General features: G+C 37.8%; 1 protein-coding gene and 2 long non-coding RNA genes across 8 annotated transcripts; all 3 read right to left on the bottom strand.

Annotated features, from left to right (window-relative positions):
* Window positions 1-26,495: 26,495 nt before the first annotated feature.
* Window positions 26,496-31,853, bottom strand: LOC133236455 (uncharacterized). Its single transcript, XR_009732896.1, has 3 exons — window positions 31,699-31,853; window positions 28,419-28,472; window positions 26,496-27,018 (listed from the first exon to the last, which is right to left on the bottom strand). It is a non-coding gene; the product is annotated as an uncharacterized LOC133236455 (long non-coding RNA).
* Window positions 31,854-121,896: 90,043 nt separating this feature from the next.
* LOC133236440 (butyrophilin subfamily 2 member A1-like) lies at window positions 121,897-252,093 on the bottom strand. 6 transcript variants are annotated; one of them, XM_061398462.1, is made up of 29 exons: window positions 251,944-252,093; window positions 248,664-248,717; window positions 242,152-242,196; window positions 237,647-237,664; window positions 235,161-235,181; window positions 227,994-228,014; window positions 225,745-225,759; window positions 223,505-223,522; window positions 220,997-221,065; window positions 220,396-220,416; window positions 216,568-216,585; window positions 215,822-215,887; window positions 202,858-202,878; window positions 199,716-199,781; window positions 196,794-196,814; window positions 194,498-194,515; window positions 189,086-189,106; window positions 157,433-157,453; window positions 155,093-155,113; window positions 153,769-153,789; window positions 150,705-150,725; window positions 135,509-135,529; window positions 135,293-135,313; window positions 134,325-134,345; window positions 131,145-131,165; window positions 124,506-124,526; window positions 123,479-123,505; window positions 123,102-123,128; window positions 121,897-122,929 (listed from the first exon to the last, which is right to left on the bottom strand). In XM_061398462.1, the coding sequence occupies exons 3-29, from the start codon at window positions 242,180-242,182 to the stop codon at window positions 122,406-122,408; spliced, it is 1,212 nt and encodes a 403-aa protein (XP_061254446.1). In that variant the 5' UTR covers window positions 242,183-242,196; window positions 248,664-248,717; window positions 251,944-252,093; the 3' UTR covers window positions 121,897-122,405. The 6 variants fall into 6 exon arrangements, with proteins under 6 accessions (XP_061254446.1, XP_061254445.1, XP_061254448.1 ...); XM_061398461.1 differs by having other exon boundaries at window positions 251,957-252,093; XM_061398464.1 differs by lacking the exon at window positions 153,769-153,789 and having other exon boundaries at window positions 251,957-252,093.
* On the bottom strand, window positions 171,546-173,387 carry LOC133235883 (uncharacterized). Its single transcript, XR_009732692.1, has 3 exons — window positions 173,338-173,387; window positions 173,163-173,183; window positions 171,546-171,568 (listed from the first exon to the last, which is right to left on the bottom strand). It is a non-coding gene; the product is annotated as an uncharacterized LOC133235883 (long non-coding RNA).
* Window positions 252,094-288,358: the final 36,265 nt, after the last annotated feature.

Here is a 288,358-nt window from a genome sequence, read left to right as displayed (position 1 = left end):
GTTAATATTTTAAGGATTATATCATGCTGCAGGAAAAAAAAATATTTGGCAACTTACTAGGGCAATAGTTTCTTAGGCTCTCACATTGAGAACCAAGAGAAGAATGCAAACAACTGGATATTTCCTAGGATGTATATTTCTTCTCAAAACACTAAACAGAATTCAGGTTACTAAGACCATTAAAGTGTCATTCAAAATGTAAAGCAAAAAAACAAATAGAAAGAAAGAGAGTACTATTGTTTGTAGAAAAAATTGCAAGAATAACATTGGAAATATTATTATACCTGGAAATGTATTCAGGCACAGTGGAAGAATGAGTGTTGTTTATGGATCAAGAAATGAAAGCAGAATTTATACAGGCATTGAAGGGACAATGAATAGGCAAACTTCATCAGCCTGTTAGCAATCTTCTCTGATCTCTGCGGGCTTCAGGAAATCTCATTGACCTACATGTGGGCCCGAGCTATGGGAACTGAGATGAGTCCTGGCAGATAAACAGGATGGAGTCCAGTTCCTTTCAACTTGATATCCTTTATCTTGTTAAATTTTAAGTAAGCCTATAGCAAGTTGCTAAAAGTAGATAAAAAATAAATAGAAATGAAATGATATAGAATGGAAAAGGAACTGAAATAGAATTTAGAAGGGGAAATTAATGAAGTGAACTCTCTATGGGGAAATCTCTAAGTAACGATTGGAGAGGTAAAGGTAGACATTCAGAAACAGGACAATACAAAGAAAGCATGTGGATTATGAGAGTGGGAATGTCAAGCCTCAAGAAATCATTCATGTAAATGAAGTTTGTGAGAAACAAGTTTTAGGATATTTACCATTTTTCCTCTGGGGTCCTTTAGAAAGATAAAATGGGAAATTTAAGGGCAATATCATGGAAATGGTACACCAAGAAACAAAACTTATTGTAAAACTCATATTTAAATTTTAAGTATCCAAATGCAGATACACACACACACACACACACACACACACACACACACACACGGGCTTAGAGCTCACTTGGTTAAGATTCTCCAAAGGGAAATAAGTATAAAACATAAAAGTATTGTATTAATTGTGAAAAATTTAAAGTAATAATTCTAAAGCTTTCAGTTAAAGAAATGTTCTTTACCTATATTGAATGCACTACTCATGTTATTAATTGGCTTATTAGCTCTAATAAACACCTGTGCTTTTACTACATAGATGCAGTCAACTTCATTACTGCTATACCTAAGAGAGATTGCAACAGGACAAATCACAGAATGTGGGAAATTGAGTAACAAATAAATATATCACATAACCACTGAAAAGACAAAAAGATGAGACAGATTATAGAAGAATATTAGTATCCTGACTTTGAGGAAGATAATGATTGAGCATTGAAGACAAATGTTCAATGACAGAGAAAACTATGACTCAATCCCCAGGTGTAGTACATTAGAAAGTAATGTACCCAATACATTAACAAGATCTTCCCTTTTTTTGCCTAACAGTTACTGACAGTTAAAAGACAAATACAAAATTCACCCCAAAAGAAGTAACATGTTCAGGAATGGAGGAGGACTAATTTTTCAAACACTGCCGTCATTTTCTGTGGGTCCTAAACAATACTCATTTCTGAAAATTGGAATCATGAGATTCAAAGCCCATTTCACCACTTAGAGGGAGATACTGTCTTTCTTGGTGGTTCAGATGGTAAAGAATCTGCCTGCAATGGAAGTGACCTATGTTCCATCCCTGGTCGGTAAGATCCCCTGGAGAAGGGAACGGTTATCCACTTCAGTATTCTTGCCTGGAGAATTCCATGGACAGAGGAGTTTGCTGGGCTACAGTCCATGGGGTCACAAAGAGCAGGACATGATAAGCGACTAACACTTGCAGTTTTCACTTTGTTCATGTTGCACTTCCATATATGCCCGGGTTCCAAAAAGAATAAGATTGAAAATGACACCATGGAAAGAGATAGCATAGCTTGCCCTCAGTGATAAAAGTCATTTCAATAATTGGTCTTGCCTTACTCCATTGTCCTTTTTAAGAACATGGAGACAACAAAGAAAACTCATTTGTAAGAGAGGTACTTGAAAAGACATGAGGCGGGACCGGGTCCCTCTGTCCACAAATTTACCTGTAAGAGTAGTCATTTAACTCCTGTCAAATACATTTATTTGATATTACTGAGTTGAATTTTCTTTGAAATAAAAATTGTCACTGAAAACTGTCTTTAAAGGATACCAAAATTATTAAAATTTTATCCACTTTTAGAAAAAAAAATTCTCAGTGACTTCCCAGGACAATGGTTTCATTATCTTTTACATCAAAAATTGAGACTTGAAAGAGAATACAAACAAGTGAACATTTCCTGAGATACAAATATAATATTGGAAATCTTAAATTCAGGAGAGTTTGGATAAGATACTCAAGCTCAGTGGAAGAATGTGCCTCAAGTTTATGGATGAAGGAAGAATGTCAGAATACACACAGGCTTTGAAGGGACACAGCAACTGCACTCTATAGGCAGTTTCTCTCAACTCTGCAGGTTTGGGAAAGTCTCATTTGCTTAAATGTGGATCGGTGAAATTGGAATGTGATAGAGGTGCTATCTAGGGAGGTGTCCTGGGAGACACACAAAGTGAACTCCTAACCTAATGCTCTTCATCTCATCAACTTTTCAGTGAACCTTATAACAAACCACCAAACAAATAGAAAAAATAAAGACAACGTTAATAGGAAACGAATGGTACAGAATAACAATAAAGAAATTGAAATATATTCTAGGTTGAGAAAATAAATGGAGAGAACTTTCTATGGGGAAGTCTATAAATAAAATCTGTAAAGGTACACATCTAGGATAAGGGCAAGACAAGGAAAAGCATTAAGTCTGGAAAGATAAGGGTGCAAGCAATTCAGTCATGTAATAGGGATTTGTGAATGATGAGTTTTTAAAATACTTACTCTTTGTTTTCTGAGGTTCTTCAAAAAAAAAAAAAAAGAAAAGTTTAAGGTCAATATCATGAAAATGGAAAACCAAGAAACAAAATTTATGTAGATACACAGACAGACATCACACACATAAGGGATGATATCTCACATTGTCAATAAAGGAAAAGGAGTCAAAAAAAAATCTTAAGAAAAAACTAATAAAAGAATAGTTTTGAAGTTTATATTTGAATAATATTCTTGGGCACCCCTAGTGCCTAGTGTCTTCATGGTAAAGAATCTGCCTGCCAATGCAGGAGACATGGGTTCGATCCCTGGCCCAGGAAGATCCAGATACCACAGAGCAACTAAGCCTACGTGTAATAACTATTGAGCCTGTGCTCTGGAATTCAGGAACCACAACTACTGAGCCCATGTGCCACAACTACTAAGGCTTGCACACTCTAGAGCTTGTATTTTGCCCGCAACAGAGAGAAGTCACTGCAATCAAAAACCCATACTGGATCAATCAAAAACCCACACTGGAGAGTGGCCTCTGCTCTCTACAACTAGAGAAAAGCCTGCATAACAATGAAGATCCAGCACAGCCAAAATCTAACTAAATAAAATTATACACATATATATATATATGTATATATATATTCTTTAGCTTTTTTGCTATTTTGTCATAACAAGTGATTTGGTATTAGGAATATTAGATTTATTAATTATTTATTAAGTATATTATTTATTATTATTAATTATTTATCCATTAGGGTTATTAGTACTAGTACATTCTTTGGGTTGTTACATAGTAGATGATGTCTACTTCATTATTATAATACCTGAGATGCCTTTGAAAACACAAATATTGACTTAACGTCTTTGACCAGTGTTGCAAAGGAAATGCAGGAGTTGTTTTATGGATAATTCTATTCACATTTTTATCAACTGATGAATACATAAACTTTCATAATAGGAATTTCTACTTTAAATAATATCTAAGTGAAGTACATCTTAATGGAATCAAATGAAAGAAGGGATTTAAGTACTAAATGACAGTTAAACTGTTGTAAAGCAAATGACTGAGCATATATTAGAAAAAATTCATACTTCAGAATCTTGAAAATGCAGAGTTTTGAAATGTATAACTGCTAAAATCTACTTAACCCAAAGGAAATGTCTGCCTAGATTGTATCAAGAAAAGAAATTACAGAGGTAGTAATGAGGGAAATTGAATAACAAAGGCAGAAGGCAGGCTTCCTTTGGAAAGACAATCACAAGACAAACCATATGCACATGCATAATGTAAGTCACATGCATGATGGTGTTGAGGAGGATGATAATTCAGTGCTGAAGACAAAGTTATGAGAAACAATGAGAGTTCGCTTAGGTTCGCAGTGAAATATGCTGTGAGACATGCCTTTTTCCATCTTCAATTTATTAATGGAATATAATAAAGGAAACAACTATACATTTAAAATAAGAAGAAAATAGCAGAAAGAGAAGGAGGAGGTCAAATATTTTTTTAATGCTTCCTTGGTTTTCTCTTAGATTTGAACTGAAAGACATGTATGGTTTTGGATACCATATGGTTCATGTCCATCTCACTAATGAGAAGTCATGCAATTTAGAGTTCATACACTCATTTCCCAAATGGATATACAGTGGGAAACAGCCCAATAAGAAGAGACAGATTAGGAGTTCCTCCACGTTAAGCAACATCAGTCTTTGTTATTGTTAGTCCTTCTAATTACATAAATATATATATATATATATATATATATATATATATTAATACCATTAACAGACATACTGGAGATATATTTTAAAAGTGATGAGGAAACTAACAATAAAGGAACCCTTCTCTACACATGGGTTAATGGAGAATTAGGCACTTTTAGCCACCTACAAAATATAAAGAGGTATCTTGTTAAATTCAATTTCACTGAAACAAAAATGTAAATGAAAAATATCAAGAGAATACAGGTGGTAAAAGCTTAGTATACAAATTCATGTTTTCTGAAAAACTCTTTTAAAAGTTTCCAAGGAAAAATCACTATTATTTTCACTAACACAACATTTCATTACTTTAATTTCCTTCTGGGAAATTCTTAAATAAGTTAAGAAAAAATGCAGTTTTCAAAAACTAGCAATTTTGAAAGAAAACAAAATATTAGGTAAAACATTGATTAACCTCAGAACAAATGGTTAATAAGATCCAGGTTTATTGGAGAGTTAGCTTAGAGCTCACACTTGACCAATGAATGACATCAGAATTTATAGTCTTTGGAGGAGAAGAAGGTGGAGAAGTTTTACTTAGCAAATTCAGAGTTTTCTTTTCACTTAAATTTTGGGTCAGTATCAATTGTATGGATATTGTCCCTTGAACTTGACAGGTCATAGAAATTCTACATCAGTGGTTATTTGCATGAGAACATACACAGGATGGAAGTGATGTTTTGATCAGCCTAACATACCTCAATTTTACAAAAATCAAAATCAAATCAACAAGTTCCTGTAAACATATGAATATTTTTAAAGCTAATGTTTACAGAAATATAAGGTCTCCAATGAAACCAAGGAATGGGAAGAGATGGAATTACATAAAACAAATAGAAAAAATTACAATGGTTGTAGTCTATATAAAATGTTGGTAAATGAAGGGAGAAATATGAGTCAATGAATGAAATATAAAGAGAAAGGCAAACAACATTACAATTATTTATAGGTTTATGAGGTAGACAGTGTCAGAAATATTTACCAAATATTTTTCGAAGATCCCCTGAAAAATAAAATGAGATCTATGTGATTATTTTTTTGAGAGAATTCACTTTATTTAAAATATTGTTTGTAAAAATCAAAGTTATTCTTAGTCTAATTCATACAAATACAGAACAGTAAGACACATATGGAGCATAAATATAAAAGGGGCACACACACACATTTAACACATTCAGAATGACCAAACCCTCACTTTGCTCAAGGATATGTTCTAGAAATTGAGAGGGGCATAAAGAAAGTCATTTTACTATATCGAGAAAGAATTTTAGGAATTTATTTCTAGAAGTAATCTTTTTAAATAGTTCATAGTCTCCTTTGACATGAATTATGCGTTCATTATTCAGTTTGTGCTTCTGTTAGGTCCATACCAATTCTGCCCTTTATGGTGCCCATCTTAATGTGGAAAATTCTTAAAGAGATGGGCATACCAGACCACCTGACCTGCCTCCTGAGAAATCTGTATGCAGGTCAAGAAGCAACAGTAAGAACTGGACATGAAACAGACTGGTTCCAAATCAGAAAAGGAGTATTTCCAGGCTGCATATTGTCACCCTGCTTATTTAACTTATATTCAGAGTACATCATGAGAAACGCTGGGCTGGAGGAAGCACAAGCTGGAATCAAGATTGCTGGGAGAAATATCAATAACATCAGATATGCAGATGACACCACCCTTATGGAGAAAGTGAAGAACTAAAGAACTTCTTGATGAAAGTGAAAGAGGAGAGTGAAAAAGTTGGCTTAAAATTCAACATTGGAAGACTAAGACCATGGCATCCAGTCCCATCTCTTCATGACAAATAGATGGGGAAGCAATGGAAACAGTGAGAGACTTTATTTTCTTGGGATCCAAAATCACTGCAGATGATGACTGCAGTCATGAAACTAAAAGACGCTTGTTCCTTGGAAGAAAAGCCTTGACCAACAGAGACAGCATATCAAAAAGCAGAGACATTAGACAGCAAGGAGATCCAACCAGTCAAACCTAAAGGAAATCAGTCCTGAATATTCATTGGAATGACTAATTGAAGCTGAAATCCAATCCTTTGGCCACCTGATACGAAGAACTGACTCACTGGAGGAGACCTTGATGCTGGGAAAGATTGCAGGCGGGAGGAGAAGGGGATGACAGAGGATGAGATGGTTGGATGGCATCAGGACTCAATGGATGTGAATTTGAGTAAGCTCTGCGGTTTGGTGATGGACAGGGATGCCTGGTGTGCTGCAGTCCACAGGGTTGCAGAGTCAGACAACACTGAGTGACTGAACTGAACTAAACTGATTCCATTTGTAAGATAAAATAAGAGTTTATTATCATTTTTTAAAATAGTTTATTTAAAAAAGTAGTTTATTACTATTTAAAAAAAATAGTTTCCCTGTCTTTCACCAGGGAAGCTAAAAGGATAGAATTGTCTATTTCAAAGTTTGTATCTTTAAACTCTATCTGTAATAGTAGTCATGTGCTCATTAAATAGATGAATTTTTGAAATGAATTCCATTGAAATCTAAAATGCAGTTGTAATACATCATTACCCAAAACACATTAAACAGTAAAAATTATATTTCTGATTGAAAATGATTCAAAGAAATGGAAAGATATTCCATGTTCTTGGATTATAAGTAATAATACTGCTAAGATGTCCATACTACTACTGCTGCTGCTGCTGCTGCCAAGTCGCTTCAGTTGTGTCCAACTCTGTGCGACCCCATAGACGGCAGCCCACCAGGCTCCGCCGTCCCTGGGATTCTCTAGGCAAGAACACTGGAGTGGGTTGCCATTTCCTTCTTTGAAAATGTCCATACTACACAAAGCAATAAAAATTTAATGTGATCCCTAAAAATTACTTCTGACATTTTTCACAGAACTATAGCAAGTAATACTGAAATTTCTATGAAACAACAGAAGATCCAGAATTGCCAAAGCAATCCTGAGGAAAGAGAACCAAACTGGAGTCATAACGCTTCCAAACTTCAGACAATACTACTATTTTCCAGAAGAATCATGTAAAATTATTTGTATACCTGAAAATGCTTGGACAATATGGTAAAGAGAACTGGATAAATGAGCTTCAAATTCTTTTTTTTTTCTCTCTCTTTTTTAATTTTTTTAAAATATAAATTTATTTATTTTAATTGGAGGTTAATTATTTTACAATATTGTATTGGTTTTGCCATACATCAACACGAATCTGCCGCAGGTATATACATGTTACCCATCCTGAATCCCCCATCCCTCCTGCCTCCCTGTACCATCCTGCTGGGTTGTCCCAGTGTACCAGCCCCAAGAATCCAGTATCAAATTCAATTTAACTAATGATTGATGTTTACTCATGTATGAGTGGACAATACATGGAAAAACATTACTCACATGATAGACATCTTCTCTCATCTCTAAATGTTTGATAAGTATCATTGCCATAGAAATGTTCCTTGAACTTGATATATGTGATGGACATCCTATCTCTGGATGTGTTTCAGAAGGGAAAAGAAAACGTACCTATCAGACTAACGCCCTTTGTCTCACCAACTACTCAGTGAAATGACTGCAAGTGTCTGGAAAAGCCAATATCCAGAGGTAAAGAATGGTTTGGAATTTAAAAAGCAGGAATGGAAAATAAAGGAAGCTTGGGAAACTCAAATGACACTAACTCTAGGTCACTTAAGAAAGAAGCGCCATTCCAGTGCACCAGCCCCGAGCATCCTGTATCCTGCATCGAACCTGGACTGACGATTCGTTTCACATATGATATTATACATGTTTCAATGCCATTCTCCCAAATCATCCCATCCTCGCCCTCTCCCACAGAGTCCAAAAGACTGTTCTATACATCTGTGTCTCTTTTGCTGTCTCACATACAAGGTTATCATTACCATCTTTCTAAATTCCATATAATGCGTTAGTATACTGTATTGGTGCTTTCTTTTTGGCTTACTTCACTCTGTATAAGAGGGATGGTATGGGGAGAGAGGTGGGAGGTGGATTCAGGTGGGCGAACACGTGTACACCCAGGGCAGATTCATGTTGATGTATGGCAAAACCAACACAATATTGTAAAGTAATTAACCTCCAATTAAAATAAATAAATTTATATTTAAAAAAAGAAATCCTAAAAGAAGAAGAAGAAAAAAGAAGTGCATAATCATTTAATTGGGAGGGAAATGTAGACATTCAGGAAAGAGCAGGCCAATAGTAGATATAGATTAAAAGGCAGAAAATGTTAATACAATGAGGAACCATCATTTTAATGGAGTTGGGAGCAACAGATTTTTTGAAAATTTACCTACTGTCCTTGCAGGTCTTTCTGAAAGAGAAAATAAAGAGATCAAAGTAAATACAATATAAAAATGGGAACGTAATTTAAATGCAATGAAAAACATATGTTTCAAAGTGAACCCACATGGATGTGCACACAAATACACACATGTACATACCACTGCATGAACACACACACACTCCCACAATAAACACATGTCCAGTGGCTGAGAGCTCAAGTTTTTCCAAAGAGTATTTTTCTCAAAATGAAAATGGACATAAAATGAATGAGTATTCTGATTTGATAGAACATTTAAGAAACTTCAGTTCTCGTGGCATCCTTTAAAAAGTTCCTCATCCTATTTGATATAGCTAGGCTTTTATCATTCAGTTTGTATGATCTGATAAGTACTTTACCTTTTAGTTAATATGTACATTCATTTTGGTTACTACATCTAAGTGATATAAAGTAGCCACAAACACTGAATTGGAGGATCTACCACTACTTCTAGTGGTACTACAGAATATATCGCCTGGGCTCCACCATTAAAAATAATTTCATCAACTTGGAATACATAACACTGTGTATGTGAAGTTCTCTTTTCCTAAATAAAATTTCTCTTAAGTTCCCTGAGAAGAAAAATAAAATAATGATTGTGAAGTGGGTCTGAATCAAGTGACTTAGGTATATCTTGGACAAAACTTTCACTTCAGACACTTTGAAAACCATAATGGCTACAGAGAACTAGGATTAGTTAAATTTACTTGACTGCATTCATTATAATAACAGGACAAATCAAATAACAATATTGGGAGAATAATTGAATAGCAAATGAAGATGAAACTCTTAGTTGCAAAGATAAGATTCAGAAAAAATATCATGTAAAATATTCACAACTTGGAGTCAAGAAAAATGATCTTTAGAAGTTGAAGTGAAAGGCACAGGTAACAGATGAAACCATGTTTACATACAGGGAAACACACTTATAGGACTTACCTTGCTCCCCTTCACATTTATCAATAAAAAAAGAGAAAGAAACAATTTATTCAAAGTTAGTCATGATGTCAGAAAGAAGGAGGACAAAACTTTCAAATACTTCCAAAGTTGTTTCTGAGAGTTGTATTCTGAGAATACAGACTGCAGTGTTCAAAGACCATCTCATCAATCAAAGATTGATGCACTTCTCATCATGCACTTCTGTACATGATGCACCTCCTGATGACAAAGGGATAAAGAGATAACTATAGACTGCAAGGCAGTATGATAGCCCTCCCTCCAGGTTAAAGGATATGGCATATGCCAATCATTGTTTTGTATTGGGCTTTCCAACTTTTTCAGAGTAAAAGGAAAACACACATTCGTAACCAAAAAGAGATACTTGCAAAGAGAAAGAATAGATCAAAGCCACCATTGCCCAATAATCTGTGCATTACATACAGCTTCATTGAAATAGTAAATCAATATATAGTTGAATTTCCTTTGAAATAGAAATTGTTTAAAAATACAAATACATGGAACCTGTTAAAGTTCTAATTGTATTATATTTGTATTGTAAGACAATATCTTAGGCAAAATCCCACAGTAATGATTCCTGTCTTTCACAGGAAAAATTGAGAAATCAGAAAAGTAAAAATGTTAGTCACTCAGTCGTGTCTGACTCTTTGTGAACCATGGACTGTAGCCTGCCAGACTCCTCTGTCCATGGGATTCTCCAGGCAAGAATACTGGAGTGGGCTGCCAGTTCCCCCTCCAGAGGATCTTCCAGACCAAGGGATTGGACCCGGATCTCCTGCATTGCAGGCAGATTCTTAATGGTCTGAGAGGTACATAGCAATGGAACATACCTTGAGAATTAAATCCTTTCTACAAATAAAAAATAGGAACTGAAGTTTAATAAAAATAGTCTCATTGTAAAGGTAAAAGAGAAAAAACAGCACTGTAACATACATGAAAATTTCTGTGAGAATCTTAAAAGAATATTCATATACTTTGTAAGTGTTCTTTATATATTCTAGATGTTATTGTTGTTGTTTAGTGACTGAGTCATGTTGGGCTACTTTTCGACCCCATGGACTGTAGTCCACCAGCCTCCACTGTCTGGAATTTCCTATACAAGAATGCTGGAGTGGGTTGCCATTTCCTTCTCCATGGGATCTTCTACTCCCAGGGACTGAACCTGAATGTCCTGCATTAACTGGTGTATTTTCAACACTGAGCCATCTGGAGGGTTCAAATATTCATATATTTTGGAATGCTCCGGTAATATGCTCTATACCAGTGGAATAATGAGGCTCAAATTCATCTTTGACCAATGCACAATATCAGAATTGACACATGCCTTTTTAGATAGACAAACTGAAATCAGCAAATGAGAGTCTTCTCTCATTTCTTAGATTATAAAAGCATCAGTGGTATAAAAACTGGCTCACGCACCTGGCCTCTGTGACAGGAGTCCTAATATTGGATGTGTTCCAGGAAAAGGTACAAAATGGAAACGATGTCCCTATCAGACTAGTGCCCTTTATCTCATCACCTTCTGAGTGAAATCATAGCAAATGCTTGGAAAACAGGAAAAGCTAATGTCATAGGGAAATAGCACTTTGGAATGAAAAGAAAGGAATTTGGAAAAAACAGAAAGAGGGAAGTTTTAAGAAGAGAAATTTAATCTGGGAAAAGTCTGTAAGATGTTAATTGAGAAAGTAAAGGTAGACCCCCAGGATAAGCATGAACATGTGACTGACACCAGATTAAAAAATAGGGAATGTTAAGGCAGCAGGAGACAGGCATTCTACTGAGGTGGGGAGATTTACAGGATTTCAGAAGATTTACCGTCTGATGTTGTTCTGAAATGAAAATGGAGAGATCAATGTAAATATCATGGAGAAGAATGTGAGAAAATTCAAATTTAATGCCAAATTTATATAATAATAAACCAATGAGGACAATGATGCACAGACACACACACACACAAATGCTGTGATATAGGGCCAGTTTTACCCTGAGGATATACTCCCTGAAATAAAAGTGTTATTAAATTAGTGAATTTAATGGTCTGTGAGAAAATTTTAGGGAATAGTAGTTCTCATGGTTGCCTTTTAAAATATCCCTTATACTTTTAGACATTACTTAGGGTTTTATTATTTAATTTGTATGATTTCATAAGTACACTGGTTTTCAATTTACATGCACTGTTTGATTCTATTTATTATACAATACGTTTTCCACAATGAATATTAGACAAGAGGATCCTGAAGCACTGCTTCCAGAGATACTACAGAGAAATTTACCTGAGCACCTCAATTCACATTTTAACCAACTGATACATAAATAATCTGTGTTTTGTAAGTTTCTATTTTTAATAAATGCCTAACTAATGTTCTTATTAATAAAATTCCATGGAAAGAAGGAAATGAAGTGTTACATGGCAGTGAAATGTAAATGTAATGGTTTAAATCAAATCACCTGACATATCTTGGACAAAACTTTCCCATCTGCATTATGGGAAGTGCCAATACTTTAGATGTATTTGTTTAATAAATTGCCTGGCTCGAAAGGAATATCTGCATCAGTTCAGTTCAGTTCAGTCGCTCAGTGGTGTCCGACTATTCGCGACCCCATGAATCGCAGCATGCCAGGCCTCCTTGTCCATCTCCAACTCCTGGAGTTCACCCAGACTCACGTCCATCGAGTCAGTGATACCATCCAACCATCTCATCCTCTGTCGTCCCCTTCTCCTCCTGCCTCCAATCCCTCCCAGCATCAGAGTTTTTTTCCAGTGAGTCAACTCTTCGCATGAGGTGGCCAAAGTACTGGAGTTTCAGCTTTAGCATCATTCCTTCCAAAGAAATCCCAGGGCTGATCTCCTTCAGAATGAACTGGTTCGATCTCCTTGCAGTCCAAGGGACTTTCAAGAGTCTTCTCCAACACCACAGCTCAAAAGCATCAATTCTTCGGCGCTCAGCCTTCTTCACAGTCCAACTCTCACAACCATACATGACCACAGGAAAAACCATAGCCTTGACTAGACGAAACTTTGTTGGCAAAGTAATGTCTCTGCTTTTGAATATGCTGTCTAGGTTGGTCATAACTTTCCTTCCAAGGAGTAAGTGTCTTTTAATTTCATGGCTGCAGTCACCATCTGCAGTGATTTTGGAGCCCAGAAAAATAAAGTCTGACACTGTTTCCACTGTTTCCCCATCTCTTTGCCATGAAGTAATGGGACCAGATGCCATGATCTTCATTTACTGAATGTTGAGCTTTAAGCCAACTTTTTCACTCTCCACTTTCACTTTCATCAAGAGGCTTTTTAGTTCCTCTTCACTTTCTGCCATAAAGGTGGTGTCATCTGCATATCTGAGGTTATTGATATTTCTCCCGGCAATCTTGATTCCAGCTTATGCTTCTTCCAGTCCAGCATTTCTCATGATGTACTCTGCATAGAAGTTAAATAAGCAGGGTGACAATATACAGCCTTGACATACTCCTTTTCCTATTTGGAACCATTCTGTTGTTCCATGTCCAGTTCTAACTGTTGCTTTCTGACCTGCATACAGATTTCTCAAGAGGCAGATCAGGTGGTCTGGTATTCCCATCTCTTGAAGAATTTTCTGAGGAGAAGCCAAGATGGCGGAGGAGTAGGACAGGGAGAACACTTTCTCCCCCACAAATTCATCAAAAGAACATTTAAACACCGAGCAAATTCCACAAAACAACTTCTGAATGCCGGCAGAGGACATCAGGCACCCAGAAAAGCAACCCAAGTCTTCAAAAGGAGGTAGGAAAAAATATAAAAGACAAAAAAAGAGACAAAAGAGGGAGGGACGGAGTTCCATCCCGGGAAGGGAGTCTTAAAAAGAGAGAAGTTTCCAAACACCAGGAAACCTTCTCACTGCCAAATCTCTGCCGAGCTTTGGAAGCACAGAGGGCAACATAACAGGGAGAAAAAATAAATAAACAATTAAAACTCTAAGATTGAGAGACCTATGGTAACTCCCCCAGCGGAGAAGCAGCGCAGATGCCTGCACATGCCATTAGCAAGTGGGGGCTGTGCAGGGAGGTGCGGCGTGGGCTGCATCGCTTAGTGTAAGGACCTGGCCTGAATACCCTGAGCGCTATCTGAGCAAAATAATTTGGGCTAGCAAACCAGACTGTGGGATATCTACCACGCGAAAAGCCAGCCCTAACCTAAGACACTGCCAGGCCCACGCACAGAACAAAGTACTGAACAGAGATAGCTGGCTGCAGACCTTCCCCCTCCTGTAACAGGCAGCCAGAGCTGGAAGGGGGCAATCACAGCCCCAGAGAGACATTATCTATAAAACTGTAAGCAGGCTTCTTTGCTAACTAAAACTTCTTGGGGGTCTGGACGGTCAACATCTGCCTGAGAAGGTGCGCGGTTGTACACCTAGATAACCGAGCGGCGGGGAGGCGATAAGTCACAGCAATCGCGCTCGCTAAACACCTCATCACCTGTGCTACTCGGACCTGGGAAGGGCACAAAACGCAGGCCCAACCAAGTCTGCACCTCTGAGGACTACCCGAGTGCCTGAACCTGAGCGGCTTGGACCTGGGAGGTACAGGCAGCCCACGGCCGGCCACGGATGGTTCCAGGAGGAACAACCTAGAGCCTGAGCAGTGTGGGCAGGGAGGCTACACGCACCGTGAGCGGGGGCAGACCCAGTGTGGCTGAGGCATTGCGAGCACACGCCAGTGTTATTTGTTTGCAGCATCCCTCCCTCCCTCCCCACAGTGTGACTGAACAAGTGAGCCTAAAAAAAAAAAAAAAAGAAAAGTGTCCTCCACCGCCCCCTTTGTGTCAGGGCAGAAACCAGACACTGAAGAGACCAGCAAACAGAAGAAGATATAACAGAGGGAACTGCCTTGGAAGCTACAGGCAATAGATTAAAACCCTATGGTTACTACCGACTACATACAAAGGGGCCTATAGATCTTGAGAAATATAAGTCAGACGAAGGAACTAGCCAAAAATGAACTGAACCCACAATACTCACAACAAAACCAGAGAAAGTCCTCGATATATTTTTACTATTTTTACGATCATTCTTTCTTTCTTTTTTTTTAACTTAAAAAAAATTAAATCTCTATTATTCCTTTAATTTTCACTTTTATAACCTATTACTTTGCAAAAAAAAAAAAAAGACCCTATTTTTTTTCTTCAGCAAACTTCATATATATTTTTTTATAATTTTCTGACCTTGTGTGTTTTTCTTTTCTTCTTCTTCTTCTTTTCTTTAACATTGTATTTTTGAAATTCCAAACTCTACTCTAGATTTTTAATTTTAGCTTTTTGATATTTGTTATCAATCTTGTACCTATAGTTTTTTTTACTAATTTCTGTGACTTTTTTTTTCTCTGTTTCTTTCTCTTCTTCTTTTATATAATGTTGTATATCTGAAATTCCAAACTCTACTCTAGAATTTTAATTTATGCTTTTTGGTATTTGATATCAATTTTGTACCTGTATTTTCTTTATAATTTTTGCAACATTGTCTGTTTTTGTTTTGTTTTGTCTTGTTTTTCCTCTCTTTCTTTTTCTTCTTCTTTTTTTTTTTAACATTGTATTTTTGAAATTCCAAACTCTACTCTAGATTTTTAACTTTTGCTTTTTGGTATTTGTTATCAATTTTGTACCTTTAAGAACCCAATCTTCAGTACCCATTTTTCACTAGGGAGCGAGGTTACTGGCTTGACTGCTCTCTCTCCCTTTGGACTCTCCTTTTTCTCCACCAGGTCGCCTGTGTGTCCTCCCTAACCCCTCTCTACTGTACCCAACTCTGTGAATGTCTGTGTGTTCCAGACGGTAGAGAACACTTAGGGAACTGATTACTGGCTGGATCTGTCTCCCTCCTTTTCATTTCCCCCTTTTATCCTCCTGGCCACCTCTGTCTCCTTCCTCCCTCTTCTCTTCTCTGTATAACTCCATGAACATCTCTGAGCGGTCCAATTGTGGAGTGCACATAAGGAAGTGATTTCTGGCTAGCCCACTGTCTCCTCTATTGATTCCACCTCATCTCATTCGGGTCACCTCTAACTACTTCCTCCCTCTTCTCTTCTCCCTATAACGCTGTGAACCTCTCTGGGTGACCCTCATGGTAGAGAAACTTTTCATCTTTAACGTAGATTTTATCAGTGGTGCTGTATAGAAGGAAAACTTTTGAAACTACTGTAAACATAAGATCAATAACTGGAAGTAGGGGGCTTAAGTCCAAACCCTGACTCCAGGGAACTCCTGACTCCAAGGAACATTAATTGACAGGAGCTCATCAAACGCCTCCATACCGACACTGTAACCAAGCACCACACAAGGGCCAACAAGTTCCAGGGCAAAACATACCAAGCAAATTCTCCAACAACAAAGGAACACAGCCCTGAGCTTCAAGATACAGGCTGCCAAAGTCACCCCAAAACCATAGACATCTCATAACTCATTACTGGACACTTCATTGCACTCCAGAGAGAAGAAATACAGGTCCACGCACCAGAACACGGACACAAGCTTCCCTAACCAGGATACCTTGACAAGCCACCTGTACAAACCCACACACAGCGAGGAAACTTCACAATAAAAAGAACTCCACAAACTGCCAGAATACAGAAAGGACACCCCAAAACCAGCAATTTAAACAAGATGAAGAGACAGAGGAATACCCAGCAGATAAAGGAACAGGATAAATGCCCACCAAACCAAACAAAAGAGGAAGAGATAGGGAATCTACCTGATAAATAATTCCAAATAATGATAGTGAAATTGATCCAAAATCTTGAAATCAAAATGGAATCACAGATAAATAGCCTGGAGACAAGGATTGAGAAGATGCAAGAAAGGTTTAACAAGGACCTAGAAGAAATAAAAAAGAGTCAATATATAATGAATAATGCAATAAATGAAATAAAGAACACTCTGGAGGCAACAGATAGTAGAATAACAGAGGCAGAAGATAGGATTAGTGAATTAGAAGATAGGATTAGTGAATTAGAAGATAGAATGGTAGAAATAAATGAATCAGAGAGGATAAAAGAAAAATGAATTAAAAGAAATGAGGACAAACTAAGAGACCTCCAGGACAATATTAAATGCTACAACATTCAACACATAGGGGTCCCAGAAGAAGAAGACAAAAAGAAAGACCATGAGAAAATACTTGAGGAGATAATAGTTCAAAACTTCCCTAAGATAGGGAAGGAAATAATCACCCAAGTCCAAGAAACCCAGAGAGTCCCAAACAGGATAAACCCAAGGCGAAACACCCCAAGACACATATTAATCAAATTAACAAAGATCAAACACAAAGAACAAATATTAAAAGCAGCAAGGGAAAAACAACAAATAACACACAAGGGAATTCCCATAAGGATAACAGCTGATCTTTCAATAGAAACTCTTCAAGCCAGGAGGGAATGGCAAGACATACTTAAAATGATGAAAGAAAATAACCTACAGCCTAGATTATTGTACCCAGCAAGGATCTCAATCAAGTATGAAGGTGAAATCAAAAGCTTTTCAGACAAGCAAAAGCTGAGAGAATTCTGCACCACCAAACCAGCTCTCCAACAAATACTAAAGGATATTCTCTAGACAGGAAACACAAAAACGGTATATAAATTCAAACCCAAAACAATGAAGTAAATGGCAATGGGACCATACTTATCAGTAATTACCTTAAACGTAAATGGGTTGAATGCCCCAACCAAAAGACAAAGACTGGCTGAATGGATACAAAAACAAGACCCCTACATATGTTGTCTACAAGAGATCCACCTCAAAACAGGGGACACATACAGACTGAAAGTGAAGGGCTGGAAAAAGATTATCCATGCAAATAGAGACCAAAAGAAAGCAGGAGTAGCAATACTCATATCAGATAAAATAGACTTTAAAACAAAGGCTGTGAAAAGAGACAAAGATGGTCACTACATAATGATCAAAGGATCAATCCAAGAAGAAGATATAACAATTATAAGTATATATGCACCCAACACAGGAGCACCACAGTATGTAAGACAAATTTTAACAAGTATGAAAGGAGAAATTAACAATAACACAATAATATTGGGAGACTTTAATACCCATTCACACCTATGGATAGATCAACTAAACAGAAAATTAACAAGGAAACACAAACTTTAAATTATACAATAGACCAGTTAGACCTAATTGATATCTATAAGACATTTCATTCCAAAACAATGAATTTCACCTTTTTTTCAGGCGCACATGAAACCTTCTCCAGGATAGATCACATCCTGAGCCATCAATCTAGCCTTGGTAAATTCAAAAAAATAGAAATCATTCTAAGCATCTTTTCTGACCACAATGCAGTAAGATTAGATCTCAATTACAGGAGAAAAACGATTAAAAATTCCAACATATGCAGGCTGAACAACACGCGGCTGAATAACCAACAAATCACAGAAGAAATCAAAACAGAAATTAAAATTTGCATAGAAACTAATGAAAATGAAAATACAACACAAAACCTGTGGGACACTGTAAAAGCAGTCCTAAGGGGAAAGTTCATAGCAATACAGGCATACCTCAAGAAACAAGAAACAAGTCAAATAAATAACCTAACTCTACACCTAAAGCAACTAGAAAAGGAAGAAATGAAGAACCCCAGGGTTAGCAGAAGGAAAGAAATCTTAAAAATTAGGGAAGAAATAAATGCAAAAGAAACAAAAGAGACCATAGCAAAAATCAACAAAGCCAAAAGCTGGTTCTTTGAAGAGATAAATAAAACTGACAAACCGTTAGCCAGACTCATCAAGAAACAAAGGGATAAAAATCAAATCAATAAAATTAGAAATGAAAATGGAGAGATCACAACAGACAACACACAAATACAAAGGATCATAAGAGACTACTATCAACAATTATATGCCAATAAAATGGACAACGTGGAAGAAATGGACAAATTCTTAGAAAAGTACAACTTTCCAAAACTGGACCAGGAAGAAATAGAAAATCTTAACAGACCCATCACAAGCATGGAAATTGAAACTGTAATCAAAAATCTTCCAGCAAACAAAAGCCCCGGTCCAGACAGCTTCACAGCTGAATTCTACCAAAAATTTAGAGAAGAGCTAACACCTATCCTGCTCAAACTCTTCCAGAAAATTGCAGAGGAAGGTAAACTTCCAAATTCATTCTATGAGGCCACCATCACCCTAATACCAAAACCTGACAAAGATGCCACAAAAAAAGAAAACTACAGGCCAATATCACTGATGAACATAGATGCAAAAATCCTTAACAAAATTCTAGCAATCAGAATCCAACAACACATTAAAAAGATTATACACCATGACCAAGTGGGCTTTATCCCAGGGATGCAAGGATTCTTCAATATCCGCAAATCAATCAATGTAATACACCACATTAACAAATTGAAAAATAAAAACCATATAATTGTCTCAATAGATGCAGAGAAAGCCTTTGACAAAATTCAACATCCATTTATGATAAAAACCAGCCAGAAAGCAGGAATAGAAGGAACATGCCTCAACATAATAAAAGCTATATATGACAAACCCACAGCAAACATTATCCTCAATGGTGAAAAATTGAAAGCATTTCCTCTAAAGTCAGGAACAAGACAAGGGTGGCCACTTTCACCAACACTATTCAACATAGTTTTGGAAGTTTTGGCCACAGCAATCAGAGCAGAAAAGGAAATAAAAGGAATCCAAATTGGAAAAGAAGAAGTAAAACTCTCACTATTTGCAGATGACATGATCCTCTACATAGAAAACCCTAAAGACTCTACCAGAAAATTACTAGAACTAATCAATGACTATAGTAAAGTTGCAGGATATAAAATCAACACACAGAAATCCCTTGCATTCCTATACACTAATAATGAGAAAACAGAAAGAGAAACTAAGGAAACAATTCCATTCACCATTGCAACGGAAAGAATAAAATACTTAGGAATATATCTACCTAAAGAAACTAAAGACCTATAGATAGAAAACTATAAAACACTGGTGAAAGAAATCAAAGAGTGCACTAATAGATGGAGAAATATACCATGTTCATGGATTGGAAGAATCAATATAGTGAAAAAGAGTACACTACCCAAAGCAATTTATAGATTCAATGCAATCCCTATCAAGCTACCAATGGTATTCTTCACAGAGCTAGAACAAATAATTTCACAATTTGTATGGAAACACAAAAAACCTCAAATAGCCTAAGCTATCTTGAGAGAGAAGAATGGAACTGGAGGAATCAACCTACCTGACTTCAGGCTCTACTACAAAGCCACAGTCATCAAGACAGTATGGTACTGGCACAAAGACAGAAATATAGATCAATGGAACAAAATAGAAAGCCCAGAGATAAATCCATGCACCTATGGACACCTTATCTTTGACAAAGGAGGCAAGAATATACAATGGATTAAACACAATCTCTTTAACAAGTGGTGCTGGGAAATCTGGTCAACCACTTGTAAAAGAATGAAACTAGAACACTTTCTAACATCATACACAAAAATAAATTCAAAGTGGATTAAAGATCTAAACATAAGACCAGAAACTATAAAACTCCTAGAGGAGAACATAGGCAAAACACTCTCTGACATACATCACAGCAGGATCCTCTATGACCCACCTCCCAGAATATTGGAAATAAAAGCAAAATTTAAAAAATGGGACCTAATTAAACTTAAAAGCTTCTGCACATCAAAGGAAACTATTAGCAAGGTGAAAAGGCAGCCTTCAGAATGGGAGAAAATAATAGCAAATGAGGCAACTGACAAGCAACTGATCTCAAAAATATACAAGCAACTCCTACAGCTCAACTCCAGAAAAATAAATGACCCAATCAAAAAATGGGCCAAAGAACTAAACAGACATTTCTCCAAAGAAGACATACAGATGGCTAACAAACACATGAAAAGATGCTCAACATCACTCATTATCAGAGAAATGCAAATCAAAACCACTATGAGGTACCATTTCACACCAGTCAGAATGGCTGCAATCCAAAAGTCTACAAGCAATAAATGCTGGAGAGGGTGTGGAGAAAAGGGAACCCTCTTACACTGTTGGTGGGAATGCAAACTAGTACAGCCCCTATGGAGAACAGTGTGGAGATTCCTTAAAAAACTGGAAATAGAACTGCCTTATGATCCAGTGCCAGGGTCCAGCCCCGGTGGATCCAGGGAATTCAAAGCGGGGACGGGGTGAGCGAGGATCAGGAAACAACTGCTTAATTAAACGTTAATTAATGATATAAAGAGTAATAGAATAAGGATAGCTTAGTAGGAAAATTCGGTGAAGAAAAGAGGCTGAAATAAGGATAGCTCAGTGAGGAAATTCAGTGGATAAAAGAGGCTGAATAATTCAGCCAGAAGGTGAGAGAAAGAACGACATGGGGAGACCAAGTTTCAGTCAACAAGGCCCGCACTTTTTTTTCCAAAGTAGTTTTTATACCTTAAGTTATGCATAGAGGATAATGGGGGAAGGGGTAGAGTCATGTAGTAAGCCAGGCTTTCTTCCTGCAAACTTATCATATGCAAAAGTTTAGGTGATTTGCATCATCTTCTGGCCTGGAGGCCTGTTAACATTTTAAGACCCTTTCTTCAGAAAACTTATTTTTCTCTAAAGGAGATAAGTCAAGCGCCACCCTCCAAAAGCATTAGATAAAGTTGCATTCCTACAGAGCAAAGGTGTGGTGGGCTATAACAAGAAAAAAATTAACTCAAGGGTCCCAGGTTATAAACATTAAAGCTACTATTTACACCAATTATATTAATCAATACACTGCCAGGGACACAGCAGGTAAGGGATATGGAGACTTAGCAGCAAACATTGGTCCAACAAGTGAAAAACCCTTCACCAATACAATTTCTAATCAATCTTTTAACTGCTCAAAGGAATCTATATTTAGACAGTTTAGAACATCTCATGCCTCTGACAGTTGGGAGGCTCTGAGCAATCACATGTGGCCGGAAAAACCTATTCAGGCAGGCTAGAGGATTTCCAAAGGAGTTTGTAGGTTGAAACACTGTCACACCCAGGAATTATTAACTGGAGCTGTAAGCTAACTCTTTTTCAGAGAGAGGTAGTGGGGGACAGCCCCCTGTAGAGTCTGAGGTGTAGGTGAAAGCACAAAGTGGAAAGTAGGCAGACTCTGGTTTTGGGGGTAGATGCTCGAGAATTTCCAGGGGTTCTCCTGAGGCTCGATCCCGCCTTTGCGTATGCCGAGCCTCCTTCCTCATGACCTTTGCCACAGGCGGAGCTCGCTCCCCGCAATCCGGCAATCCCACTATTGGGCATACACACTGAGGAAACCAGAAGAGAAAGAGACACATGTACACCAAGGTTCATCGCAGCAATGTTTATAGTAGCCAGGACATGGAAGCAACCTAGATGTCCATCAGCAGATGAATGGATAAGAAAGCTATGGTACATATACACAATGGAGTATTACTCAGCCATTAAAAAGAATACATTTGAATCAGTTCTAACGAGGTGGATGAAACTGGAGCCTATTACAGAGTGAAGTAATCCAGAAAGAAAAACACCAATATAGTATACTAATGCATATATATGGAATTTAGAAAGATGGTAACAATAATCCTGTGTATGAGACAGCAAAAGAGACACTGATGTGTAGAAGGCTTATGGACTTTGTGGGTGAGGGAGAGGGTGGGAAGATTTGGGAGAGTGGCATTGAAACATGTATAATATCATGTATGAAACGAGTTGCCAGTCCAGGTTCCATGCACAATACTGGATGCTTGGGGCTGGTGCACTGGGACGACCCAGAGGGATGGTATGGGGAGGGAGGAGGGAGGAGGGTTCAGGATGGGGAACACACGTATACCTGTGGTGGATTCATTTTTATATTTGGCAAAACTAACACAATTTGTAAAGTTTAAAAATAAAATAAAATTAAAAAAAAAAAGAAAAAAAAATTTTCCACAGTTTACTGTGATCCACACAGTCAAAGATTTGGCATAGTCAATAGAGCAGAAACAGATGTTTTTCTGGAACTCTCTTGCTTTTTTGATGATCCAGCAGATGTTGGCAATTTAACCTCTGGTTCCTTTGCCTTTTCTAAAACCAGCTTGAACATCAGGAAGTTCACGGTTGACATATTGCTGAATCCTGGCTTGGAGAATTTTGAGCATTACTTTACTAGCGTGTGAGATGAGTGCTATTTTGCAGTAGTTTGAGCATTCTTTGGCATTGCCTTTCTTTGGGATTGGAATGAAAACTGACCTTTTCCAGTTCTGTGGCCACTGCTGAGTTTTCCAAAGTTGCTGGCATATTGACTGCAGCACTTTCACAGCATCATCTTTCAGGATTTGAAACAGCTCAACTGGAATTCCATCAGCTCCACTAGCTTTGTTAATAGTGATGCTTTCTAAGGCCCACTGACTTCACATTCCAGGATGTCTGGCTCTAGGTCAGTGATCACACCATAGTGATTACCTGAGTCATGAAGATCTTTTTGTACATTTCTTCTGTGTATTCTTGCCATCTTTTCTTAATATCTTCTGCTTCTTTTAGGTCCATACCATTTCTGTCCTTTATTGAGCCCATCTTTGCAAGAAATATTCCCTTGGTATCTCTAATTTTCTTGAAGAGGTCTCTAGTCTTTCCCATTGTGTTGTTTTCCTCTATTTCTTTGCATTGATCGCTGAAGAAGGCTTTCTTATCTCTTCTTGCTATTCTTTGGAACTCTGCATTCAGATGCTTATATCTTTCCTTTTCTCCTTTGCTTTTCACTTCTCTTCTTTTCATAGCTATTTGTAAGGCCTCCCCAGACAGCCATTTTACTTTTTTGCATTTCTTTTCCATGGGGATGGTCTTGATCCCTGTCTCCTGTACAATGTCACAAACCTCATTCCAGAGTTCATCAGGCACTCTATCTATCAGATCTAGGCCCTTAAATCTATTTCTCACTTCCACTGTATAATCATAAGGGATTTGATTTAGGTCATACCTGAATGGTCTAGTGGTTTTCCCTACTTTCTTCAATTTAAGTCTGAATTTGGCAATAAGGAGTTCATGATCTGAGCCACAGTCAGCTCCTGGTCTTGTTTTTGCTTATTGTATAGAGCTTCTCCATCTTTGGCTGCAAAGAATATAATCAATCTGATTTCAGTGTTGACCATCTGGTGAGGTCCATGTATAGAGTCTTCTCTTGTGTTGTTGGAAGAGGGTGTTTGCTATGACCAGTGCATTTTCTTGGCAAAACTCTATTAGTCTTTGCCCTGCTTCATTCCATATTCCAAGGCCAAATTTGCCTGTTACTCCAGGTGTTTCTTGACTTCCTACTTTTGCATTCCAGTCCCCTATAATGAAAAGGACATCTGCATAGGTTGCAACAAAAAGACATATTAAGTAAGAAAGAGAGTGGGGTATTTGAATAGCAAATGATGATGGCTACCGTCCGGGCAAAGATAAGTTTGAAGAAAATAAACATGTGGAAGTCCAATGAAAATGATGATTTAAGGGGTTTAGAGAAAATACAAAAAGCAGATAATACTTTGATATGTACACAGGGAAATACATTAATGTGATTTGCCACTTTCTTCTTCATATTTATGTCAGGCCCAATGTCAGGAAGAAAGGAAGACAGAACTTTCAAAGACTGTTATAGTTCTCGCTGCGATCCTAACTGGCACACATTTCTGAGAATTGGTGCTACAAGATTGAAAGCCATCTCACCAATCAGAAAAAACTGTGTGTGTGTTTTACTTCCTTATACCACTTATTGAAAAAGGAACAAGGTTGCCAGTATACCATACAAGGAAGTAGACTGAAATGCTGTTCTCTTTCTCTGGGATACAAGATATAGCAATCATCCCTCTTGTATTTTGCCTCCTACATCTTAATAATAAAATGAAAATACACACTTATTCATAAGAGAGATACCTTGAAATAGATGAAAAGAACAGTATAAAGCTGCCCATCTTTCCACTACTCTATCTGTGGCAATAGTCACATAAAGATTATATACATGAAAATCAGTATATTCTTGAGTTGAATTCTCTTTGAATAACTATCATTAAAAGAGGTTGTTCAACCTTCTAAGAAGTGTATAAGAAATATGTTTTTAAAAAACTTACAATAACAGTTGCCCATGCATTACATGTGAAAAATTGAGAATTAACAGATACACAGTGTTTGAACACTCCCTGTGCTATAGAACTCCTCTTTACATATTTAATAGAAATTGCAGTTTGTATTAATGATAAATGTGACACTGAAAACACCCAAATCACAAAACAGTGTTTTGGTTAAAAAAATTCTGAGAATACTAATGGGAAATATTTTTACACCTGGGATTCTTTGGACAATAAATTCTGCCACAGAGAATAAGCCTTAATTTCTCATTGTCTAATGGATTGTAACATAAATTTCATAGGCTTTGGAAGACAAAGGATGGACAAATTTCACTCAGTATGTGAGATCACTTCTCATGTCTTTTAGTTTGGGCAAGTTTCATTGGCATTGAAACGAGCCCTTAAACTTGAGATATGTGCCAGAGTTCCCATTTTGCAATGTGTTCTGCAAAAATATGCAGAATGGAAACAGTGTGCCTTTCAACTGAATGCTCTTCATCTCAACAACTTCTTAATGAAACTATAACAGGTCACAGAAAGACAGAAAATACTGATGATTACAGGAAAAAATTATATGGAGCAGAAAAAATGAGAACTGAAAAAGATTATTAGAGAATCTAAGGAAAGAGAACATAATCTGAAGATCTTCAGCTTAAAAATTAGGAAGGGAAAGGTAGAGACATAGGAAAAGAACAAGACAAGGAGAGGTGTATAGATTAAGAACATGGGAATCTCAAGGGCTCAAGAAATCAATCATGTGAGAGCAGTCGGTGTGTAACAAGTTTTCAGAGATTTTACCCTTTTTTTCCTGAGGATCTTCTGAAAAATAAAAAAGGGGGATCAATAAAAACATAATGTAAATACAAATCAAATGCACAATTAATTCAAAATTTATGTTTAAAATTAATCCTATCACAAGTCAGATAAACACATTCTTACACACACATACAAGCATGCATACATTGCTTGTAGGTACACATAAACTCATGCATACAGATGCGCCATATCTAAGGTCTCAATTTTGTCCATAGCATGCATGCGTGCTAAGTCGCTTCAGTCGTGTTCAATACTATGCAACCCACTAGTATCCATTTATGTACCCACAAGTATAGATTTATAGGAATTATCTTTAACTTCTTCACATTCATGAATAAAATAATTGAGAAAGAAGCAAATCAATATGAGGACACAATATCAAGAAGGAAGGAGGATAAAGAATTATACACTTTTATAGTTTTGTCTGGCGCTCTAATTGATACACATTTTGTAACCAGGAAGTTCAAAGACCATCTTACCAAAGAGAGTAAACACTGTTTTACTAGAATACACCGTTTGCTGTCAAAACAACTAAACTTGAAAATGATTCCATATTAGGAGAAAGAGTAGCACTTCCTCTGGGATAAAGATGTATATATAACAAGCATTGATTTTTCGTTGAGGCTTCTACATTTTTCAGAATAAAATAAAAACCTACACTTACACAAGAAAGATGCTCATAAAGAGATAGAAAAACAGCAGAGTAAAGGCACTGCTCTGCCCAAAACTATTTTAGCAGTAGTCAGATAAAGCCCAGCATATGTATTAATTTGATATATTCCTTAGTTGAATCCTCTTGAAATTAAAAAATAAGTTGAAGAAATGGCATTAGAAACAGGATGCTATAGTCCTAATAATTATATTATTGTACGGGAAAAAAATGGCAACATTCTAGAATAATTGCTTCACATATCATGTAAGTGAAAAGTAGATCACAGGCCACACAGTGCACTTGGCTCCTGCTTCTTTTGACACACAGCTGATAAGAGGAGAGATCCATTAGAATCAATGTCCCAGACAAAGTATATTATCTATCTCCATTGCTACTTTATTTGATTATATTATGAGTTCTTGCCAATGAAATAGCAAAATTTATAGGATTGTTTCTTGCCTGGAACCGGTTTCCACTGTGACTTTCTCATGACCTCTTTCTGCATGAAAAGGAAAAATATTAAAATCATTTACTTCATAATTTTTGTTAAATTCATTCAATTTCCCAGTTTTCTTACTCTGATGAAATACACATAACAAAATTTATTATCTTAACCATTTTCCAGTGTAGAATTTGGTTGTGTTAAGTATATTCATATTGTGCAACCATCATGAACAACCATCTTGCAACGCTGAAACTCTGTACCCATTAAAAAATAGTACCTATGGTTCCCTCTTTTCAATCTCTGGGAACAATCATTCTACCTTCATTTTCTTTCCTTTTTAAAAAAAATTCTCCCTTTTCTTCATGCTCCAGTTCCTGGTAGAGCAACCATCTACTCCATTTCTGTGTTTGGATTTTTTTTTTTTTTTTGAGTTCACATATAAATCAGATCATGCAATATTTATCTTTATATGTCTGGCCTATTACACTTAGCAAAATGTCTCCCATGCTCATTCATCTTGTCAAAAAAGGTAATATTTTATTCTTTCTTAAGGCTGAATAATATATCATTGCATCCTATACATATTCTCCTTATATACTTGTCTATTGATGTACAATTATGTTTTCAATGTCTTTGTTGTTGTATAATGCAGCAATGAACACAAGAGTGAAGATATTGCTTTGAGATCCTGTTTCCTGCTAGTGGTTTTATGATTTCAGATCTTATGTTTAAGTAATTCACAAGGGAAATAATTCCAGAAGAAAAGTCGGAGCATCAGAAAATAAACATCAGAAGTGGTAAATATCTATGTGTATATGTGTAGTTAAATCTTAGTCACTCAGTCGTGTCCAACTCTATGACCCCATGGACTATAGCTTGCCAGGCTCCTCTGCTTACATGGACTTCTCTAGGCAAGACTACTGAAGTGGGTAGCCATTCCCTTCTCCAGGGGATCTTCCTGATCCAGGAATTGAACCAGGGTCTCATGCATTGTGTGCAGATTCTTCATTGTCTGAGCCATCAGAATAAATATCTAGGTATATAAAATAGGTAACTTTCCTCTTATTTTCTTCTAAAGACATAAATATCTGTTTTATAAAAAATCAAATATTGATGTGTATTTTCATAAATTACGGAAGGTAGGGGAGTTAAAAGGACCTATGTTGTTGCTGTTTCTATATTTTGAATAAATATAAAATGCAAGAACGATGTAAAGTGTTAGAACTGAAAAAGTCAAAGATAAAACAATATCCTATCCTGAAATTATTTGAATAATCCAAAGAAAACTGAAAAGGGCAGACAAAGTACAAAAATCAGAGGAGGTAAGTAAAAATATATTATACAAAATGGTAGACGTGCATCCAACCATATCAAGAATTACACCAATGCACTGCAGAACATACTCTAGAAGCAAATTGAATGCAGAATATAACTAGAAGAAAGGCAATACTTACACTACTTTGAGTGCTTTTTTAGCAACTTGTCAACTTCCGCAAAACAACAAAAATCTACAAAATAAAAGAAACAAATAATTGGGAAAAAATTTTAAAAGTCAAAATTTGGGTCTTTGCAGAGAGCAACACAACTGATAAAATATTCATCTATCAGATCAAGAATAATACAGATCAAGAGATATTACAAATCACCAACATTAGGAACAAAGGTAGAGCTGTCACCATAAATTCTGTATATATTAAAAGGATAATGAGAGAAGATTTTATCAACTTATAGGGTAAATTGGACAACCTTTATTAAATTTTTAAAAATTCCTTGAAAATACAACCTACTAGAGGTGATGCAAGAGAAACATAGAATATCATTATCCCTAAGTCTATTAAAGAAATAGAATTTATCAAAACCTTTCCTCAAAAAAAAGTCCAGAACAGTGATTTCACTGGTGAATTCTTCTGACTATTTAAAAAAGAAATAACAAGTCTTTTACAAACTCTTGCAAAAAATAGTAAATGAGGAAACATTTATCAATTTGTTTCATGAGATCAATATATATCAGAAAACAAAACCAGGCAAAGATATTACCGAAAAAGTAAGTTTCACACCAACAGCACTAATAAGCAAAAATAAAAGAAATCCTTTACAAAGAAACTGCAACTCCAAATCTAAAATATATGAGAAGACTGGGGTCAGCAGAATTTGTCCCCACTGCAAGACTGTTCAATACTCTTAAAGCAATCAGTGCAACTCTTCATATTAATAAAATAAAGGGAAAAAAACAGATAATAATTTCAAGGACTTTTTAAAAAGTGTTTGACAGAATATGCCATCTGTTCGTGGTTTTAAAAAAATTCAAATTCCATTGTAATAGTAATGGGGGGGGGGAATCTCCTCAACTTGATCAATGACATTCATGAAAAAATCCTAAAGCTTATATTGTACTTAATGTTGAAATATTGAATGTTTTCCTTCAAGATTGAAACACAGGAAAAGGAACCCATTCTCACCACTTTTCATCAATAATTTACTTGAGGTACTAGCCATTGCAGTAAGAAGGAAAAGAACATTTTAAAATTAGAAAGTTAAAAACTAACACTATCTCTATTTGCAGATAATGTGTAGAATATACATGTAAATTTTCTAAGGAATCTACAACATCTGCAACTAATAAGAGTATTTAGCAAGGTTACAGAATATTGTTTTTAACTTTATGGATTAGCAATAGACATGACAAATTAAATATAGAAAATGCATTTGTATTAACAAAAGTGTGAAATACTTGCTACTATACATAACAAAAGACATGCAGGATATCTTCAGTGAAAACTGAAGATTATTGTTAGGAAAAATTAAAGAAAGCATGAAAGGAGAAAAATTCCTTTTTTTTCTTTTTTTACAATTTATAAGACTCATAATTGTTAATTGTCTGCTGCTGCTGCTGTCGCATCAGTCGTGTCCAATTCTGTGCGACCCCATAGACGGCAACCCACCAGGCTCCTCCTTCCCTGAGATTCTCCAGGCAAGAACACTGGAGTGGGTTGCCATTTCCTTCTCCAATGCATGAAAGGGAAAAGTGAAAGTGAAGTCGCTCAGTCATGTCCAACTCCACAACCCCATGAACTGCAGCCAACCAGGCTCCTCTGTCCATGGAATTTCCCAGGCAAGAGTACTGGAGTGGGTCACCAGTGCCTTCTCCAGTTAATTGTCTTTCTCCCTAAAATCATCGATAGCACCAACCTCATCCCCATGAACAATTTTGCTGCCTTTTCCTTTGTGGAAATTCACAAACTGATACTGAAGGGCATAGATCAGTCAAAACAATATTAAAATGAAGAAAAAAGTGAGAGTTTATATATATAGTTTTAATTCAATAAAGGTACATTAACTCAGAAGTATGTCAGCATTAGGAGAGATATATAGACTAATGAACCTGAGAAATACAGAAATCCACCCTTATTTGTATGCTTTAATAGCAATAAAAGTGCCAAACTCATTAAATGGGAGAAAGAATAATTTTTCAATGAATGGCATTGGAAAAACTGAGTATCCACTTGGAAAAAAATAAGCAGCAACTCTAACTTCATAATATTAAAAAAATCAAATATTAATAGAGTTGCATATAAAACAAGTTATAGATGTTCTAGATAAGCACACACGGGAAATTTTCAAGACTTTAGGCAAATATTTCTTGGAACATATAAAACATGCATCAAAAATAATTTATACGTTGGATCTTAAAATTTTTAAATTTTGTTCTTCAAAAGATATACTCAAGAAAAGAAAGGAAAATATTTACAAAATAGCTCGCAATTTTTTGTGATACAGCAATGCCAGTTCTACAGGTAAACTATTCTCTTATGGGATGACAGAGCATAGTACTCTCAAATTGGCAGCAAAACTCTAATTGGTTCAATTCTTCTGTTTCCTTAAAAACTAAAGCTTTGATTTGAGCATCTGTATGAAGGAAAGTGGAGAGCATTATGTTTTTAAATCTTACAGGTCTCTTTGCACATGCATTCTATTATCATGGTTTTCATATCCTGTTTTGTTGTTGCTGTTGTTTAGTGGCTAAGTCATGTCAGACTCTCACAACCCCATAGACTGTAGCCTGCCGTGTTGTCTGTCCTTGAGATTTCCCAGGCAAGAATTCTGGAGTGGGTTGCCATTTCCCTCTCCAGGGGATCTGCCTGACCCAGAGATCAAATCCATGCCTCTTGCAAGTCTCCTGCATTGCAGGTGGATCCTTTACTGCTGAGCCACCAGGGAAGCACATCCTGTTTTAGACATTAATATTAAATAAGTAAAAGAGTACAAAGAAGTCTTATGAGGGATTTCAGTTTATAAAGGATTGATTTTAAGTAGAGAAGTACAAGGCAGAAACAGGACTCAGAATGTTCTCACCTACAGAAAAAAATGTCCCTTGGACAGATGATGGTGGAAGGAGAATTCAGAAATGAAGGAAGCACACAGAGACCATGGAAGGGATCCATGACCAATAGGGAAAGAGCCAGACTAGTTGTGAGAGCCAGAGAGAGCAGGGTGAAAGCACAGTATCCAATACTGGAGAGCGTTTGGCTCTTCTAGAGGAGTTCTTAAGGTTTTCTAACTAGGAAAAGAAAAAAATAAAGATGAACAAATCATGAGAATCAGAGCCACTAAATCTAGACCCTTTTATCTAAATTTACCATGTCTCTATGGAGCTTTCTCAGGCCCTTCATGCACACACACACACACACACACTACATTTCTAAATTCTCAGGAAACAAAATACTGTTAACTCACCTGGCTTAGTTAACAGCAAAGCAGTGTCAGTTTCCTCTCTTCTCTTGAGCCCCCTCTGAAATACTGAAGCTTCAGTCAGACCATCCAGCTGTCTTCCTCCCTGTTCTGTAACCAACAGGGATATGAAGGTGGCACAAGAGCAGGAAGCACCAGAGAAAGAAACTCTGGACTGTACTTTACTCTTCTTCTTCATATGATGGTAATAAATACAGTCTCACATGAACCTAAAGCTGATATACATGCTTATGTGAAGACACACACACATTTAACAACCCTGTGAAGAACGGCTGTCCTTCTTCCTGCTTTTATTATATTATTTTCAAGAGAATAGCATAGAGGTAGATATTTAAGTAAAATATTATCATACCAACCTTCTAGAATTCTGTTATTCCCTTTTTCAGAGTAAGGAAGTGTGTATGTATGTGTGTATGTATATATATATATATATATATATATATATATATATATATATTACAATCTAAACTTATTAATCTTACAGTTTGTGGAAAATCTACCTGGGACATTGAGGGTGGCTGATTCTTAATTTTACAGTCCCATAATTGTTTATAACCTGTCTGTGCAAAAAGTTCTGATAGATATTTACAATTGTCAAGTGTTTGCTTTCTCCAGGATACCCCCATGCCTTAAACAATATTAATCCATAAAACTAAATTAGAGATTCTAATATTTGCTACAGGCAAGAACTCAGAAACAACCCAGCTTTCATTTGTTGGTCATTTGCACTAACTTTAATTTTTTAGGATATAAATTAAATTCTAGGGGTTATTACCTGAGTATATTAGATACATCTTGATTCCTCCAATTATGATCCCTGCTTGAGAACACCATTGACCCTCATGGCTGTCAGTCCCCATGCTAACATCAGCATCATGCATTTCTTTGGCCTTGGAATTATTCATTCCATGTCTGAGAATGATCCCTGCTCTCAGGTGGACAATTTGGATGACTGAACACAAGAAGTCCCCACACCTACCCCCTCCTCCTGTCAGACAGAGTAGTGAAAATATGTATCCTGAACATGTTGTAGATGAGAAATGCAGAACTCTGCTATTTGGAGGATGTACTTTGAAAATAACAGAAAAGATTAAAAACAAATTTTAATGGTCTTATATGCACCAAGGACATCAGACAAGCAAGCTCCTTTGGATCCTTCTTTCTTTCTTGCTTTGTAGAATTTCAAGAACTTGAAGAAAATTGTGGCCATAGTTTTGTGAATGTATAGGTATCATGATATCAAGGTGATGGTTTTCATAGCTCTCTTAATCTACGAGCTTATTACTTGATATTCATTGCCTTACTACTGGTGAAATTGTTGTTCCCTATCAGTATAAAAATATCAAATAGGAAAAGATTAAGCCCCAAATAACACCCAAGTCCTACCATAAAAATCCTATTGAAAGTATCAGGAACTTCTGCCAAGTAAGTGTACTTAACTGTCTTTGTTTTTTTTTTAATGTATTTATTTCAACTGGAGGCTAATTACTTAACAATATTGTAGTGGCTTTGCCATACATTGACATGGATTCACCACGGGTGTACATGTGTTCCCCATCCTAAACCCCCCTCCCACCTCCCTCCCTATCCCCTCCCTCTGGGTCATCCCAGTGCACCAGCCCAAAGCACCCTGTCTCATGCATGGAACCTGGACTGGTGATTTGTTTCACATATGATAATTAACTTTCTAAGCTACTCAGTGACAGACCTTTGGCCTTTTGCTGACTGGAGGAGTGGGGGATGGTTTCTCTACAGTTAACTCACTATGGAGGCCAGAAAAAAAGTTAATACTGATAAATGCATTCTGGGGAAACTTCAGAAATCCTTCATTTTAAATACTAATCTTATTGGTAAAATGACTGGCTCAGCTTCCCTAGATTCAGACTAGCTTATGTCTCGCTCAGGTATGTCAATCCTCTGTGCAACTTCCCTTCCATTTCAGTTTTTGGCACTTCTAAGTGTTTTATACACACACACACACACACACACACACACACACACATATATATATATATTTACTTTTGGATTGTGTTGTAATTTTGTGTGTCTGTGATTTTGTGCTATGTTACCTTAAGTGTGAACTCCATGGCCCAACCTGTTGGTGTCAGAATGGGAATTGAACCTGGCACACTTCTTACAGGGGCAGATGAGGAAATGCCATGATGTATATTCCTCCAAGTGCATAGTTTTCTTCAAAATGTATTTTCAACAATAGAATTAAGTCAGATATCAAATAAAAGGGTAATCAATTACTTGTCCCACCTAATGCTCAGATTCCTTGCTATCCAGCTTTTTACATTTTTATCAGTTTATACCTGCTCGTGTAGTATGGAAAAGGGTGAAAAGTGAGTTAAGTGCTTTTAGAACAAATGAAAAGTTGAATTAATGGATTTCATATGCCTTTATATTATTTTTATGACTCTATTACAATCTACATTTTGAAGTAATTCATATGGCATGATTCATGCATCTTCTTTTTCAAAAGCTTGCTGATTTTCCCATCTCCATTTCTCTCCATGAATTCTCTACTGAGTGTAATCAGGAGCCTGTCTGCCTGTCAATCTCTTTCTCTTCGCTCATTTCTTGGTATGTTGTTGATCTTTGAACATAGGATTTTAGAAAATATGAGAAGGGCATACACATGTTTTTATTGCCCAGATAAGAATGATTGCAGAAATAAATCAGCCAAAACTAATACTTAGCAAAGATAACTTTCTGGGCTATAAATTTGTTCACCTTTGAATTTCATCCATAAGGTTGGGGAGGGGTGGTATTGCTCTTACTGTTGGGAGACGAACTTAATATAAAAACTTTTTTTGTGTTTTGGTGTTGAAAACTTAGAGAATCTTCTAGGTTTCATAAAAAGGAACTGGAGTATTGGTACTTTTCAGAGGCAAAGGTCATGATAAAATTGGTGCATGAGAGCAATTAGAGGAAAGATTTGAAAAGGACCTAAAAAGAAAATGTACAGATCAGAGGGACTTTCAGAAAGGATAGAGAGAAAAATGCAAGGACCCCACAGAATGTTGGAAGATCATTTCTGCACAGAGATAAATAACATCATCTATGGAGGTCAGTATTAACTGGTTGGTAGTAACAGGAGCATGAATCTGGGCTAAGTCTGAGGTTGTGATTATGATATACAAACTTAATGAGACATGATAATGTTTGAGCTCCTCTCTTAAAAAAAAGACCAAATGGTGACAAATCTAGACCATAATTAACTGAGAAACAAAAATGCAACTGAGACGATTTCTATGATTTACTTGCACAAATACTCCCATGGTTTCTTGCACTTTCTCATCATCTCAAGCACTCAGAGATGTCCCTCTTCTCCAGAGTCTATGGTTCACTTTGTTTTCATAATGTTTTCCCCAGTTTAGTATGATCTTGGCCTCCAGAGGTATTAACTTTCCACTGGATCGATTACTTATGCAGATTATATTAGTCACTTTTTAAAAACAGCCTGAGAATATTTTAACCACCAATTTGGTAGGTAATTTTTCTCTCTTAAAGATCTTTTCCACCATGTGTACCCTTATTCAGTCTTCATAGTGGTCACTAAGCTTATGACACTCAAATCTTGTTTGATTCCCATGAAATAATACTCATTTTTTTGTATCTATGTGTCTCTGTAGGCCTTTCTCTTCATCCTAGCTCTTAACCTTTTCCTTATACCCCAATTATATTCCTCTTGAGCTCCCAACAGATATTTAATGACTTCTAGAACATCTCATTTTGGTCATTTTATTTGTTCTTTGAATTCAGCATATGCAAACATGAATTCATCATTTGCTCCTCAAATTTTGTCCTGTGCCATGTAATTTCATTCTCAAAGAATGTCAAAATATCTACTCATATTTAGGAAGTTCAATGTTTTCTGATCATTGTTCTTCAGAGAAAATATATTTTTGAAAGATACACTATTTTCTCTCTATTTCTACTTATTAGAATTTCCATAGAAATTTTACATTCTTGCCATAATTGCAGAGGATTATTGCTGGGAGTACAGGTATATTTGCTTGATATCTTAATTCTGTCTATCCAACCTCATATTTAAGCAGAATATAAGTGCAAATGATCAGATTTCTACAGGTTTAAGTTCTGCTATCTTTGAAAACATGGTTCAAAACCTGGCAAACATCTATTTGTTGAGAGCTTTTCCTCCTAGCAAAACTTTTTCTTCCAAGCACTTCAAAATTGTGGGAAATTTTATACTATTCTCCTCTTTTCCCCTGCTACCCCTGCCAACCTCCTGCGCTGCTCCAGCACTTAATAAATGTCCCATTGGAAAAAATATCCTTCAGAGTGGGAGCCTCTAATTTCTACTTCATTGCTGCAGATTCACCTGTCTGTCAAAGACTACACCATTGTCCCTCTGCTCAAACTAAGCCCTTTCCTGAATTAGCAAATGACCCCCGGGAAATAAACTGCCCATTGAATCAGCTTATTTGTTCAAGTCAGTATTTCTTCCTTAGCTTTTGGTTATTGAGACCAAACTCACTCTGCTTGCAACACAAAAGGCCAATAAGAGTATAGATGGGATGTTGAGGCAAATGCCATGCTTCGTTTCTGAGTCTGTCCGACTCTTTGCAACCCCATGGACTGTAGCTCATCAGGCTCCTCTGCCCATGGGGTTTCCCAAGAAAAAATACTGGAATTGATTGTTCTTTCCTTCTCTAGGGAATCTTCCCAACTCAGGGATCTAACCTGAGTCTCCTGTGTCTCCCACATTGGATTCTTTCCCACTGAGCAGATTCTTTACCACTGAGCTACCTGGGAAGCCTCCCAGGTGGTGGCAAGGAATAGGACTTTATTAGGAAAGCCAGCAGATCAAGAAGATGGCTTAGTCAGACTAATGTCTCAAAATAACCATCTTCTTGGGGTCTGGATACCAGATTCTTTTATAGAACAGAGTTGAGGGGAGATGAGGAAATGAAGTTAGTTTGGCAGATATCTCCTAGAATGGCAAGACTCAGGGAGAGGATGTTGTTCATTTCTTCCTTCCTGTAGCCACTCACATGTGGACAGGGTCCTAAACAAAGGCATTTTGGTTTAACATTCAAGCAGAGGGATAGGGTTCCCCAAGGCAGGCCATTATGTATAAACAATATCGTTTTAGTGAACAAAAACAATGGCAAGTCCCGGGGTCCAGCCCCGATTGGATCCAGGGATTCCCTCAGGATGACAGTGTTGGTGATTAGAATAGAGATAGCTTAATTAAGTATTAATTAGAGATGTAAAAAGTAGTTAAGTAGGGACAGCTCAGTGAGAAAATTCAGTGGAGAAAAGAGGCTGAATAACTTGGTTTACATGGAAAACCAATAAAACTCCAAGACACGGAATTTGTGTCACCTATGTAGGCCCCAGGCATCCTCCCGTTCTCCCAAAGGAGAGGAGACACTAAGGCCTCCCCAGTCAGATCTTAGAAGCCCAGGCAAATTAGTAGGCTTGACGAGCCTCCATGCTCCAGATGGGAATTCAGCCAGAAGGTGAGAGAAAGAACGACATGGGGAGACCAAGCTTCGGTGATCAAGGCCCGTAGCTTTATTTTCAACAGGGGCTTTTATACCCTAAGTTGCACAGAGAGGATAATAGGGGGTATGAAATCATGCAAAGTCAGCAGTCTTTGATTCTTATCGAAACCAGGGTTTCTTTTCTGCAAACTTATCTTATACAAATGGTTTAAGTGATTTACATCATCTTCTGGCCGGAAGGCCTGTTTTATGACTCTGACAAAGGTTTGTCAACCGTAAGACTTATTTTCTCTAGGAGTAATTATTTTAAAGTTTGGTGCCATCCTCCGAAGGTGTTAGATAAAGTTGCATTCCTATAGGGCAAAGGTGCAGTGGGTTTACAACAAAGGAAAGAATTTATTACCTTAAGGGTCTAAAGTTGTTAACACCAAGGCCACTACTTATTTTTTCTACATACCAACTATATTAATTAATACACTTCCAAGGATACAACACAGGGGATGTGGAAACGTGGCAGCAAGCATTGTCTCAACAATGAAATCTTCTACTAGTTCTAGTCTAACAATTTCTAACTCTCCGAGAGGCTCTATACTATTTGAATATCTTAAGCTCCCCGTGCCTCTCGAGGCTGGAAGACTGTAAACAATCGTATGCATAGCTGTAGGAGGCCGGGTAAACCTGTCAGGCAAGTTAGACAGCCATCTGAGGGGTTTGTGAACTAAAACACTCTTGTCACGCCCAGGAACTTTATTAACTGAAGCTGTAAGTTAACTCTTTTTCAGAGGGAGAGATGGTGGTGGGGGATAGCCCCCTGTAAAGTCAGAGGTGTAGGTGAAATCACAAAGCAGTAAAGTAGGCAGACTCTGGTTTTGGGGTAGATGCTCAGGCAGGCCCATTGGGGCACCCCTCGAGTTCTGGCTCACCTTGCCCACCAGAACTCTCCCATATAACCTTGTATGGGTGGGGACTCCCGTGCTGGCTCCCGGCATCAAGGTTAAAGTCAAAGAAGCAGATCAAACATGGAGACAAAATTGGCTCTTCTCAGTCATTTTGACTTGTCTAAATCTATGATTTAACTTACTCATTTCATTTATTCTCATTTATTTTTATTGAGTATTACCCACCACATTCTACTCAGAAACACAAGTCACCAGTTAACTATGTTTTTAAGTGGAATAAATTTTAATGTGAATTTCTGTGCTCAACTTGATTTGATTTCACATGAAGTAGAAGACAAACTCTACCTCTCATGATCATTCTTTCTATGTAAAATTTGAAATAAAAAGAATTAGAGAAATTTGTTTTTAAAGTTTAAAATTTTAATATATATAAAAGCAATATAAGTGCTAAATAAAGATAATAGATTTCTTTGTTAAAAAACAAACATGAAAAAACCTTCCCTGCTATAACTACTTTAAAATGAACAGAGTCAGGATTTTTGAATGTTAAGTATTTATAACAGAGAATTGAGATGTTAAATCCTCCAAGTACTCACTCATCTCTTTTAAGACTGCTTTTTTGGCTTCCTGGGTATTTGTATTCCCTTCTACTCTCTTGGAGATAGCTTTGCTCTCCTTTGCCTAACTTTCCTTCCAGCAATCCCTGTGTAGACCATTTTCAAATTCTAATGCTTTTTCCACCTCCCTGTACACTGATTCATATAAATTCCAGAGAGATTAAACCAATATTCAGATAGCTGATCAGTTTTGCCATATAAAATTTTGAAATATTAGCACTGAAAAATATAATATATCAAAGAATATTGGAAGAAAATATGAGAGGAAAACTAATATAAAAATATCTATCTATCTCTATCTATGTCTGTGTGTATATATATAGATAGATACACATAGACAGAAAAAGATAATAGTGATTAGATGCCAGTGGAGAAGAGTAAGAACAGATTGAAAGCCCTAAACTGCCTGATTATTGTTTGTATTAGGAGGTCTTGAAAAGTCTACATCTCAATGGCTCCCTGTAAACAACCAGCAGGGATATGGTAAAAGATGCATCCTCAGTTGAGAACAATATTCCCACTACCACCATGCCCTCCTGGGCTCATCATGCCTCACAACATCTGGGGCATGGAACCCATACATGTTCAAGCTAGAAAATCAAGTTGATAGCTTCCCTCTTTAGAAAGTGAGGTACTCTTTTGGTCTTCTCCAGGTAACTGAAAGTTCCTAGGCTCCACATCCAAAAAGTAAAGCCACTGCAAATAACTTGAATTTAGCTATTTCAAAAAATTTCTATTACGATTATTGTGGCTTAAAATTATTTGAAAGAAACCAATATATCCTTCACCAGGAGAATGGGTAAACAAACTGTCAAACATACTTATGAAGGAATGTGAAAGTCATAGTCACTCAGTCGTGTCTGACTCTTTGTGACCCATGGACTATATTCTGCCAGCCTCCTCTGTCCAGGGAATTCTCCAGTCAAGAATACTGGAGTGGGCAGTCATTTCTTCCTTCAGGGATCTTCCCAACCCAGGGATCAAACTCGGGTCTCTTGCAATGTAGGCAGATTCTTTACCATCTGAGCTATGAGGGACGTTACTTATCAATTAGAAAAAATGCACTATCAAGCCACAGAAAAGCATGGGGGTAACTCAAATGCATTTCTCTCAGTGAAAGAAGCCAGTCTGAAAAAAACTGCAACACTATATGATTTCTACCACATGACATGCAGAAAAAGGCAGAACTATAGAGATGGTAAAAGGATCAGTGGTGCTAGGGGTTTAGAAGAAGGGGAGTAGAAATGGACAGGTAGAGGGTGGAGCCCAATTGATGTTGGTTCATCAATTATAATGGATGTAACACGCTGATGCGAGCTGTTACTAGGTGGAACAGTGTTCAGGGAATGAGGGTTATAGGTAAGTTTTGTGTACTTTATGCACAATTTTTCTGTAAACTTAAGGTTGCTCTTAGAATAAAGTCTATTATAATGTTTGCAAAATGGACTGAAGACACTCAGAAAATAAACAAAATGTAGATAAGCACAGGAAAAAAATGTTCAACATAATAGCCATTAGATGGATTCAAATAATAACACACTGAGATACCATCCCATACTTATGATAATGGACATAATTAAATATTAACAATGAATGAAATGTGAAACAAGAAATCAAAACTAACAATATCAGGTGCTGGTAAGGATGTGGGACAATTGGAACTCTCAATTATTTCTAGTAGGAATGCAGAATGGTACATCCACTCTAAAATAGTTTGGCAGTTTCTTATAAAATTGTAACTGCTCTAATCATATGATCCAGTCATTTCACTTTTAGATATTTACCATAGAAAAGTGAAAACTGATATTCACAGACAAATGTTTACATAAATGTTTATAGCATCTTAATTGTGATGGCAGTCTGAAACATGGGTTTGAAAAGAATTTTCAGATACAGAGTACTGCACAAAGGAAGAAGTTTATTAAGAACAAAGAGCAGAGATAATGTGGGCACTGTGCATACAGCAGGTTACACTCTCAGTGGAAAGTTGACACTTTTTGTGGGTTTGCAGCCAATTTTTATAGCTTCAAAACAAAGAAAATCTATGCTGCAAAGTTGGCATTAGGGTAATATAGGGTGGGTATTTTTACCTAGTATGGGGTCAGGAAACCTGCTGGTAATGTTCAGGGGGGCTCTTGACAACGGTTATAATGGGGCTCAGTCAGCTTCCGAGATGACTTTGGTGCTGGGCTCTGCTTCTGTGACCTTGGGGCAGGACTCCACATTAATTTATAATCACCTCAGTTGGAAACAACATAAATGTTCTTTAGAGATTAAACAGCCAAATTGCTGTACATTAATTCATTGGAATACTAATCAGCAAATAATAGGAATCAAGTATTAATACCTCTAATATCATGGTTGAATATCAAAGCCTTATTCTAAGGGAAAGGAGCCAATCTCAAAACGTAAATTATAATATGATTCTGTCTATATGAACTTCTGGTAAAATACAGAAGCACTAATAGATCAGTTATTTCCAGGTTAGGTATTAATGAAAGGTTTGACTACACAAGTCTAGCATAAAATAGCTTTTTGGAATAATGGAACTATCTTTTATTCTGATTGTAGTAGTGGCTACATGAGTCTGTATAAGTGCTAAAACCCACAAGACTGTACTAAAAAGTCATTTATACCGTGTGTACATTAAGAACATGTCTTCCCAAGCTATATATAGTAGTAAGAAAAGGCAGGAAAGAGCCAATATCTCAGAGGGAATGGGAGGGTAAAAAGTGTAAGGATGGAATATAGATGTTCACACAGGGAAAACCAAAGAATAAACTTGAAAACTTCTGTTTCCATCTGAATGTCACTAAGTTAGACAACTGAGAACAACCCAATTGTTTTTTATTTGAAGGTTTTATTTTTCTGCATATCACTTTATAAATGTAGTACAAAACCCAAAGGTATAAAACCAATTGTTATTCTCTTCTTTATTTCTACCCCTGACATTTTAAATTTGTAATCTTAAAGACATTACAGTACTGTATGGACAATCACATGCACTAGATCCTTGGGTATGTTTATAATGATAATATGATTAAATTACATGAAGTTTTTTCTTCATTACACATATCACAAGCAACATACACTTTTTTACCCTGCACCATGCTTTGGGGGAGCTGTTTATGAAGAAAATAAAAGGATAAGGAAAACCATACAAATGGATAAGAAAAAATAATTTGCTTCTGGTCTAGAAGAATTCACATCATGATCAGATGTTTCAAGCCACACTGACCTGCAGCTTATATGATGCTCTTAGTACAGGGGATTCTGGGCTGCTCCAGGCACTGGACAGATGGTCAAACGCTCTGACTCACTGGACCAAAGCCTTAAAAAAGGCTTTAAGGGCCCACCAAAGGCGCCTTGAGACAAGGTGTGAATGTGAGATTTATCTCTCATATTATAAAATGAAATACGTCCCTCCTCATATTCTAGGAAAATACAGACTCTGGCCGGGTGCTCCTTTACCGTGAGTTTTGTTTCTGGAGAGGTGAGTGCCCAGTACTCCTGCTTATAGAACCTGAGGGCCCAGAAACCATCTTCAGGTTTGATGCAAATCCTGCCCTTCCCCATTACATGAGGCCTACAAATCCCTAGGTCCCAGGTGCAATGGCTCCCGACCTCTACTTCCTACCACCTCCCTGAGGTGATGTCCTGATGATCCAGCACACAGGGAAGAGAATAAAATCTCTGGGTCATCAGGCATCTCTTGAGACTTCTCTCCCTAGGTTACACATCTGTTCCCTTTTGACAAGATGAGGGAAGGATGGGCAGAGGCTAGATCCAGAGTGATATCCATTGTAAAGATGATAACCCTTTTAATCTCTGAAAAAGAGGGATCGGAAAGTAGAGATAGCATTTATATTAGCCTGAGATATTTTAGAGTTTGTGGGACTCTCATATATTTCCACAAGGACTCTTTCAGCTGCTCTCTTCCAACAAATCCTGAGACTGATCCTGAGAGCATAAGGAGTAGTCTCTCTTCTGCCATCAGAGAATGACTCACCAGCCTGGAAAAATTTCTTTCCTCCAGTCTGAAAAGTGGAGAAGGTGATGGCACCCCACTCCAGTACTCTTGCCTGGAAAATCCCACGGACGGAGGAGCCTGGTAGGCTGCAGTCCATGGGGTCGTGAAGAGTCGGACACGACTGAGTGACTTCACTTTTCACTTTCATGCATTGGAGAAGGAAATGGCAACCCACTCCAGTGTTCTTGCCTGGAGAATCCCAGCGACGGGGAAGCCTGGTGGGCTGCCTTCTACGGAGTGACACAGAGTCGGACACAACTGAAGCAACTTAGCAGCAGCAGCAGCAGTCCGAAAAGAAAATAAATGGTCATTATCAGACCTAGTGCCTGAATTTACTCATACAAGAGGTAAATTCTTCTTTCTAATGCTTCTTTTTCTAAGGATGCAAAAGTATTCTATAACTTTTGCTTAAACTAAAGTTTTCACTGCTTATCTTATTAAATATTCTCATATGAATTAATTATTCAGTGTATACTTTATGTAGTGCAGACTGTAGGCATTCCCAAAACACAGTTACCCTTTCCATAAACAAACAGCTAAATTACATGCTTGTCCTTCATCACCTTCACTGAATTTAGGTGAGACTATGTAACTGAGTTCTGGCCAATAAAATGTGCTCAGGGACCATATCATTTCTAGATTTGACAATAAAATAGTTCATGTGATTTTTTTTCCATTTTCATTTTTACTGTAACACTTTCCCACCCAGTCCCAGAACTGTAAGGCCCTAACAATGGAGGGAACTGGGGGAAAAAACTAGTCCTCAGAGTTACTGTTTTGAAAAGAGTTGCATTAGAGAACCACTGACCCAGATAAAGTAATTTATATGAGTGTGGTTAAACTGTGGAGATATAGGAATTGCTCTTTTAAAAAAAAATCAAAGTTAATTACACTGCTCGATGCAGAAAGTGCTATTGTAAAGTGAAAGCAAAATACTGTAACCAACACTTTAAAAGTGTGTGGTCTTGCTTTAATGCTTAGGTAACAGGAGTGACAAAAAAAGATGCAACTGACTGCATATAGAGACAGTCTGTATGTACTAAGTCACTTCAGTCATGTGTGACTCTTTGCAACCCTATGGACTATGCATCACTATGTAAGACAGAATCACATCCAAGAGAATCAAATGTTATGACAAAAATAAGAAATCTGAGAAATAAGCCTTGAACAGGGAAAATCCTTTTTCGTCTTTGAATCTGATCTTTACTTTGGAAGTCTACACTGAAAAACATTCGTTCTTATTTATATGCAGTTTTAAAGGAGGGAGGGGAAACATAGGAGTGGGGGTATGGGAGGTACAAACTATTGAGCATAAGATAGCTTACAAGGATGTATTGTACAACACAGGAAATACAGTCAATGTTTTGTAATTACTGAAAATGGAGTGCAACCTTTAAAAATTATGTGAAAAAGCTTATTCATTCTAAATGTAAATTCTACATGTTTAAACTTTTTTCAGAAAATGCATTTGAAAGTCATAATATAGTCTAATATGTTATTCAGATTATTTCAATTTTCTTTTAAATGAGTATTCTAAGAATTTAAGTCTGGGATTTGACCATCTTTACATAATGATACTGTAAAATGACAGTTTTACAGTTTTATTATATGTAATGATACTTTTTACACAAAAAGAAGTACAAAATGGTCTCACTTCTTTTTGTTTATATTATTGTTTTTCTTCTTGCTAGATATCCACCAATTCCCTACCTATTTTCTCAGCAAAATGCCTGAGAAATGCCTGAAAGAACTGATTTTATCTACATAGTTACTATTAGTACCATTTGAGCAGAAAGCTTGATCCAGCTCTCCTTCTTTTTTTTTTTTAAAACGATCATGTCATTTATGGGTACTTTAGTTCTTTCACTCAATCTCTTCCTCAAAAAGTGACCAGATCACCTTCCATTGTCTTATCTACCATGTACAATTATACTTCCTCTCCTAGAATTATACCACAAATTCACTGGCAATGGTCAACACCAATGACATTGCTAAATCAGCTATTTTTTAACCAATATTCAGTTTTCTACAACATGGATATTATTTGCCATTCCATTCATTTTTTAATATATATTGGTGTGTCTTTTTAAAACATTATTTCCTACATCTACTCCTGTCCATAGGATGCTCTTTCTCTGTCACTTCTTTTGTCCTCATATTTTCCACTACAGAATATTACTTTGAAAGTAAGCAAATTATTATGTATATGAAATATATGTATAAAATCATAATACGTAAGGCAATGATAAAAAATGTGTTAAATCTGAAAAGTGACATATAATCATCATTGAGGAAGTCAATATAACAAACTACATTCTCTTTCCTGTTATATATGAATATTTTAGATTCTAAATAGATTAATCAATAATAGCAAAAATCTGTTTGTGTGAATATGGTCTTATACACAAAAGTGAAGAGGAACTAAAAAGCCTCTTGATGAAAGTGAAAGAGGAGAGTGAAAAAGTTGGCTTAAAACTCAACATTCAGAAAACTAAGATCATGGCATCTGGTCCCATCACTTCAGGGGAAATAGATGGGGAAACAGTGGAAACAGTGTCAAACTTTATTTTGGGGAGCTCCAAAATCACTGCAGATTGTCTTGAAATTAAAAGATGCTTACTCCTTGGAAAGAAAGTTATGACCAACCTAGATAGCATATTCAAAAGCAGAGACATTACTTTGCCAACAAATATCCATCTAGTCAAGGCTATGGTTTTTCCAGTGGTCATGGATGTGAATGTTGGACTGTGAAGAAAGCTGAGTGCTGAAGAATTGATGCTTTTGAACTGTGGTGTTGGAGAAGACTCTTGAGAGTCCCTTGGACTGTAAGGAGATCCAACCAGTCCATTCTGAAGGAGATCAATCCTGGGTGTTCATTGGAAGGAATGATGCTAAAGCTGAAACTCCAGTACTTTGGCCACCTCATGTGAAGAGTTGACTCATTGGAAAATACTCTGATGCTGGGAGGGATTGGGGGCAGGAGGAGAAGGGGATGACAGAGGATGAGATGGTTGGATGTCATCACTGACTTGATGGACATGAGTTTGGGTAAACTCCAGGAATTGGTGATGGACAGAGAGGCCTGACATGCTACAATTCATGGGGTCGCAAAGAGTCAGACACGACTGAGCGACTGAACTGACTGACTGACTGATACACAAGGAAACACCAGAGAAACTTACCTGTACACATCAACCATTCTACTGAAAATATAACTGTAACAAAAGAAGGTGTTTGTTACATATTACAAAACAGTTCAGTGTTCAAAGTTAACATCAAAGTAGTCTAATGCCATATTCTTGCATAAAATGGCTTTACAGCATTATGTAAGTCTTATGTTACAATAATTTGAATATTACCCCACTGATGGCCTGAAATAATTTTTTCCAATCTCTATCTGTGAGTTGTCCTTGATTATTTTTCCAAACAGAGAAGCTTACTAACATAGCCATAGTTGTACTATAAATCAATTTTTTAAGGACTTACTATCAATCAGAATATTAGCCACCATAAGTTGGATCTGTACTCCATTGCTAAATATTTCCAATTACTGCACATTAAATTGTATTCACCAGGAATATTAAAAGCATCTTGGAATTCCACAGCAATGTGTTCATTGAAAGAAGCTTTTATTTCATCATTACACAGAATGGCCAGTATGAGAGTAAAGTAAGTGTTAATTGTTCAGTCATGTCCGATTCTTTGCAACTCCAGGGACTGTAGCCTGTCCGCCAGGTCTATCTTTCCATGAAATTCTCCAGGCAAGAATACTGGAGTGAGTAGCCATTCCCTTTCAGAGTAGCTTTCCAACCCAGTGTTTAAACTCATGTCTCCTGCATTGCAAGCAGATTCCTTACCACCTGAGCCACCAAGGAAGACCAATATGTGAGTACTGCTTTTCAGTCCTATGAGATAATTTTTCATGACTTTAGAATGCAAATATCACATACTAATTGGTAATTTTTATTATATTAATTATATTTTTGAAATAAGTAATATACTAATGACATGTAGAAAAGAATGTATGGAAGTCAGACTGACCAAACTTGAGGAAGTAAAAGATTCAAGTCTTAAGCCTTGTATCCTGAGCTCTGCTCTATCTTTGTGACCCAAATGCTTTTGTTAAAAGCACTAGCTAGACATACAGGCTCTCTCTCTCTCTCTAACACACACATGCCACAAAAGCACAAACAATATCAGCAATATAAAAAAAATAGAACTCACCTTTATGATTTTCATTTATTGTAGGTAATTTTCTACAGTGATCTATTGAATAAGTCACCATCTAAGGAAAGAAATTATTTCACATTTGTCACTTGTGGCTCAAAGAATACCTAAACTTGGTTCTGAGCTGTTTTGGCAGGATTTTGAAATGTTTTTGTGGCCCTTCTTCAAACACAGAGTGGGGAGAGATTATATGACCCAAGCCATTATCCCTGGGTCAGAGAGAAGTTTTAGTTATATGAATCAGGTTTCTGGCTTTTGAGTTCTGTAGGTGAAGTAGGGAATTAACCAGAAGCAGGAAAGAGACCCTGTACTCTGAACCTTAAATGATCATAAAACAGTATTTTAGTAACCGTTATTCATTTTCTTATTTGTATAAATGCACAAATAACTGCATATATACAGAAAATCAAATGATAACTACAGATTAGATTTCTTTTTAAATTTAAAATTTTTTTCTCTTCATGCAAATCTACCACAGAGTGTCTAGTGCTGATGGAGGAAGAAATGTTATGTTCACTTGATCATTTATATAAATCAGTAAAACTAAGCCAGAGTTACTGCTTAACAATCCTGCCCAAGTCCTATCTCACACTAATCAGATAGAAATTTCCTAGGGGTGGAAGGAAGGAAAAGAAGATAGAATTATGAATCAGTAATTTGAAAGATATTCTCAAGTGATTATACTGTGCCCTAGTGCTGCCATGCTCAGTCATGTCTGACTCTTTGTGATTCTATGGACTGTAGCCTGCCAGGCTCTTCTGTCCATGGGATTTTCCAGGCAAGAATACTAGAGTGGGTTGCCATTTATTCCTCTGCAGATTGTCTCAACCGAGGGATTAAATCCTGGTCTCCTTCACTGAAATCAGATTCTTTACCACTGAGCCATCAGGAAGCCGATTATACTGTACAACCCAAGATTAAGAAATGCAGTCCTAGGCTGACTTCTCCATGATTTCTCCACCTTATCTGTTAGCCCCTGTTAAGCCCTCAAATCAAGGTGAGGTGGAAAGGAGTATATTATTCAAGGATCCTCTTATCAAACCAGCCACTTCTTATAAAAAGAAATATTTGAACTTTGTCTTCTCAGTGGCAAAGAATGTTAAAACTATTGGCAAGTTCAGTTCAGTTCAGTTCAGCCGCTCAGTCGTGTCCAACTCTGTGCAACTGCATGGACTGCAGCACACCAGGCCTCTTTGTCCATCACCAACACCTGGAGTTTACCCAAACTCATGTCCATTGAGACGGTGATGCCATCCAACCATCTCATACTCTGTTGTCCCCTTCTCCTCCTGTCTTCAATCTTGCCCAGCATCAAGGTATTTTCAAATGAGTCAGCTCTTCTCATCAGGTGGCCAAATTATTGAAATTTCAGCTTCAACATCAGTCCTTCCAATGAATATTCAGGATCGATCTCCTTTAGGATGGACTGGTTGTAACTCCTTGCAGTCCAAGGGACCCTCAAGAGTCTTCTCCAACACCACATCAGAGGAAGATTTGTGTATACTATCATATCCAAGGTCTGGGGTAGTCCAACTCTCACATCCAGACATGACTACTAGAAAAACCATAGCCTTGACTAAATGGACCTTTGTTAACAAAGTAATGTCTATAGTTTTTTATATGCTGTCTAGGTTGGTCAAAACTTTCCTTCTAAGGAGTGTCTTTTAATTTCATGACTGAAGTCAACATCTGCAGTGATGTTGGAGTCCAAAAAAATAAAGTCTTCCACTGTTTCCACTGTTTTCCCATCTACTTGCAATGAACTGATGGGACCAGATGCCATGATCTTAATTTTCTGAATGTTGAGCTTTAAGCCAACTTTTTCACTCTCCTCTTTCACTTTCATCAAGAGGCTCTTTAGTTCCTCTTCACTTCCTGCCATAAGGGTAGTGACATCTGCATATCTGAGGTTATTAATATTTCTCCCGGCAATCTTGATTCCAGCTTGTACTGCATCCAGCCCAGCATTTCTCATGATGTACTCTGCATAGAAGTTAAATAAGCACAGTGACACTATACAAAGTTGAAGTACTCCTTTTCCTATTTGGAACCAGTCTGTTTTTCCATGTCCAGTTCTAACTGTTGCTTCCTGACCTGCATACAGGTTCCTCAAGAGGCAGGTCAGGTGGTCTGGTATCCCATTTCTTGAAGAATTTTCCACAGTTTATTGTGGAAAATTCCACACAGTCAAAGGCTTTGGCATAGTCAATGATGCCAGTGCCAGCTGGCAAAGTTGATCAGGTCCCGAGAATGTGCACGGTGCGGCTGAGAAAGAAAACTATAGCAAAAGAATTCTACAACAAAGATGGGGTCGAGAGGTTCAGACACGTCTCCACAAAGGGAAGCGGTCTGACACTGACTTTATTCAGCATCTTATATTTATACAGGAGAGCGTGAGAAAGACAAGACAGTTAACATTTTCTTGGTTGACCCATACATCTTACAAACAGTCACAAGAAATCTTGAGAGCATGGGAATGGCACCCTGTTATTATTTCTTACACCAGATAACATTTCCCTGTGCGTGAGAAGTTTGCACAGAACTCCAGGTGTCTGCAGTAAATAATCACCTAATCTCTGGGGTGGCGGGACAGAGAGCTATGTTTGCAAGCAAACCCTCAAGGACTGAGGCAGCTCCCAGAGCTATGTCCTTCAGACAAAGGACCCTGTTCTCACGGGCAGCTCCCCGCACAATGAAGCAGAAGTAGATGTTTTTCCAGAACTCTCTTGCTTTTTCCATGATCCAGCAGATGTTGGCAATTTGATCTCTGGTTCCTCTGCTTTTCCAAAACCACTTGAACATCTGGAAGTTCATGATTCACATATTGTTGAAGCCTGGCTTGGAGAATTTTAAACATTACTGTACTAGCATGTGAGATGAGTGCAATTGTGCAGTACTTTGAGCATTCTTTGGCATTGCCTTTCTTTGGGATTGGAATTAAAACTGACCTTTTCCCGTCCTTTGGCCACTGCTGAGTTTTCTAAATTTGCTGGCATATTGAGTATACCACTTTCACAGCATCATCTTTGACGATTTGAAATAGCTCAATTGGAATTCCATCACCTTGACTAGCTTTGTTCGTAGTGATGCTTTCTAAATCCCACTTGACTTCACATTCCAGGATGTCTGGCTCTAGGTGAGTGATCACACCATCGTGATTATCTGGGTCATAAAGATCTTTTTTGTACAGTTCTTCTGTGTATTCTTTCCACCTTTTCTTAATATCTTCTGCTTCTGTTAGATCTATACTATTTCTGTCCTTTATTGAGCCCATCTTTGCATGAAGTATTCCCTTGGTATCTCTAATTTTCTTGAAGAGATCTCTAGTCTTTCCCATGCTATTGTTTTTCCTCTTATAGTAAGAGGGGTGGCCCAGAAACCATTCTATGGGGTCATTGAGATCCTCCCCTTCCTTCTTACATTACCCTACAAACACAAACAAGTGTTCCCAACCTGCACCTCCCAGAAGTATCTCCTTGAGCTGATGCTCAGCTGACTTAGCACAGTGGGGAGTGGAGTGGAATCTCTGTATGGAGCTGGGAAGATCCTGACACTTCTTCTGCCAGGCAACTTGTTTCCCCTCTTCAAACAGGAGGAAGGCAGGATGAGCTGTGGCTGCATCCAAGGTTCACATTTGCTGCAAAGAAAAGTGGATCATCATGTTTCTGGGAAGGGTCTCAATAGGCCTGGGCCAGAGGGTTATTCTGTGAGGACTCATCTGACCCTGTGTAGATCAGCTCACTTCCCCACAACATTTCTCCAGACTGTCCCACAAAGAGCAAGGACCCTTGTGGATCATTATGTACTCATTAGCTATGAATTCTTTCCTCCAATTTTCAAGGAGCAAGTGAACATGAGAATGTACCATCTGAAAAATACAGCCTGTCTGTACAAAATATTATAAGCTGCCTAGGATTAATTGAAAAATAATAGCAACCAAAGAAAATGCTTTTAATACCTTGAACTTCTGTTTATAATCTACTAAATTACATTTGACTTGAGACCTGACCTATTCCTAGCTCTCTCAGAGGGGTTGACATTCCTGTAGGCTAAATATCTAGAAGCTATTTACTGTGTTAGAGAGGAAATAGAGAACATGGCATTTCTGACCAAATGATTTATTTTTCAAGTCAGTTTCCTCAGCATTTAGCTGATGAAAACCACTCTACATATGCTTAGAATACAATGTAAGATACAATTAAAAGACAAAAACAAACAAACAAAAAACTGTTAAAATTTAATGTTTCAAACACATTATTTTCTGTTAATGAGCCATCTATGGAATTCATGTTATGTATACTTTGGAGTTCCTTTAATTTTCAGTATATTATTTTGCACATTGTAGGTGTTCTTTTAAAATATCTTTGATAGTAGGATGTTCTTCATCAGAGCCCATATCACTCACCAGGATATAATGGTGCATTCCTCCAAGCAGAAAAAGAACAAATAGGAAATCCTTTACCTTTTCCCCTGCCTGTTTTCTCTTGTCTTTTCCATTTCTGCCTGTCTTTATCCCATTTCTTCTTTTGAATCCCTTGAACTTCCTTTACCCTATATTGCCTTTTTATATTCCATTTTATTTCAGATGTGATAATAAAAATGATCAGGTGTGAGATAGGTAGATATAGGAGCACTAAAAGGTGATAGGGACAGAGTTGGAGATCACACGAAACAAAGACAAGAAGGCAGGAAGGAGAAAAGGAGGAACATACTGAATAATCCTCATTTACACTTCAAAGAGAATTCATCAAAATTACAGAAATTTGAAGAAAGAAAAACAAAGGCTTCTTTGCCAGCTGTAGACCTTTTAATTTTTATTCCCATATCGTATCCTATTGCTATAAAGATAGGACCCAAGAGATTTGTAAGGATGAAACTTCCTGAGATATAAACATTTACTCACCATGTTTGAACTGAGCCTTTCTCCTGCTTGAGAGAAAACACACAAACACGTATATATATAACAATATTTCTAACATTATAAGGAAGATTCAATTAATGCCATACATCTGCTGACAGTTGTGTCTGCATATTGTCGAGTAATGCATATTTTTAAAATAATCAGAGAAATCTCTGAAGTCTATTTTAAATGAAAAATTCACTTCAAGTTGAAGAGCACTGTCTGATACACAGGGTCATGAGAATTTAAACAATTCCCACAATGGTGTACTAAAAAATATTGTAGGAATACTTCATAAAATGGCCTTAGACTGTAGAGATACATTATCAGTGAAGTTTACTTGAGCAAAATTGTAGTATAAAATATCCTGAAGAAAGAGTAATTTCTTGATTTACTGTTTGAGTGAATTAAAATAAAAATTAATAATAGCTAAGGTTGGGAAGAGGAAAAAAATAGGCACAATCAGGAAAAATATTTATAGACATTGGATCATCTGAGAGTGTGGTCAAGAAAATTGGACCAAGTCTCAGTTTTACACATGGTATGGGTAATCAATATATAAAGGACAACAAGAAATTTAGGCAAAGTGTGTAAATCAAAAAGAAAAACATCTTTCTCACCAGGTTTGGAGTTTGAACCATTCCTTTAATAACTGAGATAAAATCTTGAACAAAACCATGGGCATTCTATCTCAGAGGACAAGTTGAAGAAAGCTTTCTATTGAATAGAGAAAGCACTATCCTTCTTAGTCCAGCCCTCTTTATTTAACCAACCTCATAGTGAAATTATGATAAACATTTGGAAAATAGTAACTTAAGGCTGTACTAGAGGGAAAAAATGGAAACTAATATATTTCTAGGAAATACCTCTGCAAAAGATAAAGATTAGAAAAAAAAAAAACTACCAGTTTCATACTGAAGGATGTCTGATAAGTTAAAAAAAAAAAAAGTAAATGTCATAGAAAATCAACAGAAAATAAAAGTAAGATGAAAATTTCCAGGTATGGAATTTCCAATTCAAAATTTAGACTAAATATGCATTTGGTATATAAAGAAAATTGAGCACCGAAGAATTGATGCTTTTGAACTTTGGTGTTGGAGAAGACTCTTGAAAGTCCCTTGGACTGAAAGGAGATCAGACCAGTCCATCCTAAAGGAAATCAGTTCTGAATATTCATTGGAAGGACTGATTCTGAAGCTGAAACTCCAATACTTTGGCCCTGATGCAAAGAACTGACTCATTTAAATAGACCCTGATGCTAGGAAAGATTGAAGGAGGGAGGAGAAGGGGACAACAGAGGATGAGATGGTTGGATGGCATCACTGACTCAATGGACATGAGTTTGAGTAAGCTCCAGGAGTTGGTGATGGACAGGGAAGGCTAGCGTGCTGCAGTCCATGAGGTGGCAAAGAGTCGGACATGACTGAGTGACTGAACTGAACTGCACTGAACTGCATTTAGTAAAATAGGAAGATATTTTATAACAAATACTATATGTATGACAGATTAAACAAGATGTTTTTAAGTAGAAATATTATTTGTATAATTAGTGATAGACATATATACAGGTTCTGATGATTTCTAATTATTTGCACTTAACAAATTTGCAATAAAATTGGTTATGTTACACATTTGTAGGGCTTTCAAAATTAGATTTGAAAGTCTGTGCACTCTGATTTTATCACCTATTGCAAAAAATTGAAGAATTGAGTGATAAGGCTCTAACCAAATTCGCTCCACTTCTTACACAATAACTTACATAATAGTAGCAAATTTCTCAGCAAACAAACCTCTTATAAATAAATAGATAAATATATTTATAAATATATTTTTATTTATATTATATTTATATATATATACACACATATATTTATATTATATTATAAAATAATAAATATATTTATTTATATTTATAAATACATATAAATTTATTTATAAATAAATAAACAGAAAATACAAGGAATAAAATTTATATTGGTGACTGACTCATGTATTTGGGGAAACATAATTTATAAAAATGAGTTAATGGATCCAAACAAATACTAGGATTACATAAGCAAAGTGTCAGAAAGTTGTGCTTTATATACTTCTTTTATCTTTTTTCTATAATATGACTCTAGGCTTTATTGAAGCCCCTTAAAATTTCATGCAAATTTCAAGAGATTAGTTCATTTCTAGAATTTAAATTTTATTAAAAGACAGCATTTAAGAGCCCTTAGAATTCATAGAATTCAAGTTTTTTGTACAAGGTACACTTTTACTGTCCTACATTATTGGAGGAAACCTCTCTGGTGGTGTTACGTCAACTATGTTGTCTTTTCTGATTTCTCCTGGGTTTACTAAACTAAAACATAAATCTGTATGCCAAGTTATAACCTTCCTAAATTTAGATGCCTTTTAGGATATAATTCCTCACTTTTAAATGAAAGGAGAATAATGTAATCTCATATACCTTCCAGTAAGGAAGAGCTCATTGCTCTAAATTAAATAACAGGAAAGTAATAGAAAGAGGTGTTATGTGACAGTGAAGAGAGATCTATGTTAAATGAGATTATGTTGGTGACAACTGACAGGTCAGAACTTTACTCAAACTTGGCACATATCTTCATAAAAAATTCTATTCATGGGAATTATTAAGCATTAAAGCAGAGACATTGCTTACAAAGGTCTACATAATCAAAGCTATAATCTTTCTTCTTTGGTTGTACCATCGTTTTTTACACTGAAATGCAGATATAGACACATGTAGGACACAGGTGGGCTACCCACCTGTAGGTGGTGGCTCAGTGGTAAAGAATCACCTGCCCATGCAGAAGACTTAGGTTTGATCCCTGCATTGGGAAGATCCCCTGGAAAAGGAAATGGCAACCCACTCGAGTGTTGTTGCCTGGAAATCCCATGGACAGAAAAGCCTGGCAGCTACAGTCCATAGAGCTGCAAAAGAGTCAGACACGTTTTAGCGACTAAACAACAACAGGCGATAGGTACTTAAAAAGTGAGGGGGAAGCATATAGTGAAACACCCACCTGTGCAAAAATATATCTGTAAGCAGAAATCGTATGAAATTTCCTATATATATTAAAGGGGCTTCCCTGGTGGCTCAGATGGTAAAGAATCTGCCCACAATGTGGGAGACCTGGTTTGATTCCTGGGTTGGGAAGATGCCCTGGAGAAGGGAACAGCTACCCACTCTAGTATTCTGGCCTGGAGAATTCAAAGAACAGACGAAGATGGCAGGCCACAGTCCATGGGATAGCAAACAGTCAAACACGACTGAGTGACTTTCACTTCACATATACATTAAAGAGATAAATTCCTAAATTCCATTCTCAAAGAAGACTATAACTGAAAATTTTCATGAGAAATTGGTACAACCATTTTGGAAAGCAGTGTTATGATAGCTTCAAAATGTAGAAATAAACTTACTATTATGATTCAGACTTTCCTCTTCAAGAAAAAAGAAGCAAAATGGAATTTCTACACAAACATTGTAAATGAACGGTCACAGCAGTTTTGTGTGTACAGGCCAAAAACGTGAAACAATTTAAATATTCATTGGCAGGAGAAGAATAAAAAATTGCATGCAACTGCAATGGGATAATACACAACAGTAGAGAATAAAAAACAGATGTGGATACATGCAACAAATGCAGCAATATGGATAACTGAAAAATGAGTATTCTGAGTGAAGTAAGCCATATATAAAATTATACAAAAATTATACATTTGCATAAAATTCTTGAAAGTAGGAGATAAACTGCATTCAGAAAAACACCTGCAATTATGTAGGAATTGATGTGGAAGAAAAAAGGGCTGAAGGTGTCATTACAAAAGTCATGAGAAAGCTTACTGGTATCAGTTGAGTTCAGTCGCTCAGTCCTGTCCGACTCTTTGTGACCTCATGGACTGCACACAGCAGGCTTCCCTGTACATCATGAACACCCAGAGCTTTCTCAAACTCATGTCCATCAAGTCAGTGATGCCATCCAACCATCTCATCTTCTGTTGTCCCCTTCTCCTTCCACCTTCAATCTTTCCCAGCATCAGGGTCTCTTCCAGTGAGTCAGTTCTTTGCATCAGGTGGCCAAACTATTGAAACTTCAGCCTCAGCATCATTATTCATTCTTTGGGATTGGAATGAAAATTGACTTTTTCCAGTCCTGTGGCCACTGCTGAGTTTTCCAAATTTGCTGACATATTGAATGCAGCATCATTTTTTAGGATTTGAAATAGTTCAAATGGAATTCCATCACCTCCACTAGCTTGGCTCGTAGTGATGCTTCCTAAGGCCCACTTGACTTCACATTTCAGGATGTCTGGCTCTAGGTAAATGATCACACCATCATGATTATATGGATCATTAAGATCTTTTTTGTATAGTTCTGAGTATTCTTGCCACCTCTTCTTATCTTCTGCTTCCTTACCATTTCTGTCCATACCATTTTTGTCCTTTAATGTTGAAAGGGTGGAACAAGATTTAGTGACTAAACAACAACAAAGGAATAGAAAAGAGGTGTTATATGTCACTGAAGAGGGATCTATATCAGAGGAGCCTAACTTGGGGAAATCGGCTTCCCTTGTGGCTCAGCTGGAAAGAATCGGCCTGCAATGTGGGAAACCTGGATTCAGTCCCTGGGTTGGGAAGATTCCCTGGAGAAGGGAATGGCTACCCACTCCAGTATTCTGACCTGGAACATTCCATGGACTGTATACTCAATGGGGTTACAAAGAGTAGGACACAACTGAGCCACTTTCAATTTTCACTTGGAGAAAACTGATAGATCAACAATTTAGAATATACAAACTTGTCATGTATCTTACTAATAAAATTCTGCTCATGGAAAGTCTCTGTATCCTTGGTGCTCATGACTAGAAGTACAAAAGAGATAATAATGCCATAAATTGAATAGCAAATGAAGATGGGTAACTTGGGTTGGAAGAATAAGATACTGACATAAAATCATGTAAAAACATGTTTCTGTTTGCCTTTAAGAGAGATGGTCTCTAAGAGCTGAAGGCAAGAAAGAGCATAAGAAATAGATGAGAGAATGACAATGTACTCAGTGAAATACCTTATTGGTACATATTTTCCTGTTCATTCTCCTCTGAAAAGTAGAAGGAAGAAATTAGCAATTCATTTGAAATAAAAGCATAATGTTAAGAAAGAAAGAAAACCAGAATTGGGACTCCTTTCATATTGTACTGTGTGGTGCACACTGATCTTTATTTGTGGAAACTGGAGCCATAAATTTCCAAAGGACATCTCACCAGTCAGAGGCTAGGTTGTCTTACATCCCTCCACCCCTTTCTGCTCAAGGAATTAAATTAGGAAATAAAATCATAAGAGGAGATAGGGCTGGAATTCTTAAGGGATCCATAATATCAGTCATTCTTCTCTTGTTGGGCCATCCTTTTTTACACTGAAATACACATGTGGGCTTTCCAGGTGGCCCAGTGGTAAAGAATCCAACTGCCAAGGCAGGAAATGCATGACTTAGTGACTAAAGAACAATAGGAAACAGGTACTTAAATAGTACTGAGAAAGCATACAGTGAAGACACTCATCTGTGTAAAAATGTAGCTGTAGCAGAGGCATATGAGACTTACTATACACATTAAAGATATATGTTCCTAAATTCCATTCCCCAAACGAATATAACTGAAATTGTCCTGAGAAAGTGATACAACCATTTTGGAAAACGGTGTTAGGGTACCTTGAAAATATAGTAATAAGCTTCCTGTTATGTTCCAGGTTTATTCTCCAAGGAAAAAGAAGTAAAATAGAATTTACACATAAATGTTTATAAATGAATGTTCACAACAACTTTGTTGGTACAGGCCTAAAATATGAAACAATTTAAATATTCATTGGCAGGTGAAAGATAAAGAAACTGCTGCATATACATTCAAGGGTATAATACACAATGATAAAGAATAAAAAATAGGTTGTAGAAACACGAAATAATGGGCTTCCCTAGTGTCTCAGTGGTAAAGAATCTACCTGCAATTCAGGAGCTGCAGAGGATGTGAGTGAGCTTCCTGGGGCAGGAAGAGACCCTGGAGGAGGGTATGGCAACCCACTCCAGTATTCTTGCCTGGAGAATCCCTTGGACAGAGGAAGGTGGGGGGGCCACAGTCCCGAGGGTCACAAAGAGTCCAACACAACTGAAGGGGACTTAGCACATACATGAAACAATATGGAATAACCACAAAATGAGTATTCTGAGTGAAGTAAGCCAGATATGGGGCTTCCAGGGTAGCTCAGCTGGTAAAGAATCCACCTGCAGTGCAGGAGACTCCATTTGGATTCCTGGGTTGGGAAGTTCCCCTGGAGAAGGGATAGGCTACCCACTCCAGTATTGTTGGTTTTCCCTTGTGGCTCAGAGGGTAAAGAATCCACTCCTAATGTGGAAGACCTGGGTTCAATCTCTGGGTTGGGAAGATCCCCTGGAGGAGGGCATGGCAACCCACTCCAATATTCTTTCCTGGAGAATCCCCATGGACAGAGGAGCTGGGCAGGCTATAGTCCATGGGATAGCAAAGATTCAGACATGATTGAACAACTAAGCACAGCACAGCACAAGGCAGATATAAAATAATACATAGAGTCTGAATCTGTTCGCATATTCAAGAGATTATCTGTATTTATAAAGATATTCTTGCTTACTTAGGAACAAGATGGGGGCAGAAAAAGGCATGAAAGTAAAAAGTGAAAGTGAAATTGCTCACTCTTGTCCGACTCTTTGCAACCCCATGGACTGTAGCCCACCAGGCTCCTCCATCCATGGAATTTTCCAGGTAAGTACTGGAGTAGGTTGCCATTTCCTTCTCCAGGAGATCTTTCTTACCCAGGGATCAAACCCGGGTCTCCCTCATTGCAGGCAGACACTTTTACCATCTGAGCCACCAGTGAAGCCCAAAGGGCATTAAGGAGTCATACAAATCCCAGGTGGCTCAGTAGTAAAGAATTTGCTTGCAATTAAGAAGCTGTAGGAGACGAGGGTTCCATCCATGAGTTGGGAAGATTCCCCTGGAAAAGGAAATGGCAACCCACTCAGTATTCTTGAGGGGATAATCCCATGGACAGAGGAGCTTGGTGGGCTACACTCCATGGAGTCTCAAAGAGTCAAACACCACTGAGCAACTGAGCTCACAGGCATGTCACTTATGCAAGTCCTACTTTCCATTTTTCTGGTAATGAATTTTAACACAAGTATAAAGATATTTTTCAACAAATCTTAGTCTCAGTCTTAGAGATAGATAACCATTATTTTTTCTTATTCTTTTTCCTCTTTTGTTTTTCCTCTCTTCCTCCTCCTCCTCATCCTCTCCTTATTATTACTCTTTCCTTTTCCTTCTTCTTCCCTCATTTTTCATCCTTCTCTGTGGAGATCACCATTACCTAAGAGACTTCTTTCTCTTCTTTCTTATTTTCTCTGCCTTTCTCTTCTCTCTTTTCTCTGAATTTATGCATTACTTTCCTTTCCCAGACTCTTACTTGGTTTTATTAGAGAATTTCTCAATAAAAGAGATATTCAGTTTGATATATATATTTAAAGATCATTAGTCATTTCTTTTTAATCTTGAAAAATCACTTAAAAGTTACCATTTATTCCTAACTATAATATTGCTTTAGAAAAAAAGAGAAATTAAATATTTATAGTAAGCTCTCTGAGAATCTCTCAGAAATAATTTTCAAACTATTTAAAGAAATGGAAAATATTTCTTTTCAAACGTTGTGTGAGAATTTTTGTGATTCCTAAGTCAAGGCAGACAAGTTGAATTTTGTGATAATCCCAGTATTCTGTTTTGAGGCACTATCTGAATTTCATTTAATAAGGAGTGAGATGAAGAGAATCTTGTGGTATCCCTCAGGTGATCCCAATAAGATCATCCAAGATTTACCTAAGATTTCTGTGGGATAAAAGGAGCTGGAATTTGTATAACTGAATACTGTGAGGAGGAAGGTTTTTAAAGAAATATATCCAAATATCTGCTTAGATTTCTTCCTTGATTCTGAGGCTGAGTTTAAGCAATGTGTGTATGTATGGAACTAATGAAGTGAAGCTACTGCAGCTGCTGCTAAGTCACTTCAGTCATGTCCGACTCTGTGCGACCCCATAGACGGCAGCCCAACAGGCTCCCCCGTCCCTGGGATTCTCCAGGCAAGAACACTGGAGCTGGTTGCCATTTCCTTCTTCAATGCATAAAAGTGAAAAGTGAAAGTGAAAGTCGCTCAGTCGTGTCCGACTTTTAGCGACCCCATGGATTGCGGCCCACCAGGGTCCTCCATCCATGGGATTTTCCAGGCAAGAGTACTGGAGTGGGGTGCCATTGCCTTCTCCAAATGAAGTGAAGCAAATAATGGCAAAGGATCTATAATATATACAGGACTTAAATAGGACTGGAGGCACTCAAATTTATAGCAGGTGGAGTGAATAGTTTTCATTGAATGTATGTGTTCACTGAGAAAACGCCAAAATATGGGTAAATCTAGTGGCCAGACAAAATGAATCATTATTAAGGAATACTCTAATCTTGCTTTGACAAAGTGTAAAACTAATCTTAAAAGAATCAGGCTAATTCCTGAGTAATTACTCTACCAGACGAATTCAATACTCAACAAAACAAAACACAGGCTCCAGCAGTGAATGAACTTCTGTTCAAAATATGCAGCCTCCTGCAAAAAATTACATAGATGGAAGAGAAAAATATAATCCATAACTAGGAGAGAAACATACAAAAGAAAAAGATCTAGAATGGCAGAGATCAGGGAATTAAGACAAGGTTTAAAGACTGTATTTTTTGTCTGTATTATAAATATATTCATTTAATATGATCTTTAATTTAAAAGATCATGAGAAAAAGAATGCAAAGTACAAAATGAGACAAGTAAAACTCTTAAGAATAAAAAAATACAGTATTTGAAACTTAATTTGCTTAATATTTGTATATACTAGATGCTGCAGAAGCAAAAATACTAAAAGTTGAGACAATAATTGTAACCAAACTAAAGTACAGAGGAAAAAGGAAAATGGAATGAACTGAACTTATACACATGTGTTTTAGATTGTAGGAACATTGTGATGAATAGGGAGAGTGAAGAAGAAATAGTTGTCTAAATTTCACCCAATTTTATAAAACTGGTCACCAGTAACAACTGGTCCCAAACGGGGTAAGCAAAAAGACATCTTCACTAAGGCATATTCTTTAAAGTCTGGAAAACAGTAAGAGAAAAAGACATTTTATTTTATATATATATATATATATATACACATATATATATATACATATATACATATACACATATATATGGAGAAGGCAGTGGCACCCCACTCCAGTACTCTTGCCTGGGGAATCCCATGGATGGAGTGGCCTGGTGGGCTGCAGTCCATGGGGTCGCTGGGAGTCAGACACGACTGAGCAACTTCACTTTCACTTTTCACTTTAATGCACTGGAGAAGGAAATGGCAACCCACTCCAGTGTTCTTGCCTGGAGAATCCTGGGGACGGGGGAACCTGGTGGGCTGCTGTCTCTGGGGTCACACAGAGTCGGACACAACTGAAGCAACTTAGCATACATATATATATACATACATATATATATACATATATATATATATATATATATATATATATATATATATATATATATATATATATATAAAAGGTCTTGTAGGTCTTCATAGAACAGTTCAACTCCAGCTTCTTCAGTGTTACTGGTTGGGGCATAACCTTGGATTACTGTGATATTGAATGGTTTGCCTTGGAAAAGAACAGAGATCATTCTGTCGTTTTTGAGATTGCATCCAAGTATGGCATTTCTGACTCTTTTGTTGACCAAAATGGCTACTCCATTTCTTCTAAGGGATTCCTGCCCACAGTAGTAGATATAATGGTCATCTGAGTTAAATTAACCCATTCCAGTCCATTTTAGTTCGCTGATCCCTAGAATGTCAACGTTCACTCTTGCCATCTCCTGTTTGACTATTTCCAATTTGCCTTGATTCATGGACCTAACGTTCTAGGTTCCTATGAAATATTGCTCTTTACAGCATCAGACCTTGCTTCTATCACCAGTCATATCCAGAACTGGATATTGTTTTTGCGTTGGCTCCATCCCTTCATTTTTTCTGGAGTTATTTCTCCACTGATCTCCAGTAGCATATTGAACACCTACTGACCTGGGGAATTCCTCTTTCAGTATCCTATCATTTTGCCTGTTCATGGGGTTCTCAAGGCAAGAATACTGAAGTGGTTTGCCATTCCCTTCTCCAGTGGACCACATTCTGTCAGACCTCTCAACCATGACTTGCCCATCTTGGGTGGCGCTACACGGCACGGCTTAATTTCATTGAGTTAGACAAGGCTGTGATCTGTGTGATTAGATTGACTAGTTTTATGTGATTATGGTTTGTGTGTCTGCCCTCTGATGCTTCTCGCAACACCTACCGTCTTACTTGGGTTTCTCTTACCTTGGACATGGAGTATCTCTTCACGGCTGCTCCAGAAAAGCGCAGCCACTGTTCCTTACCTTGGATGAGGGATATCTCCTCACAGCTGCCCCTCCTGACCTTGAACGTGTAGTAGCTCCTCTCAGCCCTCCTGTGCCCACGCAACCACCGCTCCTCGGACGTGGGATTGCTCCTCTCAGATCGCCACCCCTGACCTCGGGCGTGGGGTAGCTACTCCCGGCCGCCGCCCCTGACCTCGGATATGAGCTAAATCAAATCCCTTATGATTATACAGAGGAAGTGAGAAAAAGATTTAAGGGCCTAGATCTGATATATAGAGTGCCTGATGAACTATGGACTGAGGTTAGTGACCTTGTACAGGAGACAGGGATCAAGACCATCCCCATGAAAAAGAAATGCAAAAAAGCAAAATGGCTGTCTGAGGAGGCCTTACAAATAGCTGTGAGAGGAAGAGAAGTGAAAAGCAAAGGAAAGGAAAGACACAAGCATCTGAATGCAGGGTTCCAAAGAATGGCAAGGAGAGATAAGAAACCCTTCTTCAGCAATCAATGCAAAGAAAGAGAGGAAAACAACAGAATGAGAAAGATTAGAGACCTCTTCAAGAAAATTAGAGATACCAAGGGGACATTTCATGCAAAGATGGGCTTGATAAAGGACAGAAATGGTATGGACCTAACAGAAGCAGAAGATATTAAGAAGAGGTGGCAAGAATACACAGAAGAACTGTACAAAAAAGATCTTCATGACCAAGATAATCACGATGGTGTGATCACTCACCTAGAGCCAGACATCCTGGAATGTGAAGTCAAGTGAGCCTTAGAAAGCATCACTATGAACAAAACTAGTGGAGGTGATGGAATTCCAGTTGAGCTCTTTCAAATCCTGAAAGATGATGCTGTGAAAGTTCAGCACTCAATATGTCAGCAAATTCAGACAACTAGCAGTGGCCACAGGACTGGAAAAGGTGAGTTTTCATTCCAATCCCAAAGAAAGGCAATGTCAAAGAATACTCAAACTACCGCACAATTGCACTCAACTCACAGGCTAGTAAAGTAATGCTCAAAATTCTCCAAGCCAGGCTTCAGCAATATGTGAACTGTAAATGTCCTGATGTTCAAGCTGGTTTTAGAAAAGGCAGAGAAACCAGAGATCAAATTGCCAACATCCACTGGATCATGGAAAAAGCAAGAGAGTTCCAGAAAAACATCTATTTCTGCTCTATTGACTATGCCAAAGTGTTTGACTGTGTGAATCACAACAAAATGTGGAAAATTCTGAGAGATGGGAATACCAGACCACCCTATCAGCCTCTTGAGAAACCTGTATGCAGGTCAGGAAGCAACAGTTAGAACTGGACATGGAACAACAGACTGGTTCCAAATAGGAAAAGGAGTACATCAAGGCTGTATATTGTCACCCTGCTTATTTAACTTCTATGCAGAGTTCATCATGAGAAACGCTGGGCTGGAAGAAGCACAAGCTGGAATCAAGATTGCTGGGAGAAATACCAATAACCTCAGATATGCAGATGACACCACCCTGATGACAGAAAGTGAAGAGGAACTAAAAATCCTCTTGATGAAAGTGAAATAGGAGAGTGAAAACGTTGGCTTAAAGCTCAACGTTCAGAAAATAAGATCATGGCATCTGGTCCCATCACTTAATGGGAAATAGATGGGGAAACAGTGTCAGACTTTATTTTTGGGGGCTCCCAAATCACTGCAGATGGTGATTGCAGCCATGAAATTAAAAGACGCTTACTCCTTGGAAGGAAAGTTATGACGAACCTAGATAGAATATTTAAAAGCAGAGACATTACTCTGCCAACAAAGGTCTGTCTAGTCAAGGTTATGTTTTTTCCAGTAGTCATGTATGGATGTGAGAGTTGGACTGTGAAGACAGCTGCGCACCGACCAATTGATGCTTTTGAACTGTGGTGTTGGAGAAGACTCTTGAGAGTCCCTTGGAGTGCAGAGATCCAACCAATCCATTCTAAAGGAGATCAGTCCTGGGTATTCATTGGAAGGACTGATGCTGAAGCTGAAACTCCAGTACTTTGGCCACCTCATGTGAAGAGTTGACTCACTGGAGAAGACCCTGATACTGGGAGGAATTGAGGGTAGGAGGAGAAGGGATAACAGAGGATGAGATGGTTGGACGGCATCACCGACTCAATGGATATGAGTTTCGGTGAACTCCAGGAGTTAGTGATGGACAAGGAGGCCTGGCATGCTGCAATTCATGGGGTCACAAAGAGTCGGACACAATTGAGAGTCTGAACTGAAGTGAACTGATGTATATATAAAACGAATTTCTTACAGTTCTTCATCATTAAGTATGCAAACCAGGAGGCTATCGAATCACAATTTGAAAGTCTGAAAAGGGAAAAATGAAGAAAGGAAAAGAAAACTAGAATTCTAAATTCAGTGATATATCCTTCAAAATTAAAGAAGTATAAATTAATTTTTAAAACAAACAAATGTAGAGGTTTACCTCACCAGAATAGTGCAACTACAAGATAGAAGAAGCCAATGTATATTTAGGAAAAATGACATAAAATGAAAATAAATGATTGGGAGTGTATAGAAGGTAGGGAGACAGAAACGACAGAACTTAAAACAGAAGTCCAACATTAAAAAATTTATATGTGAGAAACAGGCATCCAGGAGAGCAAGCCAATAAATAGCGTGTAGATTTTTTAAAAGGCAGTGAATTACAAAGACACCCAAAAACCAGTTGTTTTCAAGAGCTCTGGGGGTAAAGGATTTCTGAGCAATTACCAGTGTTTTTCTTTCTTTCTTTTTTTTTTTTTTTTGTCATTCTGTTTTATTTTTATTTTAATTGGAGGCTAATTACAATATTGTGGTGGTTTTTGCCATACATTCACATGAATCAGCCATGGGTGTACATGTGTTCCCTATCCTGACCCTCCCTCCAACCTCCCTCCCCATCCCATCCCTCAGGGTCATCCCAGTGTACCAGCCCTGAGCACCCTGCCTCATGCATCAAACTTGGACTGGCGACCTATTTCACATATGACATGTTTCAATGCTATTCTCTGAAATCATCCCACTCTCGCCTTCTCCCACAGAGTCCAACAATCTGTTCTTTACACCTGTGTCTCTTTTTGCTGTCTCACATATAGGGTCATAGTTAACCATCTTTCTAAATTCCATATATGTGCATTAATGTACTAATTGGTGTTTTTCTTTCTGCCTTACTTCGCTCTCTATAATAGGCTCCAGTTTCATCCACCTCATTAGAACTGATTCAAATGCATTCTTTTTAATACCTGAGTAATATTCCATTGTGTGTGTGTACCACGGCCTTCTTTTTTTTTTTTTTTTTTACTTCTTTTTTAAAATTTCATTTTATTTTTAAACTTTACAATATTCTCTTGGTTTTGCCAAATATCAAAATGAATCCGCCACAGGTATACATATGATCCCCATCCTGATCCCTCCTCCCTCCCCATACCATCCCTCTGGGTCATCCCAGTGCACCAGCCCCAAGCATCCAGTATCGTGCATCGAACCTGGACTGGCGACTCGTTTCATACATGATATTATACATGTTTCAATGCCATTCTCCCAAATCTTCCCACCCTCTCCCTCTCCCACAGAGTCCATAAGACTGTTCTATACATCAGTGTTTCTTTTGCTGTCTTGTATACAGGGTTATTGTTACCATCTTTCTAAATTCCATATATATGCGTTAGTATACTGTATTGATATTTTTCTTTCTGGCTTACTTCATTCTGTATAATAGGCTCCAGTTTCATCCACCTCATTAGAACTGATTCAAATGTATTCTTTTTAATGGCTGAGTAATACTCCATTGTGTATATGTGCCACAGCTTTCTTATCCATTCATCTGCTGATGGACATCTAGGTTGCTTCCATGTCCTGGCTGTTATAAACAGTGTTCCGATGAACATTGGGGTACACGTGTCTCTTTCCCTTCCGGTTTCCTCAGTGTGTATGCCCAGCAGTGGGATTGCTGGATCATAAGGCAGTTCTATTTCCAGTTTTAAGGAATCTCCACACTGTTCTCCATAGTGGCTGTACTAGTTTGCATTCCCCCACCAACAGTGTAAGAGGGTTCCCTTTTCTCCATACCCTCTCCAGCATTTATTGCTTGTAGACTTTTGGATTGCAGCCATTCTGACTAGTGTGAAATGGTACCTCATAGTGGTTTTGATTTGCATTTCTCTGATAATGAGTGATGTTGAGCATCTTTTCATGTGTTTGTTAGCCATCTGTATGTCTTCTTTGGAGAAATGTCTATTTAGTTCTTTGGCCCATCTTTTGATTGGGTCATTTATTTTTCTGGAATTGAGCTGTAGGTGTTGCTTGTATATTTTTGAGATTAGTTGTTTGTCAGTTGCTTCATTTGCTATTATTTTCTCCCATTCTGAAGGCTGTCTTTTCACCTTGCTAATAGTTTCCTTTGTTGTGCAGAAGCTTTTAAGTTTAATTAGGTCCCATTTGTTTATTTCTGCTTTTATTTCCAATATTCTGGGAGGTGGGTCATAGAGGATCCTGCTGTGGTGTATGTCAGAGAGTGTTTTGCCTATGTTCTCCTCTAGGAGTTTTATAGTTTCTGGTCTTACATTTAGATCTGTAATCCATTTTGAGTTTATTTTTGTGTATGGTGTTAGAAAGTGTTCTAGTTTCATTTTTTTATAAGTGGTTGACCAGTTTTCCCAGCACTACTTGTTAAAGAGATTGTCTTTAATCCACTGTATGTTCTTGCCTCCTTTTTCAAAGATAAGGTGTCCATATGTGCGTGGATTTATCTCTGGGCTTTCTATTTTGTTCCATTGATCTATATTTCTGTCTTTGTGCCAGTACCATACTGTCTTGATGACTGGCTTTGTAGTAGAGCCTGAAGTCAGGTAGATTGATTCCTCCAGATCCATTCTTCTTTCTCAAGATAGCTTTGGCTATTCGAGGTTTTTTGTATTTCCATACAAATTGTGAAATTATTTGTTCTAGCTCTGTGAAGAATACCGTTGGTAGCTTGATAGGAATTGCATTGAATCTATAAATTGCTTTGGGTAGTATACTCATTTTCACTATATTGATTCTTCCAATCCATGAACATGGTATATTTCTCCATCTATTAGTGTCCTCCTTGATTTCTTTCACCATACCACAGCTTTCTTATCCATTTGTCTGCCGATGGACATCTCAGTTCAGTTCAGTCGCTCAGTCGTGTCCCACTCTTTGTGACCCCATGAACCGCAGCACGCCAGGCCTCCCTGTACATCACCAACTGCCGGGGTTCACCCAAACCCATGTCCATTGAGTTGGTAATGCCATCCAACCATCTCATTCTTTGACCAGTGTTTTTCTGACATTCTTCTGAAAAATATAAATCCAAACATCAATGTAAATTTCATGAGATAGACACAAGACATAAAATTTGAACCTATTGAAATATTTGTTTTTAAAATTTACACTATCAGGTAACAAAAGACTACTCACCTTCATACACACAAAGGAACACAAAGGGAATCAGAACTCACCTATTATTATATTTATTTTCTTTTATTTGATATTTGACTGCTGTTAAATACACAGTCATTTCTCATATTGTGGTTACTACATTGTATAAAGTCACCTCAAACACTGTATTCAGTTCAGTTCAGTTCAGTCGCTCAGTCCTGTCCAACTCTTTGCGACCCTGTGAATTGCAGCACGCCAGGCCTCCCTGCCCATCACCAACTCCCGGAGTTCACTCAAACTCATGTCCATTGAGTCGGTGATGCCATCCAGCCATCTCATCCTCTGTCATCCCCTTCTCCTCCTGTCCCCAATCCCTCCCAGCATCAGGGTCTTTTCCAATGAGTCAACTCTTCCCATGAGGTGGCCAAAGTACTGGAGTTTCAGCTTTAGCATCATTCCTTCCAAAGAACACCCAGGACTGATCTCCTTCAGGATGGACTGGTTGGATCTCCTTGCAGTCCTAGGGACTCTCAAGAGTCTTCTCCAACACCACAGTTCAAAAGCATCAATTCTTCGGCACACAGCTCTCTTCACAGTCCAACTCTCACATCCATACATGACTACTAGAAAAACCATAGCCTTGACTAGACGGACCTTTGTTGGCAAAGTAATGTCTCTGCTTTTGAATATGCTATCTAGGTTGGTGGGCGTTAGAAAGCATCACTACGAACAAAGCTAGTGGAGGTGATGGAATTCCAGTTGAGCTATTCCAAATCCTGAAAGATGATGCTGTGAAAGTGCTGCATTCAATATGCCAGCAAATTTGGAAAACTCAGCAATGGCCACAGAACTGGAAAAGGTCAGTTTCCATTCCAATCCCAAAGAAAGGCAATGCCAAAGAATGCTCAAAGTACCGCACAATTGCACTCATCTCACACGCTAGTAAGGTAAGGCTCAAAATTCTCCAAGTCAGGCTTCAGCAATATGTGAACCGTGAACTTCCTGATGTTCAAGGTGGTTTTAGAAAAGGCAGAGGAACCAGAGATCAAATTGCCAACATCCTCTGGATCATGGAAAAAGCAAGAGAGTCCAGAAAAACATCTATTTCTGCTTTATTGACTATGCCAAAGCCTTTGACTGCGTGGATCACAATAAACTGTGGAAAATTCTGAAAGAGATGGGAATACCAGACGACCTGATCTGCCTCCTGAGAAATTTGTATGCAGGTCAGGAAGCAACCGTTAGAACTGGACATGGAACAACAGACTGGTTCCAAATGGGAAAAGGAGTACGTCAAGGCTGTATATTGTCACCCTGGTTGTTTAACTTCTATGCAGAGTACATCATGAGAAACTCTGGGCTGGAAGAAGCACAAGCTGGAATCAAGATTGCCAGGAGAAATATCAATAACCTCAGATATGCAGATGACACCACCTTTATGGCAGAAAGTGAAGAGGAACTAAAAAGCTTCTTGATGAAAGTGAAAGAGGAGAGTGAAAAAGTTGGCTTAAAGCTCAACATTCAGAAAACGAAGGTCATGGCATCCAGTCCCATCACTTCATGGGAAATAGATGGGGAAACAGTGGAAACAGTGGCAGACTTTTTTTTCTGGGCTCCAAAATCACTACAGATGGTGACTGCAGCCATGAAATTAAAAGACGCTTAATCCTTGGAAGGAAAGTTATGTCCAACCTAGATAGCATATTCAAAAGCAGAGACATTACTTTGCCAACAAAGGTCCGTCTAGTCAAGGCTCTGGTTTTTCCTGTGGTCATGTATGGATGTGAGAGTTGGACTGTGAAGAAGGCTGAGTGCCGAAGAATTGATGCTTTTGAACTGTCGTGTTGAAGAAGACTCTTGAGAGTCCCTTGGACTGCAAAGCCATCCACCTAGTCCATCCTGAAGATGAGCCCTGGGATTTCTTTGGAAGGAATGATGCTAAAGCTGAAACTCCAGTACTTTGGCCACCTCATGGGAAGAGTTGACTCATTGGAAAAGACTCTGATGCTGGGAGGGATTGGGGGCAAGAGAAGAAGGGGACGACAGAGGATGAGATGGCTGGATGGCATCACTGACTCGATGGACGGGAGTCTGAGTGAACTCCGGGAGTTGGTGATGGACAGGGAGGCCTGGCGTGCTGGATTCATGGGTTCACAAAGAGTCGGACACGACTGAGCGACTGATCTGATCTGATCTAATCTGATCTAGGTTGGTCATAACTTTCCTTCCAAGCAGTAAGCGTCTTTTAATTTCATGGCTACAATCACCATCTGCGGTGATTTTGGAGTGCAAAAAAATAAAGTCTGACACTGTTTCCCCATCTACTTCCCATGAAGTGATGGGACCACATGCCATGATCTTAATTTTCTGAATGTTGAGCTTTAAGCCAACTTTTTCACTCTCCTCTTTTACTTTCATCAAGAGGATTTTTAGCTCCTCTTCACCTTCTGTCATCAGGGTGGTGTCACCTGCATATATGAGGTTATTGATATTTCTCCCAGCAATCTTGATTCCAGCTTGTGCTTCTTCCAGTCCAGAGTTTCTCATGATGTACTCTGCATAAAAGTTAAATAAGCAGGGTGACAATACACAGCCTTGACGTACTCCTTTTCCTATTTGGAACCAGTCTTTTGTTCCATGTGCAGTTCTAACTGTTGCTTCCTGACCTGCATACAGGTTTCTCAAGAGCAGGTCAGGTGGTCTGGTATTCCAACATCTCAGAATTTTCCACATTTTGTTGTGATCCACATAGTCAAAGGCTTTGGCATAGTCAATAAAGCAGAAATAGAAGTTTTCCTGGAACTCTCGTGCATTTTTGATGATCCAGCAGATGTTGGCAATTTGACCTCTGGTTCCTCTGCCTTTTCTAAATCCAGCTTGGGCATCTTGAAGTTCACAATTCACATACTGTTGAAGCGTGGTTTTGAGAATTTTGAGCATTACTTTACTAGCATGTGAGATGAGTACATTTGTGTGGTTGAGCATTCATCGGCATTGCCTTTCTTTGGGATTGGAATGAAAATTGACATTTTCCAGTCCTGTGGCCACTGCTGAGTTTTCCAAATTTGCTGGCATTATGAGTGCAGAACTTTCACAGCATCATCTTTTAGGATTTGAAAGAGCTCAACCGGAATTCCATCACCTCCACTAGCTTTGTTCATAGTGATGCTTCCTAAGGCCCATTTCACTTCACATTTCAGGATGTCTGGCTCTAGGTGAGTGATCATGCCATCGTGATTATCTGGGTCATGAAGATCTTTTTTGTACAGTTCTTCTGTGTATTCTTGCCACCTCTTCTTAATCTCTTCTGCGTTTTCTAGGTCCATACCATTCCTGTCCTTTATTGAGCCCATATTTGCATGAAGTGTTCCCTTGGTATCTCTGATTTTCTTGACAAGATCTCTAGTCTTTCCCATTCTATTGTTTTCCTCTATTTTTTTACACTGTTCACTGAGGAAGGCTTTCTTATCTCTCTTTTCTATTCTTTGGAACTCTGCATTCAAATGGGTATATGTTTTTCTCCTTTGCTTTTCACTTCTCTTCTTTTCACAGCTATTTGTAAGGCCTCCTCAGACAGCCATTTTGTCTTTTTGCATTTCTTTTTCTTGGGGATTGTCTTGCTCCCTGTCTCCTGCACAATGACATGGACCGCAGTCCATAGTTCATCAGGCAATCTATCTATCAGATCTAGTTCCTTAAATCTATTTCTCACTTCCACTGCATAGTAGTTTAGGATTTGATTTAGGTCATACCTGAATGGTCTAGTGGTTTTCACTACTTTCTTCTATTTAAGTCTGAATTTGGCAATAAGGAGTTTATGACCTGAGCCACAGTCTGCTCCTGGTCTTGATTTTGCTGACTGTATGTAGCTTCTTCATCTTTGGCTGTTAAGAATATAGTCAATCTGATTTTGGTGTTGACTGTCTGATAATGTCCATGTGCAGAGTCTTCTCTTATGTTGTTGGAAGAGGATGTTTGCTATGACCAGTGTGTTCTCTTGGCAAAACTCTATTAGCCTTTGCCCTGCTTCATTCCGTACTCCAAGGCCAAATTTGCCTGTTACTCCAGGTGTTTCTTGACTTCCTACTTTTGCATTCCAATCCCCTATAATGAAAAGGACATCTTTGGGGGTGTTAGTTCTAGAAGCTCTTGTTGGTCTTCATAGAATCGTTCAACTTCAGCTTCTTCAGCATTACTGGTTTGGGCATAGACCTGGGTTACCATGATACTAAATGATTTGCCTTGGAAACGAACAGATATCATTCTGTCATTTTTGAGATTGCATCCAAGTACTGCATTTCTGACTCTTTTGTTGACTGTGATGCCTACTCCATTTCTTCTAAGGGATTCTTGCCCACAGTAGTAGATATAATGTTCATCTGAGTTAAATTCACCCATTCCAGTCCATTTTAGTTCACTGATTCCTAAAATGTCCTTGTTCACTCTTGCCATCTCCTGTTTGACCACTTCCAATTTGCCTTGAATCATGGACCTAACATTCCAGGTTCCTATGCAATATTGCCCTTTACAGCACTGGAGTTTGCTTCTATCACCAGTCGCATCCGCAACTGGGTGTTGTTTTTGTTTTGGCTACGTCTCTTCATTCTTCCTGGAATTATTTTTCCACTGATCACCCAAGTAGCATATCGGGCATCTACTGACCTGGGGAGTTCATCTTTCAGTGTCTTATCTTTTTGCATTTTCATAGTCTTCGTGGGATTCTCAAGGCAAGAATACTGAAGTGGTTTGCCATTCCGTTCTCCAAAGGACCATATTTTGTCAGAACTCTCAATTATGACCTGTCCGTTTTGGTCGGCCCTACATGGCATGGCTCATAGTTTCATTGAGTTAGACAAGGCTGTGGTCCATGTGATCAGATTGGTTAGTTTTCTGTGACTGTGGTTTTCAGTCTGTCTGCCCTCTGATGGAGAAGGATAAGAGGCTTATGGAAGCTTCCTAATGGGAGAGACTGACTCAGGAGAAGCTGGGTCTTGTTCTAAAGGGCCATACTCAGTAAATCTTTAACCAATTTTCTGGAGCACAGTTCCCTCCCTATTATTTCCCTGGGGACAAACTATGGTGGAAGTAAGTAAGATAATGGCAATCTCCTTCAAAGGTCCCTTGCATGTACTGCTACACTCAGGGCCCCACACCCTGCAGCAGGCCACCACTGACCTCTGCTGGAGACTCCTAGGCAAGTCTGAGTCAGTCTGTTGTAGGGTCAGTTCTCCTTTCTCCTGGGTCCTGGTGCATACAAGTTTCTGTTTGTGCGCTCCAAGAGTCTATTTCCCAGTTCTGTGTAAGTTCTTGCAGCTCTATGGTGGGGTTAATGGCGACCTCCTTCAAGAGAGCTTATGTCATACCCAAGTTTGCTGCTCCCAGCCATACCCACGTCTGTTGCACCCAGAGCCCCTGCCCCTGTGACAGTCCACTGCTGACCCATACCTCCACAGGAGATGCTCAGATACAATTTTGTCTCAAGTCTCTGTGGGGTCTCTGGGTCCTGGTGCACACAAAGTTTGTTTGAGGCCTCTGAGCATCTCTTTGGGGAATGGGGTTTGATTCTAAACACGAATTTGCCCCTCTGATCATCTTGCTGTGGTTTCTCCTTTGTCCTTGTATGTGGGGTATCTCCTTGCAGCCACTCCAACACCATGCAGCTGCCACTCCAGCACCTGTCTTGCTGGGGCTTCTCTGACCCTGGATGTTGGGTATGTCCTCACAGCCGCTTCAGCACAGCATGGCTGCTGTAATTATATTACATTAGCAAAGTAATGCTCAAAATTCTTTAAGCCAGGCTTCAACAGTACTTGAACCATAAACCTCTAGATGGTCAACCTGGATTTATAAAAGGCAGAGGAACCAGAAATCAAATTGCCAACATCTGTTGGATCATCAAAAAAGCAAGAGAGTTCCAGAAAAAACATCTGCTTTTGTTTTATTGACTATGCCAAAGCCTTTGACTATGTGGATCACAACAAACTGTGGAAAATTCTGAAAGAGATGGGAATACCAGACCACCTGACCTGCTTCCTGAGAAATCTATATGCAGGTCAGAAGCAACAGTTAGAACTGAACATGGAACACCAGACTGGTTCAGAATCAGGAAAGGAGTATGTCAAGACAGTATATTGTCACCCTGCTTATTTAACTTATATGCAGAGTACGTCATGCAAAATACCAGGCTGGATGAAGCACACGCTGGAATCAAGATAGCTGGGAGAAGTATCAATAACCTCAGATATGCAGATGACCCTTATGGCATAAAGCAAAGAATTAAAGAGGCTCTTGATGAAAGTGAAAGAGGAGAGTGAAAAAGTTGGCTTAAAACTCAACATTCAGAAAACTAAGATCATTGCATCTGGTCCCATCGCTTCATGGCAAATAGATGGGGAAACAAAGAAAACAATGAGAGTCTTTTCTTTTTGGGGCTCCAAAATCACTGCAAATGGTGACTGCAGGCATGAAATTAAAAGACCCTTACTCCTTGAAGAAAAGCTATGTCCAACCTAGATAGCATATTAAAAAGCAGAGACATTACTTTGCTAGCAGAGGTCTGTCTAGTCAAAGATATGGTTTTTCTAGTAGTCATGTATGGATGTGAGAGTTGGACTATAAAGAGAGCTTAGCAACAAAGAATTGATACTTTTGAACTGTGGTGTTGGAGAAGACTCTTGAGAGTCCCTTGGCCTGCCAGGAGATCCAACCAGTTCATCCTAAAAAAAAATCAGTCCGGAATATTCATTGGAAGGACTGATGCTGAAGCTGAAACTCCAATACTTTGGCCACCTGATGCAAAGAACCGACTAATTGGAAAAGACCTTGATCTTGGAAGGATTGAAGGCAGGAGGAGAAGGGGACGACAGAGGATTAGATGGTTGCATGGCATCACCAACTCGATGGACATGAGTTTGAGTAGGCTCTAGGAATTGGTGATCAACAGGCAAGGCTGGCGTGTTGCAGTCCACGGGGTTGGAAAGAGTTGGAAACAATTGAGTGACTGAACTGAACTGAACTTTGATGCAGTCTGAAACAAGGTGATCATTACTACATCACATGGGGAAAAGGGGGAAAAAAGTATTAACTGACAGCAAAGAACATTTAAATCAAATGACGTGAGTTTTACTTGGAGAGATCTTACATGGCATAAACCTTAAATATGGTGAAATTTCCAAGGCATCTTGACAAAATTTATGAGAAAAGCTATCTGTTCTGTTGATTGCAACAGAAGACCAATCAAAGAAATAATGATGGGGAAAACTGAATGACAAAGGAAATGAGTAATCTCAGTTGGAAAGATAAATTAACAAGATAAAAATCAAATAAAAATATGTGTCTGTGTTAGTTCAGGCAAACAATTCTTGCTGAAGGTGAGTGTACAGGAAACAGATGAAATAACGACAAGTTCCTAGTGAAATACATTATTGATACTTCCCTTTTTCTTGTTCACTTCCTCTAAAAAGTAGAAGGAAAAAACAATCCATTCCAAATGAAAGCATTTTGTCAGGAAGAGAGAAGGAGAAAATTTAAAACCCTTTTACAATTGACTTTGATAAATTGCTTTTATAATTTACTGTTTATAATTTACTTTATAATTTATGCAGGCTCCACACTGAGTTGGGGCTTCCCTCGAAAAGTGTCCCCTCTATGCAGGAAACTCAGGTTGATCCCTTTGTCCAGATGATGCCCTAGAGGAGGAAATGGCAACCCACTGCAGTATTTTTGCCTGGGAAATCCTATGGACAGAAGAGCCTCATAGGCTACAGTCCAAATAATTGCAGAGTTGGACAGGACTTAGAAATTAAACAACAGCAAAGGAATAGAAAAGTGATGTTACATGTCAGTGAAGAGGGATCTATATCAAATGAGACCAACTTGGAGAAAGTTGAATAGTCGGAAGTTTAGAATACCCAAATTTGACATATATCTTAGTAATACAATTCTGTTCATGAAAAGGCTCTCCCCTTGATGGCAATGAGTAGAAATATAAGACAGGTAATAATTCCATAAATTGAATATGGGTAATACGCAAAGAGTCGGACACGACTGAGTGACTGAACTGAACTGAACTGAATATGAAGTTAGAAGAAAAAGTTACTGACATAAAATCATGTAAAATCGTATCTCTGTGTCTTAGAGAGATGATCTTTAGGAGTTGAAGGGAAGGACATAATAAATAGATGAAAGAGAGGAACAAGATGGCAGAGGAGATGGTGAACGTGGAGTACATCTCTTCATGGACACATCAGGAATACACATTTAGACACAGAAGTGCTTGTAGAACACTAGCTGAGAGTGGACGGGAGTACTTGACCATCAGAAAAGAACCACACAAAACTGGGTAGGAAGAAGGAACTAAGGGGAAAAACAGGAGTGTTAGTAGGCTTGAAGGGTGGGGGAACTGAAACAGGGGTTTGATCGGGGCACATCGGGGCAGTTATCTGGGTCAGAGGAGGAATACTGAAGGCTGAGAATGAAGCAGCTGATCTGTGACAGCCTAAATGGAAGGAGAATCAGACAGTCCTAGAAGGCACGCTGGCTGGGAGCTGGAGTGTGGGGATTGTGGAGCAATCCCAGGATAAGGGCTACTGTTGACTGTGGAGAGATGCACTTAGGGAACATGAGGGAGAAACATGTGGTGAGAAATGCCTGTGGAGGAAAGCCAGGCAGCCATGAAAGCAAAGTGATACTGCTTGGTCATGTGTAGGGGGAGGAGCCGTCACCATAGCCTCTCTTAACCCACATGCCAGCACTGGGCAGCTGAACCCATCAAGTGCCAGACCTACAGAACAAAGAGCAGGACCCCACCCAGGGTGCCATTTTAAGTGCCTGACATACCAAACTACAGAGTAGGATTCCAGACCTGGTGCCCCTTTAAGTGCCTGACATGCTGATCTACAGAGTAGAACCCCAGCGGGGCAGAGACAGGGCTGGGAGTGGGGGTTGGTCTATGTGCCTGATGTGCCCAGCAACAGAGAAGAACCACAGGCAAGAGAGCCCTGTAAGTGCCTGAACAGGTGGAGCTATGGAGAAACCCTAGCCAAAGATCGATTGCCAACTCCCAGAGGCTCGAAAAAAGACTCAGATAGGGCCATAACTCTGAGGCAGTCCATGTCCCTGTACACTTGGCGCCATCAGGGTCCCTGTGACCCAAGTAGCTGCACCACGTTCCTGCTCAACCATCACTGGGACAAAGCTGCCACAGGCAAAAAAGTCTTGCATCTATACACGTGAAGCCACTTCAGTCATGTCGAATTCTGTGACCCTGTGGACTGTGACCTGCCAGTCTTCTCTGTCAGTGGGATTCTCCAGGCAAGAATACTGTAGTTTATTGGCCAATACTGGTTGCCATACCCTTCTAGAGAGCTACATTTCCTGCTGCCCTAGTCGCCAACTCCCCTGACTCCCTGATGCTGCCAGAACCCCTGAAACCCAAGCAGCTGCACCATCCCCACACCTGGCCCTTACTGGGGCAGCCCCCAGTCCTCCAAGGCAGCCTCAGGAGCAAACCCCAGTGGATGATCCACATGTAGAGGGGAAAATAAGACCACAATTGAAACCCAGGGGCACTGTGGCTAAGGAAGAAGATCCCAAACCTTCCCACCAGCTATACAAGCTGCAGATTAAATCCACATGATCAACTAGGCAGACTCTGTGTCTATGGAATATATAAATGGACATTGAGAGCTCCCACAAAAGAAAAAGCTCTAGTTCTGATAGCTGTGGACTTTGGAGGCAAAAACACACAGGAGTAGGACCAGATTAGAGTCTGAACTGTCCCCACAGCACATCCAGAGACCAGCGCAGTATTGGAGGTTATCCTAGGGAGGCAAGATGGTCTGTGACTCTGAGTGAGGGAAAGGACTCTGCAAAGAGAAACTCAAGAAAGACATTTATTATCCTTATATTTAGACTTGTTCTTTAGTTTCTTTTGGATTTTTTTTTCTTTTTTCCTCCCACTGCCCCCCCCCCACTGCCATTGTAGTTATTGATTTTATCAGTATTATGAAATCTAATTAAGCTTTTATTTTTTTAAATCATACTTTTAATTTCAGTTATAAACCTTTGCCTCTATTTTGGTCTTTTGCAGTTCTGTGTAATTTTCCTTTTTTTTTTCTTTCTTTCTTCTTTTTTAATTTTAATTTAAAAAATTTTAAACCTTAAAAAAATTTTTTATTATTTTTCTACACTTATTCCTTCATTTACTTTTCCTACTGTTCTTTTCTCTTTGATTTAATCTTTAATATATATAAAATCTTCTTTATCTATCTCTATTTAACTTTCCATTTTTCTTTTTTCTAAGATTTATTTCTTGTAATTGAAGGATAATTGCTTTACAATATTGTATTGATTTCTTGCATTCTTCAACATGAATCAGTCATAGGTATGCATATGTCCCCTCCCTCTTGAACTTCCCTCCTATCCCCCTCCCCATCCCACCCCTCTAGGTTGTCACGGAACACCGGTTTGAGCTCCCTGAGTCATACAGCAAATTCCCACTATCTATTTTACATATCGTAGTGTATATGTTTCCATGCTACTTTCTTTTTTTTTTTTTAACTTTACAATATTGTATTGGTTTTGCCATACATTGAAATGAATCTGCCACAGGTGTACATGTGTTCCCCATCCTGAAACCCCCTCCCACCTCCCTCTCCATCCCATCCCTCTGGGTCATCCGAGTGCACCAGCCCCAAGCATCCTGTATCATGCATTGAACCTGGACTGGTGATTCGTTTCACATATAATAATATACATGTTTCAATGCCACTCTCCCAAATCATTCTGCCCTCGCCCTCTCCCACAGAGTCCAAAAGATTGTTCTATACATCTGTGTCTCTTTTGCTTTCTCGCATACAGGGTTATTGTTACCATCTTTCTAAATTCCATATATATGCATTAGTGTACTGTATTGGTGTTTTTCTTTCTGGCTTACTTCATTCTGTATAATAGGCTCCAGTTTCATCCACCTCATTAGAACTGATTCAAATGTATTCTTTTTTAATGGCTGAGTAATATTGCATTGTATATATGTAGCACAGCTTTCTTATCCATTCGTCTACTGATGGACATCTAGGTTGTTTCCATGTCTTGGCTATTATAAACATTGCTGTGATGAACATTGGGGTACATGTGTCTCTTTCAATTCTGGTTTCCTCAGTGTGTATGCCCAGAAGTGGGGTTGCTGAGTCATAAGGCAATTCTATTTCCAGTTTTTTAAAGAATCTCCACACTGTTCTCAATAGTGGCTGTACTAGTTTGCATTCCCACCAACAGTGTAAGAGGGTTCCCTTTTCTCCACACCCTCTCCAGCATTTATTGCTTGTAGACTTTTGGATAGCAGCCATTCTGACTGGCGTGAAATGGTACCTCATTGTGGTTTTGATTTGCATTTCTCTGATAATGAGTGATGTTGAGCATCTTTTCATGTGTTTGTTAGCCATCTGTATGTTTTCTTTGGAGAAATGTCTGTTTAGTTCTTTGGCGCATCTTTTGATTGGGTCATTTATTTTTCTGGAATTGAGTTGCAGCAGTTGCTTGTATATTTTTGAGATTAGTTGTTTGTCGGTTGCTTCATTTGCTATTATTTTCTCCCATTCTGAAGGCTGTCTTTTCACCTTAGAGTTTAGAGTTTCCCTTGTTGTGCAAAAGATTTTAAGTTTAATTAGGTCCCATTTGTTTATTTTTGCTTTTATTTTCAATATTCTGGGAGGTGGGTCATAGAGGATCCTGCTGTGATGTATGTCAGGGAGTGTTTTGCCTATGTTCTCCTCTAAGAGTTTTATAGTTTCTGGTCTTACATTTAGATCTGTAATCCATTTTGAGTTTATTTTTGTGTATGGTGGTAGAAAGTGTTCTAGTTTCATTCTTTTACAAGTGGTTGACCAGTTTTCCCAGCACTACTTGTTAAAGAGATTGTCTTTAATCCACTGTATATTCTTGCCTCCTTTGTCAAAGATAAGGTGTCCATAGATGCGTGAATTTATCTCTGGGCTTTCTATTTTGTTCCATTGATCTATATTTCTGTCTTTGTGCCAGTACCATACTGTCTTGATAACTGTGGCTTTGTAGTAGAGCCTGAAGTCAGGTAGGTTGATTCCTCCAGTTCCATTCTTCTTCTTAAGATAGCCTTGGCTATTCGAGGTTTTTTGTATTTCCATACAAATTGTGAAATTATTTGTTCTGGTTTACTAAAAAATACCTTTGGTAGCTTGATAGGTATTGCACTGAATCTATAGATTGCTTTGGGTAGTATACTCATTTTCACTATATTGATTCTTCTGATCATGAACACGGTATATGTCTCCATCTAATTGTGTCCTCTTTGATTTCTTTCAACAGTGTTTTATAGTTTTCTATACATAGGTCTTTTGTTTCTTTAGGTAGATACATTCGTAAGTATTTTATTCTTTTCATTGCAATGGTGAACGGGATTGTTTCCTTCATTTCTCTTTCTGTTTTCTCATTGTTAGTGTATAGGAATGCAAGGGATTTCTGTGTGTTGATTTTATTTCCTGCAACTTTACTATATTCACTGATTAGCTCTAGTAATTTTCTGGTGGAGTCTTTAGCGTTTTCTATGTAGAGGATCATGTCATCTGCAAACAGTAAGAATTTTACTTCTTCTTTTCCAATCTGGATTCCTTTTATTTATTAATTTTTTTTTCTGCTCTGATTGCTTTGACTAAAACTTCCAAAACTATGTTGAATAGTAGTGGTGGTGGTGGGCACCCTTGTCTTGTTCCTGCCTTTAGGGGAAATGCTTTCAGTTTTTCACCATTGAGGATAATGTTTGCTGTGGGTTTGTCATATATAGCTTGTGTTATGTTGAGGTATGTTTCTTCTATTCCTGCTTTCCGGCGGGTTTTTATCATAAATGGATCTTGAATTTTGTCAAAGGATTTCTCTGCATCTATTGAGATAATCCTATGGTTTTTAACCTTCAATTTGTTAATGTCGTGTGTTACATTGATTGATTTGTAGATATTGAAGAATCCTTGCATCTCTGGGATAAAGCCCACTTAGTCATGATGTATGATCTTTTAAATATGTTGTTGGATTCTGTTTGCTAGAATTTATTTAAGGATTTTTGCATCTATGTTCATCAGTGATATTGGCCTATAGTTTTACTTTTTGTAGCATCTCTGTCAGGTATTGGTATCAGGGTAATATTGGCATCATAGAATGAGTTTGGAATTTTACCTTCCTCTGCAATTTTCTGGAAGAGTTTGAGTAGGATAGGTGTTAGCTCTTCCCGAAATTTTTGGTAGAATTCAGCTGTGAAGCCATCTGGATGTGGGCTTTTGTTTGCTGGAAGATTTCTGACTACAGTTTCAATTTCTGTGCTTGTGATGGGTCTCTTAAGATTTTCTATTTCTTCCTGGTTCAGTTTTTGAAAGTTGTACTTTTCTAAGAATTTGTCCATTTCTTCCACATTGTCCATTTTATTGCCATATAATTGCTGATAGTAGTCTCTTTTGATCCTTTGTATTTCTATGTTGTCTGTTATGATCTCTCCATTTTCATTTCTAATTTTGTTGATTTGATTTTTCTCCCTTTGTTTCTTGATGAGTCTGGCTAATGGTTTGTCAATATTATTTATCTTCTCAAAGAACTAGCTTTTGGCTTTGCTAATTTTTGCTATGGTCTCTTTTGTTTCTTTTTCATTTATTTCTGCCCTAAGTTTTAAGATTTCTTTCCTTCTACTAACCCTGGGCTTCTTCCTTTCTTACTTTTCTAGTTGTTTTAGGTGGAGAGTTAGGTTATTTATTTAATTTTTTTCTTGTTTCTTGAGGTATGCCTGTATTGCTATGAACCTTCCCCTTTGCACTGCTTTTACAGTGTCCCATAGGTTTTGGGTTGTTGTGTTATCATTTTCTTTCACTTCTATGCATATCTTTATTTCTTTTTTGATTTCTTCTGTGATTTGTTGGTTATTCAGCAGCATGTTGTTCAGCCTCTTTATTTTGAGATTTTTAATAGTTTTTCTCCTGTAATTGAGATCTAATCTTACTGCATAGTGGTTAGAAAAGAAGCTTGGAATGATTTCAATTTTTTAGAATTTACCAAGGCTAGATTTATGACCCAGGATGTGATCTACCCTGGAGAAGGTTCCATGTGCAGTTCGGAAAAAGGTGAAATTTATTGTTTTGTGGTGAAATGTCCTATAGGTATCAATTAGGTCTAACTGGTCTATTGTATCATTTAAAGTTTGTGTCTCCTTGTTAATTTTCTGTGTAGTTGATCTATCCATAGGTGTGACTAGGGTATTAAAGTCTCCCACTATTATTGTGGTATTGTTAATTTCCCCTTTCATACTTGTTAGCATTTGTCTTACATATTGTGGTGCTCTTATGTTGGGTGCATATATATTTATAAGTGTTATATCTTCTTCTTGGATTGATCCTTTGATCATTATGTAGTGACCTTCTTTATCTCTTTTCACAGCCTTTGTTTTAAAGTCTATTTTATCTGATATGAGTTTTGCTACTCCTGCTTTCTTTGGTCTCTATTTGCGTGCAATATCTTTTTCCAGCCCTTCACTTTCAGTCTGTATTTGTCCCTTGTTTTGAGGTGGGTCTCTTGTAGACAGCGTATATAGGGGTCTTGTTTTTGTCTCCATTCAGCCAGTCTTTGTCTTTTGGTTGGGGCATTCAACCCATTTACGTTTAAGGTAATTACTGATAAGTATGATCCCGTTGCCATTTACTTTATTGTTTTGGGTTCAAGTTTATGCACCCTTTTTGTGTTTCCTGTCTAGACAATATCCTTTAGCATTTGTTGGAGAGCTGGTTTGGTGGTGCTGAAGTCTCTCAGCTTTGCTTGTCTGTAAAGCTTTTGATTTCTCCTTCATATTTGAATGAGATCTTTGCTGGGTACAGTAATCTGGGCTGTAGGTTATTTTTTTCATCACTTTAATTATGTCTTGCCATTCCCTCCTGGCTTGAAGAGTTTCTATTGAAAGATCAGCTGTTATCCTTATGGGAATTCCCTTGTGTGATATCTGTTGTTTTTCCCTTGCTGCTTTTAATATTTGTTCTTTGTGTTTGATGTTTGTTAATTTGATTAATATGTGTCTTGGGGTGTTTTGCCTTGGATTTATCCTGTTTGGGACTCCCTGGGTTTCTTGGACTTGGGTGATTATTTCCTTTCCCATTTTAGGGAAGTTCTCAACTATTATCTCCTCAAGTATTTTCTCATGATCTTTCTTTTTGTCTTCTTCTTCTGGGACTCCTATGATTCAAATGTTGGAGCATTTAGCATTATCCCAGAGGTCCCTGAGTTTGTCCTTATTTCTTTTAATTCTTTTTTCTTTTCTGTTTCATTTATTTCTGCCATTCTATTTTTTACCTCACTTATCCTATCTTCTGCCTCTGTTATTCTACTGTTGGCTCACTCCAGAGTGCTTTTGATCTCCTTTGTTGCATTATTCATTATATATTGATTCTTTTTTATTTCTTCTAGGTCCTTGTTAAACCTTTCTTGCATCTTCTCAATCCTTGTCTCCAGGCTATTTATCTGTAACTCAATTTGGTTTCAAGATTTTGTATCATTTTCACTATCATTATTCGGAATTCTTTATCAGTAGATTCCCTATCTCCTCCTCTCTTGTTTGGTTTGGTGGGCATTTATTCTGTTCCTTTACCTGCTGGGTATTTCTCTGCCTTTTCTTCTTGTTTATATTGCTGTGTTTGTGGTGCCTTTTCTGTATTCTGGCAGTTTGTGGAGTTCTCTTTATTATGGAGGTTCCTCGCTGTGGGTGGGGTTGGATGGGTGGCTTGTCAAGGTTTCCTGGTTAGGGAAGCTTGTGTCAGTGTTCTGGTGGGTGGAGCTGGATTTCTTCTCTCTGGAGTGCAATGAAGTGTCCAGTAATGAGTTATGAGATGTCAGTGGGTTTGGAGTAACTTTGGACAGCATGTATATTGAAGCTCAGGGCTATGTTCCTGTGTTGCTGGAGATTTGTGTGGTATGTCTTGCTCTGGAAATTGTTGGCCCTTGGGTGGTGCTTAGTTTCAGTGTAGGTATGGAGGTGTTTGATGAGCTCCTATTGATTACTGTTCCCTGGAGTCAAGAGTTCTCTGGTGTTCTCAGGATTTGGACTTAAGCCTTCTGCCTCTGGTTTTCAGTCTTATTCTTACAGTAGCCTCAAGACTTCTCCATCTATACAGAACCAATTATTAAACATCTAGGTTAATGATGAAAAGTTTCTCCACAGTGAGGGACACCCAGAGAGGTACACAGAGTTACATGGAGAAAAGAAGAGAGAGGAGGGAGATAGAGGTGACCAGGAGGAGAAGAGAGGGAATCAAAAGGGAAGAGAGCAAGCTAGATAGTATCACTTCCCTGTGTGCTGTCCACAGTCTGGATCCCTCAGAGATGTTCATGGAGTTATAGAGAGAAGAGAAGAGGGAGGAAGGAGACAGAAGTGGCCAGGAGGTTTAAAGGGGGAATCAAAAGGAGAGAGACAGATCTAGCCAGTAGTAAGTTCCCTAAGTGTTCTCTACAGACTGGAACACACAAAGAGATTCACAGAGTTGGGTAGAGAAGAGAATGGGGAGGGAGGAGATAGAGGCGACCTGATGGAGAAAAAGGAGAGTCCAAAAGAGGAGAGAGCTATCAAGCCAGTAATCTTGCTCCCAAGTAAAAATGGGTACTGAAGATTGGGTTCTTAAAGGTACAAAAGTGATAACAAATACCAAAAAGCAAAGATTAAAAATCTAAAGTGGAGGTTAGATTCTCAAAAATACAATATTAAAGAAAAAAACAGCGGGGGAGGAGCTAAGATGACAGAGGAATAGGACGGGGAGACCACTTTCTCCCCCACAAATTCATCAAAAGAACATTTAAATGCCAAGTAAATTCCGCAAAACAACTTCTGACTGCCAGCAGAGGACATCAGGTACCCAGAAAAGCAGCCTATTGTCTTCGAAAGGAGGTAGGAAAAAATATAAAAGACAAAAAAAGAGACAAAAGAGGGAGGGATGGAGCTCCATCCTGCAAATGGTCTTAAAAAGACAGAAGTTTCCAAACACCAAGAAACACTCTCACTGCTGAGTCTTGCCGAGCCTTGGAAGCACACAGGGCAACATAACAGGGAGGAAAAATAAATAAACAATTAAAACTCACAGATTACAAGCCCAATGGTAACTTCCTCAGCAGAGAAGCAGCGCAGATGCCTGCACCCGCCACTGGCAAGCAGGGGCTGGGCAGGGAGGCATGGACTGCATCGCTTAGAGTAAGGATCTGGCCTGAATGCCCTGAGTGCTATCTGAGTGAACTAACTTGGGCTAGCCAACCAGACTGTGGATTAACTACCACTTGAAAAGCCAGCCCTAACCTCAGACACCGCCAGGCTTGCGCGCAGAACAAAGGACTGAAAAGAGATACCCGGTTGCAGACCATCCCCCTCTGGTGACAGGCAGCCAAAGCTGGAAGGGGGCAATCGCAGCCCCAGAGAGACATTATCTACAAAACTGTAAGCAAGCTTCTTTGCTAAGACTTCTTGGGGTTCTGGACGGTCAATATTTGCCTGAGAAGGTGCGCTGGTTGTACACCCAGAAAACCGAGCGGTGGGGAGGCGATAAGTTGCAGCAACCGCTCTCGCCAAACACTTCATCACCTGAGTTGCTCAGACCTGGGAAGAGCACAAAACGCAGGCCCAACCAAGTCTGTGCCTCTGAGGACTACCGGAGTGCCTGAACCTGAGCGGCTTAGACCTGGGAGGTGCATGCAGCCCAGGGCCAGCCTCGGATGGTTCCCAGTGGAGCAACCTAGAGCCTGAGCAGTGTGGGCAGGATGGGTACATGCTCCGTGAGTGGGGGCAGGCCCAGTGTGGCTGAGGCACTGCAAGCACACGCCAGTGTTATTTGTTTGCAGTGTCCCTCCCTCCCCACAGTGCGACTGAATAAGTGAGCCTAAAAAAAAAAAAAAAAAGTGTCCACCACCACCCCCTTTGTGTCAGGGTGGAAATCAGACACTGAAGAGACCAGCAAACAGAAGAAGCTAAAACAGAGGGAACCGCCTTGGAAACGACAGGTGCAATAGATTAAAACTCTGTCGTTAGTACCAACTACATAGGAAGAGGCCTATAGATCTTGAGAAATATAAGCCAGACCAAGGAACTAGCTGAAAATGAACTGATCCCAAAACATCCACAACACCAGAGAAAGTCCTAGATGTATTTTTACTATTTTTATGATCATTCTTTCTCTTAAAAAAAATTTTTTTTCTGTTTTCACCTTTAGTATTTTATTTTATTTTTTTAAGTTTTATTTTATTTTTAAACTTTACAATATTGTATTAGTTTTGCCAAATATCGAAATGAATCCACCACAGGTATACCTGTGTTCCCCATCCTGAACCCTCCTCCCTCCTCCCTCCCTATACTCTCCCTCTGGGTCGTTCCAGTGCACCAGCCCCAAGCATCCAGTATTGTGCATCGAACCTGGACTGGTGACTCGTTTCATACATGATATTATACATGTTTCAATGCCATTCTCCCAAATCTCCCCACCCTCTCCCTCTCCTAATTTTTTTTTAAAAATTTAAGTTCTCTATTACTCCTTTAATTTTCACTTTTATAACCTAATATTACTTTGCAAAAAAAAAAGACCTTATTTTTTTAAAAGCAAACTTCACATATATATTTTTTATAATTTTTGTAAGTTTTTTTTTTCTCTCTTTCTTTTTTTTTTCTTCTTTTTTTCTTTAACACTGTATTTTTGAAATTCCAAGCTCTACTCTAGATTTTTAATTTTTGCTTTTTGGTATTTGTTATCAATTAGGTACCTATATCTATCTATCTATCTATCTATCTATATATTAATAATTTTTGTGACTTTTTTCTTTTTCTCTTTCTTCTTCTTCTTCTTTTCTTTAACATTGCATTTTTGAAATTCCTAACTCTACTCTAGATTTTTAATTCTTGCTTTTTGGTATTTGTTATCAATTTTGTACCTTGAGGAACCCAATCTTCATTACCCATTTTTACTTGAGAGTGAGATTACTTGCTTGACTGCTGTCTCCCCATTTGGACTCTCCTTTTTCTCCACCAGGTAGCCCGTGTCTCCTCCCTAACCCCTCTCTGCTCTACCCAACTCTTTGAATTTCTGTATGTTCCAGACGGTAGAGAACACTTAGGGAACTGATTACTGGCTGGATCTGTCTCTCTCCTTTTCATTCCCCCTTTTATCCTCCTGGCTACCTCTGTCTCCTTCCTCCCTCTTCTCTTCTCTGCATAACTCCGTGAACATTTCTGAGTGGTCCAGTTGTGGAGTGCACATAAGGAAGTGATTACTGGCTAGCCTGCTCTCTCCTCTATTGATTCTACCTCACCTCATTCAGATCACCTCTAACGCCCTCCTCCCTCTTCTCTTCTCCATGTAACTATGTGAACCTCTCTGGGTGTCCCTCACTGTGGAGAAACTTTTCATCTTTAACCTAGATGTTTAATCAATGGTGGTGCATAGAAGGAGAAGTTTTGAGAGTACTGTAAAAATAAGACCAAAAACCGGAAGCAGGAGGCTTAAGTCCAAACCCTGACTCCAGGGAACTCCTGACTCCAGGCAACATTAATTGACAGGTGCTCATCAAACATCTCCATAGCTACACTGAAACCAAGCACCACAGTAGGGCCAACAAGTTCCAGAGTAAGACATACCACACAAATTCTCCAGCGACACAGGAACACAGCCCTGAGCTCCAATATACAGGGGGCCCAAAGTTACTCCAAACCCATTGACATCTCATAACTCATTACTGGACACTTCATTGCACTACAGAGAGAAGAAATCCAGCACCATCCCACCAGAACTCTTACACAAGCTTCCCTAACCAAGAAACCTTGAGAAGGCACCTGTACAAACCCACACACAGTGAGGAAACTCCACAATAAAGAGAACTCCACAAACTGCCAGAATACAGAAAGGCACCCCAAACTCAGCAATATAAACTAGATGAAGAGACAGAGGAATACCAAGCAAGTAAAGGGACAGGATAAATGCATACCAAACCAAACAAAAGAGGAAGAGATAGGGAATCTACCTGATAAAGAATTCTGAATAATGATAGTGAAATGATACAAAATCTTGAAATCAAAATAGAATCTCAGTTAAATAGCCTGGAGACAAGGATTGAGAAGATGCAAGAAAGGTTTAACAAGGACCTAGAAGAAATAAAAAAGAGTCAATATATGATTAATAATGCAATAAATGAGATCAAAAACACTCTGGAGACAACAAAGAGTAGAATAACAGAGGCAGAAGATAGGATTAGTGAATTAGAAGATAGAATGGTAGAAATAAGTGAATCCCAGAGGAAAAAAGAAAAAAGAATTAAAAGAAATGAGGACAATCTCAGAGAACTCCAGGACAATATTAAACACTACAATATTTGAATCATAGGAGTCCCAGAAGAAAAAGACAAAAAGAAAGATCATGAGAAAATACTTGAGGAGATAATAGTTGAGAACTTCCCTAAAATGGGAAAGGAAATAATCACCCAAGTCCAAGAAACCCAGGGAGTCCCAAACAGGATAAATCCAAGGCAAAACACCCCAAGACACATATTAATCAAATTAACAAACTTCAAACACAAAGAACAAATATTAAAAGCAGCAAGGGAAAAACAACAGATATCACACAAGGGAATTCCCATAAGGATAACAGCTGATCTTTCAATAGAAACTCTTCAAGCCAGGAGGGAATGGCAAGACATACTTAAAGTGATGAAAAAAATAACCTACAGCCCAGATTACTGTACCCAGCAAGGATCTCATTCAAATATGAAGGAGAAATCAAAAGCTTTACAGACAAGCAAAGCTGAGAGACTTCAGCACCACCAAACCAGCTCTCCAACAAATGCTAAAGGATATTGTCTAGACAGGAAACACAAAAAGGGTGCATAAACTTGAACCCAAAACAATAAAGTAAATGGCAACGGGATCATACTTATCAGTAATTACCTTAAACGTAAATGGGTTGAATGCCCCAACCAAAAGACAAAGACTGGCTGAATGGAGACAAAAACAAGACCCCTATATATGTTGTCTACAAGAGACCCAACTCAAAATAGGGGACACATACAGACTGAAAGTGAAGGGCTGGAAAAAGATATTTCATTCAAATAGAGACCAAAAAAAAGCACGAGTAGCAAAACTCATATCAGATAAAATAGACTTTAAAACAAAGGCTGTGAAAAGAGACAAAGAAGGTCACTACATAATGATCAAAGGATCAATCCATGAAGAAGATATAACACTTATAAATATATATGCACCCAACATAAGAGCACCACAATATGTAAGACAAATGCTAACAAGTATGAAAGGGGAAATTAACAATACCACAAGAATAGTGTGAGACTTTAATACCCCACTCACACCTATGGATAGATCAACTAAACAGAAAATTAACAAGGAAACACAAACTTTAAACAATACAATAGACCAGTTAGACCTAATTGATATCTATAGGACATTTCACCCCAAAACAATTAATTTCACCTTTTTCTCAAGCACACACGGAACCTTCTCCAGGATAGATCACATCTTGGGTCATAAATGTAGCCTTGGTAAACTCAAAAAAATTGAAATCATTCCAAGCATCTTTTCTGACCACAATACAGTAAGATTAGATCTCAATTACAGGAGAAAAACTATTAAAAATTCCAACATATGGAGGCTGAACAACATGCTGCTGAATAGCCAACAAATCACACAAGAAATAAAAAAAAAATCAACATTTTCATAGAAACAAATGAAAATGAAAACACAACAACCCAAAACCTATGGGACACTGTAAAAGCACTCCTAAAGGGGAAAGTTCATAGCAATACAGGCATACCTCAAGAAACAAGAAAAAAGTCAAATAAATAACCTAACTCTACACCTAAAGCAACTAGAAAGGAAGAAATGAAGAACCCCAGGGTTAGTAGAAGGAAAGAAATCTTAAAAATTAGGGCAGAAATAAATGCAAAAAAAACAAAAGAGACCATAGCAAAAATCAACAAAGCCAAAAGCTTGTTCTTTGAAAGGATAAATAAAATTGACAAACAATTAGCCAAACTCATCAAGAAACAAAGGGAGAAAAATCAAATCAATAAAATTAGAAATGAAAATGGAGAGATGGTAACAGTCAACACAGAAATACAAAGGATCATAAGAGACTACTATCAGCAATTATATGGCAATAAAATGGACAACATGGAAGAAATGGACAAATTCTTAGAAAAGTACAACTTTCCAAAACTGAACCAGGAAGAAATAGAAAATCTTAAGAGACCCATCACAAGCACAAAAATTGAAACTGTAGTCAGAAATTTTCCAGCAAACAAAAGCCCAGATCCAGATGGCTTCACAGCTGAATTCTACCAAAAATTTCGGGAAGAGCTAACACCTATCCTACTCAAACTCTTCCAGAAAATTGCAGAGGAAGGTAAACTTTCAAACTCATTCTATGAGGCCACCATCACCCTAATCCCAAAACCTGACAAAGATGCCACCAAAAAAGAAAACTACAGGCCAATATCACTGATGAACCTAGATGCAAATATCCTTAATAAAATTCTATCAATCAGAATCCAACAACACTTTAAAAAGATCATACACTATGACCAAGTGGGCTTTATCCCAGAGATGCAAGGATTCTTCAATATCCACAAATCAATCATTGTAATACACCACATTAACAAAATGAAAAATAAAAACCATAGGATTATCTCAATAGATGCAGAGAAATCCTTTGACAAAATTCAAGATCCATTTATGATAAAAACCAGCCAGAAAGCAGGAATAGAAAGAACATACCTCAACATAATAAAAGCTACATATGACAAACCCACAGCAAACGTTATCCTCAATGGTGAAAAATTTCCCCTAAAGGCAGGAACAAGACAAGGGTGCCCACTGTCACCATTACTATTCAAAATAGTTTTGGAAGTTTTGGCCACAGCAATCACAGCAGAAAAATAAATAAAAGGAATCCAGATTGTAAAAGAAGTAAAATTCTCACTGTTTGCAGATGACGTGATCCTCTACATAGAAAACCCTAAAAACTCCACCAGAAAATTACTAGAGCTAATCAATGAATATAGTAAAGTTGAGGAATATAAAATCAACACATAGAAATCTTTTGCATTCCTATACACTAATAATGAGAAAATAGAAAGAGAAATTAAGGAAACAATTCCATTCACCATTGCAACGAAAAGAATGAAATACTTAGGAATATATCTACCTAAAGAAACTAAAGACCTATATATAGAAAACTATAAAACACTGTTGAAAGAAAAAAAGAGGACACTAATAGATGGAGAAATATACAATGTTAATGCATTGGAAGAATCAATATAGTGAAAATAAGTATACTACCCAGAGCAATTTATAGATTCAATGCAATCCCTATCAAGCTACCAATGATATCCTTCACAGAGCTAGAACAAATAATTTCACAATTTGTATGGAAATACAAAAAACCTCGAATAGCCAAAGCAATCTTGAGAAAGAAGAATGGAACTGGAGGAATCAACCTGCCTGACTTCAGGTTCTACTACAAAGCCACAGTCATCAAGACCGTATGGTACTGGCACAAAGACAGAAATACAGATCAATGGAACAAAATAGAAAGCCCAGAGATAAATCCACGCACGTATGGACACCTTATCCTTGACAAAGGAGGCAAGAATATACAATGGAGAAAAGACAATCTTTTTAACAAGTGGTGCTGGGAAAACTGGTCAACCACTTGTAGAAGGATGAAACTAGAACACTTTCTAACACCATACACAAAAATAAACTCAAAATGGATTACAGATCTAAATGTAAGACCAGAAACTATAAAACTCTTAGAGGAGAACATAGGCAAAACACTCTCTGACATACATCACAGCAGGATCCTCTATGATCCACCTCCAAGAATATTGGAAATAAAAGTAAAAATAAACAAATGGGACCTAATTAAACTTAAAAGCTTCTGCACAACAAAGGAAACTATAAGCAAGGTGAAAAGGCAGCCTTCAGAATGGGAGAAAATAATAGCAAATGAAGCAACTGACAAACAACTAATCTCAAAAATATACAAGCTCAATTCCAGAAAAATAAACGACCTAATCAAAAAATGGGCCAAAGAACTAAATAGACATTTCTCCAAAGAAAACATACAGATGGCTAACAAACACATGAAAAGATGCTCAACATCACTCATTATCAGAGAAATGCAAATCAAAACCACTATGAGGTACCATTTCACGCCAGTCAGAATGGCTGTGATCCAAAAGTCTACAAGCAATAAATGCTGGAGAGGGTGTGGAGAAAAGGGAACCCTCTTACACTGTTGGTGGGAATGCAAACTAGTACAGCCACTATGGAGAACAGTGTGGAGATTCCTTTAAAAACTGGAAATAGAACTGCCTTATGATCCAGCAATCCCACTGCTGGGCATACACACTGAGGAAATCAGAATTGAAAGAGATACATGTACCTCAGTGTTCATCGCAGTAGGACATGGAAGCAACCTAGATGTCCATCAGCAGATGAATGGATAAGAAAGCTGTGGTACATATAAACAATGGAGTATTACTCAGCCATTAAAAAGAATATATTTGAATCAGTTCTAATGAGGTGGATGAAACTGGAGCCTATTATACAGAGTGAAGTAAGCCAGAAAGAAAAGCACCAATACAGTATACTAACTACTATATATGGAATTTAGAAAGATGGTAACAATAACCCTGTATATGAGACAGCAAAAGAGATACTCATGTATAGAACAGTCTTTTTGACTCTGTGGGAGAGGGAGAGGGTGGGATGATTTGGGAGAATGGCATTGAAACATGTATAATATCATATATGAAACAAGTCGCCAGTCCAGGTTCGATGCACAATACTGGATGCTTGGGGCTGGTGCACTGGGACGACCCAGAAGGATGGTATGGGGAGGGAGGAGGGTTTAGGATGGGGAACACGTGTATACCTATGGCAGATTTATGTTGATATATGGCAAAACCAATACAATATTGTAAAGTTGAAAAAAAAAGTCACAAAAATTATAATATATATATATGAAGTTTGCTTTAAAAATAGGGTCTTTTTTTGCAATGTAATAGGTTATAAAAATGAAAATTAAAGGAGTAATAGAGGACTTAAAATTAAAAAATAAAAATTTAAAAAATGATAATAGTAAAAATATATCTATGACTTTCTCTGGTGGTGTTGTGGCCAGTGTGGGGTCAGTTCATTTTCAGATAGTTCCTTGATCTGGCTTATAGTTTTCAAGATCTATAGGCCCCTTCCTATGTAGTCGGTGCTAATTGCTGGGTTTTAATCTATTGCACCTGTCACTTCCAAAGTGGTTCCCTCTGTTTATTTTAGCTTCTTCTGTTTGCTGGTCTCTTCCGTGTCTAATTTCCACCCTGACACAAGGGGGCAGTGGTGGTCACTTTTTTTAGGCTTACTTTTTCAGGCATGCTGTGGGGAGGGTGGAACACTTCAAACAAACATCACTGGTGTTTGTGGGGAGTGCTCACATTGTCGGCCACCCTGGGTTTGCCCCTGTTCATGGCGTGTGTGCTTCCCAGTCTACACTGTTCAGGCTCTAGGTTGCCCTGCCAGGAACTGTCTGAGGTGGGCCCTGGGTTGCATGCACTTCCCAGGTCTAAGCCACTCAGGTTCCGGTTCTCAGGGACTCCACAAAGGCGCAGACCTGATTGGGCCTGCGTTTTGTGCCCTTCCTAGGTCTGAACAGCTCAGGTGACCAGATGCTTGGTGAGCTCAGTCACCCCCAGTTGGGGGCTGTGTCTTATCTCCTCTCCCATCCCAGCTGCCAGGTTTTCTGGGTGTACAACCGGTGCACAACTGGCGCGCCTTCTCAGGTGTGCCCTCTGTCTCTTCTGGGGAGCTGATCTCTGGCTGCAACCCTCCCGGCAGATGTCGACCATTCAGAATCCCAAGAAGTCTTGGTTAGCAACCAAGCCTGCTTGCAGTTTGGTAGATGATGCCTCTCTGGGGCCACAGTTTCCCCTTTCCATCTCTGGCTGCCCTCACCTGCCTGTCTCTGGCAGGGGATGGGCCAGTCCGCAGCTGGCTAGCTTTGCTCAGTCCTTTGTTCTGTGAGTGGGCCTGGTGGTGTCTTAGGTTAGGGCTTTTTGAGGGAAAGCTATCCCACAGTCTGGGTTGCTATCTCAAGTTAGTTCCTTCAGATTTCCCTCAGGGCATTCATGCCCGGTCCTCACCCTAAGCAATGCAGCCCGTGCCTCCCTGCCCAGTCCACACTTGCTAGTGGCAGATGCGAGTATCTGTGCTGCTTCTCCCCTGGGAGTTGCCATTAGGCATGTAATCTGTGGGTTTTAATTATTTACTTATTTTTCCTCCCTGTTATGTTGCCCTCTGAGGTTCCAAGGCTTGCCACAGACTTGCCGGTGAGAGTTTTTCCTGGTGTTTGGAAACTTCTCTCTTTTTTAAGACTCCCTTCCAGGGACGGATCTCCGTCCCTAGACCTTTTGTCTCTTTTTTTATCTTTTATATTTTCTCCTACCTCCTTTTGAAGACAATGGGCTGCCTTTCTGGGTGCCTGATGTCAGCATTCAGAAGTCGTTTTGTGGAATTTGCTCAGCACTCAAATGTTCTTTTGATGAATTTGTGGGGGAGAAAGTGGTTTCCCTGTCCTATTCCTCTGCCATCTTCAATTCAGTTCAGTCGCTCAGTCATGTCCGACTCTTTGCAACCCCATGAATCGCAGCAAGCCAGGCCTCCCTGTCCATCACCAACTCCCGGAGTTCACTCAGACTCACATCCGTCGAATCAGTGATGTCATCCAGCCATCTCATCCTCTGTCATCCCCTTTTCCTCCTGCCCCCAATCCCTCCCAGCATCAGAGTCTTTTCCAATGAGTCAACTCTTCGCATGAGGGGGCCAAAGTACTGGAGTTTCAGCTTTAGCATCATTCCTTCCAAAGAAATCCCAGGACTGATCTCCTTCAGAATGGACTGGTTGGATCTCCTAGCAGTCCAAGGGACTCTCAAGAGTCTTTTCCAACACCACACTTCAAAAGCATCAATTCTTTGGCACTCAGCTTTCTTCACAGTCCAACTCTCACATCCATACATGACCACTGGAAAAACCATAGCCTTGACTAGACGGATCTTTGTTGGCAAAGTAATGTCTCTGCTTTTGAATATGCTATCTAGGTTGGTCATAACTTTCCTTCCAAAGAGTAAGCGTCTTTTAATTTCATGGCTGCAATCATCATCTGCAGTGATTTTGGAGCCCCCAAAAATAAAGTCTGACACTGTTTCCACTGTTTCCCCATCAATTTCCCATGAAGTGATGGGACTGGATGCCATGATCTTCGTTTTCTGAATGTTGAACTTTAAGCCAACTTTTTCACTCTCATCTTTCACTTTCATCAAGAGGCTCTTTAGTTCCTCTTCACTTTCTGCCATAAGGGTGGTGTCATCTGCATATCTGAGGTTATTGATATTTCTCCCGGCAGTCTTGATTCCAGCTTGTGCTTCTTCCAGCCCAAAGTTTCTCATGATGTACTCTGCATAGAAGTTAAATAAGCAGGGTTACAATATACAGCCTTGACGTACTCCTTTTCCTATTTGGAACCAGTCTGTTGTTCCATGTCCAGTTCTAACTGTTGCTTCCTGACCTGCATACAGGTTTATCAAGAGGCAGGTCAGGTGGTCTGGTACTCCCATCTCTTTCAGAATTTTCCACAATTTATTGTGATCCACACAGTCAAAGGCTTTGGCATAGTCAATAAAGCAGAAACAGATGTTTTTCTGGAACTCTCTTGATTTTCGATGATCCAGCAGATGTTGGCAATTTGGTCTCTGGTTCCTCTGCCTTTTCTTAAAACCAGCTTGAACATCTGGAAGTTCAAGGTTCATGTATTGCTGAAGCCTGGCTTGGAGAATTTTGAGCATTACTTTGCCAGCATGTGAGATGAGTGAAATTGTGCGGTAGTCTGAGCATTCTTTGGCATTGCCTTTCTTTGGGATTGGAATGAAAACTGACCTTTTCCAATGCTGTGGCCACTGCTGAGTTTTCCAAATTTACTGGCATATTGAATGCAGCACTTTCACAGCATCATCTTTCAGGATTTGAAAAAGCTCAATTGGAATTCCATCACCTCCACTAGCTTTGTTCGTAGTGATGCTTTCTAAGGCCCACTTGACTTCACATTCCAGGATGTCTGGCTCTAGGTCAGTGATCACACCAATGTGATTATCTGGGTCATGAAGATCTTTTTTGTACAGTTCTGTGTATTCTTGCCACCTCTTCTTAACATCATCTGCTTCTGTTAGGTCCATACAATTTCTGTCCTTTATTGAGCCTATCTTTGCATGAAGTGTTCCCTTAGTATCTCTAATTTTCTTGAAAATATCTCTTGTCTTTCCCATTCTGTTGTTTTCCTCTATTTCTTTCCATTGATCACCGAAGAAGGCTTTGTAATGACCTGGGCAGACCAAATCTTGGAATGATTTCATGGAGCAGTTTTTTTTACCACCTCCTCAGCCTTCTCAGTCTGGGTGGGAAAGCCTTCAATCCATCCTGTGAATGTATTTATCATATCTAATAGGTATTTACACCCTTGAGAAACTGGCATCTGGGTGAAGTCCATCTGCCAGTCCTCTCCTGGGTAGGGCCCACGTCGTTGGACAGGCTGGGCCAGCTGGGGTCTTCGAGCTCCTTGGGGGTTGTTTAATTGGCAAGTGGGACAAAAGGAGACCACCTGTCTTATAGTCGTTTGGAAGCCTGTTCCTCTGAAGGATCTTTCTAGTAATCTTTTGAGGGCCTTTTCTCTTAAATGAGTAGTGGCATGTAAGGAGTTAACCAACTTCCATTGGAAGTTTCCAGGGAGAAAAATGAGTCCCTCCTTTTGGAACCACCCCATATGATCTTCTTGAAAGCCCTCGCTCTTAGCTTTAAGAGTCTCACTTTCAGTATATGAAGGAGCTTCTGGCAAATTAGTCTGTGGAACTAAGGTGGCAATCCCTATTAGGACATGGTTCTGTAATTCTGCTCTCCTAGCTGCCTGATCAGCTGCTTGGTTCCCTCGTGCCACTTCTGTATTCCCTTTTTGGTGTCCTTTACAGCAGGAGACTGAAACCTCAGTGGGTAGATGGACTGCCTCCAAGAGTCGAAGAATCTGATCACTATATCTGATTGGGGACCCTCGGGTGGTCAAGTCGCCCCTTTCTTTCCAAATAGCTGCATGTGCATGTAGCACCAGAAAGGCATATTTGAGTCAGTGTAAATGGCTATTCTTTTTCCTTTTCCCAGCTCTAAAACTCGAGTCAGGGTTATGAGCTCAGCTAACTGGGCTGAAGTAACTGGTGGCAGAGGCTTAGCCTCTATGGTCTCAAAATTGGAGACTACTGCATACCCGGCTCTTCTTTTTCCATCCAGGACAAAGCTGCTTCCATCAGTGTACCAGATTTCCTCAGGATTGGTCAAAGGATCTTCTGACAATCCCTCTCGGGGTTTTGTCCAGTGGTCCAAGGTTTCTAGACAAGAGTGAAAGGGGAGAGAGCCCTCGCAGGTAGGTAGGAGGGTGGCTGGGTTAAGAACCTCACAAGGGGATATAGTGAGGCCTGGATTTTCCATCAGCATTACTTGATATCTGAGGATTCTTTGATCAGACATCCATAAATGGCCTCTCCCATTTAGGAGTTTGTTTTACTTGGTGGCTGGTAAAAATAGTTAGTTTGTCCCCAAAGGAAAGTTTTAAAGCATCTTCTATCATGATTGCAATAGCTGCAAGATTTCGAAGGCAATGGGGCCATCCTCGGGTAGCTGGATCGAGCCTCTTGGATAAGTAAGCTACAGGCTGGGGCTCAGATCCCAACCTTTGAGTTAACACTCCCAAGGCTATTCCCTCTCTTTCATGGACATAAAGTTGGAATACTTTTTCTAGGTCTGGCAACCTCAAGGCAGGTACCTGAGTTAAGGCCTGTTTTAGTGTAGCCTCTGCCTTCTTTTGAGGAGCTCCCCACATCAGTGGGATTGAATCATCTCGTCCCTTTAAGCTTTCATATAAGGACTGGGCAATTAGGCCATAGTTGGGTATCCAGATTCTACAATAACCAGTTAAACCCAGGAAAGCTCGCAATTATTTTCAAGTCGTGGGGGAGGGCAACTGGAGAATTCCTTGTACCCGATCACAGGACAGCCTCCTGGACCCGTGTGTAATCTGAACTCCCAGGTAAGTGACCTTTGTCTGGACCATCTGTGCCTTAGCACGGGAGGCTTTATATCCCCATTCTGCCAAGAAGTTTAGAAACTGAATTGCATGTTGTTGGGCACTTTTCTCATCTGGAGAGCAGAGTAGTAGGTCATCTACATATTGTCATATTTTCCCATTAGGTCCCAGGTCCAGATCTAGGAGGTCCGGGCTAAGGGCCTGTCCAAATAGATGGGGGCTATCTCTGAACCCCTGAGGTAATACTGTCCAAGTAATCTGTTGGTGTTTTTCTCCTGGGGCCTCCCGCTCAAAGGCAAAAAGGTATTGGGATTCTTTAGCCAGTGGTATGCAAAAAAATGCATCTTTGAGATCCAAGACTGTAAACCACTTGGCACTGGGTGGGATTTCTCCCAAGACTACATAGGGATTGGGTACTGTGGGATGGAGGGGGACTACAGCTTCATTTATGATCCGGAGATCTTGAACCATTCACCAGGTTCCGTCTTTTTTCTTTACTGAGAGGATTGGGGTGTTACATGGCGAACTGGTGGGGACCAATAGCCCACAAGCAAGGAATTTATTTATTAAAGGCTGTAGTCCCTCCCGAGCCTCTCTTTTGAGAGGATATTGTTTCCAGTTAGGAAACCGAGTGGGATCTCGGAGGACAATGATGACCAGTTCAGCTTGGTGGGCTCGTCCAGGAATCCCCTGGTCCCACACCTGGGGGTTAATTTTGTCTTCCCATAGTTTGTGGTCCCTCTCTATTGCAGGTGTAGTGGGTTCTTCAGTAGTAACCAGGAGCTGTAGAGCTCTAGGGGCTAAAAAACTTCCCATCACAAGGGTGGTCTCCAGTTTAGTGAGTATATCTCTTCCCAATAAGGGAGTAGGACACTCAAGGACCACCAGAAACTGGTGGGAAAATATTTGTCCATCCCAGCAACAAAGAAGTGCTCAGGTGAATCTTTTAGTAGTTGTTTTTCCTGTAGCACCCAAAATGGTACATGTTTGGGAGGAGAAGGCTCCAGAGTAGGAGATCAAGACAGAATAGTTATCCCCTGTGTCAACCAAGAAATTCTCGGACCTACCTGCCACATCCAGTTGTACCCTTGGCTTCAGCCCTGTGATGGTTATCTGTGACAGGTGGGCTGGCTTGAGCGGGCCACTTCAGTCCTCTTGAACCATCGTGAGGGTAGGCTTGGCGCTTGACCTTGAGGCTCTTGGGTCCCCAGGGCAGAGTGCTGCCCAATGTTCCAGTTGATGGCATTTGTGGCAAGCTGTTCTAGGAGACTTGTCATGGTTTGGACACTCTTTGGCCCAATGCCCCGCCTGTCTACAGATCAGGCATTTGTCTCATGCCTTGTCCTTCAGGGACTCGGGTTTGCCATAGGGCTTCTCTGGAGGGTGGCCAGCATCCGGGCATACCTTGTCTCTTTCTTTCTCTCCTTCTCCTGGGCCCTGGCCTCCTTCTCCTGTTCTCTGTTATAAAAGGTATTGGTGGCTGTCTGGACCATCTCATCTAAAGAGGCAGCAAGGTCCTGCTGTTGTAGCTTAATTCTGATATCTGATGCACATTGGGACAGGAATTTGTCCTTTAAAATCACCTGTTCCTCATAAGAGTCTGAGTCTAGATTGGTAAACTTTTGGAGTGCCTCCTTTAGCCTTTCCAGAAAGGCAATGGGGTTCTTATTGGGCTCCTGAGTTATTGCTGAGACTGGGCACAGTCCCAGAAGTAATAGGATTCTTTCTGTTTGCATAGGTAGACTTCCTTAGGGGTGAGTCTTTCTGAAGCTTATCCTACCCAGAACTGTTGTAACCTGAGAACCAGGCGTCCCCGGGTGAGGGTGCAGATCCCCAGGCAGGCTGAGATGTGACAGCCTCCTAGAGATCGAATCCCCAGGCAGGTCAAGGCGTGACAGCCTCCCGAGAATTGGGTCCCTAGGCAGGTCAAGGCGTGATGACCTCCTGGGACCCCTGGGACTGGAGGATCCCCAAGCAGGTTGAAGCATGACAATCTTCGAAGACCAGATCCCTAGGCAGGTCAAGGTGTGATGACCTCATGGAACCCCCAAACTGGAATTTGGACGTCCCCAAGCTCTCCAGTGTGGCCAGTGCTGGGTAGAATTAAGGGGTTTGTAAATAATTGCTAGTTTGCCCACTGTGGATGGGAATAGATATGATGTAAATTCATCCTACCTAGTACTGTTGCAACCTGAGAGCCAGGCGTCCCTGGGTCAGGGTGCAGATCCCCAAGCAGGCTGAGGCATGACAGCCTCCTAGAGATCGAATCCCTGGGCAGGTCGAGGCGTGACGGCCTCCCGAGAATTGGGTCCCTGGGCAAGTCAAGGCGTGACGACCTCCTGGGACCCCTGGGACTAGCGGATCCCCGAGCAGGTTGAGGCGTGACAACCTTTCAAGGACCAGATCCCTAGGCAGGTCAAGGTGTGATGACCTCCTGGGACCCCCCCAGACTGGAGTTGGGCGTCCCCAAGATCTCCAGTGTGATCAGTATTGAGTAGGATTAGGGGGTTGGCTATTATAGAGTATTTCCCTCCCAAGGCCAGCTATTTTCTGATTGTCTCTCCAGAAGATTATAGAGGCAACCTTGTGGGTCTGGATGGGGCTCAGAAAAGAGCATGAAACAGGAGGGAAGGGGGCAGAGCACAACCTTTGAAAGACTGACATAGAATTAATTTTTGCTGGGCTGCTTTCAGTCCTGCCTTCACACAGATTAGAAAATGATCTCTTTCCCAGATGTGCTCAGGGTCATTATAATTCCAATTAGGATTGGAGGAGGGGACTGCAGTTTCCCCTACTCGGTATCTATCACTGGACATGTGAAGCCCTGTTGCATACCTCCAGGCTTCCTTTAAGACCCTGGTATGTTCAGAATCAGATAAAGTTTGACTAAATATGACCATGATGTCTTTCCACGTCAAGTCAAAGGCCAAGGTAACATGTTGGAATGTATCTATATATTTGCCTGGATCATCTGTATAGCTTCCCAGGTCTTGTTTGATCTGTCTTAGTTCTAAGAGGGAGAAGGGCTTATGGACCTGGGTTGGTCTGAATTCTTCTCCAGTTTCAACTAAGGGATATACTCGAGCTGGCTTTTGTGGAGATGGTGCTCCTGGATATGGGGGCACGTTTAGGTACAAGGAAGGAGCACCAGGCAACTCAGGAGATGTGGGAGGTGAGCCTTCACGAGGGGGTTCCTTTTCTTGGTTGCCTGTGCCAAACACCATTTGCCTAGTCACTCTGAGGTCTGCCATCTTAGGACCACCCTAACTTTCCATTTTTATTCTTTCTTTCTTTTCTTTCTTTTTCTCATCATATTTATGAGTTTTGTTTTCATTTCTTTATTCCTCAGTTGGCACCTTAGTTTACTTTTGTTTTCCAATTTGTGCTTTAGTTACTTTTGTTCTTAACTGGTGGATATCATTTTTTGTTTCCTTTGTTCACCAGGTCAATCTATTGTATTTTATTTTTATTGAACTCTTTTGATTTTTCTTATGGGTGTATGTGTATATTCCATTATTTTAATTATCATTTGCTGGATTTTGTAACTGCCATTTGTCTGGGTTCATGTTTGGCTTCTCATTTCAGGGTATTTCTTTTAATCTCATTTAATGCCGTACAAACCACCTGTGCAATCTCCATTCCTGGCCAGAGATCAAGCCCTGAGCCTTTGTTTGTGGGAGCATTGACTCCAAAACCCTAGAACCAGAGAACTCCTAACCCTAGGGAGTATCAAATAGTGAGAACTCCCACAAAGGAAACCACTTGAATACAGCATCACCCAACTACCAGTAGCACCCTGTGCAGGACCCCTCATCCAAACAACAAAAAAGACAAAAATACAAATCCAATCATCAGCAGACAGAATTACCACCTCACTAAGTCCTCCCCATCAGGGGAAAAACAAAAAAAAAAAAAAACCTCAGCACAAATCTCACCCTATATGAAGCTCACACAAACCACTAAACCAAACATAGGAGGGCAGAAACCAAAAAGAAGAAATAATTCAACCTTGAAGGCTGGGAAAAAGAGACATCAAACACAGTAAGTTTAAAAAAAATTTATGAAAAGACAGAGAAATATTGCATAAATGAAGGAACAAACTGGAAATACATAAGTAAAAATAAATGAATAGGAAATAGGTAAAATACCTGAAAAAGAATTGAGAATAGTGATAATAAAGATGATAAAAAAACCTTGAAAATAGAATGGAGAAAATGTAAGAATCAATTAACAGACCTAGAATAATTAAAGACCTAGAATAATTAAAGAATAAGCATACAGAGATAAAAAAAAAACACACACACACACAATTACTGAAATTAACAATACTCTAGAAAAAAATCAGTATCAGAATATCTGAAGCAGAAGAACATATCATGTGAGCTGGGAGATAAAATGGTGGAAGTAACTGCTGAAGAGCCAAATAAAGTAAAAACAATGTAAAGAACTGAGGATAGTCTTAGCGACCTCTGGGACAATTTTAAACTGCACCAACATTCAAATTATAGGGGTCCCAGAAGAAGAAAAGAAAAAGAAAGTGTATTAGAAAAGTTTTGATGAGTTTATAGTTTAAAATTTCCCCAACATGGAAAAGGAAATAGTCAATCAAGTCCAAGAATTGCAAAAAGTCCCATACAGGATAAACCCAAGGAGAAAAATGTCAAGACACATAATAATCAAATTAACAAAAATTAAACACAAAGAAAGAATATTAAAAGCAGCAAGAGAAAAGCAACAAATGCCATACAAGGGGAATCTCACATGTTTAACAGCTTATCTTAAAGCAGAAACTCTGCAGGCCAGAAGGGAATGGCAGGATATATTTAAACTCAAACAGGGCTCTGTATCAACCTAGAAGGGTGGGTTAGGGAAGGAGATGGGAAGGAGTTTCAGGAGGGAGGGTGCATATGTATACCTATGACTGATTCATGTTGATGTTTGACAGAAAACAAAATTCTGTAATGCAATTATCCTTCAATTAAAACATTAATAAATTTTAAAAAATACAATAAAGTAAAAGAAATATAGGAGAGAATATCAACGCACACAGTGAAATATTGTATTGGTAACTGTCTTTTTCTTGGTGATCTTCTTCTGAGAAGTACAAGGGGAAAATAAGCAATTCATTCCATATAAAAGTATAAAGTTAAGAAGGAAGGAGAACCAAAATTGGGACTCGTTTCATAGTGTACTGCATGGTGCTACTTGATCTATGTTTGTGAAAACTGGAGCCATACATTTCCAAAGGGCATCTCACCAATTGGAGGCTGGGTTGTCTTACATCCCTCTACCCCTTTGTGCAAAAGGAATAAATTAGGAAATAAAACACTAAGAGGAGATAGGGCAGGAATTCTTTGGGGATGCAAAATATTAACCATTTTTCTTTGGTTGGACAACCCTTTTTTACAGTGAAATTCAAATATACACACATGTAGGAGACAGGTAGGCTTCCAAGGTGGCTCAGTAAAGAATGTGCCTGCCAATGTAGGGGACCCTGGTCTTATCCCTGGGTCAGCAAGATCTGCTGGAGGAGGAATTGGCAACCCACTCCAATAATCTTGCCTGGACAATCTCTTGGACAGAGAAGCTTAGTGGGCTACAGTCCACAGGGTCACAAGTGTTGGACACAACTGAGCAATTGAGCATGTAGGATTGTCATTTATGGATGTCCTATTTCCCTTTTTCTGGTAATACAACTTTTAACACGTTTAGAGTTTTTGACAAATCTTCATCTCAGTCTTACAGACAGAGTAGCATTGTTGTCTCTGATTCTTCTTCCTCTTTCTCTTCTCTTCGTCTTCCTCCTCCTCTTTTCTTCATTTCATATTCTCCTTCCCCCATTGTTCTTCCTTCTCTATGGAGGCCACCATTTCCTAATAGATGTCTATGTTTTCTTTCTCTGCTTTCTCATTTTCTCTGCCTTTCTCTTCCCTCTCTTCTGAATTTATGCATTACTTCTCTTTCACAGACTCTTACATGGCTTTATGGAGATATTCTCAATAAAAGAGTAATTTATTCTGACATACAAAATTTTTTTCTGCTGTTAGTCAATCCTTCCTTTTTAACTTTGAAAAATCCCTTGATAGTTACCATACATTGCTAAATATAATACAGCTTTAGGAGAAAAAAAAAAAAGAAATTAGCTATTTGCCATAAGTTCTCTGTGAATCTTCAGAAAGAATTTTCAAATTATTTAATGAAATGAATAATTGTTATCTTCAAACGTGTTAGAATTTTTGTGATTCCTAAGCAAAGGCAGACAAATAAGTTGAGTCCTAAGATGATCCTGGTATTCTACCTTAAGGCACCATCTGGACTTCATTTAAAAGAAGAGTGAGACCAAGAGAGTCTTGTGGTATTCCTCAGGTGATCCAATAAGTGATCGAATAAGATCAGTTTCTGTGGCTGAAGGAAGTTGGAACTTTTATAACTGAATATCATGAGGAAGTAGCTTTTTAAAGAATTAACTCCATGTATCTCCTTAGTTTCCTGCCTTGATTCTGTTTCTGAGTTTCTCCCAGTTATGCATGTGTAGCATGAAACTAAAGAAGTGAGGAAAACAATAGCAAAGGATCCATAACATTTATAAGACTTGTATAGGACTGGGAGGCATTCAAGTTTATAGCAGCTGGAGTGAAGAGCTTTCACTGAACATATGGGACACTGACAAAACACTGTAAAATTAGCAAATCTAGTGGTAAGATAAAACTGATCATATATTAATGGCTACTCTCATCCTACTTTGACAAAGTTTAAAACAAACCTTAAAAGATTCAAGCCAATTTTTGAGTAACTAAACTGTGCCAGAAAAAGTCAATACTCAACAATCCAAAACACAGACTCCAACAGTCAAGGATGTAATATTCAAAATATCCAACATCAGCAAAAAATTACTAGCTAGATGCAGGAGAAAAATATAATCCATAGCTAGGAGAGAAACATTCAAAAGAAAAAGACAGAATAGCAGAGAAGAGGGAATTAAATAATGGCTTAAAGACCAAGTTTTTGTCTGTATTATCAACATATTGATTAATTTTAAAAACATAAAACACTATGAGAAAAAGAATACATTGTTATTGTTATTATTTTAGAGATCATAGCATATAGTAGAGGTTTAAATGATACATTCTCACACCAGATTCCGAGGTTTATGTATTTACCTTGATCAGAGGAAGGAATGTGTATATTTACTACTTCTATAAGTTTTTGCAGTTTAGCTTTATTAATCCTACAATTTATGGAAACTCTATCCAGGATGCTGAAAATAGTTGATTTCTACATCTCCAGCTCCATAAATATTTCTAGCCCATCCATTCACAAAGCTGCTGCCTATATTTGCAGTCATCAGGAGTTTATTTTCTCCAGGATAGTCCCATGAATTACATACTGTCAACCCATAAAATGTTTACTCTAGGCAAGAACACAGGAATCATCTACCTTTCATGTGTTATTGAAACATCTACATTCAGTTTAATCAATTAGGACAAAAACTAAATCCTAGGGATCATCAGCTGAATTTACAAGATGTCTTCTGGTTTCTTGCATTTGATCCCTAATAGACAAGTGTAACTGACTCTCAAGGTTCTCAAGTCCCACACTGATGTCAACATGATGCATTTCTTTGGCCTTGGAGGTGTTTATACCTGTCATGAGAATGCTGTACATGGTTCTGTCTCTCACATGGCAATTTGGGTGATAAATTACCAAGCTTATCCTCTCCTGCTGTCAGACCAGAGAAAACATGCACATAGAAACGTTTCTCATCTAAAAAGTTTTGTAGATGAAAATGCTGAATGATCCTATTTGGAGGATATTCTTTTAGATTAATGGGCAAGATTAAGAACAGATTTCAATGATCTTGAATGCACAAGGGACATCAGAAAAGCAAATGCCTCAGTAATATTCTCCCTGGCTTTGGAGAATTTCAGGGACTTGAAGGATGTTATGGCCTGCAACTGTGCAGCACCTGTGGACACCCAGATGCTGTATTTCTCATTTCTCTTAGCCTACCTAGTAATTGCTAATAACTCTCTTTTTACTGGACAAATTGTTAACTCCATGGTTAATGTCAAACAAAAAAGTTAAATAGGAAAAATCTAAGGTAAAAAGTAACAGCCAAGTCCTACCATAAAAATTCCATTAAAAATATCAGGAATTTCTACCAAGCAAATCCACTATTGGGTTTCCCAGGTGGTGCTGGTGGTAAAAAAAAGAAAAAAAACAAAACTCACCTTCCCATGCTGATGGATGTGGGTTCAATCCCTGGGTAGGGAAGATCCCCTGGAGGAGGATATGGCAGCCCACTGCAGTATCCTTGCCCAGAGAATCCCATGGACAGAAGAACCTGGCAAACTGCAGTTCATAGGGTGGCACTAAGTTGGACATGACTGAAGTGACTTAGCATGCTTGGAAGCCCACTATTATTATAAGGTGCTTAGGTGAGAGACTTTGGCTACTGCTGATAGAGAAATGGGGGTCGGTTTTTCTACCACTTAACTTTATGTAGGGCTCCAAAGAGGAAAAAAAAAATGATAAAGGAATTTCTGGAGATTTTTTGCTTTAAATCCTGATTTCCTTTGGTAAAGACAACTGCTATGCTTCCCTGATTAAAGACTATGTTTTGTTCTTATGTAAATGTTCTGTGTGTATAATTTTACTTTTATTTTATTTTTTGGCATTCTGCTGAAATATACATATATTCATTCTCCAGTTACATAGTAGTTCCTGAAAATTTATTTCCAATAATAGAATTCTATCACAAATCAAGGGATGACAATTTCTCTCTCCTAATGCTCAGGAAACTATTTCCTTGCTTGCAAGCTTCTTAATGTTTTGTTAGTTTATACTGGCTTGCACAATTTAGAACAAATGAGCAATTGAATGAATGAAGTTCATATTTCCTTATATTGAGTGTCTTTATTATTCTATTTCCGCCTGCATTTTTAAAATAATTCATATAGAATAGTCTTCAAATAGTTTTTCCCACAAAGTTTGCTGATTTTCTCATCTCTGTTTGCTCTCCATGAACTCTCTACTGAGTGTAATACGATGCCTCTCTCTGTCTCTTTCTCCCATTTCAGTAACTGCTGATGTTTAAATGTCTTACTTGAGATAAGGAGAAATAAAAGCATGTAAAATTTTATTGCCTACATGAGAATGATTGCAATAACAACCCAGACACAACTGACGGCTTAGCAAAGATATTTGGGCCGTAAATTGGTTGACCTTTGTCCACAAAGGAGAGGAAGATACAGTTTTTATTGCTGGGAAAGTAATTTGATGAGAAAATTTTTATATGTTTCATTGTTAAAAAACAGAGAATCTTCCAGGTCCATAAAAGTACTGGGACATTTTAGAGGCAAAATCATGAAAGAAATGTTGGACAAGAGCACTCAGAGATGACTCTCTTCCCATAGCCTGCCATTCCTTCTGCTCTCATGATATTTCTCCCAGTTTTTGAGAGTCTTAGCCTCCAAAAGCATTCACTCTCCTCTGGATATAAGGTTATGTAGGTTCAGTTCAGTTCAGTTGCTCAGTCGTGTCCGACTCTTTGGACCCCATGCCTCACAGCACGCCAGGCCTCCCTGTCCATCACCAACTCCCAGAGTTCACTCAAACTCATGTCCATTGAGTCCATGATGCTATCCAACCGTCTCATCCTCTGTCATCCCCTTCTCCTCCTGCTGCCAATCCCTCTCAGCATCAGGGTCTTTTCGGCCACCTCATGCGAAGAGTTAGTCAACTCTTCGCATGAGGTGGCCAAAGTATTGGAGTTTCAGCTTTAGCATCAGTTCTTCCAAAGAATACCCAGGACTGATCTCCTTTAATATGAACTGGTTGGATCTCCTTGGAGTCCAAAGGACTCTCAAGAATCTTCTCCAACACCACAGTTCAAAAGCATCAATTGGTCGGTGCGCAGCTGTCCTCACAGTCCAACTCTCACATCCATACATGACCACTGGAAAAACCATAACCTTGACTAGATGCACCTTTGTTGGCAAAGTAATGTCTCTGCTTTTGAATATGCTATCTAGGTTGGTCATAACTTTCCTTCCAAGGAGTAAGCGTCTTTTAATTTCATGGCTGCAATCACCATCTGCAGTGATTTGGGAGCCCCCAAAAATAAAGTCTGACACTGTTTCCCCATCTATTTCCCATGAAGTGATGGGACCAGATGCCATGATCTTAGTTTTTCTGAATGTTGAGTGCCGGGGTCCAGTCTCAGCAGAGTCCAGGGATACCCTCAGGATGAACGGCGTCGGCGAGAGAGATGACATGGGGAGAACAAGCTTAGGTGAAGCGGGTCTGCAGCTTTATTTTCAAAAGGAGCTTTTATATCCTGAGTTACACATTTCCAGAAGTGAAAGATGCAGAGTCATGCAGAAAGTACTTAAAAAAAAATAATAAAGTTACATTCTTATGGATCAAAGGTGCAGTGGGTTACAACAAAGAAAGAACTTATTAACTCAAAGGTCTTATGTTGCTAATGCCAAGGCTATTACTTGTTTTTTTCTATATTCCAACTATATCAAGTAATGCACTGCCAGCACACAATGGGTAAGGGATATGGAAACTTGGCAGCAAGCATTGGCTCAACAATGAAACCCTCCACCAGTACTATCTAATAATTTTTCACCCCTTAAAGGGCTCTATGCCCATTAGGACTTTTAGAATGCTTAGGCTTCCCGTGCCTTTCATGGTTGGGAAGTTGTGAACAATCATGTGCGTTAGTTGCAAGAGTATGGATAAACCTGCCAAGCAAGCTAGAATGCCAACAGGAGTTTAAATTGAAATACTCCTTTCATGCCCAGGAGACTTATTAACTAGACCCCTAAGTTGATTTTCTTCAGAGAAAGGTGGTTGGGGATAGCCCCCTGTTAATGTCAAAAGAGTTGGTGAAAGGCATAATATAGTAAATAGTAGACAGACAGACAGACTTGGTTTCAGGGTATATGCTCAAGCAGGTCCAGGGGAGTCCCTCGAGTCCTGATCCTCCTTGCTTGTCAGGTCTCCTCCGCATGACCCTGTCATGGGTGGGATCTCCCATGGTGACCCCTGGAAGTTGAGCTTTAAGCCAACATTTTCACTCTCCTCTTTCACTTTCATCAAGAGGCTTTTTAGTTCCTCTTCACTTTCTGCCATAAGGGTGGTGTCATCTGCATATCTGAGGTTATTGATATTTCTCCTGGCAATCTTGATTCCAGCTTGTGCTTCTTCCAGCCCAGCGTTTCTCATGATATACTCTGCATAGAAGTTAAATAAGCAGGGTGACAATACACAGCCTTGACGTACTCCTTTTCCTATTTGGAACCAGTCTGTTGTTCCATGTCCAGTTCTAACTGTTGCTTCCTGACCTGCATATAGGTTTCTCAAAAGGCAAGTCAGGTGGTCTGGTATTCTCATCTCTTTCAGAATTTTCCACAGTTTATTGTGATCCACACAGTCAAAGGCTTTGACATAGTCAATAAAGCAGAAATAGATGTTTTTTCTGGAACTCTCTTGGTTTTTTTTTTTTTTTCATTTTTTTAATGTAGGTTAATTTAGCCAATTTATAACTGTAGCTTAAATGACTACTTTGGCTTCCCAGGTGACTCAGTGTTTAAGAATCTGCCTGCCAAGAAGGTGATGTGGGTTTAATCCCTGGGTCAGAAAGACCCCTTGGAGAAGGCAATGGCAACCTGCTCCCATATTCTTACCTGGGAAATCCATGGACAGAGGAGCCTGGTGGTTTACAACCCAGGTGGGTTGCACAAGTGTTGGACACAACTTAGCAACTAAACAGCGATTGACTGCTTTAACCATGATTTGGTGGTAATATTCTGCCTTGAAGATATTTTCCATCATGTGTTATGCAGTCTTTAATAGTGGGTGAAATATCATCTCCTCTATTCTTTTTCAGGTATAATCACATCAGATGATACTTGCTCCCCAATCACTTTCATCTCTCACTCTCTGCTCTCCTTTCTACATAAACATATGTTCTTATATTTCCCTTTTTAACAAAATAATATTCAGCAAAGCTGTTCAAAACACTGGAGAGGGGAATGGAAAACCACTTCAGTATTCTTGCCTCGAGAACCCCATGAACAGTATGAAAATTGGCAAAAAGATAGGACACTGAAAGATAAACTCCCCAGGTCAGTAGGTGCCCAATATGCTACTGGAGATCAGTGGAGAAATAACTCCAGAAAGAATGAAGAGACAGAGCCAAAACAAAAACAATACCCAGTTGTGGATGTGACTGGTGATAGATACAAGGTAAAATGCTGTAAAAAGCAATATTGCATAGGAACCTAGAATGTTAGGTTCATGAATCAAGGCAATGTGGAAGTGGTTAAACAGGAGATGGCAGGAGTGAACGTCAACATTTTAGGAATCAGCAAACTAAAATGGGCTGGAATGGGTGAATTTAATTCAGATGACCATTATATTTACTACTTTGGGCAAGACTCCCTTAGAAGAAATGGAGTGGCCATCATAGTCAACAAATGAATTTAAAGTACACTACTTGGATGCAATCTCAAAAATGGCAGAATGATCTCTGTTCATTTCCAAGGCAAACCATTCAATATCATGGTAATCGAGGTCTATGCCCTGACCAGTAATGCTGAAGAAGCTGAAGCTGAACAGTTTTATGAAGACCTACAAGGCCTTGTCTAACACAATGAAACTAAGCCATGCCCATGGGGCAACCCAAGATGGGCGGGTCATGGTGGAGAGATCTGACAGAATGTGGTCCACTGGAGAAGGGAATGGCAAACCACTTCAGTATTCTTGCCTTGAGAGTCCCATAAACAGTATGAAAAGGCAAAATGATAGGACACTGAAAGAGGAACTCCCCAGGTCAGTAGGTACCCAATATGCTACTGGAGATCAGTAGAGAAATAACTCCAGAAAGAATGAAGGGATTGAGCCAAAGCAAAAACAATACCCAGCTGTGGATGTGACTGGTGATAGAAGCAAGGTCCGATGCTGTAAAGAACAATATTACATAGCAACCTGGAATGTCAGGTCCATGAATCAAGGCAAATTGGAAGTGGTCAAACAAGAGATGGCAAGAGTGAACGTCGACATTCTAGGAATCAGTAAACTAAAATGGACTGGAATAGGCGAATTTAATTCAGATGAGCATTATATCTACTACTGCAGGCAGGAATCCCTCAGAAGAAATGGAGTAGCCATTATGGTCAACAAAAGAGTCCGAAATGCAGTACTTGGATGCAATCTCAAAAGTGACAGAATGATCTCTGTTCATTTCCAAGGCAAACCATTCAATATCACAGTAATCCAAGTCTATGCCCCAACCACTAATGCTGAATAAGCTGAAGTTGAATGGTTCTATGAAGACCTACAAGACCTTTTAGAACTAACACCCAAAAAAGATGTCCTTTTCATTATAGGGGACTGGAATGCAAAAGTAGAAAGTCAAGAAACACCTGGAGTAACAGGCAAATTTGGTCTTGAAATAAGGAATGAAGCAGGGCAAAGACTAACAGAGTTTTGCCAGGAAAATGCACTGGTCATAACAAACACCCTCTTCCAACAACACAAGAGAAGACTCTACACATGGACATCACCAGATGGTCAACACCGAAATCAGATTGATTATATTCTTTGCAGCCAAAGATGGAGAAGCTCTATACAGTCAGCAAAAAACAAGACCAGGAGCTGACTGTGGCTCAGATCATGAACTCCTTATTGCCAAATTCAGATTTAAATTGAAGAAAGTAGGGAAAACCATTAGACCATACAGGTATGACCTATTTCAAATCCCTCATGATTATACAGTGGAAGTGAGAAATAGATTTAAGGGCCTAGATCTGATAGATAGAGTGCCTGATGAACTATGGAATGCGGTTCGTGACACTGTACAGGAGACAGGGATCAAGACCATCCCCATGGGGAAAAAAAGCAAAAAAGCAAAATGGCTGTCTGAGGAGGCCTTCCAAATAGCTGTGAAAGAAGAGAAGCAAAAAGCAAAGGAGAAAAGGAAAGATATAAGCATTTGAATGCAGAGTTCCAAAGAATAGCAAAAAGAGATAAGAAAGCCTTCCTCAGAGATCAATGCAATGCAAAGAAGTAGAGGAAAACAACAGAATGGGAAAGACTACAGATCTCTTCAAGAAAATTAGAGATACCAAGGGAACATTTCATGCAAAGATGGTCTTGATAAAGGACAGAAATGGTATGGACCTAACAGAAGCAGAAGATATTAAGAAGAGATGGCAAAAATACACAGAAGAATGTTACAAAAAAAGGTCTTCATGACCCAGATAATCACGATGGTGTGATCACTCACCTAGAGCCAGACATCCTGGAATGTGAAGTCAAGTGGGCCTTAGAAAGCATCACTACGAACAAAGCTAGTGGAGGTGATGGAATTCCAGTTGAGCTTTTTCAAGTCCTGAAAGATGATGCTGTGAAAGTGCTACACTCAATACGCCAGCAAATTTGGAAAACTCAGCAGTGGACACAGCACTGGAAAAGGCGAGTTTTCATTCCAATCCCAAAGAAAGGCAATGCCAAAGAATGCTCAAACTACTGCACAATTGCACTCATCTCACATGCTAATAAAGTAATGCTCAAAATTCTCCAAGTCAGGCTTCAGCAAAATGTGAACCGTGAACTTCCTGATGTTCAAGCTGGTTTTAGAAAAGGCAGAGGAACCAGAGATCAAATTGCCAACATCCACTGAATCATGGAAAAAGCAAGAGAGTTCCAGAAAAACATCTATTTCTGCTTTATTGACTATGCCAAAGCCTTTGACTGTGTGGATCACAATAAATTGTGGAAAATTCTGAAAGAGATGAGAATACAAGACTACCTGATCTGCCTCTTGAGAAATTTGTATGCAGGTCAGGAAACAACCGTTAGAACTGGACATGGAACAACAGACTGGTGCCAAATAGGAAAAGGAGTAAGTTAAGGCTGTATATTGTCACCCTGCTTATTTAACTTCTATGCAGAGTACATCATGAGAAACGCTGGACTGGAAGAAGCACAAGCTGGAATCAAGATTGCCAGGAGAAATATCAATAACCTCAGATATGCAGATGACACCACCCTTATGGCAGAAAGTGAAGAGGAACTAAAGAGCCTCTTGATGAAAGTGAAAGTGGAGAGTGAAAAAGTTGGCTTAAAGTTCAACATTCAGAAAACTAAGAACATGGCATCTAGTCCCATCACTTCATGGGAAATAGATGGGGAAACAGTGGAAACAGTGTCAGACTTTATTTTGGGGGGCTCCAAAATCACTGCAGATGGTGACTGCAGCCATGAAATTAAAAGATGCTTACTCTTTGGAAGGAAAGTTATGACCAACCTAGATAGCATATTCAAAAGCAGAGACATTACTTTGCCAACAAAGGGTTTGTCTAGTCAAGGCTCTGGTTTTTCCTGTGGTCATGTATGGATGTGAAAGTTGGACTGTGAAGAAGGCTGAGACTGAAGAATTGATGCTTTTGACTTGTGGTGTTGGAGAAGACTCTCGAGAGTCCCTTGGACTGCAAGGAGATCCAACCAGTCCACTCTGAAGGAGATCAGTCCTGGGATTTCTTTGGAAGGAATGATGCTAAAGGTGAAACTCCAGTACTTTGGCCACCTCATGCAAAGAGTTGACTCATTGGAAAAGACTCTGACGGTGGGAGGGATTGGGGGCAGAAGGAGAAGGGGACGACAGAGGATGAGATGGCTGGATGGCATCACTGACTTGATGGATGTGAGTCTGAGTGAACTCTGGGAGTTGGTGATGGACAGGAAGGCCTGGCGTGCTGCGATTCATGGGGTCACAAAGAGTCGGACACAACTGAGCGACTGAACTGAACAAGGCCTTCTAGAACTAACACCCAAAAAAGATGTCTTTTTCATTTAGGGGACTGGAATGCAAAAGTAGAAAATCAAGAAACACCTGGAGTAACAGGCAAATTTGGCCTTGGAGTACAGAATGAAGCAAGGCAAAGGCTAATAGAGTTTTGCTAAGAGAATGCACTGGTCATAGCAAATACCCTCTTCCAACAACACAAGAGAAGACTACACACGGACATCACCAAATGATCAAGACCCAGATAATCATGATGGTGTGATCACTCACCTAGAGCCAGAGATCCTGGAATGTGAAGTCAAGTGGGCTTTAAGAAGCATTACTACAAACAAAGCCAGTGATGGTGATGGAATTCCAGTTGAGCTATTTGAAATCCTCAAAGATGATGCTGTGAAAGTGTTGCATTCAATATGCCAGCAAATATGGAAAACTCAGCAGTGGCCACAGCATTGGAAAAGGTCAGTTTTCATTCCAATCCCAAAGAAAGGCAATGCCAAAGAATGCTCAAACTAACACACAATTTCACTCATCTCACATGTTAGCAAAGTAATGCTCAAAATTCTCCAAGCTAGGCTTCAGCAATACGTGAACCATGAACTTCCATATGTTCAAGCTGGTTTTAGAAAAGGCAGAGGAACCAGAGATCAAATTGTCAACATCTGTTGGATCATCAAAAAAGCAGGAGATTTCCAGAAAAAAAAAAAAAACAAAAAAACATCCACTTCTGCTTTATTGACTATGCCAAAGCCTTTGATTGTGTGGGTCACCACAAACTGAGGAAGATTCTTCAAGAGATGGGAATACCAGACCACCTGACCTGCTCTTGAGAAATCTGTATGCAGGTCAGGAAATAATAGAAACTGACATGAAACAACAGACTGGTTCCAAATAGGAAAAGGAGTACATCAAGGCTGTATATTGTCACCCTGCTTATTTAACTTCTATGCAGAGTATATCATGAGAAACGCTGGGCTGGATGAAGCACAAACTGGAATGGAGATTGCCAGGGGAAATATCATTAACCTCAGATATGCAGATGACACTACCCTTATGGCAGAAAATGAAGAAGAACAAAAGAGGCTCTTGATGAAAGTGAAAGTGGAGAGTGAAAAGGTTGGCTTAAAGCTCAACATTCAGAAAACTAAGATCATGGCATCCAGTCCCATCACTTCATGGCAAATAGATGGGGAAACAGTGGGAACAGTGGCAGACTTTATTTTGTGGGGCTCCAAAATCATTGCAGATGGTGACTGCAGCCATGAAATTAAAAGGTGCTTGCTCCTTGGAGGAAAAGTTATGACCAATATAGATAGCCTATTAAAAAGCAGAGACATTACTTTGCCAGCAAAGGTCTATCTAGTCAAAACTATAGTTTTTTCCAGTAGTCAATAATGGATGTGAGATTTGGACTATAAAGAAAGCTGAGCGCTGATGAACTGATGCTTTCAAACTGTGGTGTGGAGAAGACTGTTGAGAGTCCCTTGGACAGCAAGGGGATCCAGCCAGTCCATCCTAAAGGAAATCCGTGCTGAATATTCATTAGAAAGACTGATGTTGAAGCTGAAACTCCAATACTTTGGCCACCTGAGGTGAAGAGCTGACTCATTTCAAAAGACCCTGATGCTGGGAAAGATTGAAGGAGGAAGGAAAAGGGGACCACAGAGGATGAGATGATTGGATGGCATCACAGACTCAATGGCCATGAGTTTGAGTAGACTCCAGAAGTTGGTGCTGGACAGGCAGGCCTGACGTGCTACATTTCATGAGGTTGCAAAGAGTAGGACACTACTGAGCGACTGAACTGAACTGTTTCAAAACAAGTAGAAACAAGATTTCTTCCTTCTAACCTGCATTCTCTTATAGGTTCTGCTATATCTTTCTGCCTTTCACGGTCAATGTTTCTTTGAAAGAGCAGTCCACATTCTCAACTTCTTCACTTACTTGACACCCATGTACTCTTTAAATCCCATCAGTCTGCTCAAAGTGCCTCAGGTAGATTGCATATGCTCTGCTTGGGTTTTATTTTTTCAGCTCAGCCTGAGCTAACGTCACCCTCCACAGCATTTGGATGTATATGATCACTAAGTCTATGACATTCTTGTCTTGTTTGAGTTCATGAAATGGCACTTTTTAGTTTCTAATGGGTATCTGTGGGCCAGTTATGTGGTCTGTCTCTTTAGCCCAGTCCTTAACCTCTTTCCACACCCCAATTCCTCTTACTGAGGATTTCAAGCTTTTGCTTTATTTTTCTCAACCTGTATGATTTCCATCATTAATTTTATCTAGACTCGTGAATTTAGCAGTCATCTATATAAATGTATTTTAGGCACTCTTCCTGAGCTTTTGACAGATATATTTACCTCCAGAATGTCTCCTCTTGATTATTTTGTTTTTCAAATTTAGCATATGCAAAGATGAACTCACCATTTGCTCCTCAAATATTTTCCTGTGGCTGTAATCTCAGTCTCAGAGAATGCCAAATCATCTGCTCATATGATATTTAGCACTGTCAATATTTCCTGATGACAGTTATTTAGAGAAAATATTTTTTGAAAGAAATACATTTTCTTTTTACTTTTTAGTGTATCTCTAGGCTTTTAGTGTTTTTGGTATAATATCAGAAGAATATTTCTGGGTGTATGAGTAGCTCATTTTCATATCTCAGTGCTGTCTACCCAACCTGATATTTATACAGTCATAAAAGCAGAAATGGTTATGTTCTTTCAGCTTTAAAATCCTACTGTCTTGGAAAACGTGGTTCAAAACCTGGCAATCGTGTATTTGTTGAAGTTTCTTTCCTTCAAAGAAGAGTTTTTCCTCAAAGTAACTCAAAATAGCAGGAAAATTTTATCTCTCTTCTCTCCTGCCACTGAAAGTCTCCAGCACTACCCTAGCACTTAGTAATGGAAAATATAACCCTCAGTTTGGTGGTGGTGTTAGTTGCTTAGTCATGTCCGACTCTTTGCAACCCTATGGACTGTAGCCCTCCAGGCTCCTCTGCCCATGAGATTCTCCAGATAAGAATACTCGAATGTGTAGCCATTTTCTTCTCCAGGGGATCTTTCAGACCCAGGGCTCAAACCCAGGTCTCCTGCATTGCAGGCAGATTCTTTACTACTGAGTTACCAGGGAAGGCCTAACCCTCAGTTTGGGGACCTTCAATTTCTAAGTTTTTTTTTTTTTTTCTAATTTTATTTTATTTCTAAACTTTACATAATTGTATTAGTTTTGCCAAATATCAAAATGAATCCGCCACAGGTGGTACTGGCACAAAGACAGAAATATTGATCAATGGAATAAAATAGAAAGCCCAGAGATAAATCCACGCACATATGGACACCTTATCTTTGACAAAGGAGGCAAGAATATACAATGGATTAAAGACAATCTCTTTAACAAGTGGTGCTGGGAAATCTGGTCAACCACTTGTGAAAGAATGAAACTGGACCACTTTCTAACACCATACACAAATATAAACTCAAAATGGATTAAAGATCTAAACATAAGACCAGAAACTATAAAACTCCTAGAGGAAAACATAGGCAAAACACTCTCCGACATACATCACAGCAGAATCCTCTATGACCCACTCCCAGAATATTGGAAATAAAAGCAAAAATAAACAAATGGGACCTAATTAACCTTAAAAGCTTCTGCACATCAAAGGAAACTATTAGCAAGGTGAAAAGACAGCCTTCAGAATGCGAGAAAATAATAGCAAATGAAGCAACCGACAAACAACTAATCTCAAAAATATACAAGCAACTCCTACAGCTCAACTCCAGAAAAATAAATGACCCAATCAAAAAATGGGTCAAAGAACTAAATAGACATTTCTCCAAAGAAGACATACAGATGGCTAACAAACACATGAAAAGATGCTCAACATCACTCATTATCAGAGAAATGCAAATCAAAACCACTATGAGGTACCATTTCACACCAGTCAGAATGGCTGCGATCCAAAAGTCTACAAATAATAAATGCTGGAGAGGGTGTGGAGAAAAGGGAACCCTCTTACACTGTTGGTGGGAATGCAAACTAGTACAGCCACTATGGAGAACAGTGTGGAGATTCCTTAAAAAACTGGAAATAGAACTGTCTTATGATCCAGCAACCCCACTGCTGGGCATACACAATTTCTAAGTTATTGCACCAGATTCATCTAACTGTCAAAGGCTCTGTGGTTTTCTTCTTTCCACTATCAGTTTTCCTCTGTTCAAGCCATGCCCCTTGCCTGAATTAGTAAGGAAACAAAATGGCCAGTCAATTGGAAGATATGGGGTGTGTGTGTGTGTGTGTGTGTGTGTGTATGTATATGTATGTATATATATATATATATATACACATACAGTGGAATATTACTTAGCCATAAAAAGAATAAAATAATGCCATTTTCAGCAACATGGGTAGAACTAGAGATTATCATACTAAGTGAAATAAGAAAAAGACAAATATTGTATGATATCACTTATATGTGGAAACTAAAATATGATAAAATTAACTTATTTATGAAACAGAAACAGACTCACAGATATAGAAAATAATCTTGTTTATCAAAGGGGAAATGGGTGGGGGAAGGATAAATTAGGAGTTTGGGATTAACAGATACAAACTATATAAAATAAACAACAAGATCCTACTGTAGTGCACAAGGAACTATATTTAATCTCCTGTAATAAAAAAATAATGGAGAAGAAAAAAAAGTCAATTAGTACCAGGCTTTGAAACTTGATAGAGTTAAGGTGTAGATCACAGGCAACCGATACTATAAAGAACCATATAGAGTAAATGTGTTAGGCTTGGCAGTCCGAAAAGCAAAATTAAAGTTATTATGTAGGCATGTATATGAAATCAAAGCTTTGTGCATTTATATAATAAGATAGGAAACCAATTTTGTTGATGAAATTCAAAATCTGTAATATAGTTCTTTTTTTTGGTAATACAGGCTAACTAATAATAATTGAATTCTCGCTTGTCTCTTTTTTCTAGGTTTGAAGATAACATTTTGTTTAATTGAGGTTCAACATTATTGTTTCCCATCTCCAGATTTATTCCAGATGTTCATTAGTGTTGATCAGTAATGAGATTTTATGTATTTCAGTGGAAATGACAAATAGATTTATGGGATTAGAACTGATAGAGTGCCTGAAGAACTATGGATGGAGGTTCATAACATTGCACAGGAGGCAGTGATCAAAACCATCCCCAAGAAAAAGAAATGCAAAAAGGTGAAGTGGTTGTCTGAGGAGGACTTACAAATAGCTGATAAAAGAAGAGAAGTGAAAGGAAAAGGAAGAAAGGATAGATATATCTATCTGAATGCAAAGTTCCAAAGAATAGCAAGGAATGATAAGAAAACCTTTTTTTTTTAATTTATATCTTTGCCATTTATTTTTTAAAATCTTATTCAAAATATTAAATAATACAATTTCAGATATGAAAAAAATTACTGCAAGAACAGTTCAGGTGTACCTCCACTGTGCCTCCCTTCCTTACTGAAACAGTAAACGGTCCACCCAAGAGAAACGATGGACTGCCCTGCCTCTTCCATCTCTACACAAACAATATGCCCACTAGCTCACCTGGGTTTTTTGAGTGGTGTTTAACACATATTAGGGGTTATGTTTTCTAAAAAGTTGTTGTGACACCTGTAAGTCAACCATGTTTCAAATCATATATTTACATACTGATCAATGGAGGAAAACAATAGAATGGGAAAGACTAGAGATCTCTTCAAGAAAATTAGCGATACCAAGGGAACATTTCATGCAAAGATAGGCACAATAAAGGACAGAAGCTCTATGGAGCTAACAGAAGCAGAAGGTATTAAGAGGTGGCACGCATACACAGAAGAACTATAAAAAAAAGATCTTAATGACCCAGATAACCAGGATGGTGTGATCACTCACCTAGAGCCAGGTGAGTCCAAAGTCAAGTGGGCCTTAGGAAGCATCACTACGAACAAAGCTAATGAAGGTGATGGAATTCCAGTTGAGCTATTCCAAATCCTAAAAAATGATGCTGTGAAAGTGTTGTACTCAATCTGCCAGCAAAATTGGAAAATTCAGCAGTGGCCACAGGACTGGAAAAGGTCAGTTTTCATTTCAATCCCAAAGAAGGGCAATGCCAAAGGATGTTCAAACTACTGCACAATTGCAGTCATCGCACATGCTAGCAAAGTAATGCTCAAAATCCTTCAAGCTAGGTTTCAATAGGATATGAACTGAGAACTTCCAGATGTTCAAGCTGGTTTTAGAAAAGGCAGAGGAACCAGAGATCAAATTGCCAACATCCATTGGGTTATTGAAAAAGTAAGAGAGTTTCAGAAAAACATCTATTTCTGCATTATTGACTATGCCAAAGCCTTTGACTGTGTGGATCACCACAAACTGGAAAATTCTGAAAAAGATGGGAATACCAGACCACCTGTCCTGCCTCCTGAGAAATCTGCATGCAGATTAAGAAGCAACAGTTAGAACCAGACATGCAAGAACTGACTAGTTCTAAATTGGGAAAGGAATATGTTAAGGCTGTATATTTTCACTCTGCTTATATAACTTCTATGAAGAGTATATCATACAAAATGCTGGGCTGGATGAAGTACAAGCTGGAATCGAGATGGCCAGGAGAAATATTAATAACCTCAGATATGCAGATGACACCACCACCCTTATGGCAAAAAGTGAAGAGGAACTAAAGAGCCTCTTGATGAAGGTGAAAGAGGGGAGTGAAAAAAACTGGCTTAAAACTCAACATTAAAGAAACAAAGATCATGGCATCTGATCCCACCACTGCCATAACCATGGCAGTTAGGTGGGGAAACTGTGAAAACAGTGATAGAATTTATTTTCTTGGGCTCCAAAATCAAAGCGGACAGTGACTGCAGCCATAAAATTAAAAGACCCTTGCTCTTTGGAAGAAAAGCTATGACCAACCTAAAGCAGAGATATTACTTTGCCGACAGAAATACATATTGTTAAAGATATAGTTTTTCCAGTAGTCATATATGGATATGAGAGCTGGACAATAAAAAAGGCTGAGCAGTGAAGAACTGATGCCTTCAAATTGTGATGCTGGAGAAGACTCTTGAGAGTCCCTTGGACAGCAAGGAGATCAAGCCAATCCGTCCTAAATGAAATCAAGCCTGAATATTCATTGGAAAGACTGATGCTGAAGCTGGAGCGCCAATACTTTGGCTACCTGATGTGAGGAGCCAACTCATTTGAAAAGACCCTGATGCTGGGAAGGATTGAGGGCAGGAGGAGAAGGGGACAACTGAGGATAAGATGTTTGGATGGCAATGGACGTGAGTTTGAGCAAACTCTGAGAGATGGTGAAGGACAGGGAAGCTTGGTGTGCTGCAGTCCATGGGATTTCAAAGAGTCAGACATGACTGAGTGACTGAACAACTATAGCAACATCAATTCATGAGCATTTATTTTAGTTTATTATAGTCATTGTTTGGATGTCTCGAAAACTAGTCGCTTTGTTTATATTTCAGTTTGAGGAATGTGAGTCTATATAGTTCATGTTGAGATTTTGCCTTTTCCTCTTGTGTATAGATTTGCCTATTGACCCTAGCTTGGTATTACTAATGCCACCCTCAAGTAGACAGCTAGTGCTAGACTCAATTTCAATATTGGATCTCCACTTGGTGAGGACTACATTCTGTCCTTCCTATACCAACTATCTACCTGTTTTGGTTTCTGTTTGCTAGGCATGGCCAACAGACTGTGTGTAGTTTTTTCTGCTTTGTCTTCATGAAGGGCCCTTTTTAAGGTGGATACCCATCTACCTGTCCCCGCTATTATGTTATTTGAGATCTTCCTAACTTGATGGGTTCCTTCTTCTTCCTGCTGCTGGAACTGAGCCCAATATCTGCCTCATCTTCACTACCCTCCTCAGTGTATCTAGTTTCTCTAGCCTTCCTGTCTAGCTTGTCCAACTACCACCCAAACTCTAGTTGCATCTGAATATTCAACTGTAGGTGTCATCTACTACCATTCTTTATCGGAAGGTGCTTCAATACTGAGTTAGTATTGAATTGAGTCACAACTGACAAAAATCCAGCATACAAATGGCTTAAAGATGTAAAACTTTATTTCTTATGGGAAATAAATGATAAGACATAGAGTAGTTTCATAAAGTTGTCAAAACCCCAAGGTGATTCCATCTTCTCATCCATCTATATCATATCACATGATAATATTACATGATCTGAAATGTTCTTAGAGATCTATCCATTATGCCACATTCCAGGCATCAGAAAAATTAAAGAAAATAAGAACATCACATAATTTTCCTTTAAGGACACATCCCAAAGATCATAGATAATAATACATCTTATAATGCACTGCTCATAATTTAGTCACATTTAGCAGGGAATGCTAGGAAATCTAATCTTTGTAATAGGCTGTCATAGGCATAATTATAAGAATTGATATGACGGGCAACCACCAGTCTGTGTCTCAGAGCTTCATCTTGAGAATAAACCAGTAAGGGAGGAAGAAAAAAAAATCAGTTTGTGTCTAGTGGGGAAAATTGTAATTGTCAGGGAAAGGTAGGCACACGAATTACAATATTAATGTGTTCTACTCCACTTGGACAATAGTCAAGGAGCCTGAGTCAGAAGCCTGAAGTCTAAAAAGTGGTCTTAGGACACCATAAAATGCTTGTTCAGAAAATGTGAAGATATGGGATCCATCTGCCATGTTATAGAAAGATACATCTCCAGCCTCATAATCCAGGAATACTCCCAACCTACAGGGTTTTTCTTTTAGAGTAAGATATGTTTCTGGGGATGTAAGGCCCCAGTACTCCCCCTCATAAAGCCTAATGGCCCAGAAACCATTCTGCGGTGACATCTTGACCCTCCCATTCCTTGTTACATTATCCCTACAAACTCCTAGGTCCCAGGAATGTGCATCCCCAACCTCCACCTCCCAGAAGTATCTCTTTGAGCTGACATGCAGCTGACCAAGCACACAGGTAAGGGAGGTAAATCTCTGTGAGCAGCTGGGAAGATCTTGACGTGGTTCTTGCCATGTTACTCTTCTCCCCTCTTCAGACAGGAGGAGGGCAGGATGGGCAGTGGCTGCATCCAGAGTCAGATTTACTGCAAAGACAAGAGAGCATCATGTTTCTGGAAATGGTATCAGTAGGCTTGGGCCAGAGTCTCCCTTCTGTGAGAGCTTCTCTGACCCTGGGGAGATCCAGTTCACCTCTGTGCATCTTCCCTGGGACTACCTACAAGGAACAAGGTCGGTCTTGGACCATGATAGACTCACCAGTCTGGAACTCTTCTTTTCTCCAATCTGCAAGGAACAAATGAACATGAGAATCTACCATCTGACAGATAGAGCTGCCTGTCTGTCCAGAGCACCATGGTAATAAACTCCTTAATTCAAGAATAACAGCAAACAACAAAGAAAAAGCCTCTTTTATATACTTGAATCTCTTTTTACAAGATGCTAAACTATATATGTCTTGAAGACCTGCCTTGTACCTATGCTCTCCTTATCAAAAATTCATATAGGATAAATATTTGTAATCTATTTAAGATGTTTGAAAGGAAATATAGGATATCATGGGTCTAAGAAAAATAATAATAATAATCTAAGAAAAACAGAACAGTAAAGATTTCTGAGAGATGGTCATTACTCACCAGACTTGAATTGAGCCTCCTCCTTCTCTGAAAGAAAAGACACAATCATGCATGTATATATAAACAGATTTTCTTAACATCATAAAGAAGATGCCAGTAATGCCATACATCTGTCAATATTTGTATCTGAAACTTGCTAAATAATTTCAAAAGCAATGAAAGAAATGTCTAAAGTTCATTTCATCTGGAAACTCCACTATAATATGAAGAATATAATCTGATATGAAATGACATGAAGATTTAATAATTCTTATAGTAAGATACTAAAATAGTATAGAATAATCTTAGAAATTAGCCATAGAATTTAGAGATATATTATCAATGAACTTTATCCAAGTGACTGAAATATGCTCAAGGCCCTGAAGGAAGAGAAATTTGTTGAATCAACTAATAAGTGGTTAAAATAAAAATGAATGAAGGGTAACGATTTTGGCTGGAAAGAAACAACGATGCTAAGTCATATAAAAAATAATTATATGCCTAAGATAACTGGAGACTATGGCCAAGCAAAGTGTATCAAGATTACACTTGACATTAGTATATGCAAAATGTTTAAAAGGTCAACAAAGGAGGAACTTATCTTATTAAGCAACTTTGGAGTCTGGACTCTGTTCTTAAATTGAAAGAGTATAATATATAAAAAATTGGGACTCCATCTCAGAGCACATGAGAAAAAATCAAAGTTAAGGGAAGCTTTCTGTTGAATGAAAATAATCACACTCTTCTTAGCCTAATCCCTTTCATCTCACCCATCTTTTTTTTTTTTTAAATCAACCTTAAAATGAAGTTACGGTAATCACTAGGAAGATAAAAGAAAAGGGAAATAAAAGGCAGAGGAAAAAATTAAGAGACTTAATATGGGAACTTTATTAGAAGTTCAGGATGCCAAAAAGAAAATGGATAAGGTAATTTGAAATTCACAAGAAGGCAAAGGAAAGATAGGATTATGTAAGAGGTGAATGTCAAGAAATAAGAGGAAAAAATATATCTAGGAAATACATCTTTTGAAAAAAGTAATAAAACTTACCAATTTCCTTCTGGAGTTGTTCTGAAAAATATAATGGAAAAACTCATGTAAATTTCAAGGAAAACCAGAAAATGAAAGTGAAAATAAAATTTTCACTGCACCATAAATAGATAAAATGAATGTAATTAGGGGGAAAAAAAAAAAGTCCTGAAAAATACCAAGGAAGCTAATATTTTTATCTTGGAAAAATGGTGACAATTTGTTCTTGCAGACAAAAAAAGTGTTGCCTGACATTTTGGTAAACAATGAATGTTGCCTATCATGAAGCCAACAGAACCAGATGGTGCACCCTGTGGGTATTCAGGATGGAGAAAAACAGGATACTGGCCCCAGTAGTTAGGATGCTTATCAAAGGAATAATTTCAATAAACCCTGACTCTTGTATCTTACTATATATAAAAAGGATTAACTTGAGATGCCTGTTTTGTTTTTTTTAATTATTATTAGAGATAATCTTGATGTGTTCCACTACTGTTTTGCTTTTGTTTTTTCAGTAAAAACTTCTAATTTGAATCCTTCCTTACCTCTCTGTAAGAGTTCCTCAGAAATCTCTGAGAGGCTGTATCCTAGGTTATAGTCCTGAGTAAGGTCCCCAAATAAAACATAACTTAAATCTTTTAGCTTGTGTATTTGTTTTTCAGTCAACAATTTTGATTTGGTGACCAAAAAGGGGCCAAAACCAGACTTTTATTCTTCACCTGATCTCCATGAGGATCTCTAGCTTTGGCACTAACAGAAGTTCCTTTGTGTCCATCTGCCTCTTCAGAGGGTCCAGATGATTCTGGGTAGACCTTGAATCTCCCATTATTTACTGATGAACCTGAGTTTTAGTCAGTGGTGATAAATCTATGGAGTAGAAACTTTCTTAGAAATTTAGTTTCAAGAAGAGATGCCTGAGAAAAAGACACTGAGAAACTTTGCTCAGTTGAAAGACACTTAAAGGGTTATCCTCAGCTGAGACACACTGGGAAGATTTTATTGTGTAAGTATAGAATTAATACTTACAAATACTTGTTTGTTGTGAATTAAAGGACATCTCACCCCAAAAATGGCCAAATTGAGGCTCACTTTGGCATACCAAAATTATGTTTTTGCAAGCTAGCTTAATAGAGCTGGCTTGATGAACATCTTTTCAGAAATCTGACTTTAAAGGAAAAAAAAAAAAACCTCTTCTATGGGGGACCTTGCATTTTTGTCCTCTGTCTTTGAGAGGCAGATGTTCTACTTGCTCTTCCCAAATTTCATTTTTCTGTGTTTTGAGAGCTTGGCCTCTGCTATGCAGAAGGTACATAATGGTATACATTTGGCAGCCAGTCAAATAGACTGGGATTCTGAGCTATCTTTTTGTCTGGCTATGCCAACTCTCGGTAAAGAATCTGCCTGCAAGGTAGGAGACCTGGCTCGATCCTTGAATCAGGAGGATATCCTGGAGAAGGGAATGGCTATCCACCCCAGTATTCTTGCCTGGAGAAATCCATGGACAGAGGAACCTGGCCAGCTACAGTCCATGGGGTTGCAAAGAGTCAGATATGACTGAGCAACTAACTGCATACCAACTTGCAGGGAATTTGTTATAAGTTGCTCCAACCCATAAGGCTTTTGTCATCTTAACTTTCAGTGCATCTGCCTTCACAGTGTACTGTGAAGGCCCTTTAATTTCTTAGACTATTTTTGGGAGTAAACATTTTAGATCTTGTAAAGACTACATCCTTTGCCCTCTCTTGTGGGGACACCTTTTGTGTCCTTTTGGTTTAAGTTGCTATTAAGATATTACTCATCAATAGTCAGACAATGGATCCTTTAAATTGGAGAAATTTTAAATTGGTAAATTTTTAGAAAGGTCTCATTATAAACAGCAATTTTGTTTATGAGAAAAACAAATTACAAAGTGGCTAATAATATATATATGAAATGGATAACCTGAAAACTCTCTTTAGTTTAACAAACAAAAAAATTGTGAAGCCTTATTTGTGGTCACAGCTTCCCAATCAAGTAGTCTTATAAATGTTAATAAAATATTATATCAATTGCTAATTAAATTGATTAATATGGGAATAAAAAGAAGCTGAAGGAAAGCCTAAAATTTCTTTCTCAATAGGTGGAAATTTCAAAAGGACTCATCCCCAAAAGAAAAATCTTTCCATGGTTATAAAGAAACAGAATTTTTAAAATGGACATTAACAGGATTAAAGCAAAATTTGTACCATACTACCTGAGGTTTGATAAGCCAAAGGAATTCCTTGTTGGTCTTCAACATTAAAAGGCCCCAAATAAGTCCACTTTATTTATCATGGAAGAATAATTACAGAGGTATCTGATAAGCTGTTAATTACTTGGGGCAACAGTCAGGACAATTAATCAAATTGAAAGATTGACAAAAAAGTCTTCATCCCTTGGTTCAGTGTCTCACTGAGGATACCAGTGAATTTATACAAAAATTGATAATATGGCTGGTGGCTATAAAGAAAAGCTTCTGGTACTCATTGAAGATCAAGGCTTGCTAATGGAATCTTAATGAAAATTAAAGTCAAAGATATGAAAATTGATATAATTGAGATCAAAGTTTATAAAATTGATGTATTTAAGTAAGTTTCTATATTTTAAGAATGTTACATCTCTTATGTCTGATTATATTGTGGGATAGACATTATACCTCACTCTTGAGTGCTTCCCCTGACTGGTATTATAAGACAAGGCATATAAATCTGTCCCTCAGGCAATATTAATTAAATATACTAAAGGAAACCAGTAGGGTTACCTGTGCTTATACAATGTGAAATAAAAACTGAGAGCTAACATTTAAGGCTAATAAAAACAGTAATAGGGATTATTTGCTGTAGGTTTGATTTGTGATTTCCCAGCATTTAATTTATCAAAGCTAAAGTTTTATCTGAAAAAACTATTTTAGACATACCCAAAACAGAATTATTCTTAGATTTCACCTGAAAATTCCATTCTAATTTACTTTTATTTTATACTTTATAAAAATATCATCACACCAAGGTAACTGGGAAAGACCCAGAAACAGGGTCTTTGTCTAATGCCTTATGCAAATTTTTGAGGGATGATACATTGAACCCTACAGTTATAAAAGATAGGCTTGATTTTCAGTTTAGTTGGAAATCTTATCAATGATATAAAATATCAAATTAAAGAAAATATTGTTAGACAAATAAATGTTTTAACACCATTTAGGTGGCAGATTGAGCTTCCCTATTGAGCTTCCCTAGTGGCTCGGCTGGAGAAGGCAATGGCAACCCGCTCCAGTACTCTTGCCTGGCAAATCCCATGGACGGAGAAGCCTAGTAGGCTGCAGTCCATGGGGTCGCTAGGAGTTGGGCACGACTGGGCGACTTCACTTTCACTTTTCACTTTCATGCATTGGAGAAGGAAATGGCAACCCACTCCAGCGTTCTTGCCTGGAGAATCCCAGGGAAGGGGAGCCTGGTGGGCTGCTGTCTCTGGGGTCGCACAGAGTCAGACCTGACTGAAGCGACTCAGCAGCAGCAGCAGTGGCTCAGTAGTAAAGAACCCACCAGCAAATGCAGGATACATGGGTTCGACTGACTCCTGGGTTGTAATGATCCTGGAGGAGGAAATGGTAACCCAGTCAGTATTATTGCCTGGAAAATCCCATGGACAGAGGAGCCTGGCTGGCTACTGTCTATGGGGTGGTAAAACAGTCGGACACTGACTTAGTGACTGAACAACAACAGATGGCAGAACAGTTATTTGGGGTTGGGTTTCATGAGTTTGAGTACACTCCAGGAGTAGGTGATGGACAGGGAAGCCTGGCGTGCTGCTGTTCATGGGGTCACAAAGAGTCAGACACGACTGAGTGACTGAACTGAAGTTAGTTGCTAATTCATGTTTGATCCTATGTGACCCCATGAACTATAGGCCACCCGGTTCCTCTGTCCATGGGATTTCCCAGGCAAGAATACTGGGGTGAGTTGTCATTTCCTTCTCCAGGGGATTTTCTGGACCCCGGGATCAAACCTTGGTCTCTTGCATTGCAGACAGAGTCTTTACTCACTGACTCACCAGGAAAGCTTGAAGCAATTGTCTTTTTCTTGCAAATCCATAAGAATCAGAAAGGTATCGTGCATTGAACCTGGACTGGCATCTCGTTTCATACATGATATTTTACACGATACTGGATGCTTGGGGCTAGAGCACTGGGACGACCCAGAGGATGGTATGGGGAGGGAGGAGGGAGGAGGGTTCAGGATGGAGAACACATGTATACCCGTGGCGGATTCATTTTGATATTTGGCAAAACTAATACAATTATGTAAAGTTTAAAAATAAAATAAAATTAAAAAAAGAAAAAAAAAAAGAATCAGAAAGGTAAATGGCCTTAGACTGAGCCTAATTAGCTCAAAAAGGTAGAACCTGAACCAAAGTTAGACAGAGGAAGGAGTGACAGGGGACTCAGGAGGTCTTTTAAGTTCAAATTGCTGGAAAGGCTTCCTCACCTAAAATCTACTTCACAACTTCCTTAGGGATTTATCAGGAACAAATACAAATCTTAAATGTCTTTTCCACAAAATATAAAGCCTTAATCACTCAAACAAATAAGTTTGATTTATTCCAACTCTTATTTATAAACTAGAAAGTCTATATTGGAATACTTGATTCATGACTAAGTTTTAAAGTGAAGCTATGAGATCTATGGTTCAGTTCAGTTCAGTCGCTCAGTTGTGTCCAACTCTTTGCAACCCCATGGACTGCCAAATGCCAGGCTTCCCTGTCCATCACCAACTCAGGGAGCCTACTCAAATTCATGTTCATCAAGTCCGTGATGCCATCTAACCATCTCATCCTCTGTCGTCCCCTTCTCCTCTCACCTTCAATCTTTCCCTTCATCAGGGTCTTTTCAAATGAGTCAGTTCCTGGCCAAAGTACTGGAGTTTCAGCTTCAGCATCAGTCCTCCCAATGAATATTCAGAACTGACTTCCTTCAGGAAATCAGATCTATGATTTCCTCTAGGAAATCAGACCTATGGTTATGTCAGTTTGTATGTCTGTGTGTATTATATATATGGTATGTGTCTACCTTCAGATAGTATTATCAAATTTAAATTATAAAAGAGCTGTTTAATTGACTTAAAAGTAGGTGCTTACAAATTAAATGTTTCTAAATATAAAGGAAACCGGCCCAGATAATTTTGGATTCATGTGATTAGTATTAATTTAATATCTGGTATTAAAGTTACTTTAGGCTTGTTGGTTTAATTGATGTGGACATGTCTTTGGAGTCATCAGTATTGAGTATGATATATTTTTGTAACTAGGTTTATTGAAAGCCGTTAAGTTCATGGTATTTCTGTTGCAAAGTTTTTCAGCAAGAAAAATTACCTTGGTGTGATGATATTTTCATAACATATAAAATAAAAGTAAATGAGATTAGAATTTTCAGGTGAAATCTAAGAATAATCTATTGTGGGTATGTTTAAAATAGTTTTTCCAGATAAAACTTTAGTTTTGATAAATTAAATTAAATGATGGGAAATCACTGAATACATAGATTATTCAAATACAACAAAATAATGGAACATTGCTAAACATTTTTATGCTTATCTACTTTGTCTTCTTATGAGAGGAAACCTAAAGATAATTGAGTTTATTAGACATGTGTTTTTTACCACACTGAGGAAAGAAATGGTGCTATGAGAAGATGTATGTTTATAGAGGTTATGGAATGTTAAGCTTGAGAATCAAGAAATTCCTGTATGATGAACCGTTCATAATTGCTTACTTGTTTTCACTAGAGATTAAGGTATTTAAGAGTTAAAATTATAATATATGCAATTAAATTTACTTGGATGTCAAATGAAACATTTCAGTATGTAAGAAAAGTAGAAGGTATATTTTCAGCAAAAGATGGTATGAGGAATGGAGATACATTTTGTTAAGGGGAAAAACATGATTTTGTCTTACAGCTGGTTATTTCTAAGTGGGGAAAGAAGGGGTTACCTAATATAGATACAGAAAATTGTGAAAAGCTTGTGAAAAAGGATTCCTGAGAAAATAATTTTGCACATGGTAAGGTGGAAGTGTAATTGGACTTTATTAGGCAAATAAATTATGTTCTTGATGTTGAATTAGGGCAGAACTGGAATTTTCTTTCTGTTAAGAGAACAAAGATTTTGGGAATGTTGAGCTACACCTGATAGCAGATTGTGAATTTCTTTGCCTTCTAAATGTTCTGTATTTGCCTTGAAATATTTTACTATCACTTGGGTTAAATGAATAAACATTGATGCACAGTGTCCTATGACCCTATTTGACCAAGTGTTTTAAAACTTTTTGATAACTCTGACAAACTTATCTGAGGAAAAGCCAGGAAAAGTTACTACAGCAAGAAGCAAAATAAACCTGGGAGAAGGTATGTCTAATACTTATACAATGAGAGAAGACTAGTAAATAGTCAAAGACATTGGAAGCATGACCTAAAGTCCAAACTGGACCAGGCTGTGAAAAGATAATGAAGAAAGAAATGCAGAACAAATCCATGAGCAAAAATTCAGGTTAAAATAGGAGACATTCTGAAGAAGTTTGAGCCAATAGGTGTTAATCCATAAAAAGGTTGTTGATCAAAAAGTTTTATAGGTATAAAAGAATATCAGAATTTACCAGCTGCGTTCAGAAGTTCCTCTGCAAAATAAAAAGAAAACAGCTATGTAAATATTATTGAAAATAAATATGAAGAAAATTCAAATGTATTAAAATTTGGTAGGCAAAATTTTCCTTAAACACAGGCCAGAATGAAGCCTATCTTAGCTCCATTACATGAAAGGAAGGACAATAAAGTATTACGCAACAGGGAAGGGGTTTCCAAGTCAAAAGAACCAAGCTGGACTTGAAGAAAGCTGATACATCAGAAACTTAAAAAAATACCAAAACTCCACAAGTATATTGTTAATAAAATTTACTGGACAGTAAGGATCTGTCTCCTTGTATTGCAAAGACACGACAAATCAAATGAGTAAGCTGGGGGAAACTGAAGAGAAAATGAGGATTGTACACATCAGTTAGATGTGACAGTGAGAAGAAATTATGGAAAAGTGAAGGGATATTGGGGTGGAGGAAGCTGATCATTGAGAGGCAATTATGCCGGTCTAAGAAGCAGATTAAACAGTGACTAGGAACAGAACAAAATACATTTTATTATCGATTGATAACTTACCTTTATCTCTGCTTCAGGAATAAGGAATTATTTCCTTAACATTCTTCTACCTTAGCCATGCAAATATGCATTGTTAACAACACATGCATATTTAACCTATTTAAAATTTTCCCAGTCACGATTTCTTTGATGTTCAATCTCTACTGTCATTGAGAAGTTAGATTATATTCATGGGAAAGTGAAAGTGAAGTGAAAGTCGCTCAGTTGTGCCTGACTCTTTGCAGTCCATGGAATTCTCCAGGCCAGAATACTGGAGTGGATATCCTTTCCCTTCTCCAGGGGATCTTCCCAATCCAGGGATAGAATCTAGGTCTCCAGCATGGCAAGCAGATTCTTTACCAGCTGAGCCACAAGGGAAACCCAAAAATACTGGAGTGGGTAGCCTATCCCTTCTCCAGTGGATCTTCCCTATCTTGGAATCAAATCCAGATCTCCTGCATTGCAGGCAAATTCTTTATCAATTGAGCTTTCAGGGAAGCCCATTCAAGGGAAACCTGTGTTCTATTAAAATGAACCTAGAGAAGGAAATGGCAACCCACTCCAGTGTTCTTGCCTAGAGAATCCCAGGGACAGGGGAGCCTGATGGGCTGCCATCTATGGCAATCATTGCTATTTCCTTGGAACTTCTACCTTTTTCAAAGTACACTGCAAACACCTTGCATACACAACAGAAGTTACTCAGAAAGTGATGAGATGCATGCAGGCAAAGCATCCACATAACTAGAACTGTGTCTGTAGCCATAGTCATATGAAGCCCGCCACACACAGTAAAGAGATATAGTCCCCAATTTCATCCAATCTGAAAACAGAAAAGTGATTGAGAAATACCATTACAATGGAGGATGGTAAACTTTTGGAAAAATCCTAGGATATTCCTTTCTCTTTCTGTTTACATTAAAATTTCAGAATGCAGATTATCAGAGGATGAGAGAGTCAATTCCTAGGCAGGTTAATAAGAAGTCTGGGGTTCGCTGAGGAGGGGAGTGGGGTCTGGGGTTCTCAAGGAGAAGGAAAGGACACACCTTTTTCTTTTTCTTTTTCTCTATATTCCTTAGTCTTAGTCACATAAAATGGTCTTTTATTTTTTTTCTTTAAACCCAGAATTGATGATTACACAACTCAGTTTAAACTCTGTACTAGGGATTATACAACAACAGTGTATCCTGCTTGAGGACAGTTTCTCCTTCCTCAAAACCTTCTGACTAATCTTGATATTTTAGAATGTAAATTACGGGAGTGAGTCTGGTAGGATCTTTTTATTGTTAAATTCTAATCATCCTGTTATCCTAAAATGTAACTTGTGGGAGTGGGTCTGATAAAATTTTCACAAACTTGAGATATCCCTTTGATTTATTGTAATAATTTAAAAGTATACAACTCCCTTGCTAACACTAGTGAGGGGGGCACTCTTCGTCCCCCTTCTGATGTCTATGTCAGAAGCTTTCTCTGCCCCTTTTCTTACTTTAATAAAACTCTACCACACAAAAGCTCTTGAGTGATCAAGTCTAGTCCCTGGTCCTGAAGCTAAACCTTTTTCTTCAGAGATCATGAATCTGACATTGTTCACGGTAAGCTATCAAGAACATCTTATCAGAGAACATTTCTGAAGACCAAAAGTGTTTCTAAACACACCAAAAATTGCATTTAAGAGTTTCTGCTGCTAAGTCACTTCAGTCGTGTCGGACTCTGTGCGACCCCATAGATGGCAATGCACCAGGCTCTGCCGTCCCTGGGATTCTCCAGGCAAGAACATGGAGTGGGTTGCCATTTCCTTCTCCAATGCATGAAAGTGAAAAGTGAAAATGAAGTCGCTCAGTCATGTCCGACCCTCAGCGACCCCATGGACTGCAGCCTTCCAGGCTCCTCCGTCCATGGGATTTTCCAGGCAAGAGTACTGGAGTGGGGTGCCATTGCCTTCACCATTTAAGAGTTGACTACTATGCAAATCAAAATATGAAAATAGAATAATTACGGTGGTTTGTAGGGGAAAAAAGAAAAAGCCAGGAAACATCATGTGAAGTATTTGTATACTTGTGAATGCTTGGTGCTATGATCAATGGCAGTGGAAGACTTGGGTTCAAGCTTACATTTGACCAAAGAATGACATCAGAATTGACTCATATTTCACAGGACAAAAATACTATATTGAAAATTACTGAACAAGTAATCTAACAAGGTTTGGGAAAACATCAGTTGCATAAACATTGGCCCTAGTAGTTGAAATTTGTGTCAGTGGTCCAAAGATTTGGTATCTCTAGAAATACATTAGGTGTAAGCCCGATAGTTACTAGTCAAATGCCCTCTATCTCACCACTTTTTAGCAAAACTATGGGAAGCCTCTGGAGACAAAAGAAACCAACATTTATAAGGGGAGAGTAGAGGGAATAAAAAAAAGAAAGAATGAAATGCAGGAAACAGAAAATGACAGAACTTAATAAGGAGGAGGGCATAATAACATTTGAAAAGAAAGTGTAGACACCCAGGAGAAGGTCAAGCCCATAGACAACATACAGATAAAAAGGTAGATAAATTAAAAAAAAAAAAAAAAGGTAGAGAAATTAAAGAGACACTAAAAAAGGAGGGTTTTCATAAGGCATTTGGGAGCAAAAAGGTGTCTGAAAATTTACCTAAATTGTCCTGCGATATTTCTGAAAAAGAAAATGGAAGTATCAATGTAAATATATTGTGAGGGAAACACAAAGAAAATCTAGTGTTCTAGAAAAAAATATATTTTAACACGAAACAAATCAGGATGCAGATAAACACAAAAACATAGTTTGCAAATGTACACACACAAACATACAGACATGGGCTGAAAGCTCACACTTATCCAGAGAATAGTCTATAGCAGTGAAAAGAGAACTAGAAGAAGAGAATTTACTGAATGAGAAATATCTTAGGAATGTTATATTTGATGACTACCTTTTAAAAGTGTTCTTAATACCTTTTGATATTACTGAGACTTTTAGTATTTAACTTGCTAGGTTTTGAAGGTACTGGCTACCTTAACTTCAAGAGAATTGTAGTATTAATGCCAGTAGTGAGAGGTCTAAATAAAATGACCAAAGTTTCTCTTGAAGAATACATTATGCATCAGAAACTTTAAAACTGCCAAACTTATTAGATATATTAGTAATAAAATTTATCTGAACAAATGGAACTGTGAGCATTGATTTCTTGGACAAGACAAATGAAAGAGGTAGAAATGGGGGAAACTGAGCAACACATGAAGATGGCAGACATCAGTTGGAAAACTAAGAGAGTAAGATGAAATCATGCAATAATATGAATGTGGAGGTTGAGGAAGATGATCATTGATAGTTGAAGGCAAAGGAGCAAGTTACAGATGAAACAACTAAGAAGAGGCAAAAGCAATTTTGACTTTTTTTTTCCTGTGCAATCTTATTGAGGGAAAAAAAGAAGTGAAAAACAATTCAAAAGAAGCCAGTCTTTATAGGGGAAGCATGGTGTGGAGTATAAAAGGAAAGAACGGGAAAAGATGGAATTTAGGTAACATAAAATGACAACATTTTTTTAAGGTGCAAGGAACAGCTGAAACAACAATTAAGCATATGTGAAAATATTTTTGACTTACCTTTTTCCTGGGCAATCTTATCTGAGAGAAAAAAAAGAAGAGAGAAGAAATTAAAAGACGCCAGTATCTTAGGGGAAGATTGGTATGGAGTACAAAGGAAAGAATGGGAAAAGATATAATTCAGATAATAAAAAATGACAGAACTGGTTTTTTTTTTTAAGATACAAGTTACAGATGAAACAACAACCAAGAAGAGGTGAAAAAATTTTGACTTGCCTTTTTCTTGTTTAATCTTATCTGAAACAAAAAGGAAGAGAAAAACAATTCAAAAGAAGCCAATTTTTATAGGAGAAGCATATGGTAAAGTAAAAGAAAGAAAGAGTGGGAAAAGATGAAAGGTAACAGAAAATGACAGAACTTTTTTTTAAGGTGCAAGCAGCAGATGAAACAACAGCTAAGAACATGCAAACAAGTGTTTTGACTTGTGTCTTTTCTGTTTAAACTTATGTGAAAAAAAAAAAGAGGGAAAAATATTTCATCAAAATGCAGCCCCAATGTCAAAAAAGGAGGGCAGAAATTTGAAACCTAAGTTTTTAAGTTATAGTCTGTAGTTTACTCTGTAGGTCAATTGACCAATATTTTAGACGGTGGAAAGGTGATGCTCCACAGGACAACCTACAGTCAGGGGCAATGCTGTATTACATCCCACCACCCCCACCTCCAACACCTGGAGCAAATGTAGCAAAGACAGATAATGACTCAACCAGAGGAAGTAGAATAGGACTATTAGGGCAAACTATCAATCATTCATCTTTTAGTAGACCTTCTTTTTTTGTCATAGTGGAGTGGAAAAAAACATACATACATGAGTCACATATTTAGCAAGTCATAAAGAAAATTCCTCTTGAGAAACCTGCATGCAGGTCAAGAATCAACAGTTAGAACTGGACATGGAAAAACAGATTGGTTCCAAATAGGAAAAGGAGTACGTCAAGGCTGTATATTGTCACCCTGCTTATTTAACTTCTATGCAGAGTACATCATGAGAAACGCTGGGCTGGAAGAAGCACAAGCTGGAATCAAGATTGCCGGGAAAAATGTCAATAACCTCAGATATGCAGACGACACCACCCTTATGGCAGAAAGTGAAGAGGAACTAGAAAGCCTCTTGATGAAAGTGAAAGTGGAGAGTGAAAAAGTTGGCTTAAAGTTCAACATTCAGAAAACTAAGATCATGGCATCCAGTCCCATCACTTCATGGGAAATAGATGGGGAAACAGTGAAACAGTGTCAGACTTTATTTTCTGGGGCTCCAAAATCACTGCAGATGGTGACTGCAGCCATGAAATTAAAAGACACTTACTCCTTGGAAGGACAGTTATAACCAACCTAGATAGCATATTCAAAAGCAGAGACATTACTTTGTCAACAAAGGTCCGTCTAGTCAAGACTATGGTTTTTCCAGTGGTCATGTATGGATGTGAGAGTTGGACTATAAAGAAAACTGAGTTCCGAAGAATTGATGCTTTTGAACTATGGTGTTGGAGAAGACTCTTGAGAGTCCCTTGGACAGCAAGGAGACCCAACCAGTCCATCCTAAAGGAGATCAGTCCTGGGTGTTCATTGGTGGGAGTGATTTTGAAGCTGAAGCTCTAGTACTTTGATCACCTGATGTGAAGAGCTGACTGGTTTGAAAAGACCCTGAGGCTGGGAAGGATTAAGGGCAGGAGGAGAAGGAGATGACAGAGGATGAGATGGTTGGATGGCATCACTGACTCAATGGACATGGGTTTGGGTGAACTCTGGGAGTTGGTGATGGACAGGGAGGCCTGGCGTGCTGCGGTTCATGGAGTCACAAAGAGTCAGACACGACTGAGTGACTGAACTGAACTGAAAGAAAATTCCTGGCGGGCCTCAGTCCATGGTGTTGCAAAGAGTTGGACCCGACTAAGCAACTGAGCACAAAAAAGCCTATGGGCTTCTCAAGTGGCCCTGAATGTAAAGTACTCACCTGCAAATGCAGGAGACATAAGCAACATGGGTTCAATCCCTGGGTTGAGATGATCCCCCGGATGAGGGCATGACAATCCACTCCAGTGTTCTTGCCTAGAGAAGCCCATGGATAGAGGAGTCTGGAGGGATATGGGTCATAGGATCACAAAGAATCAGAAACAACTGAAGTGACCAAGCATGTACGCACCCACACACGCAAAGAAGCCTTCAGTATAAGTACCAGTCAGTCTAAAATACTGCGATCCAAAAGTCTACAAGCAATAAATGCTGGAGAGGGTGTGGAGAAAAGGGAACCCTCTTACACTGTTGGTGGGAATGCAAACTAGTACGGCCACTATGGAGAACAGTGTGCAGATTCCTTAAAAAACTGGAAATAGAATTGCCTTATGACTCAGCAACCCCACTTCTGGGCATACACACTGAGGAAACCAGAAGGGAAAGAGACACGTGTACCCCAATGTTCATCACAGCAGTTTATAATAGCCAGGACATGGAAGCAACCTAGATGTCCATCAGCAGATGAATAGATAAGAAAGCAGTGGTACATATACACAATGGAGTATTACTCAGCCATTAAAAAGAATACATTTGAATCAGTTCTAACGAGGTGGATGAAACTGGAGCCTATTATAAAGAGTGAAGTAAGCCAGAAAGAAAAACACCAATACAGTATACTAATGCATATATATGGAATTTAGAAAGATGGTAACAATAACCCTGTATAGGAGACAGCAAAAGAGACAGTGATGTATAGAACAGTCTTATGGACTCTGTGGGAAAGGGAGAGGATGGGAAGATTTGGGAGAATGGCATTGAAATATGTATAATATCATGTACGAAATGAGTCGCCAGTCCAGGTTCGATGCACAATACTGGATGCTTGGGGCTGGTGCACTGGGATGACCCAGAGGGATGGTATGGGGAGGGAGGAGGGAGGAGGGTTCAGAATGGGGAACACATGTATACCTGTGTTGGATTCAATGCCTGTGGCGGATTCATTTTGATATTTGGCAAAACTAATACAATTATGTAAAGTTTAAAAATAAAATAAAAATACATGCCTGCTAAAAATAAAATAAAATTAAAAAAATAAAATACTATCTGTAACTGTAGACTTATTAAGGCTCTTCGGTATATGGAAGAGGTATGTTTCTAAGTTCATTAAACCTGTAAACACAATACGACTGAAAAACCATCATTAGAAAATCAAGAATGCTAAACTTTGGATGTTTATATCACTGTATTATGAAAAAATCCTTTAGGAGTATCATATGAGTATAGTTTCTCATGTCATTCACATAACATTTCAGTATTGGGAAATCTGTTGTATATTTCCTTAAATTAAAAGTTCTTCTACCAAAATCTAAAAATAAGGGCAGTTTACTAAATTAATAATTATGTCAGAATAAAAATACAAGAAAAAAATGGAATAATTACTATAGTGTGAAAGAAAATAAACCCAGTGAATACCATTAAATGTTTGTTATTTAGGGCACCTGGGTGATATGATCAAAGGCAGTGGAAGAGGGAGCCTGAATACCACACTGGAACCATGAAGGATATCTGAGTTTACATGGTCCTTAAAAGGACCACAGACCAAGAAGCTTCACTGAGAAAGAATGAAGTCTTAGTTCTCATCTCCTAAGTTTTGGGCAGATAGCAACTGTATAGTAATGGCCTTTGAACTTTGAATATATGGCACATGCACTAACAATGGACAGTTTTCAGAAAATATATGCAAAGTGTAATCATGTACCCATCAGTCTCTTCCCTTTTGTGTCACAACATTCACATGGAAACTGGCGAGACTCTACAGAATAAAAAAAGGCAGTGTTATAGGTCAGGAACCTGTGTTCTGAAAAAATAAAGGGATGGAAAAGAATGAGGACAGAGGGTAGAAAAGCAGTAATTGAGACACTTAATATGGATGATGTTTATGAAACAAAAAAAGAGAAAATAGCAGACATTGAGGGGTAGGGCATACCAAAAGATGGTGTATAGATAAAAGGAAAGGCAATGTGAAAAACTCTGAGGAAGCAGTCATGTAGAGTCTTATCGGAGTGTAAAAGTTGTCAGAGAAATTTACCAAATTTTTTCAAAAGCTGGTCAGAAAAATTAAGTGAAAAGATCCAAATAAGTTTTAGAGAACAGAAAAGAAAGAACATACAGATTTGATGAAAATTCACATGCAATGTTAAATGTACCAGGATGCAGGCCAACCCACAGAACACACACACACATGCAAGCACACACACATATACAAACTGCAGCTGAAAGCTACCCTTTTCAGGAGAATATTGGTTAGGATTACAAAAGAAAAAACTGAATGAATTTACTTAGGAAAAATGTTAGGAACAGTAGTAATATGGTAACTTTTAAAAAATGTTTCTGACATCGTGCTTTTATGCAATTTCTTTTTTTTTTTTTTTGCAAATAATTTCTTTAAAAAATGAAAAGGAGAAAAATGAATGAACTTTCTCTATTGGAAGAAAATCATTATTTCGGCCAATTATTATCTTATAAAATTACCTTGATTCAAATTGTTAAATTTCTATTTCGTAGAGGTTAGCCCTCATAAGTTCCTTGAGTGGTACTAAATATAGAGTCAATGCTTATTGTACAAATAGTCACACTCACTGAATTAAAGGAGTCTGAACCACTACTAATAAAAAAATATCATGTTAGTTTCCTGAGTGCTTCTTTCACAAAGTTTTCAGCAACTGAGTAAACTATAACTTCTTAAAATGTAGATTTCTATTTCAATTCATGGCTAAATAAAGTTCATCTTAATTAAATCACATGAAAGTAAGGAATTGATGCTCTAGACACAGCATATGGAAATTGAAATTAAATGACCTGGGCACATGTGGGAAAAGCTTTCAAAATAGTCTCTGAGAATACCAGTACTTTAGTAATGTATGGTTAATAAATTTACATGGCATGAAGGGACCGTTTATGCCAGTTGAAACATTAAAAAATTAAAGAAATAAAAATTAAAAAACAAAATATGAAATCATAATGGAAGAAATTGAATGAGAAATAAAGATGGTGAATTTCAGTTGGAAAGACAAAATACCAAGACAAAGCCACATAAAAGCATGCATAGAGACTTGACGACAAAGATACCAGAAAAGAATGAATCCATGACTAAGTAGGCAAGGAAGTTGTCTTTACGCTGGGAACTTGATGCTTTCCTCTTCACATAAAAAAGAAAACAGAGGGGGAGGAGCCAAGATGGCGGAGGAGTAGGACAGGGAGAACATTTTCTCCCCCACAAATTCATCAAAAGAGCATTTAAACGTCGAGTAAATTCCACAAAACAACTTCTGAATGCCGGCAGAGGACATCAGGCACCCAGAAAAGCAACCCAACTCTTCGAAAGGAGAGAGAAGAAATACAGCTCCACCCACCAGAACACCGACACAAGCTTCCCTAACCAGGAGACCTTGACAAGCCACCTGTACAAACCCACACACAGCGAGGAAAAGCCACAATAAAGAGAACTCCACAAACTGCCAGAATACAGAAAGGACACCCCAAACTCAGCAATTTAAACAAGATAAAGAGACAGAGGAATACCCAGCAGGTAAAGGAACAGGATAAATGCCCAACAAACCAAACAAAAGAGGAAGAGATAGGGAATCTACCTGATAAAGAATTCCGAATAATGATAGTGAAATTGATCCAAAATCTTGAAATCAAAATGGAATCACAGATAAATAGCCTGGAGACAAGGACTGAGAAGATGCAAGAAAGGTTTAACAAGGACCTAGAAGAAATAAAAAAGAGTCAATATATAATGAATAATGCAATAAATGAAATTAAAAACACTCTGGAGGCAACAAATAGTAGAATAACAGAGGCAGAAGATAGGATTAGTGAATTAGAAGATAGAATGGTAGAAATAAATGAATCAGAGAGGATAAAAGAAAAACGAATTAAAAGAAATGAGGACAATCTCAGAGACCTCCAGGACAATATTAAATGCTACAACATTCGAATCATAGGGGTTCCAGAAGAAGAAGACAAAAAGAAAGACCATGAGAAAATCCTTGAGGAGATAATAGTTGAAAACTTCCCTAAAATGGGGAAGGAAATAATCACCCAAGTCCAAGAAACCCAGAGAGTCCCAAACCAGATAAACCCAAGGCGAAACATCCCAAGACACATATTAATCAAATTAACAAAGACCAAACACAAAGAACAAATATTAAAAGCAGCAAGGGAAAAACAACAAATAACACACAAGGGAATTCCCATAAGAATAACAGCTGATCTTTCAATAGAAACTCTTCAAGCCAGGAGGGAATGGCAAGACATACTTAAAATGATGAAAGAAAATAACCTACAGCCCAGATTATTGTACCCAGCAAGGATTTCATTCAAGTATGAAGGAGAAATCAAAAGCTTTACAGACAAGCAAAGCTGAGAGAATTCAGCACCACCAAACCAGCTCTCCAACAAATACTAAAGGATATTCTCTAGACAGGAAACACAAAAACAGTGTATAAATTCGAACCCAAAACAATAAAGTAAATGACAACGGGATTATACTTATCAGTAATTACCTTAAATGTAAATGGGTTGAATGCCCCAACCAAAAGACAAAGACTGGCTGAATGGATACAAAAACAAGACCCCTACATATGTTGTCTAAAGGAGACCTACCTCAAAACAGGGGACACATACAGACTGAAAGTGAAGGGCTGTAAAAAGATTTTCCATGCAAATAGGGACCAAAAGAAAGCAGGAGTAGCAATACTCATATCAGATAAAATAGACTTTAAAACACAGGCTCTGAAAAGAGACAAAGACGGTCACTACGTAATGATCAAAGAATCAATCCAAGAAGAAGATATAACAATTATAAATATATATGCACCCAACACAGGAGCATTGCAGTATGTAAGACAAATGCTAACAAGTATGAAAGGAGAAATTAACAATAACACAATAATAGTGGGAGACTTTAATACCCCACTCACACCTATGGATAGATCAACTAAACAGAAAATTAACAAGGAAACACAAACTTTAAATGATACAATAGACCAGTTAGACCTAATTGATATCTATAGGACATTTCATCCCAAAACAATGAATTTCACCTTTTTCTCAAGCGCACATGGAACTTTCTCCAGGATATATCACATCCTGGGCCATAAAGCTAGCCTTGGTAAATTCAAAAAATAGAAATCATTCCAAGCATCTTTTCTGACCACAATGCAGTAAGATTAGATCTCAATTACAGGAGAAAAACTATTAAAAATTCCAACATATGGAGGCTGAACAACACGCTGCTGAATAACCAACAAATCACAGAAGAAATCAAAAAAGAAATCAAAATTTGCATAGATACGAATGAAAATGAAAACACAACAACCCAAAATCTGTGGGACACGGTAAAAGCAGTCCTAAGGGGAAAGTTCATAGCAATACAGGCACACCTCAAGAAACAAGAAAAAAGTCAAATAAATAACCTAACTCTACACCTAAAGCAACTAGAAAAGGAAGAAATGAAGAACCCCAGGGTTAGTAGAAGGAAAGAAATCTTCAAAATTAGAGCAGAAATAAATGCAAAAGAAACAAAAGAGACCATAGCAAAAATCAACAAAACCAAAAGCTGGTTCTTTGAAAGGATAAATAAAATTGACAACCGTTAGCCAGACTTATCAAGAAACAAAGGGAGAAAAATCAAATCAATAAAATTAGAAACGAAAATGGAGAGATCACAACAGACAACATAGAAATACAAAGGATCATAAGAGACTACTATCAACAATTATATGCCAATAAAATGGACAACAAGGAAGAAATGGACAAATTCTTAGAAAAGTACAACTTTCCAAAACTCGACCAGGAAGAAATAGAAAATCTTAACAGACCCATCACAAGCACAGAAATTGAAACTGTAATCAAAAATCTTCCAGCAAACAAAAGCCCAGGTCCAGATGGCTTCACAGCTGAATTCTACCAAAAATTTAGAGAAGAGCTGACACCTATCCTGCTCAAACTCTTCCAGAAAATTGCAGAGGAAGGTAAACTTCCAAACTCATTCTATGAGGCCACCATCACCCTAATACCAAAACCTGACAAAGATCCCACAAAAAAAGAAAACTACAGGCCAATATCACTGATGAACATAGATGCAAAAATCCTTAACAAAATTCTAGCAGTCAGAATCCAACAACACATTAAAAAGATCATACACCATGACCAAGTGGGCTTTATCCCAGGGATGCAAGGATTCTTCAATATCCGCAAATCAATCAATGTAATACACCACATTAACAAATTGAAAAATAAAAACCATATGATTATCTCAATAGATGCAGAGAAAGCCTTTGACAAAATTCAAGATCCATTTATGATAAAAACCAGCCAGAAAGCAGGAATAGAAGGAACATACCTCAACATTATAAAAGCTATATATGACAAACACACAGCAAACATTATCCTCAATGGTGAAAAATTGAAAGCATTTCCCCTAAAGTCAGGAACAAGACAAGGGTGCCCACTTTCACCATTACTATTCAACATAGTTTTGGAAGTTTTGGCCACAGCAATCAGAGCAGAAAAAGAAATAAAAGTAATCCAAATCGGAAAGAAGAAGTAAAACTCTCACTATTTGCAGATGACATGATTCTCTACATAGAAAACCCTAAAGACTCCACCAGAAAATTACTAGAGCTAATCAATGACTATAGTAAAGTTGCAGGATATAAAATCAACACACAGAAATCCCTTGCATTCCTATACACTAATAATGAGAAAACAGAAAGAGAAATTAAGGAAACAATTCCATTCACCATTGCCACGGAAAGAATAAAATACTTAGGAATATATCTACCTAAAGAAACTAAAGACCTATATATAGAAAACTATAAAACACTGGTGAAAGACGTCAAAGAGGACACTAATAGATGGAGAAATATACCATGTTCATGGATTGGAAGAATCAATATAGTGAAAATGAGTATACTACCCAAAGCAATTTATAGATTCAATGCAATCCCTATCAAGCTACCAACAGTATTTTTCACAGAGCTAGAACAAATAATTTCACAATTTGTATGGAAATACAAAAAACCTAGAATAGCCAAAGCGATCTTGAGAAAGAAGAATGGAACTGGAGGAATCAACCTACCTGACTTCAGGCTCTACTACAAAGCCACAGTTATCAAGACAGTATGGTACTGGCACAAAGACAGAAATATAGATCAATGGAACAAAATAGAAAGCCCAGAGATAAATCCACGCACATATGGACACCTTATCTTTGACAAAGGAGGCAAGAATATACAATGCATTAAAGACAATCTCTTTAACAAGTCGTACTGGGAAATCTGGTCAACCACTTGTAAAAGAATGAAACTAGAACACTTTCTAACACCATACACCAAAATAAACTCAAAATGGATTACAGATCTAAACGTAAGACCAGAAACTATAAAACTCCTAGAGGAGAACATAGGCAAAACACTCTCCGACATACATCACAGCAGGATCCTCTATGACCCACCTCCCAGAATATTGGAAATAAAAGCAAAAATAAACAAATGGGGCCTAACTAACCTTAAAAGCTTCTGCACATCAAAGGAAACTATTAGCAAGGTGAAAAGACAGCCTTCAGAATGGGAGAAAATAATAGCAAATGAAGCAACTGACAAACAACTAATCTCAAAAATATACAAGCAACTCCTACAGCTCAATTCCAGAATAATAAATGACCCAATCAAAAAGTGGGCCAAAGAACTAAATAGACATTTCTCCAGAGAAGACATACAGATGGCTAACAAACACATGAAAAGATGCTCAACATCAGTCATTATCAGAGAAATGCAAAGCAAAACCACTATGAGGTACCATTTCACACCAGTCAGAATGGCTGTGATCCAAAAGTCTACAAATAATAAATGCTGGAGAGGGTGTGGAGAAAAGGGAACCCTCTTACACTGTTGGTGGGAATGCAAACTAGTACAGCCACTATGGAGAACAGTGTGCAGAATCTTTAAAAAACTGGAAATAGAACTGCCCTATGATCCAGCAATCCCACTGCTGGGCATACACACTGAGGAAACCAGAAGGGAAAGAGACACGTGTACCCCAATGTTCATCGCAGCACTGTTTATAATAGCCAGGACATGGAAGCAACCTAGATGTCCATCAGCAGATGAATGGATAAGAAAGCTATGGTATATATATACAATGAAGTATTACTCAGCCATTAAAAAGAAAACATTTGAATCAGTTCTAATGAGGTGGATGAAACTGGAGCCTGTTATACAGAGTGAAGTAAGCCAGAAGGAAAAACACCAATACAGTATACTAACCCATATATATGGAATTTAGAAAGATGGTAACAATAACCCGGTGTACGAGACAGCAAAAGAGACAGTGATGTATAGAACAGTCTTATGGACTCTGGGGGAGAGGGAGAGGGTGGGAAGATTTGGGAGAATGGCATTGAAATATGTAAAATATCATGTATGAAACGAGATGCCAGCCCAGGATCGATGCACGATACTGGATGCTTGGGGCTAGAGCACTGGGACGACCCAGAGGGATGGTATGGGGAGGGAGGAGGGAGGAGAGTTCAGGATGGGGAACACATGTATATTCCTGTGGCGGATTCATTTTGATAATTGGCAAAACTAATACAATTATGTAAAGTTTAAAAATAAAATAAAATTAAAAAAAAAAAGAAAACAGAACTCAAAATACATTCAAAATAATGTTCCAATATGACGAAAAAATAAAGAAAAATTTGAAAACCTCTCATAATTTACTCTTTGGTTCAACATGACCTCATTTCCTATAAGATCTGAAGACCTTTCCAGACATCAAGGAAAAGATTGTTTTTACTTTCATTCACCCCTTGGTGTCAAAGGAATCAAGACAGGAAATGACCCTGGGGAAGGAGGTAGAAAGGTAGAAAGGACTACTTCGATAAACAATGTCCATCACTGGTCCTGTAATGGACTTTCTACATTTTTCAGAATAAACTGCAAACTCACAATTTTACACAACAGAACAAGTTAAAAAGAGATAAAGAAGCAAAAAGAAAAGGTGCTCATTTTTTCAAAAGATGTATAGCAATAGTTTAAAAAATGTACACCTGTGGCTGATTCAAGTTGATGTATGCCAAAAATCACAACAATATTGTAAAGTAATTAGTCTCCAAATAAAATAAACAAGTTAATTTAGGAAATAATATGACAATGACAAGGGAATGCAAAATAAAATTAAAAGTCTATTGCATTGGCAGACAGGCTCTTTATCACTAGCACCACCTGGGAAATCCATGCTTAATTATATCAATACCTAAAAAAGAAAGCTATTCAATATTATTTTTAAATGTTATATATTATCATAAGGAAATTAAAATATATCATATCCTGCTAAGTAAAGAGCAGGAAAAATGTTCATTATCAAATAGGTCTTTATATTTTTAAATAAATTGTTGGCTTTTAAAACTATCACTATGTGGCTAATAAAGCAATCTTCTTCTCTTCTAACAGCCCTTCAAATGGCAAAGCTTATTATCCTCGGGTCTGAAATTTCCTTTGGCCATTGACTAAAATGAATGAAATGAGTATCAGAAAATTTGGAAAAATCTCTATTCTTCTTAAAGGCAATATTTACTTCTGCTAAACATTAACAGGACTTAGAATCTGTGTCATGTATTGATTGTACATTGCCTTGCCTTGTTCTTTATTTTTGCCATAATTTTATGTATATTAAACTTAGCACCCATAGATAATGGAAACCTGCTATATAGCAGAGGGAACTCTAATCAATGCTCTGTGGTGTGACCTAAATAGAAAGGAAATCAAAAGTGAGGCTATGTATATACATATTACTGATTCACTATGCTGTTCAGTAGAAACTACCACAATATTGTAAAGGAACTATACTCCAATAAAAATTGGGGGAAAAAAAGAGAGACAGGAAGCAAAGAGAAAAAGCATTCTTTTTCAAAAAATGTATAGTAATAGCAATGAATCCTGTTAAATGCATTAAAGAAATACATTCCTAAATATCATCACCTCCTTTGAAAACAGAATTATAATTGAAATTTTTCACTAGAAAAGAAGGATGTTAAGTTTAAAATTACTATTAGGGTGATATAAAAAAAATAAAACAACTATAAAAACTGTGACCAAAAGTTATCTACATATGATGCAAGAACAGAAATTTGTGATATTTTTATAGCTTACTCTAAGTTTCAAAGTGATCAATATTTTTTTAAATTGGAAGCAAAGATTTCTGAAGGACAGAGGAGCAATGTCAAACGTTGCTCCATTGTCAAACAGTAGCAATGGTATATCACTCACTCACTCACACACACACACACCGCACTTGATTCAAAAGTTGTAAAGATGGAAAATGACACTGTGAGGTAGAATAAGACTTCTGGGATAAACAACATAAATCATATATATTTCATTGGATCTTCTCTTTCATCAGAATACAATCCAAACTTGTACACATACATGAGTACTTAAGGTACTTAAGAAGTCATGAGGAAATCTACAACAAAAGAACCTATCTAGCTAAAACTCCATCCATAGCAGTAGTCCTATGAAGCATGCTTCATGCATTAAAGAAATGTATTCCCTACTTACATTCAATCTGTAAGCAAAAATATAGTTGAAAAATATCATTATAAAAGGAAGAATGTTAAACTTTTAATGGTTATATTAGCGTTTCATTAAAAAAAACATTTAGGAGTATCCTAGAACTCTAGCCTCTCATGTCATTCACATAAAACTTCAAAATGGAGAAATACGTTGTAAACAATCATGCTGAGTATACAGAGTCCTTCCACAAACACTTTGAAATTACTGCCGCTTGCCACATCAATAATTATATCAATAAAATGTAAGAGAAAGACAGGAAAATTATTGTGGTATGAGGGAAAATAAACCCAGGAAATAGTAGGCAAAATATCTGTACCTGAGAGAAGACTAATGAATGACCAAAGGCATTGGATGTGTGAGCCTAAAGCCCACGCTGTATCTATGAGTTACACCTGAATTTACACAGTCTTTGAAAGGACAAGAGTCAGAGAAAATTCACTCAGCAGGTGTGGAGTCTTATCTCATAAAGCTTGGGAGGTATCCATGGTATGTTAATGGCCGCCTGAACTTTGAATACATGACAGAAAGCCTAAGTTATTGAAAGTGTACCAGAAAATAAATACAGACTGTAAACAATGTGCCCTCAGTTTCATCCCCTTCATCTCACAAAATTCATAGTGAAACTGAGAAGACTCTAGATGACAGAATAAGACCATGTTTATAGGGAAGGAACATGGGAAATGAAATAGGATGTTCTGAGAAAGACTTACACAGGTCTAGGCTAATAGATGGAGAGAATTTAATATGAGAAAAGTCCATAAATGAAAACACTGAGGAGAAAAGAGTAGATAAAGAGATAAAGCGTGAGCCAAAAGATGAAGTGAATGTAACGTGTTAGTTGCTCAGTGTTGTCCAACTCTTTTGTGACTCTATGGGCTGTAGCTTGCCCGGTTCCTCTGTCCATGGGATTTTCCAGGCAAGAATACTGGAGTGGGATACCATTTCCTCCTCTAGGGGATATTCTCTACCCAGGGATCTAACCTGGGTCTACTGCATTGCAGGCAGATTGTTTACCATCTGAGCCACCAGGGAAGCCCCATATCAAAAGATGGCATATAGATAAAAAGAGAGAATGATGAAAGAACCAAAAATATGGTTGTTTAAAACTTATTTAAACAAAAATATCTTCAGGGATAATTACCTATTTTCTCCCAAAGAACACCGGAAAAATTAAGAGAAAACAAAAACAGGTAAGTATAATAGGATGAAAGGTCAAGGAAAACTAAATTTAGCAAAAAATTTACATACAGTTATAAATGTAACAAGATTTAAACACACACACACACAAACATATGCAGGTGTATACAATGTGCCAAAGTAGCTGACAGCTTTCTTTGGTGCTGATGAAAAATTAAATGAAGACAAGGAATAATCTTGCTGACTTGAGGGAAAATTTCAGGTGTATTAGTAGTGGTGGTTACCTTTTGAAAATGTTCTTGAATTATGTGGACAGTACTTGGCTGTTATGATTTGATTGATTACCTTTAATAAAGTTTTTTGCTGCTACTAAATATATATCATCATCTCACAAAAAATATCAAGAAGGAGTGAATTAGAGTGTACTGAACTACTTCTAGAAAAAAATGCAGGATTTGGTTGTTAGGAACCACTATTAACATTTTGTTATACAATGATGATATAACTTTATTTATGGTGAATTGCTAATTTAGTTCATGAAAAAAAGAACCTCATCTTATCTCAATAATCTTCTCAAAATAATGCAAATATGAACCCATGCAAACAGAATTTGTTGAGAAGAGATGAGGAATCAAAGAGAAAAAAATCACCCATATGTTCAAGACATTATCTGTAGCAATGACCACATGAACTCTGCTGCATGCATCAAAGAGATACATTTCCTCTGAAAAAAAATGTGTACTGAAAAATATGCTTAGAAAAAATAGGATATTAAATTTTAATGAATAATTTTGTGTTTTATGGAAAAACTCTTATGGAACATTGCAGAACAGAAATTATGATTTCATTCACATAAAATATTCAGGTTAGAAATATGTACTATTTTTAACATTTCTAACAATATAAAATCTTTTTGAAAATAGTTGAAGCAATTGCAGTTGTCCATATTAACAATTCTGTTAATGAATGTAAAAATGAAAATTACTCTCTTTGGATATAAAAATATTTCAGGAAAAAAAAATCTGGGTATTACTCCCAGATTTTAAGGCAGTGTAAGGATGACCTTCATCAGTGAATCATTTCAGATTTTATTCAGGCTTTCAAAGACCAGAAAAGAGAGGGATATGGGAGAAAGTGACATGCAAAATATTGCCTTAGAATGGTGGAAATATTGTAGAGTGCAAACCAATGATGACATATTGATGAAAGGGTAGAATATGTTTAAAATATAAGGAAAACAGGCATTTTAAAAGGTTTTGGGAGTACAGGTATGTCAAAGATACTTTATAATATTTTTTCTGAATTTTTTCTGTGAAATACAATGAAACATTAATGTAATTTTCATTGAAAAGAAACACAAAGAACTAAACTTTCAGATCAGAAACTTAAAAATTGCAAAATTTTACAGTTAAGTTCATATTTGTATTCACTATATACAAAGAGCAAATCTCTGCATAAATTATACAGATGGGACAAATGAAAACAAAAGTAATGAAGTATTGAATAACCCATGAAGAGGAAAACCTTCAGTTGAAACAATTATAAGATGAGAGAAAAATGATGTAAATTCATATCTACATTGCAGTGGAGGAAGATGCTCACTGAGAATTGAAGACCAAAGTTAAAGGAAGAGATGAAACATTACAAGGTACCAAGTGTGAAATAGTTTTGGGACTTGCCTTTATCCTGTTCACCCTTATCTGAAAAATAAAAGGAAGAAACAACCAGTCAAATGAAATGAAAGCAAATTGTAAGGAAGAGAAGACAATAATTTAATTTCCTTCCATTATTTATTCACTCAGTAAAGTGATAACACTTCTCTAAGAATTAGAACCTAATGTACCAAAGGCCATGTACCTAATGAGAAGCAATGCTGTTTTAAGTTCCCTCATCCTTTTCTGCAAAGGAATTACCACATGAAAACTTCCTTTGGGAAAAACTGAATCAATATTTGGTTTTGAATTGGGCTTTCCAGCTTTTTTTAAAGCCCATAACAAGTGAAAACATGCTCAAATATATGAAATAGGTACTACAAATGTGATTAAAAGGTATATAATGAAAGTATTCCTTTATCAGAAATTTGATCTGTGGCTGTATTCATATGAAACCTGCTAAATGTCTTAAAAGTATATGTTCCCGAGTTCTGTCCAGTCTGTAAATCAAGAGGTAATCGAAAAATGTCACTAGAACAGGAAGATGTTATGCTTTGAAATTTGAAGTGCTTTATGAACAAAAATGGCAACCCACTCCAGTGTTCTTGCCTGGAGAATCCCAGGGACAGGGGAGCCTGATGGGCTGCTGTCTGTGGGGTCGCACAGAGTTGGACACGACTGAAGCGACTTAGCAGCAGCAGCAGCAGCATGAACAAAAATTTTGGAATCATCCTAGGACAACAGCTTTCCTTGTCATTCACATAAAAAGTCCTAAAAATTGAGATATATCATTTATCAATTTTCCTCAAGATACAACCTCCTTGTTTAATTATTGAAAAGACATTGCAGTTTGCAGAAATAATAATTGCATGAATAAAAATAGAAAAGAATAAAGAATGCTATATGGGAAGATGACAGGGAAATATAAAATAAACCTAAAACTGGAACATTTGAGTAATATATTCAAGAACAGTAAACGAGTAATCCACTAGGTAAGTGTGGGAAAGAGTTCACTCGTTTACTGTTCTTGAATATATTACTCAAATGTTCCAAATCACATGACTAGCACACATGTTGTAAAACTTTCACATCAGTCACTGAAAATGCCAATAATTTAGAGATATAAACTTTGACTAGACCTAGAGGACTTGGGATTTTTCCTTTCAAATTTATTGATATCATAAACAGGGAAAGATCTTAAAACACATCCAAAATGAAACTACCAGGGCAGGAAAGGAGAAGAGCAAATATTTGAAAATTTTTCATGCTTTACACTATGGCACAGTCTGACTTGCATTTTCTGAGAACTGGCACCATTCTCAGAAAAGACTTAATGGCCATCTCAAAAATCAGAGGAAAGCTTTTTAACTTTTATTCACCCCTTGGTGCCAAAGAAATAATACTGAAAAAGACACTATAGTAGGAGGCAGAACCTCCTCTGGGATAAACAATACCTATCACGGGTACTGCATTGCTTTCCAGTTTTTTCAGAATCAGTTGCCTACACAGCTTATAAGAAAGCTATTTAAGAAGTTATTAGGAAGCAAAAAATGTGTTCATTGTCTCAAGTTCTATGTGTACCACGTGTTACATGAAGCCTGCTAAAATACTTTAAAGTAATCCCTACATTTCACTTCCTCTGTAAAAAAAAAAAAAAGAAAAGAAGAAGTGTTATTGAGAAGGAGAATGTCAAGCTTTCAGTAATTCTATAAGTATAGTAGGGTAAAAAATCCACAAGCATTTGGGTACATTCTCATGGGAAGATGACAGGAATGTGGAGTGCTTCTATAGTTTGCTCCAAGTTTCAAAGAAGTACTTTTAGAACTGGGAGCAAAGTTTTCTAAGGACATCTTGCCCCCCAGAGGCATGTTTTATTGTATCCTCCCCTGCCACCACCACCTCTTGATTCACTTGATCTTAGCCAAAAAAAGTACAAAGATAGAACAATGACGCTATAAAAAGAGGTAGAAAAGGACTTCTTCTGGGAATAAATATTGTTCATATACATTCCATTGAAACTTCTTTCACTGTACTATTCTTTTCAAGAATACAATGCAAGCATGCACACATACAGGAGTCAGATACTTCAGGAGTCATGAGGATGCCCACAACAAAAACACCCATCTAGCTAAAACTCCATCAGTAGCAGTATTCATAGGAGGAATACTTCATACATAAAAGAAATACATTTGCTACTTTCACTCAAACTGTATTCAAAAACATAACTGAAAATATTACTACAAAAGGAAGGATATTAAGTTTTTAATGGTTATATTAGTATTTCTTTAAGCAAACATTTAGGAATATCTTAGGACTCTAGCCTCTCATGTCATTCACATAAAATTTCAGAATGGAGAAATGCGTTATAAATGAACTTTGCTCAATTTACAATACAAACCCTTAAAGTTATTGCAGTTTGACAAGTTAAAAATCATGTCAATAAAATGCAAGAGAAGGACAGTAAAATTACTTTGGTGTGAGAGAAAATAATCTCAGCAAATGGTTTGTGAACTTGAGAGAAGACTCTAATAAATGGTCAAAGTCATTGGAAGAACGAGTCTAAAGCCCACACTTGTCCAATAATTACACCTGAATTTACACAGTCTTTGAAAGGATAAGTGTTGGAAAAACTTCACTCAGTGAATACGGAGTCTTGTCTTACCTCATGAAGTTTGGGGAGGTATTGATGGCATATCAATGACCCCTTGAACTTTGAAAACATGACAGACTTTCCAAGTCAATGGAAGTGCTCCGAGTAATAAATACAGAATGTAAACCATGTTTTAATCAGTCCCATTTTCTTCATCTCACAAAATTTATAATGAAACTAGCAAAACTCTGAATGATAAACTGGGACAATATTTAGAGGGAAGGGACATAGGAAATGAAAAAGGAAGCATTGGGAAAGAATCATCTGTAGGGTCATAAAAGTGGAGAGAATTTAATATGTGTGAAGCTCCTAAACAAATAATTTGGAAAGTTAGAGTGGACATCCAGGAAAAAGGTAAGCAAGCCAACAGAAAATATTCAAATTGCTGAGAATGGATAATTTAAAGTCTTTTGGAATATCAATGCTGTCAGATATATTTACCAAATGTTTTCTGAAAGTCATCTGAAAAATAAAACCAGAAAACTACTGTAAAAATCATGCCATAGAAACACAAAAGAATTCAAATTTAGTGAAATATTCACATACAATGGTAAAGGTTACAGGATATAGACCAACACTGATACATACACACACATGTGCAGACACACACACATGTACCAATGTAGCTGAAAGCTTCCTTATGTCCTGATAACACTGATCAAAAAATAATAAAAGGAAAAGGAGTGATCTTCCTGACTTGAGGAAGAGTTTCAGGAATGATAGGGCTAGTGGTTTTCCTTATATAAGTTATTAATTTATTAGACTTACTTGAGTGATTATTATTTGGTTTGTTAGCTTTAATAAATTTATTGGTTGCTGTTAAATATAAATAATCACATCTCATATTTGTTGTAGCTTTGGTGTATAATAAGTTAGAGAATACTGAACTGCTTTAGAGAAAATGCAGTGTTTGTTTCTTGGGAACCTATATTCACATTATGTTAAAAATGAAGCCATAACTTTGTGGTGAATTGCTAGATTAGGACATGTCAAAATGAAGTTCATCTCATCTCAATCATCTTATCAGGAAAAACGTTAACATGCACCCATGCCAACAGAGTTAGTTAAAAAGAGATGAGGAACCAGAGGACAAAAATCACCCATTTGTTCAAAACAGTATCTGTAGCAATGACTACCTAGCCTTTGATGCATGAATTATAGAGATAAATTTGATTTCCCTGAAAACAAAAGTATACTGAAAAATGCCATCAGAAAGATAAGATATTAAAGTTTTAATAAATAATTTTGTGTTTTATCAAAAAATAACTTATAGAGGCCTTGCAGGACAATAATTTATGGTGACATTCACCTAAAATATTCAGATCTGAGATTTGTGCTTTTCTTTATCATTCTTAAAAATTTTAAATCTTTCCAAAATAGTTGAAGTATGGCTAAATTGACAATTGCATTAATAAAAGTAAATAAGAATGAAATTAAATTACTCTCTTTGGATATAAAAAATTCCAGGAAAAAAATGTGAGTATATGCACACCTGGGATTATTAGACTTTAGCTAGTTTAAGAAGGACTCTCAAGTTTACACTTGACCAGTGAATGATTTCAGGTTTTATTCAGGCTTTGAAAGACCAGAAAAGGGAGGAGTATGAGAGAAGTTGGCAAGACAAACATTGCGTTAGAATGGTAGAGATCTTGGCGAGTGGAAACCAATGAGGGCATATTGATGAAAGCTGGGATTTGTGTAAGACATCAGGAAAGCAGGCCTTTTAAAATGTTTTGAGAGTAGAGAGATATCAAAGATACTTTACCATCTTTTTTCGGAGTTTTTTCTGTAAAATACAATGAAAAGTCAATATAAATTTCACTGGAAAGAAACATGAAAGTTCAGATTTGTTGAAAATTGTATGCAGATTTAAATTATCAGGAGGCAAATAAACACTCAAAACCACACACACTTATACCAACACACACAGGATGCAGTGTTTGAAAATTCCCTTTTAAGAAAAGAATAGTATTCAACAAATGAAGAAGGGAAAAAGAGATACATTTTCTGAATTGAGAAAACTTAAGAAATACTTGGTAATTACTTGATAAAATTTTTATGATTCCTTTTGGTAGTATATACTCTTTTGTTACTCAGATTTCTATCTTTAATAAGAGATCTGTGTACTGTTAAATCCATTCACTCAACTGTCCGAGAGTGGTAGCTTTGCCATATGAAATGACCAAACACTGAATTACAGAATTCTGAGCTACTGCTCTGGTAGGACATCAGTGTCAGGTTCATGGGTGCCTCTTTTCACAATTTTCTCAACTGCTTAATGAATAACTGTATTTTATGAGACTTTTAATTTAACTCATTTCTCAATGAACCTTACTTTTATCAAGTAAAATGAAAGAGTGGCTAATAAAACACTAAATGGGAGTAAATAGATTTCTAAATCAAATGAATGCAAAACATTGGATAAAACTTTCAGAACAGAAATTTTAAAATTGCAAAGCTTTGCAGGTAATTTCACACTTGAATATATTCTACAAATATGAAATGTCTGTGTAATTGCACAGATGGGACAAATCAAAGGAAAACTAATGAAACATTGAATAACCCATGAAGAGGGCAGACTTCAATTAAAGTAGTCATAAAATGAGATTTAAAAAATGATGTAAAGCTATATGGTATGTACATTGCAGTGGAGGAAGATGATCACTGAGAGTTGAAGAAAAGTCAAAGAAAGAGATGAAACATAACAAAAGTACAAAGTGTGAAAAGTTAATGGGAGTTACATTTATCCTGTTCACCTTTATCTAAAGACTAAAAGAAAGAATTAACCATGCAAAGCAAACAAAGGCACAATGTGAGGAAGAAAAGACAATAATTTGATTCCTTTCCATTATTTATTCATTTAGTATAAATGAAGCCACTTTTCTAAGACTTTGAACCTAACATTTCAAAGGCCATGTAACTCATGAAAGGCAATGCTGTTTTAAGTTCTCTCACCCTTTTCTGCAAAAGAATTACCATACAAAAGTAAATCATGGTAAAGTGGAAATTCTTCTGGGATAAACTGAATCAATATTTGGTCTTGAATTTGACTTTCCACATTTTTCATAACAAAAGACATACATACTCACATTGATGAAGTGGTACTATAAGTATGATGTATATGTGAATAGTTAAAGTACCCCTCTGTCAGAAAATTGATCTGTAGCTGTTTTCATTTGAAGCTTGCCAAATGCCTTTTAAGGATTATGTCCCCAAGATTTATCCAGTATGTAAACCAAGATGTAATTGAAAAATATCAAGGAGAAAAGGAGGATGTTAAACTTTGAAATTTGAAGTGATTTGTGGGAAAAAAAAATCGGAATTATTCTAGTACAATAGTTCCCTTTTCATTTACATAAATAGTTCTGAATTTTGAAATATACAAGATTTTCTTTTGAGATACAATATATTGTTTACTTACTGAAAAGACATTGCAGTTGGCAAAAATGATAATAGCATTGATAAAAATTTCAAAGTATAAATAATATACATAGATGGGAAAAAGACAAGAAAATATTGTAAACTGTTTGTAGAACTGGAACATTTGAGTAATTTGTTCAAGAATAGTAAAAGAGTGAGATTCAATCTCACACTATCCAGTGGATGGCATTGGATTTTACAAGATCTTTGACAGGACAATGGAGGGAGAAACTTCATCATTAAACTGAGAATCCTCTTTCTCTTAAGCATTGGGAAATATTAACAGAGTAATCACCCCCTTCAACTTGGGTACTTGTAAACATCCTAAAGTAACTGACATTTCTCAGAAAATAAAGAGAGCATGGTAACCATGCGCTGATGAATTCAGTCCCTTCATCTCAGAAAATCATGATACCATTTGGGAAGTCTCTGGAAGACAGACAAAGCCAATGTGATAAGGAAGAAAGGTAGAAAAGATGCAATGAGCAATGACAGACATAGGGGAAAAAACAACGGAAATGATGAAATAAGAAAGAGGATCATATCCAAAACTGTACAGAAGTGAATGACGGTCCACGTGAAAAGTGAGCCAATGAATGACATAATGATAGAAAGACAGGGAATGTTCAATACAGTGGTAGCAGTCACTGGAAGTTATTGGAGTGAAGAATTGTTACAAACTTACCAAGTTTTCTCAGAAGATCATCTGGAAATAAAATGGAAAGCATCATATGAATATCATGGAAAACAAACATGAAGAAAAATAAAATATTTTAAAGAACCTGAAACTGATGTTAACTGTTTCTGTATACATAGAAACACATGCAGGTTTGCACATCATGAACACAAAACAAACTCAATAGTGGCTGAAAGCTGCTGTCTTTCAAACATAGAACATTCTATTTAAAAAAAAGACAAGCACAGTCAATTTTCTAAATGAAGAAAGATGTTTAGAAATATTAGTTCAGGTAGTTACACTTTCAAAAATTTTGTGTACCTTTTGACTTTATTTAGGCTTTTATTATTCAATAAGCTTGTTCTAATAAGTTTCTTAACGGTTACTGAAAATATATAGTCAGCTCTCAGTTTTATTGTAGCTTAGTTATTTAAGTTCACCATAAACACAAAATCAAGAATCTTAAGCCTTTGCTCCTAGCAGTAAATATAGAATTAGGTTACTGGATGCCTCTATTCACATCATCTTTATTTGCAAACTGTTTTATGTATGTTTCTATCAATGAATGCCTAAATGAAGACAATGGTACCAGAAAAACATGCAACTTTAACTAGGGGAATACATCAGTGGGACTTGGGATTTTTCTCTTCACACTTATTGATAAAATATTAAGTTAAAGTTCTCAAAATTCATTCAAAATGAAGGTGCAATGACAGGAAAGGAAAAGGACAAACATTTGAGTAACTTCCATTTCTCACAATGTGGCTCAACCTGACCAAAATTTTTGAGAATTGGCACCATTCTCAATGAAGGTTTGATAGTCTTCTCAGAAGACAGAGGAACTGTTTGTTTTGTTTTGTTTTGTTTTGTTTTTCACTTCCATTTACCTCTTTGATGCCAAAGAAACAAGACTGAAAATGACAACATGGGTGGAGCTAGGTCAGGTCTTCCTCTGTGATAAGCAGTACTCATATGGGGACTGTATTGCCTGTTTTCTTCAGAATCAAATGCAAACACAATTCAAACACTAGAGTGCTATTTCAGATATTATTAGGGAGATTTCCCTGACAGTTCAGTAGTTGAAACTCTGTGCTTTCACTGCAGGGGGGCATGAGGTGGATCCCTGGTCAGAAAACTAAGATCCCACATGCTTGGATTTATCTTTGGACTTTCTGTCCTCTCATTGATCTATATTTTTTCTGGATTGACCTAGAGATTGTCATACAGAGTGAAGTAAGTCAGAACGCGAAAAACAAATATCATATAATATCACTTACATGTGGAATACACAAAAATAGTACAGATGAGCATATTTTCAAAGCAGAAATACAGTCAGAGATTTAGAGAACAAACTTATACACTGACTTGAGGAAAAATTTCAGGTGTATTAGTGGTGGTTACCTTTTCAAAATGTTCTCAAATTATTTGGCAACTACTCGCGCTGTTATGATTTGATTGGTTACCTTTAATAATGTCCTTTGCTGCTGCTAAATATAAATCATCATCTCACATAAAATATCCACAAGGAGTGAATTCGAGTGTTTTGAAGTACTTCTAGAAAAATGCAGGATTTGTTCTTAGGAACCACTAGTAACATTTTCGTATGCAATGATGATATAACTTTATTTTTGGTGAATTGCTATTTTCAGTTCAGTTCAGGTCAGTTCACTTAAGTCACTGAGTCGTGTCTGACTCTTTGCGATCCCATGAATTGCAGCACTCCAGGCCTCCCTGTCCATCACCAACTCCTGGAGTTCACTCAAACTCACGTCCATCGAGCTGGTGATGCCATCCAGCCATCTCATCCTCTGTCGTCCCCTTCTCCTCCTGCCCCCAATCCCTCCCAGCATCAGAGTCTTTTCCAACGAGTCAACTCTTCGCATGAGGTGGCCAAAGTACTGGAGTTTCAGCTTTAGCATCATTCCTTCCAAAGAACACCCAGGACTGATCTCCTTCAGAATGGACTGGTTGGATCTCCTTGAGGTCCAAGAACTCTTAAGAGTCTTCTCCAACACCACAGTTCAAAAGCATCAATTCTTCAGTGCTCAGCTTTCTTCATAGTCCAACTCTCACATCCATACATGACCACTGGAAAAACCATAGCCTTGACTAGACTGACCTTTGTTGGCAAAGTAATGTCTCTGCTTTTCAATATGCTATCTAGTTTGGTCATAACTTTCCTTCCAAGGAGTAAGTGTCTTTTAATTTCATGGCTGCAATCACCATCTGCAGTGATTTTCGAGCCCAAAAAAATAAAGTGTGACAGTGTTTCCACTGTTTCCCCATTTATTTCCCATGAAGTGATGGGACCAGATGCCATGATCTTCGTTTTCTGAATGCTGAGCTTTAAGCCAACTTTTTCACTCTCCTCTTTCACTTTCATCAAGAGGATTTTAGTTCCTCTTCACATTCTGCCATAAGGGTGTTGTCATCTGCATATCTGAAATTATTGATATTTCTCCTGGCAATCTTGATTCCAGCTTGTGCTTCTTCCAGCCGAGAGTTTCTCATGATGTACTCTTCATAGAAGTTAAATAAGCAGGGTGACAATATATAGCCCTGACATACTCCTTTTCCTGTTTGGAACCAGTCTGTTGTTCCATGTCGAATTCTAACTATAGCTTCCTGACCTGTATATAGGTTTCTCAAGAGGCAGGTCAGGTGGTCTGGTATTCTCATCTCTCTCAGAATTTTCCACAGTTTATTGTGATCCACACAGTCAAAGGCTTTGGCGTAGTCAATTAAACAGAAATAGATGTTTTTCTGGAACTCTCTTGCTTTTTCCATCATCCAGCGGATGTTGGCAGTTTGATCTCTGGTTCCTCTGCCTTTCCTAAAACCAGCTTGAACATCTGGACGTTCACGGTTCATGTACTGCTGAAGCCTGGCTTGGAGAATTTTGAGCATTACTTTACTGGCGTGTGAGATGAGTGCAATTGTGCGGTAGTTTGAGCATTCTTTGGCATGTTAGTTCACACCAAAAAGAAGCTCATCTTATCTTGAGCACCTTCTCAAAGAAATGTAAATATGAACCCATGTAAGCAATTGTTTGGAAGAGATGAGGAACCAAAGAGAAAAACATCACCCATATGCTCAAAACATTATGTGTAGCAATAACTACATGAACTCTGCTACATGCATCAAAGAGATAAATTTCCTCTGAAAACAAATGTATACTGAAAAATGTCCTTAGAAAAAAATAGGATATTAAATTTTAATGAATAATTTTGTGTTTTATGGAAAAAAATCTTATGGAACATTATAGAACAGAGATTATGATTTCATTCATGTAAAATATTCAAGTTAGAAATATGTACTATTTTTAACATTTCTAGCAATATAAAATCTTTTCACAAATAGCTGAAGTAATTGCAGTTGTCCATATTAACAACTGTGTTAATAAAAGTAGGAATGAAAATGATTCTCTTTGGATATTAAAAAAAAATTAGAAAAAAAAAAAAATCTCGGTACTACTCCCAGATTTTAGGGCAGTGTAAGGATGACCTTCATCAATGAATCACTTCAGATTTTATTCAGGCTTTCAAGGACCAGAAAAGAGAGGGATATGGGAGAAGGTGACACGCAAAATATTGCCTTAGAATGGTAGAAATACTGTAGAGTGCAAACCATTGATGACATTTGAGGAAAAGTTGGGGTATGTTTAAAACATCAAGTAAACAGGCATTTTATAGTGTTTTGGGAGTACAGGGATGTCAAAGATACTTTATAATATTTTTTTCTGAATTTCTTCTGTGAAATACAATGAAAAATCAATGTAATTTTCACTGAAAAAAAAAAAACACAAAGAGCTAAGCTTTCAGATCAGAAAGTTAAAAATTGCAAAGTTTAACACTTAAGTTCATATTTAAATACACTTTACAAAGAGCGAATGTTTGCATAAATTGTACAGATGGGACAAATGAAAGCAAAAGTAATGGAGCACTGAATAACCCATGAAGATGAAACACTTCAGTTGAAATGTTGACAAAATGAGAGAAAAACAATGTAAATTCATATCTACTTTGCAGTGGAGGAAGATGGTCACTGAGAGTTGAAGACCAAAGTCAAAGAGATGAAACATCACAAGGTACCAAGTGTGAAATATTATCAGGACTTGCCTCTCTCCTGTTCACCCTTATCTGAAAAATAAAAGGAAGAAATAAGCAGTCAAACCAAATGAAGGCACAATGTGAGGAAGAGATGACAATCATTTCTTCCCTGTATTTATTCACTCAATAAAGTGATTCCACTTCTCTAAGAATTAGAACCTAATGTCCGAAAGGCCATGTAACTCATGAGAGGCAATGATGTTTTAAGTTCCCTCATCCTTTTCTGCAAAGAAATTACCATTTGAAAACTTCCTTTGGGAAGTTTTGGGAAAAACTGAATCAATATTTGGTCTTGAATTGGGCTTTTCAGCTATTTTTTTAAAGCCCATAACAAATGACAAATATGCTCAAATATGTGAAGTAAGTAATGTAAATGTGATTCAAAAGTATATAATGAAAGTATGCCTCTGTCAAAAATTTGATCTGTGGCTGCATTCATATGAAGCCGGCTAAATGCCTTAAAATTATCTGTTCCCAAGTTCTATCCAGTCTGTAAACCAAGAGGTAATTGGAAAATGTCATTAGAAGAGGGAGATGTTATACTTTGAAATTAAAGTGCTGTATGAAGAAAAATTTTGGATTCATCCTAGGAAAACAGCTTTCCTTGTCATTAACATGAAAAGTCTTGAAAATTGAGATATGTCATTTATCAATTTTCCTCAAGGTATAACCTCCTTGTTTAATTATTGAAAAGGCACAGCCATGTGCAGAAATAATAATAACATTGATAAAAATTTCAAAGTATAAATACTACACATAGATAGGAAAAAGACAAGAATATATTGCAAAATATTTGTAGAACTGGAACATTTGAGTAATTTGTTCAAGAATAGTAAAAGAGTGAGACTCAATCTCACACTATCCAGTGGATGGCATCGGATTTTATAAGATCTTTGACAGGACAATGGACAGAGAAACTTCATTATTAAATTGGGAATCTTTCTTTTAAGCGTTGGGAAATATTAATGGTAGAGTAATCGCCCCCTTCAACTTGGGCACTTGTAAACATCCTAAATTAACTGACTTTTCTCAGAAAACAAAGAGAGCATGGTAACCATGTGCTGATGAGTTCAGTGGCATCATTTCAGAAAATCATGATACCATTTGGGAAGTCTCTGGAAGACAGACAAAGCCAATGTGATAAGAAGGAAAGGTAGAAAAGATGCAATGAGTAATAATGGAACATAGAGGGAAAACAACAGAAATAATGAAATAAGAAAGAGGTTCATACCCAAAACTGGACAGAAGTGAATGGCCATCCACGTGAAAAGTGAGCCAATGGATGGTGTAATGATAGGACAGGGAATGTTCAGTACAATGTGGAAACAGTCACTGGAAGAGTTACTGGAGTGAAGAGTTGTGACAAACTTACCAAGTTTTCTCAGAAGACCACCTGGAAATAAAATCAAAAGTTTCACGTGAATATCATAGAAAACAAACATGAAGAAAAATAAAGTGTTTTGAAGAACCTGAAAATGATGTTAACTGTATCTGTATACATATAAATACATGCGTATTTACACATCATGAACACAAAACAGACTCAACAATAGTGGCTGAAAGTTGCTGTCTTTCAAGCATAGAACATTCTATTGAAAAAAAGGTGGGGGGCAAACACAGTCAATTTTCTAAATGAAGAAAGATGTTTAGAAATATTAGTTCAAGTAGTTACACTTTCAAAATTTTTGTGCACCTTTTGATTTTATTTGCTGCTAAGTCACTTCAGTTGTGTCTGACTCTATGCGACCCCATAGACAGCAGCCCACCAGGCTCCCTTGTCCCTGGGATTCTCCATGCAAGAACACTCGAGTGGGTTGCCAGTTCCTTTTCCAATGCGTGAAAAGTGAAAGTGAAGTCATTCAGTCATGTCTGACTCTTAGCGACCCCGTGGATTGCAGCCTACCAGGCTCCTCCATCCATGGGATTTTCCAGGCAAGAGTACTGGAGTGGGGTGCCATTGCCTTCAGGCTCTTACTATTCAATATGTTTGTTCTAATAAGTTTCTTAACAGCTACTGAAAATATGTAGTCAGCTCTCCGTTTCATTGTAGCTTAGTTATTTAAGTTCACCATACACACTGAATCAATAATCTTAAAACTTTGCTCCAAGCAAAAACACAGAATTCGGTTTTGGGGTGCCTCTATTCGCATCATCTTTATTTACAAATTGTTTTAGGTATGTTTCTATCAATGAATGCCTAAATGAAGACAATGGTACCAGAAAAAGGTGCAACTTTAAGTAGGTTCATAGGGAAATATCAGTGGGACTTGGGATTTTTCTCTTCACACTTATTGATAAAATATTAAGTTAAAGTTCTCAAAATTCATTCAAAATGAAGGTGCAGTGACAGGAAAGGAAAAGGACAAACATTTGAATAATTTCCATTTCTCACAATGTGGCTCAACCTGACCAAAATTTTTGAGAATTGGCACCATTCTCAATGAAGTTTTGATAGTCTTCTCAGAAGACAGAGGAACTGTTTTTTTTTTTTTCCACTTCCATTTACCTCTTTGATGCCAAAGAAACAAGACTGGAAATGATAACATGGGAGGAGCTAGGTCAGGTCTTTCTCTGTGATAAGCAGCACCCATATGGGGACTGTATTGCCTGTTTTCTTCAGAATCAAATGCAAACACAATTCAAACACTAGAGTGCTATTTCAGATATTATCAGGGAGATCTCCCTGACAGTTCAGTAGTTGAAACTCTGTGCTTTCACTGCAGGGGGGCATGAGGTGGATCCCTGGTCAGAAAACTAAGATCCCACATGCTTGGATTTATCTTTGGACTTTCTGTCCTCTCATTGATCTATATTTTTTGTGAATTGACCTAGAGATTGTCATACAGAGTGAAGTAAGTCAGAATGAGAAAAACAAATATCATATAATATCACTTACATATGGAATACACAAAAATAGTACAGATGAACATATTCACAAAGCAGAAATAGAGTCAGAGAAGAAGAGAACAAACTTTTAACTACTATGTATAAAATATATAACTAATGAGAACTATAATATATAATGAATATAACTACTCTATAGCACAGGGAATTCTACTCAGAGCTCCCTGGTGACCTGGGAAGGAAATCTAAAAAAGAATGGATGTATATATATATATATACATTGGATATATATACAATGGATATATATATATATATATCCATTCTTTTTTAGATTTATATATATATATATATATATATATTCATAACTGATCCCCTATGCTGTAGAGCAGAAACTAACAAAGCATTGTAAAGCAACTATAATACAGAAAAGTAAAACAAAACAAAACACCAGAAATAGCAACTGCACTACCTCTTCAACAAAGCATAGGTGTTATTAGAAGAAAAAAAATTCCATAGCCCTCATGGTGTAGGTAAGAAAAATATAGTACTAAAGATGCAAAAAGTGCAAGCATGCACTTGCCCCAAGCTCTACTTGTACTAGGTGTTATATGAAGCCAGCTAAATACATTAAAGTAACTCCTGTACTCCACTCCCTTGTAAAAAAAAAAAAAAAAAATTACATCAAAAAATGTTATTCGAGGAGAATGTTAAGCTTTCAGTGACTCTCTAAGTACAGTAGGGGTAAAAAAATCCACAAACATTTGGCTACATTCTAATGGGAAGCTGATAGAAACATAAAATGCATATATGCTTACTCCAAGTTTCAAAGGGTCAAGTATTTTAGAACTGGGAGCAAAGTTTTCCAGAAGACATCCTGCCACTCAATAGCATGCTTTTTGCATCCCCCTCCCGACACCCACCTCTTGATTCAAAAGTACAAAGAAGATGACACTAAAAGAGGCATAAAAGGATTTCTTCTGGGATAAAAATATCAATCATACATATTTCACGGGACCTTCTTTCATTGTACTATTTTTTTCCAGAACACAATGCAAGCATGCATGCAGATTGGAGTCAGATACTTAAGAAGTCGTGGGGAAGCCTACAACAAAAGCACCCATCTAGTTAAAACCCCATCAGTAGCAGTACTCATATGAGGCATACTTCACACATAAAAGAAGTGCATTCCCTACTTTCATTCAATCTGTACCCAAAAATATAATGAAAGATATCACTATCAAAGGAAGAATGTTAAACTTTTAATGGTTTACATTGAAAGTGAAAGTGAAAATCGCTCAGTCATGTGGGACTCTTTGCAACCCCGTGGACTGTAGTCCATGGAATTCTGCAGGCCAGAATATTGGAGTGGGTAGCCATTCCCTTCTCCAGGGATCAAACCCTCATCTCACGAATTGCAGGTGGATTCTTTACCAGCTGATCTACCAGGGAAGCCCAATGGTTATATTAGTGTTTCTTTAAATAAACATTTTGGAGTTTCTTCAGACTCTAGCCTCTCATGTCATTCACATAAATTTTTAAAATGGAGAAATACACTATAAATGATCTTTGCTCAATATACTAAGTCCTTTTATAATACAAACACTGAAACTTATTGCAGTCTAACAAGTTAAAAATTATGTCAGTAAAATGCAAGAAAAAACTGAAATTACTATTTTATGAGAGAAAATAATCCCAGTAAATAGTATGCAAAATATCTGTGCACCTGAAAAAAGACTCTTGAATGGTCAAAGGGCATTGGAAGAGTGATCTTAAAGCCCACACTGGACCTATGAGTTAACACCTGAATTTACAGTCTTTGAAAGTACAAGAGTTGGAGAAACTTCACTCAACAAATTTGTAATCTTATCTTAATCATAAAATTTGGGAGGCATAAATGGTATATCCTTGAATTCTGAAAACTTAGCAGACTTTCCAGGTCAATGAGCATGCTCCAGATAATAAATATAGACTGCAAAGCATGTTTCCATATTCCATGTTCCAACTTCCATGTTTCCAAACAGAAAATCACAAAATTTATAATGAAATTATATCACAAAATGTATAATGAAACTGGCAAAAATCTGAATGATAATATGGGGCCATTTTTATAGAGAAGGAACATAAGAAATGAAAAAGGAAGCTTTGGGAAAAAATCAGTTGTAAGGTAAAAAAAATTGGAGAGAATTTAATATCAATGAAGTTCCTAAACAGTTAAATAGGAAAATTAGAGTAGACATCAAGGATAAAGGCAAGCCAACAGATGGCTTAGGGTTAAAAAGACAGTAAATATTCAAAGTTTGGAGAAAGAAGAGCCTCTTGATGAAAGTGAAAGAGAAGAGTGAAAAAGTTGGCTTAAAACTCAACATTCAAAAAACTAAGATCATGACATCCAGTCCCATCACTTCATGGCAAACAAATAGGGAAAAAATGGAAACAATGACAGTCTTTGTTTTACTGGACTCCAAAATCACTGCAGATGGTAACTTCAGCCATGATATTAAAAGATGCTTGCTCCTTAGAAGAAAAGCTTTGACCAACCTAGACGGCATATTAAAAAGCAGAGACATTTCATTGCTGACAAAGTTCAGTCTAGTCAAAGCTCTGGTTTTTCTAGTAGTCGTGTATGGATGTGAGAGTTGGACCATAAGGAAAGCTGAGCACCACTGTGGTGTTGGAGAAGACTCTTGAGAGTCCATTGGACAGAAAGGATATCAAACCTGTCAATCCTAAAGGAGATCAGTCCTGGGTGTTCTTTGGAAGGACTGATGCTAAAGCTGAAACTCCAATACTCTGGCTACCTAATGTGACAAACTGACTCAAGGAAAAGATCCTGATGCTGGGAAAGATTGAAGGCAGGAGGAGAAGGGGACAACAGAGGGTGAGATGGTTGGATGGTATCACTGACTCAATGGACATGAGTTGAGCAAGCTCCAGGAGTTGGTGATGGACAGGGAAGCCTGGCATGCTGCAGTCCATGGGGTCACAAAGAGTCGGACATGACTGAGTGACTGAACTGACTGATTAAGTGAGTGTGTGTTTGGAATATCAAAGGCATTAGAGAAACTTTTTTCCTTTTCATACTCTTCAAGGGATTTTCAAAGCAAGAATACTGAAGTGGTTTGCAATTCCCTTCTGCTTAGGAAGAATAACTATGAACAAAGCTAGTGGAGGTGATGGAATTCCAGTTAAGCTATTTCAAATCCTGAAAGACGATGCTGTGAAAGTGCTGCATTCAATATGCCAGCAAATTTGGAAAACTCAGCAGTGGCCACAGGACTGGAAAAGGTTAGTTTTCATTCCAATCTCTAAGAAAGGCACTGCCAAAGAATGTTCAAACTACCACAAAAAAAAAAAAAAAAAAACTACCACATGATTGCACTTATCTCATATGCTAGCAAAATAATGCTCAAAATTTTCCAAGCCAGGCTTCAACAGTACATGAACTGTGAACTTCCAGATGTTCAAGGTGGATTAGAAAAGGCCAAAGAACTAGAGATCAAATTACCAACATCCACTGGATCATCGAAAAAGCAAGAGAGTTCCATAAAAATTTTACTTTTGCTTTATTGACTAGGCCAAAACCTTTGACTATGTGGATCACAATAAACTGTGGAAAATTCTGAAAGAGATGGGAATACCAGACTATCTGACCTGCCTCCTGAGAAATCTGTATGCAGATCAAGAAGCAAAAGTTAGAAGTGGACATGGAAAAATATACTGGCTCCAAATTGGGAAAGGTGTACGTCAAGGCTATATATTGTCACCCTGCTTATTGAACTTCTATGCAGAGTACATCATGCGAAATGCTGGACTGGATGAAGCCCAAGCTGGAATCAAGATTGCTGGAAGAAATATCCATAACCTCAGATATGCAGATAACTGCCACGCTTATGGCAGAAAGCAAAGAGGAACTGCAGAGCTTTTTGATGAAAGTGAAAGAGGAGAGTGAAAAAGTTGGCTTAAAACTCAACATTCTGAAAACAAAGATCATGGCATCCAGTCCCATCACTTCATGGGAAATAGATGGGGAAACAGTGGAAACAGTGGCAGGTTTTATTTTTAGGGGCTCCAAAGTCACTGCAGATGGTGACTGTAGCCATGAAATTAAAAGACGCTTGCTCCTTGGAAGAAAAGCTATGACCAAACTAGACATCTTATTAACAGAGACATTACTTTGCTGATGAACAGCTGTCTATTAAAGCTATGGTTTTTTTAGGCATCATGTATGGATGTGAGATTGGACCATAAAGAAAGCTGAGTGCTGAAGAATTGATGTTTTTGAGCTGTGGTGTTGGAGAAGACTTTTGAGAGTCCCTTGGATTGCAAGGAGATCCAACCAGTCCATCCTAAAGGAAATCGGTCCTGAATATTCACTGAAAGGACTGATGCTGAAGGCGAAACTCCAATACTTTGGCCACCTGATGCGAAGAACTGACTCATTTGAAAAGACCCTGATGCTGGGCAAGATTGAAGGCGGGAGAAGGGGATGACAGAATATGAGATGGTTGGATGGCATCACTGACTCAATGGACATGAATTTGAGCAAGCTCTGGGAGTTGGTGATGGACAACAAAGCCTGGCGTTGAAAGGTTGTTGTTGAATCATGCGAAGACACCGGGATTCTTGGCCCCCAGAGGAGAAGAATTCAATCCAGGGCCAGAGACGAGGCTTGATCGCTCACAGCTTTTGTGTAACAAAGTTTTATTAAAGTATAAAGGATATAGAGAAAGCTTCTGACATAGGCATCAGTAGGGGGCAGAAAGAGTACCGGCTTGCTAGTGTTAACAGTGAAGTTATATAATCCAAAGAATGTCTGGAGGTTGTAAAGACCTCATCAGACCTACTCCCATAATTTACATTTTAAGATAACACTGTCCTCAGGCAGGATACATTATTGTTATATAATCCTAAGGAATGTGGAGAAAGAAAAAAGTTTGTCCTTTCTTCCTCCTTGAGAATTCCAGATCCCTCTCTCCTTGGGGACCCCTAGAGTCCTTATCAACCTGCCTAGGAAATGACTCTCTCAGTGTGTTGCAGTCCATGGGGTTGCAAAAAGTCAGACACACCTGAGCAATTGAACTGAACTGAGAGAAACTTACCTATATGTTTGTGAAGGTCATCTGAAAAAGAAATAGGAAACATCAAATAACATGGCTCAGAAATAAAAAGGAATTCATATTTAGTCACTTATTCAAGTACAATGTTAAATGTAATAGGATATAGAGAAACACAGTTTAGCAGCTAAACAACAAATAGACAAGCACAGACACATGAACACATGTATGGAAGCACACACAAGTACAAATGTTGCTGAAAGCTTCCTTTTGTCCTGTTCATATTAATCAAATAAAGAGGAAAAAGGTCCTGACCTGAGGAACAACTTCATGAATAAAACTACTAGTAGTTATCCTTTAAATAGATTCTTGATTTACTGGACATCGCTTGGGCTGTTAATATTTGGTTGGTGGTTGTTGTTATTTGGAAACATCACAGTACAGTAGTTCTTGGTGTCATTAGCATAAAATATTCAGGATTGAGATATGTATTATTTTTCAACTTTCCTAACAATATAAAATCTTTCTGCAAACAAGTAATTGCAGTTGGCCAAATCGATAACTATGTCAATAAAAGTAAATAAGAATGAAGTAAAATTACTCTTTTTTTGATATAAAAGAATTCCAGGAAAAAAATTTATGTGAGTTTTTTGCATATACGGAACCTTAAGGCAATTTAATAATGACCCTCAAGTTTACTTGTGACCAATGAATGATTTCAGTTTTTATTCAGGCTTAGAAAGACCAGAAAGAGAGTAATATGGGATATATTGGCAAACAAACTGTTGCATTAGATGGTAGAGATCCTGGAGATGGCAAGTCAATGATGGCATTTTGATGGAAAACTGGGATTTTGTAAGACATCAGGAAAGCAAGCTTTTTAAAGTGTTTTGGGAGTAGAGGGATATCAAAGATACTTTAACATTATTTTTCCAAATTTCATCTGTAAAATACAATGAAAAGTCAAAGTAAATTTCATTGGAAAGAAACATGAAGAAAATTCAGATTTATTGAAAATTGTATGTAAATTTAAATTATTAGGATGCAGATAAATATACAAAAACCACACACACTTACACAAATATATACATACACATATATACAGCATTTGAAAGTTCCCTTTTGGATAATGAATAGTATTCAATAAATGAAGATGGGAAAAAGGAATACATTTCTTGAACTGAGAAGACAAGAAATACAGTTTTTGGTAATTATCTGATAAAAACTTTATGATTTGTTTTGGCAATAAGCACTATTTTGTTACTCAGTTTTTCATTTTTAATTAAATGATGTATGCTGTTAAATATATATACTCATCTGTCCTAGCACAGAGCTTTGCCATTTGAAATCATGAAACACTGAGTTACAGAGTCCTGAACTACTGCTCTTGTAGGATATCAGGGTCAGGTTCATGGGTGCCTCTATTCACAACATTTTCCTCAACTGATTAATGCGTAACTGTGTTTTGTGAGACTTTGATTTAACTCATTGCTCAGTAAAGCTTACTTTCACAAAGCAAAATGAAAGGGAGGTTAATGAAATACTAAATGGGAGTGAAGGGGCTTATATATCAAATAAATGAAAATATCATGGATAAAACTTTCAGATCAGAAACTTATAAAAATTGCAAAGTTTGATAGGTAAGTTAATATTTGTATATACTTTACAAAAAGAAAGTGAAAGTGAAGTCGCTCAGTCGTGTCCAACTCTTTGCGACCCCATGGACTGTAGCCTACCAGGCTCCTCTGTCCATGGGATTTTCCAGGCAATAGTACTGGAGTGGATTGCCATTTCCTTCTCCAGGGGATCTTCCCAACCCAGGGATCGAACCCAGGTCTCCCACATTGTAGACAGACGCTTAACTGTCTGAGCCACCAGGGAAGTCCCTTTACAAAAAGAAAATATCTGCATAAATTGCATAGATGGGACAAATGAAAGCAAAAATAACCCATGAAGAAAGCAGATTTCAATAGAAACGATCATAAAATGAGAAAAAAATGATGTCAAGCTATCTCTACATTGCAGTGGAAGATGATCACTGAGAGTTGAAGATCAAAGTAAAAGAAAGAGATGAAAACATGACAAGGTAAAAAGTGTAAAACATTAATGGGACTTATGTTTATCATTTTCACCCTTATCTGCAAAATAAAAGAAATAACTATTCAAACCAAATGAAGGCATATGTGAGGAAAAGAAGACAATAATTTGATTACTTTCCATTATTTATTCATTCAACAAAAATGGCCCCCTTTTTCTAAGAATTTGAACCTAAATGTTCCAAAGATCATGTGACTCATGAGAGGCAATGCTGTCTTAAGTTCCCTCATCCTTTTCTGCAAAGGAACTACCATACAAAAGGAAATCAAGGTAAAGTGGAAATTCCTCTGGGATAAACAGAATCGATATTTGGTCTTGAATTGGGCTTTCCAGGTTTTTCATAATAAAAGACACATATACTCACGTAGATGAAATGGGTCTATAAATGTGATATCAAAGTTTATAGTTAAAGTACTCCTCTGTCAGAAATTTGATCTGTGGCAGTATTCATATGAAGCCTGCTACCTGCATTGAAAAGATATGCTCCAAGTTTCACCCAGTATGTTAAACTAAGATACAGTTAAACATATAATTAGAAAAGGAGGATGTCAAACTAATTTGAAGAGCTTTATGAAAAAAAAATTTTGGAATTATACTAGGCCAACAGCTTTAGTCCGGAGAAGGCAATGGCACTCCACTCCAGTACTCTTGCCTGGAAAATCCATGGACAAAGGAGCCTGGTAGGCTGCAGTCCATGGGGTTGCTAAGAGTCAGGAACGACTGAGTGACTTCACTTTCACTTTTCACTTTCATGCATTGGAGAAGGAAATGGCAACCCACTCCAGTGTTCTTGCCTGGAGAACCCCAGGGATGGGGAAGCCTGGTGGGCTGCCGTCTCTGGGGTCGCACAGAGTCGGACACAACTGAAGCGACTTAGCAGCAGCAGCAGCAACAGCTTTAGTCATTCACATACAAAGTCTTAAATTTTGGAATATACTAGACAATTTTCTAAGATATAACATTCTTGTTTAATTACTGAAAAGAGAATTTTCAATTATTTCTGCAGTTTGCAGAAATAATAATTGCACAAATAAATGTAAAAGTATAAAGAATACTCTAGATGGGAAGAAAGACAAAAAACTATTGCAAAATATTTTAAAAACTGGAATATTTTGAGTATTATGTTCAAGAACAGTAAAGAGTGACTCAATTTCACACTTAAGCAGTGAATGGCATCATATTTTTATAAGACTTTGACAGGACAATAGAGGTAGAAACTTCTTTATTAAGCTGGGAATCCTCTCCTGTCTTAAGCACTGGGAAAATATTAATAGTTTATTAATGGCCCCTTCGACTTGGGTACTGGTAAGTGTCCTAACTTTACATGGTAACCATGTGCCAGGTAGTCCAATCCCTTCCTCTCAGAAAATTATGATACAAGTTTGGCGAGTCCTGGGGAGACAAAGAAAGCCAATATGATAGGATGGAAATGGAAAAAAGATGCAATGAGCAATGATGGAAGACAGGGAAGCATCAATGGAAAGAAGATAAGAAAGCTCACATTGAAAAATTGGATGGAAATGCATGGACATCCATGTGATGGTGGGCCAATTTGATAAAAGGGTGGAGAATGTTCAAGACTATGTGGAAGAAGTCACTGGAAGTTACTGGAATGAAGAGTTATTACAAACTTACCAATTTTTTTCAGAAGATCACCTAGAAAATAAAACAGAGAGCTTCAGGTAAATACCATGGAAAACAAATATGAAGAAAAGCGAAATATTTTGAAGAATCCAAAAGTAATGTTAACACTATTGAGACACCTTGAACACATTCACATATACACATCATGAACACAAAATAAATTCACCAATAGTGGCTGAAATCACCTCTGTTTTATCCAGAGAACATTCTATAGTTAGAAAAAAAAAAAGAAGAAGAAAAGCAAATGCATCCAATTTTCTAAATGAAGAGAGATTTTTAGAAATATTAGCTCACATAGTTACATTTTCAAAATTGTTGTGTACATTTTGAATTTATTTAGGCTCTTATTATTCAGTGCTGTGCTGTGCTTAGTTGTGTCTGACTCTTTGTGATCCCATGGACTGTAGCCCACCAGGCTCCTCTGTCCATGGGGATTCTCCAGGCAAGAATACTAGAGTGAGTTGCCATGACCTCCTCCAGGGGATCTTCCCAACCCAGGGATCAAACCCAGGTCTCCCACATTGCAGGCAAGTTCTTTACTTCCTGAGCCACCAGGGAAGTCCAAGAATACTGGAGTGGATAGACTAACCATTCTCCAATTAATCTATCCAACCCAGGAATCAAACTGGGATCTCCTGCATTGCAGGTGGATTCTTTTCTAGCTGAGCCACAAGGAAAACCCCCTTATTATTCATTATGTTGGGTCTAATAAGTTTGTGACAGCTACTAGAAACATGTGGCTAGTTCTTAGTTTGTTGTAGTCAGTTGAATAAGTTAGTTGTAAACACTGAATCAAGAATCTTGAACTTGAACCAGGACTTCCTCTGAGATAAAAACACCCATCATGGGGACAAAATTACCTTCCTTTTTTCCAAAATCAAATGTGAATACAACTTGCATGAAAGAGATATTTAAGAAGTTATTTGGGGGGCTTTTCTGGAGGTCCAGTAGTTAAAACTCTGTTCTTTCACTGCAGGGGGCATGGGTTTGATCCCAGGTCAGGGAACTAAGGTCCTACATGCCTGGGTTTATCTCTGGACTTTTTATCTTGTTCCATTGATCTATATTTCCCATGGATGGCCCTAGATACTGTCATATGTAGTGAAATAAGTCAAAAAGAGAAAAACAAATATCATATAATATTGCTTATATGTAGAATCTAGAAAAATTGTACAGATGAACTTAGTTGCAAAGCAGAAATAGAAACACAGAAGTAGAGAATAAACTGATGGCTACCAAAGGGGTGGTGGTGGCAGTGGGATGAATTGGGAGACTGGGATTGACTTATATATACTGCTGCTGCTGCTTAGTCACTTCAGTCGTGTCCAACTCTGTGCAACCCCATAGATGGCAGCCCACCAGGCTCCCCTGTCCCTGGGATTTTCCAGGCAAGAGTACTGGAGTGGGGTGCCATTGCCTTCTCCATTATATATACTTCTATGTATAAAATAAATAAATAATGAGAACTTAATATATAACACAGGGAACACGACTCAATGCTCTGTGGTTACCTAAATGGGAAAGAAATCAAAAAGAAAGGACATATGTATAGGTATTACTGATTCACTTTCTTGTAGAGCAGAAACTAACAAAACATAGTAAAGCAAGTTTACTCCAAGCAAAAGAGACAGGAATAGCAAACTGTATTAACTCTTCACTTAAGATTAGGTGTTATTAGAAGGAAAAAAATTTCCACATGCCACGTGGTACAGGCAAAATAAAAAATTAAGTTATGAGGAAGCAAAATTAAAATTACCCAAGCTTATGTGTAAAAGTTGTTATATGAATCCTGCTAAATAGAAGAAAGTAAATCCTGCATTCCACTCCTTTTGTAAACAAAAATTGAAGTGAAAAAGTGTTATTAGAGAAGAGGAATGTTAAGCTTTCAGTGACTATTAGTTTTGCAGGATTAAAAATCCCACAAACATTTGAGTACATTCTAATGGGAGGATGATAGAGTTTGAAATGCTTCTACAGCTTATTTCTAGTTTCAATATGAGAAGTATGTTAAAAACTGGGACAAAGTTTTCCAAAGGACAACTGGATTCAGTGGCATTTTCTTGCATCTTCTGGCCCCCACCTTTTGACGTAAAAGTACAAAGATAGAAAATTATGTTATGAGAAAGGGTAAATAAGACTTATTCTGGGAGAAACAATGTCAATCATATATCTCTCAGAGCCATCTCCTTTTCCAGAATACAGTGAGAGCATGCACACATACATGTGTCAGATTCTTAAGAAGTCATGAGGAAGCCTACAGTCAATGCACCTATCTAGTGAAAACTCTATCAGTAACAGTAGTCATAGGAGACACATTTCATACATTGAAGAGGTATATTTCTTACTTGTACTCATCTGTAGCCAAAAATAGAATATCACCTCAAAAGGAAGGATGTTAAACTTTTAATGGCTATGTTAATGTTTCTTTAAAAGAACATTTAGAAGTATGCTAGGACTCTAGCCTCTTATGTCATTCATTTAAAATTTCAAAATGGAAACATATGTTAAAAGTGATCTCAAAATTATTATATTTTCCAAGTGAAAAATTATGTCAATAAAATGCAAAAAAAAGAGAAAAGTACTATGGTATAAGAGAAAATACATCCAGGAAATGGTATATAAAATATATGTACACATGAGAGAAGATTCTAGTAAATAATCAAGGGCATTGGAATTGTAAGCCAAAAGTCCACACTGGACCAATGAATCCACACAGTCTTTAAAAGTACAAGAGCCATAGAAACTTCACTCAGCAAATTTGGAGTCTTGTTTTATCTCATAAGGTTCGTGGAGATGTCCATGGCATATTAATGGCCCCTTGAACTTTGAAAACATGAAAGAGGTTTCAAGTGAATGAAAGTGCTTCAGAAAATAAATATAGAATGTAAACCATGTTCCCATCAGTCTCATCCCCTTCACCTCACAAAACTTATAATGAAATAGGCAAAATTCTGAATGATAGACTGGGACAGTTTATAGGGAAGGAATATCATGTACACCCATGGCTGGTTCATCTTCAGTGTGTGGCAAAAACCACCACAATACTGTAAAGTAATAAGCCTCCAAATAAAATGAATTAATTAATTAAAAGAAAAAACTGGGATACAAAAAAAAAAAGAAAAAGGAAGTATTAAAAAAGAATCAGGTGTAGGGTAACAGATGTGAAGAGAATTTATTGTTGGTAAAGTTCCAAGCAAATAATAAGGGAAGTTAGAGTAGACATCCATGCAAAAAAAAAAAAACAACAGACGTTTTAGGGTTAAAAGGATAGAAAATATTCAAATCATTGAGAAAGGTTAATTCAGTGTGTGTTTGGAAGATTAACGACATAAAAGAAATTTACCCATTTTTTTCTGAAGGTCATCTGAAAAATAAAAAGGAAGCATGATTATAAATATCATGGTTTAGAAACAAAAGGAATTTAAATTTAGTGAAAAATTTACATACAATATTAACTGTAGCAGAATATAGACAAACACAGATACATGCACCCATGTGTGCAGGCACACACATGTACCGGTGTGACTGAAAGCTTCCTTTTGTCCTAAGAGTATTGGTTAACAATTAAAAAGAGGAAAAGGAGTGATCTTACTGACCTGAGGAAAAATTTCTGGAATGATACTACTAGTGGTTATTTTAAAATAAGATTTTGATTTACTGGACATCATTTGGGATTTGTTTGGTCTGTTTGTTTCTGTTGCTTTTTAGTTGCTAAGTCATGTCCAGCTCTTTTGTGAGCCTATGAACTGTAGCCCACCAGGCTCTTCTGCTCTTGTGTCTTTTCCCAGGCAAGAATACCTGGAGTGAGAAGGATGTCACAGTCATGCATGATTTCAGCCCTCCAGGGCACTCAGGAAGGAGAATACCTGCTCAATCTGGTGGCCCTCAGACTGCAGTCACTCCCTGTGGTGAGCACTGAGGAACTCAGGATATGAAAAAAACACAGGATACTGGCCCCAGGATAGCTGAGATGCATATTAAAGGAATGATTTCAATAAGCCCAGACTCTTGTTTCTTCCCATACATAGAAAAGCACTAAATTCCTTCATTTAGGATATCCAGTTCTCTTTAATTCACAAAATTACTTTTCGTGTTCACACTGCCAGCCCTTTGTTTCAAGTTTCTGTAAAACCTGATTTCTTCCCTCTCCTCCTTGGAGCAGTTCTCTGAGGGTCACTTGAGATGCTATCTTCTAGGTTTGAAGTCCTAAAAGTCCCACTGAATAAACTGTAACTCAACTTTTAGGGTGTGACTATTTTTTAAGTTGACAACGGAATTTTTTTATTATCATCAATACCTTGACAAATTGGCTCAAGGAAATTTTGTTGATTCACAAATACTTTTATGTTTTCTTTATCCTTTCAGAACTGAGCTTGCTCAGTCTTGTTTTGGTTAAGAATTTGCAGGGTAGGGACAATTGCAACACAGATGAACATTTACTGCGTGGTTTTCTCCATAAGTTTTCAGTGATCTGCATAGTTTATCATTCATTACTCTTGATTTACCAGAATCTGAAACTAAGAATCAGCTTGATTTTATTTAATTGAGCTATCAGATCAGATCAGTCGCTCAGTCGTGTCCGACTCTTTGAGACCCCATGAATCGCAGCACACCAGGCCTCCCTGTCCATCACCAACTCCCGGAGTTCACTGAGACTCACGTCCATCGAGTCAGTGATGACATCCAGCCATCTCATCCTCTGTTGTCCCCTTCTCCTCCTGCCCCCAATCCCTCCCAGCATCAGAGTCTTTTCCAATGGGTCAACTCTTCGCATGAGGTGGCCAAAGTACTGGAGTTTCAGCTTCAGCATCATTCCTTCCAAAGAAATCCCAGGGCTGATCTCCTTCAGAATGGACTGGCTAGATCTCCTTGCAGTCCAAGGGACTCTCAAGAGTCTTATCCAACACCATAGTTCAAAAGCATCAATTCTTCGGCGCTCACTATACTTATATATAATATATTGGGCAAAAGTAGTCATTTTCACAAATAAATTTTCTCAACTTAAAAAAAAAAAAGTATACTGGAATGAGTTGCCATCTCCTACTCCAGGGAATCTTCTCGACCAAGGGATCATAAGTCTTCTGCGTTGGCAGGTGGACTTTTTTTTTAACCACTGAGTCACCTGAGTCACCAGAGAGGCCCCTTTGGTTGGTTAGTTTTAATAATTTCTTTGGCTGCTACTAAATATAAATTATCGAGTCTCAGGTTTATTGTAGCTATATTGTATAAAATATACACCACAGTGAATTAGAGAATACTGAACTGCTTCAAGAAAAAAATGCAGGGTTTGGTGTAGTGGAGAATCTATTAATATTTTGTTAAGCAGTGATGATATAACTTTGTTTATGGTGAATTGCTATTTATCACATGCCAAAATGGAGTTCATCATATCTCCATCACCTTTTCAGAAAAATAAATATTAACATACACCCATGCAAATAGAATTAGTTAAAAAAGAGATGAAGAACCAAAGATAAAAATGTCACCCACTTGTTCAAAACAGTATCTGTAAAAGTTGCTACATGACCTCTTTGCCTGCATTAAAGAGATACATTTAATTTCTTCTGAAAACAAAAGTACATTGACAAATGTCTTAGAAAAACAGGATATTAAAGTTTTAATGAGTAATTTCTGGTTTAATGGAAAAAATCTTTTGGAGACATTGCAAGATGATAGCTTTTGGTGTCATTCACATTTAAGTAGTTTGGTTTGAGATATGTAATATCTTTGAACTTTCCTAACAACATAAAATATTTCCACAAATATCTGAAGTAATTGCAGTTGGCCAAATTGACAGTTGTGTCAATAAAAGTAAATAAGAATCCATTAAAATTATACTCTTTGGATATAAAAAATTATGTTAAATGTATGCATACCTGGAAGTAATAAACTAAAGGGCAATGTAAAAACGACCCTCAAGTTTACACTTGAAAAAGAAAAGATTTCAATTTTTATTCACATCTTGAAAGAGAAGAAAAGGGAGAAATATGGAAGAAATTCACAAGCAAATATTGCCCTAGAGAGTAGAGATCTGGGAGCATGCAAGCCAATGAGGGCATACTGATTAAAAGTTGGGATATGTTTAATACATCCCCAAATCAGGCATTTTAAAGTGTTTTGGGATTATAGGAACGTCAATGATACTTTACCAATTTTTATCTGAAGTTTGTCTGTAAAATAAAATGAAAGTCAATGTAAATTTCATTGGAAAGAAACATGAAGAAAATTCAGATTTGTTGAAAAATTGTGTGTAAATTTAAATTATCAGAATGTAGATGAATACACTAAACACAGACACATAGAAACATACACACACACAGAGTTTGAAAGTTTCCTTTTGAGAAATCAATAGTACTCAATAAATGAAGAAGGGAAAAATGAATATTTGGTAATTACCAAATATAATTTGTCATGATTTCTTTCGAAAGTATTTACTCTTTTATTACTTAGCTTCTTTATCTTTAATGAGTTATCTGGCCCTTTGAATATATACACACAAATCTCTTACACTGGTGTTTTTGCTGTATCACCAGATGCTGAATTACAGAATCTGAACCACTACTCTTACGATATTCAGGGTCAGGCTCATGGGTACCTCTTTCACAACACTTTGTTAACTGATTAATGCATAACTGTATTTTATGGGAGTCTGATTGATGAAGTTTACTTTCACAAAGTAAAAGAAGGGGAGGGGAATGAAATATTAAATGAGAGTGAAAGGACTTCTAAATAAGATGACTGAAACTATTTGGACAAAACTTTCATATCAGAAACTAAAAATAGCAAAATATTACAAGTAAATTCTTAGTAATATGTACTTGACATAAAGGGCATTCCTTTATAGGTAATAAGGATATGATAAATCATAGAATAACACACAAAAAGGTAATCTTCAGTTGAAATCATAATAAAATTTAAAAATAGGATGGAAAATTAGGTATATAGGTTGGAGTTGAGAAAGATGACCATTGAGAATTAAAGACAATGTAAAAGAAAGAGATGAAACATAGATACGGAATGTAAAAAATTAGTGGGACTTACCTATATCCTGTTCACCCTTAACTGAAAAACAAAATGAAGCAATAATCATTCAAATAAATAAAGGCACAATGTCAACAAGAAAACAGGACAATAATTTGAAACTTTTTCATTCCCTATTATTTTCTTAAAACTGTCCCATCTTTCTAAGGATTGGAATCAAATTTTCCTAATGCCATGTAACCCATGAGAAGTAATATTTTAAAACCTTTTGCATTTTCTGTTTTTGTTTTTTTTTTCATTTACAGAGTGAAAACAAAACCAAAATATGACTTTATTATTTCCCAAGGACTTTTCTCCTTTCTTTTCTTTTTTATTTTTTAATTGGAGGATAATTGCATTACAATGTATTGGTTTTTGCCATACAACAACAGGAATCAGTCAAAATTATATATTAATATATATCTGCTCCCTCTTGAGCCTCCCTCCCCCATCCTGTCCCACTTCTTTAAATAGTCACACAGAGCCACCTGGCTGTTATACAGCAGGTTCCCAGTAACTATCTGTTTTATACATGCTACTTTCTCAGTTTTTACTACCCTCTCCTTCCTCTACTGTGTACACAAGTCCATTCTTTATGGTTGTGTATCCATTCCTTCCCTGCAAATAGGTTCATCAATACTATTTTTCTAGATTTCACATAAACGCATTAATATGTAATATTTGTTTTTCTCTTTCTGACTTACTTCACTCCATTTAACATACTTTAGGTTCATACACCTCACTCCAACTATCTCAAATTCATTCCTTTTTATGGCTGAGTAATATTCCATTGTATGTATGTACCACATTTTCTTTACCCACTCATCCGTCCATGGACATCTAGGTTGCTTCCATGTCCTGGCTGTTGCAAACAGTGCTGCAATGAAAACTGGGGTACATATGTCTTTTTTAATTGAGGTTTTCTCAGAGTATGCCTGCAGTAGTAGGATTGCTGTCACATACAGTAGTTTAAGTCCTAGTTTTTTAAAGAATCTCCATAGCTGTTCTCCAAAGTGGCTGTATCAACTTACATTCCCATCAACAGTGCAAGAGGGTTCCCTTTTCTCCACATCCTCTCCAGCATTAATTGTTTTCAGTTATTGAAGGATGGTTATTCAGATTGGCATGAGATGATACCTTATTGTAGTTTTGATTTGCATTTCTCTAATAATGAACAATGTTGAGCATCTTTTCATCTGTTTATTGGCCACCTGTATATCTCTTTTGGAGAATCCCCTCATGCTTTTATGCAAAAAGGATTAAGATAAGAAAGAAAATAATGACAGAATGTAGAGTAGAACTTTCCCTGCTATAAAAGCTATGACAATCATTGATCCCACACTGGACTTTCCAGCTTTTTCACAATAAAAGACAAAGATGGTCACGTGTATAATACAGGTATCTACAGTTTATACTTATGAAGGCATATAGTAAAAGTACCCTGTGTTACAAACTGTAGCTGTTACTGTATCCATAGGAAGTCTATTTCATGTTATTAACAAATATGTTCCCTAATTTCATTCAATTTGTAAATAAAGCTGTACCTGAAAAATATCATTAGAAAAATGAGGATGTTAAACTTTGAATAGATATATTAGACTTTATGAAAAAATCTTTTGGATTTATGCTAGGACAGCAGCATCCCTTGTCATTCAAATAAAAAATTCTAAATTGAGATATATATTGTACATAAACATTTTGTAGAATATAAGATCCTTCTGCAAACATTGTAAAAGGATTGCAGTTTGAAGAATTAATATTTATGTGAAAAAATATAAAAGGATGAAGAACATTTACTATAGTTGTAAAAAAGTCAGGACGGTATTGGAAGGTATTTGTAATATTGGGAAAAGTTAGGTAATATGATAACAGGTTAACAAGGGAGGACAACAATTTTAAATACCTTAGTGTCCTGTGGGATTCTAACAGATATCTATTTCTGAGGCTGAAAATGTGAGATTCCAAGGTTATCTTAGTAATTAGAAGATAATGTTTTTGTACTTCCCATATATGCCTGGTTGCAAACAAAAAAAAAAGGAATATTATTGAAAATGATACCCAACGAAGTCATTGTGTAGCACTCCCTCTAGGATAAAAAGGTATCAGTCATTGCTCTTGCATTGAGCCTCCCACCTTTTCAAAATATGATGAAAGCATGTACAAACTCATTCACCAGAAAGGTAATTGAAAATAGATGACAAAGTAAAAGCACCATCTGTCCATAGTTCTGCTGTAACAGTAGTCAAATGTCTGCTACATAAATAAGTTTAATATATAACTGAATTGAATTCTTTCTGAAATGAAAATTATCATTAAAACTTCTTTTAAAATGTCAAAATTTTAAGGATTATACCCTGTTGTTTGAAAAATTTCTTTGGCAACTTCCGAGGAAAATGTTTTTCTTTGACTCTCACATCACTGACTCAATGGACGTGAGTTTGGGTAAACTCCGGAGTTGATGATGGACAGGGAGGCTTGGTGTGCTGCAGTCCATGGGGTTGCAGAGTCAGACACAAGTCAGTGACTGAACTGAACCGAGGACAAAGTTTTTCCTTGACTTTCACATAAACAGTTAAGAATATAGTGAAAGTTATCAATCACTGAAAAATTTTTGGCATATAAATTTCTTCTAAAGCATGAAACAAAATTCAAGTTGTCAACATGATCATTGTGTCATTGAAACTCCAAAAACAGAAAGCAAATGTAAGAAGGAAAATTACCATTGTTGGAAGAAAAATTCCAAAGTTAATACTTTGGCCTGGGAATGCTAGGGTAATGTCTTTGGGTTCAGTGGGTCAACCTTTTTCAAAATTTAATGAAAACAGACACAAACTAAACTACAGGAGAAGTACTTGACAAGGGAGAGGAAAAACAGAGTAAAGACACCACCCATCTGTCCACAATCTACCTGCAGCAGAAGTTGTATCAATCTTCTGAGATACACAGTTTTGATATACACTTGATTAAATTATCTTTGAAATAAAAAAAATCCCACTGAAAGCTGTCATTGAAAGATGCTAAAGTTTTATGTATTCTATCATGGTTTTGGAAAAATATATTTGGCAACTTGCTAGGGCAATGGTTTCTTAGTCTCTCACATTGAAAACTGAGAGAGGAGTATGAACAGTTAAAAATTTCCTGAGATATACATTTCTGCTAACACCACCAAACAAAATTTGAGTTGCCAAGAAGATCATGTGTTATTCAAAGTGCAGAAGAACAAAATTACTAATATTGGAAGAAAAAATTGCAAGGATGACACAACTAATATTATTATATTTGCAAATGTGTTCAGGAGCAGCAGAAGAATGAATGTCAAGTTAATGGACCAAGAAAAGAAAGCAGAATTTATACAGGCTTTGAAGAATCATTGAGTAGCCAAACTTTACTTAGCTTTCTTTATAGTCCAACTCTCACATCCGTACATGACTACTGGAAAAAACATAGATTCGACTAGATGAACCTTTGTGGGCAAAGTAGTGTCTCTGCTTTTTGATATGTTATCTAGGTTGGTCGTAGTTTTCTTCCAAGGAGAAAGTGTCTTTATATTTCATGGCTGCAGTCACCATCTGCAGTGATTTTGGAGCCGCCCCAAATAAAGTCTATCACTGTTTCCATGGTTTCACAATCTATTTGCCATGAAGTGATGGGACTGGATGCCATGATCTTAGTTTTCCAAATATTGAGTTTTAAGTCAACTTTTTCACTCTCCTCTTTCACTTTCATCAACAGTCTCTTTAGTTCTTCTTCGCTTTCTGCTATAAGGGTGGTGTCATCTGCATATCTGACATTATTGATATTTCTCCCAGCAATCTTGATTCCAGCTTGTGCTTCCATCAGCCCAACATTTCACACGATGTACTCTGCGTAGAAGTTAAATAAGCATGGTGATAATATACAGCCTTAACATACTCCTTTCCCCATTTGGAACCAGTCTGTTGTTCCGTGTCCAGTTCTAACTATTGCTTCTTGCCCTGCATACAGATTTCCCAGGAGGCAGGTTGGGTGGTCTGGTATTTCCATCTCTTGAGGAATTTTCCACAGTTTGTTGTGATCCACATAGTCAAAGGCTTTGGCATAGTCAATAAAGCAGAAATTGATGTTTTTCTGGAACTCTCTTGCTTTTTCGATGATCCAGAAGATATTGTCAATGTGATCTCTGGTTCCTCTGCCTTTTCTAAATCCAGCTTGAAATCTGGAAGTTCATGGTTCAAGTACTATTGAAGCATGGCTTGGAGGATTTTATGCACTACTTTGCTAGCATGTGAGATGAGTGCAATGTGCGGTACTTTGAGCATTCTTTGGCATTGCCTTTCTTTGGGATTGGAATGAAAATTGACCTTTTCCAGACCCGTAGCCATTGCTGAGTTTTCCAACTTTGCTGGCATATCTTTTAAAATAATTCATAATCTCTTTTGTCATTAGTTAGGCTTTCATTATTCATTTTTAAGGTATGATAAGCTATTTGGTATTTTTTTTGGCTCCAAAATCTCTGCAGATGGTGATTGCAGCCATAAAATTAAAAGAAACTTACTCCTTGGGAGGAAAGTTATCACCAACCTAGATAGCATATTCAAAAGCAGAGAGATTACTTTGCTAACAAAGGTTCGTCTAGTCAAGGCTATGGTTTTTCCAGTGGTATGTATGTATGTGAGAGTTGGACTGTGAAGAAAGCTGAGCACCGAAGAATTGATGCTTTTGAACTGTGGTGTTGGAGAAGACTCTTGAGAGTCCCTTGGACCGCAAGGAGATCCAATCAGTCCATCCTAAAGGAGATCAGTCCTGGGTGTTCTTTGGAAGGACTGATGCTAAAGGTGAAACTCCAATAATTTGGCCACCTCATGTGAAGAGTTGACTCATTGGAAAAGACTCTGATGATGGGAGGGATTTGGGGCAGGAGGAGAAGGGGATGACAGAGGATAAGATGGATGGATGGCATCACCGACTCGATGGACGTTAGTTTGAGTGAACTCTAGGAGTTGGTGATGGACAGGGAGGTGCTGCGATTCTTGGGGTCACAAAGAGTCGGACACGACTGAGCTACTGAACTGAACTGAACTGACAAGCTATTTGGCATTCAGTGGGGAAGCTACATGGAAAGATATTTCTATGGCAAAGTATATAAGTCTAAACTCTATCTGTAACAGTAGTCATATATTTATCAAATAGATACATTTTAAATGAATTCCAATGAAATCTAAAATATAGTTGTAATATATAAGAACACATTAAATGTTATAACTCTATTCCTAATTGAAGGTGATTTAAAGAAAAGAAATATATTCCCTACTTTTGGATTGAAAGCACTAATATTGTTAAAATGATCATACTACCCAAAGCAATCTTCAAATTTAATGCGATTCCTATGACATTTTTCACAGAAGTAAAACAAGTAATCATAAAACTTTTTTGGATCCACGAGAGACCCAAATTTCCAAAACCATGCTGAGGGAAAAGAACAAAGCTGGATGCATGACCATCCCAGACTTCAGAAAATTTTCCAAAGCTACAGTAATAAAAACAGCATTGTTTTGGCACAAAAATGGACATAAAGATTCAGAGAAAAAGATAGAGACCACTGAAGTAAACCCAAACACCTACAGACAATTATCAATCAGCAAAAGATGCCAGAATGTACTATGGAAAAAAGACAGTCTCTTCACCAAATAATATTAGGAAATCTGGACAGCCTCATGTAAATCAATGAAGTTAGAACACTCCTTCACACCATACATAAAAATAAAGTCAAAATAGGTTAAAGACTTAAATGTAAAACATAATGCCATAAAAGTCCTAAAAGAAAACATATGCAAAGCTTTCTCTGATATAAATCATAGCAATATTTTCTTAGGTCAGTCTCCCAAGGCAAAAGAAAGAAAAGCATAAATTGAAAAACAGGACCCAATCAAGCTAATCATATTTTTCACAATGAAGGAAGCCTTAAACAAAATGAAAAGACAGCATAAAGATTGGGAGAAAATATTTGGAAACAATTAGACTGACAAGGGATTAATTTGCAAAATATACAAACAGCTCATACAGCTCAGATCAGATCAGTCGCTCAGTCATGTCCGATTCTTTGTGACCCCATGAATCACAGCACACCAGGCCTCCCTGTCTATCACCAACTCCCAGAGTTCACTGAAACTCACGTCCATCGAGTCAGTGATGCCATCCAGCCATCTCATCCTCTGTCATCCCCTTCTCCTCTTGCCTCCAATCCCTCCCAGCATCAGAGTCTTTTCCAATGAGTCAACTCTTCTCATGAGGTGGCCAAAGTACTGGAGTTTCAGGTTTAGTATCATTCCTTCCAAAGAAATCCCAGGGCTGATCTCCTTCAGAATGGACTGGTTGGATCTCCTTGCAGTCCAAAGGACTCTCAAGAGTCTTCTCCAACACCACAGTTCAAAAGGATCAATTCTTCAGCACTCAGCCTTCTTCACAGTCCAACTCTCAAATCCATACATGACCACAGGAAAAACCATAGCCTTCACTAGACGAACCTTTGTTGGCAAAGTAATGTCTCTGCTTTTGAATATGCTATCTAAGTTGGTCATAACTTTCCTTCCAAGGAGTAAACGTCTTTTAATTTCATGGCTGCAGTCACCATCTGCAGTGATTTTGGAGCCCAGAGAAATAAAGCCTGACACTGTTTCCACTGTTTCCCCATCTATTTCCCATGAAGTGATGGGACTAGATGCCATTATCTTCATTTTCTGAATGTTGAGCTTTAAGCCAACTTTTTCACTCTCCACTTTCACTTTCATCAAGAGGCTTTTTAGTTCCTCTTCACTTTCTGCCATAAGGGTGGTGTCATCTGCATATCTGAGGTTATTGATATTTCTCCTGGCAATCTTGATTCCAGCTTCTGTTTCTTCCAGTCCAGCTCAATAAAATACATACAGCTCATACATTCATACAGCTCAATAAAATAAAATAAAATAATGGACAAAAAACCAAAATAGATATTTCTCCATAAAGTGAACGAAAGTCACTCAGTAATGTCCAACTCTTTTTGACCTCAAGGACTGTAGCCCACCAGGTCCTTGGAATTTTTCAGGCAAGAATGCTGGAGTGGGTTGCCATTTCCTTTTCCAGGGAATCTTCCCAACCCGGGGATCAAACCCAGGAGCCCTGCATTGTAGGCAGATTCTTTAGCATCTGAGCCATGAGGGAAGCCCAAAGAAGACATACAAATGGCAAGTGGCACATAAAATGATGCTTCACACTCCTGATCTCACCTTCAAAAATTCTACAAATAATAAATGCTGGAGAAAGTGTGAAGAAAAGGGAATCCTGCTACATTCTTTATGGGAATGTAACTTGGTGTAACCATTATGGCAAAAAGTATCGTGATTTCTTTAAAAACTAAAACTACAGTTATTATATACTCCAGCAGTCCCAGTCCTGAACATATTAACATATCAAGAAAAGATAAAGACTAATTTTGAAAATGTGCATATACCATGATGTTCATAACATCACTATTTACAATAGCCAAGACATGGAAGCAACCTAAGTGTTGATCAACGGATAAATGGATAAAGAAATGGGCTATATATCTATATGCATTGGCACATTATACAGTCAGGAAAAAATGAAGTATTGGTATTGGCAGCAACATGGATGGACCTAGAGATTATCATACTCAGTGGAGCAACTCACAGAAAGAAAATCATATATGATACCACTTATATGTGGAATGCAAAATATAATGCATATGAACTGATTTACAAAATAGTTATGGACTCACATAGAAAAAGAACTTATGTTTTCCAAAGGGGAAAAGGGATAAATTAGAAATATGGGATCAACTAGATACATGCTACTGTATATAAAATAGATAAACAACAAGGATTTCCTGTATAGCCCAGGGAATTTTATTTAATATCTTGCAATAACCTATAATGAAAAAAAATCTGAAAAAGATTCTATATACCCATATATTTTATACATGAGTTTACATATAAAATATGAATATTTTATATATAATACATCTGAAACACTTTGTGGTACACCTCAAACTAACCCAATATTGTAAATCAACTATATTTCAATAAGCTGAAACTATATTCGAGTCGTATGAAAAACATTTGAAATCATCTTTGGTAATTACATTCCATGAAATTTTAATGAAAATTGATATTTTAGAGGTATGTATAAAGGAACAATTCCTTAGATATAAGTCCTTCTATAATAGTTTGGCAAGAATGCAAATTTGGCAATTAAAATTATGTTTTTGAAAATGCAAAAATAGAACAGATTATTCATTAAAATTTTTCCAAGAGAATCATGTAAAATTATTTGTATACCTGGAAATGTTAAGATAGCATGTTAAAGAAAAGTGAATAAATGATCCTCAAATTCATATTAACTGGCGACTGATATTTACTCATGTTTTAGAGGACAATAGATGGAAAACATCACTCACATGATAGACATCTTTTCTCATCTGTAAATGGGGAAGTTTCATTGACATATTAATAGAAATGATCTCTTGAACTTGATATATGTGGCAGAGTCCTATCTTTGGATGTGTTTCAGAAAGACAAGCAAAATATGCCTATCAGCTTGGTTGCCCTTCAGCTCACCAATTTCTCCATGAAAATATTGAAAGTCTCTAGAAACAAAAAAAGGCAATGTCCATAGGTAAAGAATGGTATGGAATAAATGAAGTAAGAATGAAATATGAAAGAAGTTTGTGAAATTAAAAGGAGGTTAACTTGAGGTAACTTAAGAAAGAAGTGCATGAATATTTAATTGAGAGAGAAGGTAGATATCCAGGAGAAGAGCTAGTCAATGGATGGTTATAGGTTAAAAGGCAAAAGACATCAATACAAATAGAAACCATCATTTTGATGGGCTTGGGAGGAAGAGGGTTTTTAAAAATTTACCTGATTTCACTGGAGATTTTTCTGAAAAAGAAAATGAAAAGATCAAAATAAATATAATATAAAAAAGGGAAGGTAATTCAAATTTAATGCAAAAGTTATCTTTCAAATTGAACCCATGTAGATGTGCAAATGTACATGCCATTGCAGGAAGGCACACACACTCACATACTTATACACGTGGCCAGTAGGTGAGAGCCCAGTTTTATCCAACGAGTGTTTTTCTCAAAGTGAAAATGGGCATAAAATTAGTTAGTATTCTGATTTGAGAGAACTTTTTAGAAATAGCAGTTCTTATACTCACCTTTAAAATGTTCCTTCTCCTCTTTGAGATAATTAGCCTTCTATTATTCAGTTTGTATGTTGTAATAAGTATTTTGCCTTTTAATTAATATGTGTATTCAATCTTGTTATTATGACATTTATATGGTATAAAATAGCCACAAACACTGAATTGGAGGATCTTAAACCACTGCTTTCAGAGGTAATATAGGGTATACCACCTGGGCTCCTCTATTAAGAATATTTACATTACTCGAGGGATATATAACACGGTGCATGTAAACTTATCTTTTGTTGTTGTTGTTCAGTTGTCCTGCCGTGTCCGACTCTTTGCAACCCCATAGACGGCAGCACAACAAGCCTGCATGTCCCTCACCATCTCCCAGAGTTTGCCTAAGTTCACGTTCAGCATATTGATGATGCCATCCAGCCATCTCATCCTCTGATGCCCTCTTCTCCTGCCCTCAATCTTTCCCAGTATCAGGGACTTTTCCAATGAATCCTGTCTTCTCATCAGATGGCCAAAATACTGCAGCTTCAGCTTCAGAATTAGTCCTTTCAGTGAATATTCAGGGTTGATCTCACTTAAAGATTGACTGATTTGGTCTCCTTGCTGTCAGAGGGACTTTCAGCAGTCTTCTCCAGCACCACAGTTCAAAGGCATCAATTCTTCCACATTCTGCCTTCTTTAAGGTCCAGCTGTCACAACCATATGAGACCACTGGAACCTTTGTTGGCAGTGTCTCTGCTTTTCAATACACTGTCTAGGTTTGTCATAGCTTTCCTGCTGATAAAAAATCATCTTCTGATTTTATGGCTGCAGTCACCATCTGCAGTTATTTTGGAGCCCTAGAAAAGGAAACCTGTCACTACTTCCAACTTTTCCCCTTCTGTTTGCCTTGCCAGAAGCCATGATCTTAGTTTTTTTAAGATTTAGTCTTAAACCAGTTCTTTCACTTCCCTCCTTCACTCTCATCAAGAGGCTCTTTAGTTCCTCTTCAGTTTCTGCCATTAGAGTGGTGTCATGTGTGTATCTGAGGTTGCTGATGTTTCCCCCATCTATCTTGATTCCAGCTTGTAAATCATCTAGCCTGGCATTTCTCATGATGTGCTCAGCATCTAGATTAAACAAACAGGGTGACAGCAGACAGCCCTGTCATACTTCTTTCTCAATCTTGAACCAATCGGTTGTTCCATACGGGGTTCTAACTGTTGCTTCTTGACCCGCAAACAGGTTTCTCAGGAGACAGGTCAGATGGCCTGGTATTCCCGTGTCTCTAAGAGCTTTTCACAGTTTGTCATGATCCACACCCTCAAAGGCTTTAGCATAGTCAATGAAACAGGGACAGATATTTTTCTGAAATTCCCTTACTTTCTCTATTATCCAGTGAATGTTGGAAATTTGATCTCTGGTTCCTCTTCCTTTTCCAAACCCAGCTTGGATATCTGGAAGTTCTTGGTTCAAATTATGTTGAAGCCTAGCATGCAAGATTTTAAGCATGGGAGATGAGTGCAAATATATCTTTTAACTATACACACAGGAATTTTTTCTAAAGTTCCATGAACATAAAATAAGTATTAAAAAATCAGTGAAGCAGGTCTAAATGAAGTGACCTGAGCATATCTTGGATGAAATTTTCACTTCATCCACTTGAAAAGCCAATACATTAGAGAATATTACTGATAAAATTTACTTGACTCAGTAGGAATGCCTGCATACATTACAGCAATAGGACAAACTAAATAACAGTCTGTTCAGTTCAGTCACTCAGTAGTATCTGACTCTTTGGCACCCTACAGTCTGCAGCATGCCAGGCCTCCCTGTCCATCACCAACTCCTAGAGTTTACCCAAACTCAAGTCATTGAGTTGGTAATGCCATCCATGGTTTTCTCATCCTCTGTCGTTATCTCCTCCTGCCTTCAATCTTTTCCAGCATCAGGGTCTTTTCAGATGAGTCGGCTCTTCACATCAGGTGGCCAAAGTATTGGAGTTTCAGCTTCAACATCAGTCCTTCCAATGAACATTCAGAACCGATAGCCTTTAGGATGGGTTGGTTGGATCTCCTTGCAGTCCAAAGGACTCTCAAGAGTCTTCTCCAACACCACAGTTCAAAAGCTTCAATTCTTCAGCACTCAGCTGTCTTTATAGTCCAACTCTCACATCCATACATGACTACTGCAAAAACCATAGCCTTGACTAGACAGACCTTTGTTGGCAAAGTAATGTCTCTGCTTTTGAATATGCGATCTAGGTTGGTTATAACTTTACTTCCAAAGAGTAAGCGTCTTTTTATTTCATAGCTGCAGTTACCATCTACAGTGATTTTGTAGCCCCAAAAAATAAAGTCAGCCACTGTTTCTGCTGTTTCCCCATCTATTTGCAATGAAATGATCGGACCATATGCCATGATCTTACTTTTCTGAATGTTGAGCTTTAAGCCAACTTTTTCACTCTCCTCTTTCACTTTCATCAAGAGGCTCTTTAGTTCTTCACTTACTGCCATTAGGGTTGTGCCATCTACATATCTAGGTAAGTGATCACATCATCGTGATTATTTGTGTGAAGATCTTTTTTGTACAGTTGTTCTGTGCATTCTTGCCATCTCTTCTTAATATCTTCTGTTTCTGTTAGGTACATATCATTTCTGTACTTTATTTCATACTTTGCATAAAATGTTCCTTTGGTATCTCTAATTTTCTTGAAGAGATTTCTAGTCTTTCCCATTCAATTGTTTTCCTCTATTTCTTTGTATTGATCACTGTGGAAAGCTTTCTTATCTCTCCTTGATATTCTTTGGAACTCTGCATTCAAATGGGTATATCTTTTCTTTTCGCCTTTGCTTTTGGCTTCTCTTCCTTTCACAGCTGTTTGTAATGCCTCCTCATTAGGGATGGTCTTGCTTCCTGTCTCCTGTACAATGTCACGAACCTCCAACCATAATTCATCAGGCACTCTTTCTATCAGATCTAGTCCCTTAAATCTATTTCTCACTTCCACTGTATAATTTTAATGGATTTGATTTAGGTCATGCCTGAATGGTCTAGTGGTTCTCCCTACTTTCTTCAATTTAAGTCTGAATTTGGCAATAAGAGTTCATATTTGAGCCACAGTCAGCTCCTGATCTTGTTTTTGCTGACTCTATAGAGCTTCTCCATCTTTGGCTGCAAAGAATATAATCAATCTGATTTCGGTGTTGGCCATCTGGTGATGTCCATGTGTAGAGTCTTCTTTTGTGTTGTTGGAAGAGGCTGTTTGCTATGACCAGTGCATTCTCTTGGCAAAACTCTATTGGCCTTCACCCTGCTTCATTCTGTACTCCAAGGCCAAATTTTCCTGTTACTCCAGGGTTTTCTTGACTTCCTACTTGTGTATTCCAGTCCCCTATAATGAAAAGGACATCTTGTTTTGGGTGTTAATTCTGAAATATCCTGTAGGTCCTCATAGAACCATTCAAATTCAGCTTCTTCAGCATTGCTGGTCAGGGCATACCTGGATTACCATGATATTGAATGGTTTATTTGGAAATGAACAGAAATCATTCTGTCATTTCTGAGATTGCATTCAAGTACTTCATTTCGAACTCTTTTATTGACTGTCATGGCTACTCCATTTCTTCTAAGGAATTCTTGACCACAGTAGTAGATATAATGATCATCTGAGTTAAATTCATCTGAGTTAAGGTCCATTTTAGTTTGCTGATTCTTAAAATGTTGACATTCACTCTTGCCATCTCCTGTTTGATCACTTCCAATATGCCTGGATTCATGGAACTAACATTCCAGGTTTCTATACAATATTGCTTTTTACAGCATCAGACGTTGCTTCCATCACCAGTCACATCCACAGTTGGGTGGTGTTCTTGCTTTGTGTCCATCTCTTCATTCTTTCTGGAGTTATTTCTCCACTGATCTCCAGTAGCATATTGGGCACCTACGGACCTGGGGAGTTCTTTCAGTTTCCTGTCTTTTTCCCTTTTCATACTGTTCATGGGGTTCTCAAGGCAAGAATACTGAAGTGGTTTGCCATTCCCTATCCAGTGGATCACATTTTGTCAGAACTCTCCAGCATGACCTGTCCTTCTTGGGTGGCCCTACATGGCATGGCTCATAGTTGCAATGAGTTAGACAAGGCTGTGGTCCATGTGATTAGATTGGTTAGTTTTCTGTGATTGTGATTTTCAGTCTGTCTGCCCTCTGATGGAGAAAGATAAGAGGCTTATGGAAGCTTCCTGATGAGAGAGACTGGAGCAGGTAGCCTATTGCTTCTCCAGTTGATCTTCTGGACCCAGGAATCAAACTGATATCACCTGCATTGCAGGCAGATTCTTTACCCACTGGGCTATGAGGGAAGCCTGAGAGAGAGATAAACAACTGAAAATTTCTTGGAATGTATATTTCTTCTAAAAACACTAAACAAAGTTTGGGTGGCCAAGATGATCATTGTGGCATTCAAAATGCAAAACAAAAATTCAAATAAAAAGGAAAAAATTACCATTGTTTGAAGAAAAAAATTTCCAAGAATAACTTTGGAAATATTCTTATGCCTGGGAGTGCTAGGGTAATGTATCTGGGTACAATGGAAGAATGTGTGTCAAGTTTATGGGCCAAGAAGTGAAGCAGAATTTACACAGGCTTTGAAGGCACAATGAATAGGCAAACTTCACTCAGCCTATTAGGTATCTCCTCTCAACTGTGTAGATCTAGGGAAGTCTTACTGACCTAAATGTGTGCCCTTAAAAATAGAATATGATGAAGTTCCTGGCTAGGGATGTGCCCAGGAGATAAATAGGATGGAACCCTGTGCTTTCAATTTAATGTTCTCTGTCTCTTCAAGTTTTCAGGGGGCCTGTATCAAGTCCTCAGAGACAGACTGAGGAAAACAGAAAATGTTGATATGTGTAGGAAGGAAATGCTGTGGAATGGGGAAAGTGGAAACTGAAATGGCTTTTAGGAGGAGAAACTAAATGGAAAGAACACCTTCTGAAAAAGTATATAACAAATTTGGAGATATAAGACAGACAACCAGGGAAAGGGCAAGACAGGGAAATCTATGGATTAAGAGATTGTGAATGGTTAGGTGTGAAGAAAGTAGTCATGTAAAAGTCATTTGTGAGTAAGAAGTTTTTACTTACCACTGCTTTCCTGAGGTACTTTAGAAAAATAAAATGCAAAATTTAAGGTCAGTCGTGGAAATGGAAGATCAAGAAACAAAATTTATGGCAAACATTGCCTCCATATTTAAAATTATAACTATCATAAAGTATACATACAAACACATAAACACACAGAAAACACAAACTCTGGACTGTGTATGACAGCTCATTTTTAAAATATAGTATTCTCCTGAAATAGAATAGGGGTTAAAATAAAAGTATTGTTTTAATTGGAGAAAATTATTAAAATAGCAGTTCTGAAGTTGACCTTTCAAACTGCACTTTATCTATGTTGACTGAACTAATTCAATTTATTAGCTCTATAAATTTATTTGTCTACAACTTAATACACAGGGTTAAATCAATTAATGTAACATCTAAAATGTTAAGAGCCATGAGCATTGTTTAACATCTTGAACCAGTATTGTCAAAGAAATGCAGGGTTTGTAGCCTGGATGATTCTGTTCATATGTTTGTCAATAAATGAATACATAAAATACTGTAATGCAAATTGCTATATTAGCTGAAGCCTAAGTGAAGCAGGTTTTTTCATGTATAAAAAAATACATGAGAAAAAGGTATGTAAATACTAAATGATAGTGAAAGGGTTTGTACATCAAAAGACTGAGCATATGTTGGAGAAAACTCACACTTCAGAATCTTAAAACAGGTAAATCTTTGAAATACACCAATACTAAATTTAGTTCACACAAGATAAATGTCTGCTTCCATTGTATCAAAATGAGAAAATCACAGAAGTACTAACGGGGAAAATAGAGTGCCAAATGCAGAAGACAAACAAAATTTGGGCAGACTAAATAAAAAGACATATCATGTATGTTATTTGTATGATGGTGTTTGGGAACATGCAAATTGATTGTTGAAGGATGTATAAAAACACCAATGAAACCATGCATGGGTTCATAGTGAAATACATTATGAGTCATGTATTTTCCTTCTTCACACTATTGTTTAACGAAAGAAAAGAAATCCAATTCATTCAAATAAAAGTAGAATGTCAGAAAGAGACCAGATCAAAAATTGGAAACACTTCCTTCATTTGCTTTTGGGTTCAAATGGACGACCATGTCTTAGCATTAAAACCAAAAGTTTAAAAGTCTACCATACTAATGAGAAGTAACCATTTTCATTCCATATATCCCATCGTGCAAGATTGGAAATGGCCCCATCAGGGGAGTTAAATTATGAGTTCTGTTAAACAGTGTCAGATCCTTGGGTTTGTGTTGGCACTTCTGCTTTTCTCAGAATAGAATATTAGTGTGAATTGATATACAAGCAACGTATTTTAAAAGTGATGAGGGAACATAAAAGGACTTTTGTACACATGGTACAATGGATCAGTAATCAGTTATAGCCTCCTGTTATACTACTAAATTAAATCTCCTCTTAAAGATGTAAATGAAAAACATCAAGAGAAAGAATAAAGTAGATAAACTTTTAATGTTTGAATTAGTGTTTTCTGAATAAATCTATTAAATTTGTATTTTGTACCAATAGAAATTTTGAGGTAAAAGAGGTTGCTCAATACTATCAGTTCAGTTCAGTCACTCAGTCGTGTCTGACTCTTTGCGACCCCATGGAATGCAGTGTGCCAGGCTTCCCTGTCCATCACCAACTCCCAGAGCTTACTCAAATCATGTCCATTGGGTTGGTGATGCCATCCTTATTACATAAAGCATTTGTACACCTGTAAACAAGTGGGTAATAATATCAAGGGTAATGGGAGAGTAGGTTTAGAGCTCACTTGTAATCAAGGAATGTCACTAAATTACTAGCCTTTGAAAGAGCAGAAGGCAGAGTAATTTACTCAACCAATTTGGAGTTTTCTGTTCACTTAAGTTTTGAGTCAGTATCAATCACATAACTATTGTCCCTTGAACTTGAAAGGTCACAATGATTCGACATCAGTGGTCATTTACACAAAAACATCTATTGCATGGGAGTGATGTGGTGATCAGCCTGATATTCCTCATCACTACAAAAATTAGAATCAAATCAAGACAATTCTCAAGAGACACAAAAAGGAAAACACTGAAGGTTATAGACAAAAATAGGTATATAATGAAAAACAAGGGATAGGAAGAGTTGGAACGAGGGAAAAGTAGATGGAAGAAGTTGATATGAAAGTAGTACATATACAAACAATTGGAGAGGGATGAGGGGAAGGATGAGTGAATGGATGCCAAAGAGAAAGAAAGTGAGGAAAAGGTCTTAGTCATTTAAATGGTATGGGAAAAGTGCCAGAAATACTTACCAATTTTATTCCCCAATAAACCTGAAAAATAAAATTCAGAGATCCATGTAAATATCGAAAGGTACAAACACAAAATAATTCTATTCTATTCTAAAATTTGCATTTACAATTCAGTTTACTAGTGTTCAGAAATACACACATGTACACACACAAAACACTCATATAGAGCATGCATATACACAGAGGAGCTCCCACAGGAATATCAACACACACAACCTGATACATCCACAGTGAGAAATCCTCCTTTTGCTCCAAATATTCTCCAGAAATTCAGAGGAGGGCAAAAATCAAGTCAATTTACTATATTGAGAGAGGATTTCAGGAATGTTAGTCGAGGAAGTTTTTAATCATCTTGGCATTAGTTAGGCATTCATTGTTCACTTTGTAAGATGTGATAAGGTATTTGGAAGCTAACACATATGTGAGGAATCAAGGTAGCTTTCTTCATTACACTAGATGCAGATAATGAATTTCAGGATTAAAAACATTTTAGAGACTAGTCTTCATTATGAGCTATGTGCCTCTAATCACATTTAATGTCATCCAATTTGTCCTTAGAGTACAGAATGAAGCAGGACGAAGCTAATAGAGTTTAGTCAAAAGAATGCACCAGTCATAGCTAACACCGTCTTCCAACAGCACAAGGGAAGACTCTACACATGGACATGACCAGATGGTCAACACCGAAATCAGATTGATTATATTTTTGCAGCCAAAGATGTAGGAGCTCTATACAAGCAGCAAGAAAAAGACCAGGAGCTGGCTGTGGCTCAGATCATGAACTCTTTATTGCCAAATTCAGACTTAAATTGAAGAAACTAGGGAAAATCACTAGATCATTCAGGTATGACCTAAATCAAATCCATTATGATTACATAATGGAAGTGAGAAATAGATTTAAGGGACTAGATCTGATAGACAGAGTGCCTGATGAACTATGGATGGAGATTCTTGACATTTACAGGAGACAGGGATCAAGACCATCCCCAAGAAAAAGAAATGCAAAAAAGCAAAATGGTTGTCTGAGGAGGCCTTAAAAATAGCTGTGAAAAGACAGGAAGCCAAAAGCAATGGTAAAAAGGAAAGATATACCCATTTGAATGCAGAGTTCCAAAGAATAGCAAGGAGAGATAAGAGAGCCTTCCTCAGTGATCAATGCAAAGAAATAGAGAAAAACAATAGACCGGGAAAGACTAGAGGTCTCTTCAAGAAAATTAGAGATATCAAGGGAACATTTCATGCAAAGATGGGCTCAATAAAGGACAGAAATTGTATGGACCTAACAGAAGCAGAAGATATTAAGAAGAGGTGGCAAGAATATACAGAAGAACTATACAAAAAAGATGTTCACAACCCAGATAATCAGATTGGTATGATCACTCACTTAGAGCCAGACATCCTGGAATGCAAAGTCAAGTAGGCCTTAGGAAGCATCACTACGAACAAAGCTAGTGGAAGTGATGGGATTCCAGTTGAGCTATTTCAAATCCTAAAAGATGATGCTGCAAAAGTGCTGCACTCAATATGTCAGCAAATTTGGACAACTCAACAGTGGCCACAGGACTGGAGAAGGTCGGTTTTCATTCCAATCCCAAAGAAAGGCAATGACAAAGAATGCTCAAACTACCACACAATTGCACTCATCTCACACACTAGCAAAGTAATGGTCAAAATTCTCCAAGCCAGGCTTCAACAATACGTGAACTGTGAACTTTCAGATGTTCAAGCTGGTTTTAGAAAAGGCAGAGGAACCAGAGTTCAAATTGCCAACATCCACTGGATCATCGAAAAAGCAAGAGAGTTCTGGAAAAACATCAATTTCTGCTTTGTTGACTATGCCAAAGCCTCTAACTGTGTGGATCACAATAAACTGGAAAATTCTGAAAGAGATGGGAAAACCAGACCATCTGACAGGTTGAAAAACCTGTGTGCAGGTCATGAAACAACAGTTAGAACTGGACATGGAACAACAGGCTGGTTTCAAATAGGAAAAGGAGTACATCAAGGCTGTATATTGTCACCCTGCTTATTTAACTTATAGGCAGAGTACACCATGAGAAATGCTGGGCTGAAGGAAGTACAAGCTGGAATCAAGATTGCCGGGAGAAATATCAATAACCTCACATATGCAGATGACACCACCCTTATGGCAGAAACTGAAGAAAATCTAAAGAGCTTCTTGATGAAACTGAAAGAGGAGAGTGAAAAAGTTGGCTTAAAGCTCAACATTCAGAAAACTAAGATCATGGCATCTGGTCTGATCTTTTCATTGCAAATAGATAGGGAAACAGTGGAAACAGTGGCTGATTTATTATGGGGGGCTCCAAAATCACTGCAGATGGTGACTGCAGCCATGAAATTAAAAGACTCTTACTCCTTGGAAGGAAAGTTATGACCAACCTAGACAACATATTAAAAAGCAGAGACCTTAATTTGTCAACAAATGTCGGTCTAGTCAGGGCTATGGTTTTTCCAGTAGTCATGGATGATTATGCGAGTTGGACTATAAAGAAAATCGAGCACAGAAGAATTGATCCTTTAAACTGTGGTGTTGGAGAAGACTCTTGAGAGTCCCTTGGACTGCAAGGAGATCCAACCAATCCATCCTAAAGGAGATCAGTCCTTGGTGTTCATTGGAAGGTCTGATGTTGAAGCTGAAACTCCAAAACTGTGGCCACCTGATGCGAAAAGCTGACTCTTTTGAAAAGACCCTGATGTTGGGAAAGATTGAAGGCAGGAGGAGAAGGGGATGACAAAGGATGAGATGGTGAGATGGCATCACCGACTCAATCGACATTAGTTTGGGTGAACTCTGTGAGTTGGTGATGCAGAGGGAGGTTTGGTGTGCTGCCGTTCATGGGGTCGCCTAGAGTCAGACATGAATGAGCAACTGAACTGAATTGAACTGAATGAATACATCACCTTGATTTGGGATGTTTCTCTTTTGATCCACATCTGAATGAAGCACAGGTGATTTACATCTACTGCCTGTAAGAAAATACAACATTCAATGCCATTGAAGCAAGAATTACCACTTTTTCAAGAAAGTGCTCCAAGAACAACTTTAGAAATATTTCTATATTGGGAAGCCTAGGGTAATCCTATTTGGGCACAGTGGAAGAATGAGTGTCAACCTCATGGATCAAGAAATAAAGCAGAATGCTTACATGCTCTGAAGGGAGAGTGAGAGGCAAACGTCACTGAGCACATTACACATCTTCTTCTCTATCTCTGCAGGTTTGGGGAAGTCTCATCACAATAAACATGGGCCCTAGACGCAGGCATTTTACAGAGGTCCTAACAAGGGATGTGTCCTTGGTGATAACCAGAATGGAACTCAATGCCTTTTAACATAATGTCCTTCCTCATCTCCATTTTGTAGTGAGCCTATGGCATGTCTCTGAAAAACAGGAACAAGCTAATGTTTACAGGAAAGAAGGATAAGGGATGGAAAATAGAAGATTAAAAATGGATTTTAGATGGGGGAACTGAAGAGAGAGACTCTCTAAGGGGAAGCCTGTAATTCAACTGGGAGACACAAAGACAAGCATCCAGGACAAGCACAATACAATGGAAAGCATCTGCGTTAAGAGATGGGGCCTCAAGAAATCAGTCATGCTAAAGAGGTGTTTGCGAAGGTTTAGAATACTAACCATTTTGATCTTGAACTTCTATAGAAAAATAAAGTGAAATTTTAAGTTCAGTATCATGGGAATGGAACACTAAGAAGCAAACTGTATTACAAAATACATATTAAATTCATTTCGATGTGAATGCAAAAAAAAATACAAAGAAAAAGATATATACAAGTTTGGTAAAGAGCTATTTTGGCAAGGGAGTATTCTTCCAGAGGATTACAGTGGTTAAAAGGAAAAGCAGTATCATAATGGGGTAAAAACATTGAAATTATACTTCTGAAGTTTACCTTTGAAACATGGTCTTTTCCTAACATAAAATCAGACACTACTGTACATGTGGGTTATTGTAGTATGAACTTCTTCTGGCTTCCTACAGACTGTAAAGAGATAGTTTGGAAACTACTATTTCCCCTGAAACAATATAAATGAAAACTTCAAGTGGATACCTGAGGCCAAACTTTAGGCTTTGACTTAATGTTTTCTTGAAAAACTCTTTTAAACATCTATGAAAGTTGCTTCTCAGTTCATTAACATAACATTTCATTATGTATGAATATGATATGGTAATGGGTGACCTTTTCTTAACAGGTGATGTTATCCTAAGCACATTGAGAAAATGTGCAGTTTGCAGACCTAGTAATTTTGAAATTAAAAAAAAAAAAAAAAAGAGCATACAATAATTGGTAGAACACATCTATACCAGTAACAGTTAGGTATGTGGTCAGTGTGAATGTGAGGTTAGCCTTAGAGCTCATATTGGCCAAAAATGACATCTGAAACTCTAGTCTTTTAAAGAACAGAAGGAAGACAAAATTTGCTCAGCAAATGTGTTGCTATCCGCCCACTTAAATTTTGGCTCAGAGTCAGTCATACAGTTACTATCCCTTGAATTTGAAATGTTACAGAGATTCTACATCTATGGTCACTTGCAGGAAAATTTATTTAGAATTGAAAGAATGTAGTTATCAGCCTGATATCACTTATCCCTACAAATATAACCAAAGGAAGTCAATTTTCTGGAGACAGAAAAGGAAGAAGAGAAAAAAAAAAAGAAGAAGAAGGCCTAATGTTTAGAGAGAAAAAAAAGATATGTAAAGAAAAACAAATAATGAGAAAGGATGGAATTAGGGAAAAGAGAAAAAGGAATAAATATAGGGGTAGTCCATATCCAGAAAACCATCTATTTCTGCTTTATTGACTATGTCAAAGCCTTTGTGTGGATCACAATAAACTGTGGACAATTCTGGAAGAGATGGGAATGTCGGACCACCTGACCTGCCTCTTTATTTATTTATTTTTTTTTCTGACCTGCCTCTTGAGAAACCTATATGCTGGTCAGGTAGCAACAGTTAAAACAGGACATGGAACAACAGACTGGTTCCAAATAGGAAAAGGAGTACGTCAAGGCTGTATATTGTCACCCTGCGTATTTAACTTATATGCAGAGTATATCATGAGAAAGGCTGAGCTGGAAGAAGCACAAGCTGGAATCAAAATTGCCGGGAGAAATATCAATAACCTCAGATATACAGATGACACCACCCTTATGGCAGAAAGTGAAGAGGAACTAAAACGCCTCTTGATGAAAGTGAAAGTGGAGAGTGAAAAAGTTGGCTTAAAGCTCAACATTCAGAAAACTAAAATAATGGCATCTGGTCCCATCACTTCATGGGAAATAGATGGGGAAACAGTGGCAGACTTTATTTTTGGGAGCTCCAAAATCACTGCAGATGGTGACTGCAGCCATGGAATTAAAAGACGCTTACTCCTTGGAAGGAAAGTTACGACCAATCTAGATAGCATATTGAAAAGCAGAGACATTACTTTGCCAACAAAGGTCCATCTAGTCAAGGCGATGGTTTTTCCAGTGGTCATGTATGGATGTGAGAGTTGGACTGTGAAGAAAGCTGAGTGCTGAAGAATTGATGCTTTTGAACTGTGGTGTTGGAGAAGACTCTTGAAAGTCCCATGGACTGCAAGGAGGTCCAACCAGTCCATTCTAAAGGAGATCAGTCCTGGGTGTTCTTTGGAAGGAATGATGCTAAAGCTGAAACTGCAGTACTTTGGCTACCTCATGCGAAGAGTTGACTCATTGGAAAAGACTCTGAGGCTGGGAGGGATTGGGGGCAGGAGGAGAAGGGGACAACAGAAGATGAGATCACTGGATGGCATCACGGGCTCGAAGGATGTGAGTTTGAGTGACTCCAGGAATTGGTGATGAACAGGGAGGCCTGGCGTGCTGAGATTCATGGGGTCACAAAGAGTCAGACACAACTTAGCAATTGAACTGAACTGAGTCCATATCCAAAAGGTTGAAGATGGAAGAGGGTAAAGATAAGCTGGTGGATGATATATGGTAAGAAAGGCAGGGATTTGTGAGCAGTCTTTTAAATGGTGTTGAGGCAAAAGATGTTAGAAACACTTACCAAAAACTTTTCCATGATCGTCTAAAATATAAAATGAAGAGTCCAGGTAAATATGAAAAGAAACAAAGATAAGTTAATCTTATTGACTATTTTGAAATTATAAATAATTTTTCCTTATTCACATTCATACAAAACAGGAAAATACATATGGAATATGCATACACACTCAGGAGCGTAAGCATATATTCACACACATGCACACACAAACACACACATATACAAAGAGGCGCACACATTCTCAGTGACCAAACCCTCTCTTTTGCTCAACAATATAGGCCAAAAATAGAGAGAGGCATAATCTTGGTAATTTAACAACACTGAGAGATAATTTTAGGAATGTTGTTTTTGGAATTTACCTTTTAAAAAAGCTTATAATCATCTTTGATATTAGCTAGATTTTCATTCAGTTTGTAAGATATAAGATATTTGGATGTTAGCACACATGTCAAGGGATCACAGTAGCTTTTGGTCAATAAACTGGATATAAATACTTAATTACAGAATTGGAAAAAAATTCTTCCAGAATTTACTGGGTGTCTCTATTCACATTTATGTCACCCATGAAAATGCCTAGTTGTATAATGTGGTTTCTGTACTGACCCTCTCCTAAATGATACACATCTGATTTATCTAGTGACTGTAAGAAAAATAAAATATTCAATACCAGTGAAGCGAGTTACAAATTACAGTATATGAAAGTGACTTACACTAATGCATTACACAACAGCCACACTGAAAATGACAGTAATTCCCAGATATGTGATTACTAGCATTAAATGGACGGGAAAGAAATGTTTGCAGATTTTGCAACAACAAGACAAATCACAGAAGGACAAATGGAGAAAACTGAAAAAATAATCAATAGAGAAACATCCATTGTAAAGACAGAAAGGTGAGACAAAATCGTATAAGAATGTGTGCATTTTGACTTTGAAGAAGATGGAGATAACATCTTTTCTGATGATAATAGATAAGAAACACCTTTCATCATGACAACAGATGAAACCATGTCTAGATGCACAGTCAGTTCAGTCCCTCGGGTGTGTCTGACTCTTTGCGACCTCATGAACTGCAGCATGCCAGGCCTCCCTGTCCATCACCAACTCCTGGAGTTTATTCAAACTCATGTCCATTGAGTCAGTGATGCCATCCAACCATCTCATCCTCCATCGTCCCCTTCTCCTCCCGCCTTCAATCTTTCCTAGCATCAAAATCTTTTCAAATCAGTCAGTTCTTCATCAGGTGGTCAAAATATTGGAGTTTCAGCTTCAGCATCAGTCCTTTCAATGAATATTCAGGACTAATTTCCTTTAGGATTGACTGATTGGATCTCCTTGCAGTCCAAGGGACTCTCAAGAGTCTTTTCCAACACCACAGTTTAAAAGCATCAATTCTTGGACTCTCAGCTTTCTTTACAGTCCAACTCTTACATCCACACATGACTACGGAAAAACTATAGCTTTGATTAGATGGACCTTTGTTGGCAAAATAATGTCTCTGCTTGTTAATAAGATGTCTAGGTTGGTCATAACTTTTCTTCCAAGGACCAAGTGTCTTTTAATTTCATGGCTACAGTCACCATCTGCAGTGATTTTGGATCCCCCAAACATAAAGTCTATCACTATTTCCCCATCTATTTGCCATGAAGTGATGGGACTGGATGCCACGATCTTAGTTTTCTGAATATTGAGATTTAAGCCAACTTTTTCACTCTCCTCTTTCACTTTCATCAAGAGGATCTTTAGTTCGTTGCTTTCTGCCATAAGGGTGGTGTCATCTGCATATCTGAGGTTATTGTTATCTCTCCTGGCAATCTTGATTCCAGCTTGTGCTTCATCCAGTCCAGCATTTCTCATGATGTACTCTGGATATAAATTAAATAAGGAGAGTGACAATATACAGCCTTGATGTACTCTTTTTACTATGTGGAACCAGTCTGTTGTTCCATGTCCAGTTCTAACTGTTGCTACTTGACCTGCATACAGATTTCCCAGGAGTCAGGTCAGGTGATCTGGTATTCCTATCTCTTTAAGAGTTTTCCACAGTTTATTGTCATCCACACTGTCAAAGGCTTTGGCATAGTCAATAAAGCAAAAGTAGATGTTTTTCTGGAACTCTCTTGCTTTTTTGATGATCCAGTGGATGTTAGCAATTTGATCTCTGGTTACTCTGCTTTTTCTAAATCCAGCTTGAACATCTGCAAGTTCATGGTTCAAATACTATTGAATTCTGGCTTGGAGAATTTTGAGCATTCCTTTGCTAGGTGTGAGATGAGGGCAATTGGGTGCTAGTTTGAGCATTCTTTGGCATTGCCTTTCTTTGGGATTGCAATGAAAACTGACATTTTCCAGTCCTGTGGCCACTGCTGAATGTCCAAATTTGCTGACAGGTTGAGTGCAGCACTTTCACAGCATCATCTTTTAGGATTTGAAATAGCTCAACTGGAATTCCATCACCCCCACTAGCTTTGCATGTAGTGATGCTTCCTAAGGCCCACTTGACTTCACATTCCAGAATGCCTGGCTCTAGTTGAGTGATCACACTGTCGTGATTATGTGGGTCATGAAGATCTTTTATGTATAGTCCTGGGTATTCTTGCCACCTCTTCTTAATATCTTCTGCTTCTGTTAAGTCCATACCATTTCTGTCCTTTATTGTGCCCATCTTTGCATGAGAATTTCCTTTGGTGTCTCTAATTTTCTTGAAGAGATCTTTAGTCTTTCCCATGTTATTGTTTTCCTCTATTTCTTTGCACTGATCACTGAAGAAGGCTTTCTTATCTCTCCTTGCTATTCTTTGGAACTCTGCATTCAAATAGGTATATCTTTCTTTTTCTCCTTTGCTTTTCACTTCTTTTCTTTTCATAGCTATTTGCAAGGCCTCCTCAGACAACCATTTTGCCTTTTTGCATTTCTTTTTCTTGGGGATGGTCTTGATCACTGCCTCTTGTACAATGTCATGAACCTCTGTCCATAGTTCTTCAGGCACTCTATCAGATATAATCCCTTGAATCTACTTGTCACTTCCACTGTATACTCATAAGGGATTAGATTTAGGTCATACCTGAGTGGTCTAGTGGTTTTCCCTACTACTTCAAATTAAGTCTGAATTTTGCAATAAGAAGTTCATGGTCTGAGCCACAGTCAGCTGCTGGTCTTGTGTTGCTCACTGTATAGAGCTTCTCCAACTTCAGCTCCAGAGAATATAATCAATCTGATTTTGGTGTTGACCATTTGGTGTTGTCCATGTGTAGAGTCTTCTCTTGTGTTGTTGGAAGAGGGTGTTTGCATTGATCAGTTTGCTCTCTTGGCAAAAGTCTATTAGCCTTTGCCTTGCTTCATTTTGTACTCCAAAGCCAAACTTGCCTGTTACTATCTCTTGACTTCCTACTTTTGCATTCCAATCCCCTATGATGAAAAGGACATTTGTTTTGGGTATTAGTTCTGGAGGTCTTGCAGGTCTTCATAGAACCATTCAACCTCAGCTTCTTTGGCATTAGTGTTTGGGGAATAGACTTGGATTACTATGATACTGAATGGTTGCCTTGGAAATGAACAGAGATCATTCTGTCATTTTTTTAGATTGCACCCAAGTACTGCATTTCAGACACTTTTGTTGACTATGAGGGCTACTTCATTTCTTCTAAGGAATACTTGCCCACAGTAGTAGATATAATGGTCATCTGAATTAAATTCACCCATTCAGTCCATTTTAGTTCACTAATTTCTAAAATGTCACTTCAGTTCAGTTGCTCAGTCATGTCTGACTCTTTGAGACCCTGTGGAGTGCAGCATGCCTAAAATGTATGAGAGAGTCAATTCCTAGGCAAGTTGATAAGAAGTCCACGGTCCCTGAGGAGGAGAGAGGGGTCTGGGGCTCTTTAAGAGGAGATAGGGGTCTGGAATTTTCAAGGAGGAGGAAAGGACAAAGGTCTTTTCTCTCTCTCTCTCTCTCTCTCTCTCTCTCTCTCTCTCTCTCTCTCTCTCTCTCTCTCTGCATTTCTTAGTCTTAGTCACAAAACATTTTTCTCTTTAAGCCAGAAATTGATGATTACACAGCAAACAACTCAGTTTAAACTCTGTACTAAGGGGTATATAACAACAATGTATCCCCCTTGAGGACAATTTCTCCTTCCTGAAAACCTGACTAATCTTGATATCTTAGGATGTATATTATGGAGTGGGTCTTGTAAAATCTTTCTATTGTTAAGTTTTAATCCTGTTATCTTAAAATATAAATTGTCTTGGAGTGGGTCAGGTAGAATTTTTACAACCTTGAGACATTCTTTTCATTTATTGTAATAACTAATTAAAAAAAAATATTTAGCTCCCTTGCTAAAGACTAGCAAGTGGGGCACTCTCCATCCCCCTTCTGATGTCTACGTCAGAATCTTTCTCTGTCCCTTTTCACTGTAATAAAATTCTGCTACACAAAGCTCTTGGACTTCCCTGATGGCTCAGATGGTAAAATGTCTACAATGCGGGAGAACCAGGTTCTATCCCTGGGTCAGGAAGGTCTCCTGGAGAAGGAAATGACAACCCACTCCAATACTCTTGCCTGGAAAGCGACTTCACTTTCACTTTCACACAAAGCTCTTGAGTGATTAAGCCTGGTCCGTGGTCCCGAAGCTAAATCTTCTTCAGAGATCCTGAATCTGACATCGTTCACTGTAAGCTATCAATGTCAATTTTCACTCTTGCACCTCCTGTTTGACCACTTCCAATTTACCTTGATTCATGGGCCCAACATTCCAGGTTCCTATGCAATATTGTTCTTTAAAGCATCAGACTTTACTTCCATCACCAGTCACATCCACAACTGGGCATTGTTTTTGCATTGACTGTCCCTTCATTCTTTCCAGAGTTAATTCTCCACTCATTTCCAGTAGCATACTGGGCACCTACCAACCTGGGGAGTTCATCTTCAGTGTCAGTATCAAATCTTTTTGTTTTTGCATACTGCTTATGGGGCAAGAATACTGAACTGCTTTGCCATTCCCTTGTCCAGTGGATTACATTTTGTCAGAACTCTTCAACACATGGTTGTCTGAGGGGGCCTTACAAATAGCTGAGAAAAGAAGAGAAGCTAAAAGCAAAGGAGAAAAGGAAAGATATACCCATCTGAATGCAGAGTTTCAAAGAATAGCAAGGAGAGATAAGAAAGCCTTCCCCAGTGATCAGTGCAAAGAAATAGAGGAAAACAATAGAATGGGAAAGACTAGAGATCTCTTCAAGAAAATTAGAGATACCAAGGGAATATGTCATGCAAACATGAGCACAATAAATGACAGAAGGTGTATGGACGTAACAGAAGCAGAAGATATTAAGAAGAAGTGGCAAGAATACAGAGAAGAACTATACAAAACAGACCTTAATGGCCCAGATAACCAAGATGGTGTGATCATTCACCTAGAGCCAGACATCCTGCAGTCCAAAGTCAAGTGGGCCTTAGGAAGCATCACTACAAACAAAGCTAGTGGAAGTGATGGAATTCCACTTGAGCTATTTAAAATCCTAAAAGATGGTGCTGTGAAAGTGCTGCACTCAATATGCCAGCAAATTTGGAAAACTCAGCAGTGGCCACAGGACTGGAAAAGGTCAGTTATCATTGCAATCCCAAATAAAGGCAATGCCAAAGACTGTTCAAACTTCTGCACAATTAGACTCACTTCACACCTAGCAAAGTAATGGTCAAAATTCTCCAAGCCAGGCTTCAGCAGTACATGAACCATGAACTTGCAGATGTTCAAGCTGGATTTAGAAGAGGCAGAGGTACCAGAGATCAAATTGCCAACTTCCCCTGGGACATAGATAAAGCAATAGCGTCCCAGAAAAAGATCTACTTCTGCTTTATTGACTATGCCAAAGCCTTTGACTGTGGATCACAACAAACTGTGGAAAATTCTTCAAGGATACCAGACAATTTACCTGCCTTCTGAGAAATCTGTATGCAGGTCAAAAGCAACAGTTAAAACAGGACATGGAACAAGGGACTGGTTCCAAATTTGGAAAGGAGTACATCAAGGCTGTATATAGTCACCCTGCTTATTTAACTTGTATGCAGAGTACAACATGCAAAATGCTGGGCTGTATGAAGCACAAACTAGAATCAAAATTGCCCAGAGAAATATCAGTAACCTCAGATTTGCAGATGACACCTCCCTTATGGCAGAGGGTGAAGAACTAAAGAGCCTCTTGTTGAAAGTGAAAGAGGAGAGTGAAAAAGTTGGCTTAAAGCTCAACATTCAGAACACTAAGATCATGGCATCCAGTCCCATCACTTCATAGCAAATAGATGGGGAAACAGTGGAAACAGTGACAGACTTTATTTTGGGGGGATCCAAAATCATGGCAGATGGTGACTGTAGCCATGAAATTAAAAGACGCTTTCTCCTTGGAAGAAAAGCTATGACCAAACTAGACAGCATATTAAAAAGCAGAGACATTACTTCGCCAACAAAGGTCTGTCTAGTCAAAAGTATGGTTTTTCCAGTAGTCATGTATGGATGTGAGAGTTGGACTATAAAGAAAGCTGAGTGCCAAAGAATTGATGCTTTTGAGCTGTGGTGTTGGAGAAGACTCTTGAGAGCCCCTTGGCCTGCAGGGAGATCAAACCAGTCAATCCTAAAGGAGATCAGTCCTGAATATTCATTGGAAAGACCGATGCTGAAGCTGAAACTGCAATATTTTGGCAACCTGATGCAAAGAACTGACTCATTGGAAAAGGCCCTAATGCTGGGAAAGACTGAAGGCAGGAGGAGAAGGGACAACAGAGGATGAGGTTGTTGGATGGTATCACTGACTCAATGGACAAGAGCTTGAGCAAGCGCCAGGAGTTGTTGATGAGCAGCAAAGCCTGGCACGCTCCAGTCCATGGGGTTGCAAAGAGTTGGACATGACTGAGTCACTGAACTGATAGAACCTTCACTGGTATTTTGATAGGCAAGCTTCACACAGCCAGTTAGTGATCTTCTCTGATTTCTGCAGGTCTGGGGAAGTCATATTAAAATAAATGTGTGCCCTAGATATTAGAATGCAACAGAGGTCCTAACTGGAGTTGAGTCCTGAGAAATAAAAAGAATGGAACCCAGTGACTTCCAACCTAATGTACTTTATCCCATGGGTTTATCATTGGCTTATAACAAGGCTCTGAAAAATAGAAAAAAAAATCTAATGTTTATAAGAAAGGAATGATGTGAAATGGTATAAGAAGGAAGTGAAATGGGTTTTAGAATGGACACTAATAGGAGGGATAATCTACAAAGAAATCTATAGCAAAAGTAAAGAAAAAAGACATCCATGAGAAAATCAGTATGGGGAAAATCATATGGTTAAGAGACTGGGAATATTAGGGCCTCAAGAAATCAGTCATGAAAAAGTAGTTTGTGAGTATCAAGTTTTAAGAATACTTATCACTTCCTTTCTTAGGTACTTAATAAAAGTAAAATGGAAAGTTTAAGATCAATATCAAGGAATTAGAATGCCAAGAAACAAAATTTACTTAAAAAAATAACTTTGGAAATATTCTTATGCCTGGGAAAGCTAGGGTAAACTATTTGGGCACAGTGGAAGAATGTGCCTCAAGTTTAGGGACGAAAAGTAGGAAGCAAATTTTATATAGACTTTGAAGGGACACTGAGTAGACAAACTTCACTCAGCATGTTAGGCATCTTTTCTCATCTCTGAAGATTTGGGGAAGTCACATTGGCCTAAATGTATGCCTTTAAAATGGAATATGATGAAGTGCTTAACTAGGGATATGTCCTGGGAGATAAACAGGATAGAATGCTGTGCTTTCAACTTAATATTCTTCATCTCATCAACTTTTTAGTGAGCATATAACAAATGTCTGAAAAACAGAGAAAACTAATATATATATGGGAAAGAAGTTATGTGGAATGGGAAAAGGAGGGGTTGAAATGGGTTTTTGAAGGGATACTAAATGAAGAAAACTTTCTCTGAGGAGGTAAATATTCCACAGAGAACATTTAGGAAGTAACTAAAATTTGAAGATATAAGAGCTTTATTGACTATGCCAAAGCCTTTGACTGTGTGGATTACAATAAACTGTGGAAAATCCTTAAAGAGATGGGAATACCAGACCACCTGACCTGCCCATTGAGAAATTTGTATGCAGGTCAGGAAGCAACAGTTAGAACTGGACATGGAACAACAGACTGGTTCCAAATAGGAAAAGGAGTACGTCAAGGCTGTATATTGTCACCCTTTTATTTAACTTATATGCAGAGTACATCATGAGAAACACTGGACTGGAAGAAACATAAGCTGGAATCAAGATTGCCAGGAAAAATATCAATAACCTCAGGTATGCAGATGACATTACCCTTATGGCAGAAAGTGAAGAGGAACTCAAAAGCCTCTTGATGACAGTGAAAGTGGAGAGTGAAAAAGTTGGCTTAAAGCTCAACATTCAGAAAACGAAGATCATGGCATCTGGTCCCATCACTTCATGGGAAATAGATGGGGAAACAGTGGAAACAGTGTCAGACTTTATTTTTCTGGGCTCCAAAATCACTACAGATGGTGACTGCAGCCATGAAATTAAAAGACGCTTACTCCTTGGAAGGAAAGTTATGACCAACCTAGATAGCATATTCAAAAGCAGAGACATTACTTTGCCAACAAAAGGTCATCTAGTCAAGACTATGGTTTTTCCTGTGGTCATGTATGGATGTGAGAGTTGGACTGTGAAGAAGGCTGAGCACCGAAGAATTGATGCTTTTGAACTGTGGTGTTGGAGAAGACTCTTGAGATTCCCTTGGACTGCAAGGAGATCCAACCAGTCCATTCTGAAGGAGATCAGCCCTGGGATTTCTTTGGAAGGAATGATGCTAAAGCTGAAACTCCAGTACTTTGGCCACCTCATGCGAAGAGTTGACTCATTGGAAAAGACTCTGATGCTGGGAGGGATTAGGGGCAAGAGGAGAAGGGGACGACAGAGGATGAGATGGCTGGATGGCATCACTGACTCAATGGACGTGAGTGTGACTGAACTCCAGGAGGTGGTGATGGACAGGGAGGCCTGGCATGCTGCGATCATGGGGTCACAAAGAGTCGGACACGAATGAGCGATTGATCTGATCTGAAGAGAGACATTTAAGAGAAGGGCAAGACAAAGAAACATATGGATTAAGTGATTGGGAGTGGTTAGGCCTCAAGAAATTATTTATGTAAAAGTGGACTATAGTAATGTTTTGGGAATACTTATCATTGCTTTTCTGGAGTTCTTCAGAAAAATAAAATGGAAAGTTCAAGGTCAATATTATGCAAATGTAAGATCAAGAAATAAAATTCATGAAAAATACATATTTAGAATTATAACTAGCAGTGCACATACATATACACACAAACACACATAGAGACACAAACAGTGGTCTATAGATGAGAGCTCATTTTCAAAAAATTATAGTATTTTTTTTTAAAGACTAGGGATAAAAATAGAAGTACTGTCTTAATTGAGGAAAATTATTAAAAACATAGTTCTAAAGCTTACCATTTTGAAATATTCTTTGTTGACAATACTAGTGTTAAAATTCAGTTTACTAGATCTACTAATCCTTTGGCTGTTAATTATAGGTGGGGTTAAACTGATTATTGTTTAACACCTAAAATGCATTAAGAAGCCATGAACATTGTTTAACATCTTGAACCAGTGTTGTAAAAGAAATGCAGAATTTGTATCCTGGATGATTTATTCATATGTTTTTCAACAAATGAATACATAAACTCCTGTTATTAAAATTTCAATTTTAGCTTATTCCTAAGTGAAGCAGGTCTTTCATGTTGGAACATGAAAGAAGGCATTTAAGTACTAAATGATAGTTAAAGTGTACATCAAAAGACAGAATATATTGGAGAAAACTCATACTTCAGAAGCTTGAAACTGGTCAATTTTTGAAACATACCAACACTAATATTTGGTTGACACAAAAGGAATGCTTGCCTAGCTTATATCAAGAACAGAAATTACAGGTTAATGGGAAAATGGGATACAAAATGCAATCTGGCTGTGTGCTCAGTCGCTTCATTCATGTCTAACTTTGAGAGCCTATGGACTGTAGCCCACCAGGCTCCTCTGTCCATGGGGAGAGAGATTCTCCAGGCAAGAATACTGGAGTGGGTTGCCATGCCCTTCTCCAGGGGATCTTTCAGACCCAGAGATCAAACCCATGTCTCTTGCATTGCAGGTGGATTCTTTACCACTGAGCCACTGGGGAAGCCTACCAAATGCAGAAGGCAAACTAAATTTGGGAACTCTAAATAAAAAGTGAAATAATGTAAGCTATTTGTATGATGGTGTTGGGATAGATGGAAATTGATTGTTGAAGAAAGCATGAAATGGATGAAACCATCCTAGATTCTCAGTAAAATACATTATGAGCCATGCCTTTTTCCTCTTCACAGCAACTGATAAATAAATTTTTTAAAAAAGAAATTGAGTTCATTCAAATAAGAGGAAATCAGTCCTGAATGTTCATTGGAAGGACTGATGTTGAAGCTGAAACTCCAATACTTTGGCCACCTGATGTGAAGAGCTGACTCATCTGAAAAGACCCTGATGCTGGGAAAGATTGAAGGCAGGAGAAGAAGGGGATGACAGAGGATTAGATGGTTGGATGGCATCACCGACTCAGCAGACATGAGTTTAAGTAAACTCCTGGAGTTCGTGATGGACAGGGAAGCCTGGCATGCTGCAGCCCACAGGGTCCCAAAGAATTGGACACGACTGAGTGGCTGAACTGAACTGAGTGAAGTAAGAGGAAGGAGAAAGGTCAAACACTGGAAGCACTTCCTTAGTTTTTTCTTGGGCTCATATGAACTCTCATTTATTATAATTTATAACAAAACTCCATCTTACTAATGAGAAGTAATAAAGTTTTCTTTCCATACACATGATAGTGCAAAAAGATCCAAGTCTGGCAATGGCCTCATCAGAGAAGTTAGGAGTTCTGAGTTAAACAGTATCAGATCCTTGGATTTGTGCTGGCCTTTCTACCTTTTTTTAAACAGAAAATAAGTATGACTCAATATATGAGTATGTATTTAAAAAGTGATGAAGAAACATAAAGGGACCTTCTGTACACAAGGGTTAATGGATAAATAATCACTTTTAGCCTATTATTATACTGTCATATTCCATTTCTCTTGAAGCAAAAATGTAAATGAAAGACATCAAGAGAATAAAGAAGGTAAAAATTTGGTGTTTGAATTAGTGTTTTCTGAATAAATCTCTTAAGTTTGTATTTTGCACTGAAGGAGGTAAAAGACAGAACAGGTTCCATCTTGAAAACAGGACTCCATCTTGGGCCGGACTGTGGACTTTGAGCTATGTGCCCTGTATCTATGGGAATGACATACAAACTGGAAAACCAGACACCCTGGATGAAGGAGCCTCAGGACTTGTACCTAGACTCTCCTTCACCTAAAAAACATGCTAATTATCTCTGTAGTAGAACAAAGTCATAAATCCCATTATGCTTATCGGGGTACGACCACAGGCCTATTGATAAATGTCTACTGTTTAACTATCTAGGCTTATGACACATGAATCATGGGTTAACTTTGATCGTATCTTTCTTTTCCCTTGTCCAGACTAGTTTCAAGGAAATTGGGGAGGTGGGTTTGAGCATGTATACTTAGGGTATATAAGGTTTTCACAAAAACTGGTCAGGGTCCTTGGCTAAGAGGAGACTCTGCCTTGGGCCTGCCAGTGTAATAAACTGCACCCCACTATCTGCATTGTCCTTCTGAGTAAGCTTGTTTCCCGGAACATGTGGCTACAATAGCACCAACTGTAATTTTGAATTAAAAGAAGCTGCACAATACTACATAAAGCATTTGTATAACTTGGAACAAATGGGTAATAATATCAAGGGAAATGGGAGAGTAGGTTTAGAGCTCACATGTGATAAAGGAACATCATCTGAATTAATAGTCTTTGGGAGAGCAGAAGGTAGAGGAATTTACTCAGCAAATTTGGAGTTTTCTGTTAAGTTTTGCATCAGTATCAATTGAGTAGTGAACTTGAAATGTCACAGTAATTCAACACCAGTGGTCATTTGTATGAAAACTTATACAACATGGGAGTCATGTGGTGATCAGCCTGATATCCCTCATTACTACAAAAATTATAATCAAATCAAGACAAATCTCAGGAGGTATAAAAAGGAAATTAAAACATTTTCAGTTTACAGACAAGAGAAGGTATTATGAAAAGCATGGAAGGGAAGAGTTGGAACTAGGGGAAAACAGATGGAAGAAGTTAATATGAAAATAGTACATAACCAAAAAAATTGGAGAAGGAAGAGGGGAAGGATAAATGAATGGATGCCATACAGATAGAAAAGGAGGGAATGATAGTAATCATTTAAATGGTTATGGGAAAAGTGTCAGAAATACCATTCCCCCCTGCCCCGCACCAAATATCTGAAAAATAAAATGAAGAGAGCCATGTAAATATCAAAAGAAACAAGGACAAAATAATTCTATTTTCTTGAAAATTTTTCATTTGCATTTCAATTTATTAGTGTTCACAAACACACAAAACATTCATATACAATGTGCATATACACACAAGAGCTCATACAGAAATATCACCCACACACTCACACATCCATAGTGAGAAACCCTCCTTTAGCTCAAGAATATTTTCCAGAAATGGAGAAGGACAAAAGCTGAGTCAGTATATTATATCGATAGAGAATTTTAGTCCTGGGATTTTTTTTTTAAAGCTCTTAATCACTTCTGGCATTAGTTAAGCATTCATTGTTCAATTTGTATGATAAGTTATTTGAATGCTTACATTTGTTGAGGGGTCGAGGTAGCTTTGTTCAATAGACTAGGTACAGTACTGAATTACAGGGTTAGAAAAAAATCTAGAGATTACTTATGGTTATGAACTGCATACCTCTAATCACATTAATGTCAACAAATGAATACATTACCTTGATTTTGAGAGTTTCTGTTTTGATCCATTCCGACATCAAGCACTTGTGATTTAAATCCAGAGGCTGTAAGAAAAACAAAATATTCAATGTCAGTGGATAAAAAATTACCACATTTGCAGGAAAATATTCAAAGAATAATTTTGGAAATATTGACATACCTGGGAATGCTAGGGCAATATACTCAGGCACAATGAAAGCATGAGTGTAAAGTTTATGGACCAAGACAAGAAAGCATAATTTATACAAGGTTTGAAGGGACAGTGAAAGGCAAACTTCACTGAGCACATTAGAAATCTTCTCTATCTTTGTCGGTTTGGAGAAATCTCATTGCCATAAAGGAACACCCTAGACATTGGAATATGACAGAGATCTTAACTAGGAATGTGTCCTGGGAGGTAAACAGAATGTAATCCAATCCAGTGCCTTTTAACATAATGTCCTTCATCACATCCACTTTATAGTGAGCCTATGATATGTCTTTGGAAAAAGAGAAAAGCTAATGTTTATAGGAAAGAATGATATAGAATGGACAAAAGAGGAATAAAAATGGATTTCATATGGGGGAACTAAATGGAGAGACTTTCTATAAGAAAGTATGTAATTAAATTTGGAGATGAAAAGATAAGCTTCCAGGGCAAGTGAAATACAAGAAGCATATGGATTAAGAGATGGGGGGATGTTAAAATCTCCAGAAATCAATCATGTTAAAGAGGTCTTTGAGAAACACATTTTAGAATACTTACCACTGTTTTCATGAATTTCTGTAGAAAAATAAAGTAGACATTTTAAGGTCAATATTATTTAAATGGAACACCAAGAAACAAAATGTATTACAAGATTCATATTTAAATTTAAATTTATTATGATTTGAATGCAGATACATACACATACATACACAATGTGGATGAGAGGTCATTTATTCAAGGGACTATGTTCTCAAAAGAATTATAGTGGTAAAAAGTAAAAGTAATCTCTTAACGGGGGAAACATATTGAAATGATACTTCTGAAGTTCACCTTTGAAAAATGTTCTTTTCCTATTTTGACAGTAGTAGTGCTATAACTATTCAGTTAATTAGTTCTAGTAAGTTCTTTGGCTGTTACTTAATAGATGGAATTAGCTTTATTATTGTAATACCTAAAATGTATTAAGAAGCCAATACATTGATTAACACTTTGAACCAGTGTTGTAGAGAAAATGCAATGTTTGTTTCCTGAAAATCTGATTCTATTCACATTTTTGTCAACTGATGAATACATAAAATCTGGTAATGCAAATTTTTAATTTACCAGTGCCTGAATGAAACAGGTCTTAATGAAATCAGGTGAAAAGAAGGTATCATAGTACTAAATGACAGGGAGAATATTTGTAAATCAAAACAACTAAGCTTACTTGGAGAAAATTCACACATCAGAAGCTTCTGTTGCTGTCATTCAATTGCTAAGTCCCGTCCGACTCTTCAGGACCCCAAGTAGTGCAGCATGCCAATTTTCCCTGTCCTTCACTGTCTCCCTGAGTTTGCTCAAACTCACGTCCATTGAATTGGTGATTCCATCCAACCATCTTATCTTCTGTTGCCCACTTCTCCTCCTGCCCTCAATCTTTCTCAGTAATACAGTATTTTCCAATGAGTCAGCTCTTCACATCAAGCTGTCAAAGTATTGGAGCTTCAGCTTCAGCATCAGTCTTTCCAGAGACTATTCAGGGCAATTTCCTATAGGATTGACTGGTTTGATCTCCTTGCTGTCCAAGGGATTCTCAAAAGTCTTCTCCAGCACCACAGTTCAAAAGCATCAATTCTTTGGTGCTCAGCCTTTTTTATGGTCCAACTCTCACATCTATAAATAACTACTGGAAAAACACAGCTTTGACTATATGAATCTTTGTCAGCAAAGTCCTTTTTATGCTGTCTAGGTTGGTCATAGCTTTTCTTTTAAGAAAGAAGAGTTTTTTTTTTTTTTATTTCATAGCTGCAGTGATTTTGGAGCCAAAGAAAACAAAATCTGCCACTGTTTCCATTGTTTCCCCACCTATTTGCCATGCAGTGATGGGACCAGCTGCCACAATTTTGGTTTTTTGAATGTTGATTTTTAAGCCAGCATTTTCACTCTCCTCTTTCATCCTTATCAAGAGGCTCTTTAGTTCTTCTTCACTTTTAGAATGGTATCATCTGCATATCTGAGATTGTTGATATTTCTCCCTGCAATCTTGATTCAGCTTGTGATTTATCCAGCTCAGCATTTTGCATGATGTACTTACTTTGCATATAAGGTAAATACATAGGATGACAATATACAGCCTTGTTGTACTCCTTTCCCAGCCTGAACAAGTCTGTTGTTCCATGTCTGATTTTAACTGATGCTTCTTGACCTGCATACAGGTTTTGCAGGAGGCAGGTAAGGCTGACTAGTATTTCCATCTCTTTAAGAATTTTAAATTCTTAAAATTTAAAAATTTTAAATCCCATGGGCGGAGGAGCCTGGTAGGCTGCAGTCCATGCGGTCGTGACCAGTCGGACACAACTGAGCGTCTTCACTTTCACTTTTCACTTTCATGCATTGGAGAAGGAAATGGCAACCCACTCCCATTGTTCTTGCCTGGAGAACACCAGGGACGGGGAAGCCTGGTGGGCTGCCGTCTATGGGGTCACATGGAGTCAGACACGAATGAAGAGACTTAGCAGCAGCAGCAGCACACAGTCAAAGGCTTTAGCTTGGAAATGGCAGAATTTTGAAATGTATTATTACTAACATTTAGTTGACACAAAGCAAGTCTGCCTAGACTATCAAAAAGAGAAATCAGAAGGACTTGTGGTGGAAATTGAATAACTGTTACCAAAGGCAAATTTCATTTGGAAAGACTCAGTAACAAGGCAAATCATGCAAGTTATATGTAAAGATGGTGTTGGGGAAGATGGTAATTGAATGTTGAAGACAAAGTTATGAGAAACAAATGAAACCATGCTTAGGTTCACAGTGAAATACTGTATTAGAATGCCTTTTTCTTCTTCACAGTAATCAGTCAACAAAAGGAAGAAATTTCAACATGTTCAAGATAAGAGGACAATGTCAGGGAAGGAGGAGGCCCAAAATCTGAAGCACTTCCTGAGTTTTCTCTTTGGTTCAAATAGACCTACATTTATGAGAATTCGAACTGTAAGGTTCCAAGTTCAACTCACTTATGAGAACTAATGTAGCTTTAAGGTGTGAGGTTGGACACAGTATCACAGCATAGGTAAAAGAGGAATTTCTCTGTGTTAAGCAACTCACTGGGTTTGTGGAGGCCTGGAATTTGCCTTTCTCATTTAACATTTCCTGATGAAGTAAAAGGCAATTCACTCAAATGAATAATTCACTCAAAATGACACTAGAAGGGGGAAGACAAAATTTTTGATCATTGCCATAGTTTTCTGTGGGGTTTTTACTACACATTTCTGAGAATTGGAGTCATCAGAGTCAAAGGTCATCTCACCAGTTGAGGAGAATATTGTTGTACTTCCATATGCCCACATGTGAAAGGCAATGAAATTGAAAACAACACCATGCAAAGATTTAGTATAGGACTACCTCTGGAAAAAAAAGAATTAATAATCATTGGTTTTACTTTGGGTCTACCACTTTTTCAGAATAAAAACCTACACGAACAGATATATAAGATATATATTTTTTAAATGATGAAGGAAGATAAAATAAAAAGACCCTACTGTAATTGGGTTACTGTAGCAGTAGCCACTTTTAGCTTCCAGCAAACTGTAATGAGATATAATGCTAAATTCTGTTTCCTCTGAAACAAAATGCAAATGAAAACATCAAATGGATATATGAGGAAAAAGTTTTGGCTTTGAGTGATATATTAGCAGATGACCTTCTGTTAACAGGTGAAGTTCTCCTAAACATATTGAGAACATTTTTAGCTTGCAGACCTAATAATTTTGAAATTTAGAAAAAGACCATATAGTATTTGGTAAAACACATTTATATCTAGAACAATTGGGTCATATGGTCAATGTGAATGTGAAGTTTGACTTAGAGCTCACATTGGCCAAGAAATGACATCTGAAACTCTAGTCTTTGCAAGGGCAGAAGGTAGAAAAAAATTATTCATCAAATTTGGAGTTTTCTACCCACTTGAGTTTTGGCTAGAGTCAGTTACATAGTTATTGTCCCTTGAATTTGAAAGGTCACAGAGATTCTATACTTATGGTCACTTGCAAGAAAATATATTTAGAATTGAAAGGATGTAGTGATCAGCCTGATACTGCTGATACCTACAAATATCATAACCACAGCAGGTCAATTCTCTAGAGACAGAAAGTAAGAAAAGAAAAAGAAAAAAAAAAAAAAACCTAATGATTAGAGAGAAGAAAAGAAATATAATGAAAAGCAAATAATGGGAAGGGATGGAATTAGGAAAAAGAGAGGGAAGAAATTAAAATAAGGGTAATCCATATCCAAGATGTTGGAGATGGATGAGGGGAAAGATGAACTAATGGATGGCATTTGGAAAGAAAAGTGAGGAACGTTAGCAATCATTTAAAGGGTGTGGGGCAGAAGGATGTCAGAAATACTTACCAAATATTTTTCCATGATCATCTAAAAAGAAAATAAAGAGATCCGTGTAAATGTGAAAAGAAACAAAGAAAATTTAATTTTATTTAATATTTTGAAATTACAGTTGCATTTTTAGTATTCAGATACACCCACAAAAGAGGAAAATACATATGGAATATGCATATACACACATATTCACAAAAATATATGCATATATTCACAAAGGGGCATGTATTCACATACACACAGAGAGAGAATGTCACACATTCACAATAAGTAACCAAACCCTCTCTTTTGCTCAATGATATACTCCAGAAATAGGATGACATAACCAGAGTCATTTTACAATATTGAGAGATAATTTTAGTAGTGTTATTTTGGGGGGATTACTTGTTCTTAAAAAAAAAAAAGAACATTTGTAATCACTTTTGACAATAGTTAGGCTTTCATTATTCACTTTATAAGATATGATAAGTTATTTGGATTTAGCACAAATGTTGAAGGATCAAAGTAGCTTTGCTCAATAAACTAGATATAAATACTGAATTTATAGGATTAGAAAAAAATTCTTCCGGAATTTACCGGGTGTCCCTATTCACATTTATGTCACCAATGAACATACTCATTTGTATTATGTGGTTTCTAATATGATCCTCTCCTGAATGATGCACATCTGGTTTAAATTCAGTCACTGTAAGAAAAAAAAAAGATTAATCCCAGTGAAGAGAAGTGAAGTGAAATCATTCAGTCGTGTGCGATTGTTTGTGACCCTATGGACTGTAGCCTACCAGGCTCCTCCCATGGGATTTTCCAGGCAAGAGTACTGGAGTGGGGTGCCATTTCCTTCTGCAGAGGATCTTTCCCACCCAGAGATCGAACCCCGATCTCCCGCATTGTAGGCAGACGCTTTACCGTCTGAGCCATATCTTAAAGTGAAGTAAGTTCTACATTACAGGACATGAAGTGTCTTAGAAAAGCATTATACAACAGCCACCCTGAAAATCACAGTAATTCTGAGGTATCTGATTACTAGCATTCATTGAGGAGAAACAAAATGTTTGCAGATTTTGTAACATCAGGACAAATCACAGAAGTACCAATGGGGCAAACGGAATAAATAATCAACACAGCAAGCATCCATTGTAAAGACAAAAAGTTGAGATCAAGTCATATAAGAATGTATGCGAGTTGACTCTGAAGAAGGAGATTGAGCATTGAAGGCAAAGGTACAATGAAACCATGACTAGGTCCACAGGGAAATACATTAAGAGATTTGCCTTTTTTCACCCATCATTTACTGACAAAATCAAAGGAACTAATAAAGAGATCAATCAAATGAGGATAACATGATAGGAAGTGCGGAGGACAAAAATTTCAGACACAGCCTTGGTTTTCTTTGGCTTCTTAACTAACACACACTTCTGAGCATTGGACATTGAGTATCAAAGAACAACTCACCAAATAGAGTATAATATTGCTGTACTTTCATATACGAAGGAATATGTAGGAAAGGTTCCCAAAGGAGTAAGAATGAAAATGACACCTTGCAAAGCAGTGGGACAATCCTCCCTCTGAGCTACAAATCATTACATTCACTGATCTTGCATAGGGTCAACCTCATTTTTCAAAATTCTATGAAACAGATGCAAACTAAACTATAGAAGAAGTACTTGAAAAGAATGAGGAAGAACAGAATGAAAACACCATCTGTCCACAATCTTCCTGTAGCATGTCATATCAAGGCTGCTGCATACATAATTTTGATACACAACTGAATTAAATTGTCTTTGAAATAAAAAATACCACTGAAAACTGTCATTAAAAAAATGTTAAAAATTTAAAGATTATATCATGCTGTAGGAAAAAAATTGGCAACCTGCCAGGGCAATGGCTTTTTCATCTCTCACATGGAGTACTGAGAGAGGATTATAAACCATTGAAGATTTCCTGGAATATACATTTCTTCTAAAAACACTGAACAAGATTTGGCTTACCAAGATTATTATTTTGTCATTCAGAATGCAAAACCAAAAAATTAATAAAAGGAGATTACTATTGTGCAAAAACAAATTTGCAAGGGTAACACTGGCAATATTATTATACCTGGAAATGTAGTCATGCACAGTGGAAGAAAGAATGACAAACTTATGCAGCAAGGAAATAAAGAATTTACACAGGCTTTAAAAGGCCAATGAATTGGCAAATTTCACTAGGCCTGTAGTGATCATCTCTGATCTCTGCAAACTTGGGGAAGTCTCATTGCCCTAAGGGACTACCCAGGTGGAGCTAGTGGTAAAGAATCCACCTGACAATGCAGAAGGTGCAAGAAACACAGATTTGATCCCTAAGTTGGCAAGATCTCCTAGAGGAGGAAATGGCAATTCACTCCAGTATTCTTGCCTGGAAAACTCCATGGACAGAGGACCCTGGTGGGCTACAGTCCATGGAACCACAAAGAGTCAGACACGACTGAGTACACGCACCTGTGTGTGTACTAAGTCACTTCAGTTGTGTCCGACTCTGAAATACTATGGACTGTAGCCAGCCAGGCTCTTCTCACCATGGGATTTCTCCAGGCAAGAATACTGGAGTGAGTTGCCATGCCTTCCTCACCACCATCTTTCCCATCCAGGGATCGAACCCTTGTCTCTTGTTTCCTACATTGGCAGTCAGGTTCTTTACCACTAGCACCACCTGGGAAAGCCTGAGCACATGCATACATTTACCTAAGTGTGGGCCCTAGATATTGGAATATGACAGAGGTACTGTCATACTGGGGATGTGTCCTGGGAGAGAAACAGAAGGAACCCAGTACCTTTCAACCTAATATCCTTCATCTCATCAACTTTTAAGTAAGCCAGTAAGCTGCTAAAAATATAAAAGAGCTAATGTTAATAAGAAAGGAAAGATTGGAATGGAAAAAATAGGTTTTGAAATGTATTTTTGAAGTGTGAATTAATGAAGAGAACTCTTTATGGGCAAGTCTATGACTAACATTTGGAGAAGAAAAGGTAGACATCCAGGAAGGCAAAACAAAGAAGCATGCTGATTAAGAGGGTGGGAATGTCAAGGCCTCAAGAAATCACTCATATAAAAGAGGTTTGTGAGAAATAAGCTTTAGAATACTTACCATTTTTTACCTGAGGTCCTTTAGAAAATAAAATGAAAAGTTTTAAGGGCAATATCATGGAAACAGCACAATAAGAAATGAAGTTTATTATAAAATTAGTATTTAAATTGTGTCTTTCTGTATGTAGGTACACACACACACACACACACACACACACACACACAGTGGCTAGAGGTCATTTATTTAAAACTATTCTCCCAAAGGGGAGTAGAGGTAAAAAGTAAAAGTATTAATTGTGGGAAATTATTAAAATAATATTTCTGAAGTTTGCATCTTGAAAATATTCTTTACCTATATTGAATGTACTACTTTGCTATTATTCAGGTTATTAGCTCTAATAAGCTCCTGGTCTTTTATTAAACAGATGATGTTAGCTTCATTAGTGCTATGCCAGAGAGAGATTGCAACAACAGGACAAATCACAGAAATGATGTGGGAAATTGAATAGAAAGTAAATTGAGAACACACAGCCACTGAGGAAACTAAAAGATGAAATAAAATTGTACAAGAATGTGTGTATATTATCTTTGAGGAAGATGATGATTGAGCATTGAAGCCAAACATGCAGTAACAGATGAAGCTATGACTGGTACACGGGGAAATATATTATAGATATATATATATGTGTGTGTGTGTGTGTGTATATATATATATATATATATATATATTAAATATTGCTTTTTTCCCTAATAGTTCTTGACAAAATCAAAGGAACAAATAGTTCACCCCTAAAGAAAACATGTCAGGAATAGAGGAAAACAAAATTTTCAAACACTGCCATAGTTTCTATGGGGTACTAGTTGACACTCATTTCTGATTGGAACCATAAGAGTCAACTGCCATTTCAGCAGTTAAGGGGAAATGTGTAGTACTTCCACATATGCCCAAAAGAATAGTGAGAATGCCACCATGCAAAGAGGCAGTATAGCTCGCCCTAAGTGATGAAAGTCATACCAATAGTTGGTTTTACCTTAGGTCATTTCCTTTTTCAAAACACACAGACAACAGACAAAAACTCATTTGAAAGAGAGGTACTTGAAAAGACATGAGAAGGACAGGGTCCCTCTGTCCACAAGTCCACCTGTAATAGTAGTCATTTGACTCCATAATTCAAATTAAATATGTTAATTTGATATATTCCTGAGTTGAATTATCCTTGAAATCAAAGTGCCACTAAAACCTGTCATTGAAATATATTAAAGTGATTAAAATACTAAAATTATTAAAATTTTATCCTCCTGTAGAAAAATAATTCTCAGGGGCTTCCCAAGCAATGGTTTCTTTATCTTTCACATCAAATTTTGAGAAGTGAAAGAGAATACTGTAAACAATTTAACATTTCCTGAGATATAAATTTCTTCTGCAATCATTAAGAAAAACTCAGGTTGCCACGATGAACTGTCATTCACAATACAAAACAAAAAGTGTAAAAAGATTACTATTCTTGGGAGAAAATATTCTAAAAATAATATTGAAAATATTCTTAAATCTAGGAGTGCTTAGGTGATGTACTCAGGAACAGTAGAAGAAAATGCCTCAAGTTTATGATAAGGAAAGATAGCAGCATTTACACAGGCTTTGAAGGGACAAAAACAGGTAAATTTCACTGTCTTTTAGGCATTTTCTTTCATCTCTGCAGGTTTGGGACAGTCTCACTGCCATAAATATTGACCTATGAAATTGGATTGTGTTGAAAGTGCTAACTAGGGATGTATCCTGAGAAAGAAACAGAGTGGAACCCAGTGTCTTTTGATCTAATGTCTTTCATCTCATCACCTTCTTAGTGAACATATATGTCATTAAAAATAGAAGAAAAGTTAATGTTAATAAGAAAAAGATTATATGCATATACAGTACTATATGTAAAATAGTCAATAAGGCCTACTGTATAGCACAGAGAACACTACTCACTATTTTTAATAACCTAAATGGGAAAATAATTTGAAAGAGAATAAATTCATATATATGTATAAATGAATCATTCTGCTATTCACCTGAAACTAACACAAAACTGCAAATCAACTACATTCCAATATAAAATTTTTTAAAAAAGAAATAATATGGGATAGAAAAAGAAGGAATTGAAATGGATTTTGGTTGAGAGACTAAATAGAACTTTCTACAGTAGCTAGGAAAATGGCAAGACAAGGAAAAGCATAAAGATTACAAGATTTGGAAGAAGGCCTCAAGAAATGTCATGTAAAAGGAATTTGTGAGTAACAAGTTTTTAGAATACTTACCATCTCTTGTAGGTTCTTCAGAAAAACAAAACAGAAAGTTTAAGGTCAATATCATGAATGTAATACCAAGAAACAAAATTTATTATAAAATTCATACATAAGGTACTGAATGCAAATACAAACACACACACACACATAGTACATGACACCTCATTTTATTGGAAGCATTCCCCTGAAGGAGAATGGGAATTAAAAATAAATATCATCTTAACCAAGGAAAAACTATTAAAGTAATCGTTCTGAAGTTTACATTTTAAAAATTTCACTTACCTATTTTGTCATAACTAGAGCTTTGTTATTAATGTTATTAGTTCTAATAAGTTCTTTGGTTGTTACTTAATATGAGGTCTTTATTATTGTAATACCCAAGATGTCTTAAGAAGCCAAATCTTTGGCTAGTGTTGCAAAGGAAGTGCAGGGTTTGTTTGCTGGATAAATTCACACTTTTGTCAACTGACAAATACATAGACTTTTGTAAAGAAAATTTCTATTTTAGATAATGTCTTAGTGAAGCATTTCTTAATGAAATTATATGAAAGAAGGGATTTAAGTACTAAATGATAGTGAAAGTGATGGTAAAGCAAATAGCTGAGGACATATTGGAGAAAATTCCAATACTTCAGAATCTTGAAAATGGCAGAATTTTGAAAGGCATCATTACTAACATTCAGCTGACACAAAAGAAAGGAATGTCTAGATTTTATCAAGAAGAGAAATCCAAGAAGTAGTGATGGAGCAAACTGAATAACAGCTGTAGAAGGCAGACTTCATTCAGAAACACTAAATAACAAGACAAACCATGTAAGTTATATGTATGATGGTGTTGGGAAGATAGTAAGTGAATTTTGGAGATAAAGTTGTGAGAAACACATGAAATTATGCTTAGGTACAAAGTAAAACAAGTTGTGATACAGTCTTTTGTTTCTTCAATAAATCAATCAAGTAAAATTAATGAAATATATTTTTAAAATAATAGGAGAATAGCAGGAAGTAAAGAGATAAAAAATTTGAAACTCTTTTTAAGTTTTCTTTTAGATTCAAATGAAATGCTATTTATAAGCATCTAAACCATAAGGTTAATGTTCATCTCTCTAATGAAAAATAATGTAGTTTTAAGTCGGTAATGCCATGTCCCAGATAGATATAAGATTGGAAATTGTCCCATCAGAGGAGGTAGTATAGGAGTTCCTTGGGGTTAAAGCAATGTCAATCATTGGACACATGTTCGCTGTTTACATTTTTCAGAATAAAAAAAAAAGAAAAAACTACCATTAGCAGATATACTAGAGACATATTTAAAATTGATGAGGAAACAAACAGTAAAGGGACCCTTCTCTACATTAAGGTTAATGGAGAATTAAGTACTTTCAACCTCCTAAAAAGTGTAAACAGATATACTGCTAAGTTCAATTTTGCTGAAACAAAAATTTAAGCATTTAAGAGTAATAAAAAGTTAGTGTTTGAATTAGTGTTGTACGAAAAACTCTTAAAATTTCAAAAGAAAGTAATTATTCATTTCACTAACATAACATTTCATTAATTAGAAATACATTATCAAGTGATATTCCCTTAACTGGTAAAGTCCTTCTGAACAAATTAAGAAAAATTACAGTTTGCAGAATTAGTAATTTTGAAAGAAAAGAGGCCACACAATATTAGGTAAAACATTTGTATACCATGAAACAACTCATTAAAAGATCAATGTTTATTGAAGAGTTAGCTTAGACCTCATATTTGACCAATGAATGACATCAGAACTTATAGCCTTTTAGGAGAAGAAGAACGAGAAATTTATTGTGCATAGTTGGTGTTTTCTTTCTTTCTTAAGTTTTGGGTCAGTATCAATTGCCTGGATATTGTGCCTTGAACTTGAAAGGTCACAGAGATTCTACATCAGTGGTCATTTGCATTAGAACATATACAGGATGGAAGTGATGTGGTGAGCAACCTAATGTCCCTAATTTCTATAAAAGTCATAAGCAAATCAACAAGTCTGGAAACTCATAAATTTTTTTTAAAAATTAATGTTTACGTGAAGGAAAAGGTCTGCAATGAAAACCAAGAAATGGTAAAGGATGGAATGAGGGAAAACAAATAGAAGATATTAAAATGGTAGTAGCCCATATGAAAAATTAGAGAGCAAAGAGGGGAAGGATGAGTCAATAGATAGAAAGGCATACAGATAAAAAGGCAGAAAATGTTATTGTCACTTAAAGGGTTATGGGGCAAAGAGTGTCAGAAAAATTTACCAAATTTTTTTCGAATATCCGCTGAAAAACAAAATGAGAAGATCTGTGTGAATATTTAAAAAACAAAGATAATTCACTTTTATTTTAAAATTTGCAGTTAACATTAAGCTCATCCACATTCTGATATACATAACACAAAACAGTAACACAATATGGAACACATATATACACAGGACAGAGGATCCTGGACTGCTGTGGTTCATGGGGTGTCAAAGAGTCAGACATGACTTAGCAAATAAACAACAATGATATGCACAGGACTATTCAGACACATACACATAATCTAAACCAGCTGAGGGTGCCAAACTCTGATCTTTGCTCAAGGGTATTCTCCAGAAATGGAGAGGGGCATAAAATAACTTATTTTATTATATTGACAGAGAATATTAGAAATTTTTGTCCTGAAAGTAATCTTTTCAAATGGTTCAATAGTACATAGTCACTTTTGTCATTCAGTTCAGTTCACTCCAGTAGTTCAGTCATGTCCAACTCCATGAACCACAGCACACCACGACTACCTGTCCATCACCAACTCCCAGAATTCACCCAAACTAATGTCTATTGAGTCAGTGATGCCATCCAATCATCTCATCCTCTGTCATACCCTTCTCCCACCCTCAATCTTTCCCAGCATCAGGGTCTTTTCAAATCAGTCAGCTCTTCACATCAGCTGGCCAAGGAATTGGAGTTTCAGCTTCAACATCAGTCCTTCCAATGAACACTCCAGGACTGATCTCTTTTAGGATGCACTGGTTGAGAGTCCAAGGGACTCTCAGGAGTCTTCTCCAACACCACAGTTCAAATGCATCAATTCTTCTGTGCTCAGCTTTCTTTATAGTCCAACTCTCACATCCATTCATGACCACTGGATAAACCATAGCCTTGACTAAACAGACTTTTGTTGACAAAGTAATGTCTCTGCTTTTTAATATGCTGTCTAGGTTGGTCATAACTTTCCTTCTAAAGAGTAAGCATCTTTTTGTTTCATGACTGCAATCACCATCTGCAGTGATTTTGGAGCCCAAAAAATAAAGTCAGCCACTGTTTGCCCATCTATTTGCCATGAAGTGATGGGACCAGAAGCTATGATCTTAGTTTTCTAAATGTTGAGCTTTAAGCCAACTTTTTTGCTCTCCTCTTTCACTTTCATCAAGAGGCTCTTTAGTTCTTCTTCACTTTCTGCCATAAGGTTGGTGTCATCTGCATATCCGAGGTTATTGATATTTCTCCCGGCAATCTTGATTCCAGCTTGTGCTTCCTCCAGCCCAGCATTTCACATGATGTACTCTGCATATAAGTTAAATAATCAGGGTGACAATATACAGCCTTGGCGTACTCCTTTTCCTATTTGGAACCAGTCTGTTGTTCCATGTTCAGTTCTAACTGTTGCTTCCTAACCTGCACACAGGTTTCTCAAGAGGCAGGTCAGGTGGTCTGGTATTCCTATCTCTTTCAGAATTTTCCAGTTTATTTTGATTCACACAGTCAAAGGTTTTGGCATAGTCAATAAAGCAGAAATAGATGTTTTTCCAGAACTCTTTTGCTTATTCAATGATCCAGTAGATGTTGGCAATTTGATCTCTGGTTCCTCTGCCTCTTCTAAAACCAGGTTGAACATCTGGAAGGTCACTGTTCACATATTGCTGAAACTTGGCTTGGAGAATATTGAGCATTACTTTACTAGCGTGTGAGATGAGTGCAATTGTGCGGTAGTTTGAGTATTCTTTGGCATTGCCTTTCTTTGGGATTGGAATGAAAACTGACCTTTTCCAGTCCTGTGGCCACTGCTGAGTTTTCTAAATTTGTGGGCATATTGAGTGCAGCACTTTCACAGCATCATCTTTCAGGATTTGAAAGAGCTCAACTGGAATTCCATCACCTCCACTAGTTTGTTCGTAGTGATGCTTCCTAAAGCCCACTTGACTTCTCATTCCAGGATGTCTGACTCTAGGTGAGTGAACACACCATCATGAATATCTGGGTCGTGATGATCATTTTTGTACAGTCTTCTGTGTATTCTTCCCGCCTCTTCTTAATATCATCTGCTTCTGTCAGGTCCATACCATTTCTGTCCTTTATCGTTCCCATCTTTGCATGAAATGTTCCCTTGGTACATTTAATTTGGTATATCTAATTTTCTTGAAGACATCTCTAGTCTTTCCCATTCTGTTGTTTCCCTCTATTTCTTTGCATCGATTGCTGAGGAAGGCTCTCTTATCTCTCCTTGCTACTCTTTGGAACTCTGCATTCAAATAGGTATATCATTACTTTTCTGCTTTGCTTTTTGCTTCTCTTCTTTTCAAAGCTATTTATAAGGCCTCCTCAGACAGCCATTTTGCTTTTTTGCATTTCTTTTTCTTGGGGATGGTCTTGATCCCTGTATCCCGTACAGTGTTATGAACCTCCATCCATAGTTCATCAGGCACTCCCTCTATAAGATCTAGTTCCTTAAATCTATTTCTCATTTCCACTGTATAATCATAGGGATTTGATTTAGGTCATACCTGAATGATCTAGTGGTTTTCAACTTTCTTCAATTTCAATCTGAATTTGGCAATAAGGAGTTTATGATCTGAGCCACAGTCAGCTCCTAGTCTTGTTTTTGCTGACTGTATAGAGCTCCTCCATCTTTGGTTGCAAAGAATATAATCAATCTGATTTTGCTGTTGGCCATCTGGTGATTTCCATGTGTGGAGTCTTCTCCTGTGTTGTTGGAAGAGGGTGTTTGCTATGATCAATGCGTGCTCTTGGCAAAATTCTAGTAGCCTTTGCCCTGCTTCATTCTGTATTCCAAAGCCAAATTTGCCTGTTATTCCAGGTGTTTTTGACTTCCTACTTTTGTATTCCAGTCCCCTATAATGAAAAGCACATCTTTTTTGGGTATTAGTTCTAAAAGGTCTTCTAGGTCTTCATAGAACTGTGCAACTTCAGCTTCTTCAGCGTTACTGGTCGGGACATAGACTTGGATTACCTTGATATTGAATGCTTTGCCTTGGAAATGAACAGAGATCATTCTGTCATTTTTGAGATTGCATCCAAGTACTGCATTTTGGACTCTTTTGTTGACTATGATGGCTACTCCATTTCTTCTAAGGGATTCCTGCCCAAAGTAGTAAATATAATGGTCATCTGAGTTAAATTCCCCCATTCCAGTCCATCTTAGTACACTGATTATTAGAATGTCAATGTTCACTCTTGCCATCTCTTGCTTAACCACTTCCAACTTGCCTTGATTCATAGACCTTAAATTCTAGGTTTCTATTCAATATTGATCTTTACATCATTGGACCTTGCTTCTATCACCAGTGACACCCACAACTGGGTGTTGTTTTTGCTTTGGATCCGTCCCTTCATTCTTTCTGGAGTTATTTCTCCACTGATCTCCAGTAGCGTATTGGGCACCTACTAACCTGGGGAGTTTATCTTTCAGTATCATTATGCTTTCATTATTCAGCTTGCATGATAAAATAAGCTAATTGGCTTTTAATGGATAAAATAAGCAAAAAGAACTTTCTATGTTGAAGTCTGTAACTCTAGACTATAACTGTAACTGTAGTCATATATTCATTAGATATATTTCTAAGTTAATTCCATTGAAATCTAAAATATACTTGTAGTATATCATAACACAGAATATACTAAGTATTAAAAACTATATTCCTGATTGAAGATGATTCAAAGAAATGGAAAGATATTCCATGCTTTTGTATTAGAACTATTAATATTTTTACAATGACCGTATTTTCCACTAGTCATGTATGGATGTGAGAGTTCAACCTTAAAGAAAGCTGAGTGCCAAAGAATGATGCTTTTGAACTGTGGTGTTGGAGAAGACTCTTGAGAGTCTCTTGGAGATCAAAGAGATCAAAGCGATCTATAAATAGATCTACAAATCTACAAAGATCTACAAATCTACAAATTTTAGATCTACAAATCTACAAAGAGATCTACAAAGAGATCTACAAGTTTACAAAGATCTACAAAGATCAAAGAGATCTACAAAGAGATCAAACCAGTCAATGCTTAAAGAAATCAGTCCTAAATATTCATTGGAAGGACTGATGCTGAAGCTGAAGCTCCAATACTTTGGCCAACTGATGGGAAGAACTGACTCATTAGAAAAGACCCTGATGCTGGGAAAGATTGAAGACAGAGGATGAGATGGCTGCATGACATCACTGATTCAATGGACATGAGTTTGAGCAAATTCCAGGAGTTGATGATGGACACTGCCATGCTGCAGTTTATGGGGTCACAAAAAGTTGGACATGACTGAGTGACTGAACTGAACTGAACCCAATGCATGCATGCTAACTTGTTTCAGTTGTGTCCAACTCTCTGCAACCCCATGGACTACAGGCACCAGGCTCTTCTGTCCATGGGATTCTCCAAGCAAGAATACTGGAGTGGATTGCCATTCCCTTCTCCAGGGTGTCTTCCTGACCCATGGATTGAACCCACATCTCCTGTATTGCAGGCAGATTCATTACTGTCTGAGTCAGCAGGGAAGCAATCTATCCAAAGCAATCTACAAATTTAATGTAGATTAAATTATCAAAGTTCCTATCAAATTACCCATAACAGTTTTTCACAGAACCAGAACAAATAATCCTAAAAGTTATAAGGAACCACAAAAGACACAGAATTGCCAAAGCAATCTTAAGGTAAAAGAACAAGGTTGGCAGTATAACCATCCCAGACTTCAAACAATACAAAAAGCTAAAGTAATGAAAACAGTATGGTTTTGGCACAAAAACAGAAATCTATATTAAAGGAAAAAAATAGAGTCCAGAAATAAACCCACACAGCTCTAGACAATCTTTGACATAGGATACAAGAATGTACAAAGGAGGAAAGACAGTCTCTATAGTAAGCATTGTTGGAAAATCTGTACAGCTGCTTATAAATCAATGAAGTTAGAAAATTCCCTTAAATCATACATAAAAGTAAACTCAAAAGGGATTAAAGACTTAAATATAAGACATGACACCATAAAACTCCTAGAAGGTAACAAAGGCAAAACATTTCCTGACATAAATTATAGCAATATTTTCTTAGATCAGTCTCCAAAGGCAGAATAAAGAAAACAGTAATTAAAAAATAAGACTTAATCAAACTTATAATATTTGCACAGCAAAGGAGACCTCAAAAAAATTAAAAAAATACAGTCTATGGACTAGGAGAAAATATTTGCTAATTATTTGATCAACAAATGATTAATTTCCAAAATATACAAAGAGCTTGTGCAGTTCTTAGGCTTCCCTGGTGGCTCAGACAGTAAAGCATCTGCCTGCAATGCAGGAGACCCAGGTTTGATTCCTGGGTCTGGAAGATCCCCTGGAGAAGGAAATGGCAATCCACTCCAGCACTCTTGCCTGAAAAATCCCATGGACGGAGGAGCCTGATAGGCTACAGTCCATGGGATCGCAAAGAGTCGGACACAACTGAGCGACTTCACCTTCACCTTATGCAGTTCTTTATTGCAAAGCAAAAGCAAACACAAGCAACCTGACCAAAAACTAGGCAGAAAACCTGAAAAGATATTTCTCCAAAAAGTCATACAGATGACCAACAGGCACATGAAAAGATGCTCCACACTCCTAATTACATCATCTAAAATTCCAGAAGAAAAAGAAACTCTCCTTAACTGTTGATTGGATGAATTTGGTGCAACTACTATGGCAAACAATATGGCAGTTTCTTTAAAAAGTAAAAATAGAGTTACCATATGCTCCAGAAATGCCATTCATAGGCATTATCCAGAAAAGACAAAAACTCAAATTTAAAGATACACACATCACAATGTTCATTGCAGTATTTACAATAGCTAAGACATGGAAGCAAACTTAATTTTTCATCAACAGATAAATGGATTAAAAAGATGTGGTGTATGTGTATATATATATATCCCACTATATATAGTGGGATATTATGCAGCCAGAAAAAGTGAATTTTTGGCATTTGTAACAACATGGATGGATAACAGATATCATATTCAGTGTAATTCAGAGGAAAACAAATAGTAGTACATGATATCACATATATGGAACATAAAAAATAATGCAAATGACTTATTTACAAAGCATATACACAATTACAAAAAAACAACTTATATTTACCAAAGTGGAAAGCCAGGAGAGGGATAAATTGAGAATATGTCATTAACAAATACACACTACTGAATATAAAATAGATAAACAACAAGGATTTCCTATTTAGCACAGGGAACTATATTCAATATCTTGTAATAACCTATAAAAGAGAATCTTAAAAAGACTGTATATATGAATCACTTGTTATACATCTGAAACTAATGCAATATTGTAAATCAACTATAGTTCTATATATAAAACTATATTCTTGTAGATCGAAAATATTTGACATCAATCATATTAAGTGATTTCATCTCAGGAAATTTTAATGAAAACTGATATTTTAGAGGTATATATAATGGAGTAGTTCCTGAGATATAAATGCTTTTATAGTTATTGATCAGGAATTTCAATTTGGCAACATTAAAATTGATATTGAAAATGCAAAAATAGAATAGTATGATTGTTTATTAAAGTCTTTCCAGGAGAATTATGCAAAATTTGTATACCTGAAAATACTTAAATAACATGTTAAAGAGAAGTGGATAAATGAGCCTCAAATTCACATTAACTAGTGATTGATATTTATTCATGTTGATTGAACAACAGATAAATAACATTACTCACATGATAGGCGTTCTCATATCTAAATGTTTGGGAAGTATCATTGACACAGAAATGGTCTCTTGAACTTGGTATATGTGACAGAGTACCTATCTTTGGACATGTTTCAGAAAGACAAACAAAATGTGCCCATTAACTTAATGCCCTTCATCTCACCAAATTCTCAGTAAAATGATTGCAAGTCTTTGGAAAACAATTTCCTTAGGGAAAGAATGGTATGGAATAAAAAAAGAAGGAATGGAAAATGTTTGAAGGTTGGGAGATTAAAAGAAAATTAACTTCAGACAACTTAACAAATAAGTACATAAACATTTAATTAGGAGGGAAATGTAGACATCCAGGAGAAGAGCAAGCCAATGGATGGATATGGTTTAAAATGCAGAAAATGTTAATGCAATGAGAAACCATCATTTTAATGGGTTTGGGAGCAACAGAATTTTTGAAAATTTACCTAGTTTCTCCTCAGGCTTTTCTGAAAAGAAAAAAATGAAGAAATGAAAGTAAATATAATATAAAAATGGGAAGGCAATTCAAATTTAGTGCAAAATTTATAGTTTAAATTGAACTCACATGGATGCACACACAAAAACACATATGTGCATACCATTACATGAAAGCACACATTCACACACAAAGACACATGTCCAGTGGCTGAGAGCTTAGTGTTATCCAAAGAGTGTTTTTCTCAAAATAAAAATGCACATAAAATGAATGAGTTTTATGATTTGAGAAAATTTTTTAGAAACAGCAATTCTCATGATAACCATTAAAATAGTCATTTTGTTTGATATACTTAGGCTTTTATTATTCAGTTTGTATGATGTAATAAGTACTTCGCATTTTAATTAATATGTATACTCAACCTGGTTATTACATCTCTAAGTGGTATGAAGTAATCACAAACACTGAATCAGAGGATCTCAAACCACTGTCTCTGCAGGTACTATAGTGTATGCCACCTGCTCAGTCACTCAGTTGTGTCTGACTCTTTGTGACCGCCTGGACTCTGGCCTGCCAGGCTCCTAGTCCATGGGATTTTTCAGCAATCATATTGGAGTGGGTTGTCATTTCCTCTGCCAGGGGATCTTCCTGACCCAGGAATCAAGTCTGTGACTGTGGTGTCTCCTGTATTGTCAGGTGGATTATTTACCACTGAGTCACCTGGGAAGGCCATGGTATGCCACCTGGACTCCTCTATTAAGAATGATTTTATCAGCAGAGTACTACATAATATGGTGTATGTGAATTTCTCTTTTAACTATGCCTAAATGAAATTTCTCTTAAGTTCTTTGGAAAGAAAATATTAATGGTAGTGAAGTGGGTCACATTAAATTGACCTGAGAATGTCTTGGACAAAACTTAGACTTCAGCCACTTTGAACACCCATTACTTCATAGGGCTATGATTAGAAAAATTTACTTGAGTCAAAAGGATGTTTGCATTCATTATAATAACAGGACAAATCAAATAGCAATATAGGGGGAAATAATTGAATCAAAATGAAGATGGAACCCTTATTTGTAAAGGTAAGATTCTAGAAAAAAACGTAAAATATGCATGTCTTGGAGTTGAGAAAAAATATCTTCAGAAGTTGAAGTGAAAAGCACAAGTAACAGATGAAACCATGTTTAGGTACACAGGGAAGCACATTTATGGGACTTACCTTTTTCATCTTCAGATTTGTCAATAAACAAAGAAAATAAACAATTCATTCAAAATGAGGCACAATATCAGAAAAAAGGACAAAACTTTCAAACACTTTCAAAGTTGTTTCTGAGAGTTATCTTCCGAGAATAGAAACCACAACGTTCAAACATTATTTCGCCAATCAAAGGAAGAGTTATTTCACTTCTATATACCTCCTGATGACAAAGGGACTAAATGGAAACCACAGAAGGCAAGGCAGTACAATACTACTCCCTCAGGGCTAAAGGATATGGGATATTTCTATCATTGGCTTGTATTGCGGCTTCTAAGTTTTTCAGACTAACAGTAAAGTATACAATTGTACACGATAAGAGATACTTGAAAAAGAGAAAGAATAAAGTCACCATTGTCCAATAATCTGTGCATTGCAGTATTCATACATAATTTCATAGAAACATTAAATCAATATATACTTGAATTGAATTCCCTCTTAAATAGAAATTATCAGTTAAAAATATCATTACATGGAGCCTTTTAAAGTTCTAACTGCATTATACTTATATTGTAAGACAATATCATAGACAAAATCCCAGAGTAATGATTTTCATGTCTTTCACATGAAAAATTGAGATTTGAGAGGTACACATAACAATTGAACATTCCCTGTGAACTAAATTCATTCTACAAATATACGATAGGAACTGAGGTTCAATAAAATTGTTGCATTGAAAAGGTAAAGGAAAAATAGTATGGTTGTATGTATAAAATTTCCATGAGACTCATGTTCATATTCTTTGGAATATGCTCTGTAATAGTGGGAGAACGGAGCTCAAACTCATACTTGACCAATGGACAATAATAGAATTTACACCTGCCTTGAAAGGACAATGGATGGACAAACTGAAATCAGCAAATAATAGTCTTCTCTCATCTCTTAGATGTGTTCTAGGAAAATATACTAATCCTATCAGATTAGTGCCCTTTATCTCATCACCTTCCGAGTGAAATCATAGCAAATGCCTGGAAAATAGAAAAAGCTAATGTCATAGGGAAAGAGCACTTTGGAATGGAAAAGAAAGGAATTGGAAAATACAGAAAGTGGGAAGCTGAAAAAAGAGAAAATCTGGGAAAAGTCTGTAAGATGTTAATTGAGGAAGTAAAGGAGAAGTGTGAATGGGTGACTGACATCAGATTAAAAAGCAGATGAAAAAGCAGGGAATGTTAAGGCAAAAGGAGAACAGTCATTTTACTGAAGTGGGGAGGTGGTTTACAGGATTTCAGAAAATTTACCGTATGGCCAACGTTGTTCTGAAATGAAAATTGAGAGATCAATGTAAATATCATGAAGAATGTGAAAAAATTCAAATTTAATTCAAAATTTATACATAAAAATAAACCAATGAGGACAATGATGCACACATACACAAATGCTGTATTTATTATAGACTCTATTTTTCACAGTAGATACTAGATGAGAGGAACCTGAAGCACTCCTTCTGGAGATACTACAGAGAAATTTACCTGGGCACCTGTATTCACATGCTAACCAACTGATACATACATAACATGTGCTTTGTAAGTTTTCATTTTTAACAAATGCCTAACTAATGTTCTCATTAATAAAACTCCATGAAAAGAAGGAAATGAAGTGTTACATGGCAGTGAAATGGTCTAAATCAAATGACCTGACATATCTTGGACAAAGTTTTCCCATCTACATTATGGGTAATGACAATACTTTAGATTTATATGTTTAATAAATTGGTTGTCTCAAAAGAAATAACTGTATAGATTGCAACAAAAAGACAAATCAAAGAAACAACAGTGTGGGTTAATTGAATAGCAAATTAAGATGGCAACCTTCAGGGCAAAGATAAGATTGGAGAAAATCAAGTAAACATCTGCAAGTCCAGTGAGAATGATGACTGTAAGGGGGTTAGAGAAAATGCAAAAAAAAAAAAAAAAAAAAGATACTTTGCTATTTTACACAGGAAATACATTAATGTGACTCGTCACTTTCTTCTTCATGTTTATTGAGAAAATAAAAGCAAGGAAGTAACAGTTAATTCAAAATGAGGGCACAAGGTCAGGAAGAAAGGAAGACAGAACTTGCAAGCACTGCTATAGTTTTCACTGTGATCTTAACTGGCACACATTTCTGAGAATTGGAACCACAAGATTTTGAAGACGATCACCCCAATCAGAAACAAACAACCTGTATGTATGTGTGTGTTTTACTTCCATACTCCCCTTGATAAAAAAGGAACAAGACTGCAGATAGACCACACAAGGAAGTAGAATGGGATGCTATTTTAACTCTGTAGGGTACAACAAATTGATCTTTTTGTATTTTACTTTCTATGGTTTACAGAATAAAATGAAAACCCCACACTTAGTCATAAAAGATATACTTGAAACTAGATGAACAGTAACAGTCTCCCATGCATGCGTGTTAAGTCACTTCAGTCATGTCTGACTCTCTGCGACGCTATGGACTGTACCCTGCCAGGCTCCTCTGTCCATGGGATTCTCCAGGCTAGAATACTGGGGTGGATTGCTATGCTCTCCTCCAGGTGATCTTCCTGACCCAGGGATTGAACCCACGTCTCTGTCTCCTGCACTGGCAGGTGGGTACTTTACCACTAGTGCCACCTGGGAAACCCATAACGCCTCCCATCTGCCCACAACTCTATCTGCAGCAATAGTCATATACAGACTATATACATATTAAATCAGTATATTCCTGAGTTGAACTCTCTTGAATTAATTTTTTTCATTGAAAAATTATCATTAAAAGAGGTTGTTCAATTTCTAAGAACTGTATTTGTGCGTAAGAAATATGTTTGAAAAAAACCTATGGTAATTGTTGTCCAAGCATTTCACATAAAAAACTGAGAATTGAGAGAACACAATAATCAAACACTCTCTGTGCTATAAAGCTCTTTTACACATATTTAATAGAAACTGCAGTTTGTATAAATTATAAATGTGACACTGAAAATGCCCCAAACACAAAACAATGTCTGTGGCTGCAAAAACTTCTGCGAATACCCATGGGAAATATTTTTATGCCTAGGATTCTTTGGATAATAAGCTCTCTATCACAGTTAGAGAATAAGCCTTAGTTTCTCACTGACCAAACAATGATAACATAAATTTCATGGGTTTTGAAAGAATAATGTGTGGACAAATTTCACTCAGTATGTCATATGTCACTTTTTATTTCTAATAATTTGGGCAAGTTTCATTGGCATCAAAATGAGCCCTTGAACTTGAAATATGTGACAGAGCTCCCATCTTGCAATGGATTCTGGAAAAATAAACAGAATGGAAACAGTGTGCCTTTCAACTGAATGCTCTTCATCTCAACAACTTCTCAGTGAAACTAAAATGGGCCATAAAAAGACAGAAAATACTAATGCTTATAGTAACAAAATGATTTGGAGTAGAAAAATTGAGAACTGAAAAGGACATTAGCTAGAGAAACTAAAGAAAGTGAGCATAACATGAAGACCTGTAGGTTAGAAATTAGGGAGAGGAAGGTAGAGATCCAAGAGAAGAACAAAGAAAGGTGTTTGGGGTAAGAGCATAGGACTCTCAATGGCTCAAGAAATCAGTTATGTAAAAGCAGTTTGTGAGTAACAAGTTTTCAGAAATTTTATCTTTATAGAATCTTCTGAAAAATAAAATGGGGAGATCAATGAAAACATAATGTAAATATAAATAAAATGCACAATTAATGCAAAATTTACTTTTAAAATTATGCCAATCATGATTCAGATAAACACACGCAAGTAATCATACATTGAATGTAGGCACACACAGATGTGCATACCTGCATAGTGTTTAAGATCTCAATTTTGTCCAGAGTGTGTTCTCCCCAATGAAAATTGGCATAAATGGATGTATATACTGCATTGAGAAATATTTTTCTGGAATATTACTTCTCATGTTCATCCTTTTATAATGGTCCTGAACCCTTTTGTCATAAGTTAGACTTTTATTATGGTTTGTAAGATTTAATAAATTTTACGTTGCTTTCAACTACTGCATATACTCAGTTCTACATTGCAGAGGCTATGCAGTATAGAATTGCCACAAATACTAAATTAGAGGCTATTGAATTATTGCACTGCTTCTAGGGATATTACAGGGCAATTTTCCTGTGCTACTCTATTTACAAAATCTTCAACTGATGGATAAACAAAACTGTGTTTTGTGAATTTCTATGTTTTTGAACTGTGGTATTGGAGAAGACTCTTGAGAGTCCTTTGGACTGCAAAGGAGATCCAACCAGTCAATCCTAAAGGAAATCAGTCCTGAATATTCATTGGAAGGACTGACGCTGAAGCTTCAATACTTTGGCTACCTGACGCAAACAACTAATTCATTAGAAAAGAATGATGCTGGGAAAGCTTGAAGGCAGGAGGAGAGGGAGATGACAGAGGATTAGATGGTTGGATGGGATCACCGACTTGACGGACATGAGTTTGAGCAATCTCTGGGAGTTGGTGAGGGACAGGGAAGCCTGGTGTGCTGCAGTCCATGGGGTGGCAAAGAGTCGGACGTGACTGAGCAACTGAATTGATACTGATAATGATTTAAAAACTAATGTCTAAATTAAGTTCTTCTTAATGAAATTCCATGAAAGGAAACAAAGTCTTCAGTGGCAGCAGATCAAATCTAAGTCAAATGACCTGAATATATCTTGGACAAAACCTTCACATCAGCCATATTCAAAATGCTAGTACTTCAGAGGTATGTAATTAATGTAATCTACTTCACTCAAAATATCTGCTTGAATTACAACAACCTGGCAAAGTAAACAATCAATAATAGGGGATGACAGAATAACTGATGAAGATGATATCCTTCAACTGGAAAGAAAAGATTCAAGAAAAAATTATAATCTTTGAGTGTGGAGGAAAAGGCGCAAGTAACAGATGAGACAATTCTAGGTACACAATGAAATACATTGATAGGAATGACCTTGTATTTCTTCACATCCATGGATGAAATAATTAAAAGAGAAAAAGAAATCAAAATGAGAGCAAAATATCAAGAAAGCAGAAGGGTATATTAAACACATCTATAGTCTTCTCTGAACTAATACACATTTTGAGAACTGGAACCACGAGATTCAAACACTATCTCACCAAACAGAGTAAATACTGTTTTACTTCAATATACCACTTTCTGAAAAAGCAACTACACTTGGAACTAACACCACATGAAGAAGTAGAATAGCACTTCCTCTAGGATAAAGAATGTATCAGTCATTGGTCTTACATGGAAACTTTTACCCTTTTCAGAATAAAATGATGACCTACACTCATACACAAGAGAGATACTTTAAAAGAGATAAGTAAGAACAGAGGAAAGACACCATTCTGTCCAAAACTATTTTAGCAGTAGTAAGATAAAGTCCACTATTTATGTTAGTAATGATAAATGCTTTAATTGAACCCCCTTGAAATTACCAAAAAAGTCACTCAAAAAAAAAAAGGCATTATAGGGAGGATGCTATAGTTCTGAGGATTATGTTCTTGTTGCAAAAGAATTGGCAACATTCTAGAATAATCGCTTCATGTATTTTACACAGTGAAAGTTTAGCAACAGAACACACATCGCAGCTGGCTCCTTCTTCTTTGACCCACAACTGATAATAGGAAAGATAGATTCGAATCAACATCCCAGGCAGAGTATATTATCTATCTCCAGTGCGAATTTATTTGGCTATATAATTAATTCTTGCCAATGGAATGTGAGTAAAAGTTATGGGGATTATATCTTGCCTGAGGCAGGTTTCTCTTGTGACTTTCTCATGATCTCTTCTCCTTCTGCAGAAAGAGTAAAAAACATAAAAATTATATAATTTCGTAACTTTTGTTAAATTCATTCAACTTTCCACATTTTTAGAGTAGTGTAATACCCATAAAATTTAATGTCATAACCATTATCCAGTGTAGAGTTTGGTTCTTTCAAATACATTCATGTTGTGCAAATGTCACTAGCAACCATTTCTAGGACTCTCTTCATCTTGCAACACTGAAACTCTGTCGCTATTAAAAATAACACCCTTGATTCTTTCTCCCCAGTCCCTGAAAAAAACTATTCTATGTTTGTCTTTCTTTCCTTTTTAAAAAACGTTTCTTCCCATTCCCCATGCTCCAGTTTCCCCATTCTCTGTCTTTATGAGTTTGGCTTTTTTTTTTTTTTTTTGTTTAAGAGTCCACATATAGATTAGATCATGCAATATTTGTCTTTATATGTCTGGCTTATTTCACTTAGCAAAATGTCTTCCAGGTTCACCCATTTCATCTCAAAAAGTGGGATTTTATTCTTTCCTAGGGCAGAATAATTTATCATTGCATACCAATACATATTTTCTTTTTATACTTATCTGTTGATATATACTTAAGTTTTTTAATATATTTGCTATTGCTTATAATGCAGCAATGAATATGAGTCCAGTATTGCTTTGAGATCCTGATTTTACTTCCTTTAAATATATATACAGAAGTTGGATTGCTGGATCTTATGATAGCTCTACTTTTAATTTTTGATATGCATTTGTACTATTTTCCATAAGAACTGTACCAATTTCCATCACCACAACAATGTACAAGGGTTCCCTTTTCTGCATATTCTCATCATTTGTTATCTTTGACAATATTTATTGCAAGTTTGAGGTGATATCTTATTGTGGTGCATTAGCTGGATGATTAGGGGTGTTGAGCTCCTTTTCATATGTTTCTTGTACATTTATATATTTTTGGAGAAATTTTTATTCAAGTCCCTTGTCCATTTTTAAGTAAAAATATTTTTGTTTTGCTTGCTATGGAGTTATTTATACATATATTTACTATACTAATCCCTTATCAGATATATTATTTGCAATTTGTTTTCCCATTTTCTCATATGCCTTTTCATTTTGATGATTGTTTCCTTTGAGGTACAGAAACTTTTTAGTTTGATGTAGTCACATTACTTATTTTTGCTTCTGTTACCTGTGCTTTTGGTGTCAAACTAAAAAAAAATCATTACTAAGTCTAATATCAAAGATCTTTTCCTTTATATTTCCTTCTAGTTGTTTTATGATTTAAAATCTTATGGTTAAGTCTGTAATCAATTTGGGGTTGATTTGTAAGACAGGGCTTGAATTTCCATTTTCTGCATGTGATTATCCAATTTTTGCAATGCCATTTATTGAAGACATCATCCAACCCCCCTTGTATATTGTTTCCATCTTTATCGTAGATTTAACTTCTTCTCATGGGTTTATTTCTTGGCTCTTGCTTATGTTCCATTGGTGTATGCTTCTGCTAATATGCAAGTATCATATGATTTTGATTGCTGCTGCTGCTTCTAAGTCACTTCAGTCGTGTCCGATTCTGTGCGACCCCATAGACGGCAGCCCACCAGGCTCCCCTGTCCCTGGGACTCTCCAGGTAAGAACACTGGAGTGGGTTGCCATTTCCTTCTCCAAAGCATGAAAGTGAAAAGTAAAAGTGAAGTCGCTCAGTCGTGCCCGAGTCTTAGCGACCCCATGGACTGCAGCCTACCAGGCTCCTCCATCCATGGGATTTTCCAGGCAAGAGTATTGGAGTGGGTTGCCATTGCCTTCTCCAGATTTTGATTGCTATAGTTTTGTAATATAGTTTGAAATCAGAAGGATGATGCCTCCAACTTAATCTTTTCTTCTTGAGATTGCTTTGGCTACTTGGGATTTTTCGTAGTTCCATACAAATGTTAGGATTATTTTTGTTTGTTTGTTTCTGTAAGAAATATCATTGGATTAAGCTAGGTACTACATTGAATTTGTAGAATCTGTAGATTACTTCAGGTAGTATGGACATTTTAACAAAATTGATCCTTCTAATCTATAAGCATGGGGTATATTTTAATGTATTTGTGTCTTCCTCAGTTTCTTTCATCAGTGTCATAGCTTTCAGTGTACACATATTTTACATCCTTGGTTTCCTTTATTCCTAAGTATTTTATTCTTTTTAAAGATACTGTAAATGGGGCTTTTTTCTTAATTTCATTTTTAGATAGTTTGTTGTTTGTGGGTAGAAATAACACTGATTTTTAAATGTTGATTTTGTTTTCTACAACTATTAAATTTATTTATTAGGCTTAACAATTTTTTTATAAAAGCATTATGGATTTCTACATATATTTGTATGTCATCTGCAAACAGAGATAATTTTAAGTCTTCTTTAATGGTTGGATGCCTTTTATTTCTTATTTCTTTTCTTATTCCCTTAATGCTCTCTGGCTAGGACATTGAGTACAAATGTACCTTGGAGACTACAGATTCAGTTCCAGATCACCACAATAAAGTGAATGTTGCAATAAAGTAAGTCATATGAATTTCTGGTTTCCCAGTGCATATATCCTGTCATCTATTAAGTGTGCAATAAAATTATGTCTAAAAAAATGAACATATTTTAGTTAAAAATGTCTTAATGCTAAAAAATGCTAGCCATCATTTGACAATGCAGGGTTGCTACAGACAATCAATTTGTATAAAATGCAATATCTGCAAAACACAATAGAGTGAAGTGCAATAAAAAGAAGTATGCCTGAACTATGTTGGACAGAAGTTGCAATAGTGGACACACATTTCTGATCTTAGAAGAAAAGCTTTTAGCTTTTCACCATTGAGTAAGATGTTAGATGTGTTTGTTTATATGACTAACATTATATTTATAATATCCTGTTGAAGTACTTTACATTTATACCTAATTTGTTGAGTTTTTTTATTAAAAAAAAATTTTGTCACTAAATTTACATTTAAAACACACTCAACTGTATTAACCCTCAACAAAATGCAAATTAAATGCAAAATGTAATAACACTATGCATTGTCTAATGTTTAAAATGAAACACTGATGATATCTAGTTTTGGTGACCACCTGGAGTATAGCATATTCAAAAGCAGAGACATTACTTTGCCAACAAAGGTTCGTCTAGTCAAGGCTATGGTTTTTCCTGTGGTCATGTATGGATGTGAGAGTTGGACTGTGAAGAAGGCTGAGCACCAAAGAATTGATGCTTTTGAACTGTGGTGTTAGAGAAGACTCTTGAGAGTCCCTTGGACTGCAAGGAGATCCAACCAGTCCATTCTGAAGATCAGCCCTGGGATTTCTTTGGAAGGAATGATGCTAAAGCTGAAACTCCAGTACTTTGGCCACCTCATGCAAAGAGTTGACTCATTGGAAAAGACTCTGATGCTGGGAGAGATAGGGGGCAGGAGGAGAAGGGGACAACAGAGGATGAGATGGCTGGATGGCATCACTGACTCGATGGACATGAGTCTCAGTGAACTCCGGGAATTGGTGATGGACAGGGAAACCTGGCATGCTGTGGTTCATGGGGTCGCAAAGAGTCAGACACAACTGAGCGACTGATCTGATCTGGAGTAATTAGAATTTTCATATCCTTCTGCCAACAATATAAACCACAGTGAACATTTTAGAAATCAATTTGACAAATATAAAGTGAGATGGTATATTTTAAGTTTAATATCCGAGTCTATTGGAGAAGGAAATGGCACCCCACTCCAGTATTCTTGCCTGGAGAATCCTCTGGACAGAGAAGCCTGGTGGGCTGCTGTCCATGGGGTTGCACAGTCGGACACGACTGAAGTGACTTAGCAGCAGCAGCATCCAAGTCTATGTAGAGAATCAGCTTACTAACAAACTGATGCTTTTTACAGAAAGCAACTATAAACCTTGGGTGAAATAAAAGAAGTAGCTACTTGAGAGTCCTGGAAAGTGAACAAAAGCAGACAGAATTTGTTGGTGACTCAATACTTGGAGCAAGTGATCAGAATAAAGCAGGTTTTCTCATTTTTGTGCCTTTGCTCCAGGGGTAGCCAGTTAACAATGTTGCTTACATTCTAACTGAAAGTCTTATAATTTTGTGTCAGGGAAAGAACTAAGAATACGGGAGAATAAACAGGATTAGGAGACAGCCAAAAAGGGGAAACCTGAAGTCAGGTAGAAACTTGTCCCAAAACCCTTTGAGCTACGGACCATGCACAAATGGGAATGACTTATTAAAGTTCAAACTGAGATGTAAGCATCACCTATCACAGGCATCACAGTGCTTGCAGTTTGAGTTTGCTACTAAGTCACTTCAGTCATGTCCGATTCTGTGTGACCCCATAGACGGCAGCCTACCAGGCTCCTCCATCCCTGGGATTCTCCAGGTAAGAACACTGGAGAGGGTTGCCATTTCCTTCTCCAATGCGTGAAAGTGATAAGTGAAAAGTGAAAGTGAAGTCACTCAGTGGTGTCCAACTCTTAGCAACCCCATGGACTGCAGCCTACCAGACTACTCCATCCATGGGATTTTCCAGGCAAGAGTACTGGAGTGGGGTGCCATCGCCTTCTCCAAATTTGAGTTTAAATAAGTTAATTGTCCACTTATCTACCTTTTTGAAATATACAAAAAATTTCAGAGTTTCTGTAACATAACATTCAAACTGCCCAGGTTACAGTCCATTATGTGATACATGAAGCTCCAGGAAAATGTGACACATTCGCAAGATAAAAGATAAAAAATAGATGGCATCCTGGAAATTACCTAAGTGTTGGAAATAATTTAATAATGACTGTTAAGCCATTATCAAAGCTATGATCAATAAGAAAAAAGAAAACACACATTATGAATAAAAAGAGACAAATTTCAGGAGAAGACAAGAAAATACAAAAAAAAAAGAAAATCATATGGGAATTTTTAAACTAAAATCTAAATATTTAAAAATATATGATAATTAGCTTATGGAATAAAAAGTTTGGCAAAGAAACAGTTAATGAACATGAACATAATAATTATCTAGTTTAAAGAGAAAGACAAAGGATGTGGGAAAAAGCCCACTGTAGCCTGAAGGACCAGTGGGATAATATCAAAAGGCATTACAGAGACATATGTGGAATCAGAGAAAGAAGGAGGAGAGGGAATGTGTCAGAAAGATATTTGAAGAAATAATGGTTCTTCTTCAAATTCTTCTCCTAAATTTAGTGAAAGACCACAATTTAAAGCTCCAATTAGTTCAGAGAACCCCCAAGAGTATAAATATGAAGAACATCATGCTTAGGCACATGATACTGAAACTGAAAAATGTAAAGACAAGGAGAAGAATGTTAAGTAGCCAGAAAAGTGACATATTCCTTAAGAGAAACAATGATTTGACAGTGCAGAGTTTTACCAGATCTCTGGAAGGGAGTGAAACAATATCTTTATATCACTAAAGAAAGGTTAAAAAGAAAAAAAAAAAACTTTTCATCTTAAAATTCTAACTTAAGCAAAAATATCCTTCAGAGGTTAACAACAGGTAAATTCTTTTTTGCTAATTAAAAGCTATGAGAGTCACCATCAGACTCACACTTTAAGAAATACTAAGGGAATGATGCTAAAGCTGAATGAAACTCCAGTACTTTGGCCACCTCATGCGAAGAGTTGACTGATTGGAAAAGACTCTGATGCTGGGAGGGATTGGGGGCAGGAGGAGAAGGGGACGACAGAGCATGAGATGGCTGGATGGCATCACTGACTCGATGGATGTGAGTCTGAGTGAGCTCCGGGAGTTGGTGATGGACAGGGAGGCCTGGCGTGCTGCGATTCATGGGGTAGCAAAGAGTCGGACACAACTGAGCGACTGATCTGATCTGATCTGAAGGGAATTCCTCAGTTGGAAGGGAACTAATACTAGAAGAACAATCAGAGCTTCAGAAAAGAATGAAGAGTATCAGAGGTGATAAATAGGGGCTGGTGCTGCTAAGTCGCTTCAGTCAACGCTGTGCGACCCAATAGACGGCAGCCCATGAGGCTCCCCCGTCCCTGGGATTCTCCAGGCAAGAACACTGGAGTGGGTTGCCATTTTCTTCTCCAAATAAATAGCTAGATATATAAAATATTTCACTTTTCTCTTATTTTTTTCAGAGATATAAATATGTTTTTTTTAATAAAATATTGACATGTGTATTTCACAAACTACAGAAGGTAGGGGAGCTAACATATTGTTATTCACATATTTTGAATAAATATACTACACAAGGATGATGTAAAGTGTTGGAGATAAAAAGTCAAAAGCTAAAATAGTATCCTATCCTAAAAATATTCAAATAATCCAAAGAAAACTGAAAATGGAGAACAGAGTAAAATAAGCAGAGGAGGCAAGTAAAAACATATACAAAATGATAAACATAAATCAAATCATATCAAGATAGACACCAACCCACTCTGGAATATACTCCAGAAGCAAAGTGAATGAAAAGTGCAAGTAAATACTTACACTATTTTGAGTGTTTTGGTATCAGCTTGCTAATTACCACAAAACAAGAGAAATCTACAAAATAAAAGAGATAAATAATTGAGAAAATTTTATAAAAGCCAAAAGTTTTTTGCAAAGAGCAGCAAAATTGATCAAATATTCATCTATCAAATCAAGAATTAACACAGATCAAGAGATAAGACAAATCACCTACATTAGGAATAAAGGAGGCCATCACTAAAAATTCTGTATGTTAAACCGATAATGAGAGTATATTTTATCAGCTCATAGGACAAGTTGGACAACCTTGATTAAATTTTTAAAAGTTCCTTGAAAAATACAAGTGCAAGAGAAACATAAAATGTCATTATCCCTAAATCTATTAAAGAAATGGAATTTGTGATTAAAACCTTTCCTCAAAAAAAGTTTAGAACAGTGATTTCACTGGTGAATTCTTCTGACCATTTGAAGAAGAAATAATGCCAGTCTTTCACAGACTCTTTCTGAAAGTAGTAAATGAGGAAACATTTACTAATTTGTTTTGTGAGATCAGTCTAAATCTGAAAACAAAACCTGACAAAAATATTACACAAACAGGAAGTTCAACACCAACAACACTCATAAACAAAGACAAAGAAATCCTTTACAAAGAAATTGCAGTTTTGAATCCAAAATATATGAAAAGATTGAATCAACAGAATGTATCCCAGGATTACAAGAATGTTCAATACTCAAAGCAATCAGTACAACTCATCATAGTAACGAAAATAAGGGAGAAAAGCAGATAATCATTTCAAAAGACTTTAAAAAAAAGCATTTGTCAAAATACACCTTCTCTTCATAGTTTAAAAAATTAAAATGCCATTAAAATAGTGATAGAGGGGAATTTCCTCAATTTGATCAATGGCATTTATGAAAAATTCTAAAGTTTATATTATACTTAATGCTGAAATATTGAATGCTTTCCTTCAAGATTGAAAAACAGGAAATGAAGCCCATTCTCACCACTTCTCATCAATAATTTACTTGAGGCACTAGCCATTGCAGTAAAAAGAAAAAGAACAGTTAAAAATCAGAAAGTTAAAAAGTAAAATATTTGCAGATAATGTGTAGAATATACATGCAAAAGTTCTAAGGAATCTACAAAGCATCTGCAACAACTAATAAGTGTATTTGGTAAAGTTACAGAACACTAGTTAATACACAAATAGCAATTTAACTTTATGTATTAGCAATGTGTGTGTGCTAAGTCACTTCAGTCGTGTCCGACTCTTTGTGACCCTATGGACTGTAGCCTGCCAGGCTCCTCTGTCTGTGGAATTCTCCAGTCTAGAATACTTGAGTGGGTTGCTAAGCCCTCCTCCAGGGGATCTTCCCAACCAGGGATTGAACACACATCTCTTGTGTTCCCTGCACAGGCAGGCGGATTCTTTACCAGTAGCATACTGCAGAAGCCCGTAGTGTATCATAAGAGATCATACTGCTGCTAAGTCGCTTCAGTCGTGTCCAACTCTGTGCGACCCCATAGACGGTGGCCCACCAGGCTCCCCGTCCCTGGGACTCTCCAGGCAAGAACACTGGAGTGGGTTGCCATTTCCTTCTCCAATGCATGAAAGGGAAAAGTGAAAGTGAACTCGCTCTGTCGTGTCCGACTCTTCAAGACCCCATGGTCTGCAGCCTGCCAGGCTTCTCCGTCCATGGGATTTTCCAGGCAAGAGTATTGGAGTGGGGTGCCATTGCCTTCTCCAATAAGAGATCATAAGAGATGATAAATACAGACAACTGTAGTTGTATTAACAAGTGTGTAAAATACTTAAGAATATGTATAACAAAAGACATATAGGATATCTTCTATGTAAACTACAGATGATTGTTAGGAAAAATTAAAGAAAGCATGAAGGGAGAGAAACTCCATTAAAAAAAATATTGTTAGACTTATTGTTAAAATGTCAATTCTTTCCTAAATCATCTGCAGCACCAATATAATCCCCGTCAAAAGTCTAGCAGCCTTTTTCTTTGTGAAAATTCAGAAACTGATAGCAAATCATCTAGACTAATCAAAGAAACATTAAAATGAAGTAAAAAAGTAGGAGAATGTATATATTTTTTGAAATTTCAATAAAGCTACTTTGACTCAGAAGTATGTTGTTAGCATTAGAAGAGATACTTAGACTAATGTACCTAATGAATATTATAGAAATCCATCCATGTTTATATCCTTAAATACTTAGCAAGAAAAGTGCCAAAGCCATTCAATGGGAGAAAGAATAATTTTCAATGAATGGCTTTGGAACAACTGGATATCCACATTGGAAAAAAAAAAAAATCTCTAACCTTACAGTATTAAAAACAATGCAAAAAAGTTTATAAGAGCTTCATGCAAGTCATAGATATTCTAGAAAAACACACAGGGGAAATTTTTCAATGATTTGGATAAGTCAAGTATTTCTTAGATGAACATGAATCATAAATGATTTATAAATTAGACTTTAACAAAATTAAGAATTTTTTGTTATTCAAAAGATATAATCAAGGAAACAAAGGGAAAATATTTACAAAAGAGCTGGCAAATGTGTATGATACAATGACAATATGGTCAATTCTGAGGGTCATATGTTCCCTTATGGGATGATAGAGCACACTACTGTGAAATAGGCAGCAAAAGTCTAACTGGCATAACTTTATTTTTTTAATAAAGCTTTTATTTGGACATTTGTGTGAGGGAATGAGAGGACAATTAGGTTTTTAAATCATACAGGATTCTTTGTACATTCATTGCAAATATTATGGTCTTCATATCCTGTTTGAGACATTATTATTAAATAAGTACTCAACTGAGCCTGAAAGAAAATCTTAAGAGTTCATGAGGCATTGAATTTAGGGAAGGAAGTACACAATGTTCATAGGGAAAGAAGGACTCAGAATGTTCTCACTGACAGAAAAAAAACAAAGCCTTTTGGACAGACAGTGGTGGAAGGAGAACTGAGATATGAAGGAAGAACACAGAGACCATGGAGGGGATACATGACCAACAGGGACAGAGCCAGACAAGTTGTGAGGACCAGAGAAAGCAGAATGAGAGGAGGTCTCAAAATTTTCTAACTAGGAAAAGAAAAAAATAAAAGATGGGCAAATCATGAGGATCAAAGACACTAAATTTAGACTCTTTTATTTAAATTAGTCATGTCTTTATTGGTCTTTCTGAGGCCCTTCTCACATACACACACACACACACACACACACACACACACACACACTCCACTGCTAATTTCCCAGGAAACAAAATCTGCTTTTAACTCACCTGGCTTACTTACCAACAAAGCAGTGTCAGTTTCCTCTCTTCTCTTGAGCCCCCTCTGAAATACTGAAGCTTCAGTCAGACCACCAAGCTGTCTCCCTCCCTGTTCTGTAACCAACAGGGATATGAGGATGGCACAAGAGCAGGAAGTACCAGAGAAGGAAACTCTGGACTGTACTTTACTCCTCTTCTTCATATGATGGTAATAAATATGGTCTCACATGAACCTAAAGCTGATATACATGCTCATGTGAAGACACACACACATTTAACAACCCTGTAAAGAATGGCTGTCCTTCTTCCTGCTTTTATTATATTATTTTTAAGAGAATAGAATAGAGATTTAAGCAAAATATCATATCGATTTTCTAGATTTATGTTTTTACCTTTTTCAGAGTACAGGCTGTATATATGTACTGCCAAAATAGTTTTTTTTTTTTTTTTTTTTTTTTTTTAATTTAGCCTTATTAATCTTAACAGTTTACGGAAAATCTACCAGGGACATTGAGGGTACCTGATTCTTAATCTTCCATCTCTGGTTGCATGAATGTTTAAGGCTTGTCTGTGCAAAAAAGCTCCAGTAGACATTTAGAATTCTCAAGAGTCTGCATTCACCAGGACACTCCCATGACTTAAATGACTGTTGTTTAATCACTAAGTCATGTTCCACTCCTTTGCAACCCTATGGATGACAGTCTACCAGGCTCCTCTGTCCAAGGGATTTCCCAGGGAAGAATACTGGACTGAGTTGCCATTTCCTTCTCCAGGGATTCACACTTGCATCTCTTGAGTCTCCTGCATTGAAGGTGGATTCTTTACCTCTGAGCCACCAAGGGAAGCCTTAAACGATGTCAGCCAATAAAACTAAATTAGAAAAAAGTTGCTGTAGACACGAACTCAGAAATGAACTCACCTTTCATTTGTTGTTGGATCCCTTGCACTCAGTTTAATCTCACAGCATATAAATTAAATTCTAGAGATAATTATCTGAATATATAAATACTAGATACGACTTGATTTCTGAACGAAGACCCCCAACTGACCCTCATGGCTGTCAGTCCCTACACTAATTTCTTCATCATGCATTTCTTTGGCCATAGAGTCATTCATTCCACGTCTGAGAATGTGATACATGATCTCTGCTCGCAGGTGGGCAATTTGGATGACTGAAGGCAAGAAGTTCCCACCTACACCCACACCATCCTCTCATCAGACTAATTAGTAAAAGTGTATACACAGAACACTTTGCAGATGAGAAGTGCAGACTGTACTATTTGGAGGATGTACTTTGAGAATAATGCAATCTTGCCTGGGAAATCCCATGGACAGAGGAAACTGGTGGGCCACTAAGAGTTGGACACAATTTAATGGCTAAATAACAACAACAACAAATAACACCTATCACTTTGTTTTGCCACAAGGAGAATTTATTCAGATATCTGTTTTCCAAATATCTCCCCACAAAAGAAGTAACTCTTTCAATAAGCATTACTTATTAATTGATAAAGGTCACAAAGATTATGATTAATTTGATCAGTTAACTTGATGAATGTTGATCGAATACCCACAAATCTGTGTCTAACAACTCATAGTAGGGATTAGAAAGCTAATTTTAAAAAACAAGTAGTATATAGACATTACCCTCATGGCACTTATACTTTTCCACTTAAAGTTTAAGTATAAAAGTAGTATTTAATACAGTCAGATGATACGGAGACAAAGGCCCAGCACATTTGTTATCAAGGAAACACAAGGAATATTTTCCTCTCATTTTAAAAAGAAATATGTCCTTTTTTCCCACTTCTTTCTTTTGTCTCATGGGAAAACACCCAGTAGATTAGTGTTTAAGAGATATTAGTATGAATTACCTCCTGGTTTACTGCTTACTGGGTTTCCCAGGTGGCACAGTAGTAAAGAATCTGCCTGCAAATGCAGGAGATGCAGGTTCGATCCCTGGCTCAGAAAGATCCCCTGGAGGAGGAAATGGCAACCTACTCCAGTATTCTTGCCTGGAAAATCCCATGGACAGAGAAGCCTGATGGGCTATAGTCTATGGGGTCACAAAGAGTTGAACACTGAGCAACTGAGTGCACATACTTTGAGAATAATACAAAAGATTATAAACAGATTTTTTTTTCTTTTGAACTTTTTATTTTGTATTGGGGTATAGCTGGTTAACAATGTTGTGATAGTTTCAGGTGAACAGTGAAGGGACTCAGCCATACATATGCTTGTATCTATTCTCCCTCAAATCCCCCTCCCATTCCAGCTACTATATAACACTGAGCAGAGTTTCATGTGTTATGCAGTAGGACTTGTTGGTTTTCTGTTTTAAATATAGTAGCGTGTACATCAGAGAAGGCAATGGCACCCCACTCCAGTACTCTTGCCTGGAAAATCCCATGGATGGAGGAGCCTGGTAGGCTGCAGTCCATGGGGTCTCTAAGAGTTGGACACGACTGAGCGACTTCACTTTCACTTTTCACTTTCATGCACTGGAGAGGGAAATGGCAACCCAGTCCAGTGTTCTTGCCTGGAGAATCCCAGGGACAGGGGAGCCTGGTGGGCTGCTGTCTCTGGGGTCGCACAGAGTTGGACACAACTGAAGCGACTTAGCAGCAGCAGTGTGTACATGGCCATCCCAATCTCCCTAACTATCCTTTCCTCCTCAAGCAACTATAAATTGGTTTCCTAAGTCTGTCTCTTTCTGTAAAAAACAGATTTTTAATGATTTGTATGCACAAGGGGCATCAGAAAAGCGAGGTCCTCTGGAAACTTCTCCTTGTTTTGAAGAATTTCAGAAATCTGAAGAAAATTGTGACCATGCTTTTACAAGCACATAGGTATCTGGATGTCAAAGTGATTGTTTTCATATTCCTTTAAATTATGAGCCTAATGCTTGTTATTCACTTTCTTACTACTGGTTTCACATCAATGTAAAACAAAGTCAAATAAGAAAAATAACAACCAAGTTCTATGATTAAAATTCCATTGGATGGGTCATGAATTTCTACCAAGTAAACCTACTGTTACTGTTACTCAAGTGACAGACTTTGGCCTGTCACTGACTGGACGAGCGGGGAATGATTTCTCCACGGTTAACTCACTGTGGAGGCCAGGGAAAAAGTTAATAATGATAAAGGCATTTCTGGGGAGTCACTCAGAACTCAGTACTTTTAACCCTGAAACAATGTAAATGTAAAATTTATATGTAAAACAACTGGTTGTGCTTCCTTAGTTTGAGACCAGCCTGTGTCTTCATCAGGTATATCAATCTTCTGTACAACTTCCCTTCCATTTCTGTTTTTGACACTTCTGAGTCATGTTTTTTTTTTCACTGTTTTGATTTTGACCTGTGTTGCCTTAAGTGTGAACCCCATGGCCCAACCTGCTGGTGTCTGAATGGAAATTGAGCCAGGTACACCTCTCACAGGAGCAGATGAGGAAATGTCATGATGTACATTCCTTCAAGTACATAGATTTCTCTCAAAATGTACTTTCAAGCATAGAATTAAATCACATATCAAATAAGGTGACAGTTTTATGTTCATTCCTCCTAATTCTCAGAGAACAATTTCCTTGATTTTCAGCTTGTTTTAATTTTCTTTGTTTATAATTGTTTGCACAATGTGAAACTGGGTTTGAATACCTAGTTAATGTATTTAGAATAAAGGAACAGTTGAATGAATGAATTTCATATGCATTTACATTTACTATTTTTATCACTCTATTGCAACCTACATTTTCAAAGTAGTTAATATGGAATAATCCATACATCTTCTCCAAAATTTGCTGGCTTTCTTATCTCCATTTGCTCTCCATGAATTCTCTACTGAGTGTATTCAGTAGCCTGTCTCTATGTCATTCTTTCTCTTCCCTCTCTTCATGGTATGTTCTTGATTTTTGAACATAGAACTTTAGAAAATATGAGAAAATTGTGCAAACATTATTATTACCAAGATAAGAGTGATTACAGAAAGAAATCAGTTGAAACCAATGACTTAGCAAAGATATCTGGTCTATAAATCAGTTCACCTTTGTAATTTAGTTCATGAGGACTAAATGGTAGTGTTTTTATTGCTGGGAGGGTAATTTGCTGTAAAGACTTTTACTGTGTTTCAGTGTTGAGAACTTAGAGAATATTCTAAGATTCATTTAAAATAATCTAAAAGATTGGTACATTTTAGAGGCAAAGTCATGACAAAAAAGGTACAAAAGAGCAATTATAGAAACAATTTGAAAGGAATCTAACAAATAAATATACAGGTCAGAGGGACGTTTATGGAGAATTAAGAACAAATATCTGGAGGGAGCTGACAAAAAGTTTGGGAAATTTTATCTGCACAGAAATAAATAACATTGGCTACTGAGGTTTCTGAGCTTCCAATGTGGCTCAGCAGTAAGGAATCTGCCACCCAAGCAGGAGACACGGGTTTGGTCCCTGGGTCAGGAAAATCCCCTGGAGAAGGAAATGGCAACCGACTCCAGTATTCTTGCCTGGAAAAGCCCATGGACAAAGGAGCTGTATGGGCTACCGTCAATGGGGTCACAAAAGAGTCAGACACAATGTAGCCACTAAACAGCAACAATAAATGGAGGTCGTTAATAACTGGCCCTTAGTAACAAGGACATGAATCTGGTTTCAGTCTGGGACTGTGGTAATTAGATAAAAACTTTATGGGACAAGATCCTGTGTGAATTCCTCTGGTGAAAAATCTAGTCCATAATTAACTTAGAGGCAATAATACAACTGGTACAATTTCTACAACCTACCTGCCCAAAGTGAAAGTCGCTCAGTTGTGTCCAACTCTTTGGGACCCCATGGACTATATAGTCCATAGAATTCTCCAGGCAGAAGATTGGAGTGGGTAGCCTTTCCCTTCTCCAGGGGATCTTTCTAACCCAGGGATCAAACCCAGGTCTCCCATCTTGTGGGTGGATTCTTTACCAGCTGAGCCACAAGGGAAGCCCAAGAGTACTGGACTGGGTAGCCTATCCCTTCTCCAGTGGATCTTCCCAACCCAGGATTCGAACTGGGGTCTCCTGCATTGCAGGTGGATTCTTTACCAACTGAGCCATCAGGGAAGACCAACAATCTCATAATTTCTTGCATTTTCTCATCATCTCAGGCACTCAGAGATGTCCCTCTTCTCCAGAGCCAACTGTTGCCTTTGTTCTCTTAATGTTTTTCTCAGTTTTGTAAGGTTTTGGATTCTAGTGTTGTTAAATCTCTGCTGAACCCATTTCTTATGAAAATCAATTTAGTGGACCCATAACTGTCAAGCAAGTGAGCATTTTAACCATTGATTTTGTTGTGATGTTCTTCCTTGAAACCCTTGCCACCATGCATCCCCTTACTTAGTCTTCAGTACCAGGCTCACATATCACTTCTTTTCTTCTTTTTCAGGCACAATCACTTCAGGTAATACCTTCCCTCCTGTAACTTCCATCTCTCACTCGCACTTGTCCTTTCTGTAAAAACATATATTTTGATGTCTCCCATTTAAAAATCAAATAAAATTAAGCAAAACAATTTTATTTTTTTATTATTATTTTTTTAATTTTATTTATTTTTTTTTAATTTTATTTTTTTTTGTATTTCCAGAATTTTACTTTATTTTTTTTAATTTTGTTTTATTTTTAAACTTTACAATATTGTATTAGTTTTGCCAAATATCGAAATGAATCCGCCACAGGTTTACATGTGTTCCCCATCCTGAACCCTCCTCCTTCCTCCCTCCCCATACCATCCCTCTGGGTCATCCCAGTGCACCAGCCCCAAGCATCCAGTATCGTGCCTCGAACCTGGGCTGGTGACTCGTTTCATACATGATAGTATACATGATTCAATGCCATTCTCCCAAAACAATTTTAAAATAACACAAACTGAATTCCTTCCTTCTAACATGCCTTCTGTTATACATTCTGCCACATCTTTCTTTTCTTTGTAGCCAATGTTCCTTTGAAAGAGAGGTCCACACTCGACGCTTCACTTACCAAATATCCATTCACTTTTTATAACCCATCAGTCTGTTTAAAGTACCTTAACCAGATCCCTCCTGCTCTGCTCAGACATTTTTAAGCCTCAAACTAACTTGATCCTCCATTGCGTTGGACAATATGGTCACTAAGTCCTGACACATTTGCGTGTTTGTTGTTTTTGTTTTTTTCCAAAGAAATAACACCCTTTTTTATTATCTATGGTTCCTCATGAGCCAGTCACAGAATTTTCTCCTCAGCTCAGCCCTTAACCTCACACCCCAATTTCTCCAACTCCGGCTTTTGAGGTTGTGCTTTGCTTTTCTCATCCTGTGTGATTTCCAGTGTTAATTTTACCTAGTCACATGACTTTAGTCATGACCTGTATAAATGTATGTTAGACATTCCTCTTGATCTCCTGACAGATATAACATCCTCCAGAATATCTCTTTTTAGTTATCTAACTTGTACATCAAGTTCAGCATATGCAAAGTGAATTAACCATTTACACTCAAATTTTGTCCTGTGTCTGTAATGTCATTCTCAGAAAATGCCAAATCATCTTCATTTATATATTTAGCACTTTCAATGTTTTCTGATTATAGTTATTTAGAGAAAAAAATTAAGAGGTGATATTTTGTTCTTATTTTGAGATTTTAGTATTTCAATAGACCTAATTTTTCTATGATTTCTGAAGATGGTTGCTGGAGAATGGGTAGCTCGGTTTGGTATCTCAATGTTGTGTGTGTGTGTGTGTATTAGTTGTTCAGTCATGTCCGACTCTTCAAGATCCCATGGACTGTAGCTCTCCAGGCTCCTCTGTCCATGGAATTCTATAGTTAAGAATACTGGAGTGGGTTGCCATTCCCTTCCTTATCTCAATGCTGTTTACCAATCCCAATATTTAAACAGTCAGAGCAAATGGTCATGTTCTTAGAGGTTTAAAATCCTGCTATCCTAGAAAAACATAGTTTAAAACCTGGTTCCTGGGGGCTCAGACAATAAAGAGTTTGCCCATAATGCAGGAGACCTGGGTTCAATCCTTGGCCAGGAAGATCCCCTGGAGAAGGAAATGCCAACCCGCTTCAGTAGTCTTGCCTGGAAAATCCCATGGATGGAGGATCCTAGAGGGCTACAGTCCGTGGGGTTGCAAAGAGTCAGACACGACAGCAACTAACACACATAAAACTTAGTAAACATGTATTTATTATAGGTCCTTTCCTTCTAGGAACACCTTTCTTCCAAGTATGTCAAAATTGCAGGAGATTTTACCTTGTCTTCCTCTTCTTCTGCTGTCCAAGCACTAAGTTTCCTATACTGTCCAAGCACTAAGTAAATGTCCCATAGATAACTCTAACCTTCAGTTTTGGAGCCTCTAGTTTTTTTTTTTTAATTATTTTTTAAAATATAAATTTATTTATTTTAATTGGAAGCTAATTACTTTATAATATTGTATTGGTTTTCCCATACATCAACATGAATCCACCACAGGTGTACACGTGTTCCCCATCCTGAACCCCCCTCCCACCTCCCTCCCCATACCATCCCTCTGGGTCATCCCAGTGCACCAGCCCTGAGCATCCTGTATCATGCATCGAACCTGGACTGGCAATTCGTTTCACATATGATATTATACATGTTTCAGTGCCATTTTCCCAAGTCATCCCACCCTCGCCCTCTCCCACAGAGTCCAAAAGACTATTCTATACATCTGTGTCTCTTTTGCTGTCTTGCATACAGGGTTATCATTACCATATTTCTAAATTCCATATATATGTGTTAATATACTGTATTGGTGTTTTTTTTTTTTTCTGGCTTACTTCATTCTGTATAAAAGGTGGAGCCTCTAGTTTTTAATTAATTGTCCCAGGTTCACCTAAAAGTCAAATGCACTGAGGTTTTCTTCTTTCCTCTATCAGTGTTCCTCTGCTTCAGCCAAGTCCCTTGCTTGAGCCAGAAAATGCTCCCAGAAAATAAAATTTCCAGTGAATCAGCTCATTATTTCAGCAGATCAATACTTCTGCTGTTTTTTTGACACTTTTATCATTCTTTTTCAATTTATTTATTTTTCAAGTACTGGGGATAGTAATATTGTCCTGCGATTACCTACCACATTCTACTGAGGTACAAGTAAACATTAACATTTTTTAATTTATTTTTTTATTTAAGGATAATTGCTTTACAGAATTTGGTTTTCTGTCAAACCTCAACATGAATTAGCAATACATACCTATATATATAGGTAGGAGATATATATAGATATATAGATATATATCCCCTCCCTTTCAAACCTTCCTCCCATCTCCCTCCCCATCCCACCCCTCTAGGTTGATGCAGAGCCCCTGTTTGAGTTTCCTGAGCCATACAGCAAATTCTCATTTGCTATCTATTTTACATACGGTAATGTAAGTCTCCATCTTACTCTTTCCATGCATCTCACCATCTCCTCCCCTCTCCCCATATCCATAAGTCTATTCTCTATGTCTGTTTCTCCAGTGCTGCCCTGTAAGAAAATTCTTCAGTACCATTTTGCTAGATTCCATATATATGCATCAGAATACGATGTTTATCTTTCTTTTTCTGACACACTTCACTCTGTATAATAGGTTCTAGGTTCATCCACCTCATGAAAACTGACTCAAACTGATTCCTTTTTATGGCTGAGTAATATTCCATTGTGTATGTGTACCACATCTTTATCCATTCATCTGTTGATGGACATCTAGGTTGCTTCCGTGTTCTAGCTATTGTAAATAGTGCTGCAATGAACAATGGGATACGTGTGTCTTTTTCAATTTTGGTTTCCTCAGGGTATATGCCTAGGAGTGGGATTCTTGGGTCATATGGTGGTTTTATTCCTAGTTTTTTAAGGAATCTCCATACTGTCTTCCATAGTGGCTGTATCAATTTACATTCCCCCTCCCATGGATGGAGGAGCCTGATAGGCTGCAGTCCATGAGGTCGCTAAGAATCGGACAGGACTGAGCAACTTCACTTTCACTCTTCACTTTCATGCGTTGGAGAAGGAAATGGCAACCCACTCCGGTGTTCTTGCCTGGAGAATCCCAGGGACGGGGGAGCCTGGTGGGCTGCTGTCTCTGGGGTTGCACAGAGTCGGACACGACTGAAGCAACTTAGCAGCAGCAGCAGCAGCAACAATGCAAGAGCATTCCCTTTTCTCCACACCCTCTCCAGCATTTATTGTTTGTAGACTTTTTGATGATGGCCATTCTGAGCAGTGTGAGGTGATAGCTCATTGTAGTTTTTATTTTTACATTTCTCTGATAATGAGAGATGTTGAGCGTCTTTTCATGTGTTTGTTAGTCATCTGTATGTCTTCTTTGGAGACATGTCTGTTTAGGTCTTTCCCCCACTTTTTGATTGGGTTGTTTGTTTTTCTGGTATTGAGTTGTATGAGCTGCTTGTATATTTTGGAAATTAAGCCAGAGATGAGGCTTGATCACTCAAAATTTTGTATAATAAAATTTTATTAAAATATAAAAGAGATAGGGAAAATTTCTGACATAGACATCCGAAGGGAGCAGAAAGAATGCCTGCCTTGCTAGTCTTTAGCAAGGAGCTATATATCTGTTAGCAAGTTGCTAATCTGAGAAAAGGAAAAGCTGAGAGTTACACCAGACCCCTCACACTAGGTGAGTCATCCCAGGCCATAAAGCAGTTGACATGAATCTTGAAGAAAGGCAGATTTCAAAGCAAATACATAGTTCAATAACATAGGTTGGGAAAGACATTTCCATGGAAAAATGCAAATTTGTAACTAAGTGTGGCGATAAATGTTAACTAAACTTACTGTGTTACTCATTTCACATTATACATGTTTATCAAAATCATATGTGTACCTAAGCTGATACAGTGCTGTATGTTAATTGCACATGTATTTTAAAAAGGAGATTAGTGCCAGACTTTGAAATTTGAAAGAGTTAGGGTGTAGATCACAGACAAACCATTTTGTAAAGGACCATATAGTACATGTGATAAATAGGTTAGGCTCTCTCAACCAAAAGGCAAAATTAAAGAAACTACACAGTTATGTCTAGATATGTGTATGAAATCAAAGCTATGTACTTATATAATAAGAGTGGGAAACAATCTTCATAAACTTGCATTGATTAAATTACAAATGAACAACATTGTAAAGCAAATACACTCCAATAAAAACTAATTCAAAGAAATTCAAAATGTATTAGCAGAATCAGTTTTTTGTAGTAAGACAGATTTATCAATAAGAATCATACTTTCTCATTTTTTCATGGGTTAGCATTTTGCTTGATTCAGCCTTAACATTATTGTTTCCTATCTCCCAATTTATTAAAAATGTTCATTTGTGTTTATCAGTAGTGAGATTTTATATATTTTATCTTGGAAAATATCCTTTCATATCAAGAGGTAGTGAAATATACTAATATCCATTCATGAACTTTGATTTTAGTTTCATTTATAGGCACTGTTTGGATGGCAAGTAACCCAATCACTTTACTTATTGGATCCTACAGTTTGTGCTGAGATTTTGCATGTCCCCTTGTCTACACAGGGGCCTCTCTGCCCTGCTTTGGAACTGCTAATGCCAGTTTCAACTAGCCAGCTAGTGCTAGACTCTCTTCCAATATTGGATCTCTACTTGCCAAGGACTGGAACTTGTCTTTCTTATGCCAACTATACACCTCATTCAGTTTCTGTTCGCTGGGCATGTCTATCAGTTTCTCTCTAGATTTTTTCTACCTTTTCCTCATGACGGGCCCTCCTTGAAGCTGGCTACCCATCTACTTATCTCTGCTATTATCTGAGGTCTTCCTGCCTTGATGGACTCCTTCCTACTGCCGGAATTGAGCCTAATATCTGCCTCATCTCCATCACCTATGTCACTGTATCTCATTTCTCTAGGCTTTCTGTTTGGCTTGTCTAACTATGACCCAAACTCTAGTGATGGAACCAGAAAGTGTTTTTTGTTTTTTTGAGTGTGTGTGTGTGACTTTAGAATAGTTCTTATAATTCTGTGGACAAGGGACCTTGTAAAAATATGATAAATGTTATGGTTGGTGTGGTATGTAATGGTAGCTGAAATTCATAATTCAGGTGTTCTAGGCCATTGAGCATTATGATAAGCAGAGCAAAGCTTTCAGAATCCAGAGTGTGCATACTGATCTAAAATTAAAGAGAAAACAGCTGCAGTTGCAGTTGTGGTCTCCATGTACTCCTGTCTCCCTCTCAGCCCTGACCAGACGGCTTCCCAGAATCTAAACTCACCTACTGCCAATGTTGCCTAAACCCACCTGCCACCAGAGTTGCCACCTTTCTTGATGCAGCAGAGCCCAGTGTAGGTGCCCCCCAGGCCTGGTGGTAAGAGGCTACATTAAGAGCTGATGACCCTCATGACATCTGGTGATAAAGGAATTTCTGCCTTTCCTGAATCAGACAACCTTTTCAAATGGGTGGGGACCATACATGAAGCAGCTGGCACTATCATATTGAGTCCTGAGGTATAAGCTATCCTCGAATTTCCCCAGTGGCTACCCTTACAGCAGTGCCCACAGTGAATGTCTCACACCCTGACCTTTCTCCAAGAAGACATACTGATGGTTAATCAACATATGAAAAGATGCTCAACGTTGCTTGTTACTAGAGAAATGGAAATCAAAGCTACACTGAGGTATCACCTCACATTGTTCAGAATGGCCATCATCAAAAAATCTATAGACAATAAATTCTCAAGAGGGTGTGGAAAAAGGGAACCCTCTTGCACTGTTGGTAGGAATGTAAATTGATACAGCCACTATGGAGATTACTTTAAAAAATTGGAATAAAACTACCATATGACCCAATAATCCCACTACTGGTGAACTGGGGAAACCACAATTGAAAAAGCCACATGTACACCAAAGTAAAATTGCAGCACTGTTTGCAGTAGCTATGACATGGAAACAACCTAGATGTCCATTGACAGATGAAAGGATAAAGAAGATGGAATGCGTATATACAATGGAATATTACTCAGCCATAAAAAGGGACACATTTGAGTCAGTTCTAATGAGGTGGATGAACCTAGAGCCAATTATACAGAGTGAAGTAAGTCAAAAAGAGAAAAACAAATATCATTGCTAATACATATATATGGAAGCTAAAAAGATAATTCTGATGAGTCTATTTGCAGAGCAGCAGTGGGGATGCAGACATACAGAACAGACTTAACACAGTGGGGAAAGGAGAGGGTGAGATAAATAGAACAGCACTGAGAGACATACATTACCATATGTAAAATAGATAGCTGGAGGGAATTTGGCTTAGAACTCAATACTTAAAAAGCCAGGATCATGGCATCCAGTCCCATCACTTCATGGCAAATAGATGGGGAAACAATGGAAAAAGTGAGTGACTTAATTTTCCCGAGCTCCAAAATCACTGCAGATGGTGACTACAATCATGAAATTAAAAGATACTTGCTCATTGGGAGAAAAGCTATGACAAACCTAGACAGCATATTAAAAAGCAGAGACATTACTTTACCAACAAGGTCCACCTAGTCGAAGCTACGGTTTTTCCAGTAGTCATGTAGGGATGTGAGAGTTGGACCATAAAGAAAGCCTAGTGCTGAAGAATTGGTGCTTTTGAACTATGGTGTCAGAGAAGACTCTTGAGAGTCCCTTGGACTGCAAGCAGATCAAACCAGTCAATCCTAAAGGAAATCAGTCTTGAATATTCATTGTAAGGACTGATGCTGGAGCTGAAGCTCCAATACTTTGGCCACCCGATGCGAAGAGCTGACTCATTGGAAAAGACCCTGATGCTGGGAAAGATTGAAGGCGGGAGGAGAAGGGGTGACAGAGGATAAGACGGTTGGATGACATCACCGACTCGATGGATCTGAGTTTAAGCAAGCTCTGGGAGTTGGTGATGGACGGGGAAGCTTGGTGTGCTGCAGTTCACAGGGTCACAAAGTGCCGGACATGGCTGAGCGACTGAACTGAACTGAGCTGATTCCCCAAGTAGATTCTCTGAGCTTTCTTCACCTCAGGGCTTGAAAGACTACACTATTTATCCATTATAATATCCAAAATGTAATTTAGAGATAATCTGAGATTACCTTAAAAATGAAGAACTTGACGTCAAAGTCAATTAACTTGTAAGTGACAGAAGACTTTATTAGAGGTCTCCTGACTTCATTTCCTAGTGTATTATTGTTATTACTTTGGGGATGAAAAGTAGATGGGATAAGAAGGTGGAAGAAGAGAGGAAGAAAATTCTGGCAGATAGTAAATCATATAGTTAAAATATAGAGCCAGAATCAAGGGTACCCTGATAAACAAAGCTGGGATAAAATCAAATGACATCTTGGAGGGTGCCAGAAAAGAGCATCCGGAAGTGTAGCTTGGGTATCAGTACCAGGTAAGCATTCTGGAGGCAAGGTATACAAATTGTTATAGAAACTGTCAAGACAAAGCGTTAAAAATGAAGAAGACAGGACTTCCCTGTTGCCTCAGTAGTAAAGTTCCCAGTTGCCAATGCAGAAGACCTGGCCAGTTCCTCTCTCTCACCTGGTGCTACTTCTCTGGTGTACCCTGACTGACACATCCATTGAATGCCCTTTTACCTTTTGCAATTTTCCATGTTTTTAATGTTTGTGCTGTGCTTAGTTGCTCGGTCACGTCTGACTCTTTGCAACCCTGTGAACTATAGCCTGCCAGGCTCTTCTGTCCATGGGGATTCCCCAGGCAAGAATACTGGAGTGGGTTGCCATGCCCTGCTCCAGGGGATCTTCCCAAACCAGGGAATGAACTGAGGTCTCCCACATTGCAGGAAGATTCTTTAACATCTGAGCCCCTGCTCCAGGGGATCTTCCCAACCCAGGGAATGAACCCAGGTCTCCCACATTGCAGGAAGATTCTTTACCCTCTGAGCTACCAGGAAAGCCTGGTTTTTAATAATTTGCCTCATTTCTGACCTTTTCTTCTTATTTGATCTTTAGGACTTGTGCTCTTGGTTTAAGACCATCTTCTTGGTCTTCTTGATATATATAGTATCTATTAAATTTAAAAAATAATTTATTCATTTATTTATTGGCTGTGGTTGGTGTTAGCTGTTGCACTGGCTCTTCTCTAGTTGCAATGAGTGGGGGCTACTCACTTGTTGCAGAGCATGGGCTCTAAGGCACAGACTTAGTAGTTGTGGTGCATGGATTTAATTGCCCCACAGCATGTGGGATCTTCCCAGGCCAGGGAATGAACCCTCATTGTATGAGTTATTGTGGGGGCTAGCAAGTATAAAATCATAGGGCAGGGATGGTAAACCCATTTTGTCCTAAAGGCATTCAACTAATTGGATAAGGCTACCTACACTATGGAGAAGGCAATGGCACCCCACTGCAGTACTCTTGCCCAGAAAATCCCATGGATGGAGGAGCCTGGTAGGCTCCAGTCCATGGGGTTGCTAAGAGTCAGACATGACTGAGCGACTTCACTTTCATTTTTCACTTTCATACATTGGAGAAGGAAATAGCAACCCACTCCATTTTTCTTGCCTGGAGAATCCCAGGGACGGGGGAGCCTGGTGGGCTGCCATCCATGGGGTCGCACAGAGTTGGACGTGACTGAAGCGACTTAGCAGCAGGAGCAGCAGCACCTACACTATTGAGGACAGTTTTCCCTAGTTAAGTGAATTGATTGTAGATGTTACCTCATCTACAAAACACTGTTATAGCAATACCCTGTTATAGTTTTCAATTAAATAACTGGTCACTATCGCCTAGTCAAGTTGACATACAAAGCTAACACAGAAAGATAAAAGTAGGAGCACCCATGAACCAGAGTCAAGGCAGACTAGATAGAAGGTTATACAGAAAACCTGTAACTCAGAAACCCCCCAAAACTGAAGGCCTGTGTCAGATGACTAGATAAAATCATAGGTCCTAAGAATTTCCTAATTTTGAGACAAATTGCCAGACGAGGCTTGCTATTTTGTAAATTTTATAAAATTAGTGTGATATAACAACAACAACAGAACACCCTGCAGTGGGAACCTAAAGACATGGAGGAATCTTACTACTGAGACAAGGTGAACCTGAGTCCCCCAAATCATCTAAGCTTTTCTATAAAATTGGCAAGTTTAATTAGAACCCAGAGAATATTTGCAAAGAATTAGAATGTGCATTTGCTCTTAAAGCACTGTTTATATTAACCTTGGCTACATATAAAATCACTTGGAGGAATATCAAAAGAACAACAACAGTAAAAACACTGCTGCCTCAATCAAAACTTCAGAAGATTCTAAGTCAATTGAAATGCAACTTAGGCTGCATAATTTTTAAAATTAAAAGTCACTTTGGGTGCTACTAAGGTTATCAATAACCTCAGATATGCAGATGACACCACCCTTATGGCAGAAAGTGAAGAGGAACTAAAAAGTCTCTTGATGGAGGAGAAAGTGGAGAGTGAAAAAGTTGGCTTAAAGCTCAACATTCAGAAAACGAAGATCATGGCATCCGGTCCCATCACTTCATGGGAAATAGATGGGGAAACAGTGGAAACAGTGTCAGACTTTATTTTTCTGGGCTCCAAAATCACTGCAGATGGTGACTCCAGCCATGAAATTAAAAGACACTTACTCCTTGGAAGGAAAGTTATGACCAACCTAGATAGCATATTCAAAAGCAGAGACATTACTTTGCCAACAAAGATTCGTCTAGTCAAGGCTATGGTTTTTCCTGTGGTCATGTATGGGGGTGAGAGTTGGACTGTGAAGAAGGCTGAGCACTGAAGAATTGATGCTTTTGAACTGTAGTGTTGGAGAAGACTCTTGAGAGTCCCTTGGACTGCAAGGAGATCCAACCAGTCCATTCTAAAGGAGATCAGCCCTGGGATTTCTTTGGAGGGAATGATGCTAAAGCTGAAACTCCAGTACTTTGGCCGCCTGATGTGAAGAGTTGACTCATTGGAAAAGACTCTGATGCTGGGAGGGATTGGGGGCAGGAGGAGAAGGGGACAACAGAGGATGAGATGGCTGGATGGCATCACTGACTCAATGGACATGAGTAAGTGAACTCCGGGAGTTGGTGATGGACAGGGAGGCCTGGCATGCTGCGATTCATGGGGTCACAAAGAGTCGGACAGAACTGAGCAACTGATCTGATCTGAAGGTTACCCAATGTGGGGAATAACTTGTCAAAGGTATTCAGATACGTTTGTGTTCATTTCTGATTTTTAATAGCTTGTCTCTTATAGTTCATGTAAATAATTCTTCATTCCCAAAATAGATTATTTCCATGGTGTCTTCTAAAACTCAGTCTTCTGTTACTACAACTAATGCAGATGCTTCCACTGGTTAGGCCTATAGGTGGAATTGGTGAAATGGAGGTACACTGGACTGAGGAAGTGATGGGAAAAAATGGATGTTACTTGGCTGTGGCAGCAAAACCCTAAACTTCACATGGCATTCTCCCTTTGTGCACGTGGATGTCTAAGTTTCTCCCTTTTTGTAAAAACAGCAGTCTTATTGAATTAGGAGCCCACTCTACTCCATCTTAATCAATATTTGCAAAGACCCTATTTTCACAGTAAAATTCTGAGCTGTGAACTTGCTAAGTCACTTCAGTTGTGCCCAACTGTGATCCAGTAGACTGTAGCTTGCCTGGCTCCTCTATCCATGGGATTCTCCAGGCAAGAAAACTGGAGTGGGTTGCCATGCTCTCCTCCAGTGGATCTTCCCGAACCAGGGATTGAACCCATGTCTCTTATGTCTCCTGCATTGTCAGGTGGGTTCTTTACCACTAACACCACCTAGGAAGCCCAAAATTCTGAGGTACTGAAGATCAGAATTTTCAACATATGAACATAGAAGAGGTGATGAAGAAGATACAATTTTACCCATAGTATAGGAAATATTCATAAGGAAATAGGAATCAAGGTAATAGAAAAAGGGTTTTTCAATAATTACTTTGAGAAGCTTGAATATGAAAGACAAAAAAGTATGGAGGATGATCCAAAGTTGGAGGAAAATTGTACTGTTTTAAGATGGGTAAGCTTTTGAAAAATGTAACGTTCATAGGAAAAAGATAGTGGAAAGTCTGAGCTGAGCAACTAAATGATGGATCCTCATACTAGAGAGGACAGTATAGGATGGATGGAGATAAAGATGGGTTGATATTCTCATGAAAAAATGGGGATTCTTCTCTCAATATCACAATAAGGAAGGAGTATTGGAGAGGTGGAGATTTAGATAGATTTGTTATATTTGTTGTAAAAGATAATTCTTGGTCTCGAAGATGGTGGAGGACTAGGTGGACATGGAGTATGTCTCTCTCCATGGATACATCAGGGATACACCTTCAGACACAGAAGTGCATACAGAACACCAGCTGAGAGCAGACAGGAGTACCTGACCAGCGGAAAAGAATATAGAGAACTACGTAAAACTTGCTGCCAACTCCCCTGAGGACCTGATGCTGCCAGAACCCCTGTGATCCAAGCAGCTGCACCACTTCCACACCTGGTCCTCACAGGGGCAAACCCAAGTCCTCCAGGGCAGCCTCAGGAGCAAACCCCACATGCAGTGAAGGACCCACATGCAGAGGTGGAAATAAAACCACAATTGAAACCCAGGGGCAGTGTGCCTAAGGAAGAAGCAAACCTTACCACCAGCTGTACAAGCGGCAGATTAAAACCACATGATCAACTAAGCAGACTCTGTGTCTGTGGAATGTATAAAAGGACATGAGAGCTCCCACAAAAGAAAATGCACTAGTTCTGATAGCTGTGGACACTGGAGGTAAGAACACAGAGGAGTAGAACCAGATGAGAATCTGAGCTGCCCTCACAGCAGGTCCAGAGATCAGCACAGTGCTGGAGGGCACCCTAGGGAGATGAGGTGGACTCTGACTCCCAGTGAGGGAAAGGACTCCGACAGCAGTGACTCAAGAAAAACATTTATTATTCTTACGGTTTGACTTGTTTTGTAGATTCTTTTGGACTTTTTTTTTTTTCTCTTTTCTTTTCCCCCTCTGTTGTAGTTGTTAATTTTATATGCATTATGAAATCTAATTAAGATTTTGAGCTTTTTTTTTTCTTTTTTCCTCAGTTGCATTTTTTATTGTTGTTATAAACAATATAGCCAAAAAAAGCCTCTACATGGGGCTTTTGCAGTTCTGTGGAGTTTTCCTTTTTTTTCTCTTTTCTACTTTTATAATTTTACTTTTTTAAAGCCTATTATATTTTTTCTACATTTATTCCCTTGTTTGCCTTTGCTACTGTTCTTTTCCCCTTGAAGTTAATCTTTAATGTATATAAATCTTCATCTACCACCATTTAACTTTGCATATCTATTCTTTCTTTCTTTTGTTTCTTTCCTTTTTCTCAACATATTGGTTAGTTTTGTTTTCATAGCCTTATTCCCCACTGGGCACCTTGCTTTAGTTTTGTTTTCCAGTCTGTGCTTTAGTTAGTCTTGGACTTAACTGGTAAATATAATTTGTGATTTCCTCTGTTCACCAGGTCAATCTACTGTACTTTATTTTTGTTGGACTGTTTGACTTTGCTTATGCGTGTATATGTATATGTGTATATTCCATTATTTTTATTATTATTTGCCTGATCTTGTAACTGCCATTTGTCTGGGGTTCCTCTTTGGTTTCTTGTTTTTGGGTATTTGTTTTAATCTCACTTAATGCCACAACAAACTACTTGTGGAAACTTCATTCCTGACCAGAGATCAAGCCCAACCACCAGTAGCACCCTTTGCAAGACGCCTCATCTAAACAACAAGCTTTACAAAAATACAAACCCAATCATCAGCAGACAGGATTACCACCTCACTAAGCCTTGCCCATCAGAGGAAAAACAAACAAACAAACAAAAACCTCTGCACAAATCTCACCCTATAGAACCTTATACAAACCACTGGACCAACCTTAGTGGGCAGAAACCAAAAGCAAGAAAGAATTCAACCTTGTAGGCTGGCAAAAGGAGACCTCAAATACAATAGGTTAAAAAAAATTAATGAAAAGGCAGAGAAATACTACTCAAATAAAGGATCAAACTAGAAACACAGAAGTCCAAGTAAATGAAAAGGAAATAGGCAAACTACCTGAAAAAGAATTTAGAATAATGATAGTAAAAATGATCAAAAACCTTGAAAACAAAATGGAGAAAATGCAAGAATCAATTAACAAAGACCTAGAAGAATTAAAGAATAAACATACAGAGACAAGCAACACAATTACTAAAATTAAAAATACTCTGGAAGGAATCAGTAGCAGAATATCTGAAGCAGAAGAACGAATCAGTGAGCTGGAAGATAAAATGGCAGAAATAACTTCTGAAGAGCAGAGTAAAGTAAAAAGAATGAAAAGAACTGAGGATCGTCAACTGCACCAACATTCAAATTATAGGGGTCCCAGAAGAAGAAGAGAAAAAGAAAGGGTATGAGAAAAGTTTTGAAGAGATTATAGTTGAAAATTTTCCCAACATGGAAAAGGAAATAGTCAGTCAAGTCCAAGAGGCGCAGAGTCCCCAAGGAGAAACACACCAAGACACATACTAGTCAAACTAACAAAGTCTAAATACACAGAAAGAATTTTAAAAGCAGCAAGGGAAAAGCAACAAGTAACATACAAGAGAAACCCCATATGCTTAACAGCTGATCTTTCAGCAGAAACTCTGCAGTCCAGAAGGGAAAGGCAAGATATATTTAAAGTACTGAAAGGGAAAAATCTACAGCCAAGATTACTGTACCCATCTCATTCAAAATTGATGGAGAAATAAAACACTTTTCAGACAAGCAAAAGTTAAGAGAATTCAGTACCACCAAGCCAGCTTTACAATAAATGTTAAAGGGACTTATATGGTCAAGAAATACAAAAGAAAAGATATCTACAAAATCAACCCCAAGCAATTAAGAAAATGGCAATAGGAACATACATATCAATGATTACTTTAAATGTAAATGGATTAAATGCTCCAACCAAAACACACAGACTGGCTGAATGGATACAAAAATAAGACAGTATATATACATACTGTCTACAAGAAGCCCACTTCAGACCTAAAGACACATACAGACTGACAGTGAGAGGATGAAAAAATATATTCCATGCATATTGGAAGCAAAAGAAAGTTGGAGTTCAGTTCAGTTCAGTTCAGTCACTCAGTCATGTCCAACTCTTTGTGACCCCACGGACTATACAGTCCATGGAATTCTCGAGGCCAGAATACTGGAGTGGGTAGCCTTTCCTTTCTCCAGGGGATCTTCAGAACCCAGGGATCAAACCCAGGTCTCCCACATTGCAGGTGGATTCTTTACCAGCTGAGCCACAAGGAAAGCCCAAGAATACTGGATTGGGTAGCCTATCCCTTCTCTAGTGTATCTTCCCAACCCAGGAATCGAACCGGGGTCTCCTGCATTGCAGGAGGATTCTTTACCAACTGACCTATCAGGGACGTCCATGTGGTATAGGATTGCCACAAATACTAAATTAGAGAATATTGAATTACTATGCTATAATATATTACAGGGTAATTTTTCTGTTATTCTATTCATAAAATTTTCATCAGCTGTTGAATGCATAAAATTATGCTTTGTGAATTTCTATTTAATGCCTAAGTTAAATTCTTCTTAATGAAATTCCATGAAAGGAATAGAAAAAAATCTTTAACAGCAGCAGATTAAATCTAAGTCAAATGACCTGAATATATATATCTATATATAGATATATATAGATAGATAGATATATAGTGGATAAAACATTCACATCAACCATGTAGAAAATGTCAGCACTTCAGAGGTGTGTGATTAATAAAATTTACTTGACTCAAAAGGAATGTCTGCATAAATTGCAACAACCTGACAAATTAAAGAGTCAATAGCAGAGGATGACGAATAACTGATGAAGCTAACTTTCAGTTGGAAAGATAAGTTTCAAGAACAACTCATGATCTTTGGGTATGAAGAAAAAGGTAAAAGTAAGAAATGACATCAGATCAGATCAGTCGCTCAGTCGTGTCCAACTCTTTGCGACCCCATGAATCGCAGCACTCCAGGCCTCCCTGTCCATCACCAACTCCCGGGGTTCACTCAGACTCATGTCCATTGAGTCAGTGATGCCATCCAGCCATCTCATCCTCTGTTGTCCCCTTCTCCTCCTGCCCCCAATCCCTCCCAGCATCAGAGTCTTTTCCAATGAGTCAACTCTTCACATCAGGTGGCCAAAGTACTGGAGTTTCAGCTTTAGCAGCATTCCTTCCAAAGAAATCCCAGGGCTGATCTCCTTCAGAATGGACTGGTTGGATCTCCTCGCAGTCCAAAGGACTCTTAAGAGTCTTCTCCAACACCACAGTTCAAAAGCATCAATTCTTCAGTGCTCAGCCTTCTTCACAGTCCAACTCTCACCCCCATACATGACCACAGGAAAAACCATAGCCTTGACTAGATGGACTTTTGTTGGCAAAGTAATGTCTCTGCTTTTGAATATGCTATCTAGGTTGGTCATAACTTTCCTTCCAAGGAGTAAGCGTCTTTTAATTTCATGGCTGGAGTCACCATCTGCAGTGATTTTGGAGCCCAGAAAAATAAAGTCTGACACTGTTTCCCCATCTATTTCCCATGAAGTGATGGGACCGGATGCCATGATCTTCGTTTTCTGAGTGTTGAGTTTTAAGCCAACTTTTTCACTTAAACGGTGAAATACATTTATAGGAATTACCTTTGACTTCTTCACACTCAGTATACCTATGGCGGATTCATTTCGATATTTGGCAAAACTAATACAATATTGTAAAGTTTAAAAATAAAATAAAATTTAAAAAATAAATAAATAAATAAAGATTGAGAAAAAAATAAAATAAAATAATTGAGAGAGAAGCAAATCAATATGAGGGCACAATATCAAGAAGGGAAGAGGATAAAGATTTTATCCATTTCTATAGTTCTCTCTGGAGCCCTAACTGATACACATTTTGGAACCATCAAAGTTCAAAGACCATCTCACCAAACAGAGTAAATACTGTTTTATTTGAATATACCCTTTGTTGTCAGAAACCTAAACTTGAAAATGACACTATATGAGGAGACAGTACTTCCTCTGGGATATAGATGATATATAACAATCATTGATCTTGCATTGAGCCTTCTACAAATAAAATAAAAACCTACACTTATACAAGAGGTGTGCTTAAAAATAGATAAAAACAGCAGAGTAAAGACACTCCTCTGCCTAAAACTATTTTAGCAGTAGTCAGATAAAGCCCACTATATATGTTAATTTGATATATTTCTTAATTGAATCCCCTTGAAATTAAAAAAAAATTCAAAGAAATGGCATTAGAAAGAGGATGCTACAGTTCTAAGGATTATATTATTGTAAGAAAAAATGGCAACATTCTAGAGTAATTGTTTCACATATTTTACACAGCGAAAATTTAGTCACAGGACACACAATGCACTTGGCTCCTGATTCTTTTGACACACAGCTGGTAAAAGGAGAGATCCATTAGAACCAAAATCCTAGCCAGAGTCTATCTCCATTGCTACTTTATTTGACTATATACAATTAGCTCTTGCCAACGAAATATAAGTAAAATTTATAGGGTTATTTCTTACCTGAAACTGGTTTCCACTATGACTTTCTCTTGATCTCTTCTCTTTCTGCAGGAAAAGGAAAAAATATTAAAATTACTTACTTCATAATTTTTATTCAATTCATTCTATTTCCCAGTTTTCTTACTGGGATGTGATGAAATACACATGACAGAATTTATTATCTTAGCCAATTTTCAGTGTAGAGTTTGGTTGTGTTAAGTACATTCATATTGTGCAACCATAAGGAACAACCATCTTGCAACACTGGAACTCTGTACCTATTTAAAAATAAGACCTTGAGTTCCCTCTTCCCAATCCCTGGAAACAATCATTCTACTTTCGTTTTCTTTCCTTTAAAAAAAAATGTCTCCCCTTTCTCCATGCTCTAGTCACTGGTAGAGTAACATTCTACTTGTTTCTGTGAGTTTGAATTTTCTTGATAGGGCCCACATGGGGTCTCATTGATAAGATGGCTCGTCATATCGACCTTGCAAAGGAAGAATAAAATCACAGTGATCTGTAGGACTGACCAAATTGCCCAAATGGCATCCTGTTATCTCACTGGAGCTTATTTTCTCAAAGCTGCAAGACCACCAGATTCCAGACCTCCGGCTACGTGACCATCCCTTCAGAGAATTTTTCATTGGTGGGATATAAGAAGGACTTCGTCAGAAAGGGAGAATGCTGATTCTCTTTAAGAGCCAGTCACCCTCTTTTTCGCTCTAATAAATTTCCCTTTTCTTGCCTGACTACCCGGCTCGCTCACTTCTTCTCTGCACTCGCCTTACATTCTGGTGCCGGAACCCGGGAACGAAGATCCACCACAACTGGGTGGGCTCCTCTCACAAGCCCACCTTCGGCGGTCCCCTCCCTTGGATCTTGCTGAGAAACTGAGACGAGCTCTGGGACGGGACTCTCTACTTGCCTTGCTGGACTGACACCAACACACCGGCCCACATTTCATCCATCGGTTACAAGGATGAGTGAATACCCATTTCCTCAGATCCTCTCTGGAGAAGGCAATGGCAACCCAATCCAGTACTCTTGCCTGGGAAATCCCATGGACGGAGAAGCCTGATAGGCTACAGTCCGTGGGGGTGGAGAAGAGTCAGACACGACTGAGCGACTTCACTTTTCGCTTTCATGCACTGGAGAAGGAAATGGCAACCCACTCCAGTGTTCTTGCCTGGAGAATCCCAGGGACGGGGGAGCCTGGAGGGCTGCCGTCTATGGGGTCCCAGAGAGTCAGATATGACTGAAGTGACTTAGCAGCAGCAGATCCTCCCTCTCGTGCCTGTTTCCAAGTCCTAGGGCTAGGCAGGAGGATCCCCATGGCCCTTGGGCCCTCAGCCTTGTGCCCCTTCTGACTTTGAAATAGGAGACGTCCATTTCACAGCAGACTGTTACTGCTCTCCGAGAAAGCCCTGAGAATGGGGACACCTTTTCTCTCGGACCTTTCTCCTCGCTTTCTCTCGCCCTTGTCTAACCTCCCTATTTATCCGCAATGGGAAATTCTCAATCCCAGCCCTCAAAATCTACTGCTCTAGGATGTCTTCTCTAAAACCTAAAAGCCTTGGGCTCCCAAGGGGAGATAAGACCAAAAAGACTTATTTACTATTCTAACACTGTCTGGCTGCAATACAGACTTGATAACAGGTCCCAGTGGCCAGAAAACGCAACTCTCGATTATAATATTCTACGGGACCTTGATAACTTCTCCCGCCACAATGCCAAGTGGTTAGAATCCCTTATTGTTCAGGCTTTCTTTGATCTTCGCTCTTGACCCTTTCTCTGTGAATTCTATTCTACTTCTCAAATACTCTTAGCCCACTCTGGGCCACATTCTCCTAATACAATGTCTCTCGATCCGGGTTCAGACTTCTCTTCTTCCTTCGGCCCTTCCGACCACAGCCCACCCCCTATCGCTCCCAATCCCCCTGTAGCTACTTCAGATCCAGTTCCACAACCTCCACCTTACGCCCCCTCCTCCCTCCCTCCTTCTTAAGCGCAGGACTCCACCGGGGCAGCTCCCAACCCCCCTCCCCAGCCTGTGCCTGGGAAACTCTGAGACCTCAGCCCCACCCTCTACCCCGAGGGTCCCAAGGCTTTACCCCGACCTCCCTAGATCCCCTGCCCATACCTGGTCCCGTAGTACAGCCACTATGGAGAACAGTGTGGAGATTCCTTAAAAAACTGGAAATAGAACTGCCTTATGACCCAGCAATCCCACTGCTAGGCATACACACTGAGGAAACCAGAAGGGAAAGAGACACGTGTACCCCAATGTTCATCGCAGCACTGTTTATAATAACCAGGACATGGAAGCAACCTAGATGTCCATCAGCAGATGAATGGATAAGAAAGCTGTGGTACATATACACAATGGAGTATTACTCAGCCATTAAAAAGAATACATTTGAATCAGTTCTAATGAGGTGGATGAAACTGGAGCCTATTATACAGAGTGAAGTAAGCCAGAAGGAAAAACATAAATACAGTATACTAATGCATATATATGGAATTTAGAAAGATGGTAACAATAACTCTGTATACGAGACAGCAAAAGAGACACTGATGTATAGAACAGTCTTATGGACTCTGTGGGAGAGGGAGAGGGTGGGAAGATTTGGGAGAATGGCATTGAAACATGTAAAATATCATGTAGGAAACGAGTTGCCAGTCCAGGTTCGATGCACGATGCTGGATGCTTGGGGCTGGTGCACTGGACGGCCCAGAGGGATGGTATGGGGAGGGAGGAGGGAGGAGGGTTCGGGATGGGGAACACATGTATACCTGTGGCGGATTCATTATGATATTTGACAAAACTAATACAATTATGTAAAGTTTAAAAATAAAATAAAATTAGAAATAAAAAAAAAATAAATAAAATAAATTAAGAAGTGTATGTCTTTAATAACAAAAAAAATAAATAAATAAAACAGGAAACGTCACCGCAGGACCCCGCTCCATCCCCTTCCCCACTCCTCGGCTTATGGGAAGTAGCTGGAGCAGAAGGCGTTCGCGTTCACGTCCCATTCTCCCTCACGGATCTATCTCAGATTGAAAAGTGTCTTGATCCCTCTCCTCAGACCCAGATAGTTATCTAAAAGAATTCAAGTATCTTACCCAGTCTTACCATTTAACCTGGCATGATATTTACATCATACTTTCCTCCACTGTTCTCCCAGAAGAGAAAGAATGAGTATGGCAAGCCTCTCAGGCACATGCTGATGAGATACACAGGACAGAGGACACTAAGCCCAGAGGGGCAACAGCTGTTCCCCAAGAAGATCCATACTGGGATTATCAGGCCAGGAGACCTGGACAAGCAGCCTGTAATCACATGGGTTCTTGTCTCATTGTGGGCCTACAAAAGGCAGGGCATAAAGCTGTCAACTTTGATAAGCTCCAGGAAATAACTCAAGGGCTAGAAGAAAACCCAGCACAATTTCTAGCCAGGTTAATGGAAGTGCTACAAAAATATACAAAATTAGACCCCACTTCGGCAGAAGGCACCATTGTAATTAACACCCATTTTATCTCCCAGTCATCCCCAGATATCTGAAAGAAACTAAAAATGCAGAAGAAGGCCCTCAAACCCTTCAACAAGACCTTTTAAATTTAGCCTTTAAGATTTTTCAATAACTGGGAAGAACAGGCAAAGCTAGAAAAGGTCCAACAAGATCAGGCCAAATGCCACCTTTTAGTCACGGCCCTACATGGCTCCAAGCCTCCATCAACCAACAAAGAAAGGAAGCCACCTGGGCCCTGCTTCAAACACAGCAAAGAAGGCCACTGGGCCTGCTCTTGCCTAAAACTAAGGCCCCATCCACGTCTATGTCCCAGCTGTGACATAAAGGGACATTGGAAGGTCGACTGCTCAAATCCCCCTCCAGGCATCTGGACATCCCCTCCTGGTCCTCAGCAGGAGCCTTCCGACCCAGCTCTGCCCAGCCTCCTCGGATTTGTCACTGAAGACTGAAGGTGCCCAGGGCCCCAGACCCTGACTGTCATCACCTCTACGGAGCCCAGGGTAATTCTTACAGTGGCAGGTAAGCTGATCTCCTTTCCATTGACACGGGGGCCACTTACTCTGCTATGCCTGCCTACTCTGGAAAAACCAAGGTCTCTCAGGTCTCGGTTATGGGGGTTGACGGTTTAATATCTACGCCACGAATAACCAAGCCTCTACCTTGCACACTTCAAGATACCCCATTTTCCCATTCTTTTCTTATACTCCCCAAATGCCCCACTCCTATTCTTGGGAGAGATCTCTCAAAATTCAAAGCCTCTATTACTATCCCAGGTCCACCCTCTGATTTAGCCTGGCCTACTGCTTCTCAACCCTACCTCTCTTCCCCCACCGCATTGCCCTCCTCATCTGTAAACCCCATAGTTTGGGATACAGACAACCCATCTATTGCCTCTCACCATGCTCCAATTCATATCCATCTCAAAGACCCCTCTAAAATCCCCAATGAACCACAATATCCAATCTCCCAAACATCAACAGGGTTAAAGCCCATCGTCATTAAACTCCTACATCAGGGCCTCTTGTGCCCAACTCACTTTCCCTATAACACCCCTATGCTGCTGTTGCTGCTGCTAAGTCACTTCTGTCATGTCTGTCTCTGTGCAACCCCATAGACAGCAGCCCACCAGGCTCCACCGTCCCTGGGATTCTCCAAGCAAGAATACTGGAGTGGGTTGCCTTTTCCTTCTCCAGTGCATGAAAGTGAAAAGTGAAAGTGAAGTCACTCGTGTCCGACTCTTAGCGACCCTATGGACTGCAGTCTACCAGGATCCTCCGTCCATGGGATTCTCCAAGCGAGAGTACTGGAGTGTGGTGCCATCGCTATTCTACCTGTCAAAAAGCCAAATGGCTCCTATCACCTGGTCCAGGACCTGAGACTTATCAATGTGGCTGTTATCCCCATATACCCAGTAGTTCCAAATCCCTATACTCTTCTCTTTCTCATTCCCTCTTCTACTACCCATTTCACTGTTCTAGACCTCAAAGATGCCTTTTTTTACTATTCCTTTACACTCAGACTCTCAAGACCTCTTTGCCTTTAACTGGATTGATCCAGACAATCATTGCTCCCAATAGCTGACACGGACAGTGGTCCCACAAGGCTTTTGTGATAGCCTTCATTTCTTTGGCCAAGCTCTAGCATCAGACCTAACCTCTCTTGACCTTTATCCAAATACTTTCCTCCAATAAGTGGATGATCTCCTCCATTGTAGTCCTTCGTGTACATACTCTCGACAACACACTATTCAACTCAATTTTCTAGCTGATCGAGGCTATCGAATATCTCCCACCAAGGTTGAACTCTCTCTTCCTAGAGTCACCTATCTCAGAGTCCTTTTAACACCAACAAAAAGATATATTACTACGGATAGAAAGTCCCTTATATCAGCCCTACCACTCCTTACATCAAAAACAGAGATCCAATCCTTCTTGGGCTTAGCTGGATATCTATGCCTCTGGATTCCTAATTTTGCCCTCTTGGCATAACCCCTATATCAAGCCACCTGAGGAGATCTTTCAGAACCCCTAGAGCTAAAATCAAATATCTGTTCAGCCTTTAACACCCTTAAGCAAGCCATTCTCTCAGCCCCAGCTCTAACACTTCCTGACCTTTCTCACCCTTTTATACGCTACACTACTGAGAGACACAAAATTGCCCTAGGAGTTTTGGGACAAAATCAGGACCCCTCCTTCACCCCTGTTGCTTATCCATCAAAGCAATTAGATACCACAATTTGAGGATGGCCAGCCTGTCTACTCGCTCTGGCAGCAGCTGCACTCCTTGCTCAGGAAAGTAAAAAACTTACTTTTGAAGCACCCACTGTCATTCGTTCACCACATGACTTTAAGGACTTACTTTCTCACAAGTCCATGACGTTTCTATCTCTTTCACGTATTCAACTAATTCATGTCACCCTTCTTGAATCTCCCGAGTTCTCCTTTGAATGCTGTCCTACTCTCAACCCTGCCACAATTATCCTTAATTCTTCTGAGCCCCCCATTCATATTTGCAAAGAGGCATTAGAAGACCTGATGCCCCATTTCTCCCACATTTCCTCAACCCCTTTAAATAACCCTGACTTTACTTGGTATATTGATGGCAGCTCCTCTATGACATCAGAAGGAAAAAAAGTAGCTGGATATGCAATTGTCTCTGACACTGAAATTATTGAATCCCAACCTCTACCCTCGGGAACCTCTTCCCAAAAGGCAGAACTTATTGCACTAAATAGAGCCCTTACTCTCACAGGTAACAGGAGAGCAAATATATATACAGACTCTAAATATGGTTTCCACATCATACTCTTACATGCTACCATTTGGAAGGAACGAGGGCTCCTATCTACTAAAGGTTCTCCCATAACTAATGCCCCACTTATACTCCAACTTTTAAAAGCAGCTAACATGCCAACTGAAGTAGGCATCATACATTGCCAAGGTCAGCGAGTGGCCTCAGACTCCATCTCAACGATGCCACAGACAGAAAAAGCAAAACAAGCCTCACTCTGATCACCAGCTCAACAACTTATAGTAATCCCCAGCATAAAGCCCCTTTACCTCCCTGAAGAAAAAAAACATGATTATTACAAGAGGGAGCACAACCACAAGGAGACTGGTTACAAAAATAGGGCTGCTCTGTCCTTCCCCAGTCTCAGGGCACACCCATTCTTACAGGTTGGAGAAGGAAATGGCAACCCACTCCAGTACTCTTGCCTGGAAAATTCCATGGACTGAGGAGCCTGGTAGGCTACAGTCCATGGGGTCGCAAAGAGTTGGACACGACTGAGCGAGTTCACTTTCACTTTCTTTCTTTCAAACCTCTTTATCATCTCTTCAGACCTCTTATCACCTATCCTAACCTTCATCACTCCTACAACAAATCACTCACTCTTGCATTATCTGCTCCTCAGTCTCACCGCAGGGAGCACTAAAGCCTATTCCCTCATTCCCAATACATCAGGCTCTAGGACATATCCCAGGAGAGGACCGGCAAATTGACTCCACTCACATGCCTCCAACACAAAAAATAAAACTCATGCTCACTCTAGTAGACATCTTTTCAGGGTGGATTGAGTCTTTTCTTATGAGATCAGAAACTGCCTCAGAGGTAACACAATTTCTCATAGGATAAATTATCCCTCACTTTGGCCTCCCACTCTCTCTCCAATATGATAATGGGCCAGCTTTTATCTCCCAAACATTCAACAGGTAGCCCAATCCCTTGGCATAACCTGGAAATTATATATGCCTTACAGACCCCAATCCTCAGGAAAAGTAGAAATGGCAAATTCTATTCTCAAAAGGCACCTAACCAAACTCTCTCTAGAACTACAAAGGCCATGAACCAAACTCCTTCCCATGGCTTTGGCTCGCATTAGGGCTACTCCATGGGCCCCATCTTTCCTCAGTTATTTTGAGCTCATGTATGGACACCCTTTTCTCTTAGGTCAGTTTCCTACTGCGAGCCCCTTGCTGGGAGATTATCTTCCTACCCTTAACCTTATTAGACACCTCATGAAAGAACACACAGATTGCACTCTCCTAAAGCCTCATCAAAAGAATTCTGCTGACTTAACACTCAGACTATGGACGGAGGTTCATGACATTGTACAGGAGACAGGGATCAAGACCATCCCCATGGAGTTCCAGAAAAATATCTACTTCTGCTTTATTGACTATGCCAAAGCCTTTAACTGTGTGGATCAAAATAAACTGGAAAATTCTGAAAGAGATGGGAATACCAGACCACCTGACCTACCTCTTGAGAAATCTGTATGCAGGTCAGGAAGCAACAGTTGGTACTAGACATAGAACAACAGACTGGTTCCAAATAGGAAAAGGAGTACATCAAGGCTGTATATTGTCACCCTGCTTATTTAACTTATATGCAGAGTACATCATGAAAAATGCTGGGTGGATGAAGCACAAGCTGGAATCAAGATTGCCAGGAGAAATATTAATAACCTCAGATATGCAGATGACACCACCCTTATGGCAGAAAGTGAAGAAGAATTAAAGAGCCTCTTGATGAAAGTGAAAGAGGAGAGTGAAAAAGTTGGCTTAGAGCTCAACATTCAGAAAACAAAGATCATGGCATCTGATCCTATCACTTCATGGGAAATAGATGGAGAAACAGTGGAAACAGGGAAAACTTTATTATTTTCGGCTCCAAAATCACTGCAGATGGTGACTGTAGTCATGAAATTAAAAGACACTTAACCCTTGGGAGAAAAGTTATGACCATCCTAGACAGCATATTAAAAAGCAGAGACATTAGTTTGCCAACAAAGGTCCATCTAGTCAAGGCTATGGTTTTTCCAATAGTCATGTATGGATGTGAGAGTTGGACTATAAAGAAAGCTGAGTGCCAAATAATTGATGTTTTTGAACTATGGTGTTGGAGAAGACTCTTGAGAGTCCCTTGGACTGCAAGGAGTTCCAACCAGTCAATCCTAAAGGAAATCAGTCCTAAATTTTCATTGGAAGGACTGATACTGAACCTGAAACTCCAATATTTTGGTCACCTGATGCGAAGAGCTGACTCATTTGAAAAGACTCTGATGCTGGGAAAGATTGAAGGCAGGAGGAGAAGGGGACAACAGTGGATGAGATGGTTGGATGGCATCATCGACTCAATGGACATGAGTTTGAGCAAGCTCCAGGAGTTGGTGATGGAGAGGGAGACCTGGCGTACTGCATTCCATGGGTTTGCAAAGAGTTGGACACGACTGAGCAACTGAACTGAACTGAACCTTATTCACAATAGGACTTTACTCTGTGTCTCTGCCTGACTGGACTATCATTGAAAAGCTTTCCCTCTGCTTTACCTATTTCTCCATAGTTCTTGTTATTTTGGGTGTGGCCCTCCTCTTATTGCGATCAGCCTAGATGAGTTCATTTTCCCCTTTCTTCACATAGTAACACAAACCCTTACCTTTCCTGGAAACACTACTGACACTGATCTCCCCTTACTCCTTGACTTTATAACTGATCTTTGGCTCCAGGGAGATTTCATACCAACCCAAATTGATTTCTACACCTGGATTCTTATTTTTATAATTTTTTCCCCTTAGACATGAGATATCACATCATGATTTTACTCTTACTCTCTCTTCTTTTACAGTCCAAACTTCACATTAATACCCTGCCTATAACTCACCCTGTCCCAAACCTTTCCTACCTATTCACGACTCTAAATCTGACCCATCATTTATTCAATACCTCAAACCTGGCCCTGGCCAGTGGTTGCTGGATTTGCTTATCCATCTCCTCTCCAGAGGATCAGCACTCCCCATTTCCACAGATAAATGGGCTTACATAAACACTTCTCTTTATCACACATACAGAGGAGAATCTCTCTTTTTATCATACATACATCATTTATATTAAATTGATCAAATTCACAATCCCAACAGGATACTGACCTCCCTTCTTACAGATCTCACTTCTACTTATAAAGGACAAGCTATAGGAGGACCCACCACCTCTGACATTCATTTACAACAACAGGTTCCTTTCTGTTTTTCCAGACAAAACTCTGTGAACAATTCTTAGCCCCAACTAGAAACTATACCTCCACACCTCTGTCATCCCACTTCACATCTCTCCTTCCCTTCAGGCTGATCTGTCTATCGTGTCTCAGGAACTACAGGACATTCTCTTACTTTTTCAGGGAGACTGCCTTCTGCATATGGTGTAAACACTCCTCTTGTAGAGGCTACACTGGCGAGTTCACTGTCAGTTTCAGAGACTACTAACAAGTTCCCAGAAAGACTCCTATTTGCTATCGATTTCAGCTGTTGTCTTCTTACTCCTGGAATATTTTTCTTATGTGGAACCACTATTTATTTATGTCTTCCCACTAACTGGACAGGAACATGCACCCTGGTATATCTGGCCCAAATATTTCTATTTCTCCTAACAATCAGACCCTTCCTATCCCACGAACTTATAACCAACCCAGATGGGCAATTCCATTCATTCCTCTATTAATCAGTTTAGGAATACTTGCTGGGATTGGGACAGAGACCACAGGACTCACAGCCTCTTTATATTATTATCACAGCCTTTCTAAAGACCTCACTTCACTGACAGCCTTAGAAGAAACAGCTAACAGCCTTATTCAAAACCAGCTAGATTCCCTGGCAGCCATGGTCCTCCAAAACAGAAGAGGATCAGACCTCCTCACAGCAGAAAAAGGAAACAGCAAGAAATCTGACAAAGAGGGCCTTGAGAATATGCCAACACCTCAGTAATTCATGGTAAAACTGGTTAAGCAATTGGAACTGGATTCCTACCTTTTCTAGGCCTTCTCCTTCTGCTTACCCTTATTCTAACTTTCAGCCCATGTTTAATGCAACTTTTTCAAAATTTCTTCAGGACCTCTTACAAGCCTTCACCAACCAAACTATCCACAAGCTACTTCAAACTCACTCAGATTATCAAAAACTTTGACCCCACACAAATCCCCTTGATCTGCATTCCAGCTTTTTCTTATCTTACCCCCACGATGACCCTGTCTGGCAGGAAGCAGTTACAGAAGACTGACCTTCGGCCCTTATCCTAAATCAAAAGGGCTAGAATGATAGGGCCCACATGGGGTTGCAAACAAAGAATAAATCACAGTGATCTGTGAGACTGACCAAATTGTCCAAATGGCATCCTGTTATCTCACTGGTGCCTAACTTCTCAAAGCTGCAGGACCACCAGATTCCAGACCTCCAGCTACGTGACCATCCTTCAGAGAATTTTTCATTGGGGGTATAAGAAGGACTCTGTCAGAAAGGGAGAACCTGGTTCTCCTTAAGAACCAGTCACCCTCTCTTTTCCCTCTAATAAATTTCCTTTTCTTGCCTGACTGCCCGGCTCACTCTCTTTTTCTCTGCACTCGTCTTACACTATCTTTGAAAACATGGTTCAAAACCTGGCAAACATCTATCTGTTGAGATCTTTTCCTTCTAGGAAACATTTTCTTCCAAGCACTTCAAAATTGTGGGAAATTTTATACTACTCTCCTCTTTTTCCCTGCTACCCCTGCCAACCTCCTGCATTGCCCCAGCACTTAATAAATGTCTCATGGGGGAAAATATCCCTCAGAGTGGGAGACTCTAATTTCTACTTCATTGCTACAGATTCACCTGTCTGTCAAAGGCTACACCAGTGTCTCTCTCTGCTCAAACTAAACCCTTTCCTGAGTTAGCAAATGACCCCCAGGAAATAAACTGCCCAGTGAATCAGCTCATATGTTCAAGTATTTCTTCCTTAGCTTTTTGTCATTGAGACCAAGCTCACTCTGCTTACAGCACGAAAGGCCAATAAGCATATAGATGGGATGTTGAGAGAAATGCCATGCTTAGTTTCTGAGTCTGTCTGACTCTTTGTGACCCCATGGACTGTAGCCCATCAGGTTCCTCTGTCCATGAGGTTTCCCAAGAAAGAGTACTGGAGTTGATTGTCATTTCCTTCTCCAGGGGATCTTCCCAACCCAGGGATCTAACCTGAGTCTCCTGTGTCTCCCACATTGGCAGGCAGATTCTTTACCACTGAGCTACCTGGGAAGCCTCCCAGGTTGAGGCAAGGAATATGACTTTATTAGGAAATTCAGCAGATCAAGAAGATGGCTTACTAATCAGACTAATGTCTTAAAATAACCATCTCCTCTGGGTCTGGATATCAGATTCTTTCATAGAACAGAACAGAGGGGAGGGGAAGAAATGAAGTTAAAATGCCATTAATCTGGCAGATATCTCCTAGAATGGCAAGCCTCAGGGAGAGGATGTTGTTCATTTCTTCCTTCTTGTAGCCACCCACAGGTGGACAGGGTCCCAAACAAAGGCATTTTGGTTTAACATTCAAGCAGAGGGGCAGGGTTCCCCAAGGTAGGCCATTATGTATAAACAATATCCTTTTAGTGAACAAAAGCAATGGGAAGGTTAAAGTCAAAGAAGCAGATCCAACATGAAGACAAAATTGGCTCTTCCCAATAGCATTTTGACTTGTTTAAATCTATGATTTAATTTACTCATTTCATTTATTCTCAATTTTTTTTTTTTTGTTAAGAGTATTACCCGCCACATTCTACTCTGAAACACAAGTCACCAGTTAACTACGTCTTTAAGCGGAATAAATTTCAATGTGAATTTCCCTGCTCAATTTGATTTAATTTCACATGAAATAGAAGACAAACTCTACCTCTCATTATCATTCTTTGTGTATAAAATTTGAAATAAAAAAAATTAGAGAAATTTGTTTTTAAAGTTTATAATTTTAATATATATAATAGCAATTTAAATGCCAAATAGAGATAATAGATTTCTTTGTTAAAAAACAAACATGCAGAAACCTTCCCTGCTATAACTACTTTAAAATGAAGAGAGTCAGGATTTATGAATGTTAAGTATTTGTAGTAGACCATCGAGATGTTAAATCCTCCAAGTACTCACTCGTCTCTTTTAAGGACTGCTTTTTTGGCTTCTGGGTATTTGTATTCCCTTCTACTTTTTCGGAGGTAGCTTTGTTCTCTTTTTCCTGACTTTCTTTCAGGTAATCCCTGTGTAGACCATTTTCAAATCCTAATGTTTTTTCCACCTTCCTCTACACAGATTCATATAAATTCCAGAGAGGTTAAACACATATTCAGATAGGTGATCAGTTTTGCTGTATAAAATTTTGAAATATTAGCACTGAAAAATATAACATATCAAAGAATATTGGAAGAAAATCTGAGAGAAAACTAGTATCAAAACATCTATCTCTCTATATTTATATATGTGTGTGTCTATATATACACACATAGATAGATAAAGATAATAGTGATTAGATGCCAGTGGAGAGTAATAAGAAGAGCTTGAAAGCCCTAAACTGCCTAATTATTGTTTGTGTTAGGAGGCCTTGAGAAGTCTGCATCTCAACGGCTCCCTATAAACAACCAGCAGAGATACTATAAAAGATGTTTCCTCTGTTGAGAACAGCATTCCCACTACCTCCCTCCCCTCAAGACCTGCCCTCATAGGCTCATTGTACCCCACTGCATCTGGGACATGGAACACATACATGTTCAAGCTAGAAAATCAAGCTGATAGCTTCCCTCTTTAGAAAGTGAGATACTGTTTTGGTCTTCTCTAGGTAACTCAAAGTTCCTAGGTGCTGGCTCCACATCCAGCACTGCCAAAGCCATTGCCAAATAACTTGACTTTAGCTATTTCAAAACATTTTTAATACGATTATTATGGCTTAAAAATTCTTTGAAAGAAAGCTAATATATCCTTCACTAGGAGAATGGATAAACAAACTGTGAAACACACTTATGATGGAATGTGAAAGTGATAGTCACTCAGTCGTGTCTGACTCTTTGCGACCCATGGACTATATCGTGCCAGGCTCCTCTGTCCAGGGAATTCTTCAGGCAAGAATACTGGAGTGGGTAGTCATTCCTTTCTCCAGGGGTTCTTCCCAGCCCAGTTATTGAACTTGAGACTCCTGCATTGCAAGCAGATTCTTTACCATCTGAGCCACGAGGAACATTATTCATCAATTAGAAGCAATGCACTATCAAGCCACAAAAAGGCATGGAGGTAACTCAAATGCATTTCCCTCAGTGAAAGAAGTCAGTCTGAAAAAGCTACAATACTATTTGATTTCTACTATATGACATGCAGAAAAAGGCAAAACTATAGAGACAGTAAAAAATCAGTAGTTGCTAGGGATTTAGTAGGGGAGTAGGAATGGTGATTGCAGCCATGAAATTAAAAGACGCTTACTCCTTGGAAGGAAAGTTATGTCCAACCTAGATAGCATATTCAAAAGCAGAGACATTACTTTGCCAAT

This window comes from Bos javanicus, chromosome 23, assembly GCF_032452875.1.
Source record: "Bos javanicus breed banteng chromosome 23, ARS-OSU_banteng_1.0, whole genome shotgun sequence".
Lineage (NCBI taxonomy): Eukaryota > Metazoa > Chordata > Mammalia > Artiodactyla > Bovidae > Bos > Bos javanicus.
Note: the sequence above shows the minus strand (reverse complement) of the source record. Positions and strands in the feature narration are given on the sequence as shown.

Excerpts from the sequence above, each read along its gene's own strand:
- LOC133236440 (XM_061398462.1), bottom strand. The coding sequence starts at position 242,182 with ATGAGAAAGTCACAAGAGAAACCTGCCTCAG. Across the intron at positions 153,790-155,092 it reads AAAAACTCCGAAAAAAGATG|ATGACTTTCAGAAAACATTT; the intron begins GTAAAGTATCTT and ends TTTATTTTTCAG. Across the intron at positions 124,527-131,144 it reads GGAACTTCTGAACGCAGCTG|AACAACTCCAGAAGGAAATT; the intron begins GTAAATTCTGAT and ends TATATTTTTCAG.